Below are 288,358 nucleotides of genomic sequence, written 5' to 3'. Positions count from 1 at the left end.
AAAGTCAAAAGTGAAAGTGCAAGGAAAACTACTTAAACATGTCAGTAGATACCTAAGAAGGAACCAACACTAAGCTGTGAAGTCTTTATAAAAAGTAATTATATTACATGCAAATTTATGCATAAAAATCAATTGCCAATGCAATATAAAAACATTTAATTCAGGATCAAGACAAGTAAAATGTTGTATCTTGTTATTAGAAAGTTTTAGATATTTATCATTTTTATGAAGATATAAGAAAATACATTGCCGTGCAGATGACAAACTTCAATTCTGTTAATGTGAGATTCTACGTTTTCTAACTGATTCTCTAACACTCATCTGATAAGAAAGGATAATGATTTATAAGAGTCTTCTTCTATTGAAACGTCACTTGCTGTATTTTTGCTGTCATTTTAAAATGGTAGGTGTATCACACACTCTTCACCTGTAATAACCCTCTATAACAAAGCTTTTTTAGTTTTCTCGTTCTATGACTCACATCATGAGAAGCAATACATGGTGTTAATATACTAATCAGCCCCAGCTCACCTGTCATAGGTTGTGTTCAATGCCGACAGCAGTTTAACACTGGCATCTCTCACACGCACGCACGAACACACACAGATCTGGTGGAAGGAAGTGTGTGTGCTCGTAGTTACTGTGTCAGTGGAGCTCACAGCAGTCAAAGGACAGATAAAATACTTTAACCTCATCATCACAAACCATATTCTCTTAAAAAGCGCACTTTTTTATATCACATCATGAATATTTCATGCTGTGATATCTGGGCCAATTAGGTGTCATATCCTCTGTCTGAGATTTCTTTATCTTGATCTATTTTCTCTTCATCTCTGCCGCTGGTACCGGTGTTTAAGAGGCAAGTGTCTCAGCCCATATGTAAAAACACAAAATGAGCAGAAAATTACAGAAAATGTTCTGCTGTGTATACAGAGTGTTTGAAAGGGTGTAATTTGTGGTATTATTTACCAGTGGTTAAAGGTCTCCCACCAGTTCACCCTGAAAATTCGCACTGCTACAATGGCATTGCAAAGTGAAAGATGGGTATTAATTCACAAAAACACAATTATCAATGTAAAGTATACCTTAGATAAGTCTCTTTTTTCTTTTATTAGGATACTATAGGAAATGTACATTTCAAACATTTTATGCGATGCATTAGGAGCTACAATGAAAGATATGTACATAATGTAGTAGCATATGTGCTATATATACAGTAGTTGATAAATAGTCTCGATGTATTTTAAGGAAGTGCAGATGATTTAACCACTGTGGCTTAATCTGCTTTCTGTAAATGCTGTAAGAGTAGCTCATTAGGCATTGATATGTATTAACAGAGCAAAACAAATTATTCAAAGTGTAGCGTCTATGTAAGTTCATTCCTCCAGTGGGAGATTCCATCCGGGGAGCTGCTTGACATTATTTAGTAGCAATTATTTCAGAAATCCACATAAATGCTTGTAATTTACCGCTGAAGGAGGTGCGCATGCTTTACTGTCTGTGTTAGGTGTAACTAGTTACTAAGTAATTAGTTACTGTAATTTAATTACTTTTCCCTTGAAAAAGTAAAGTAAGGGATTACTCTGATTTTTTCTGTAATTTAATTAGTTACATCTGATGTAATTTAACTAAATACAATACTGGAATATACATTCCAAAAATTCAAAGTCTAACTTTTAAATGCATTCATTAATTTATCTTTCTCACATTTGTAATACTTTGGTTATTTAATAATACTTCTTTATGTAGGTTTATTTTATTTATTTGAATGAATTAAAAGAGTCGTTTCATGTCCATCCTTGAATCACTTGAATCATCCTTGAATCAAGGTTGATACAAGATATAGGAAGTAATTAGTAAAAAGTAATTAAATACTTTTTGGAGAGAGTAATTTGTACAGTAATCTAATTACTCTACTGAATATGTAACTAGTAACTAGTAATTAATTACTTTTTCAGAGTAACTTACCCAACACTGTTTACTGTACACACATTTCTGATCAGTAGATGGTAAAGGGACAGCTTTTCAATTTTGTAATGTTTAGAAAAACTAAAGTTGGGACACAGTAAAGGGTATGACATAACTTCTAAATATCCTGCAATACCTAATTCAAATTAAGCGTTTAAGTTTATTTAAGTTCTTTTTTGTTACCTTTGAGAGGGTTTAAATGACCACTGTAGTCTGTCAAAGTCCTGTAATATATTACAAATATTTCTCCTTAGAGGAAGCAGTTAGATATGTGAACACTATCTACACACACACACACATTTCCGGATAGTGACAAAGGTGGCAAGACTCACCGCGCGAATCCAGAGCGACCGCCCAGACCCGCTCTGGAAACTGGATCAGGGGAAAGTGTCACGTTTAATTATGCTCCTTGCTTCAGCTCAGCCTGGAACCATCTGCCACTGCGAAATATGACTTTAATAAAGAGAGAATTTCCCAGTGCATAATTTAGTGGTAATGGCCGGACAGTTATGTTACAGTCACACATTAATGCGTGTGAAATGCATGCCGAGTCAGAGGCGGCATGAGGTTTTGGTGATGTACAGTGACATCAGCAAACAGTTAGATCTCATCCACTACACCCCCTTGATGCTGATCACGGCCCCTGAGTGTGTCATTTGAATACAGAATTAGGACTGTTTGTTCATTTGACATAAACTAAAACGATGACTGGTAATCATTTATAAATAACACTATATCCCAAGTATAATGAAGCCAGATCATAGCTCTGTGAGACAAAAAGTCATTATTTACAGACAATTTTCACAGGTGCTCTTTGTGGAGCCTAACAGATATGGTAACTTTGTAACAGCCATTGTATAGAAAAGAGCCAATGGAGAGAAAGCTATTTTCATCCAACAGATAAAAGTAAAGACATAAATCATCCGTTTTGCGTAAACTACATCTCTTAAAAAACAAAGGCGCTACACAATGCCATACAAGAGCCATTTTTGGCTAAATGGTTCCATAATTAACCTTTAACATCCAAAAATATCTTCGTAGTGGAAAAGGGTTCTTTAGACTTGGAGACTTGGAGAAGTCTCTTTAGTTTTTTAGACTTGGAGAAGTCTCTTTAGTTCTTTAGACTTGGAGAAGGTACAGGTAACAAAGAAATGGTTCTTTGAAGAACCTTTGAACCAAAAATGGTTCTTCTATGGCATCGCTGCCAAGACTCTTTTGTAGCACCTTTACTTTAAAGAGTGTACTTTTTAAACTGTGTTTTAGAAATGCTAAAAGATGAAAGTACTACCCGTTTCTTAAAAACTGAAGTCTGAACAGTCTGTATAATCAAAGCTCATACCTTGAACAATCTAAAGAGATGAATATATTTCATTTCTTTAATCACGTTTTTCATTTATTCCAGACAGTTCCTAGGCCATAGCTTTGGTGCATTTAAACCTCCGGTGAATAGCACTGATTCCGCAATCACAACCCCTGCTCTCGACGGCGGTCTCAATGCTTCAAAATCTCCTAAAAGCCAAAAGCCACCCCTGTACCACACCAATGCCTTTACATACCCCACATATCCCTTTTATTGCAAATGATCGAGGTTTTTTATTGCTATTCATAAAAAAAGCATATTTCCCTTTATCTGCAATTTACGGTGAAGCTTTGGCGCAATTTCCGATACTCGAGTTTTATTTCCTGACATTAGCGTGCTATTTTGTGGAATGAAGGATTTTTTTTCTACCCGCTATTCACTTGACTGCAAGGACCTTTCAGCTGACATGAGGGGCGGAGGGACACGTACACAAAGACCGACAGCTGCAGCCACTCCGAGCTGCGGTACCCCCCGTCAGATTCGGCGCATTGGAGAATCGGTGGCCCGGCTCGCTGAAGTGCACGTTTCCAAGCGGTGTGATCATTCACAGTCTAACAATGCTCCTTATTAGTGCCTCTCCGTCACAGTTTTGTCACAACCCGTGGTGATGTAGGATGTCTATTGATTAGGCACAAGCGATGGAAATTGTGTTGTTTGTCGGAACCGTGGTCGCGTTTGTCTTACGGCGTGTTCACGACGCAAATTTGCATTTAAATGAAACTATATAGGCTACCAATGTATGTGTGCAGACACGATTCGTGTATAAAAGCACGCTAACACGTCAACTCACACACACATATGCATACAATCAGGATCTGAAGCACACAGGAAGACAACACATTGTCATTGAAGGTGTAAAAGCATGTGAGAAACAATGTGTCATGTGATCCCATTTTCAGACTTCACAACGTCTCCCTTTGTTTGGGAACACACTTTAGTCGGTTCACACGTCGAGTTTCAAAGGCAAAAAACCTTCTTGTAGGGCTTTTAGTAAAAAGTTCACAATTCTCTACCATCATATATCATCAAAATCATAAAAAATCCACAGGGATTGGAATGGGAACATTGGTCAGATTCATGGGCTTCCCAAAAGAGCTTTGAGCTCAATGTGTCTGCATTTTAACTAAAGACAAAACAGTGAAATATTACAATTATTTTAAGTGATATTAATAAAAAGACATAAGTGAAATACTTCTTTGTTACTAATATTTGCAAGGTGAAAATAAATCCAGTTTACAGTAAACTGTCACAAACAGAACATGAAGGGTTCTGAAAAAGAATCAACCAATCAGATCGCTCCGAGACTGATCCACCTGACATTGGTCTCTGTGAAATTCTGAACGCAGGTAAATGTCACCTCACCTGATGATTAAAATGGATACAGATATGCCGCTGGCTTTCTTTATGATTAATTTCAAGTCCCTGATCTAGTCTACCCTGTCCTGTAGGCATGTTCAAACAGGCATCCTCAAATCTCTATCCCTGTGGGGTCTCTCTCTCTTTAACCCTCTGTCCCTCAGCCAGAAGCCGGCTCCTGAGCCCCGTAGCACCAGGGAAAATATCGCTTTAGCTTAACTGATGAAAGCGTTGCCCCCATCTCATGGCATTAACTTGTTTATCTTTAGGCAGAAGCCACAAGAAAAAAAACTTTCAAGCTCCATTGCTCATTCTGTGCGAGAGAGATAGACGGAGAGACATGCGAAAACAAAAGGCAGCCACTGAAATTTGCATGGTGCTCAATTATACATTAGCGAACATCACTTGGCAATCTGTTCATATCAATTTAATTGGATTTTAATACTGCCTCTGATCTTGTTTTCTAATTAACAGCAGCGGCTGGCAATAAAGCAGAACCATGCACCCAGCAACACCTTTGATCCTGGCCATATGGAGTTCCTTAGAGCTCATTGGGAAAAAAAATCAGTCACCTAAATATGGGCCCGTGACAAGCCCGGTGGAATAGGGGGAAGGGAGGGATCAGGGCAGAAGTGGGTGCCCAGGAGTGAGGCGGCATGTCAAGCTGAAGGCGAGATAAGTGTGACCCCCAGATGGCCGGATATCGCTCCTGCTAACGCTTCCATTGATTAATTTCTCCCCTGATTGGTTGTGATTACTGATAAATAAAACATGATCTCGGCATCGGATGCAAATCAGCTCCTGAGCTTTAGGGAAATGTTGATTGCTTTTTCAAATCTGTTTATTTCCACCCTTGTTGCCCTTAACTTTGTATTTGACGTGGGACTTTGAGAGTGTTTTTATCTTTCGCTTTCATGTCGCAAGAGCGGGGATTTAAACCCACGCAGACGGCACGCAGAGCCATGGAAGGGTTCACTGTTTTGTCCATCGGTTCGAGAGGAAATCAAACATTTTGGCCACTGGAGGAGTGTTTGCAGCATTGCAAACAGAGCCGACTAATGCTTGATGTTTGATCATTTGCAACAACCATGTTTAGGAGTTTTCCGATCGTTTCGGTAGTAACGTAATTAATGCAATAAAAAAGTTTGTTCTTTTCAAAAATATGTTTGTGTCTTTATTTGTAATTTGCTTGTTTATTTATACTCGTTCGTGTAATCACAATAAAACTCGACAGCCTGAAGAAAAAGCCTAAATTATTCATAAGCGATATAAATTAAGAACATTTCGCAAGTCTGTGAAACTGATTTCCCACTAAAACATAATTTACACTGCCAGATAGAGTCTTATTCTGTCTTCATTATAAGCTGCACAACAAATCCGACGTTTCCACGGTTTAAATGATACAATGCTTCATATTAACGTCCTATCAGAATTCGTTTAGCACACCGCATCCAAAACATTTTGACAGACCTCATCTAAACGTTCTCTCCTACCCACTAACAGTACATATCAGAGGCAGCGCCACCTACCGATCGGCAAGCGCTGCCAATATTCCCTGATGAAGAGAGACGGAGAGACGTCTAGGCCCCATCTCAACATTTAGATTCCTAATTGTTATTAATGCTCCTGATCAAAACACACTGATCCAGCCGTGTGTGTGTGTGTGTGTGTGTGTGTGTGTGTTTGAAGGAAGAAAAGCATGCCAATGCTGGAGACTCGTTTTTTCTTTACCCCTCCACCCTCCTCTCTGATGTAGACAATTGAGGAGGAAAATGACAGAAGAAGAAGGAGGTGGAGAAAGAAATCTGCCGTGCGTCAGACGGTCCACGGAGGAATTAGAGAGTATGGCTGATTCACCGTCCCCAGGAAGCGGGGGTGTTAATTTGGAAATCTAGGACTGGTATGTGGAGAATGCTAATTTGTAATTAGGAAGATTAACTAAATCTGGGGAATAGAGAAGATTATTGACTTATATAATAAAATCAACAATGCTGCCCTGGTTAAATAATCACCGCCCAAAATCGCACATTTCAAATGCGCTGGGCAGGTTACGGAGCGTGCCAACATGGGAGCTTTGATCTGTGCCATCCAAAAATAACAGCACAAGATTACAGGGTATAATGTGTCCATCACACCAGGCCCGCTAATATCGCTAAGTAGATAGCAAGTGATTGGAATGTCGTTGTGATTATGGGCGTAAAAACGAGTCCCCGGTGTACAATTTGCAACTGTATCTTTACATCGGCACGTGCGGTGTCCAACAGTTTACACTTGTGCGCTCAAAGTATGAACATTGAAAATCACTGTAAATTGCTTTAGTGAAAAGGAGAGTAAATATTAAAAAGTGCGTATTGAAAAAATACATGGCTTACTTTGTGTGTACAGTCATTTAAAATCACAGATAATCCATTATAAAATAACAAATGGCAATGGAAGCAATATTATAAAAGAGAGAAAAATGTTTAATAAAAGATCAATGTGTACTCATATTATTAATAAGAATTTGAAAAATACTTTAGCCAGATAATGCAGTTCATTGGAATAACATTATACTGTTTGCGGTCGCCGAGTATTATACATTTTCTTTTATCCAAAATGACTTGCTGCATTAAAATAAAATACAATGTGCATCCGCTTATCTGCACTTTTCAACATGGCACATTAGATTAAATTTGTAAAGTCTGATCTGTTTTATAATAATCAAATTCTAACACTACTATTGCCTGTCTTTGTTTCATTAAACAATAAAACAATAGCAATTGCAAATGAATTCTTTGGCTAACTTTTATCTAAAAGGAAAGTTTTTGTTTGATTAAAGTTTGTGTACATACTCTCGATTGCTTCCCTCCAGTGTTCATCATTTTGCTGAAAAAATGCCACAGACATTGTTTAAAATCAAAATCCCCCCTCAAATAACCTTTATGCGAAGGCGTCTGGCAAATACTGCCGGAGGACAACATGATACATACAGCGAGATCGCGATGAGCACAAACGACTGTGTTGCATCAGGCACCTCATTTTTAAGGCAATGCATAAATCTGCATTCAAATTTCAAATTCCTCCTCAAATTATTGTAACACAGGTATTGGCAACATTAGAAGCGAGGAATAGAGTATTTTACATAAGATGAAGGGTAAAAAACCTTTCCAATGGGGGGGAAGATGATCTGTAAATATGAGATGTGACAACAATATATGTATGTTTAGCATGTATGATATAGTATCTTACATTTTGAAGCCATTACTATGTTTTGCATATAGTTTTGCAGTTTTTTATTTACAATGAAACAGAAACTCCAAAGAAAAAGTATAACTCTATGGGTAGCATTTGAACTGTCTTAACTTAACACAACAAGAGCTTCAACACATTAAAGCCAGCCTATAACACAAGGCTTATTCGTTTTATAAACAGCAGCAAAAACATGAAACACAGCATCCAATATATTACATTTATTTGAATAATGGTTGGCATTAAACGGAGAGTTCACCCAAAGATAAAATTCTGTCTTTATTTACTCGCCCTCGAGTTGTTCCAAATCTGTATACATTTCTTTGCTCTGATGAACACAGAGAAAAATATTTGGAAAAATGCTTGTAACCAAACAGTTCTTGGCCACCATTGACTAGTAGAAAAAAATACAATGGTAGTCAAAAGTGCCCCAGAACTGTTTGCTTTCCTACATTCTTAAAAATATCTTATTTTGTGTTCAACAGAACCATTTTTTCCCTACTATGGTAGTCAATGGTGGCCAAAAACTGTTTGGTTACAAGCATTCTTCCAAATATCTTTCTTCGTGTTCACCAAAACAAACATAATTATACAGATTTGGAACAACTTGAGGATGAGTAATTAATGACAGAATTTTCATTTTTGGGTGGACTGTTCCTTTAACAGTACACTGTAATATATGGCAACTAATGGCTTATTGCTTTATTAACTGCAATTTAGTGGAGACAAATTTAGTTTGTGACTCTAAGAAGCAGTACAACATAAAATAAGGAATAAAATAAATGCACAAAAAATAGACAACATATGAATAAATTATTAAGCAAAAAATTAGGTATAGTTGACAGCACTTACAAACATTGTATAGGAGAGACACAAAAAAAACCACGCAAGACTTGTTCAGCTAAACTAAGCAAATGCTATTTTTGGCTACTAACAACATAACTATACGCAGACAAGTTTTTTTGATGCATTAAAGACCCTTAACGTTTGACATTGGATTGAGGGGTCGATTCTGGGTGTCGAGATTCGAGTTTACAACCCTCATACACTCGACAGGTCACTCGACGGAGGGGGCTTTGGGAGCAGGTCGGGGTCCTACGACCTCGCCCTGTGCCCCCCCCCACTCGCCGCAGCACGCCGTCTGACAGCTCGATCAGCTGACACCCAACGCGTTTCTCATTAAGCTCTTCTCCCCTAATCCTTCAGGCCCGTTTGAAAAGCCATCCACACCTCTTCCGTCCAAGACACAGCAAGCCTGTTTGTTAGAAGATGCAGCTGCCTCCCTCTCTCCTGTGCTCCCTCTCTCTCTCTTTTCATAAATGAATATGCCACTCTTGACACTAAAGACTTAACATCAAATGAGCTTGGGAATCTACTTCCACAGTTTAACTGCCCATTCCTGAAGCTTTGTTTTCAAAGGCAAGGAAGTGGAATTCACAGGCATAAAGTTCTCTTTGTTCTTCTGCCCTCTGGCCCTCCGTGCCCGTGCGGACGCTACCACGGGGAGAAGCCCAGATCAAAAAAAATCACCCTGAAAAAGAGCTATTACCTGGCCCCCGATGATGCCTCCTGGCACTCACAATTAAATCAGTCGGGCTGGAAATTTCCTTGTAACGTCAATCAAAATTATTTTCTCTGGCATGGGAGCTTTCTTAAAGGCACGCTGCTGTTAGTCTAAAGGGGGCTGTCCACTTAATTCAAAGCTCTTTATTCGAATCAGGCTAAAGAGGAAGAGTTGGCAGAGAGGGTTGTATCCTCCAGCATGCAGTTGTCTACAAAAATAATGTGGCTCAGAATAAAAAAAATAAATGAAATCACACAGAGAGGGGCTGTGTCATTTAAATAATACACTGGACATATTCTAGTCCACAGAACATTAGAGGTTTGGTCTAATACCAGGAAAGACAGCTCGCTGCCCTTGGTGGCCTGCTCTGTTCCTGGAATGCCACTTAATAAGACGGTTGAAGGTAGGATATATTGACCATGGAGGGTGAGTGCTTGCTTCAAAAAGACTTTCGGCACACACGCGACTAATGAGATACCCGGGTCTTGATCAGAAGCTGCATCATTTAGTAACAAAGGAGACGGATGGGATGAGTGATAGATCTGCGATATGAAATCTTTTCGGTCTTCGCTTACCACATTGACCATTAGAAAGGAAAGTGCAATATTAAGCAGAAAAATTCCATCTGACAACCTGCTTTAAAGCTTAAGAAACCCTCAACAATCCCCTTTGTGTACATACTGGAGGACCACTGCTATTGTTCTGTTATCTGTGGTTCTAGTGGTATAAATCATGGCTTGTCATTCTCTGTTTTTCATTTTCTTCTTCGGTTGAATCTTAGGAACGAGAAACATGGTTTCCCTAATGCTTTGTGTTTTAGAGAGAGTCTGCATTGTTACCTGATGTAGACAAAGGTGGTTTGTCATGTTTTGAGATTTTTTCTTCATGTACTGGCACCATTAAAATCGTGCTTGTATCTGTGGGTATGTCCCAGTGAACATATGCCCATGAGTATGTGCATACGTTTGCATATAAAAGAAATAAAAAATATATGAAAATGACTTGCATATATTTTGTATAGTGTAGTTTATATATAGAGAGGAGCTCTTATTTGAATATGCCTATGGACCTTTGCACACGTATAAAGAGTGGCTATAATTGACAGGGACATACCTAGATGGTGCACAAACACCCAAGGGACACTTGAGATGATGACCAGAATATTTTTATATGCCAATGAAAATGTCAAACAGCAATGAAGAATACAGCACAGATGGTGCAATACGCCTATTGACGGTGGGCATTAGATGCAATGTGGACTTATTGTAGAATAAACAAAAATAGCAACTCTTTTGTTCTTCTTTCTTTTTATATTTCCAAAGTGATTCATCACTCTGACAGTATTTAAAAGTATTACTGACCCAGCCAATTCCACAAATACATGATCAAAGACAACAATGACGTATTTGTGGCCTGATTTGGACACGTTGAAAGAGAAATTATTACAGCAGAATCTCAACTTGGTGTTTTGCGTTGCTCTACTAGATGATGTAGTAACAGTTATCATAAATTCAACATGGTTTCGTGCGAAAGAATAGAAGAGGGAAACAGTCATTAAATGCTGTCATTAATAAAGACGGGAGGAGAAAAGACAAAAAAGTTGCCTAGTGACCTTTTCAATAGAACAAACTGAAGTTTTGGTGAAAAGTCAAATAGTCTAGTACACATTCACCAGCTCCGAACCAAGCTGAAAGTACAACGACATCAAAAAGAGTTACTTCATTGCCAAACAATCCTCACTACAGCAGGAGACTTCGAGAATTGGCAGTGCGAACATTAGAAAAGAGGGGAGCATCTCTTTGTGAAAGCCCTTCGGTCAAAATTTGAGGCGAGAGCATTTCACAGAGAGATCCTGACCCTCCCTTGATGATTAGTATACAGATCTCAGAGGACTATGAGAATGTTGGTCCCCAGTCTGGCAAATGGCTTTCATATAAATGCAATCCAACAATCCTTCACCATTGAGAAGGTGTTAATTAGAAGTCACTTTATTGTGCATTGTTCTATGATTCTGATCCAAGTTCCAATAGATCCAAGACAAGAATTCTGGCATGAGTATGACCAGGGTGAGGTCAAAGAAAATCTCACTCTCGTGGATCCTCATGGGCCTTAAAAATGAGAAAGTTCAATATGCTCAGTGCTACATTTAACCTACATAAGCAAATATGTACAGAAAATGACTGTCTCTGTATTGAGGGAGTAAATTGTGGTGGTTTTTACTAGTTGTGCTTTAAGTGAAAAGAATCACGATAAAACTAAAAAGCATAATTATATTTCAGAATGTCTGCTATCATATGAAATTAGAAGATAAGAAACAAAGTGGTACAGTGACTGCAACTATTTATATTTCGAAACATTAAATATTTAGAGTTCAATAAACCAGCTACGTTTTATTATTTAAAGGTCCAATGTGTAATTTTTTGGAAGATCTATTGACAGAAATGCAATATATTATACATAACTATGTCTTCAGAGGTGTATAAAGACCTTACATAATGAAGCGTTATGTTTTTATTACCTTAGAATGAGCTATTTCTATCTACATACACCGCGTGCCCCCTTACATGGAATTCGCCATGTTGTTTCTACAGTAGCCCTAAACGGACAAATCACCTTCAGAAAAGAAGCGAAAATGTGACGACATCTGTGTCAGCCGTAGTGCTTCAAAAGGGAGGGTTGAGGGTCATTGGTCGCAATTCGCAACCTCACCGCTATGCCGCTTGATTTTATAAACTGGACCTTTAATATATCTGAATGTATTAAAACAATCTTATATGATGGGCTTCATCCAAAAATATGTCCACCTGGCAAACGTACACACAGATTGCTCAAATAAGGGGCCAACACTCTCACACTGACACCCGTTTCACTCTTCTTCTAAGAAAAGTCATTCACATTTTGTTTAGTTTATAAATAAAACATATTGAACACATATTCGTCTTCTCCCTACAGGAACGAAATCAAAAGCATTTAAGACTTCATGTAGCGCGAATCACACACCCAACTTCAGGCCGTTTTCGTAGTTCTGCGGGCATCACATTACCAGTAATAACATTTCTGGTGTAATCATGCATATATAGTTTTCTACCCTCAGACGGGATGGAGTTGTTGCAGCTAATATATTCACAGTCAGACCAACTGCCGTTCGCAACGAGGGAAAAAAGAGACTTGGTTGAGTAACCGTAATAATTGGAAAATAATTTTGATAGCCTGAAACAATCTAATATATTACGGAATTTTATTAAAATAATATCAAATCAAATTAACTGCTATTCCATAATGAATTAGGTAACAAGGTAGGCAGATATTAATCGTCCTTCATTCCCCGGGGCCAAAAGAGGAACGGGGAAGAGGAGACGGGGTTACCACTTGTTAGGTGTCGATGGAAGGGAGTTGGTAAACTCCTTCAGGAGATATGCATTGCTCACACGAGATGTTTTCTTCATGGGTTCCAGTAAACCTATTCCATATTTCTTTCTGGAGGGTCTACATGTGGATCTAGAAGTGGCCGAATTTAGCCCCGCCCACATTTATTAAACCCTATAAATGATTGGCAATTGCAGTAAAGCCTATTCTAAAACTCTGTAATAAGCTTGGCGTGCCATGACTTTATCCCATGGCGCTGTTCTTTTTAGCCTAGTTACCATTGCGACGTAGGGGGCTTCAGACAATACATCTGGACTGATGATTTTAATCAGTGCCAGGTCTGTGCTTTGAAATTGTAATCAGATGCTTTGCTTGCCTATGCCAGACACATTTAATGTATCAGCCCCATGCCAGGTCTGTTCTTAACCTTCCACGGCTCCTGTAATTTTACCATGTCAATCAATTATAGCACATGCATGGAGCTCTTCCAGCAGACAAAAAATTATTGCAGTGAAGCACATGGAATACCAAGGCATGGCAAGATAATCGGGGTTGGCAGGACCTCATATGGGGTTTGAATAACCTGATTGATCAGGGTGGGAGACTTCAGAGACTGCATTCAACGCAGCAAGAAACTACGACCATCAGTGATGTTAAGCTATTTTACTGGAAAGAAATAAAAATATTGGAACAGTAAGTGGCATTGGTAATAATTCTCACACTCCATAGACATGGAAAGACATGGTTTGTGAATATATGGATTGAGTACGCGAGGCAACAAAATTCTGGCGGAGCCTGTAAAGTACACGCGTACTATTCTGATGACAAAATTTGGGTCACACGCACTTTGCTGTCCCTCACATTCGCGTAAAAAGGGAACTATACTTCGGGCTTAACTGGGCTTCAACAGTAGCTCTTTCACTAACACCGTGTCTACACCGGAACGAGACACGACAAAAGACATTAGAAATGCATTAGAACCCACTATAATGTTAAATTATGTCCAATCTGGATGCAGCGCGGTGCAAATTAAGAACAAGCAGGTTGCATCGCGCCTGTTGCGTCCAGTGTAGACACGGTGTTAGCTTTGGAATTTTCAGGACCTCATAAAAGACTAGGTATTTGTTTCCTTGAAGATGTTTGGAAAATTGATGCGTGTCAGACCTGGAGCCTGGCAGACACCATGACTATAAATCCAGCTTTCAACATTTCCCAGTTCAGATCTCTTTTTCCATCATTTCCTGTTCATGTCTATAAAAGTGGAGAAAAAGCAAAACAAAAATGAGTGAACAAGTGTTTACAAATGAACTTAGAACTAAATCCTGAAAACATATTCCTTAGATTTGAGAGTGGTATTTTAGACGGATTACTCAAACCTGACCGAAGTACTCCCCAACTGTGTCACTTTGACACATTCCACAGCTAAAAAAATTAAGAGATTGCACACGCGTTTGAAATGCGTCCACCGGGCAGACGTGTCTTAATGCGAACGAAAAGGTAAATCCCGGTCTCGTTTTGGCACAGGGACCCTTGACATCCACGTAGCTCTCCTTTCCTGACTCGAAAATGAAAGAGGAAACATTTTTTTTTTTAATTACTAATTATTTTGCAGGTTTTATGGCTTTATTTTGGCTGTCACAGTCAGTGGGGAGAGAGGGATTAGGGTCCTCAGGGGGGAAAAGGAAGGAGATGAGAAGCAGGCAGAGGGAGGACAGCTAATTTTTGATCCAAGGGGTGCTTTGCAGGCCAGAGGGTGACAGCTGCACTGTCTTTAGCCCGGATTTGAATTTGAATTCTATCTAACGATGCAGCGACGCGCGGACTTGGCAGGGCAGTCTGGTAATCTTCTTGACACAAATGCCTGGGCTTTTCTTGTGTGCCCTCACAGAGATTTGAGTAATTAAAGTTAAATTGAAGGAATAAAAAATATCCTTCTTGTACTGAGGCTGTCTCGCTAATGCCAAGTGTGAATAGTCAGGGTTGTCCTTAGAACTATAATCCCAAATGCTATTTCTCCTGGAACAGGGAAGTGGCATATTTTTTGGAAGCTCCAAAAGACGGTGATAAGGTAAGACCGTAGAACTTTCATCTTAAAGACATCTTTCGGGGAGGCGGAAAAGCAAGAAGAAAAATGAAAGTTGAAATATGGCAATGGTCGAGAAATATTGTTCAAACCTATACTGATTGCATAGAAAAAGTTTAAACTCTTACCCAAAGTCAACAACTCTGGGGAGGTTCTAATGTTTATACCAAAATTTCAACAAAAATATAGTGATTTTAATTATTGTTACTAAAAAATGTTTTATTTGTAGGTCTACAGTATGTTGACAGCTACTGTATATATGTTTGCATTACTGTGCCAGCTAAGTTCAATTCGACAGATGTTTTTAATAAACCAAATAAAGGTTTATTAAGAAATAGGTCTATATTCTGAAATATATCGATTCTGTTTTTCTTCACTCACCCTCATAAACCCCTATGACTGACTTCTGGAGAACACAAAATAAGACATTTTGAGGACTGATTGCACATTATTAAAGACATAGGTCACCCAAAAATGAAAATTCTGTTATCATTTACTCACCATTTCAAACCTGCATGACTTTCTTTTCCCCGTAAAACACAAAAAAAGCTATTTTGAAGAAAGTTGGTAACCGAACAGATTCCGAACACATTCTTCAAAATATCTTTTTTGTTTTCTGTGGAAGAAAGTCATATAGGTTTGAAATGACAGGAGGGTGAGTAAATGATGACAGAATTCTCATTTTTGGGTGAACTATCACTTTAATAACACTTGAGTAAGGACTAAAAGCTTTCAGTATCCAGAAAGGTGCAGGATGCAGATATGACATTGTATTTAGTAAAACAGGGCAGTGGGAAACAGAGCGGTTCAGTTCTGTCAATACAAATCATTTTAACAGGTTTTGTAGAATCCAGGAGTTTGGTACAATACAAGGGTGAATAACTGAAACTCAATTTTTATTTTTGGGTGACCTTCTCTTTTTGAACATAAGGAGCCAGTTTTCAAAACATAAACGAACCAAAGCAACACACAGAAAAAAAGGTTTTTTTTAATTGCATACTATTTTGCTAAAATAATATTTACACAATGAATGCGAGTAGGACCTTACGACAGGAAGTGCTGAACCCCAAGGCACCGACAAAGCAAACCAAAACACACAAGCACCTCACACCCTGTGAACACTTTAACACGCCCCCATCACACACAGTATATTTCAATGCACGCTACTCAATATCGCGCTACACTTTTACCCATACATCACATAACAAGTATGCTTTAACCTTAAATACACTTTAAAAATACTATAAAACCAAAGCCAGTAGCGCAAAAAAAAACGAACTAACACATCATTCAAAAATATCACACACTAGAGTTATTTTAATAACCGCTCCACATTGTTTTAAAACCTTTAACGCACACCACACGCTGAGAAAACACAAGCAGACACCGTGCTTGAGCAGTAAAGCAGACGAGACAAGGCTTGTTGTCACACTGGGAAGGTGTCACATTTTTATTGTGCAAGATTTCATGTGTTTTACTGTATATGTTCAAATGCAATACTTGTTTAGTGGTAACTGATTTGAATGTCATTGAGAATCCTGTATTAGGTTATGGCAGGTTTTTACTGTGACAGCATACCCTGTATAGTGAAGGCATGCTTTGCTATCAAGCGAGCAAACGTAACAAATATTAAGTTATTTTTTCTTGGGTAATAGCGGTAAAAAAACGTAATAGCTTTTGGGCAGCCAAAATTTTAAGATTGGCGCATGTGACCCCACATACTTTAAAAAAAGAAATGAGAAACATTTACTAGTAAAAGGTGCAAATGAAATGAATTAGTTGTAGTAGCCTTATGGTTAAGGTTCTGTGCCCAGTTACAACAAACACCTTATGTTAAACCAACCCCGGTAATTATATTAATATCACTATGAGTTTTCACTAATTATCACTAAGTTTGTTGTTACTGGGCAATTTACATTAACCTATGTTTTGCTCTGCCACAATTATCTATGAGAATTTTTTTTCGAAACCTTGGCAAGGTCCTAGTAAATGCAAATGCGTGAATTAATGACGCAGTTGAGGATGCCTAATGCATAAAAGACCTTATTTGCAAAGCTTTCACAATCGTTTCAATCACAGGTTAAAACAGGCTTTTAACCACAAGTGGTTTCAATGTTCTGTCTTTGCAATAAACATACAAGTATGAGTCAATGAGAGAGTTGTGATAGCCAAATGCTAAGAATGTGGGGAAAGGAAGGAGGTTCAGCTCCAGGTTCTGTTGACCCAGATATTGTGTTCAACTGCAACTGTTTTTGGGCAAGACATTTTACTTTGTGATACTTTTGGACCAGGTACTGTAATAAACAGACGGAGATTTGCATCATAGTTATCTAACAGCAGACAGTTGCAGTATTTAGTATTTAGTGCATTCAATGCAAAAATTCTACTCTTTCACACACATACTGTGCTTGCATGTTTTTGACCTACCAAGAAAAAGGTGCGAGCTCAATCCAAGGGAACCGTCACCCAGAAATATGAAATGACTGTACATGTGGCAGTAAATGTCATTTATGTAGAGGGGATGTCATCTTTAGTTTCAGGTATGCAGACATAAAGGTTACAGGTGAAAAGGCCAAAAACCGTTAAGTAAGTCAATCGAGGAAAAAATAGTTCTGTACAATGGCACAGAGTGCAAGTTTTCCTCTGTATAGACGGTTTCATCGGACGCATGCGCCTGGCCCAAAGTCTGTGTATGGTTAATATACATTTTTTTAATTTAATTTATATTAATATTTTACTGTATATTAATTGTATTAAATTACATTGAACTACACAACAGTTATCGATTCTTTGTGGTGGTCAATAAGTTAAGTTTGGGACACATAACGTTTGTTTATGTTGTTGCTGCTGAAACCGTCTAATCTATATTAAATGTATTATACAGTATATGACTTTCTAATACTAATGCAATTTATAAAATAAACATTATTTAACAAAACTCAACCTTCATTGTTACTTTCTCTGTAATATAATATTCTCATTTTTTCACATTTCAAGTCATAAAAATATGTTTATGTCATAATGGAAGATAAACATTGAATAATAGCATTAACGTACGATTACATTTTGTAATCATTGTTCACAGACACCAACTGAACTAAATAACTGAATCTTATTAAGTGTGATCTTTTAAAAATGTTTAAGTTTGAAACAAGCAACAGAATATGTGTATGGGTGTGCAAGGCCACCAGTTCATCATTCACTTCTCTCAGCATATGTTAGACGCACACATGCTGCACATACACACCACAACTGCAACCACTCATTCATGATGCTGCTGAGCAATGTGCTGGAAACATACACACAAACCTCAGAGTGCATTGATTTTCATCAGAGCTCTGCTGATCTAACAGCGGGCGTGAGGCTCGTGCTTAGTAAATATAACAGGAATTAAGTTCTCCAGCTGCCATCTGGGTTGTTATAATAGAAAGGAGAGAGTCGAAAAAATTAACCTGTGTCTGAAAAGCGGACACGCTGACATCTCTAGTGGAATAGTGGCTGAATGATCTAAAAAGGAATGCAAAGAATTATGACATGAAACTTTATCACCATATAAAGCGTTCAACCTGTTCCATACCTGAGAAACCCATTTTAGTATTTAAAGGAACAGTTCACCCAAAAATGAAAATTCTGTCTTCATTTACTCCCCCTCAAGTTTCTTTGTTCTGGTGAACACAGAAAAATATATTTGGAAGAATGCTCGTAACCAAACAGTTCTTGGCCACCATTGACTACCATAGTAGGAAAAACTGTTTTATACATTTCTTTGTTCGGTTGAACACAAAAGATATTTTGAAGAATGTAGGAAGGCAAACAGTTCTGGGGCACTTTTGACTTCCATTGTAATATTTCCTACTATAGAAGTCAATAATGGCCAAGAACTGTTTGGTTACAAGCATTCTTCCAAATATCTTTCTCTGTTTCAAAAACAAACAAAACATTTTTATACAGATTTGGAACAACTCGAGGGCGAGTACATGATGACAGAATTTTATTTTTGGGTGAACTGTCCCTTTAAAGGCCTGTTCCAAGTCTACTGAAATCATACAATAGCATTGTGTAAAGAACACAAATTAAAATAGGTGCAAACGATTCATACAGCCAGTACACTTACTGGATGCATCTGAATCATGAACACGAAGTCATTAAGGCCAGTTTTCTTAATCAAATCAAATGATTTATTGTAAAGTTTAACACAAAAGAACAACTTCACAAATCAGACACTCTAAAGAAAATTTCAGTAATTAAATTTCCTCATTCAAAGGACTCATGATTTAAGATGACTCGGAATGCAGCTCATGAAAAATTAGATGGACTACTTTAATGACACATTTATGGTGCATGTTTGTCATTACGAAGATTGACAGCCCCATTCATTTTCAATAGATTAAAAACGGTGGCCAAGATTTTCTTTGAAAAGTCATCTTTCGGTTCTATTTTATGTAAAGTCGTGTGGGTTCGAATCTCACAAAGGTGAGTAAATGATGACAGAATTTTCATTTTTGGGTGAACTATCCCTTTAAGTTTTCAGGGGCCTATCGCCTGAGGAGTAATACCTCTGAAATTACTGCATAGCTGTCTTCTCAGTAACCACAGAAGGGAGAATGTGGGCGGCTGGGCAACAAGATGAGCATTGTAACCCCTTCAATAGCTCAGCACCTCCAGTGTCACAGTGTACAAAAAAGGACAGCGGTGTAAGTGTGTGTGTATCCACGCGTGTGTGTCTGCGGAGGGAGGCCCGAGGTTTACCTGGTCTGCGGCTACAGACACCATGGCAGCCAAAAGACATCAGGAGGCAACGGAGCATGACAGGCCCCACATCAAAGCTTGAGCACCACACCTTGATCAAGACCCCCCACCCCACGCCTCCTCCAGCCAGGACACACCTGACTGAGGGGCCACCCCGCACCTTCAAAGAGAGCCTGAGAGACACAAATAAACGTCTAGACACTTTCTCTTACAGTGACCTAATAGTATGGAATTTTTCGCTCTCTATGCACCTTATCTCTGTTGTGGGGGGGCAGAGACGACGTGATTGATTTGGGAAGTGTCAGAAGACTCTGGAATTTTTTCCACCCTCCGAGAACAATCGAATTGCTAATGCACTACAGGGCCGACAGCTATTTGTGAGGGTAATTTGAGTAGGAAACTTGCGTGTCCAAAAATGAGCATTACGGATATAAATATCTGGCTAAGCAAATATGCGTAGAGGAATTTTGTGGGTTCGATACGAGTTCTATTCGTGGCGTTTGTGGTAACAATTTCAACTAATTTCCTCGTTTAAAAAACACCAAATAAATTGCAGTTAAAGTAAGAAACATATGGAAGTATGCAGGCAATAAATATTCAAATAAGCACTGCTTTAAAGTGATAGTTCACCCAAAACGAAAATTCTGTCATCATCTACTCACCCTCGTCTTTTCAAAACTGTATGACTTTCTTTCTTCTGCAGAACAAAAAAAGAAGATTTTTTGAAGAATGTTGGTAACCGAACAACAGGGGTACACATGCACTTGCATTGGTTTTGTGACCATACAATAAAAGTGAACGGGTACCGCTATTGTTCGGTTACCAACATTCTTCAAAATATCTTCTTTTGTGTCCTGCAGAAGAAAGAAAGCAGAATATGTACTGTGACGTAACTAGCAGCTATGCTACAATAATCCTCACAAACGCTGCCGATATAACTTGTATTAAACCCAGAATAATATAATTTTTTTAATGTCATTCTTGACAGTTTTTTGCAAATTTGTTCAAACATTTTTACCCTACATTCACAAACCATAAGTGAAACACTTGAATTTTACACACCTGCACTATCCGTGTCTTTGCCGTAGCTTATTTGAACAGAGCCACTGATTTAAATGGCTCAGAGGTCTGGATCGGAATGTTTTCAATACATACCTGTCTGGAGTAATTAATTATGTTTGTTAAAGCCTTCAGCCAAAAGCGTTTTTTCCCCTTTCGTTCAGACGTTTGCTTGTCTTAGCACCTCCCGCCACCCAGTGTTAGGAGACAGATTTAATTGCCACATGAAAGCCACAAAAAAGAGAGCTCAGGCGCTCATAAACACAAGCCACACCTAACAGGGGAATAGTTTCACCTTTAAAAAATCAAAAAGCTGTCCACACTGTAATTAAAGAGAAAGGGTTCAACTGAGTAATTTGACTTTATACTGATGATGGTTGATAGAAGGATCTTTGATCAAAGATTGCTAGTAAGTGAATATCCCATAACTAAAATATGAAAACCATTTCTCACCAAAACAGACAACCTCATTCTGATCTTACGGGCTTTCTGAATTCGCATCATACAAATTCATACGAGAATGTAAACTGTAATGTAAATACAACTGCCAATGGGGTGAAAGTACACACAACACATAAATGAGATCAAAAAAATCCATACGAATAGTCACTAATCTGTTGTGATTGTGTTGGAACCTCAACACTGAGCACTTGTGCATTGCTTTTAAAGGGAAAAAATCTGTGGAATTTGACTAAATGGATTAAAGATGCTAAAACGTGTTGAACGCATCTGAGGGTACCACACTCTTATTAGTAGGTGACAGCATCATCAAATACACAAAGAGTGTAGGATTTGTACAACCTTATGGATGAAAGTTTCAATTCTGCAGACATCTGCCGAGTTCTGCGAGCACAGATTCTGTGTGGGCCTAGACATACGTCTCAAAAGTGAAACATTTCTCAATGAGCAGGACAGATGTTAAGAACATTAAACCCACCAGAGCGCTGTGATAAAGGGTAAATATTTCCGGATTTAGCGCTAAAGTTCTGATAACCCTTCTGTATCACCTTTTGTGCAGGACTCTTCATAAGACTGATTGATGATGAGTAACTTGCTCTTATCAAACCATTTATTTCGTTAAGCCTTAGGAAGCAACCCTAGATGCCCTTTAACACAATGGAGACTTCCTGCTGTCTTTGTCCAGGGGATTGTGGGATGCTAGTGGAGGGCAAGGCGTGAACGGAGAGGGCAGGAGAACATGAATAGGTCTGCTCTGCCGGGACTGGCACTCTCAGGCTCGGAGTCAGAATAAAAGCGTCAGGGAGGATTAGAGGAGAGTTCCTCAGCTAGCGGGATAAGCTGATCTTCCACACTTCAGGTAACTCTTTTTTTAAATAGGGGCTTTGGAGAAATAATGCGAGACATGCCTAAGGAGACAATCTGGTCTTGCGAAAAAAGGGAACATTTAGGTTGGGCTTAGAAGACAACGCATTTATTCGCCGAGCATGGTCACAGATTTATGAAATAAAATCACAACCAAGATCAGGACCTTAAATGGCTACGAAGCTTCTAAAGATGACAGGTGGAATTTAATGCGAACGACTTCGTGAGACTTTTCTAAACAGATTATATTGGTGACACGAGAGAATTAATATATTCTACAAGCTCATACAAATGAATGCCAATGCATAACTACAAGGGAACAACTAAGTTGCATAATGGTGTCAGCCTATACTGTATTTAGGGTCCATTTGAGACATAATTTGCATAAAATAGTATTTTTCTTTTATTGGCATTGGGTGTCACAAGCCAAATCAATATTAAACATACTGGCACGAGACAACTGTGACAGAATCACTTACTGACCTTATTTGTGTGATGGTTATATCCAATCGTTGAACTTCATGACCAGGTAACGTCAGCACATCTGGTAAACCATGTGACTTCGGCATAATACACACGCAGAAACAGCAGAAAAGCATGTGGCCTGTGAAGCAATTTATTCATTAAAAATAATTATCAGTACGCCTGAAATGTTAAGAATTAAAACGATGTTTATCATTTCACAAATACAGCAAGTAAATAACATGGCACCTGCATGAAACAGAAAGTTGCAGATTTCAGATTTATGTATGAGTGGTTTTTGGCCAGAATAAAGTGCACCAGCGGACTTTCAGGGTTTTTTCTGCATAGAGAAATTGGAGGCGGCCGCCTCCGACAAATGTCGTGCCGCCTCAGACTCTCGCCGAAATTATGTTGGGTGTCTTCACAAGAAATGCTGCGTGCATTTAACAGACATTTGTAACTGCAGTTGCGGCATTACGCCACAATGGAGGCGCTGTTTCGTTATCAGCACATTGAGGTGCTAAAACGAGTTGCAGAACAAGAGCCAGCCTGTGTTTCACGGCTGTTTATTTGATTAAAAAAAATCTGTTTGGTTGAATAAAAGTAATGTTTTATATAACTTAAGAATTGTCATTTTCATCTCATTTTATTAGAACTTTTTACATTTTATTTCATATGTCAAAGTCACTTTGGTTAAGCCACTTAAAAGTACGGTAGGCCTACGTGTGTGTGCAAGATCCGGATGGCATCATCTCCGCCTCATGTTGAGCCAGGAAAAACCCTGACTTTATGCAAATAGTCAAAAGCACGGCTACACAAATTTAGGGTGAGATATGGAAGCTAGAGAATTTCCGTATGGTTTGTGGAAAACTGTCATCGAGGCACAAGGCAACGTCAGCGACTGTGTCCGTATCCACACAATGTGCACGTGTTTGAGTGAATCGACACATCTACAGCAGAAGTTTGAGCGTGTATGTGTTTGTGTGAGAACGTCTGGTGGGCTGAGGTAGTCTTGGCTCATCTGCATGGTGAGACAAGTTATCAGAGGGAGCCATGAGAGTCCTCTTCACTCCAGAGACTAAACAGAACAACAGCTCTGGCGTGACGCATGACCACACTCTGGCACGGCAGAGCCGCACGGGGTCTAATCTCGCTGTACCTCCTGATCCACCTACTCACCCTCTCTCTGGTCATTATCACTCCACGGTTTAGCACGCATCACAGCGGGAACGACAGGGTGCGCACAATTCACACTGCCACGCATTGCCCTCAGCTGTCCTAGACGGTTAAGGGAGGATAGGAATCCTTATTGGCTCAATGAGATTGCGGCAATTTGTTAGTGTAACATGCAGAACCTTAATGTGATATTTCCTGTTTGTATAGCCGAACTGCTGTGTGTGGTTTTGGTGACAGTTGCTTTTGATCTAGGTGTTGCTTATCTGCCCTTAAGATGAAAAACATTACATTAGTTAAAATACAGATACTTCAAAGAAGATTCGTTTGCGTTTTTTACATGGTGTTGTAGAAGCCCATCCCATGAATTAATATGCGACGGAAAACGACAGCTGCAACAGGCTTATCTTTATAATGATGAAACATCAGGATGGTTTGAGCATTTTAAAGGGATCGTTCACCCAAAAATGAAAAATTTGTCATCATTTACTCACTCTCTTGTGATTTCAAACCTGTATGACTTTCTTTCATCTGCAGAACACAAAAAAAAACATTTAATATTTTAATTTTCTTCAACTCAACCTGACAATCAAAGATGCTAGTGTTTTTGTTTTTTTTAGGTGATTAAAGAACATTCTGCCTTCATGTACTCACCACTGTTTTGAACACACAAGAACATCTTGGTCACTCTTTGCAGGTAATTCCATGTAATGTAATAATGTGAAAGGAGTTCCTAAATGACAAAAAGCACAAAAACAACTTCATAAAATGGAAGGATGGATGGGAGGATGAGTAAACATCATTTTAAATTTTGAATTATCAATTATATAAAACCAGGCTAAGGATGAATATTCTTTTCAACATTCTTTTGTATGTACACTTCCTCCCCTTAGACGGATAGTTCACCCAAAAATGAAAATTCTGTCATCATTTACTCTCCCTCAGGTCGTTCCAAACCTGTTTAAATGACTTTTTCTGCTTAGCACAAAGGAAGATATTTGGAAGAATGTCAGTAACCAAACAGATCTCATTCCCCATTCACTGCCATAGTAGGGAAAATAAATACTACCGGAGTAAATGGGGGATGAGAGCTGAACGACATTCTTCCAAATCTCTTCCTTTGTGCTAAGCAGAAAAAGTCATTTAAACAGGTTTGGAATATTGTTTCAAATATCTTCCTTTGTGTTTAGCAGAAATTTATACAGGTTTGGAACAATCTGGGGGTGAGAAAATTATGACAAATTTTTGGGTGAACTATACCTTTAACAGCAGGCTTTTGTTCTGACTGCTGTTTGGTTTTGGAAGGTCTGTGTTCACGACAGGAACCTGTTCCAGGTATTTACACACCACCCTGTTGGAATAAATCCAGTGTGATAGTTCACTCCTCAGGGATGGATTTGATCTCAGACCTGTCATTTCTGGACAGCCCTCGTTTCCATGATCTCTCTATAGCTCTGGGAAGGTTTTAGCTTTACGTTTGCAACGCCTTACAATGCGCTCTGTAAAGTAGTAATCCCCATATTATACATTTCTCTTGCAATTTAGCATAGGTTTTTGAGGTTACACAGTGTAATGTGATTTTCTGCACAATATCAGATGTATAAATATGCAAGGATATATTAATCTGTTAACGGAATGGGGCATTTTACATAACTTAATTTCCACTGGCATAATCTCCTATATTGATTAATGTTATTCCAAGCAGAGGGACATGGCCACTTTAACATTAACTGGATTAATTTCGGATTAGCGCTTTGCCGTTTCCGAAAATGTACTAAATAAAAATAAAATATTGCAATCAAACAAGTGCCCCTAAGAACTTTAATACCGTAACCATGTATGTACGTCACATTAATTCCCTAAAACGGCAAACAGGCACGTGTTAAAATGTCTTGAAAGAAAATCCCGTAAACCTTATTTTATAAACATGCAATAATGATTTTCTTCAAATAACGCAGGAGCTTAAACTCACAAAATAATGTTGTTGAGAAATGTGCAAGTTACATCGGACAAATCCTCAAATCTGACTGGCTGACCCCAGCGTGTTGAGTCTTTAAATTGAGTTTAAATAACAGCATCCTGGGTTCATAAATTTAGGGGTGGAATTCCCAACCTCTGTCTCTCTCTCTTCTCTACTGGTCACAGATTTACTGCAGCACTAATAACTGTCATGGCAAATGCCTGGTAAAGTGCTGGACAAGGGAGCAACAGAAGGAGAGTATTTATCACGGTATTGACTTTCTGACTGCGGTGTCGTGAACTCTTTTGTCATAAACTGGAGCACTCAGAGCGAGCGCGGCGATCGATAAGGGGGAAAACTGCTGTCAGGTTCTCTCCCAGGGAGCATTGCTTTTGTTACAGTCACTTAGGGGGCTGATAAATGCTCTGCCGTGGCTCCGCTTCCGTCCACTTCCACACAAGTTTTTATATCTTGGCAAATTTTTTTTAATCTTCTACAGGATTATTTTGTGTTACGGAAGCTTAAAGAACGAGAATAACAGCAAGAGAATAGGATTTTGTGCTTACAATAGCCTTAGACACCAATAGCCGTGCCGCTATTTCTGACGCTCTTCGTTTAATGGAGGATTAAATAATCATTCGGTCTAAAGCTGATTTTTTTAAACTGAATGTGCGGTTTGGATAAAATGATGTTCTAAATAATACAAGCATTATTTTTTACAGCTTTATCAAATAATTTGAGACATCCCTGACAGTTCAAATACTTTGGCATAATGTCTATGATTAATGGGGATTGTGCGGTGGACGTGGTGCTCGCCTGAATGGTAAATCAGTGCTGTGTTATGGATGGCAGCGCTGATTAGGGGGCCGGAAAAATGGCCTTGCATGATTGATGATGACGGAGGGGGTGTTAATCTACCGACGATAAGCAGACAGACTGCTTGACCGTGATCTCCAGAGCTGACTCGAATTGGAGGAGGTTAAAGGTGAGTCAAGTTTACTCCCCCGGGGTAAGGGGCAGCTCCGGTGATGTTCCCAAAGTTAACATAACCTTTGACCTCTTCAGAAAAGAAAGACTCCAAACCATCCCAGAGGTTAGATAAAGCACATAGTACATAAAAGTAAAGCTCTGTCTGCTTCCCTGACAACGTCCGTAGTAAGAGCGGGGTATCAAGTTGACAAATTGATGAATGTCAGGCAGCAGGACAGCAGCCGATCCAGCTGGGTTAAAACTCTAATACAGCGGCTGCTTGAAGCAACAGTTTTCTAAAGATCTGCAAGAAAGAAAAAAAGTGATGTTCAGTGGATAAAAATATATGGATGATAATGTTAAAGAAAGTAAACAAAAGGATTTTAAAATATTTTTGTGTTTATTCAATTAATTTAATCACTTCACCAAATGTGTTTTAATTGATTGTAATAAAATTTCTGAGCTCAACTAACAAAATTTTTATTTAAATCAATATGTCACATTCGTTTACCTATTTGAGGGACAGTCGTGTAATAAGTGGAATAATATACACTCAACCAGTCATTATCCCCGACTACAGCACTGTTTCCACCTGAATCTGCAAATGTCTTTGTGAGGTGTTTTCCTCAGCTGTGCTGATTTGCAATGCGTTTCAATGCCAAAAATCTAGGAGGAGTTTACTTTTAATTAGGAGTTAGAGAGGATGTGGAAGTCACATTCCGGGTGAAATGTTATCCAGAAACATTGGTGGCAGAGGTTTCATTTTAAGATTTAAAGAGAAAATTAACCTCTCCCAATTAAAGTGCCCAATTGTTGAAGAGTGCCTTGCCATTTATTCAAGCAGACTGAGCATATTGACAGTTTTGGATGTGTAAATGTCAGGATTAATATGTGGAATACAGGAATAATTAATTTCAGACGAAAACTCACTGAGACCATTAAAATACATTCAAATTTTGAGCTCTCTGTAACAGTCAAGAGATAGTTTCTTCTTTCCATTCTTCATATGAAGTTCCTTTTCATATTGTTTTCTTAGCTTTCTAAGCTACTTTTAAAGTTTGAAGAAGAAAATTGCTTCCAAACTTACAGTCAAAAGTTTAAACACAGCTATTGATTCGTAATTATTACACAGGGTCTACACCGCGCGTGTTACTATTTTCTTCAAGTCATCAACTGTTTAACATGTAAACAATGTAAATATACAATTATATAGTGACCAGAAACATTAAATGTTGTATTGTCAAAACCTTATATTTTAAGTTATTTTATTACCGCTCAACACACTGGGCATTACTTCAATCGATATCATGAGGTACAATACCCACAATATCAATAAAACATCTATAAAACTAATTTCTAGCAATTGATGAGGCTAGCTTTGTTTAATATTTACTGATGTAATGTTTATCATGAAACAATATTTTCAAAAATCATGTTTTTTACTGTGCATTCCAAGTAATATAAATCAAACTGCAGTTGGATTGTTTTGATAAAGTTATAACTCAGCTGTTTAACACAATAAAAATAACCTGTTTTTGGAAATAAACTCAATTTATAATGTAGGCTACTAGTCAAAAGTTTAGGGTCTAGACTAAATGTGACCCTGGATCACAAAACCAGTCTTAAGTAGCACGGGAACATTTTTAGTAAAATACATTGTGTGGGTCAAAATTATCGATTTTTCTTTTATGCCAAAAATCATTAGGATATTAAGTAAAGATCATGTTCCATGAAGATATTTTGTAAATTTCCTACCTTAAATATATAAAAGCTTTATTTTTGTGAGTGGATGGTCTGCCACAGTGCCCCTGATTAACAACTTCAAAGGCAATTTTCTCAATATTTTGAATTTTTTGCGCTCTCAGATTCCAGAGTTTTAAACGGTTGTATCTCAGTCAGATATTGTCCTATTCTAACAACTCACATATCTATAGAACGTTTATTTATTCAGCTTTCAGATTATGTAAAAATCTCAATTTCGAAAAATTGACCCATAAGACTGGTTTTGTTGTCCAGGGTCACAAATTATTCTTTCATGAAATTAAAAAGCTTCGGACTTGAGGGCATATGCTTAAGTTTCAAATTAGTGTTGTAGACAAAAATATAACAGTGGTAGTAATTTCTTTTATTTTAAAACTAAATTTTAATTAAAAAAAATCTAAAAATGGAATTCAACAAAACTCATAGTGTCTCATTCCTTTATCATTTTTTCTGTTCGGACGTCTTAGCGTCATTCAAGCAGAAACATACAGCGAGAAGTCCTAGTAAAAAACTGTGTGTCTCTGTGTACATGACACCAGCCCTTAAGCTATGGAAGAATGTTCCTTTAAAAGCCAGTTTGAGGCGCTAGAATTGGCCCTGCCTATGACCCAGGATTGCTGTTCGAGTTCATCGGTATCCAGACAGGTGTGTAATGGCTTGTAATTCTGTCTGTGAAAGAAACAGGGGGATAGGTTGGGGGAAGGGTTGAGGCCAGACAGAGTCTTGAGTTATTAAAAGGGGCTCAAAATGCGGTGTGGTTCAGTATTAATCTATGCACCACAAACCATTTTACTTCCACATAACATATTTCCAAGAGGATCGATGAGATCGATGAGAACTTCATTTCAGAAGCAGGGCAAATTATAACACAATATGCACCGATAAATCATTCAAAACAACATTAAGAACATGCATTGATGAATAAATACGGTCATTTTTTAAATTTATTTATATTTCATATTGACTCATATTCCATGGTATAATGTCCTTGCCTAAAGAAACATTTTTAAGTCTTGTAAGTACTGTTTTCAAATGTAGGTTAATTGATAGCGAAAACCAAAATGACTCACTTGATCTGCTGAATCTTCTCAGAGCAAATCTTGAAAAACCGGGGTCCCTCGGCAAGTTTGGGCTTGTTGTAACAGACACCAGGTTGCTGCGAATAAATTAGCAAAATAAACCGATCCCATATGATTTTCGAAGACACACTAAGATGGCGAGTGTTTCCGGACACTTGTTTGATAATGCCCAGCCCTATCTTCTTCTGAGGGTCAAGGCACTATGAATTCCGGGAAAAATGCCACATACTGTCTGCCATTGTTCTTGTAAAAACTACAGGTAGAATGATAAATCACAGAGGGATTGTTGACAGCAGCATTCAGTGAATGCAAAACACATTTGTGCAAGAGAGAAATGGGTTCTTGCATATACGAATGCACAAGCAGTTTTTGTTTTGTGTACACTTGACTTCAAAGAGTGTCATCATGGTAACACACATATACACATTTATCCTTGAAAAAACAAAGCATGCTCCTTCTGGTAAGTTTTGACATTCCTCGTCAAGGTAATGGCCCTTATGAATATGCATAAGGGGCTCGCCTTGAATTACTGGAATGTCTTTTAGCTATAGTGAGCGTGTCAGAAAAGAGAATAAAACGACTGCTGACGTTGATTTTTGTTTTTCTGACATCGTGTGATTGAAGGGCAAACATGCTCTTACCTTGATGATCACAGCTTTGAATATATCCTCGACTGTCGGACCATTTTTACACCACACACCTCACTTCCCTCTCCATTAAATAGAGAGAGGACAGAAAATGACAAGAAAAGAGTTAGAAGACACGTTCACATAACATTACGCCTTTGAACATTATAAATGTTTTTTTTTTAAATAATTATACTAATAAAAGAAGCATGGAATGTTCTGCGTCCGTTCTCATTGTACTTGTAAATGACTGCCTCTCTGACAAATGAATTAGGTGCACTTTTATCACAGGAATTAGTTGATGCCGCATGCGGGTCTTTTTAAACCAATTGGGCAGCAAATGAGATAGCTGGGGTTAATAGCCATGATTTTGTCACTGTTTATTTAGAAGCACAGCAAGACCTTGATCAAGACTCCTTGACAATGTTTTGGAACTGAAGTGTTCTCACCATGAACTTGCCTGCGGTACGTTACACCGGCAGCAATCTGGTATGCAAACGAGACATTTCCCTCCTGCTGTTTTGAATGGATTAGTTTTGATAACTGTTTTTACTTTTGATATATTGTATCAATCCATGGCATGCGTTTGTAATTTTTTTTACATTAAAGGTGACATGAAAAGACGTTCACAACCCATTTTCATTCCATGATGTGAATGTATTAGTATTTCAGCAGAACATTCACAGAGAAATAAAAATATAAGATGGGACTTGATTTCACCCAATCAGAGGGAACTGATTCGACTACAACGTTTTCTCTATATGACCGGTGACTTGAGTGGCATCTGAAAAATAAAAGGTCTCGATGAGGTCAGTCAAAAAGCAAAGCCGTTTTAGATGTTTGAAATAACATGCACGATTAAAACTGCAATCAGTCCCTGCTTGCCTGTTTCTATACTAGGGATGCACCGATACCATTTTTTAAAGACCGAGTACCGATATTTTTTTCCGGTATTCGTCGATACCGATACCTATAACCGATGCCTGTATAATGTACAATAATGTTAATAAACCAGTATCTTACTGGTACATTTTCTTTATTTCTTTTGTTTTTAGGTCTACTTAAATTTAAGTACTTTTTTTAATCAAGTTCTATTTTTTATGATATGTAGCACAATTTTAATAGCACATTTACTTCAGTTTACTAAAGTAAACAATATACTCTGTGGTCAAATTATAAAAAATTTAAGGGGGGTGGTGTGGTAAAATGTGAGTGTATTATAACTTGTTCAAGTCAAACGGACTTTTATTTTGACGGGACGCCGCAAAGAGCATTTGTTTAAGTTAACTGGACTTTTATTTTGACGGATCGCCGCAAATGGTGTTTGTTTATGTGTTCGTGTCCTCGTGCGGTGAAACGCTGACGCTGAAAGCTCCACAAGCACAATGCGTTCAGTACACGCAACAGCACCACTCTTTCACACACGGTAACGTAAAACACGCAGAATACATATTTCAACAGTATCTGAATATTTCGTTAACTGTTACGTTAGCTGTTCAGCGCTAATTTCTTGTTAGGAAATGCCTGGATTCCTCGATTCCGTCCGCGTTTTCCGCATTGCGGAAATTAGGGCTCTATGTATGTCACGTGAGGTATCGGTCTTTGGTATCGGTGTGTCATTACGAGTACGAGTAGGCTACATGAGCTTGGTATCGGTGCATCCCTATTCTATACTATATAGTAGACGAAAATCAGTCATGAATATTATTGTAGCGAGGAAGGCGGGACGAGAGCCGTGGGGCAGGAAGGCGGGGCCGGTGGCGTGAGTGATAATGAGTATCAGCTGTACGCGCACCGGTCCCGCATGCCTCACGGGGGAGCTCGGGAGCATAAGAGGACGAGCGACAGGACTGCCGACGAGAAAGGACTGGGCCCGGAAATGTTAAGTTTTGTTTATGTTCGTGTGGCCGGCAGTCGTCCGTGAGGGGCTGCCGGCCTGTTTTTACTGCTGTTTATTGTTTATTTATTTTGATTAAAGTGTTTGAATGTTCGCCGGTTCCCGCCTCCTTCCTTCCCGTTTTATTGAGCTTTGCTACAATTATATTTGTCCGAAACCTCAGTATAGGGCTGTCACGGTTATGAAATTTGACTGACGATTAATTGTCTAATAAATCGTTGATTATGACGATTAATTGTCTGTGTTAGGGCTTTGACGATTAATTGTCTGCTTTTGAGCTTTGACATTTAATTCTCATACATTTTTGGTTCAGCGATTGAAACAACCATATTGTTCTGAATACAAGACTATGTTTTTTTCTTGGAAAAACATAGGAAAAAATTGGGTCATCATATATTTAAGGTTTAGGCTTTTACCTATCAATAATACAACCACCAAATACTTGTAAATTAAGTAAATTGATCAGGTGTGAATTGAAGCCACCATTAACATGCTATCAGTCATAGAAAAGCTTCTAGTCTGTTTTTTTTCTCACTTGCAAGACTACAATTAAATTTGACTTGCGTGTTAATTAAAGCTCCCCCTAGTGTCTTCTATAGAGATGTGCAATAATTGCGATGATCTGAAACCATCGCGATGAGGTCAAACAATCGCGATGAGACGATTATTTAATAATCGTGACAGCCCTACCTCAGTATGCAAGAAACAGTAGGCGAGAAATACCCAGATGGTCTACTGCTTCCGCCGGGATTTGTGAGCGTGCGTTGGATGGACAATACTCTATCCTATGATGCCCTGGGAGTTGAGCAACGGTCAAACTTCAAAAGTAAATCAAATAAAAATAGCAGAAAAATGTCCAGATTGTCCGTTTTCAAATGTAAGTGCATGCGATTTTAAGTGTATGCGACTTGAAGTTACGCAGCTTGTAACTTCTGCCATCTCTGTATGAAACAAAGTGACAAGTTACTTGCAAAGTTATTTTCTACATATTGGTGAAAGTTGGATGACGTCATACTGACATTACTTGCAAAATTGTCCCCGACGGCCCGACGAATTTTAAATGATAGCATGTTAACTCTTACAGCCCAACAGTGCAAATTATCAATCAATGCATATTCTAAATATCAAATTCTAAATACTATTCCTTAATAAAGACAACAATATCATAAAAAACAAGGTTTGATCACACAATGGACACTGCTCAGATGACCAAATGCATGCTTGGTAATGCAACTGGGTGAAGACAATTCCAAGATAGTGTTTCATATTTGGCCATCTCTACCTGACCCTGAGGCCCAAGCTACTCAGTCGTGCTCTCATCGATCGGTGTCAGTTGACCATTCCTATGACAACTGAAATGTCCTCTGGGTTGCTCTGACATCATACCCCCTTTGACCTTGCCCTTGTATAAGTCAGTACAATAGAGGGCGAGCGAAAGTGCGCACAACTTCTTTTTGTCCGACTGGTGGTACTGACACAGATATTCCTCAATGAGAATAGAGAGAGAATGAGAGAGCTGGAGCACTTCATCTTTCTACAACAGCAAACACTTCACGTGGTTCTTATAGCCCTGGGGACTCATAATAGAAACCCAGAGGCCTATTTAAAATTTCATCTGATCCTATTAATTATTGTGAAAAGTGTGTGTCAAACTCAGGTTGATGGTAGTCAAGCTCTTCCTGCCATTTTGTGGAGATAAGATGTCAGTTATCTCTTTGGGAGGTTAATAGACCAACCACATAATCCTTTCCCTTCTCTGCAGATTTTGTGGTATTTGCATTTGGTAAGCTGATATGGTCATTCACTTGAGAGTGCGACTGCATTCCTAATGAATTTCCACACTGCCTAAACCCAAGCGTGAGGACGGAAAGCATTTCCACTTTCATTCATTATCCGTCATCAGCCTCACACATATGTTGGCACTTCTTCAGGAAATCTCTTCTGTTCACTTTGTTTCACTCGAATCACTGGATTCTTGACAAACAACAAACTCAAAAAAATCCTTACAAGGCCCAGTTGTTTAGCACATCTGGACAGTGAAGACAAAAAATAAAAAAGTTTGTATGATCAGACTTATTAGTACATTACCAGTTTATAAAGCCATGTCTGGATTTGAAATGTGTTGATGTGCACAATTTAACCAAAATAGGATGACACTATTTCTTCAAACACAAAATTACACATTTCTGAGAAACTCTTCACACACATCTCTCCATACAGCAAGCAGTGTTTCCCACAGAATTTTGTGAGACCATGGGGGCTAAACGTATTTTCATCTAGGGGGGTCCAGGGGAGAATTTTTTTTGCAGATTTTGCATATTTTAAAGGTAAATGCAAAAAAGTAAAAATTAAGTGACTCAATCTATAAGAATACAATAGCTATAGTAGTAATTTAATCATTGCCTCCATATATAAATGGGGATAATAGGGCACAACACGTGGTAAAATGGGAGTTCACAAACAGTCAAAACATGTAGAGCATGAGCCATCAAAAAATTAAGCAAAAAAGTGTTTAACAGTTGAACTAATTTATTTATTACAATATATTAAAACGCGGGCTGCGCATCGGGCCTTTTTCACAGTGCCATTGTCCCACTCCCCCGCATGGCAGTATCACTTTACTATCCAGACCAGAGCATTCATATATTATTATGATGCGACGACTGTTTAGAGTTAACCCGTAAGAAAAGCATACTCAGCACAACAGAGTTTATCAGTTTATATCAAAGTAACAAGAGAGCAATTAATGACAGATGCTTTCTCCTGTGGTACACGGCGATCGGTCTGAGCAGCGCTGCTTGATGTCCGACAAACCAAATATATTGACAAGTTTGGGACACGGTGACACAGGGCAGCATGTAATCGTGTGGCGCGCACCCGTATAATTTTTTTTCTTACGGCGACAGCCGAAGCTAAAGGAGGAAATTAAGCAGACTCATGCCCATCATGCATTCAAATCATTACAATTGGCGCGGTTAGCAATCAAACTGCGTTCTGTGCCTGAGCAACAAACTAAATACCCAAACATTTTTCTAAACAACCCTAATAAAGAAACTAAACGAAATATAATTTACCATTAAAAACTAAACTATTTTAATACTTTTTAACTATTTATTTATTCTAAACTATTTTAACAGTTTAAACCGTGTCATTCGCATTATTAATTCAAATCCGCGCTCCAGCACATTTAGCTATCAGATAGAGATGCACCGATTGCAATTTTCTTTGCCGATTCCGATTTTATTACAAGTGAAACCTGCCGATTCCGATTTTCTATCCACAAACTATAATTGACAGTATACTGTATATAAAACCATATTAACTTTTCTTCAATACACATTTTTTTTATTTTCATTGAATAAATGATTGAACATTACCATTTCCCCAAATTTCCCTAAATGCAGTTCTCCAAGCTGCATTAAATTACAGAATCTTCTCTTTCCCAAACAACTCTTAAATTGAATAACTCTGTGACTCAAAAGAAGTACAAATAATAAAATATAACTAAACATGTCACTTAATTTACCTTTTTCATTTTTGTACTCATCTCACAAAAGTCTAAGATAACAATAAAATACTTCAACTTTATTCTCGTCTGTTTCCGTTTATGAAACTAACATTGCTTTATTTCATTTTTTCTGAAATGTAAAATAAATGGTCTTTATCTTGTGTCTGTAGTATTAAAAGAAGTGGGTTGATTTTTGCTGCAACTTCAATAAAAAAGTTAAAAATCTTATGAGTGAATTCTACTCTAAAGATGTATATGTATTTGCAGTTTTTTATGTTAGTAAAGAACTCAATCAGATATATATCACATATATTGGTTGATTTATTCATTGTTTTATATTTTGGATTTTTAAAAACAAGTAGAAGTCGTGTTGAATGTCATTTTACCTAGGTGAAATGACCACAGTTTTACCGTAAAACAAGCAATCAGGTTGAGTGGAATTTACGTTTGTTTTACACAGAGTGAACGACTTCAACATGAGTTTAGCATGTGTCAGAGTTTAGCATGATGCTAATAGCATCACTGTTAGCATACATACCCCATTTAGACGGAGCAGCGAGAGATGAACTACAGTGTGTACAGTACATGATGTGCGTGCAGTGAGTGGATATGAGAGATGCGCGTCAGTCAGCAGAGACTCGCGGTCCGGTGGACACACATGCGAGTATAAACGAGCCGTGAAAGACAGGCTGTGCGCGCGCACTTTTACATGTTTACTTGCGGCTTTGAGTGTACTGACGGCTGTGACGTTCTTGCCCGCATCACGGGCAACAGAAGATCGGCTTGGAATCGGCGAGATGTGAGACTGACCGGCCGGTCACCGGTCGGGCCGATCATACGAAAAACCGTCCGATTCCGATCTCTGGCCGGTCAATCGGTGCACCTCTACTATCAGACTATGGCCCGGTTTCACAGACAAGGTTTAAGGCTAGTCCCAGACTAAAATGAATGTGTGACCTGTCTTAACTGAATATAACTTGCCCAGAAATAGTGTTCTGCACCTGGCTGAGCCACAAATAAAAAATAACTTTTTTCTAAATTAACTTAATAAAGAAACGAAACGAAATTTGAATAATTTTTCATTAAAAACAAAACTGAACTATTTTAATTGCTGCAACAGCCTGTGTAATGCGGAGGTACAAAAAACACGAGGAGCTTTAGTTGGACTCAGGCTCAGAGTCCTGATAAGCTGTCGGACATGGGCCGGGTTAGGGCCTGAGCATCTCAGGCTTAAATTTGAGGCCCGTGCAGGGCTCTAAGCTTGAAGCACGATCGGAGCGATGTGGAAAGGGTTAAATGGAGTGCTTTTGACACTAAAAAAGGATATTGGAGGATATAACGCTGAAAGATCATCATTATAAATGTCATGGGTACGCGTGATTTGTACAGCTCTATTGTGTAGACGCGTTGCCCACATTGCGTTGAAGCAACAGAGAGGGGGAAGCATTTCGTCTAGCTGTGAACAATGGCACAACAATGAATCAATGGTGCAGAATTCAATGAAATTCAAATAAATATTTATGTTGATATAAGAAAAAAAATTGGCTGGTTTTAAGACTGTGGCGGAACAAAGTAGACTATGGTGGGCAGCCATAGTCTTGTCAATGAATGGGAAACACTGAGCAAGGTTAGTAACATCACACAGCCTATGACTTAAATTCGTTGGTAAATTCAAGGCCTTTAACGCAAACGTCTTATGGACCACATTCATGGTGTATTGTTACAAAAAAGTATATTTTCATTCTATTTCAACCTTTTTCAAGGTTCAAAAGGACTGTAAAGTGCAGCTGATCTATGTTATTGCTAAGCCAATGGAGCTGCCCATGCAAAGGACAGTTCCTCCCTAGAAATATGGATAATATAGCGGTCTTGTGTGAGAGATGACAAGTCACCCTTTCATGCAGTTAATCATTGGGCCTGACCTTTCTAGGTTGCACCACGCTGAGTGATTAAAACCAAGCCCTCGTTTATACGTGGTGCAGGAGCGGAAGCCCGCTGGACAAGATGGAGCACCTTCTGTTATAGTTAGTGACTATTGTCAATGAATATGCACACAGAAACTTTAGCCAATTGTTTTAACTGATTATCTTATCTTATGCTTGTCATTTGTATTTTGGTTAAATGGGGAATATAGTGGAAAAACATTGTTTTCCTTGATCTTTTGAAATACGTCTACAATTGTAATGTTCACGCTGCAAAGACCCTCACAGTCCACCCAAACAATTTAGTTTAAAAAAGGGTTACAATGAGGATGTCATAACAGTGAACACATTAGCATATGACCACCCGCATACCTGTTCAGCGTTCATCTGGTTCTAGTTCAAAAACAGAGATGCATATTGTTATGTTATGCCAATGAAACATCTACTATGTATAGGTATGACATGTACATGTTGCTTGAAAATTTAATAAGTTCGGGAGGTGTAGTTTTGTCAAAACCAGAGGTTTTGGCTGGTTAACTTCAGCAGTAACGCTTTGCTGGTAGATCTTGCATCACATCACAACGCACACATAAATATGGGTCATTTAAAGGCCACCATTTAAAATAAAGATATAAAATTGTAGTATAAAACAAAAAAGTACCTATAAAATTGTATACACAAGTATAAATTGTTAAGAAAAAAAGCAAAGAAAGTGAAAAAAGACAAGTGTGAGAAGGGAGATTAAGGCCTGAGTCTGATATGTCTACTCAAGCCGGAATTCACTCATCACTCCAGTTAAACCTCTAAAATAATCCTAAAGTGGCTTTTCCTGGCCCACATCCAAAATGCTCTTAAGAAATATGTCATAGGTGGATGAGTGCTGGTGTAGGGGTGTCCTGAGGGTGACAGATTTATAATGGACATGTTATAAACCTCAATATAAATCAATGCAAATGCTTTCAAGCAGCAAGTTTGACAGTTATGCAAAAAGTCTAGCATTATACTGTATGAGGGTTTGGACAAACTGGGATTGGTCAGGAGAGTTTGTTACAGGAATTTGTACAGGTAAGAAAAAGTGAATTATTTTAGCCATTAAAACAATGAATTAACATTTTGTCTAATGCAGGCAAGAGGTGAAGAAAATCAGTATTGTAGGAGTAAAATAATTCAATAAAATACAATGTTTTCACATGTCAGACCAAGCAAACTAAGATAAATCTTTTAAAAGGGCATCATTAGAAGCACAAAAGCCTGGTCTGATAACACCCTCACAGGATGTTGGTGTCACCGGGTCACTTTTAACTTGTCTGTTGCCATATCTGGGTCACATACTAGAGATACTGTTTCAGCACAAATGTCTCCTCCAGTGTAGGACGTTATGCTGTGTTGTAAAATATCTAGTTTCTTATATGAATGGGTGTGTAGAGGTAAACACCAGATTGACTGTTCTGGTTGCTGTACCCCCAGGCCTGTATCTATATTTCACAGCGCACAGCATCTCTTTCTGAGCAACAAAGAATGACAGTGGGTGATAAACTACAAATGTGTATGTAGTAAGTCTTATGAGAGTCTATATATTACAAATGCCAAATAAAAAAAAGGTGACAAAACCAACAACGAAGCCCAATTATACTTTTTTTTAAATGCTACTTTTGTGTGGGTGTTTGTGCGCGTGTGTAAACAAGACCAGCTGTATCTGAGGTCCAAATGTCTTCACAAAATAAAATATAACTCGCTAGATTAAAAAGCTCATACATCAGTTTCAGTTAGAATTTTCTTTACATCGGTAAGATTTTTCTTTACGTTACATCTTATGTCGTGCATGTTTTTGTGTGGGATACTAGACAGAAACACAGCATCAGCCTAACATAAAATCAATGTGAAATTCCCTCACTAGTATACTTAAACAAACGCGTGTTTACACGGCAAATTCTGCGGGTGGTTGAACATTTTGCTGTGAATTGTTGTCAGGTGCGGGTGTACCTGGGATATCCTCGTATCTGGATTAATGCTCGTTGGGTAGCAGAAGGGCACGGTCCTTTAGTAAAGTACTACTCACTTTATACCGCATGCAAGTGTCGTGACAAGCTAGTTCCACAGAAAAATCGCGTCAAGTCGCGAAATCAACAAAGCTGTGCAGGCGCACAAACAGACACGCCCCCTCCGCAATATCTGTGTAACGTAAACAGCGTAAACGTATTTGATATTTGCCATTTCTATGTAAAATCTATATGTAACCCAATTAATATACATGTAACTAAATTAATAAATAATAACCGATTAAAATGTATGTTAAATAAGTAACCTTTAATCTGATTGTATGAATTTAAATTGTATATCCCTAGAACGAATGGACGGAGCTAGCAACTCGGTATTTTTTATCTATTTAAAATAAATTTAGGATTGCAGCTACGCTATAACCAGAGGTGGGTAGAGTAGCCAAAATCTTTACTCAAGTAAAAGTACAAGTAACTACAGAAATTGTTACTCAAGTAAAAGTAAAAGTCACTATTTTAAAAATTACTTGAGTAACAGTAAAAAAGTATGCAATGAAAAAACTACTCAAGTAGCTAGTTAGCCTACTTAGTTACTTTGTATCTGATTATATAGGCCTACTATTCATAAAATTATTATTAACGCCAATATTTTAATATTATATTTTAATCAATATTTTAATTATTATCATAAGCAGATTTTGCAATATACACACAGAGACTAAAGAATAGACAAACACAGAAGAGGCAAGCATTTCTGTAAATTTCATCTAGTCCCAATGCCAATATAGACTATGTCAAACTAAAGTGAAACCTGCAGAGTTTTGCGTTTACAACGCATTTAACTAAACTCAGTGCATTTCCTAAAATGATCCAGATTAGAACATCTGCAGACAGTGATCTCTTATATGAAATACTAACTGATTTTAGACCAAACTCGTTTTCTCATGTTACATGTGTGTGTTGTGAAAAGCTCTTACTTGTAAACATACAGTAAACAGTGAACCATACGCCCATCAACTAGTTTTCTTCCTTCTGTTCTTCAAATGTGTATTTCTGCAAGCCCACGTCTGTGTCTAACAGGTCGCGCGCATGTTGCTGTGTCTCACGGACAGGTCGCGCGGGTGTGCGCATATGGCGGGAATTTATCATTGCTGGCAAACAATATGACACATTTGCAGTTGGATAGATATAGATTCAAAACCACTTCATCCAACGCTCTTTGTGTTCTGCGTGTTCTTAAGTTTCGCGCTACGAGGAGTGAGTAACACACCGCTTCAGATCGTGCTGCGAACTGAACAAATCATTTGAACTGATTCATGAACCTATTCAAACGGTTTTGCCCATTATTCATTTAATGCTTTCAAAAGAATCGACGCAAAAGAATCAATCACTCAGGAATGCCCGTAAAAAGAGACGACAACCTTGAAATAAACAACGCATTTTATAATGCATATTTTAAAATGAAGGAACGAAGGAACGTCACGCAGTGTAAGTAAAAGTACAGGTTTTTATTAGAAATACACCCACTTTTAATTTTACTTTAAACGTGCATATTTTCCAAAATGTTACTCAAGTAAATGTAACGAAGTAAATGTAGCGCGTTACTACCCACCTATAACTATAATAAACTACAATTATCGTAAAAGAATCTGTTGTTGTAAAATTAAGACAATGTCATAATAACAAAACAATCAACCAACAATATTTATTTATTTTTATTTGTTTATTTGATTCGGCAATCATACAAGATAATGTAAAGAAAGCTGAAACAATCCAATTTATTGAGCTGTCTTACAGCATTTTAAAAGGAGGGAGTAAAGCATTTTCTTATTTTTTTCTTTTTTTGGCATAGCATACATCTTTTAAAAAATGTTGAACTACTGGGTCTCTAGAATTATGCAAATGTATGAGAATATTATGTGACTCACTGTGTAACTGTAACCCACTCTGCACAAAGAGGGCTCCTAATTACATTAGTTTAAATAAAGGCTGCCGACCGCTTGAGGTGCGAGACAGTGACAGAGAGCCACAGACATTGTGCGTTAATGTCGTGACACTGTGTCCCGACAGGTTAACGCCACCCGTCTGTGGCCAGCACAGACACATCTAATTTGTCGGCCGAGTCGAAATTTTCGTCTCTTTACACCCATTTAGCGGCAGTTGCTGTCAGCCCTCTGGAGAGGAAATTCAGAACTTTTCACAGGCTTGTGGTCCTGAAGTGCAGCTTAAAAGCCTGTAATTAAGTGCCGCTGTGTGCAAATGACAAACCCCAGTTATGACATATAGGCAGAACAAGAAAGGGTCTTTATGACACTTGGGAGACAGGTTCTGGTCGAGGTTTTGCAAGGTTGGCCTTAAATGAGTGGCAATACTACCTCCGGTTATTCCCCTGAAAGTACAAACACTGATTTCCAGGCATGTCTGGTTATAATTTAAAGACACAATGTCTTGTGTACCAATAAATCAGCTTTTGAGGATAGGTTGATGGTTGTCAGTCAAGGGCCAATGTCAGATTTAATGAGGTCTGAATAGAGATTTGGAAGAGGTATTTGCACCATTTGCATTAGAATTATGCATATTGTGTGTGTAATAAATTCCCCAAAATATGGTGTCACAACCATCTTAAAATATATTGTGTTGGTTTCCTGTGGTCATGTTCTTTCTGCAAAAACCGCCACTGTCAAATACTGAGATTTGATTACGTCGTCAGTTTTGAGAGTAAATATTTTAACTACACTTTCTAGTGAAACACTAACTTCAAAGTAAAATGTTTTTTTTTCATTATCTATTTTGAAAAGTAAATGATGTAATGTCTTGCCAAATTACAATCTTAAACCCAAGCCAACTGAGGCAGCGGTCAAATGCAAAATATAATGTCCCATTACATATCTTCAACCTATCTTAGTAATATATTTAACTACTTAATCAAAATGGTACCTCAACAATAGTTTAATTGCTTCCAATAATGAGCAGGCTATAGCTTGTTGCTTGCAGTCTCATATTTAATATTTAATAAATACCCCTAGGATAATTATTATTATGATCTGACCCTCAAAAGTTAGTCTTTTCACTTTAAACACTAGACAACGTAGTAGGACAAACAGTCTGTGGCTCTCCTCACACCTCTGAGCATGGGCCTGTGACCACAAGAAGAAACTTGTTAGCAGAACGTTTCATCTGGCCAAGCTCCAAGGACTCAGAGGGAGAGATTGTAGCTGTAGTGAAGACGTAGAGGGAAAAACTGTTAGATACTATTGCTAATCCACTTATTAAAAACATCAACTGCAAGCAGAGTTAGATATTAATACCTAATCAGGAGTTAATTAAAGGAGGTAAATAATCATTTATGATCAGACTGTGATATGGTGGAGAATGAGAGCCTTCTAAGGGGAGTGACATATCTTCTGCCTTTGTTGGGTCCACAGCTGAAAGTCAAACTAGAGGAAAAGATACACATTGAGTAGGTTAGATGCTAAAATGGTTTTGAATGTGCTTTGGATTTTTCCATAAAACAGTTTGAAAATTCAAAAGTTTATCTCCATCTATCAGTTATAGTCATTGCATTTTAAAACAAATACTATTGTTTTTAAATGAACATGTTTCAGTGAAGGCGTTTTAATTCTGACATTGTTGGCTGTGCAGAGCTTGGACTTACCAAAACATTTTATCCAATAGGACAGAATCTGAACAGATCACTTTGGAAAGGTCTGCTGGGGCATTTCCAGATAAGTTTAAACGTGTTAGATCTGTCTTTTTGCAGGTGAGACGGATCACTTACACCTGGCCCCTTTCTCCCCCTTGTGGTGTATGAGTCTGTGTCTAGTCACTATCAAAGGTTTTACAATAACGCGAATACAGGACAGTGGTAATGTGATGTAGCTACTAGAAGTGCTTTATATAACTTTACATAACATTTTCATTCTTAATCTAGCACATTATTATATTATTTGTGGCATGACAAACTCAGACTTTAAGGACTAAATAGAAGTAAAATGAATGCAAATACATCAGTAAATAAGAATAAAAAAATCAATAAGATCAATACAAGCTTTAAATAGATCAATTATCAATCCTTTAAATTATTTTATAAATGTATAACATTTAATTGTTGTCCTGGAAACGCAGTTTAACTTTGCAGTTGGACCTTCATTCAATTGTTGACTTCTTCATGTGACAATGTAGCGAGGAAGGCGGGACGAGAGCCGTGGGGCAGGAAGGCGGGGCCGGTGGCGTGAGTGATGATGAGTATCAGCTGTACGCGCACCGGTCCCGCATGCCTCACGGGGGAGCTCGGGAGCATAAGAGGACGAGCAACGGGACTGCCGACGAGAGAGGACCGGGACTGTTAAGTTTTGTTTATGTTCGTGTGGCCGGCAGTCGTCCGTGAGGGGCTGCCGGCCTGTTTTTACTGCTGTTTATTGTTTATTTATTTTTGATTAAAGTGTTTGAATGTTCGCCGGTTCCCGCATCCTTCCTTCCGTTTTATTGAGCTTTGCTACAGACAACTTTCCCCGATCTCCTTTACACCTACTGTATACATGTACAATGATAACAAAGCACAAAGTGAAAGCACAAGAGAAAAGCTAGAGAGAGATCAGGCTTCATTACAAGCATAAAACTGCATGCACGGGTCAGCAAACCTCAGCTGTGGAGAAATGAGTGGATTTAAGCCTGAAAGTAAACAGATGTCAATTCTAAGATGGCAGTGGTTGGCTGGCTTCCAAAGGGGCATTCACCCTCCCCCTTCTGCAGCCCCTTTCGCCCCCTCTAAAGGTTGAAATTAATTCACCATGTTATGCCTCATCCACATTTCCTCATGCACCCTACCTAATCCTAATTTTATATCTACCTGTCATTAGATTTGTTTTTTCGTTAGTGACCATTCAAATTTACTATAAACCAACAGAGCTGTTTAAAACACATAAATAGCGCTTGCAGGTGAACATTATTCGGGAATGCTGATGTGACACCACAGTATGTGGGAATACTTAAAAAACAAAGCAAACGATGCCATTATTGTCATAATGTCATTATTAACAGTGATTATCAAAAATAATTTCCTGACATATTAATAGGAAGAAATACAGTATACTACACTCTTATCCCTTTTCTGCAGAGCGGGATGGGAGATGAATCTTGTGTGTTTCATCAGCAGCAGATATCAGTAATTTGCAGTCATTAAGCAGTGGACATGGATTAGCAGCACTATGCCGCTGTAGAGACCAGCTAGAGAACAGCACTGGGACTTTGTACGAGGCTAATTAGATCTGTCTATCTTCACACACCCTTCTTCTTCTGCTGGAATCACGCTGGCCTAATTCTAAATAAATTGCTCTTTATTATTCTATCATTGAAGTTATGCATGCAATATAATGATCCACTCTTGGCCATTGTTAATTGATTTTTACGATTTATCTGTGTTCTTTCACTCCTTTTGCACTGAGCAGATTAGACCTCTGTGTTGGTGTTTTATGATATACAGTGGGGTTTGAAAGGCCTACACTAAAAATACACAAAAACGTTTTTTTTGTTTGTTTAAACGTGGAGACAAGCATAAAGCATTTTCACAAACTTGCAACAAAAACAGTGATGTTGGAGTCGGCGCCGGTGGTCCAGTGGACTGTGCACTTACAGAGCTGTGGGCGACCCGAGTTTGAATCCTGGCCTGTGGTCCCTTCCTGGCTCCTGTAATCCTTTCTATCATCCCATCGTTCTTGTCTCTCTACACTGTTCTGTCTGGCAAAACACTATAACAAGGGCAAAAAATTGAAAAACAAACAAACAATGATATTGGTATTAAATTTGAAAAAAAAAATTAAGCATTTTCAATTGTGGTCTCAGATTTATGGACCCCACTTTATACCATAAACGATTCTTAGCTATAGTCCAAAGTTATGTTTCATTTAAATGTTGATGTCTTACAATTGTTTAGAGATGTTTGAAACCAATACAGCATGTTTTGACACAGTAGATTTATAGAGCATATACAGTATTTATATAACATTAAAAATGGTAAATCTGTGACTATTAATTTCAGACTTTGGTATCTTGGCAAGTCTAGGCAGAGTAAATAAATCTAAGATCTTATCAAAGACTTTACAGAAGACACCTTTTAGATAATCATTATTTGTCTATACAGAAAAATCGGAGATAGAGTCTCCATGTGCTCTCCTTGTAACTCTCATTGTTGTTTGAGAAAAAATAATTACAGACTTTTTGCCGTTGTTTTCAGTGGGCAGTGTTAACATGCCGTCTCATTAGACCTCTAGATAACATACCTGCACATAAAACCCTTTAGGAAAAGTGAAAATGTGTGATTGAATTTAGAAAGGAACCAGGAAAGATGTTTTTGTAACTTCTTGGATACCATATGTGTGTGAGTGTGCAGAAGCATAGAGTTATAGAGTCACTCATCCACACAGATGGCTGGAATCTCCAGATGTCGAATGACACTCAAATGCTGTAATCACACATTGCTGTGCTTGAACCCCTCAATACTGAAAATAAGACCTGTCAGAGAACACGGGTGCTCACAATAAAAGACAAAATGACTGAAACCGGCCGCAAATGGTTAGTAAACACAAAGTGTTTCATTAGGTTTAACTTTGAGTCTTAACTACAGCTCACATGGCAGGCAGGAATATCCAAGGACCACCCAAAAAAAACCTCACCCCCCTGTCCCCACACCATTCTCCAAATAAAGGAGAAAGACCATAAATAATTCATTTTACTGAATGGCAGGTTAAGTGAGGCTGCGATAATGTCCTGACAGTAATGATAACTTTAATTTCCTTTTCTGATGCTGATATTTGTGTCAAGAAATTAAATTCCATAAGCTCCCGGGCCTGGAAATCATTAGAGCATTTCAGCCAGACACTTTTCTTTCTCTAATATGTGGAATATTCCCGAAAGGCAGACAGGATCCAATACCTGATGAATAAAGAGAAAATCGATAAGCAGTTATTTAATATTTGACCAGTTCATTGAGGGGTGGCGGTGGACTTACATTTCTGTCTTTATTATGTTTTGAAATTCATCAAAATAATCATAGCGTTTACAATAAATAGACTTTTACATCATTTCTAGCAGGAAATGACATCGCTGTAATAAAAATAAAGAAAAAATGAAAGCCTGCATGTTCTCTATTCCTCTGAACTTGCAAATTCTTTAATGCAATAATGTAAATGACAGCACACATGTTCTGGTCTAAAACCGTTTGGGTGAATTAGCCTGAACTAAAGATCTGCATGTCTGCAATAAACGAATGGAAGGCCATGGCTCGGAAATATGGAATCAGGGATGGGTTTCAAACAATAAAGAGAATAAATAAAGGGACCTTTCACCCAAAGGAAAATGTCCCGCTTAATATTCATTAACGCCGAGCAGTAGGGAGTCAGTAAGAAATGTTCTCTGACATTGATAGAGCCGTGAAATATTCAAGAGATGATGTTCTCAAGTCTCGGGGGGCATGTGAGAGACAGTTTGTCTTTTGTATCTGAAGTTTTATGAAGAACACTGCTTCTTCCTCTTGATCATTCTAAAGGCCATGGGAAAGACCTGCCCGTGGTTTGCCCTCTGCCATTAAACGTGTTCTGTGCCATGGATCTCCACTGACAAGAACCACCGCTTTATATTTACTTAGTGGTTTGAACCATATCGTGTGAATTCTAATCTAGTCGCAAAGTGTAACATTAACTCCACATTATTCATGCAAATTAAAATGAGCCTCGTGAGATGTCCGTTTTTATTGAAAAGGCCAATTAAGTTAGACATTGTTCTTCGGTCAAAATGGGCAGCAAGTCTCAGTTCGGGGTAGTTCATCATGCAGATCATTCTCATGTTTAAGACCATTCTGTTCGATAGATAAATAATTTTTAAAAGCCCAATGAAATCAAAATAGAAGGTTTTAGTACGATTCTGTTACCACTGAGGATATCTAAAGCTAGTGTGTTCCAGAAAGTAACAAAATTCGCATTTAGAAGATATAAGCATTCAAAACAAACAGGCTCTCACATACAGTGCAACACATTTTACAACATCATCCTGCACTTCGGCTTTTCATTAAATTCCAGGCTGTGATGTAAACTAAACGCTAGTGGTTTAAAAGATGTAGTTACTCAAAATGCACCTGTTTCTGTGAAAAATACATCAATGCATCGTACAAAACTGTGCATTTCAATGCACTTCAGTCAGACTTTAGGGCAAGGAAACATTTTAATAAAGCAGGCCATTGCTAGCTTTTCATGCAAACATCCTTGAAGGCCGTAAAGGGATAGTTCACCCCAAAAATGAAAATTCTGTCATCATTTACTCAACCTCTTGTCATTTCAAACCTGTATGACTTTCTTCCTTCTGCAGAACACAAAACAAGATATTTTAAAGAATGTTGGTAACTGAACAACGGCGGTACCCGTTAACTTGAATTGGTTTTTAATGCCATTGTTCATGAAAGCTGTTTTGAATCGGGTTGTCAATTGCTACGACCACGACAGCCGATGGTGTTCTCCATGAAATTATTCAGTTATATTTTGACCCATCAGATAACCTTTAACTAACCATCAGATGACCTTTAACAGACTGGTTTCACATTTAGAAGTCTATAGTTCAGTAGGTGCATTTTTATTAATAATTAAATGAGGGAAAGGACTGTTAAACCTCAGGAAACTCACCCAGTCACCTCCTCTGACCACGGTGTTCTTGGTGGCTGAATCTGCCTTTGGCCACAAACCACAAATGATAAGCTGTCAGAAAGCAGTGCATTATTGCCTTCTGGTGTAGACCGCCAATGAACACATTATGCAAAGTGCCGATACCACGTTCATCATCTATTAGCCACAACTCAACAACCCTTTTAGTACGTTCCAAAGGCAAAAAACAGGCAGTTTATTTCGTGGGTTTTGTATTTTTTTGTTTTAAAGAAAGGCTTTCCTGCTAATTCTGATAATGCCCCTTAAACATGCCCCCACACCAGGAAGTGCGCACAGCCTTTCTTTGTGGTTATTTGTTACAAACCGCATTTCATTCCAGTTAATTTTGCATTTTTATTATCTAACTGACGCTTTCAGATTTGCCACATTTTGCCACCCTCATCAAATGCATGCATTAAAAAACCAACAACCCGAAGGGTTGCTCGCACTTGAACAAAGCTACACCTGCTTAAAACCACTAAGAGAACGTTAAACACCAGAACTGCTCGTGTGATATCGATCAAGCTGAGCAAGACTCACCGACAGACCTGGCCGCAAAGATAAGAGTGGAAGGTGGAAAAACGAACTGTTATGTCAGAGATCCATACGTTATGGTGGTGTAAAGCGCTCTCAGTTAACCAAAACTTTTTGAGTGTCACTTTTTTATTAATGTTCCCCTCTGCTGTCATAAAAGACGATGTTTTAGATAAAACAGCCCACTGTGTCTAACTGTGGCTAGCCTGTGCCGTTTAATGGCAGCAAAGAACACGGATCTTAAAAATGTATATCTTCCTCGAGGACATACGAGAGCCAGCCTTCACAGTGATCATCCGAATGAACATTTGACTGTCGATCAGTGTCTTTGGACACGATCAATAAAGACCCTGCAGGTTAAAAGAGGGCCAGAGAACAGCTGGAGGGAATTCTCAGCCGGTTCTGTGCCCTCAGTTTGAGTTAAAAGTTTTATCTTCATTTTAAAAGTGTCATTTAGGGCTAAAACTATGTCTGGATCGCTCTTTTAACCACGTTTATCTGCATGGACGATATACGGTCAATGGCATATCATATTCCAGTGACTGAAATCATTTTCAGACTGCTTGCTTGTGCTCTAAATGGCAGAACTCGCATAGCCTCGCATCATTTTGCGGTTTCCATGTAGCTGTAGGTGTCCAGGGAATGCACGACTATTAATGTTTAAAATTCTAGACACACTCAAGAAGTGTCTCCTTTCAATTATTCAGATTTTGGCCCGTAGATAAAAAGGAAAGAAGCTGCATCCATTTACAGACGTGTATCATTTATAAGTTGCTGTTCTCAAGTGGCCAATCTCTTGCTTGAAAATGCTCTCACCTTGCTTCAGCCACTGAAAGCTGTTCCAAGGTTCACTCGCACAATGCAACTGCAGATGACACGTTTGCCTGTAAGTGCTTTGAACTGTGAAAATCTTTTAGGCAACTTTCTATAATGCAAAGCCCCTGAATTGTGGCGTGAATCTATGCATATTCAGGACATGTAGTGGTCAGGTTTAACAGCTTTAAATTGAGTTCTTTGAACCGAGTCAAGAAACATGTCTGTATTACATGAAAGGAAGGAATTGCTCCCAACAGTTAAAAAATAAGCAATAATATCATGTACCATACTTCTAGCCTTGTGGTTGTCCTGCGAGCAACAGCGAAACCAATGAGCGACAGTCCCACCTTTTCCTTAGCACCACCCACATTATACCATATACAGTGTATGGTATAATGTGGGTGGTGCTAATATACTGTATATATGTATATATTAAATAATGTGTGTGTGCATACATACTTTGTAATATATGTCATTGTTTAATGTTATATGTATACGTGAATGTACACGGTCAACAAGATCATGTGACTTTATACTATATATATATAAAAACATGATGTCATTGACCGCGTACACAAAAATATACATGTGTTTGACACCCATCTGTTCCAAACTGATTAAGATAAAGCATTTTGATGTTCTACAGACTTCTTACTTCATTTTCACAGTGATAGGAGGAGCTATTTCTCATTTGGTAGTTCCAGGGTTGATAACACACAGTGGGCTCATGGGGCCGGTGGATATAAATACAGTGAACATACCACATTCCAAAACACAGACGCCTCTTTTTTCATTTTGATGAAGACTCCATCAAATGTGCCCTGCATAAAACACGAGCATCCCATTTTGCATCTTGGAAGCATATGTCTCAATCGTTCAGCCATAACAAACACGATTATGTTAGTGAAAGTGATCTGTCTGCTTGTCTTCAATTCGTCCTCCACAGACAAGAGTGTGACCTCTATAGGGATGCAAATGGCTGTTGGGGAGGCGGCGCCTGCGTGGAAGACAGGTCCTCAGTCTCTCATACACGGGAAGCAATGTGAACCATAACCTTTTTGACTGCTTCACTACAGCATGCCGTATATTACAGTCCCCATCCGTCCCTGCACGTGCTTAAAATCACCTGCGAGAAAAAGGAAGCCCTAATGACCCGAAGCCACTCCTCAACCCGCATGGCCTTCCACTTCAAATACGAGAGATGGATAAAAAATGAGGGGTGAGAATTGGGGGGGTGGTAGACACTCTGACTCAGATGGGGTGAAAGGTACACAGAATATATGAAGATACATTGGAATCTCCACCTCCCCCCACGCATATGTAGACCTTTGGCGTCTAGGGCTTTAGGATGACTGTCATCCAATTAGGTGACCAAGGGCAGCATGATTAATTCGGTGAGAACCAAAGGTGAGCCGGCTGACTAGCCCATGCAGAAGATGCAAAGGTATGCGTGACTGCCGAACCCCATGAGATGATCTCCAGATCTGCCTCAGGATCACCTGCAAACAGACAGTAGGAGTATTTGAGAAACCTCATTTAAAGGTCCAGTGTATGAAATTTAGCAGCATCTGAGGTGAGGTTGCGAATTGCAACCAACGGCTCACTTCACCCATCCCTTTCGGACCACTATATGTTGTCACGTTTTTACTTCTTAGCTGAAGGAGATAACATATTTATGCACGCTCTGTAGAGCAGTTTGTACATTTAGGGCTACTGTAGAAACAACATGGTGAATTCCATGCAAGGGGACCGGCGGTGTAGATAGAAATAGCTCATTCTAAGGTAATAACGCTTCATTATGTAAGGTCTTTATACACCTCTGAAGACATAGTTATGTCTATTATATTGCATTTCTCTCAATAGATGCTCCAAAAAATGACACATTGGACCTTTAATAAATATACACATTAACAACTTGTACTTTGTGTGTTTACTGAATTACATCAATATATAATGTTCTTTAAAAAAATGAAGAATAAATGATTCTGCATATTCAAAAGGTCACCTCACTGCAGTTGCTGTCCATTTCTCTCCAAATCTGCCCTGGGAGGTACAGTAGATGATGTCAGTTATTTGTTTTACCCATCCGAGCGGAAAAGCAAACCTGTTTTCCCAAGTAAGATCATCAGAGAAGATCCTTTAGGAAGCACTTGATTTATTTCCCCATTTTCACTCTGTGAGGTGCTACCCATCTGGGCTGTTCTTCTGCAGGAACAAGCAGACAGGTGGACAGACTTCGCTTCATACTTTTTCTCCTCTCCACAAACCGGCGAGTGAAACTAGCCTTGACGTGGAACTAGGAGAGCTTGAATAGGGGGTGCGGCGGACCAAGAGCGCGTAAAGGCCTCAACGCCAGCCGGCGATAAGTTATTGGTCTCTTCTCAAATGGTTTCTCCTTAGTTCTTCGTTACATTTGCGTGCGTTTCAGATGAATCTGAGCAGAAAATCAAGGCCTGGCTGCAGAGAGACGGGAAGACAGCATTGACATTGATTGATGTTTGAACGTTCTTCCTGATTCACTGATTAAAGCCATCAATCTATATGCAGAAGAGGTGTCTGATGCAAATAGACCCAATCAGATGGGACAAAATGGTTTTGTCAGGACGTATGGAAATAAGAGTAGTCAGAAACAAAGGTAGGATTGGATAAGAGCCCCTTTCCAATACAGGGAAACGTTGAAGGTGTGATGTTCCAAATTAAGGGGATTACATGCCTCTTTTCTTCCCTCTGCCCTCTCGCACGCATAACCAAATTGCTTTACCGCTTTGTTTTTCTCTCAATAAACAAAATAAAATGGCTACACTGCGAGAGCCGATGATAGGTTCTGAGAACCTACGACAACATTTGGGGGAAAAAACGATGCTGAAGTTTTCCAGATTTTTGGGACTTAGTGTATGACTCAGGAACATTCCTGTGGCTCAGTGGTTAGAGCATGGCGCTAGCAACGCCAAGGTCATGCGTTCGATCCCAGGGGATTGCACCAAGTCAAAAACAAAAATGTATAGTACAATGCAATGTAAGTAAGTCGCTTTGGATAAAAGCATGTGCCAAATGCGTAAATGTAATTGTAACATTCCTTTAAACAAGAAAACCTTAAAAATGGACCAAAACACAATTTTGCATTGGTATTTATTTGGAATACATTTCTGAACACCTTAGTGTACCACTGGTTCATACTAAGATTCATAACAACAAAATGTCATCAAGATGAAATGTATAGGTCCTCTGACTGGTTTACAGGCAGGTTTTTAAGTATAATTTTGCTACCATTTGCTTATTTTAAATGGAAAATATTGACATTGAAAAGCATAACATAATTAGAATAATGCTATTTAGGATTTTGGAGTATATATGTCACATGGCAGCTTCCTTCCCAAAAGTATCCTTCGTGTCAACGCAACCAATTAATTCACCCCAAAATGAAAATTCTTTCCTCATTTTCATATCTCCATGTATGGTTTTCTTTCTCCTGTAGAACACAAAAGAAGATATTTTGAGAAATGTCTTAGTGGTTGTGTGTCCAAACAATGGAAGTTAATGGGGACCCTGTTCTTTGTTTACTGACATTCTTCAAAATATATTTTCTTTGTGTTGATGAATGAAAAATTAGAAAATTTCATTTTTGGGCCAACTATCCCTTTAAGTGTGTGTTGCCATAATTTGTAAAATATGTTATTTATACAAGCACACTGTAACAAATACATTCTAATGTACTCATGTATGTACATTTTACAGGAAGGTCTTTGACATGTCTCATGATGTAAAGCAGCTGGAATCTACTCCACAAGGGATTCATGTTATCACATGCGAAAATCACTGCTCTACCTAAATAACATTCATTTCAATGGGAAATTCGTTTTCCTCTGCTCTCGAGCCAGGTGTGTGTCAGAGAGCAGGCTGTGCCTCTACAAAGTGTGGCCCAATTCTTTACCCCCTCTAGCCAATTGTGATCTGAATCAGTTTAATTAAGTAACAAATTCGGTTGGCATAGAAACAGCCCAGCTAATTTATCATGGGAAATAGTCTGTGAGACGGACAGGTTGCTCGGCAACAGCCAATGGCGATGCAAAGACGGGCCAATGACAAATAGCACAGGATGCAGATGCTGTGATGGGGGCCAGTGTGTTTGACTGGCGCCCATGGGACCAGTGGCAGCGAGAGGAGAAGAGCTCCTCAGGAAACAGGCTGTGTCAAAGGAGGAGGGAGGGACCGATCTGCACAATGTAGGACCCGTGTGCCAAGGTCTTCAGCCAGGCACCCAAAGCCACATAAACATACGCATGCATGACTTCTGCAAAAAACAAAAGAAGACATTTTGAAGAATGAGCTTTGGCCCCTATTGACTTCCATTGTATGGACACAAAACCACTGAGACATTTCTCAAAATATCTTCTTTTGTGTTTCTCAGAGTCATGTACATGTTCTGAAGGACATGAGGGTGAAAAAATGAGGACATTTTTATTTTATTTTAGGGTGAACCATCCCTTTAAGATTGTTGCTATAAAGATACTAGATAAGGTTACTACTGGCACGCTGACTCTTAATGTGTGCAATGATGTCACTAAACATATGCATTATCTGCTCTCCTTCCCTTTTTGGTTAAAAATCATAAACAATATTCAAACATCATGTTTTTTTTCTGTAACCCTAACATCAGTAATAGCATGCTGTGTTTGGCAGCCAAAACTGTAATTCTTTCTTTTAAAACAGGCTTGTCTTTTTAAAGCACTGTGTAATTGTTCCTGTACATTTGGCAGAAACGATTTCTTAGATTGCATGCATTTTATATAGCAGGTGTATTGTATAGTGAAATAAATCCTAAGTGAGTAACTTTCATTATGAACAGCATATCCCCTGTAAGTTTTGTAATAAATGTACACTGAAAGGTCACCATCAATTTGATAGAGGTTGTTGTATAAAGTGTTTTAGGCATGCACTGCTTCTCCAGCTTGGCTAATTGTTGTAGAGAGCTTTGTGATTCATATGGCAGGTGACTCCCCTTTTTCAGATATATTGCAATATTCAGCTATTCAGCTCTGCTGCTTGACCATATTAGCATTTCAAAAGTGGTTAGCGAGTGCATTTTGAATGCCTACAATTTCAAGTAATGTTCCCTGTGTTCAGAAATTCTTGCTGTACATTTCCAATAAGCCTTTTCATCTACGTGTCTGCCACCTTTGTTCTGAGAAAGAAGAGGTTTTTTTTCAAACTCAAGGCTGCTTTGCACTTCTCTCATGTAAAACCGAAAACATTTCCAAATGATCTTTTTCAACCTGAAGATTTACATCTATCTTATGCATCAATTCTGGAGTTAAATCTCGGATACTGACCATTGCCCAAAGGAAACAAGAACGATTCCCTTATTTCAAAGCATCGCAAGCTCATCCAGAACGATCTTGAAAGAGAATACCACCGCACTGCCTTCAGATTGTGGAAAGCAAGCGTGATCTTATTATCGCAACATTTCTCTCATGCGTGTTTAATAATACAGTCTTTCTCTTCTTTCCACTCAGTGTACCTTGTTTGGCAGATGCAATTACATCCCATACTCAATAAATCAGCATTCGTGCCATCAGTTTTCTGAGATATTTCCGAAAGCATTCCAGCTCATTGAAATGTTCTGATGGAGTCACACAATGCTAACCATTTTCAAACCTGCTAGCATTACTAAGACGCGCATGGGTGGAGTGTGACGTTTTCGACAGTGTCTCTCGAGTTAGATTTCGGAACATTTTTACGTAATGCATGTTTACGGTACGCGCAAACCCGTAAAAAGGAGCAAGGTCTCGGTTTCCTTCCATTTCACAGCACATTTGTAATGGATAGTCAGAGATGTGGAACTTTCATCTAGAGATGCTCTGGCTGGATGCTTGATGAAAGTTATTCATCACATTTGAATTATTATAATCAGTTTCCTGTCACGCTAACTGCTGTGTTCGTTTTTACGACGCTTGTGATGAGAAGCATTTGTTTCTAGCCAGTAATATCGATGAAATTTATATTTTCCATAAGTACTCGTAAAACCTTCAATGCATGACGCAGGGCAAGTCTGTGCAGGGAGAATGTCACACACACATGCACACACGCACACACACACACACACCCACCCACACACACGCACGCACACACACACACACACACACACACGCACGCACGCACGCACGCACGCACGCACGCACGCACGCACACACACACACACACACACACACACACACTGAGAGATAAATGGACCAATTTGAGAGCCAAACATGTTGTCACCACAAACATCTTTCAAACACAATAATGCCAATGAGAAAGGTTTGTCTAACCACTGAAAACAACACAACAAGAACTAATCGAGCCAGTGCCCACCGGCTATAGTCCCGCTCGCGGTGCCAGCCAGACAGATAGTGAGATCAGCTCTCAATAGTGTGAATTATTCTCTAAATTACACAGCGAGACGCACAAATAAGAACTGTGAGCGAACAGCGTACGGATAAAAGTCATAATTAACGAATAAAAGCGGAACAGAATCAGCAGAGGGGCAGCAGAGCATTAGTCTCATATGCAGCCAGAGACGCAAATTCCCAGATGCTGCCACATCATAGGTGGAATAAGATTGTCACTCTAATGCCTCTCTGAGGTCCTGATGAGCTTGGGAATAAATATGCAGAAAAGCCTTTCAGAGAAAAAAAGAGGCAATCAAGGGTAGCAGCGGCATGGGTCTGACTATAAATCTTTGTCTGTTTCAATCGGCGCCGTGGCCGAAACGGTGTAAAATTCGAGCAGGGATGTCATCAATTTCTGTTAGCGCCACTGTCCCTCTTTGTGTCGACAGCACAGCCGTGATGGATTGATTTTGTCACTTGGGCTCAGTTCACAGTATGTTAACATGGAAGGGCAGAGTTGGGTTATGGAGAAAGGGTTATTAAAGTCCTAGATGTGCCCAGACTCTTGTGCATGCATCTCCTTCTCTCTTTCATCCTGCCTTTAGGGACAGGGCAGCCAAAAACTGACACATGTTCTAACGAAATAAATGCAACAGGACAGATGTTACCATGGTATCACAACACACACTAAGACATTAATGTCACTTTCTAGGATAGGTCATTCTATAATACTATAACATATGTTCAAACTCATTATGATGAATTACATACATCGGAAACAAATCAATAAGTACAACATGTAGTAAAATGTATAGAGTAAAAAGATGCTTAATCACATATTTAAATAGTGTTACTGAAATTTCTACTTTTTTCTGTAAAAAAATCCCATAAAAACAGACATTTTCTGGCAGCTGGGGCGCCAGGAATATTCCATAAAATGACATTATTTTAGAAATACGTGAAAAATCTGTTAAAAACTGTAAAATTTCTGGTTTTAGTTATTATACGGTCAAATCCAGTAAAAAAAAATATGTTTTTTTAACAAATCATGCTATAAAGACATTACTGTCTTTTGCAAATACGTTGTGAAAGTGTTTCTTGGCACTTACTAGCATGAAGAATATCAAGTCACTTCACGCACACCCTTTTAATTATTAGGCATTATTAAGCATCATTTTTTTCTATTATTTTGTAAAATTACTTTTTTATTTAAGGGTGTTACTGAATTATGGTACATTCATGTTTATATACAGTAGACTTGAATATTATGTAATATGGCAAAATATGAGGATGAAAAACTTTTACTTGTCTTTAAGAGACAACATCATCTGATGTGAGCAGATAACACTCCTGTAATTCCTTATAATTAATGCAACATTAATTCCAATGTAACTGAAAGAAATGCTTGTGTTGTTTCTTATGAATTAGAAGTGTTTGCATGTTCAGACAGTGTTTGAATACCAGACAAGGCTACATGATTCCCGGGTATCTTTGTCAGTTGTAGATGTACCACCAGGCCAGATCAGACGAAAGGCCATGCAGCATAAGGTCAGGAGAGCAGGCATTATTAGCAGGCCCATCCCTCTGTTCTGTGTGTGCCGGGAGTCTGCTCACCATTCCCCATGCCCATTAGGTGAGAAATCCTGGCAGATAATTTGTTTAGTAAATGAAACAGATGTCTTTTCCGATTTTTTGGAGTGTGTTCCCGGGAGATTCTCCTCCCCTCAGTCCAGGGGGTCAGACCGAATGCATCCGAGGGGTGGCTGGCAGGGAGAAAAAAAATAACAAGGCACAGCAAAGTGCCTGGGGAGAGCAAACATCATTCACTTCTCCCATAATCATCAAGGCGATGCTCGGATGCCTCCTTAATTTACATAATACCATCCTGACACTTTTACTCTAGCTATCCATCACCGGCAGGATGAGGCCTTCTCTTTCTGTCTCTTTTCCTCCCTCTGATTGTGTCTTGTGTTTATCTGGCCAAGCACAAAAGATTGATTCCCTACCGTTTCTCTCCTTATGTTCAGCAGATATGAATTTTTGCGGAATGATGAAGCACCGAGTCAGCTAATAATAAACAGAAAACACATATTCAAAAAAGAAATAAAGACAAAAGAACAACAACAAAAAACCTAAACAAACCAATAAACAGAATTACACAACGATGGCAAAAAAACCGACAGAAATAATATTAACCGGCACTTTGCACGAATATGGTTCACTTTCTTGTCCCATATTTAAGAGGCTTAAGTTTTAGAGACTCAGATTTGTTTTTATTTTTTCTGAGAACTGTTAGATACATAAGATAAAATAATTATGTTTTAATATTAAATTAATCTAGCATGACATTGTTTTAGAGAAGGTCATTTAGGACAGTCCAAAATGTCATAAATGTCACCAATTTAAACAATATCTGCTGAATATCTATTAAAGGTGCCGTTCCCCATGATGCCAATTTTCAAACGTTAGTTAGTGTGTAATAATGCTGTTAGAGCATAAATAACATCTGCAAAATGATAAAGCACAAAGCGAGATATTGTCTCGCGGCCGTCAAAACAATACGTTCTATATAGTATGAGTGGGAGTAGTATGAATACATTTCGGACATACTGCGTCCGCCATGTTTTATGGTCATGTGACCCGTATGCTCTTTGACCTATGACGTATTAACAACAACCTACACGTGAGAGTTGATAAAAACATAATTTAGTCACGAGAAATTAATTTATTGGCACTTACATTAAAAACGGACCTCTGCCTTAAAGTTTTCTGCTATATTTATTTGATTTACTTTTGAAATTTGACCGTTGCTCAGCTCCCGTGGCATCCAATCCACACTCACGAATCTCGGCGGAAGTAGTAGACCATCCGGCTATTTCTCGCCTACTGTTTTTTGCATACTGAGGTTTCGGAAATACTATTCATGACTCATACTCATTTTCGCCTACTATATAGTATGGAAGTAGGCGATTTCGGACACAGCCATTGTCTTTAACAGAATTCGCTTTTCAAGGATGCAGAGAACGGCTGGAATCGGACTACAGCCCTTTACTTCCCGTGTACATGATGTCACTATTCCGAGTTTTTGAACAACCTCCGCCCACAGGAATACGCAAAAAAAGGGGCAAGGCCTTCCTTAGAGAAGAGGAAGAGTAGTGTTTGGTTATCAGTGATTATAAACACTTGAGTGAACTACTTTCACTTTCATCACAGTCCTACAGCTGGTAATGTGAATTCAGCTACACACATTCTAAGATAACCAACGGTCAAATAACAGCTTCCATTACTCTAACATCGGCTGTGAAAGCTGTTCTGTGTAACACACTGATATTGTGTGTGTGCGCATACCTCTAAAACACTTCTATGAAACGTCCTTTGAAGTCCTGCTTGCAAATGTTATTATCCAACTTAGGTCCAATATAAAAAGGCAAAACTAACGCTTCCGTTTTTAGTGTTAAAGAGTAAGTAGCATGAGATCATGAAAATTACATTTCATGCAGTGTGTTATGTTGCCGTGTTTGAAAGTAAGCTGTCTGCCAAGTTGTAAGTCCGAAGGTGAATAAATAACAAAGTTATTGGCTTGTAAAAATGGGAGTCGACTCTGAATCATGCAAACAAGACATGAGCTAGTCCGAGTCTCTAACCGCCGCGTCACTAGACATAGTCCCCGCCTACATTCTGCTGGGACTGCCGCGAAAACTTCACTAGTCTCCTCCCCCAAAACACTGTCGCTCGTTCGTGATGCATGTGTATCATGTCTAGAACCTGTGTTCTACGTTGTGAAACTAAGTCCGTCTTATTTCAACTACCAAAGGAAGAACTTCTGAGGGAACAATGGTTACAATTCATTTTTCAAATGATACCAAAGGAGTATAACCCCAGGGTTTTACTGTGCGTGCGTCATTTCACCGAAGATTGCTTCAATAATCTTGGTGCGTTCACTGCAGGATATGTGAAACTTTCTGAAATGCTCTATGGACCATGACAACGCACAGTTAAGACGAAATAATATTATTACTAACGTATTAACAGTATTTTAAGTAAAAATAATATTTTATTTCATTGATAAGCAAAAGCACAACATGCATGTTGTCACACTGGAAGTTTTGATGACAAAGTGTTTTCACTTGCCACTGAGAAACATCCTGCTCCAGTCGTGGTGGAGTTTCTTGTGGATTAGCGTCTTCGGATGCTGTCAGACTCTGGCTCAAACTGGTAAGGTAAAATCCCCGCCATCTCTATCTACACATATAATATACAGTATATGACATCCAACCACCTGTAAACCGTAATCCAGTAATGATAGTAGGCGTTCCATTTGCGGCACATGATGAACGCGTTTGACCAATCACAACAGACTACACCATCTGACCAATCACATGACACTAGGCTAGCGGATAGGAGGGGACTAGACGGATGAATCGCGGAACGAATCATTTGAGAGTCAGACAAGAAGTATGGTAAGAATAACTGCCTATTATTACGACATAATAGTGTTTTTACACCTTGTATGTACATAAACTTGTTGTTGGACACTCCATAAACCAAAGTAGGACCTTAAAAATCATATGCTACTTACTCTTTAATATAACCCGGTTCTGACACCAATTGGTCCGGTGTCATTTCCCTCGCCATAGTAGGAAAATACTATATATGAACAATAGACTTGAAATATGTGAAATATAAAGCGTTTTTTTTTAACTAGAAACATGAACGTCCATTGTTAAACACCCAAAAAACATAATCAAAGCTTCGGAAACAGCCAAAGAACGGCACCTTTAACTATTTGTAGTAAACAATTATGACCACTTTTAAAGACCACAAATGCTAATGTGTCCTAAAAAAGCCCTTTTACCATGTTCCAAAAAAATCCTAACATTGTGGCATCCAAAGAAGCACCATTCCAAACCAATTTGACTAGATGGCGGAATGTTATGATTTTTTTTACAAGTATTGTTGTGCTGACTGCATTCATTCACACTCATCTGCGTTACCATAAGAAAAATGTATCATTTTCTGTAGATCAAGCATTTTCGTCCACTGACCATTTGCACTTTATTTAATACAAAACATCAATAATAATTTATACTTTTTATGAGGAAGCAAACATTATATGCAGTATCTCATATAACTGAATTCCTATGTTGATGATTTCTTTGCCGATTATACTTTATACTGTTCTCAAAGGTCGACTTAATCTTAAACATAATTTCTGCTTTCTAATATACATTGTACAGGTCATAAGGCAGTATCTTTTCTAGAGATGCAGCAAGTATTAAGAAATGTTGCTGATGCCAAAAAAAACTTACAATTCAGCCACTGACAATATAAACAACTGCTTGCACAAATATTCCTTTACTTTACCCAAAATGTAACACATCAGAAAAACCTCTTTCATGCTATTCTGCAAAGCCCTGCAGGTTGTGCTGGGAATGACCCGACAGAATGTTACCTACAGTCATGCTTATTTGATGGGGTCTTACTTCAAATATCCTACCTGTATCACTCCTGACTCATGTTTTATGAATAAGCTTTGGAAAAAATATACAACACACTTTACTTTTTTTCCCAGTCACAGTCTTCAAAGTTTCCTTTACGATAACCAAAAACCATTAGCTGCTGTCAAACCCAGGAGAAGAGAGATTATTTTTTTTATTGAAATAAGATTAAAATGATAACTTTGACTGCGGCCTCCACCTGATAAAATATTTCAGCTCATAAGCGCGGTGTAGGCATAGGGATTACAGGGGAGAAAAGAAGAGAGGGAGAGGGAGAAATTCATAATGCATAATAAGACAAAAGGTGTCATGGGAAATAACATTGATATTAAAATTAGAAAATGGCGCAATCTATATGAAAAATGCAGATTTAAAAATGTAAATGATGATCTTGGATGTCTAAGAACAAAAGTATCAGAAAGTGAAGCTTTAGAGATGTCATGTGGCTTGCTGGTCTGTGACCTTTTGATACGTCTTAACTTTGATAATTAGAAAAGATACTGTATCTACTGAAATGCATAGAAAGATTAATGTAAAGCCCAGACTAATCTTTTGCCAAACAAGACAGGCAAAGAAGTTGAATGTGAAATGGTATGTGCTACATTTGAAAGTACAAACATTAAAAAAACTTTTCACTTTATGACAAAGTTGTCTTGTATCGTCACAAATCTCCAGTGGCTAGAGATTAAAGTTCTTTTTTTTATGATTGCATTTCATTAAATGTTACTGTATACATGCTGCCAGCAATGTCAAGGTCATGGGTTCGATTTCCATAAGGCCTAAACTCTTAAGGTATAGTTCACCCAAAAATAAAAATGTGGTTATCATTTACGCACCCTCTTTTATTTCAAACCTGTTTGACTTTATATCTTCCACAAAACAGAAAAGAAAATCTTTTGAAGAATGTTGGTACTGGCACCCATTGGTTTTGTGTCCATACAATAAAAGTGAATGGGTGGGCGCTGTTCAGTTAAGAACTTTCTTCAAAATACTTTCTTCAGACACTTGAACATATAAAATAACAGTTGTACTGGTAAAAAGGGATTATTAATTTAAGATCCATTTTAGTTAAACTGCAATTTATAGAGCAAACAAACTAAATTTGTTGAAGTTTGTTTGGACAATGTGCCATTTAAAAAGGATAGAGAGGAAAATGACTGACAATTACAAATTATAAGAAATATTTAAACCAAAACAGACCAATGTGACACACAACAAGACCTCCAACTTTCTAACCTGTGTCTATGTATCTCCACAAGGTGCATAAGCCATCAACAACCGTGAACTATATGCTATGAGATAAACTGTAATGAAGACACAAGGGGACCGAACCTCCCAGAATACCTCATTTCTAAACATATTGAAGGTTAATAGGTGGCATTGGGCACCATTGGTGAAAATTTAAACCTTGTTTGTAATGAAATAATGACCTGAATTTGATTAGCATACTGTTTCACACGTAATGGAGGTTGACACCATGGGGTACGTAGCGGAAGGAGATGGTTCCTTTTCCATGGGGTAACACCTTGGGATTGAGCTGAAGAAGGGCAGCCTGTTGTGCTGTTTTTAAGACGACACTTTCCATTTCCAAAGACATCTGTCCTGTAATATAAGTTGATTCGACCTTGAAACTACGTTGGCATTTACCTCACCTCTAAGCTAAACGGTTCTGAATATTTAGTAATTAATAGTCTATATGTGTAAATAAAATGTGCATGTTTTTTATTATATGGCTTTCTGAATTCTTGACTCTGATTGGTCAAAATGAAGACAATTGGCTGATGTCATTCGGAATCCGTTTCATGAATAGCTGTTGTTATAAGCAGGTGTGTAATAAGATGTATATAGGTACGATCAGCTAGCCTTTACTGCAAAAAATAATAATAAAAAATAAAACCTGACCTTATGTTTTTGTACCTGAGGATTATCTACTTTTAATTAATAATTTTCCAAATAAATAAATCAATAATAATAAAAAACTCACAGGGCAATCTGTTTCAGGACATGAAATGACGAGGAACTAAACAAAGGTACATGCAAAAAATTGTTTAGGAAAAAAAGTTTTGAAATTGTATACTTTTCTGTCACTGGGGTGGTACCCTTAAAGGTTCCTTTTTGTACCTTTACGGGTATACAACACATTAAATGTTGTACATTTTTTGGGTACATTGCTGACCTGCCCAAAAGGTACAATATTATATTTTGTTTTGTATACCTGTAAAGGTACAAAATGGAATCTTAGGGCAGTGGTTCTCAAACGTTTTTGTTGTAAGGCCCCCTTTGTGTAGAGTGCATTGCTTTGCGGACCCCCAAACAAAGACTTACAATCTTAAACTTAAAATTTTAATTAAACCAAGAAAATATTCAGTTAAACAATGCTAAAACAACAATTATTTTGGTTGGTGGCGTTGTTTTTCTGATGTTTGATTGCACAAAATTTATGATAAATATCTATATTTCTAAAACACCACAAAATCTGTGGCTCCCCCTGGAACCATCTTGGGGCCCCCGAGGAGGCCACGGCCCTCAGTTTGAGAATCCACTGTCCTAGGGTACCCCCCGCGACAGAAAAGGTACAATTTAAAAAAAAAATCCTGACAGTGTGGCCCTAAAAGAATACATTAATATATTTTGGTAATTGTCAGAATAAAAAAAACAAAGCAGTGTGGTGTTTTCGCTTAACTCTTTTTGTACACCATGTGCACACCCACACAGCATCCCAGCACGTTTTTCTATTTTTCAATATTACGACACTTATTTAGACAGAATCAAATCATTCATAATTTATAAAACCTGGCTGGAGTAATGTGTTTAAGAGGAAGCATTTCCGAAAGCGTACGAACACGAGCAGGCCATTTAGAGGATAAAAGAGGAAAGCTGTGTTTGATACAAGCCTCCCAGAGGGGCTCTCTGCCACCAAACAATGTTCCAAGTTCACGTTCCAGCCACCAGCTTCTGAAAGCTGACCTAACAGATGTCCTCAATGACCAGATCCTGAAGGTCAAGAGGCAGCTTAGAAATCCAAGACAATGAGACCATATAGATAGACAAACAGATAGGTAGTATTTGATGAAAAACAAGCATTTAATTTTTTCTTTCGCTAGCTAAACATTAAAATCATACAGTTTAAAAAAGAAACTAGTCTAATCCACTTAATGCAGAACTTATGGAAGAGTTGTAAAGGGAAAAGTAACACAGCACAGTAACTTCACCGCTTGCACAGGTGGTGGAGGTTTCCGAAAATTATGACAATTTCAAATATTTTAGTATTGATATGTCCCGTAATGAAGCCAAACAGATGGTGAAAACAGAACGACGGCGATTCAAAACACGCAAAGCGCGTTAAGAAGCCTAACAAGTGTAGTTTTTTCTTCTTTTTTCTTTAAGACAGAGAGACATGTGGTGGTGCGGCTATTATCACAAGGGTACCGCTGAATGAGCGTCTTAAACGTTTCTCTTCCTTTGAAAGGGGGGATCTATTTTTTGCCCATTAGCATTGGCATTAAAACTCATTATTTTCCTCAACTGTGCTAACCATCTCCTCCCACGTTAGACATCATTACTGTTATTATTCATATCATTGCTTTAAAGGACAGAGAGATGTCTTGGTACTTAGCGCCTGCGTTTGTTCGACTGCTGGTGGGAAGAAAGAAAATATTCTTTTTTTCTGCTGAATTATTTTATTTATATACTTTTCGAAATTGGTATCATAATGGAAGTTATTGTATCGGCGGAGCGTAAAACTGCCACTTGTTTCTCGATACCGCGGAAGCTCACCTGACCTGCGGGATTGTAATTTTCATTTTTCCAGTTACAAATCTCATCGCATAATAAGCTACTGTACTCGCGTGGCACGAACATTCAACAAGTTCTTTAACATCCCGCCCTGCACACATGCACTCCCACTCTCTGAGAGTTTAGTTTCATCTTCCAAAAGGTCTTCAAAGTGGAAAGAGCTGATTCTCAGCAAACTTGGAGAAAAAATAAAACACAGAAAGAGAGAGAGAGAGAGAGAGAGAGAGAGAGAGAGAGAGAGAGAGAAAGAGAGAGAGAAAGAGAGAGAGAGGGAACAGGGTGGCATCTGTGATCTCTAGTGACCCTTTCCTCACTCTCTCCTGCCAGGCCAGTCTTGGGATTGACACATCAGATGAAGATATGAAGTGGTGGGTGTGCGTGGAGGCGGGCCAGGCGCCCGACGAGTCCCCGCGCTTCTCACTTGGTTAACACCTCACACAGAGCATGGAGCCAGGAATACACTACCACTCTCTCTCTCTCTCTCTCTCTCTGACTAAAACAGTTAATTTGGACCTGCAGGGTCTTCTGCTCCTCAGAGCCATCGTTGATGGAGGTGGCAGATATTCTTAACTCAAGGTGCTTAGAATTGTGGAGTAACAAGGTTAGAAAATAGTTTTGTTTTGTGTTGCCTTTCATAGTTCACTGCATTATTGATGTAATACTGTGCAAACCTGTTCCGCAATTCTGTGCTGTCATTCTGAAACCTAGTATCTCCATATTTCCTGATTTTTATTTCTTGCCATAAATCGTAATTATTAGTCACCCTTTATGTCTGTCACTAGGTATGCCAAATATGTAACCAATATTAAAAAGTGCTTGTCAACTTTGACAACACAGTATGCAATCATTGAAAAAGGTTGAAAAACAGCAAATTTGGACATACAAGGTTTCAGAAGGACAGCGACGAATTGTAAACAAAATTGCAAAAGCTTTTTATTATGCTGTGACTGGGAGCAATAATGACAATTACACTCAATCACAAGATATTTGCTGTTTAATGTATAGTTATTGTACAGTAATTGTGAACCAATGAGATTTACTGTGGGCGGGGCTACCCAGCTCAATGCCACTAAGATAAACCATTAAACAAAATGTAGGTAATATGCAAAAGATAACTGATAAATGTGTCTCATTTTTCAAGGCACAATATATTTTTCAGCACCAATTTAAATATAAACACACTGTAAGACTTTACATGCAATACATGCGATCTTGTATAAGGTGCCGAATGCTGAGACTATTTCATTCAAGCGTTAGAAGAATAAATCATGAGCGAGATCAAACTATTTAGCTTTACCCAAACAAATGTAATTTATCCACTAAGAGAAACAGAGCCGTAACAATCTAGCACAGCTATCATAAAAAACCTGCAGCAACCGTTAACCCGAATGTCACGACAACTACACGTGAGCAAAGCAGCACAACATTGATATCTTTAAACATTCCCATTAGGAGTTGTTCTAAACCCACAACCCTTAAATATTAAAATCCTGCAAATAATTCAGCTTTAAATGATTAACCCTGAGACTCCATTCAAAGATTGTTTTGAAGACACAAAATGTTTGCAAAAAAATGTTTGCAAAAAAATGTTTTTGCAAACATTTTTAGAAACAGAATATTAAAATCTCACATTGTCTTGCATTAATAGAATGTATCAAAAATAACTGGAGTTTGCATACTAACTTGCGATATTTATGTATCTACTACATTGCAAAAGACACATCAAGCCCAAAACACCAGTCTGTTGCCTTGCAAGCGCCGCCGTTTCCTGCACGAAATGCAAATCTTGTTAAGTGTGTTTTTATTTCATTATAATGTTTAGAAAGCAGTGGAAAGTGTTGTATAAGCTCTTGGATGTGTCAAACCAGGCTGACCGGCTTTGGTTGTTCCTTGCAAATAACGTTTTATGATTACTGAGGCAGGAACTCTGGGTCTCCAGTCTGACTGTAATTACTTTTGTGGTCACCTCTGAATTGTGATTTTTTCTAAATTACAGCGCTGCCATAAAATTCTACTCATAACGCTATTTTTTATTCGCATTTTTGGAGAGGGCCAAGTACCATTCAAACCTCTTTCACTCTCTCTCCTCCGACTGGGCTTCATCTTCATGGTGGTCTTCATCGATAACTTATTCCTGTTCCGTTACTCATCAACAGAGTTCAGGTCAATTTTTTTCTCTGTCATGTTTACGTAATCAAGCAAATCATGTAATGAGTCATATAGAGATGAACAAACACATTGACCTCGCGGCAGAGATGAGCCTCCAAACACATGAAACATCAGCACATTAAAAACACTCAGGTTAGGTAAATGAACTAATTTCACCACTTCGTTTTGAATTATCCGTGGCGCTCGTAGCAAAAGCAAATAACGCTTGTAAACCTCGCCGACACTTTCTTCTCGAAGCTGCCCCTACAGGAAGCAAAGCCACAGATGGACAGAGACTTTTCTCTTTCCCTGGGTGCGCATTGCCCGCGGTTTCTCACGTTAAATTGGACTACTTAAAGTGTACTGCAATTCTGGCCAGGGAACAGACAGAGCTCTAGAGAGATCCCATACTGATTTAAGTCACCAGGGACTCTGGCAGGGATATTTTGTCTCTCATATCTATATACTATTATGGCTTTTGCAGGAAAGGCACCATCTTGAGTGTAGATGTGAGATGAAACCAGATGGGGTCGATTCACACCACTCTGAGACAGCAAGGGTTCGGGAGGCACCCTGCAGCCACTTCTCGTTATCTTTTGTCACCAATCAAGTGACTTTTTTTCTCTTTCTCCTCCTCTGCGAGCGACTTCTCGTGTTTAGCGTCTATGGGTTTTCTGGCATCCGACTGTAAAAATAAAGTGAAATCTTCTACGTTCCGCCTCCCGCCGAAAGTGACATATAGACAGTGACGTGAATGAAATCGCCGCATGCGGGGAGTAAAACTTGCATTAAAGACGCTTGGCAGAAGACATTCTGGAGTGATGGTTTCGTACCGTTTATCTGTGATTATACATACAAACGGCATGCGGATGCTCAGTTAGGCCTTGCTGTACCATTCATCGTTTTACTGGAAAATACAAATGAAAGAAAAGGAAGTCACCAATCACAGTGAAAACATGTTATGTTTAACATTCACCCAAAAATGTAAATTCTGTCATCATATACTCAACCTTAAATTGTTCCAAATCTGCATAAATGTATTTGTTCTGTTGAGCACAAAGAAAGATATTTGGAAGAATGCTAGCAACTGAGATGTCTGGGGCACCATTGACTACCATTAAAATGAAAATCTCAGGTGCCAACATTCTTCCAAATATCTTTCTTTGTGTTTATACAGGTTTGGAACAACTTGAGCATTTTCTGGGGGGTGAACTATCCCTTTATAAAAACTAATCCATGATTGGATGGCAGAGACCGGACTTTATACTATTATAAGCAATTCACCGGAAGCTAAATACAAACATTAAAAACTAGTGTGTGCTTTTACAAAATGTACCAAAAACCTCCCTTTGGAAAGCAATTGAAAATAAAAAAATGACGTTTAAAAATGAAAATGTTTGCTTTGAAATGTAGAGGAAGTGGTTCGTTTACAGAATGTATTGTAAGCTTTATATTAAAACAATAAAAGTCTTTGAACTCATTTAACTAAACACGTGTGCGCTGAGGGGAGGTGTTAAATCGGGTCAAAAGATGAGTAGCTTTCCTATGTTTGTTCTATTAAAGCTATGTATGATGGCCACCTTCACAATATTTAATTCACATTAGCTATGAAAGAACATTATTAGCGTTAATATGTGTTTCCTATTACTCCAAATTTAAAAATAATAAGCGTCACATATTTCAACCCTTAAATGGATGCTGAAAGGGCTCCTTAGTAAATACAATTTGAATTGAATTATACTATAATGCGCATTTAAAAATCTATGCGTTGATCATTCACGAACACAGACTATTGAACAGTGGTTCCCACCATTTACATGAAGTCCTTAATGTTCATCTGTACAACAAAAGAGAGAAACTGATATAGGCGCTTGCTGGCAAAAGCCCACTAATCCACAGCTTTGTTTGTGTGCATGTATGCTATATAAAACAATGGCATTTTCTGTATGCTTTAGTACTAGAGGCAGCCAGCTGGATCTTTTTTCTCCTGTCCAGGGCATCACTCCAGGATATTATTGAAAGCAGGCATTGGTTTATAAACAAATAGCTGAAGGACTGATGTACATTTGGGTGTAACGCAAGCTTGTCATTGAATTGTGAACTAAGAGACCTCACTGTATGAAATATATCGTGTGCGGTTTTTTACAGCAGTGTTTTATGTACTGTGTATTGGTTGCGATTTACTTCTTACGGGGTAAATTAAATCAAAATAAACAATTACATTATTGCCCAAAATTTATTGAAAAGTGTTCTTGGAAAGGGAAAATATTCCTAGTGCCAATAACTTTTCACTGTAGGGATCTTAATAGTTACTGTTTAGGCTAATTTGAATACACAAGGCACTAAATTGTTTGATACTCACTGATCGGTGTTAAAAAAAGACTTGATGCTTTTTGTGCCAGACTGTACAACCAAAGCATCATAACATTTTTTAAACGCTTTTATGTTGCATAATATTTAATGATTTATTCAGTGCCATTTTTAATTCTGTGCCATATTATAAAACACCTGAAAAAAACAGTACGAAAATTGACCCAGTGTAGCCCGAGGTACCCACAGGCCAATAAGAAGTCTCCCCTTGATTGCCATTATAGAGGACTTGGCAGCTCTCCTCCGTGCTATCTACTTCAGAGGAATGGCGCTGCAGTTTTGGGGCGGCAGCCTCCTAATTTGCACATATGGAAATGCTTTTTCGTGCCATTCCACCGCCTCTGTTGTGGCCAGATGGAATTAGAGAGCGCTCAGAAGCCGTGAAGGCAAACACATCAAAAAGAGAAGAGAGCGGGGCTGTTTTTTTCCACGAGAGACCATGAGGCCGGAGATAAATAAATAAATTACTCCCCCTCCCGTCCAATCATTTGCTTTATATATTTACATAAAATAGGTGTAGGTTTTTACTTCACGGTTAATGAAGGGATGGTCGGACGCACATGCAAATGCACAAACACAGATCTTGCGACTAACTTGGCAGTTTTTTTGTGTAAAGTGTTTATTGATATTAATGGAAAGAGAAAAAGATCACGCCATTATAAACAGCATTATACAGTAAAACAACACAAAGCAAATTAATTTGTTCAAACTTTTAGACAAAGTTAAATGATGCTATAAATAATACAATAATATATTATGCTACAATAAATGTAATTAATACAATAATCATTATATAATATAAAAATATATATAAAACAATGTTATGGGCTGTAAATTTGGTTATTACGTTTTTTTTTAATAAATTGTACTACACAAACACATGTGATTTTCTATTCCATCTAATCGTAATCTTCTCTTTTTTGCAAATTCTTGCTCGGCTAGGTCACTTTTCCGCTAATGTTCAGTTGCACCCTTCTCTCTCTGACAGTCTAGACACAGTGTTCACTACAGCTGTATTTTATTTATCATTAAGCTGCAAAGCTCTCAGTTCTCCTGCCAACCTTATAATTAACTTTTAAAGTTCCAGTCTGTGTTTCTCAGAAATAACCAACAGCTTCAATGACCTCACTGAAGCCAGATGAATTAAAAGCATGAAATTCACACTTCATTCTCACTTCGACTGATCAATAATTCTCTCATTGTAATAGTTACAAAGTCAAGCCAAATGGATGTTTTAAAACATGCAGTTATTGGAGAAAGAATTTTGAACCTGCTACAAATATGATATTGGTGCACATCTCCACAGAAGCAGATGGTAATATATAAAACTCTCTCTCTCTCTCTCTGCTTCTCGACACACCAAAAATGTTCCACCCACATCCGACAATTAAAAAAACGTGCTTTTCACATAAAATCGAATCGATAAAAGAGCCCCCATGGCCAAAACATATAAATCAGTGTAACATTAAAATGAATAATAAATTAATCATATTTGTAGTCATCAAAGAGTCCAAGTGTCAGTCTTATCTAGGTCTTCCTGAAATTCCCATACTCAAAATTTTTGTCTTTTCTTTTTCAGATCTGTCTGTCTGTATGAGACGGCGTTATTCAGGGTGGCCCGGCAAGACTCTATTTGTAAGGTGGCGTGTAGGTTAATTGAAAATGATTTAGATAAAGTAATTAATGCAATTGTCAGCACACCCCTTTCCTCAATGATGATGCAATAATGAAGCCTTTTCAAACAGCCTTCATATAATGAATTGATTCTACAAAGATAAGGCTCGCAGAAAAGAAAAGAACGACATTTCTCTTTAAAAATCACATCCTGCTTCTTTATGCACAGTACCAGTGAAAGGTTTGGAAGTGTATGAGAATTATGCAGTGACCAAACAAATAGCCAGTTAGCCAGCAAAGTGCATCCTGATGGCTTTAAAACCATATTAAAGGAGTTCTTATGGTGGACACTTGTTGCCTTTTTAGCAGCAAAAAATGGATAGGCATGTGTCTGCTCAATTTAATATGCAAGAAGTACTTATTAATGCAAACGTTTATCTACATTAATAAATGTACATGTAGGTAGGCCTATATTTAATATTTGTGTGACAAATACTACTTTCAAATATTTAAGCCTTTAGTGAGCAGCTTCTTAAAAGGACAGTTCCCCCAAAATATTAATTCTGTCATCATTTACTCACCCTCGAGTTGTTCCAAATCTGCATAAATTACTTTGTTCTTATGAACACGTAGAAAGATATTTGTTAGAATGCTTGTCACTAAACAGTTCTTGGCTACCATTGACTACCATAGTAGGAAAAATTACAATGGTAGTAAAAAGTGCCCCAGAACTGTTTGCTATCCTACATTCTTCAAAATATCTTCATTTATGTTCAACAGAACAAAGAAATATACAAATAATTTTTAAAAAATGCTGGTGAAATATCTGTGATACAACTGATCTTGTTTTGCCTAATGTACATATGCCACCTTAAAATGAAAGAAAATGGAAGGGAGTCGACTCTTATGGGATTTATAACACACAGTCCCCCAGTGGGTAAAATATGAATGAACGCCACAGCCTAAACCACTTCACATTACGCTGAGCCTCTCTCCCAACAACATAAAATATATTTCCAGATAAACTTGTTAATCAGGAACATATTTACTGAGCGAGCATCCACTCACATAATGGACAACAGAGATGAAAACTGCCTGGTGCACATAATAAGTTTAATTTTATGTGTGTATCCTTAATGCTGGTCACGTCTTAAAAGAGGCAATGAGAAAGAAAGAAAATGTGGTCAAAATTCTGCAAAAATAAAGAAAACCAGCATCAAGCGACACTTCGCACACAAGTCTGCTTTCAGTTAAGCTCACTACCTTCTGCATTTCTGAGGCAGTTGTGGATCTGTATTCTCTTCCAGATGACATGGAGCTCTGAGACATTGTTTGCTTTGTGTCTCCTCAGTCCCCTCCCTCCCCATGGCACGTCCTCGAGGGTGAGGGTAAGTGGCGTAGTGAGCTAACAAAAGCAGGTGTTTCTGTAGTGAAGCGTGCCGCTCTCAGCGAGCTTCCTGTCTCTCAGGAGCGCAGGGCGGTCCTCGCCTCTCCTCCGAAAACACAGGCAGGGATGTTTAAAGGAGGGTGGAGATTTAAATCATGTATTTACTTATTTAGTCGATATAGTTTTTCTGACTGTTTATAGCTTTGGGTTAGTTTTTTTAGTTATTGCTGGGAAACAAATATTGCTGTTTTTTTAGTACTATTTATGATGAGCCTTTTTCTTTCTTATTATTTTTTCATTATTTTTATTTTTTAATAAAATTTTACAAAAGTCCTAGGTATAAACTTGACTTGACTTGCATGTTTTTCAGATACGATAAGCTACCCAGAATCGAACCCTCGCCCCTATGGGAGCACTGTGCTGCCACTATATCAGATCCTTTTTAAGCAGCGAAACATTTTTTGGTGACATTTCTTGAACTTTGAGATCTTTAAATACATTTTTCACGTTTGTACAAACATAATTAGCAAGAAATAGAAAAACAGAAAATTTGAATAGAAAAGAAATGCTCATTTCTGTCAGATGGAAATGGAAGTCAGGACGGGCTGCTTTTCATCTGAACGTGCTAACTTCAGAATTAGACGACTTGATGAGTGTTTTGTTTTGATTTTGTGGTTATGAGGACCAGTCATGTGTAACCGTACAATGTCAGGTAAGGGGGCTCATTCAAACTAACTGACAGCTCGGAAAGCATCCGCTCCCAACCATGATCTGAATAGCAGGCCGCATAAGGCTTGTTAACGTGCATTTCAAAACGCAGTGTTCTACATACGTGCACCAATGATTCCTGCCCTTAGGGGGAGTGCGTTTCAGAGACCTCAGGGGTGGCAGCGTGGGTGAATTTCCTGCAGTCATGTACTGCTGAAAAAAATACAGCAAATGTTTGTTTAACCTCGTTCATTTTCCCTCTGCCCTCTTCTTCCCTCTGTCCATTATTCCCACAGGTATGCTAATCAGGAATTTTGTAGGTACAAATGTTTTTGTGGTCCGCTCACCCCCCGTTGGGCCAGGTTGACTGACAGACGGAACCTGTAATACCAGGTGTTGCCGTAGTGATGTTGAACAGCTTGCCATCTCACCCAAGTTTGGATTTGTCCCTCAGGGACTGCCATTTGAATAAGCTTGAGCCGAGGGTTCGACTATGGCGCAGAAAACAGAAGCCACGCAGCTTTAATTAAGCACCGGTTAGTCAAAATAATACGGGAGCTATTATCTGTGGCTGTCTGTGTGAGAGACCTGTGTCAGCTGCTCATTTCTGGCCCTCGTGAAAATTAGATATGTAGTTCTGTGTGAGCTGATCGAGATTTAAAAGCACTTTTACCACAGGTATGAAAATCACAGCAATTCATAAAAAAAACAAAAAACATTTGAATGCAAAGTGTAATGGTGTACAAAGTTTAATTGGAAAAAGTCCATTATCAGATCCCATTCTAAAGTAAATAGTACGACAATTTAAATGACAATAAATACAACAGTATAAAGGTTGAATTCATGCGATTAGGCATGTGTGAAACATCCTATAGTCCACCTCCCTCACACACTTACAGTACACACATACTGTATACGTGTGATGATTTAAAAAGGAAAAAAATAGTGAATAAAAGCCACAGCTTGAGAACAGTCTTGTACCTTTTGATTTTAAATTGAACAAATCTGTCTTTCAGCATCTGTTGCAATGAAACGACCGCCATCAAAACAGACAAAACAAACTCTCTCCCTTTCTCTGCATAAATGTGTCGCAATTAAGCCGCTCCAAAGCACAAAAAGCCAGTCAAGGAGAGTAGGAACATGATTTTTTTTCTCCCATTCAGTGCCTTTCTTTCTTTCCTTCCCACTTGGCAATGGACTTTTTTCTAATTAAGAACTTTTTTCAAGGAAGAATGGCAGACACGTGTGCTCAGATACATTTCTCAAAGGCCAAAAGCTAAACCAACACTACTTACAATATAGTGAGAGAGAATTATGGGTAATAGCAAGCCAGTCAGCGCTGGCATAAGAGCCATAATGACTTATGTGAATGACACCGGGAAACGTTTAATCACTTCATACTGACCATCAGCCGACGTGCGACGTTGGATCTGTGGTTGTAAAAACCCTTGCGAGGGTCCCGTTGCGAGTAGGGGCACCTTCATGTGTCATGTTGACCGGGCTGATGGAGCACTGCAGTCTGGGACTCTGAGGTCCAGCACATGAGGGATCAGTCTCACTGCAGGACAGCGGGAACACAGGGATTTTGAGCTTTTTCTCATCTTTCGTCAAGCACTGCTTCACAGGCGAGACTGAGGCTAGTTGTAACACAGTGATGATGTCACAAAGGCTGTATAAAACTATTCAGGTTCTGAGCCAAAAGTGATAATTGTCCATTACTCACACATTTTTTCTTGTAGTTAATTTATGCATTTTATTTATTCATTTTATTTGATTTATCAATGATATAATCAATGTATATGAAGTGAGGCCAAAAGTCATGACTAAAGTTTCAAATTTACATCTTCGGTATTTATGCAAAGGATGAAGATAAAAGTGTCTGCTGTAGTCTAAAGCAAGACAATAAAATATTAATAATACAAATAAACCATTCCCTGATATGTTTTAATTTGCCTTTTGTCCAATAATGTTGTCCAATAAACCTTAAAAATATTGACAGAAATGCAATTTAATATAATATACATAACTATGTGTTCAGAGGTGTATAAAAACCTTATATAATGAAGCGTTATGTTTTTTTACCTTAGAATGAGCTATTTCGATCAACATACACTGCGGGTCCCCATGCATGGAATTCACCATGTTGTTTCTACAGTAGCCCTAAACGGACAAACTGCCCTACAGAGTGCATTTTGTAAATACGTTATCTCCTACCGCAAAGAAGTGAAAACGTGACGACATCTTAGTTCTGTGTCAGCCAACGTAGTGTTTCGAAAGGGGGGGTCGGAGTGAGCCATTGTTGCAATTTGCAACTTCACCGCTAGATGTCACTAAATTTCATACACTGGACCTTTAAAAATTGGAGTGTATTGTCCACCTTATATTTTAATCTAATCTGAGATGGCATTAAAAACAAATATTATACAAATATGTCCTCCAGACATCACTTTTGTCCACTACTGTATTTATACACATTTTGCTGAAAAGCCATTGAATATTATCATATTTAATCACATGCTTATATTAGTATTTAATGGCAGGTTCTTATCCAAATGTATTTTGTTTTATATCTTTTTTTTCCGAATAATTAGCATTTATTATGAATGCTTTTACAACATTTTATAGTGGTCTCATGTTCTAAGGGTAAATAGAAGCAGAGTAAAATGTGATTGCACTTATAATGCCTCTAGGTTTATATGCGTTGTGGGAACATACGGACTAAAGATGGTCGTCTAATAGAAGAGAAATTAGGGTACAGAGCCTGACCCTTGAGTTAATTAAAACGGTTTTATTGCCCTTTCTTGAATTAATTAAAAGGACATTTGATCTTTCTAAGCCCCATTCTCAGTTCTCTTTCCATCCTTCAATAAACTTTTCCTCTCACGGTCTGTCTACCAGAAAGGAACGTTGGCTACTGCCTGAAAGCTAAAGGGGCTTCAGCGAGAAACGTTTTGGCATTTCACATCTGCACGGCTGTTACGATTGGCTGTCGGACACTTTCCTGTCCATCAAATGTAGTTTTTGGGGGATGAGCGTGGAGACATGTGTAGAGGACCGATCTTTGAAGATGATAAAGAGTCGTGGATAAATACGTCTCAGAGCTAAGCTTCGCAAGGCCTTTTAACAATTAGTAGGTGCTCTTAAAAAGCTGAGATGAGGAAGCCCTGTGTATATAAATATAAAATACATAAATACATTAACTAATAAAAGTGAAAAAGCACGGTTCTAGCAATAGCAAGTTCATGAGTTCGATTCCCACCGATTGCATGTACTGACAAAAAATTATTTCTAGCTCTTTTGCATAATTGTTTTCCAAATGCATAAACTAGGGATGCACCGGTTCCATTTTTTAAAGACCAAGCACGAGTACCGATATTTTTTTTTGCCTGTACCTTTTCACAACACAGTGAGACTAATAGAAATAGAATAGCTTCATAATTACAAACAACTCCACCTTAAACACATCCTGAAAAAATGAATTATATTATGTGAGTACATGAGCTTAGAATCGGGCCCGATACCGTTACTGGTATCGGTGCATCCCTAGCATAAACAATACACTTCCAAAGCTTTTTTAGCAGAACACTTGAACACACTTAGAGAAATTTGAAGTTGGCTTGTTTTCTCCTGCTCCGGGTGGCCTCTCTGGGATCCTGAAAGCATGACAGAAATGCAGGACAGTTTTAGAACAGTGGTGACATTTTGTCAAATGCAGAGGGCCACTCGGGGGGCTAATGAGGAGCATTTTTAGTGATCAATAAATCATGCGTTATTGATTTTTTCCTAAGCCCTCTTCTGTTCTCTGAAAGTCAGCTGCCACCCGGGAAGACACTATTAAGACCTGAGACACAATCAACAGCTGACCACTGACTTACACATCCTCAATAATGACATCATCTGGATTACCAGACTGGAGGTACCCAACTATTGAGAACAGATACATTAGATTCATGAGAAGTGCGACAATACATGAACTAAAAACAAGACACTAAGCTGATACTCTTTAGGGTGTTATATTGTAATTTGTCATTCTGAATGCACTTAGTACCCATTGGGTGTAAAACACGGTAAGTGTTTGAAAGTGAAAAAAATTTGATTTAACAAGAATTGTGCCTCTACTGAGGTTTACGCAAAAAAAGTGATATACAGTACCAGTCAAAAGTTTGAAAACACTTTATTTTCTAGTTGTGATGAAGATCCCAATCTATTCAGGGCTCTTATTGGCTGCTTCATCTTTATTATTTGGTCTAAGTTATCCATTTAAAAAATATATATACTGTATTTTTGTCTATAAAGGTAATTTTTCAGACTTTTGACTCGTACTGTATGTTAAAATTAATTTCACCTACTACAACGTGCTATTTAGCGATGACCAGGTGTAAACAGGCTTTATGTTGTGACTTGTTCGCTTCTAATAACATTACAAGCAGAACATGACGTTGATGAAAAAGGTAATAGATGTGTCTAAATATTAAGGGAGTGGAGGTTTAATGAGAACAGATTGCAAGAAAAACGCTAAATTGGAAGACGCTGAGTGATTTACAGATGGTATGACCGCTGTCACATACTGTATTAATTCACATGAATTACGGTACAGTGATAAAACTGTCAAAAATGTCCGTGTCCATGTTAAAGTGAGAACATAACAGACAATGTGTAAAATCAACATTGTCAAAGATTTTTCACAACTTTGTAACAAGGCCTCATTGTTTTGAGTACGAACAGGTACTTTAAGTTACATGTGAGCAATGGTGATAAGTGATTCGATGACTGTTAATAGTGTTACTGAGCATGTCCTCTAAAATATCTCAAATCAATGTAGTTGTACGAGGGAAAAAGTTAGTATGACAGCACTGATGCACGCCCAAAGAAAAGGAGTAACCTGACCTAAGGTCCTGACCTTAAAAGGACCATTCGTGCTCCTATTTAAAAAATGTAAATATGTTTTCTATAATACAGCATTCACTTAATGAAAGCTCATATCTCTACATGCATATAGGTACAGAAAGGAGCAGAGGGATTTATATCTCCTCTTCAGAGGAGGAGACCTACGGAGATAGTGACTCTCCCCCAGTTGTGCCCTTTGGCCTTCCTGTTAGCAACAAAAGAGGGGACTTGTCGAGTCAAACAGCAGGCTCTAATCATATACTCAATTAACAGAACTGGGGAGACAGATAAGATGCCCTTTTCTTTGGATGAAAAAAAAGGTTAAACATTTATGAACAGATATAAATCAGTCAGCACCTGCGCGGCTCCAGGGGTGGCAGCGGCTTTGCCAGCACCAGTCGGGCATTTGTGGGAGAGGGAGATCTCCTCTCTGACCGCTGCCTGCCATCCGCCTTTCCTGTCCTGTGGAGTGCCCCCTCGCGTGGGTCTAATTATCCTCTTAAATTTATATCTGCATCCACAGGAGGCCTCTCGGGATTACCCTGTGTGTGTTTAGCAAATTGATAAAGGGACTCGCTGTTTGGTGGAGACCGATATCCACTCCTATATGTGATCTCTTCACCTTTGTGAACACAAGCAAGCGTTTGACCGAGTACATTATAAATGCAAGAAATGGAGTTGAAACTAATATGAGGGCTACAGTAAACAATAATTATAAACATGACGGTGGTCTCATTGAAGCTGGTTCGATTTCTACTGGGCCTCTGAATTCAAACATTTTATATGAGTGTCTCTGGAAACAAGACCCTCGGTTAGAGGAATGCTGTTGTTTAGGTACTGAGGAAACAAACCTGGCAACAGGTTTGTAACAGAGCCAAGATACATTTTAGATTAAAACGCACGTTTACCTCCTATTGGGAAATAAGCAAGGTTGAATTGATATCAGTTAATAACTTACATTTGGTCGTTTTGGTTGGATACACAAAAGTGGAAGTTTCATGGAGTTCTTTAACTTTTAATTGGATATGAAAATGATGACGGCTCACTCATGGACACGAGTTAAGGTTGACAGGAAAACAATGATACGGCCACGTCACAATCCAATGATATATTTGTCATAATGGAGTAAATAAAATGACAGATTAAAAAAACAATGCAGAGCTTTAGTTATTTAGCTTTAAATAACTTGATAGGTTTAAGCTCACTATTAAGACTTACTATTAAGGGTCAACCATCATCATCAACCGTTCAATTCTTTTGTAACATTACATTAGACAGCGCACATCGGATCATTGTAGTGTACTAATTGTGTCGACCGCAGCCTGTTGACCACTATTGGAGCTCAAACCTCAAACCCCAAAACTGTCAAATGAGCGTTCCTGTGGTCACTACACATACCAATGACCACAGAATGAACAACATTAGAGGAGCCAAAGAGACCCAGCAACCAGACTAAGATTAACCAGAATAATTTACTAGACATTATATTCTTAAAATATCAAACTACTTGTTATTCAATTACTAATGTAATATTAGTAATAAATTAATCAACATTTTGCACATTTTAAATTGCAGGCCAAAACTGTAGAACGCTATACTTCAACCAGATATATCAACATGAATGTACTGCCTTCAGTGAAGTGGTTGTACTAATTTCCACAAGTGATGTGACTAAATCAAAAATGGAGGGAAAGAGCACGGAGTGAGAGGGAAATAGAGAGAAAAAGGTCTGTAAATAAGCATCTGACATCCTGCTTTAACTGACTTTAGGTCCCTTTGTGGTGATTAGCTGTTTCCCATGGGGCAAGTGAGTTAGCAGAAGCAAAAGCTTTCTAATGAGCTGAGCTCTCGCGCTCCTCATCCCCAGCCCCTATCCATACGCACATACACAAATGCAGTCCCTAAAGAAGGGCCAGTGGCTGTCTGAGGGTCCCAGGAGTGGGCCCTGCCGCACCTGTTCTCCGAATAATCAGAACATTTCTGTACTCCATGTCCAGACCAAGTCAATTGTCCGGAAGATGAGCGATATTGCAGATTTCTGGAGCTGAGAAATATTTAAGTAATTTCCTTTCTTATCCTTTCTAGACTAAAACACCTTACTTCAATAATGTTTATCGAAAATAGAATCCTTTAAAATTGACAAAGATGTTTTTAAAGTTATGAAAGACAGCCTGGTCTTGACAAACTTTTTTTCTTTAGTGACTTTCTCAGGGTAAATTTTTTATTTTCTAATTCTGTGTAGGCAAGTACACAGAACACACAGTTACAATGGCCAAAGGCGGGGCAAGTTGTCACACTATGAGATAAACTCACAATATATATATATGAAGAGTTTATTTCCAAAATGAGATAAGATTTTAAAATGTATCAAAATTCATGTTTTTTATTGTGCATTCCAATTAATATCAATCAAACTGCCGTTGGTTTGCATTGATTTAAGCCATAATAACAAAAAATACAGCTAACTAACACAATAAAACACAATATTAACATGATTTTTGAAAAAATGTCTAATTTTGGAAACAAACTCTTCGTATATACATATATATGTATATATATATATATGTGTATATATATGTATATATATATGTGTATATATATGTATATATATGTGTATATACACTCACCTAAAGGATTATTAGGAAAAGTATAAAATAAAAATTCTGACATTGATTTGGCCAAATGTTTTTATAAATAAAATATTATAAAAATATAAAGTAGAAAAAAGTAGGCAAAATATACAAAAATTATAAATATATAACTAGAGTAAATAAAGTATAAATAATAAAAAATAAATTTTAAACAACAATGATCATCTACAATATTTATAAAATAAACTACATAAAATTTCATATTAAGTTTGATAACTGCACTTTTCCATATACAATTTACAGAAACGTACACTCATGGACACATCCACAGTATGTAAATAAATGGCACAAATGGACACTTGCTCTTCTACTTACAAATCAAATTCTTATCCTTCAGCTGGACTTTTTTTCTCATTTTTGAACGCCACGCTTTGTTTACAGGCTCACCGAGGCTGATGGCAACAGCGGCCAAATATTTTGTGAGGCGGCACAAAGGGACGCAGAGACGCAAAGCGTTGGCAGATGGAAAGAGGCAATGATGAGGACCTCTGTGTCAGGCAAACAACCTCCATGCTGCACAATTCCCCCAGCACTGCTTGACAAAGGCTGTACCTGCCTCCTGATTGTGCACATGTTCCATCTCCCCGGGAGATCTTCCTCAGGGGCGGTGCGTGGACGGGAGAGCATTCCCGGCACAAGTGGGAACTGAGCGTTTATACAGATGATTATCCAGACTGCAGTCGGAGAACAAATAAACAAAAGACAGGTCGGTCTCGGGAGCCCAGAGTCAATGGATCACCCAACATCTTCTCCTTTCTAATCCCCTACATGGTGTTAGATGGACGCCTTTTACATCCTTTTACCCACGGGACCGGCGAGAGCAAGCCTCGGGCCGAATTGGGAAGAAGTGTGCAACATTTCAAATATTTTTCCCGTTATCACTTTTAAAACTTTGCAAACGTGTTGTCATCGCTACATTTTAACATAACACATTTGTTTTAGCTGTGTTGTACGACATAACAGCAAGATGTGCGTGATGCGAATGCCACAAATCATGAACATTTTATTTGCGCTGGTACATCGCTTCCTTCTCATTTTAAAACACGGTCATATGATTCTTACGCTCGCAACATCGAGTGAAGAAATTCTCGTAAGTGGCTCGAATTGACGGTGCCTACGCTTTGTTGTAAGAGTTCAAAAAGCTTGTTATTGAAAGGAAGGTCCATTACAGCTCACCGTTACGGCATTCTGGGACCTGCAGAGCATGCGTTAAGCAGTCGCGGTCTGAGAGAGGTAAGTCTTACAAAAGGGCAATTGCTGCCTGCTAGCTGTCCATCACAGCTCAGGGTAAACAGGCCAGCATGGTGCAATAATCTGGGGAAGTGGCCCTGTTGCTCTCTGCATCCTTCTCTTGTTGTTTTCTTCTCTTTGGCCCACAGGGGGTGTTTAGACCGGGCCGCGTGACCCAGCAGCCTGGGGAGGGCCCTGGGAGGGGTTCCTGTGCCGCAGGTGAGGCCTCGCTGCAATCTGCCCCGTTGCCCAGCAGGCCAATCAAGCCTACGGTGCACGTAGCAACCTGCAGGCAGGGAGGGGCCCAAGAGGACCTTCTGGCCCTCTGAAAGCTCAGAGGAGGCTGTCACCACCTCGTTTAATTACCTCTGTGTTCTTCATTAATTCATGGGCATCTTAATGCCCTGCAGGCCGGAGTGAGAGAGAGAGGGTGTGTGCGGGCGTGGGGCGGGGGGGTGGCGTCAGGGCACATCCAAAACAAAAACAATACCATCAGGCGACGTGAAACGCCGCTTTGGGACTCTCCGCCGGGACTTCCTGGGCTACTTTAGTTTAGACCGTCTTAATCACCTCCATATTGTAAACAGGGCTCAAGGGTCAGCGATCAAGACCAGGGATATTGTGGCCCTGTGAGAAAGACCTAAACAAATCCCCTAGGTCCAGCCTTATGGACAAACTCCACCTGTGGTGGCTTCTATTAAGTGATTTGAGACACTGAGAAATGACCATAATGACACCAGAGATTTCGCCCACTGCTTGGGAGCGCAGCTATTTTCATGGCTGTCTCAAAACAATTAGAAATTATTTTATGCGTACATACTGTACACATTAAACTATACATATAAACATAATACGGCCGCAGAAAAAAATACGACATTTCTAAATGTATTGTGGCGATTCCAGTCCAGTGTCTGTTGAATTCTAACAGAATCAAACCTCAGGAGTGACAAAGTCATCCAACAGCAATGTGAAAGACTGACAGCGTGACAAGAGACAAGAAAATTGTGATAAAACCGAGGTCATCACATACATTTTTTTAACCTTTCCTAAATACATGTACAGAAATTACTGTTGTATTGCTTAAAAGTGAATATGAACTTGTTTGCTTTGAGGTATTTGAGGTCTGCAAAAAATACAGAGCGTCTTTTCTGTTATTTTGCCATGTTTCTACAGTTTTCATTTTCTGGAAATAAATGCAAATAAAAAAAAAATCTTTGAAATTTAGGAGAAATATTGTTAGTAGTTCACAGAATAAAACAAAAATGAACATTTTACCTAAACACATACCTACACAGCAAAATCGCCATGTTAAAAAATGTCAAATTAACTCTCACAGTGTATATATAATACACACTATGAGAGTGTGGATTATATATACACTGTGAGTGTTAATTTCACCTTTTTTAACACTGGCAATTTTGCTGTGTATAAATAGTCAAACTGAACATAATTTGAAATGGTCTCTTAATTTTTTCTGTGGCTATATGAAGCCAATAGATACTGTAGCTGTGAAGAAATAAGGTCACATGTGTTAATCCAGTTTCCCTATCATTTCCTGCACGCCCTGTGAACTGTTAGCCCACTAAGTTTAACTGCGGCATTAAAGTTTTAAGCAAATTCAAATTGTAACCTGCAGCTATAGGATCATTGCGCTTTGAATTTCATTGCTAATGAATAGCATTATGTTGAAACTCTAAAACTAAAAATGTGACACCTGTGTAAACTAAGACTTTGTTAATTAGATTACATACTGTACTTTTTAATAGCGTTCCCTCTTTTATAATGTGAATGAAAAAGTTCAAAAATATAAATACAACCTTAAAGAAAGTGCTTCATGATGCCATAGAAAAAACATTTTGCGCTAAACAAAGAATCTTAGTTTTCTCTTTATGTTTTAAACGATTAAAAAAAGAAAGAAAGGGTTCTTCTATGGCATTGCTGTGAAGAACCTTCTGTAGCACCTTTCCTTTAAGATTGTAAATGAAAATAAAATGAAAGAAATATACAAAGCTACAAAGAAAACTCAAACAGATTGGTGTTTCCAGTAATGACTAGATGACCGGATCTGTAGATGCTGTAGTCTGAGAGCTTCTGACAGGTGTTCATCAGGCAACAATAGGCAGCTTTTGTATTCTATCTGATGTTACGAAAGTGTGTGTGCAGCACGGGCCGCTCCCGACACCCAGGTCCCAGAGAGTGGAAAGTTAATCCTGTGACAGATGTGTCTCCACTCTCCCGGCTCTCGGTCATGCTGGAGCGGCAACACGGGCGCCCTCCATCCGCCTCTCTCTCTTTCCTTATAAATACAGGAGAGGTAAATGTTCTTTCAATGCTTGGTAGGGTCCCAGGAGTCAGGCGGCCATGAGCGGCATAACAGTGAACCCCCCCATCTTTCTCCCATCTCTTCCGTGTCACATGATTTCTCGAGACTGACAGCCTCCCCAAAGAGTGAGAGCTGGAACAGATGGAATATGAATGGTTCACTCGTGTATGAAAAAGGTGTCTGGGCAAAGAAGTGTCGATGGGGGAACTGCAATTGCAATTTAAGTGTGGCTAAATCTCTTTGTCTTTACTGTCTCTGATCTCTCAGGAAACACCGGCGAAGGTCTAAAATCACACATGGTGGTGTATATAAGGCAGAACGCTATAAACATACAGCTTTCTGGTTGTGATATTGCACATTTAAGGCATCTGGATTTGAATAATGCAAGTGATAAATCCTTCTTTTGTATTTTACAGTCAAGTCTGAGATTTTCACATGTTAAGAGTATCATTCTTTGTTTTATACATTTGGACATTTTGCAAAAATAGGAATGTTGGAATGTAATTGTTTTTATTAAAAGGAAAAATATGACTTTACATATGACGCAATTTACAAGTTAATTGAGGGTGGCCACGTACTTTTAAAAAGAACTGTGAAATGAATTTTCCTTCCCTCTGTTTTTTTTCCACAAGTCATAACGCTTAAAATTTGTGGATTTAATTTCTTCCAATTAGAAATACAGCCGAATTCTCATCAGAATTATAGAGAAATAAGATTGTATCTCCAACAGTGGCCGTATACTCTGCTCATTAGCCACTGTCTCAATCATGTCTTTAATAGGCATATGGTTATTATGAGATGCCATTTCAAACCATGTTAAGCACAGCAAGGAAACCCATTAAAACGCAAGTAGGGGGCTTTTTCCCAATATGGGGAAAATAAAGGGAAATGATCATACAGAGGGTGAATTATGTCCAAGAAAGGACACATTTTTACCCCCGTAAACCCTGGTGATGTGTTATTTAAAGGAACAGTTCACACCAAAATGAAGATTCGTTCATCATTTACTCACACTAAAAATATCTTCTTTTGTGTTTTTCAGAAGAATAAAAGTCCTACAGGTTTAAAATGAAAAGAGGGTGAGTTATCCGTTTAAAAGACTAAGGCAATTTTTATAACCCAAAAACATATCACAAGTTATCAGGCCAACTTTCAACAGGCTCCCTTGAAACTGATTGACATGTTTCAACAGATTTTTTTGGTTCACTTTTCCACGTTTTACTACAATGTGGGGCCAACATGTCCCCAAACAGAAACAGTTACTAATAATAAGCAAACTTCTACTACCTTGCTGTCAATGGTACAGCAGTGGTTCTCAACAGGGGGGCCCCCAGGTGACTTCCAAGGGGGCCTCAAGGTGACCAATATTTTAAAATTAGACAAATTAGCACATAAAAACATTATACTTCTTATTTTTTGGCCACTTTTAGAGTTCATAAAAGTTTTTCCAGTTAACAAGTTCTAAATTATTCTATTGGGTAGAAATTTTGAGGTTTTGTGAGTGGAAGGGGGGGAATTAAAAAATAATAAAAAACAAAGGGGGCCTTGGAGTCAAAAAGGTTGAGAACCCCTGCTGTAAGGGATACAGCTTCAATCATATATGCTAACATGGTTTGATTTAGTCCTTAAAGACAAACAAGGTCATTTTAAAATTACAATGATTGTTTTTACGAGGGTTAATGGGTTTCTCAAACTTTCCAACCGCTCCTTTCCACGTGCCATCAGAGATCCTGTCACCGTTTTTTCAAAATACACATATATAAACTTTAAATATGATTGATAAGCGTTTCTTCTGCTCTTCCAGGCTTCAATTCATCTTCGGGAGTCAGAGTACAAACGTCTGTCTTGGCGGTCCCTCGACATCTATTTGCTTTTAAGCGCTAAGTCATTATCAACTAATACATGTAGATTGTGTTAGGAACGAATGGTGTGCAATGGAATGAGGGAAAAATGAGTGAAGTGTTGTGGAGGACAGCAGATGTTAGGCTGGAGTTATTACAAGCAGAGATGATTAGCTGAAAAACATTACTTGACAAAGTGGTGGCATGCAGATGACAGCTGAAGTATTTTATGCAAGAAATTCACAACAATTCTAATGACGAGAAAGCAGAGACCATCCGTGCGACGTGGCCTTAAATCTTGGCAACAGAAAAAAACTTGAAACCTTTCTGCGGATAAAAATGATCATAACTCAATGTTATCGGACTTCTTTGGAACATAATGTGTTTATGTTTCTCGGCTCGTCGTTGCTAATGTGAACTATATAAAGTGATTTTTGTACGATAGGCTCTGACACACCACACGCCCAATTAGCTATGCGGAAAAAATTCTGTATTTACGCCGGAGCGCACTGGCTCCTTCACTTATCATGTGACAGAGTTTACATATTAGCCGTGATTATGTTATGGTTGCCCGAGCAAAAAGATTCCCTTTACTGTCAATTACGAAATAGACAGAATTGAACAAAAAGGGGGAAATTTAAGCGTTCTCAACAACTTCCTGTAATTTCAATTTATTGAGAATGAAACAGAAGATAAAGATTTTGAAATTATAAGCTATTATGCACCAGCGAGAGAGCAGGGCTGAGGGTGACTTCATAAAATACAGCTGACAAGCTTAAGAAAATTACCCAAGACCATTACAAAAATCACTTAATTGCTAACCATTCTGTCAGGTCAATTGACGCTAAATGAAAAATAACAGAAAAGGCATTTATGCCGCAAGAGGCGGGCTCGGGGAACGATGTGCACACTTGGGAGGGAGGAATGGATTGAAATTTACTACATAATGTGTTATCATAGAGCCGTCTTCTTCAGAACGAGCCATTTACTTTATAGATTTCTGTGCTTGGAAATACACTTTTACATTTGTGACCCTTTCTAAACACGTCTTTTTGTTTCAACCAGTAATTACTTTTGGACGACAGCTATGATTTCATTTTAAGAGTAAAATTGTTTAATTTTATTAGTTGTTTTTTTGCAGTTATGTCATTTTCCATTTTAGGTTTTACAGTATACGCCTCTTGCCAATTCACTTCAGTTTTCATTTTCTTGCTGTCCTGGCTTGCCGCTCGGCACCTGCAATTCATCATGGCGTGAGTTCAGACGGATGTGAGAGGTATAATCGTCCGATCGCGACGTGTTACCTACCACAGGATCTAAAGGAAGATGCCGTGATTGAAACCACGGCCCGGTCTGGTGCTGCTTTCCTGATCTGTAGCGCATAATGAATAAGGAGCTGCTGATTAGTAGATAAAAAGTGATTAATAGCCGCGCTGATTATTGAATCAAGCCCCTCACCGGAATAATCAGTTAATTGATCATTATGCTATGGAAGCCGTCAGTGCTGGCGATGGTGGTGGTCTTTGGAGAGCTCTTCTAAAACTGAAGTTTACTTACCCTGTCAGCCAGAGAGACAACACAGACGAGCACCTAACTGCCAAATGCTTCCTTCACTCAACAAATGTGTGTTTTCCCTTCTGTTCAAAAAGCCAAGGGATCTTGAATAATCTACTTTTAAAGGAAGAGTTCACCCAAAAAATGAAAATTCTGTCATCATTTACTCACCCTCTTGTCATCTCAAACTCGTATGACTTTCTTTTTTCTGCGGAACACAAAAGAAGATATTTTGAAGAATGTTGGTAACCGAACAAAGGCGGTACCCATTCACTTCCATTGTATGAACACAAAACCAATGCAAGTCAATGCGTACTGCCGTTCAAAATATCCTCTTTTGTGTTCTGCAGAAGAAAGAAAGTCATACAGATTTGAAATGACAATAGGGTGAGATTTTTTTTGTAATTTTCATTTTTGTAATTTGCAATTTCAATTTGTAATGAAATAAAAACATTTAAAAATCTGTTTGCATTGGTGTTAAAGTACATTGAATTGTGCCATCCATAAATATTACAATGTCACATATCACTACACCCCTGTTTGTTCCTGCAACTCTGACAAATTTACTAGAATGCACTGGAAATTCCTTTGCATCTTCTAAATGCAATAGTGATAAAAATAATAATAGGAATGATACAAATATATATATATATATATAATTGGGATTTCATTAACTCAACCCCCTGTGAAAATATTGGAATCTGATGGCCATTAATTAACCTTAGAGCCACGATTACTGCTAATATCATAGAAGAACATGCTAGAGATGACAGGGTTTTTTATTTGCATCTTCACAGGCCCTGGCAAAAGGCCCTGCCCCCGTGAGCTGTGATATGTTAACCGGGAAGCAACTAATTAGATGTCAAAAATTCATAAAGGCCCTCTTTAATATTGCATATCTATCCCGGGTATGTCACTTGAAAACAAGGGACTCCACAAACAGAGCGACCGCAACACAAAACCCCAGCAGGGACGCCGACAGCTGAAGACGGCCGGAGAACACGAGTGAGGAACAGAGAAAGCGCGAGAGGCGGGACGACTCGGAGAGGGAAACAGATAAAAGAAACAGGAGGTAAAAAAAGTAGGAAACAATCAAAGAAAGTTCCTTGATATGCCCCAGAGAACAGCACCTGTGGAAAATGTAATCTTACAAATTCTAGCAGAGGAGGCAGTAGGGAAGCTCATGATAATGTGATTGTGGGCAGAGGAGGGGGCGCTCGGAGGAACGGAAAGCGGGCGGCCTGGGGGTCCGGCGGAGGGAGTGGAGCCGGGAGGCACTAGGGCCGGCGGAGAGGGGACTGACTTATCAAAGGCAATAGCAGGTAAATAGTCATTTACTATGCATGCACAATGAACGGTACATGGTGCCTTGACACAGGCGGCGGGGCGATAATGAAAGGCACTGCTATTGTGGCATCCGTCAGGGGACTCTTTTTAATATCGCTTCCCTCTCTCGAGCGACGGAGAGCTGATGCTTCTCGGCGCCAGGCTCCTCTTGTAAGTCACTTTGCATAAGATGAGACGGAGTTGAAGTGCGATGCATTATCTGAGCAGAGGGGATGTGCAGAATGAGGTTTTTCACCCCCCTTCCCCAACACACCCCACTTTTACCTTTACCTAAATATGAGCAGGAAAGGATGGGGTGTGCCACAATTAGCCGAGCGGGTTTAAAACATCATATTCTTTCCAAGAGTATAGATTATTGTGTTCTTTTTCAGAAATAAATCACGTTATACCGTGTAACTAACTGCTGTATGCTGTATAGACGTAAAACATTCATAAACTGGATCCATTTTCATTTTTTTCGTTGTTTTAGGCTCTGCTCTCTCTTGAAGATTTGTTCCCTTACTTCTGTTAAAGTTTGATACTGTATATGGAAAATAAAACTGCTCTAATTTCTCCTTAAAAGCTTGTGTTCTCACTCTGAGAGAGGAATGAAGCGTGTTCTCCCTCATTCTTCTGTTTTTATATCATTTTAAAATCATTGACCCCTAGACCGCGAGGGGAAGAGAAGCTTTTTGTCATTTTTTATTTAAATGTTATTGACAGTGGTGGATAATACCAAATTACAACAGTTACTGTATTGTATTGCAAACTAAAGCCTAGTTATTTCAGGGTAGACATTGTAAAATTACAGGTGAACAGAATTTATGCTGAGAAGAGCATTTGATCCAAGACATTTCTGAACTAAAGGAAATTCTGCATTTGAAAGGAAAAGGAAACGCTAGATAGTTTAGAGAGTGAGAGTAAGTAGGAGGTGCTAATGAAGTACAATCCTACAGATTTTACTGTAAATGCATCAGAATAACAAAGGAATTAAGAGAGAATCCCCTGAGCTTGTCGAGCTGTTCAATCTTGATGTTCAAAATATTCATAATGAAAAAGACATCCCACAAAAGATTCTGTGTATACGGATCTCACGAGTCAAGGTTTTAAAGCGTTAGAGGTTATTTCATTATTTGACAATCATTCCATCCGAAATGGCTATTTAAGGTTAGATTTTAGATTTGAAGAATTATTATCTTCTCACATACGATGTTAAATATTCTGTAAATGAAAGCATAGCTTTTCTATCGCATGTCTCTTTTTACTAGTCCTTTAACAGATACACACTGCTTGTGTCATGCATACCTGTGTTCATTCCTATTTGAATTAAGCGACATGTTCTGACTCTTGGCCATCGAAGCAAAAAATTAGCTTGCTCTCCCTGCTAAAGGTCAACTTACTTTTGAAGATCTGGAAATAAAGAGAGAGAGAATGAAAGGGAATTTATTCACCCTTGCGCAAATAATTGAAGCTGCTACCAAAAGATTCCAGCATTGATGTGATGAATATGAAGACTGCCAGCAACACATTTCTGTTCTATAATAATAATAATATCACGTGTTAACAAATACTTATTTCTATAATTTATAACAAACCTTTTCTTATTTATATATTAATAAATTGACATATTGAAGTTAATTTATATGTCATTTTATAGAGTAATTAAGAAAACTTGATATTTATCTTGCACAAGCTTCATTTTTTAAAGCTAACAAATAAATAAATATGGGAAAAAAACTCAGTTTAATAGACATGGATTCCATATTTGTTTATTTAGCAGATAATCAATCCTTCTGAGCATAAACTCTTATCTTTCTTTCTCTCCCTCTCTCCGGAAAACCCACAAGATAAGGGAGATGTGAAACTTTGAATTTGTGTGCGTGATTACCAGATTAAATCTCTCTGTCATTCTGTTTACCTCGCTCATCACATGGCCCTGTTTATCTTCCCAGGTCACGAGACTAAAAGCGGATTGCGTTTAACAAATTTTGTGTGTAGCCCAACAGGCACGGGAGAGTGATTTGCTCAAGCAATCTTCTCTATAGCAGGTAAATGATAGCTAGGAAGAGAAAACACAAAAAGATGTTGGGTAAAGAAATTCAGTTAATGCTGTAGGTAGTCTACTCTTTTTACTACTATTTACACCAACGTTCAAATTTTAGGATCCCTTGGGGGAATTTTTATCTTTTGATCTGAAGACATATGGTTTATTGTCTGAAATGTCAGTTTCATCATTTTAAAACAATAATTTAAATGTAACTTTATTTATTGAGTTTTATTAATTAAAAACATATTTTGTATAACTTAAAGAAAAAAGCCAATAAGAGCCCAGCATATAGATGGCTAATTCCAATTCTAAGCAAATGGTGACTTCACTGAAGATGCTACAATATTTTTTATTTATTTAGAAATTTCCTCATTTTAACATGTGGAAAAAAATATGACTAACGGATCCCAAATTTTGAAAGGTACTGTATTTGCTTCCAAGAAGGCACGAAAACTGTTTGGTTCTCTTTGTGCATTAGATGAGATCAAGAAAAAAAATCAATGCACTTTAACAGCTTAATAGGTTTTAGGTACAACGTGTTAGTCCAAAGTATTTTGTCAGGACTCACACCCTGATTTAATCTCAATTTAATTTCATGTTTTTTTTTAAATTCACCTCAGTTTTTATCAGCTGTCACATACGGCCACATTACACATCCTGACAAATCCATCTTTATGTTCCATGTTTGCCGGACAATAGAGTCAAACGAATTTGTTAACGTATGTGGTCTAAACACTGCCTGTCACTTTCCCGCCCCGGCTCACCGCACCGAGAGGGTCTCTACACTTCCTGTATAGGAAGTCGGCCCCATATAATTGACCTCATTAAAAGACACCAAGCGCATAATGAACGGCAACGCAAACACTGTATCTGGCCCAGCTAAATAATTAAACAAACTGTCACTCCCACGCCAAACCGCTGTACGGTTTCACTTGAAGAGGTGTCGTAAGCGGCGCTGTCAAACCGCGTCTGCTGGGGAGCCCGAAACGCGACGCTTTGGAAATCAGAAGTCCGTTAGCCCCCTGCTCAGAACCGGCCCCGCACCCTCCGCCGATGGTAAAACCCGCAATCCGTCCTCCCCCCCAATCAAACATCATGAGCCATCTTCCCACCTGTCACGGCTTAAGAGAGGGCCACTGCTTGCACTTCATTACCAGTCTCTCACTTGGAGATTTCAAACAGATTTAAACTAATGAGGAAGCATTTAGAAACTCAGGGATGCCAACGTCGGAAGACGAAAAGGACAGGAGGGAGGTAGAGTCGCGCTCACGCACGGGGACTTTACTCCCTCTCTCTCTCTCGCACGCGCGTGCACGCATACACAGACAATCTTTCAGTGGCTCTTTCACGCACACACACAGGCCGGGATTGTCAGTACAGGTGAACAAAGTGAATGTGAGATGTGACTGACAATAAAGATTTCTTTTAACATCAGTGAGTGCAGGCTCCAGAGACAGGCAGCCAGGACAGATGCAGAAGACGTCGTTACTCTGAGGGCCACGGATGTTTCCCTGAGACCTGGAGATGCCAGCTCTAATGATGAGCCCAGGAAGTTGCAGGCAGGCAAGATGCCAGCCGCAAATCTATTATTTCATTCCGCTTTTTTAAACAGGATCTTTAATAGACACCCTAAATTTCAGCGGGTGTCAAGGGCTGCTTAAAGTTTAATTCTCCCCCACTTCTTTCCCTATTAATAGGCCACACAGTAAGAAAACAACACATTATTTTTTAATATCGTGAAAAAAGAGCGCGAGGAAAAAAACCTGCTTTTGAATAACAGTCACAATACGTTTGGATGCAAGCGCCATCTGCCACTTTCCGCTGATCTGCAAATAGTCTCCTAGAATTGTGACAGTAATTTACCACGGCTTTGCACCTCACTGTATTTTCCGGCACTTTCTTACAGAAGGTGAGGCTGACTTCCAAAACCATACCACGACAATGTCGGATATATTATGAGACGTTTAGCTAAAGGGATGGTTCATCGAAAAATGAAAATTCCTTCATCATTTACTCACCCTCGTGTAATTCCTGTGTGACTTATTTTCTTCTGAAGAACACAAAATATGATATTTGTAAGAACATTGCATGGTCACCAAAACTACATTCTCACTATTTCTACTTTTGTGTCCCACAGAAGAACGTATCACATTCACATTTTAAATAATATGGGGGTAAATAAATGATGACAGAATTTCTATATTTGGGTCAAGTATTTCTTTAAAATGAAAAATTTCTCATCCCTTCAGTGGGGCAACTGTCTTGCTCTCTGATCTGGTAGCAGGTCACTTGACAGACGTTCACAAGACTTTAAATGAGTGCGAGAACATTTCATTTCTATCGTATATAAGTGGACCAACACTGCAGTTGGGAGCAATCATCTCCATTTGCCTTCCAGCACTCATTTGCTTGGTCTGGGCCTTTTTCTGTATAATTAGTAATTAACACATTCTTTTGTGTAGGCCTCTCTTTATTTATGGCCATGCGCTTGCCAAATCCCACATTCCTTCGCCAGGATCAGATTAATGCCGGAGTGGGAGGAACTCTGAGAACAGATCAACCTCTAGCTAGTAACGCTTGCACTTCATGACAGAACAGAACGGTACTGTACGGGACATATGACACATTTGACATTTGACTACTGAAATTAAACAGTTTTAGCATGACTCGGTGCGTGAACTGCATTGACATGCAGGCTTTAGTGCACAACATATGGCATTGTTGCGTTGTTGATGTGTAAACAGTGGGGAAAGTTCTCTCTGCACTACTTTGTCAAGCAATTTGTTTGTTTATGTAGTGGAATGATTATGCCCAATTATCATAGACAGTGTTTTATTTATTTATTTCCATTAGTGAACAGGGTTGCCAAGTCAGGCATTTTTAAACTTCTTTGTTAAATGATTAAATGTCATACTTATCCCACATACCACATGCATTTAAATTATTTAATTGATTTTTAACAAATTTCTAGCTTACCAAACGTACTCCTGAAGACAGACAGTAGTTGTGTCACACACACGCAGCTAATGCATTGAATGCATGCATTTGCAGGTAAAATAGTGTTAACAAGGTATAGATAAAACAGTACGGTACTGTGTGTAATTATATTATTATCGAAAAAACATCTTAAAGCCACGTAAACATTTCAAAACATCTGATGCTTCCTAAAAGTTGACTTTATTATGCTGCGGCCTTCATTACACAGTTCAGCACATAGCATTTTCACAAAATAGTGACATCTAACTAAACATGTTACTTTAACAGAGATATATATTTTAGTGTTGATATTGGGCTTTTATTTGTGCTTATGGCAAAAAATAGGGTTTGATTCTGTCCTGTGTTATTTCCAAACTTATTTCCCCCACAATCTCTTAATACATTACCATTGCAAGGTATAAAGAAAAAAGTAAAAAAGCCCATAAAAAGAAATAAAAATAGATAAAGAACTGTTTCAAGTGAGAAACACAAGAGAATATATATATATTTGCAGGAAGAGGGCACATTCTTTCTTTTCTCACACTGTAATCACAGGAGAATGACGACACTTTTCATAAATTTTACCATCATGTTATTTTAAGCTTTGCTGCACCGCAGCTGTCGTTAAATCTCAGCGACACACTTTGTCTTCCAAATGTGCACCTTTTATAGCAGTTCGAGTCACTTCGAACGCATCACAAAACCACGCAGAGCAGGTGCGGCAGTGGCAATCGCTTCACAGACGGACTAATTCACTCATCACAAAACACGCGATAATCCTCTTCTTCCTTCTCTGCCTTTATCGTTCCTTCCACAAAAAAAGAAGTGGCAAATAGTAAACAAACAAACAAAACAAAACAAAACAAAACACATATTTGCGTTTTACCGCAAATTACAGCCAAATCTGATCTGCATACGCCCACACCTGGAAAGTTAATTTGTACATCTCGATGTTTTCGCTCACACTTTCAGACGTCTAATAAGTCCTTTGTAGGGATAGTTCAGGTCATTCCAAACCCATATGGGTTTGTTTTGTCTTTGTTATGAAGCAGAATAACTCAGACGTGCTGTATAATGAAAGTGGATGATGTATAGAAAACTTATTTTGTGTTTCACCAAAGTCCAAGTCATACAAGTTCAAAACAACACAAAGGTATGAGAGAGATTGTTTTGGTGTACTATACCTTTAAATATTTACAACAGCCGTGGACTGGCCTTGAGATCTTAACAATCGCCATCGCATTCTTGTTTAACACAGTCTGTTGTGTTTGCGAACCTCACTTTCATTGTTCCCAATGACCCTTTATTTAATTAGCTGAATTTAATGTTCTTTAAAAAGTGCCCATGGAGACGCAAGATAAATCTGATAATTTTCTCACTTACAGGAACCATCTCAGTGCGTGTGCGATAAGGTGGGGGTGCGTTCACACAGCTCTAAACGCCAGGCAGTTGTAGAACAGCTGAAGTCGAGAATGTTGGCCTGGAAAACAGGATGCTAGCCTGCAGAGAGACGAGGTTACTGCGGACGAGCCGTGATTAGCGCAGTTGTTAATGCTGTCACCTTTGAAAAACACCTTTCGTCAGTAGTGGGTGACAAATACAGGTGTTTAATTTTGAAATTAAGCCGGTGTGAAAGTGCGTAAGTGTGCTAATGGAGGTCTGCATGGAGGAGAAAATGAGATCCGGGCATTTTAAAGAGTTCCGAAAAGCATAGTCTTATTAAAACCTGGTGCTAAAAGGGACATCATTAACATACCTACACAGTTTGCCTTTAGTTATTCAGCGTTGTCGCACGTTATGATGTTCATCGGGAGATCTGGGCTAAACGTGTTGGCCTGAGACCATGTGTATCAAAAGGGGCCTAGTTGAATCAACTTCTGACATGTACAGTAAGAAAAAAGTTGTACTTATTTTCTTTTAAAGCCGGAAAAGTTTCAAACCTTCGTCATTACACAAATAGTCAATCTAATTTCTGATTTGACCAGCAGTACGTTTACTATAAACCTACATTCTTTATTAATGTACCAAGATGCTATGTTGCTTGGCAACCTCGAACAGCCTACAGTTGAAATGATATTACTCGTGTAAGAAATATGTATTCAGATTATTACAAATAATAATAAAATAAATACAGAACTTATTTAGTTGATTGAACGTTGGTGTCAATTTTAAGGCGTAAGGCAAATTTACCATAAAACTATAAAAAATTGTTGGTTCAACAAAAATAAGTTACCCGGTTGGCTTCGAATTTTGAGTTAGTAACAACTTAAAAATATTAGTCAACACAACAAGTTTGCATCAAATTCATTGAGTTAAGTAATATATTTAAGTTAAATTAACTCCGAATTTTATTGCAACTAAGTAACCAACAAAAAACAACAAATTCCTTCAAACGCATGTTGTGTGTGCACGCACACTTTCACAAGCACATCTAAATAAAAGTTCTCATAAGATCTTAGATTTACTGCATGGAAGTGGTGTGTTTTGTGGGTCCCGGTGCTCCTAAACCCTGGGAGGTCCGTGGACCAACATGTTTGTGGGGTGTGGAGAATGGAGCTGTCATTGCACTAGATTAATGTTGTTCAATAAGGATCCTGAAACTTTGAGCCAAGTTAAGTCACTACATAATTAAAACCTTGCTATGGAATCTCTCTGATGTCGGTGCGGGAGCTGTTCACTGCGCTGTCAGGAGGAGCTGTGTACAACGAAGAAAGAAAGAAAGAGACACTCACACTTTTTAATATAGTCTCAGAAATGTTTGAAAATACTGTATTTAATTTTCCAAGTTAAGATGCAATCTTTCTCCTATAAAGCTGACTAATCTGTAACTCGTGAAGTCATATGCAACATCTGGATGACAGAACTGAAAAATAAGTCCAAAAGTTCCATTCTCATTCAATCTGGGCCACAATAAACCCCTGACAAATCTTCATCACAACAGCCATACGAGTCTCCTAAAGAAACGATCCCTATATGAAATAACATAAGCCTAATTTTCCTTCAAACTTTCTCACTGCTTTTCCAAACCATGATGGTTTTAAGATTATTAATAATACAGTATTTGTGTTTTTTCTGGTGTTCTGTGATTTTGAAATTGCTGTCAACATTCAGAGCAAGTGGTTTTTCAGGCAAGACGAAATTCAAGTGGTTCGCTATGTCATTGGCCTAGATCCTAACATGGAGAGACCATCTCTCTCTGCCATCTTCTCTAGATCCTGAGGTTAGATGCTGTTCCGAGGCCAAGTATTTTTGCCAACAGGCACATGCTAAAAGATTTATGGAGTACGACTGTGCCAAGGGTGAGTTTCTCAATTTTCCCCAAACGGCATCTTTTTCATCGCTAACAGCTCTCAGACACATTGTTTACATGGAATAGTCGGCGAGATAACAACTTGGTGTGCACTAAACATAACATTTATGTGGGGAGCAACAACCTCTAAAACGCAGAGTGACAGTTTTGATATTGCTGGTCTTTCATTGAGTTACTCCAACGACTAGTTCTTTTTTCTGGCACAAATTAACGGTTGTAAAAAAAAGTCATTCCACAAACCTGATATTAAACCTGCGACATCATAATGTTCCTAATATTATTGATAATGGAATCGGAAACATTCGAGTTAAAACTCATTACTGAGAAACTGTAATGATATTATCTAAATTGCTATTCATTGCGGGAGATTAAATGAAAAAATCACATTCTCGCATTTGCAGTTAAACTGTATCGGTGAACAGGCACAGCTAGAGTTAAGATTTTCTATAATCGTAAAGATGACTTGTGTGAACATGTGCGCTGGAGTGTGCATTTGATTTTCGCATTTCTAGATGTTAAAGCTGTAGCTGATTCCAAAAAATAAATGAAATGACCACAAAGTTAGTCCAAACCTGTGTGGCTTTTGTTCTTCTGTGGAGTACAAAAAGGTGAATTTTTGAAGAATATCCCAGCAACTCTTTTCCCTATAAGGTCTAGAGCTGAAGCATTTAAGTTATTGAAGGACAATCTAGATTATTACATAGTAGGACAATATATATATTTTTGTTAAATTCAGTTCCTCACACAAATCAATCGAACGACTTTAAAAGACGTAATCAAAAAGGTAAAAAAGTCTTAAACGCCTGGAGTGATGTGTGTGTGAACTATTGCTTTAACGCAACACATGCGTGTGAGTTGTTGCGAAGGTGACGTGTGAAAGCAGAGGTCACAAAACAGACGTTTTCCAGGGACGTCCCATGATTGTAGGAGTCAGCTGAAATGTTTACCTCCTCAGAGTGACACTCTGTTTGCTGAGATGTAACGTGCCTATTATATATTTAAAGGACCTTTTGAAATGATTATGAGCTTGTGGCCCACGAGCTTCACAGAAGACAACAACAACAACACAAAAAGGAGAGCGTCTCCAGAGCAAAACAAAAAGAACACACACGCTCGTTCCTCGAATAAAAACAAGATAAAAAGACAGGGGGATTTTTTGTCGCGTCGTTCTGTGGCATCGGTTGCTCCTTTTTGTCGGCAAAATTGAGACACAAAGAATATTTGAAGTCTGTGTGTGATGTACAATTCTGCTATGTGGCGGCTCTTGGAAGGGGTAGGACAGCGACAGGAATGTTTGAAGTTGTCTGTGAAGAGCGAGCGGGGCTATATACTTCATGATAATAATGAATTATAAACACAGGGAGGGGTTGAAGGCATCAGGGGCCCTGTAGAAGACGCACTTCACTTGCAGGAGTCCCCTACCGATCACAGAGAAGATATGAACTGCAGTTAAAAAGAGAAAGAGAGGTTACAGCGAAGCATGTTATGAAACATGGCAACGTGGGAGTGGTAGAAAGGTCACATGAGAGGCAATGCCGTGTGATTCTATGGTAAAAAAAAGAATGGTAGATGATAACACTATTTCAATATTAAAACATATGGAAAAGACTACTTTAGAAGAGAAAAATATACACTATATGGACAAAAGTATTGGGATGCCTCCTTGTAATCAAAATAATCAAAACAAATATTAATGCCATACTATAAAATAACACATTAAAGAATTTTGTTTCCATCTTTGTTGCAACAGTTTTGGGAGAGCCTTTATCTATTCTGAAATGACCGTACCCCTGTATACAAGTCATTGATGGGTTTGGGTGATGAGGAGTTCAGCTTGTTTCAGCTCTGGGCTTTACACAGACCAGTCAAGTTCTTCCACACTAGACCGAATCAATCATTTCCAATTGAATCTTGTTTTGTGCACAAGGGCTCTGGCCAAACTGTTGCTATAAAAGTAGAAACACAAAATTCTCTAGAATAACATTATATGCTGTAGCATTAATATCTGTGCTCACGGAACTGACTTAAGTACTCAAACATGTTCATTAGAAGGGGGAATCCCAAAACTTGTGTCCATATAGTGCATCTTAAATTTGAAAATGCTTAAAAGAAGAAAAATACATTTACCATATAGGGTTAGAAAACACACTTATTTTAAAGCTACAGGAAGCAGCTTCATAGCGGCTAGCAATAGCAAACTTGCTTTGACAGAGCCAGAGAGTTACGCCAACTCTCACTCTAAAACAAAAAAGTGCTAGCACTAAAAGTGGTTCTTTGCTCATATAGGAGAACCACTTTTAGTGCTATATAGAACAATATTTTGGTGCTTCGGTGGTTTCTCCGCAGTTCTTTGGGATGACTGAGGTGCTATATAGAACCGCTGAAGAACCATACGGTGCTATATAGCACCTTGGTCACCCCAAAGAACTTCTGAAGAACCACTGAAGCACCAAGATATGGTGCTATATAGCACTAAAAGTGATTCCCTTATGATTGGTTCCCCACTTTTAGTGCTATATAGCACCTTTTTTTTCACAGCAATGGCGGTTCATGGAGCCTCTCAATAGTTCCCGGAAGTTACTAGCAACGCATGGAGCTGCAGCAAAAGAAACCCGTAGAGAAGAACTTTTAACACGATTAAAGTCATTTAATGAATAAAATAATTTAAGAAATAAAGATTTAAAATAATAATCCTAAATTCCTGGAACTATCTGTAGGCTCCATGAATGGTCAAAAATGTTGAACTTCTGTTGTCGCAACTCTCTCTCTGAAGGGCTTTAAAAGCATAAAAAGGGAAAAGACTCCGCCCTCTTCTCAGAGCTCTCTCCAAAGCCACACCTCCTCATAACAGCTACTGTACCTGTCTCATTCACCTATGAGACACCATTACAGTACAAAACAAATATACAATAATAATAAACGTAAACAACAAAATGACAGGCAGTTATGCATTCGGCCGAATACAATGATTGGACTTCACACTGATAGGTCTCAGGATGTGAAGAGACTTTCAACCAGTATATCAAAAAATATCTTTAAGGCGTAGTCTGAAAACTGTTTAACTGATCTGCAAAACTGCTTTAAAATTGACCTTTTACAAACAAGAAACTTCAACAGCCATCCTTACAACCTATAGTCACGTCATTTAAATGCATCAGGAATGTTCTCTGTTGTTATTTCTTTATCTTTTTCTTTGTTTTTGTGCAACTGAACAAGAGACATTAAAGTCAACACCCACACACCGTTTACGTTTGATCTTCACACATTTCTGCCTGCTATAAAAGAGCCGCGCACAATAATGTATGAAATTATCACAGTTGTTAGCAAAGCTCTCACAATCGATGCATATTGCTGAAAAAAACAGAGAGTGCTGTGTGTACATCCACAATCAAAAATTCCTCACGAAACGGAGCCACATTCTTCTACTGTTCTAAGCCTAAGAACTTAAGCGTTGTATTGACAAAAGATGACAAAAGCAATGCTCGGACCAGATGTCCCACAATGCACTGCGGGCTGGCAATAATTCAGGGCAGGACTAAACAGCTGGCTCTCTGACAGCAGAGCTGCCAAGAGCTGGCAACAAGAGACTTAGAGGAAAGCAGCAGGCTGCTAACCCCGCTCACATTTTTAATTAGACCCACACACCCATGTCTTTGAGCTATCGTAAATATACAGATGACATGTGGAGCGTCATTTGTTCAAAAATATTTGCTTACAAAATACTATTTGGATTGTCTTTACGTTTAGCTTGCAAAATTTCAAAAGAGCGAAACAAACATCCAAATCGAGCAACGCTGGGAAAACGGGTGTCGCTTGCAATAAGCGTCCATTAAAAACATATTTACAATTGGGGCTCTGTGATGCATCTTCAGCTGGTCCCTGAGGGAACTGTGTTTTGAGGTCAGTCTTTCAGAGGGTGATATTATTTTTGCGATCTGGAATTGACTTACAGCATGAATCGTAATTCCCTTAAATGACATCGGCCAAACTGTGATGTGGCTTGCACACAAAACCATCACATTTTAATTCACCGCATCTTTTTTGCATCTAAAGGCTTTATGTAACACAGCTTATTGCAAACGGATGGATGGATGCACAGAGCGAAACTGAACTGTGCTCGGCGTGAACATAAAACGGATAAAACGCCAGAAAAAAATCTCTGCGAACAGCTCGTGACACTTGAGATTATGTATCTGATGACAGACTCCAAAAACTGATTAATTTTCCCTTGGCCTAAATTCCACACTGTTGCAAAATCTGATTTATTTGGAGTTTTATTTTCCTCGGGACAAATTAAAGTCAGCGGCTCACATAATTCAAAAGTCTGATCCGCACGGGGAGAAGAAGAAAAACGGTGCGTCGCAGTCACCTTCCCATTGGCTGAAAGTAGTCCCCAGCTCCAGGCTCTCCTGAGAGGTCACAAAAAACTCCTCTCAGAAGAGAGACCTAACCTTAGTGAACGGAGGCAAGCTAGCAGTGAAATATGGGCTATCTGTGGCCATCGCTTACAGGGGCACATGACCCTTAAGCAGGAGGCGCTTGGCACATCTGCCCAGGTTTGTCAAATCAGTGCAGTTTCGCAGGACGGGCAGTCCATCCCTGCTGAGAGCATCTGGGCCAGAGGGATCCATCAGACCACTGTACCAGAGAGAAGAAATCATGCTGACCACCCACACAACACACACACGCATTTACATACAGGCACACACACACGTCTACAGACACCACACGTCGCGACCGTTCGTAATTCATCATTCCTTCATGGCGCAATGTCACTCTAAATGGTCTCCCGTGGGAAAGCCTTTAAAGAAACATGAAATGTGTGTTACAGTGACCCATAAACTAGACCGGGTCTCTTTTATACCTTGGGACACTGGATGTTGTTCCCAGATACGCTTCATTTAAATATCAGCTTCGACTTAGATGTTTCTCCTGGAATTCTTAAAGAAGGATAAAAATAGAAACCAGTGAGATCATCGCTGACAGAAGTGTAAAATTCATGACCGCTAACTTGGTTTCCGTGAAAATTTCATGAGAAATGTTAATAATAAAACTTCTCATAAAATCTCTTCAGACTGCAGATATATTGGCAAATGTGAGAAAAATGCATACTGTGGTTAAAGGAGTAGTTCAGCCAAAAATGATCCCCATTGACCATATGGAAAGTCAATGGGGGTGGTTTTTAGGTGAACTATTCCTTTTCATGAATCAAATTTTTGTTCATCTTTTTTTACCCTCATGCTTTTCAAAACATGTTCGTCTGTGGAATACAAAAGAAGATCTTTTGAGAAATGTCTCTGTGGTTTTGTCACCATACAATGGAAGTCAATGGGGGCCAATGTTGTTTGGTTACCGACATTCTTCAAAATATCTTCTATTGTGTTCTGCAGAAGAAAGAAAGTCATGCAGGTTTGGAACGACATGAGGGTGAGCAAATTAAATAAGTTTCATCGTTTAGGTAAAATATCTCTTTCAGATCTCCTCTGAAACTCAATTTAACCCATTTTTGAGACTTTTAATCAAGAGAAAATTTTAAAAAGCAAGACATTTCAGCACATCTCCATTTGCTCTCCATTTATCGATGCAAGCTAAGAGAAACAATTAAAATAATTTGTGTAATTGTTTTATCCTACGGTTATGATAATACATGAGTACCATTTAGGGAAATAAAATATGACACACAAAACATTCTCTGCTGTGTATCTCCGCTTATTGTGGGAAAGATTTATGTTGTTGTGTGTAGCATTCATTTTGCTGGAACATCAGATGATTGCCGGCTCTCTATGAAACTGGAGTTGGTTTGCGTGGGCCTGTCACGGCAAGAACAGACCTCTGAGGCCTTTGGCACGGGGCCCAGGCAGTGAGAGGGCCATTTGAGGGGGGCCACTGGTGGACGGGGAGTGGGCTGAGCACAGACAGAGCTCCAGGGCAGGTGTTAAAATAAGCACCCTGGATCTTTTGGTGCTGATCCCTGTAAAAACAAGCCCGTCTGCCAGGCTGCAGTCAACCCAACAAGGTGCTAACACATGGGCTGGTTGCTGTGAGACAGCATTCGCTGTTTACAAGATCTCTGCTCTTCAAACTGCTCAAATCCAACCATTTATTCTTTGCTTTTGTGGAGTCGCTGTCCGTGCTTGCAAGAGAATTCCACCCAGAGGAAAGCAAATGAGATCAAATGGAGACTTAAGTCTTGTGTTTCTCAGATTGCTCTCTTGGGAAAAGACCCACATGTGTCTCATGTACAGTTTCAGAGGAGATTGTAACAAAGTCTTATAATGTGCTCAGATTTACAAAGAAAACAATGTCTGATTTTCAGATGTTTCAAAATAAACACAGATGGACACGATTTCTTAGCAAAATTCTTAGACTAAATTATCTGAGCTATGTTTTACATGAGTTTTACATTCTTACTGTATATACTTTTTTATAGAGTATATATATATTAATATTTATTTTCAATTAAATTTAGGTGAAACATCCTTTTTATTTTGATTAAATATACTCAAAAAAATAAAGGGGACACTTAAATCACATATTAGATATCTACAAACAAAAGATTCAAGTTAAAATGAGTGTGTTGATGATTTTGGCTTTCATTGACCATTGTCACGTTTTTTGTTTCCAATAAATTATTCGATGTATAAAAGTGAAGATTTTTAACTTGAATGTTTTGGTCATGGAGATCCAATTAAGACTCTGGACCACAAAACCAGTCATAAGTCGCACGGGTATATTTGTAGCAATAGCCAACAATACATTGTATGGGTCCAAATTATCGATTTTTCTTTTATGCCCAAAATCATTAGGATATTAAGTAAAGATCATGTTTCATGAAAATATTTTGTAGATTTTCTACCCGAAATAATTCAAAACTTTATTTTTGTGAGATAAATGGCTGGAAACACACCTACAAACTTTGCTTGGTGCTGCCCGCTCTTTGAGAAATACCCACTCAAGTTTGGTATCGATGTAAAGCTTAGAATATCTGCTTTCGGGTTCATCTACTCTCCACAGTGTCATTACAGTGGTAAAACAATACAGAGTGTTAAAACAAACCTGTTTCAACAAACGGCCTGCTACAGCGCCTCTGATGGACAACTTTAAAGGCGATTTTCTCTATATTTTATATTTTTCACCCTCAGATTCCAGATTTTCAAATAGTTGTTTTGAGCAGATATACTGATATTAAAATCTCATGAGCTATAAAAGAGCACATGTCAAGTACATTTTACTTATGGACACCTCCAATTCAGCCCAATAGTCTTTTTTAATTGTATATGAACTTCCTTTCATTATAAGCAGTGCTTAGTTTAAAGGTGAGTGCTTGGGTTGTCAGAGAAGTCTTCAGGGTCAATGTCACCTTTCAGGGAATTAATTATGCATGCAGACATGAAATGCGACATAATCACTGTGGGGGGTCTGGAGTCAACAGGATACGGGTTCACGCTTTACAGGTAACATGCTGAAAAGACAATGTAGTGAAAGCATGTTCTATCAGCTTGGGCATCATGCCACGAGAATCACAGGATAACAATCCGTGTAAGATTTAGCCTTATGTTTGGATCCTTCTCTTCGTTAATGTCCACTTGTTGTGTGCTCCGTCCTGCATGTACATCAGTGCTAAACCTAGAAACAAAGCCACTATATAGTCAGGCGCAGATCCCAGTCTCCTGGTGAATACTTTACTACCCAGCGCTCAGAAATTTGGAAACCACACTGCAAGTTGCACGCAGCACTACCTGTACCTGATGGCAAGATTTTTTTATATAGATTCTCTTCTCATTACCGACCCTGTTGTCCCTTAAATTCCAGCCATCCCTCATCTCCTGTAGGCATATTCCAGCTCATGATCACAGGGTCATATTTAAACCTTTTTAACACCGCTATGGCCCAGGCTAATCGCACGGCATAAAATATTAATGCGAGAGATCTCCTGAAGCGGTCTTATCTGTGCGGACTGATAATAATCTTAGCTGCGGACATTATGAGTTTAATTACCGTACTTTGATTGTAGCCTTGAAGGTGGGCAGGTTATTCCGGGGCCAGACAAATGAGAAGGGTCAGAGGTCATGTAGATTAGGCCTGGGGATAAAGGGCTTATGAATAGAGATATGTAATTTGGGTTTCTCAAGTTTGTCTGATGCTTTAATATGGCCACGAGGGTCCACAAAAAAAATGTAACTTTAAAGAGGGCTGCACAAAGCAGTTCCGGCTCCTGGTCATTTTCCCCCTCTCACCCCATATGCTTTCGTGTCCTGTTTTATGCAAGACAAATATGTCTGTGAATAAAGAAATCAATATTATCTGCAAGTAAAAATTTAAAATGTTAAATACTATAGCTATGGTAGCTTGTAGTGCAGCTTGTTAAACTACATTAAATTATGAATAACTTCCCAGCAACCTTAAAAAACCGGATAAAAAACTATTCTACTTTTGTAACACAAGGCGCCTTTACAATCTACCTTGGACAAATGTAAATAAGAAATGCTTACCAATAATCTTGGATTTTGGAAAGAGTGCCTCTTCTACTTGTACTTGTACACATGCAAGAAGTCCTCATCACAAAACGCCATGTGTTCATTCAGTCATTTTCCTCCTTATCTTTAAACGTGGGCCATATTTCCATGCTGAGGTCTCCGCTGCTGTAAAGAGTTTGGAAAGGCATTTATGGCCGTTATCACTTTGAAATGGCAAGGAAGTGACAAAATGACTGGGCAAACAAGAAACCATAATTAACCACCGAGCAGAGTGGCTCTGCATCCCATAAAGAGTCCCGAACACACGCACACGCGCGTTCCCGCAAACACACGCACAAATAACACACGTGCATACCCGATCACAAAAGAGAAGGAACCTTTGCCTGGCACGAGGTTTTAATATGAAGGAGCTGTAATAGTGTCTGGAAAAATTAACTTTTAAATCCACTGCTTTTTTATGTTTGCCCACATGCTCAACAGGCCTCTTACTTTTTTACTGCCAGCTTGTTAAATGTCTTCTGGCAGGAGGGCGGCTCTGGACCCAGGCCACACTTCAGCTCCTCTTGAGCGGGCCGGTCCCTGGGGAGGCAGCACTGGGCCTGTGGCCCTGCACCACGTTAGGCTGGAAAGAGAGGAAGTGTGTACTACCTTCATCGGTCTCAAAAGAACCAGATCATAAGCCCACTAACTCACGCCGGCGGTAATGTGCCATTGACTTAAATGAGTATTAAAAGAGTATTAAAGTCTGCAAATGGCAGATTATTATGGCACCTATTGGGACAAAGAGAGCAGTAAAATAGATGCTTATAGGTTATATTTGCTTTAACTATTTTAACATATTTATTTATTTCACTGTTTGTTTGCTTGGTGTTTGAAGTATAACGGAAAAAATGGATTAAAGAATTTATGTGGGTTGAAATCAAATAAAGTCAAATTCACATTTAGGCAAAAACCATACCGAAAAACAATTGGTGTAAAATAAAGAGAACACTGATTAATATTTTAATTGATTTATTAATTCATTATGAATAGTTTTTATTACTTTTATTTATTCATGAAATTGTATATTTATTTATTTAATTTGTATGGCTTTTTAATAATAATTTTACTTTTATTATTATTGTTTTATTTGATTATTTATTTTGATTATTTATTGACTCTTTTTTTTAATGAAGCTGATCTCCCCCCCAAAATTTGTACATTTATATTTATAATAATTATAATAATATTTATAATACTCTAAACTACCATTTTACTGCTTAAACATCTGAAAAATGTGAAAAATTATGACTTTACAGTACATCTAATCACATCTGCTTTCATCACTATTGCACATGGAACACATACACCCATGCAAAAACACACACACGCTTTCAAACACAGCTGTCACAATGAACTCATCCAAGCTACCACCTTCATTGTGATTATGGTGAGAACATTGGCATGGGGCACAGCTAATAGCCATTTAGCTGATTCAAATGAGGAAATATTGGAAGAAAGTTGGTGGCGGAGTGCTTTCATGCAGACTGCCAGCGCTAGCTGGAGAAGAGGCTTGTTTCCATTTCCAGAATTAGACTAAAATTATTCGAAATCATTCGGGAGGAGCGGCAGTACAACCCTCTTTAGTTTTTTTGGATGCATTAACAATGTTTGCAAATCACTTTGTTGGCGACGTCGAAACGCAGGGACTGCCAAAGATTAGCCATATAAATTGCTTAATTGATCCATTCACTTTTTAACCGATTCTTGATTAAGCGAAAAAGCTTCAAACGTGGCCATAGTAATGCAGGAAGCGAAAGCCTGTCTCTGCCATACCTATACCTGATCCTCTTCACACACACTAACACATGTTTACCTTGCTAAATTACACTAATCAGAAATTATACAACCCCTTCCTATTTACTACTTCTAGGTGCATTTCAACAATTCTGTCCCAATGTACAGCTAGTTGGATATATAGTGAGCTCCAGTCCTCGGACAAGCAGTTTTTCTATAAGTTATGGAAATAACAGCACAGGAATCAGCACAGCTTTCAAACCTGTTTAAAACCTGTGTGACTTTCTTTCATCTGTGAATATACTGTATGTCTATAAATGTCTCAGTGTTTAGTGTCCATACAATGGAAGTCAATGGGGCCCAATGTTGTTGGTTACCAACATTCTTCAAGATGAAAGAAAGTCATGCGTTGTTTGGAATGACATGAGGATACGTGGAAAAGTGACGAGAGAATTTATGGTGAACTATCCCTTTAATATGTGAAATGAAAGTCACTCTACTTAAACAGTATTGTTTTTTGGACCTCTTGTATTAAAACAATATCATATTTATCAGACATTTCTTAAAAAAACATTAAATCAGTCTTATGTCCAACTGACGCATTTATAAAAAATGAATTCAAACCTAAAATTTATAAAGACCACTTTACAAGATGTCCTGGCCCAGAACCACTTCCGGTTATATTTTCTTTTTTAATTTTACATATAAAATTAAACATTAAAGCTATTCGATTAACATTTTGATATTAAAGGTCCAGTGTATGAAATTTAGCGGCATCTAGTGGTGCGAATTGCAATCAACGGCTCACCCCTCCCTTTGGAAGCACTGCGGTGGCTGACAAAGAACTGTCGTCACGTTTTCGCTTCTTTGCCAAAGGAGATAATGTATTTACGAAACGCGCTCAGTAGAGCAGTTTGTCCGTTTAGGGCTACTGTAGAAACAACATGGAGAATTCCATGCAAAGGGACCCGTGGTGTATGTAGATAGAAATAGCTCATTCTAAGGTATAAAACATAACGCTTCATTATGTAAGGTCTTTATACACCTCTGAAGACATAGTTATGTATAGTATATTGCATTTCTGTCAACAGATCCTCCAAAAAATGACACACTGGACTTTTAACGTGATGATAATAAATAAATCAAACCAATTCAAAGCAATTCATGTTTCAAATGAATGTGGAAGCCTACTCTTGGGATCTGACCTCCATATACGACAGCGGGGAAGATTTTGGGCTCAACCATGGAGAAAGTTCTTGAAACTCAGAGCTTCACTGGCAGTGCGTGACATGCCCATGCAGGCCTCCCACAGAAGACTTGGGTCAGACCGGGCTCAATCCCTCCTCCCCGCCCGACCCGACTACTAAATTCCAGGGTGATAATGCTGCGCTCTCCCCGGTCTGGAGCTCATTAAGTCTGCGGCCTGCCAAGCCCGTCACTACAGGATCCAGGGAGCGCAGTCTCAGAGCAGCCTTTGTTGGTCGACCCATGAGTGTGGAGTCAGCAGATCTGCCTCCTCCTTTCCGGAGATCAGCAGGAGAACTGGAACACGCTGAGGGTAGCCAGATGCCATTTTCAAACTCTGTTTCAAAGGTGCTTCAAGGGAACGAGGAATGACTTCGTGGCCCGACGCCAATCCGCAACTGGTACATTCTGCCTGCTTTTTTTGTTTTAAATAGCTTCAGATAGAACCGGCCTTTCATCTGCATGACGTTTCGATATTAGCGGTTGTCCGTGAGTAATCCTGTCTTGGACATACACCCATGAACTCTTGAAGAACGTTGGGAGCAGTAAGCCTCAGGAGAGTGTACGCCACGGTTATTTGGCCACAGCTTAAGAGTGTTTTCTATCATCCTGCACAGCCTGTTGCTTTTTAAAAAACGTGGCCTTAAAAACGATGAATAAAAAAGCTTTCTCTGTTAAGCAATTTATTTAAAGCCGTTTTAAATTATGTCCAATACAATGGTGTCCAATACAATAAAAAGGCAAATAAATATAGACTGCTCTTTTACTTTTTATGCACATCTCTCTTTTTTTAAGATAACTGTTTTCTATAGCACAACATAAGATCAGAGAATCTGTCAGATGAGGCCATGACTCCGACACCACTTTGAGCAAGTCTGCATTTCTAGTACAAACCCCACGGCATCAGCACTGTCACGGCACACATGAGATTAAATCCCACTGGAGCAGCACTTTCTTTTGTTGGAAAGGGAAGGTCAAGGTCCGGCGTTCGGTAAAGCACTGTCCCTCCAAGCCCATATCTGTGTCTATCAATGTCCACTGTCAATGTCTTCCTCCAGAGCATCGTCCTCCAGCGATGCTGAAAGTCCACCACCTGAGCAGCCAAAACAACTACAAACTAAATGGTACTAAACAAATAGCCCTCTGCCTGTGGCTTGACTTTGGTCTGGTCAATACTAACCATCAGCAGAATGTGCTACGGTCTTTTTTTGGTTTGTCTATTTGACAGCGAGGGCATATCGGCAACAAAAGTCATTGAATGTACTCTTGCAAGTTCAGATATTAACTATGACAGTGATGCATTATGAATGTCAACAAAAATCATGCGGAGGGTCCTCTAAAAATACATGATAAATTGACATTCACTGTGCGATAAGACTGTAATATACAAAGGCCTACAGTAGTGGCCAAAAGTGATGTCCGGGAGGCATATTTGTACAATATTCGATTTTACTGCCTCATCAGGTTAAACCATCAAAATTGAGATGTGTGGTACAAAACGGACAAAACAATACACTTTTAAGGTATTTATTGGACAAAATTATTTGGCAAAAATGCAAAACTACAGCATATTAGGGAATATGGGTTTTATTAGAATATACTAACTAAATGCACGAAAAAAACAAAGCTCATTAGAAATAATGCATACACTAAGTCTGATTTTATCTGTTATTAATATTTGTTGATCTTCTTGTGTGGTAATATTTAGTAGGCATTCTCCTGGGCCTTGACTTTGTGCGTAATTCTTTGGCAAGACATTTTTATCAAAGCTGGGCTTCATTTTATTTTTATAATGCACAACTATGCAGGTTTATAAAAATGTATAAAAATTAGAATAATCTTACAATAAATTAGAATAAAAAGTGAAGACGTCAATTTACCAAAGTTGGACATCACTTTTGGGCTCAGCTAATATATACAGATATATACTGTATATGCATGTGTATTGTTATAATATATGTCAATGTATATCAAATGTAAACACAATGTAAATGATCCAGTGTGTGGAACTGCGAAATATTTTTCAACAAAAAAAATAAGCTTTTTTTTTCTTTCATTATACACTCATTTGTATTAGCCGCTTTCCAACTTAATACAACATTTGTGCATATTCAGGGATCAAATATATGACCTATGACATTATATTTACAGATATAATAAAAACACGCCACCATTCTCATTAATCCCGCTGAAACACACAGCCTCAATCACGGCGAGAAATAACATCTCAGGTAACATTGATGGAGACCCGTGAGAGAGGTGCGCTCTCAGCCGCCCTGCCATGCACATGCCTAACAGATCTGCATACTGCTGGCACGCAAGCTGATTATCTCCTTTTGAATATTCAAAATAAATTTCACTCTCCGCTTTTTTGGCAACTGGCAGCGCGAGGAGAAAAGTGCTCGCTAATGAGAAGATAGTCAGTGAGAGGCTATAAATATTTTCACAGCTTATTTGGACATGTCTGCCCAGTGGATATGAAGGCAGTGCTTTGATGAGGTGAAATAGTCTGTTTGAACAAGTCATTTGGCACGTGTGCACGCTGGTATAGAGAACTCTAATTCTGCAAATCGCACCTGTGGTGTGAATGTTATGATGCACCTTAAAGCGGAATGACTAACAGACTCAAATTGACCCCAATTTAGACTTAATACTTGGACGGCGACGGCAAAGGTGCCATTTTAGACAGGGCTAATGGGCCATCACGCCGTAATTTAACTAGAGTTTTATGAATATTATGCTAATGATGTTAAAAAACATATGCCTAAACGTTACGTGTCGTGCATTTAATCTCAATTTGCGGCGTAACCGTGCTCAGGGTTAGCGCCACAAAATAAAGTGTAATGCTTAGCGTAGTCTGCTCCTGGGTAACTCTCTAATGAGCGTTTAGATTACATCTTGCAACAAATGTCATGCGAGAGGACAATACCGCATGCCGAGGCTACGGTGAGCAGAGCAGAAATTTTCGACACTGACTTCGGGACGAGAATATACTGTACATGTGTAATTAGTTGGGACTGTGTGACATGGACACTGTCTGCTGGACATGCAAAAGCTACTTACAGGTTTAAGCCTATTAATTATTCACTATGCCTTTGTGTCATGATGTTGTATTATAGCCAAAAGTCCAAAAACAGGACACGGTTTATTTTCCATGACTAGACAACAGAAATAGCACCTATATTTTGATCATTTGGCTGGGGTTGATAGATTTAAAGGGACAGTTCACCCAAAAATGAAAATTCTTATCATTTACTTACCATAGTAGGAAAATATACGATGGTAGTCAAAAGTGCCCAGGAACTGTTTGCTTTCCTACATTCTTCAAAATATCTTCTTTTGTGTTCAACAGACCAAAGAAAATTATAAAGCAATTTTCCTGCTATGGTAGTCAATGGTGGCCAACAACTGTTTGATTACAAGCATTCTTCCAAATATCTTTCTCTGTATTCATCAGAACAAAGAAATGTATACAGATGTGGAACAACTCGAGAGTGAGTAGATGAAGAGAGAGTTTTCATTTTTGGGTGAACTGTACCTTTAAATATTCTTTTATACCTAATTAAATATATCAATATACATCATATAACATAATATACCATGCGCAATTATGCAGACAACTACACATCTGTCAGACTCCATTTACACAGGGTAGAGTGACTAAACCTGTTAATGACCCGGCAATGTCATTTCATTTACTGAAATTAAAATGTGGCCAGAAAACGCACACACGTTTACGCTTGCTCCCCCACATGGCAAGAAAAGCACAAGCTCCCATTAATACAAGCCTCATTGTAATGCCACGACAGTTTCTTGGCTGCTGTTTCAGCATGCTTGACAGTCGTGGTCACCCCATACCAGACCTCACCTATACTCGGGGCGAAGATAAACCCTGTGTGATTGATTGGAGTAGCTTTATATTCATTCATTAGCCAAGGCCCTGTCAGACAAGCCCTAGCAGGTACCTTCATCTTAGTGTGGTCTCAGGCTCAGAATTCAGAGCTTATTAAAGACATTTTAGACATTAATATTGCAGGGATTAGGGATATCCTATCTCTTTTGTTCCTCTGACAAACCTTATACAGTTTTTTTAAACACGGACTTCCTCTCTTTTTTCCCCTGCGCACGACCCCCCTTTAAGGTTCTGTCTTAGCCCCTGTATTCACTTTTGCCACTATTTTTGGTCCCTGTCATTTACTCTCCCTCTGAATGTCCTTTTCCTTCTCGCCTCAGAAGACAGGTCTAGTAATACGGTTTGAGCGGTGTGAAAAGGATCTATCGTCATGCACATTATTACACTTTTATCCTAGTCTTCACAGCAGCATTTCCGTCTCTCTCTCCCCTGCGCTCTTAATGCGGTGCAGATACCCGGGAGCGGATGAGCCTTTCCGCTGCACCCAATCCGGTGACGGAAAGGGTTGGAGGTGGATCTCCGGTGTTGCAGTTTTGACATATCCCAGATCAACGCAGGTCTACCTCTGCCTCCCCGTTTCTCATTTCCCCCCGTACTGTCGGATAATGTCGCTACAAGATGGCATTTTGAGGATCTCGGAGTCGAGAAGTGTCGACTCAAGCTGTCTGATCTTGTGGCCATCTGCGGGAGGAGAGACGGAAGGCCACGGCATGTGGAGAGGAAACCAACCTGTGGGTCTGATGTTGACATTTCTCAAACTCGCAGGACAGGTGGTGTGGCCAGACCTGATGCTCTGTTTATGCAAGATGGGGTGAGAGGGAGGTGCTAACCTGCTTCTCACAGTTATCTGCTGCTGAGATGCTTCTGGTCGGTCGGCCATCGGGACACGTCAACTGTCCTTAAAACACACAGTGTGGTGGACAGACAATGCACAACACATTATCTCTATGTGTGAAACTAGGCTGCCAATCATTAAAAATACTAGTTGATCAATTGATAGATTCATAACATTATAAGGGAATTATTGATATATTAAAATTGAGAAACGCCCCCATATAAATATAACATGACAATAATTTTGAAGCAAACAAAAGCACCGAATAAACAACACACAAGTGAGTTTAGAAGTGAATACACTGTTATATAGAGGGATAGTTCACCCAAAAATAAAAATTTAATAATTTGTTCACCCCCATCTTTTTTTAAACCTGTGTGACTCTTTCTTCTGTGGAACACAAAAGAGGATATTTTGAGAAATGTCCCAGTGGTTTAGTGTCAATGCAAAGGAACACAACGTTGTGTGGTTACCAACATTCTTCAAAATATATTATTTTGTGATATGCAAAAGAAATCATACAGGTTTGGGTGAGATGACAGAATTTTCATTTTTTAAAGAAACTATCCCATTTATATATAAATTGTCACTGGCCTACTATACATTAAGGCATTGTTTTTACACGTTTTATTAAATCACTGACAGCTTACTTCAAATAGAATTACAGTACAGAGACTGGAGAGATTTCATAGACCTGTAAAAATAACTATTCTCCATTTGAAGACTCCGTTTCAGTCTTCCCCAAGTTTTTTTTTCTTTTTCAGGTCTCAGAGGGTTTGAAAGTGAGTTTCTTACCCTAATAGCAAGTCTTTGAGTTCGTTCCAAAGAGCTAAGACCACATGTGACAGCACTACGTCCCTCTTGAGGAAAGACAGGCCTGATGTAGCCATCCCTCCTTATGGCGAGCACTTGCCAATGCGGCGTTTATTAGCGTTAAAAACTCCTCAACTTCACAGCCAAAGATTAGTGGCTTTTTTCCAGGTATTCCTCCTTCTTGTCCATATGGAAACATTTCACTTCATCCCAGAATTCTCCCTCCTCCCGACCATACTCTCATATCCCTTTATAGATTACGGGCATGGGGACTTCAAAATGGCTTCGGATCCAAGCGCTCGCATTGTAGCTGGAATGTCTGTGGGTGTGTGATGGGCAGGCAGACTCATGTGAGTGCCCCTGAACTGAGACGGCACACTTGTATTTATTAGACTTCTGAAGTAGATTTGGGAAATAACGTACTACACAGCAATTTGGCAGAGTTTACACCTTATATACAATAAGTAAATGTTTTGTTTTTCTTTGCCGGTTGCTATTGTATTAAGGATTTCATTCCCATTCAGTTCTATGACGGGCTGACCACTCAGAAGCCAGAGGAAAAAGACATCATGACAACGCTGACTCTCCTGAGCAATAGAAATTATCCTAAATTGCCAAGTAACAGACAGAAAACACACACAACGTACTTGTTGGGTTTCCATATCATGGGGGACTTTATAAAGACATAATGGATTTTTACTTTTATATAATTAGATTTTATGAATTTTTGGTTAGAGCATGGCACTAGCAATGCCAAGATCATGGGTTTGATCCCAGTGGATTGCATATAGTCAATACAATGCAATATAAGTCGCTTTGGATAAAAGCGTCTGCCAAATGCGTAAATGTAAATGTTACTGTACAAACAGTTTTTCTATCCCCTCACCCTACACCTACACCTAACCCCCACACAAACATTTATGCATTTTTACATTTTCAAATAAACATCACTGGCATTACTATATTTCTGGGGACTATAAGGTTTACCAGGACCACACATACACACGGGTTTCTATAGGTACCAAGTAGTCTCGCGTAGCCAGACCTTCATAATGAAGGTCTGGAACTTATCGCCGCTTTCTTTGGCCAAGGCCCGCCCAAGAGGCCATATGACTGACAGGTAAAGCAACCAATCACGTTTCGTTTTGTGCCGCGTCATGTTTAGAGGCATGGAAATGTCCCCGCAGTAACAGCAACAGTAAATTAACGAACGTGTCAAAAGTTAACAGCAAATTATAAGTTTATGCCGTGAACCTCACATACTTTTAAGAATTAAGCGTTTAGTCGATCGTGACTCGACAGCTTACTTCTTAAATCAGACGGCTTCTTGTTGTTTCCAGAAGGGCCGTTTAAGAACGCGACACGCACGTCTCCCAGAAATCCTGTGAAATTCAACCAATCAGACGACGACTTCGAACGTGCTGAAGTGTTTCCAGAAAAGAGTGCCTTAATGCATCAGACGTTTGGCCAACTGACCGTGGGCGTCTGAGGCTGAGACTAGGTGCCAAGTGCCCCCACAATGCTAGTACATGTTTTAACCAATCAAACAGTATGCTTAAATGTCGGAAATTAGTTTTGTGGAAACATAAAATAATAATTTAATATTTTATATGTAACATTATACATGTATGTGAACAGTTTATTTGCAAAAACAAGTCAATTTTAAACATGTTCAAAAATTATGTTTTTTATTGGGTTATCGTGGATTTATTGTGTTAATTAGCTGTTGTTGTTAGTTAGCTATTATAACTTAATCAAAACAACCCAACTGCAGTTTAATTGATATTACTGAATGCGCAATAAAAAACATGATTTTTTTTAAACGGAGTTATCTGTTTTTGCAAATGAACACTGATAAAAAATTTTTTTATAATTTATTAAATTTATATAAACATCTTATAAATTATATAAGCACATTATTTATATACATTTATATAATAGTTCAAACTTAGTTCATTACAAATGTGTCATTAAAATAATATTTTATATAATTACATAATTCCCTTCGCAACAAATTAGACGCTGGAAAACCTTCTACAGTAACACATGAACTAATGCATTGTACCCTTAAACAAGGCAATTTATCTCCTCACTCCCTTGGGGTCATAAATCGCTTTGGATAAAAGCGTTGACAAAACAACAAATTAGTATTAGTATTAATTATAATCTTTGAAGTCTGATTTATCATTTCTGTCTATTGCTTAAGCCTTTGAATCCCGTCCAATCACAGGGTGCTATGCCACATCACTTTGAATCGTGATTCACTGTAGAACAGATTCCGAATATTTACATCTAGTCCTCAAAAGACATAAGCAGATCTCAGTGTAGTGTCAAAGAAAAATATGGTTGTAATCCCTGGGTATGCAATGTGGAAGCGCCCCTCCGCACCCCCTCTACTGGCAGCTTGGGAGCTTTACACAGCGAGTTAGATGTATTCGCACACACTGAGGAGTATTAAATGTTCATCTCCACTATAAGGAGCCTCTTTCGCTGAAGCTATAAAATGTCTCAAGGCCAACCGCAATAAATAACTCACTTACCCTCACCTCAGGCCTATTAATTACCTGAGATGCGCTTTACCGCAACTACCTTTCGTGCAGCGTAGCTAATGCTTCCCCTTTGACCAGGACTGGAGCCTCCGATGTCTCTATGGGGACGAGCTCTAATTAATCCTCTGTTACTGTTGTAATGGTGTCTTCCAGAGGGAGACCGCGGCAAAAGCTCAGAAATATTATTTCACCGGTACATTGTAAACAACGGTCCATCTCGGGGGAAGCAGTTGTTGGAGGCTTGAAGGGTGAACAGGCCAAGACGTTGGGGAAATGCAACACCGACGCAGAAGATACTTGCTATGAGGAAAAATGGCATTGTTTAGTGTAACAACTAGGTACAACTCATAAGGTGAATGGTGACCGGATAAAGTCCCTACGATCTATCGAGAAATCTACGAATATTAAAAACACCTAAATAACAATTCAAATCATAGCATTAGAGTGAATGAGCATCATGCTCGCAAACACCAAGGTCAAGGGTTCAATCCCAAGAAACACATACTGATGTATACCTGTAAATCACTTTGGATGAAAGCATCTGCCTAAAGCATACAGGAAATGTAACGTAAAATGATGCTATGAGCAGACACTACGGTCATGTCATGGTCATTACCTGCCGACGTATTTGAATGAGGTATTCTGATTTCTCGTCTCTTCAGCTCTAGACTCGAATTGTCTCCCGGTCTCTTTGTCTGTAAGGGACAAAGGCAAACATGGCAGATCCTGTCTGTAATTTTCTGTCCATTAAGCACAACAATAGTGAATAAGGTGAATGCTCTCCTGTTCTGGCTCTCTGCTTCTCTGAGACCTTGGTGCAAGCCAACATCCAATAACAATCAACAGCTGCGTGTAGGAAACGAACGCTGTTCTCTGTCCTCCGAGCCCCAGAGGAAAAGAATGCATTTACCCTGGCTCACTGACCTTCAGGAAGAATAGCTTTCTGAAAGAATTATACGTCGTATGCATGGACACCCATCCGTACGCTTAAGAATATCATAGCCGTCCCTCACTTTTGTCGAAGCCTTAAAACGGTCTCCGGTGGCTCGGCCAAGGTTACCGCTGAGAAACCATGAGCTAAAGAAATAAAAAAAATACTCTTCAGGTGCTTAAACAACACTTATTTAAAATCAATAAAATCCTGTATTAGGAAGGCATTCGGAGGTGATCAAAACAAAACAAGGAAATGACACGATCGATACATCATTGCGGAACTACAACAATTATTCTATTTTCTAATGCACATGTGGTAGGAAATAAGGTTTTACATCACAAGGTCACCATAGGAGGCTAAAGAAAGGTAAGATGTCCAAAAGTGGCCCCGTGGGAACCCAGAAGGTGATTGTTGACCACAGCGCTGTCAGGACCTATAAACAACCACAACTACACACGAGGGGGAAAGTTAGCACATCGACTGCAGCTGTGCACGTGTCATGCGACAAAATGGACAAAAAGTCGCATTTGACCGTTTGACTGAGCACGACGCGCAACGGTCACGCACGCACGCACACACACCGTAAACCCCCAGACCCTCTACAGCAAACTCACGCGCGGCTCAGCATCTCTCATTTCCCCCGTGGGTACAGGACAGTGGTCCGGGATCACAGGAGGCCCCTGCAGCTGGCAAACAGAAAGGACTGAGAGAGAGAGAGTGAAGTAATCCCCAGAGTAGAGGCTTTTGGGTATTATTTTGCTCTGGCGTGTTCAACTTGGCCAGACTGTCTCGTGTATAGCCTGGAGCGGCTCGTGGTGGGGGCTGTAGTCAAATGGGTCTCATGTTCTTTTGAGCATGAAAGATGAAAGAAAAAAAGCAACATCTGTGGTGGCCATTTATCGATGAGATGTAAACAAGAGGAGGGAGAGAGAGAGAGAGAGAGAGAAAGAGAGAGAGAGAGAGAGAGAGAGAGAGAGAGAGTGATGGTCAGAGATTCCCAACATTTTTTGTCTTACAATATGTACCCCCAAAGCCCTAATAATAAGACAGCAAGACACTAAACCATAAACGCGTGTCCTTTAACATTATGTAAGGGATAATGTACAGGCAGCTGGTTGTTATCGCAGAAATAAGGGTCTTGTATCAGACTGAAGGGGCTTATTTTGCGATAACAGCCGGCTGCTTGTACATTATCCCGCTTATTACACGGCTACTTGTCACATGAGAAAAAAACTGGATGTGAAATGTGAATTTGAAATATTTTATTAGCTCATTTTTACCGAATGCAGACCTTCCGCAAGAAAAAAAAACATTTACTTTCGGTTTTAAGGTAAGAAACGACGTTCAAATGTCGCGAACAGACAATTTGGTTTAATCATTTGTAAATCTAAAGTCATATACAGTATGTTATTAAAAGACATATTTATATTTAATTTGTCAAAAAAACCTGTCAAAATGATTTGCTGCATCGGGTTACCGTGTGTTATTCGTTTTGAGAGGTTGTTATCTGGGAATAACAACCCATAGAATGTCGCAACTGGCCAATCAGAATCAAGTATTCCAGAGCGCCGTGTAATAAACTTAGATATCATTTATGGAATATCATTAAAATGATTCAAGTCAAAAATCTGTAATATTGCAACTTCAAAGTAAACGTCAGTTAACTTCTACCCCAAATACATACTGTACATAAAATTACCAGCAACTTTGTTTCAAACAGAGAAGGCCATAGATGCAAATGTTAAGATTTGAAGCTTAATTGCAAATACATGCGATTAAATAACCACAATGATTTACTAAATATCAGTATTAATATTATTTCCGTTTTGTTGGTTTAAAGGGATAGTTCACCCAAAAATTAAATTTCTGTCATGAATTGCTCACTCTCAAGTTGTTCCAAACCTGTAAAAATGTCTCTGTTGGGTTGAACACAGAGAAAGATATTTGGACAAGTGCTTGTAACCAAACAGTTCTTGGACCCCATTGACTACCATAGTAGGAAAAATTACAATGGTAGTCAAAAATGGTTTTCTGTCCTACTTTCCTCAAAATATCTACTTTTTTTGTTCAACAGAACAAAAAAAAAAGAAGCATTTTTCCTATGGTAGTCAATGGGGTCCAAGAACTGTTTGGTAACAAGCATTCTTCTGAATATCTTTCTCTGTGTTCTTCATAGAATTTTATACAGATTTGGATCAACTCGGTGAGTAAATGATGACAGAGTTTTAATTTTTGACTGAACTATCTCTTTAACAATTAAACATCATAGCCCTGGAACCTGCGTATGTACCTTGGGTGGTGTTCATCTTACTAAGGAATCACTCTTCTGTTAAATTCAATCTTGTGCCCAGTCTCACATTTTTTTAATCCACTATAAGTGTATTCAAACCTGACAATTTCACATAAAAAATTCACCTGTGGGTGAGAAGGATCACTCATCTCACTCTCTTAAAGTGTGAGAGTCAAATGGTGAGTGACAAGTTAGCCGCCTTCACAGGCAAAGGTGTGAGTAAATTATGAGACCGGCTGTGGACCAGCTGAACGTGCCAAGTGTGCTCAAATGGACTCACTCACGGCCTAATGATGAGACCACAAGCCTGGCTGCTCGAATCTCGACACATCTGAAGTCACATCGTTGCCATGATGAAATACATGTTTCAAGAGAATACAATAGAGAATTATAACAGAAAATGACATGCAGTGTCAAAGCTTGACTCAAACATTATAAAGGCAAGAAACTTGTACATTTTAGGTAAATGAAAACAAGTTAATTTCGTAAAGACTTATGGAATTTGTTAAAGCAAAACAGCTTTATTTTTTACTATGTGACCCATGGTTAATCCTATTCCTATTCCAATATGTGACCTGCATCAGCATATACATTTGTATTGCAAAGGGTTTAATTTTTTGTCAAAATTCTGTTTTATGTTTCAATGACACACCTGTTCAATTTTTACAGTATTAGTTTACATACAGAAGGTTTAATTAAACCTTGAATATTCTCAACTCTATAAAAAACTGTACAGTATATACAACAAACAATGTCATTGAAAATTGTTAATGCTTTGGAATCTTTTATTTATGATTTTTTTAGGGCTGTCAAACGATTAATCGCATCCAAAATAAAAGTTTGTGTTTACGTAATACAATATATGTCTGTGTACTGTGCATATTAAGTTTGTATAAAAACATACACATACATGCATATATTTAAGAAAAATATAAAATATATAAAAATTAATAAACACTTAGATATCACTTAAATTATTAGTAAATATAAACAAATACATGTAAATATTTCCCAAATACTGAATGTATACATGTGTGTATGTGTTTATAAATATAAAATAAAAATGCACAGAACACAGACATATATTATGTAAACACAAACATTCATTCTAGATGCGATTATTCGTGATTAGTCATTTGACAGCCCTAGTTTTTTTTCTTTATTCGTTGTATCAAATGTTCCCAGATGAAAAAAGTGCACTATAATACACTCGACAATACAAAAGTGCTCGATTTCACACTCATTTTATACCTAATATACTTAAAATTAGTTAGAGGATCTAAATGTACTCAACTGTGCTATATTGAGACACCACATGCATGACGTGGATTTCTACAATGTCTTTACTCACTTTCTGCACTTTGAAAGTCAGTTGCGTTGAAGTCTATGGGGGGGTGTCAGAAATCTTAATAGGTCCTAGGGTTGACGAACGACAACAATGACAGAATTTTCATTTTTTGGCAGAGTTCCCCTTTAAAAAGAGGTGGTAAATGATGAAAAAATGACACTGCTTCTTTAAAGTTCTAGAGTAGGTCTTATGTTTTTGCGTTGAGAGACGTACGTTGAGAGACTAGAAGTGGAGGTCGGCGACCTGAGGGTCATTCTGGGTCAACTTCCTGCCGAGAAGCTAAAGTTCAAACCTGCGAAAGCAAAATTCACCTCATGTTCGATAGCATGAGATGAGAAGTAAGAGAAAAAAACCATGTTCACCACTAGCGTGTGTATGTGTGCGATGAAAAAGGAGGGGTGGAGGTGAGATGACTGGTGAGTTGACAGTCAAAACAGCAGATTTCACCTATTAAGGTTGCAGGTAGGAGGGCTGAAGGGTGCAATTGATATCATTGCCACCGACTAATCATAGAAAAGATCAAACGACTCCTCAACCTCTCGTCTAATTTGGAATCTCTTTCCCGATCCCAAGACATAAATATTCCATTTAACTCACGGTTGGAAGCTTTACGTTCCGACTGAAACATTACGTGTGAGTGGCTGCACGGCGTGAGGCAGATATTGTGAGACTCGGAGCATCTGTGCGGCCCCCTCCACGTTACACATGTAGAAACTCATATCGTTAAATTAAGCACTTGGCTCAAGTCCAGCATAAAACAGCGAGAACAAAGAATTACGCTCGTCTGCGTGCCGAACGACGGGCAACCCACGGTAATGAGAAAAAGCACAAAGGAGATCTCGGTAATGTCTCGGTGGTTTCTCCTGAGATTAAATCGAGAGCAAATGGAGAAATCTTTCTCTGATTCTGGTGATGTCACATGTATCTCCTGAGATATCAACAATGTCTTAAAAAGTGACTGATATGCCAAGACACCAAAGCCTGCGAACAAAAGACTGAAACACTTCAAAATCATTTCAGCTCTATACTGACTAATTTCTTTCATTTCTAATACAGAATTATAAAGAAAAATATCAATGCGAAAACTGAAAACTCAATCAAGTCACATGAGCTATAAAAGAGCAACATCTGTGCAATAAGATTGACCGCCGTGAGAAGTAACCTGCATTGAAACGTATACGTTTTTAAAAGAATCGTCTTTTAATACATCGTCACGCTTAATTTATAGCCCCATTTCACGGTCTGATTGGGCGATGGTGTGTTTCTCCTCAAAGAGGTTTGAAGAGAGAGGTCCGCTCTGGCCTATGTTTGAGGCGGGTGTGAAGATGCCTCTATTGATGAGAACAGTAGCTCCAGGGGGTTCCTCTAATCTTTCCAGGCCATCCAATTAGTGTTTGTCCGATTAAAAGCTGCCCCCCATGTTTTTGTCGAGGGGTGGGGGGCGTACGCAGTCACCTGGGCCTGGTGGACAGCTGCAGATGATGAATTGTTCATTTGTTCTCCGGTAGCTGGGGAGGGCCCCGGGGCCATTACACAGCCCGGCATATGCAGCGCAATTTTAAGCAGGAGCCAAAGCGAGCCCATCTCAGATTCAGATCAGAGCCAGGGGTCAGGTAGGGTCGGTTCTCAAGCCATTTCGAGCAGGACGTCAGGAGATGTAGTCTGGGAAGCAGACACAATGGCAATAGGGGCTGAAATTATTGCAGATTAAGATCACAGGGGGAAACGTGAATTGTATTACAGGGCACAACGGCGTTCGTGCGCAGCGCATATCGCATGTGATTTTACATCAGTAGAAGGGAGAGCACACTGCGCCATACACAACATTGCTTACATTTCTGCTTGCACACCTATAATTCAATTCTGCAGAAATGATAGCTTAATAGATTAATGCTGACACATGCTCTCTGCAGCACTGACGTTACGCACAAGTAACACAGACATGTCAGCTAGCATCTAGTCTCTTATCCACTCAATTGATTTGACCCTTGACCTTATTAGGGTCGGTCAAGTCCAAGTGTTAGCATGTGAACCCGGCAGATTAAAGGCACATTCAAAGCAAGGACAATAACTGCTGTATAAAGATGCAACTGTAATCATATATCAGCCTCCTCACCGATGAATGATGTTATCTTATTCTCACCTCTGAAATGTTTGATTTAAAATGTTCGAGTCTGGATGGATTTTGATTGACTATCCATGTATTATAGTTCATTACCTTGAAATTGATCTAAAAGTGATTTAATGATATTGTTTCTTAGTGTCATCATCTTTATAATTATGATGCGTATGATATGAACAATATTCAAGGCCAGTATAATCAATAATGAAACTAAAATGAGTTTTCATAACAATGTGTAATTGTGAGATTTTTTGTTTAGCATTTCACAGAACAAAAACATGCAATTACATTGAGAAAAAAATAACATGGGCTATAAATACACATATATATATATATATATATATACACTTCATTACACAATGAAACATCTGTGATTTATATGTTGTTTGAAAGATGTATTTCATCAGAATAAACCCAATGACCATCAGTGAAGAAAGATGCTTTTTGACAGAAGAATGGCATCTACCACGGGAATAACTGACCTTTAATAAACAGATGAACAGTTCACCCAAAAATGAAAATTCTGTCATCATCTACTCACCTTCGAGTTGTTCCAAATCTGTATAAATGTCTTTGTTCTGATGAACACAGAGAAAGATATTTGGATGAATACTGTTAGAATTACTGCTTGTAACCTGTTCTTGGCCACAATTGACTAGCATAGTAGGAAAAATTACTTTATAATTTTTTTGGTTCTGTTGAACACAAAAGAAGATATATGGAAGAATGTTGGAAAGCAAAGATTTCTGGGGCACTACCATTGTCATTATTCCTACTATGGTAGTCAATGGGGTCTAACAACTGTTAGGTTACAAGCATTCTTTCAAATATCTTTCTCTGTGTTCAACCAAACAAAGACATTTATACAGATTTGGAACAACTAGAGAGTGAGTAATTCATAACAGAATTTACATTTTTGGATGAACTATGCCTTTAAATTGATAACAAAAAATTATAATAAAAACATATTTAGGATAATATGCACTAATGAAGGAAAACACCAGGAACATTTATTACGAAACGAAAAGTTGTAGCGCAGTGGTCGGTGCACATGATCTAGATACATAAACTGTGAGCTGGGTCACGCCCCCTCGATAAACCCCCCATTCTCCAGTCTGCCTCTAATGTCCTACATTAGTAAATGCAAAAGCAATAAAAATGTTATATACACTACCGGTCAAAAGTTTAGGATCACTTGACAAAAATGTTCCTCATGATCTTAAAAACCTATTCATCTGAAGGTGTATATTTCAACGTTTGAAATTATTTCTAATATAATCAGAAAAGTATATATATAAAAAAGAAATGGATTACTTGGACCAAATAATAAATAAAAAGTAACTAATAAAAGCCCAGCATAGATTGAAATTCCCTCAATACTATTTAAAAAGCTTCGCGGGTTGAGATCTTAAAGGAACATTTCACCCCCCCAAAAAAAATTCTATCTTCCATTAAAATCATAATCTGTATAAATTCTTTGTTTGTTGTTGTCTATGCTTGCAGCCAAACAGTTCTTGGCCACCATTGATTAACGTAGTAGGAAAATTTGTTTTATAAATTTCTTTGTTCGGTTGAACACAAAAGATATTTTGAAGAAAGTAGGAAAGCAAACAGTTCTGGGGCACTTTTGACTACCATTGTCATTTTTTCTACTATGGTAGTCAATGGTGGCCAAGAACTAGTTGGTTACAAACATTCTTCCAAATATCTTTCTCTGTGTTCATCAGTACAAAGAAGCTTTGGACTAACTCGAGGGTGAGTAAATGATGACAGAATTTAGATTTTTGGGTGAACTATCCCTTTAAAAAGCCGAACGATAAAATGCCCAGTGTATGATTTTGCCAATTCTAGGCAAAGGGTGACTACTCTGAAGATGCTAAAACATAACAGAGTTCATTTATTCAGGATGCTTTTAGACACAAGATAATTCCTACAGTTACAACTGTGCTATTCCACACTTTTAATGGGTTTACTATTAATTCCTAAAATGAGGTAAAATATAAATAAGGATGAGTAAGTGATCCTAAACTTTTGACCGGTAGTGACAGAATATGAAAAGATGCTATCAACTTCACACCCCATCTAAAGGAATGTACACAGCATATTAACATATTCATGTCACAATAAGTGCGTCTGTACACTGACAATAGTTTGAGTAACGGTGAGACTGGCAGAACGCAAGACAGAGTGTCTATGTGAGAACTGGTAAATTTCCATACCTGATCTGTTAGTGCAGTTGTCAAGAGGTTGGGGTGAAGGCCAATCTAGCTAGAGAGGAGAACGGATTAAAGTCTTTGAGATATGGATCTGTGGGCTCTCTAACTCTGAGTACAAGGATTAAGTATCATATCCGTGGACAGACGGATCAATACTCAGCCTTTCTTTTCCTTCTCCTTCAAGGAGATTTTGCTAGAGCTTTTATGGGGTTCTGTGTCCTAATGACACAGAGGGGAAGGAAGGGAAGTCGTTTAGACTTCCCTTCGATCCCGCTACTGTTGATAAACTTCTACCAAACCGCTCTCTGATACATTTTTCTTCGAGCAGCCCAAAACACATGTCCATCTGTGCTGGCTGAGAAAACGAAACTTGAACGATTAGAAAAGATCTTTGATATAAACCCGACAAAATGCCAGGAAACAAATAATACAAAACTGCAGTTTGTATTTATGATGGCTTTGTCAGCAGCACACTGTAGATGCCTAAAAGGTAGAAGTTTGGAAATAATAAAGGTTAGAATGTGAAACTCACCAAAAGTGAGATTTAAAAGAAAAAAATCATGACCAGCCAACGACTCCTTTCCAAGTGACCTTTGGTAATGTCAGAGGCATTTTTGATCACAGAATGAAAACAACATGAATCAAAACGATCGATTGACCCTCCGAGTCGAACAGAGGAGCGTGTCCTAGAAACAGTGGGGTTCATGACACCATGGTGTTGTTCAATACCGCTGTAATACTACGTTCAGATTAAGTGAAACTTACATCAAAGCCATTGGGTTTGTTAGTGCTGCATTTGGTTGCTCTTTACATTATATTTGGTCTCAAATTCAGTATGGAATTTCTAATGGTTCATATTTTTGGATCTCCACTCCCATTTACTTCATTACATGAAACAGTGCTCAGTACACTTTTCAACATTTCTGCCAGAGTACCACTGAAGACACAAACTCATACCCGTTTGAAACATAACAAGGGTGAGTAAATGACACGAGAATTGTATTATTTGGGTGAACCGTTTTACAAAGGCTTACAATGGGTTTCAGACACTCGCATTGTCTTAATATATTAATTATTGACGGAACAAAAGAACAAGCGAGGAGAATTCACACAAAGTCCCTTTTATTGTATGATGCTGTGGGCCACCATTGAAATTTAATTTCGTGCTCCGAGTCAAAGATGCTCCTTGGCAGCCAGTTCAGGAGACACGAAGATGAGAGAGAGACTGAGCAACCAAGCGAGTGAGCGAGAGAGATCGGTCTGATAATATTTCTTTTACTCTGTTCCCACTGACCTAATTGGAGCCAAATGGCCTCTTTGGCTATAACGCAGAGATCATTAACCCTCTTTCTTGGCCACTTCTATTTACAAAGAAAGCAATTTCGAGTTTATAATTAATAAACAATAACCGTATGATGTCATGTGATACGTGTTCTGTTCCTACCAAATTGGAGCGGAGAACAGCTGCTTCGAATAGACACGTTCAGGGATGGATCTCGCTGCCACGGAGATCACAATGCTTTCATTAGTTTTGTCATTTTGAATTTCCAGCCATGGCCGCCAAGAGGCTATCGCTGACACATTCTTGTAAATTGTAAAAAGATGCATTGGGCTCTTTAACTGGGTTGCCAGTCCTATCTTGGCAGGTCAGACGTGCTTATAAAGCCAGGAATTAAGTATGATTGCCACGACAGCTACGTCTGGACTTTGATCGACTATTCTGAAGCATATGCAAAAAAGGACCCCAAAAAATGAATAGAATAATACTGGATACTGTATATAAATGCAAGAATGTTAAGAGGCTTGTTTCCCGGGCATACAAAAACACTATACGGGCAACATTAACCTGCAAGGTGATTTAGCGATTGAAGGTGTTTGTGTACAAATTTGGTGTAAAACTGTTTAGTTAGCAAATAGGCTGGAAAACTTTATATAAAGTTTATTCTATAAACAAACAACTATTCCCTTGATCTGTTGTTCTATTTTATTTACATTACGATAAATCAAATGGGCAATTCCAGAGTTATGGACGTGACATAAAAATGCTCAGCGAATGTATTTGTTACGAATATATTGAACCGTCTGTTTATATTTTACTAAACCCTTGTTGGTAGAGTCTAAACATCAGACAAATGTCAGTCTATGAACAAATTTTCTATTTTAAAAAAGGTCAATAAACATGTGTTATGGATGTGACAAAAAAAGGACACCTCTTTTGGGAGACGACAAACTTTGTAGGATTTATGTGAATTAAAATGCACAAACCTGAAGCAATAATACACAATGAATGGAAAAGGGATGCCTCTTCATAGAACATAAAATAGTTACTTTATTTAAATTTTCATTTGTCCATTTATGAGGAATGTGACGATCCTGAAAATGGCACTTGCCTGACTATGAAAAATCATGCACTAAAAATAAAACAAATGCTTTAAAAACTTCAAGAGAGACCTCACATGGGTATTTGAACCACCAAATGTTGATATCTGTTAGCATAGTAAAAAGCTTAATCAAACACTTAACGTACATCATCACATTTTAGAGAAAAACTGTTATGAATATATTTAATTATAGAACACGTTTTATTTAAATAGAGAAGAGCCTGAAATTGCTTCCAGAAAACGTGAAGGTTCCCACTGTGTTTGTTTGCTGAGATTTCCACTGCGGCAAAACCACTTTGTTGCTTTGATTGCGAACGATGCGCTGAAAATTTGCGTGTCCGAAAGCTATGATTTTTCGCTCAAAACGTATCAGCGAGCCGGGCAAGGGATGTTTTCTTAAGCAGTCTGTGAAACAAAAAGCATTATATCAAAGTCTAAGGCCTCAAACTGCATCTGGTTCTTCTCTTGTTAACATCAGGAGAAAAAAGGCGCTACATACGGTTTCATTTCACGCTCATTTCCTTAAAGTTTGATTTTGGAAGCATCTCTAACTCTGGCACTGAAATATTATCTGTCTCGCAGATTGTTACGCAACGCTCTGCAATCATTTCACAACTTAAAAGTAGACAAATAGGTATTATTAACTTAATCTTTAGCCCACTGGAGCTCAGAGGTCAAAGAAATTGAAATTTAAGCTCTGGAATAACTCATTCCGAAAGGCACGTCCGATCCTGTTCTTCTACCTGTCATTTTACTTTGTTATGAAGTTTTCTAGTCTGGGTTCGACTTAAACAGGTCTCACTTCCCCACCATGTCTGTACATCTTGACTGCTGGCATCTTCTGCAAAGTTCCGCAAGTGTGTGTCTATGTCGAGTTAAGTCAGCTTTATTTAGCTTTATACAATACAGATGGTTTCAAACCAGCTTCACTGTAAATCATTTCACAATCAAGATTGTGAATACTTTAAGCATTTTCTAAAGTACACAAAGAAAAGCGAGACTGCGGTCTACATATCATCTTAAAGGGACAGTTCCACCAGAAATAAAAATGTTGTCATCATGTACTCACCCTAGAGTTTCAAAGCTGTTCTGATGAACACAGAGAAAGATATTTGGAAGAATGCTTGCAACCAAACAGTTGAAATAAAAATGACAATGGTTATTAAAAAAACACCCCAGAACTGTTTGATTTCCTACCTTCTTCAAAATATCTTATTTTGTGTTCAACAGAACAAATAAATGTATAAAGCAATTTTTCCTACTACGGTAGTCAATGGTGGCCAAGAACTGTTTGGTTACAAGCATTCTTCCAAATATCTTTCTCTGTGTTCATCAGAACAAATACATTTATACAAACTTGAGGGTGAGTAAACGAAGACAGAATTTTCATTTTTGGGTGAACTGTTCCTTTAAGCTTTAAACATGTTAAAATATATAGTAGGTAGTAGAAGATAAACACTGTATTGTTGTACAAGCACTTGTCTACGCATCCCAAAATCGAACCTGTATTCCACTTATAAGTACTCCAATTCAATGTGTTGAAATGTGAACTACCCGCTAGGCCAATTCCTCAACCTAAAAGTAATTTGGAGTCTGTTTTGCACACAATCTTAATAAATACAAAGAGTCTTGGAACTTTGAGGACGACCGCAATAATCCTTTTATCTCTAGTAAATGATTGCTAATCGCTTTTCTCCTTTTGTAAATGTATATGACTCTCAGCAGCACTTTGTGAGATATCATTAATGAAGTCAACACTCGTAGGCATCGCGCAGAGACTTCCACAAATGCAATATATGAGCTGATGGCTCCGTCGCCCTCCCCCCAGTAGTGCTCGTGCATTATATTCAAGTCACATACCCTGCCTGAACCCTATATGTGCTTCAAAGAGGCAAAGTCTAATTTAGTATCAGTAAATTAAGTGGAATATAATAACTTAATTAACAGCCGGAGAGCATAATCAATTTGGGAACACGCCGCTAACTGGTATTACATAATGGGACGTCTTTATTGCACAGTTCAATTTCTATCCAGCATTGCAACGGATACACACACACACCCCTAGTGGCACGAGCCTGCGACTCGTTGCCGATTTAGAAATATATCACTGCCACAGCAGCCGCAATAAATGCACATATTGAATTTCTTTCATTCCACTTAAAACAAACTTTGGCTGTAAGTATTACCAAGCCAGCCAATCAAAGGTTTGTCGGAGGATCAGTTCCATGCGCATATATCCATTATAAAAATGTGTTAAATATTGAGAAAATGAACAGCTGCTGCTTGGCCAACAAACTTTTCAAGTGCATTGTGAGAAAAAAGGGTCGGAGGAATGAGACCGCCGTATGGCAGCCATTATCCGGGTCTGATTAAAAGCACAACTCCATCCTTAAGCTGGGACACCCACTCCCTCAACTACACACATACACACAAACACCATCTTTAACCTCGCACACCTCCTCCAAGCCACAAACCACAGATATTTCTCTAGTCTCTGCGTCCTATTTAGACATACACTCGCTCATTTTTTTGCGGTCATAGCTGTTTGCATTTGAAAGGGAAAGAAAGCGAGGAACCAACGACAGAAGAGGAGAGGAACGCAGATCCTTGCAAATCCCAAAAAGAAAAGTTATTGCGACGGAGGGTTACAATTCCTCCATAATTGCTGTTGGAAGTCTGATTAAAAATAGTGTGAGCAGAAGGTTGTGGGTGTTCCGTGCGTCTGTGTGAAAATGTGGTAAAATCCGTCTCTCTCTCCTCTCTCGAACCGTCTCTTTTCCTGAGTGTCTTTCTGTCTCCCTTTTAGTTCACTTGAATTTTGGCTAACGTCCTGAGCCTGAGATGTGCATGTTGCTCATTCAGCAGAGTTGTACAAAGACCAGGAGGAAAGGGCGTTGATTCTTGACAGCTGTCACCAGGATGCCAAAAGAACAGTTGCGCAAAAATATTTTTTGTTTTGCTACTCGTTACATCGATATCGAACTTTAAGATACTCTGTGAGTGAGGAAAGCACAAAACTCACCTGACTGCCGTTTCTGCAGCATGTTGCTGGTTCTTGTGGAAGAGCCGATGATGGTCAGTGGTGTTTTGCAAACGTCTGAACGTAGCCAAGTTGAAAGATGATGCAACTGGCTATAAGCAAACACATAACCTGCACACAAACAATCACGCAGCAAGGTTTAAATACATATTTTGACATTCAAAGTATAGCATTTATTTGATTGAATAAAAAACAGGACAGACCTGACAGCATATACACAAAGATCATTTGCAATTTTCTTTTCAGGTAAACATACACGGTGCAAAGGCTTAAAGTGATAGTTCCGATAAAACAATGAAAATTATTTTATTATTTACTCATGCTCGTGGCATTCCATTCCAAACCTGTAAGACTATTTCTTCTGCACAACACAAAAGAAAATATACTGAAGATACACTGGTGACCAAACATTGGCCCCCACTGACCTTTACAGTACACAAAACATCCGAGACATTTCTAAAAATATATTCTTTTGTGTTCCACAGAAGTCATTGACCGGTTCTGAACAACAAGAGGGCTAATAAATGATGACAGAATTACATTTTTTGGTGAACTATCCCTTTAAACATGTAGATAATACAGCATTATATATTTGTAAATTGTGATGTCATAAGTGATTGTATCATCCACCCCAGAATCGCTCGGAAGAATGTCATCCACGGGTATTTCTGCTTAATACAGAAAATTCACTCTTAGTAAATACATATGTCATGAAAATACAGTAGGGCTTTCAAATACTGCACATATCACAAACTCATACATTATTATTTTATTAATGCCTTTTAGTAAGTATGGATTACAAATGTACTGTACAGTACAGCCCAATAATAATCCATATTACTTACTAAGAGCAGCAAGCAAGCGACATGTATTTCGTTTGGTACAGCCAGATGCAGAAGTCTTTTTTTTATGTGGGTGTGTCCAACCTATTTGCACGTGCAGCTATTTGCGTAATTATTCTTAGTAAATCAGCCACAATACGCCCACGAAGCACACAAGCAATTTGTTAGATTGCACAAGCAAATTAGTAGCTTTTATTCAGGATCTCAGAAAATCAGGGCCATGTTTTCCAAAGTACCTGAGCAAACTGCTCACATCAGAAGATTATCCTTGCTCAATGCACCCATCCTCTGCTTAGTTAACAAGTGAGGAATTTAGCACAAACTATTTTCTCTGCGTTATGTAAAAATTCTGTAGATTGTGAAACAATTTTTTTACTGACCACTGTTTCAATGTAAACACAATTCTACAACCTGCTCTGTGACTCTGAAAACCTCACCGAGTGAGACCGTACAAAACATGAGTGGACTGAAATTATAAATATTTTGTAAACAAAATACATTTTGTTCTGCCTGATATGCTTTAAAAATAGAGAAAAGTGAGGGAATCTTGAATAAGCACTTATGAGTAAACATTGCAACAGTATTATGCTCCTACATATGGACTGCCTTAGGGTTCCCTATTCACACAAATACAGAGATTGCTTTCTTAAACTGCATACTGTATAACCTATAGATAAGAACTGGATAGGTGAGTCAGAAGTGAAGAGAATGCGTACAGGAAACAGTGGAAGGTTTAGGAAGACGAGAGAATTTCCGATGTCACGAACAAAACAGGAAGTTGAATTTTGCAGAATGGTAAAACAAAAATTGCTTTTGATTAGGGCTGACGCATCCAGAATAAAAGTTTGTGTATACATAATATATGTCTGCGTACTGTGAATATTTTGTACTTATACACATACATGCATATATTTAAGAAAAAAATACAATAAAAAGTTCATAAAAATGTATATATAATTTAAATTATTGGTAAATATAAATAAATCCATTATAAAAATATTTCCTAAATATATATGGTCATATACATATACATGTATGTGTATGTTTTTTTGTTTATGAATACAAAATTAATATGCACAGTACATATACATATATTATCTAAACACAAACTTTTATTCTGGATGCGATTAATCATGATTAGTCATTTGACAGCTCTACTTTTGATATTTTAAAAACGAAATAACTGGAATAAAAGTGCATCATACACTTTACAAGTTGTTGGGTGTGGCACTTTTCACAGCATTTTAGATTTTGTGAGTTCAAATCTGAGAACTAGAAAAAACTTAAGGAGGTCTCCATGTTGTCTCAATTTAATATCACTGCTGTCTAAAAAAAGAAACAGATATTCAAGAGATTTAATCAATCAATTCATTTTCCTTTTATGAAAACAATGGTGTCCCAAGAATCACAGTGTTCCTTCAAACCCAGTTTAATTCATTCCAGTTTACCAGCAGATCACTCATTTTATATGGACAAGAGTTGGAACCTAAAAAAGCTAAGCAAGCCACGGTCAAATTTCTCTGAGATCTATTTCCATTGGGACGGTTCTTAACTCCTTTACTGAAGTGCCAAAGACAAGCAGGAATATTAGAATAACAAAGGCTGAAATGTCTGATTTGAGGGGAACTAGGTTTGTAGGTTCATATGAGTGAAATCCAGTGATACAGGCAGGAGATTAGAGAAGTCAAAAGTGATCATGCGTAATTGGTTATCTCACCTCCAGCACCTCGGAAGGAATTATCCCCCGTAAGCCTCCTTAGACTCTTTAGTGGACTTCCACTGGAGAGAAGAAAAGTTGGCAGGCTTTGAAAAGACAATCTTAAAAATCTTCGCGTTACCTGCTCCCACCATGATAAAAGAGAAGACAGGACCCACAACTCAGGTGCGCATGTTGTAATATCTGTTCTCTCTTTTACAGCAAACTGACACGCCCCCCCCCCCCAAAAAAAAATACTGTGGGAAACTCTCACCGTGCGATTGTTTCTAACTTTTCACATACACAATCGTCGCACGAGAGGGGTCTCTTTGAAGTGATCATCTGAGCTTAATTTGGATGTTTATTTTGGCCATTAGTTTTCAGCATATTACTGAAATCGCTAATCCCGAGGCAATGAGATACACAAAGAGAGCGATCTGAATTATGGTTTCAGAATGACTTAATGAAATGAGTGCTGTTAGCCTTATTTAATCAATATTGGAGTATCTGCCAATTAGCACTATTATTTCACTGGCAAGCGAAAATCAGGACCCCGCTAATTTATCAACGACTCCATCTTTCTTACTGGTAGCATTACATATGTGATAACAATGGTTCATTTTTGATTTTCCTGCTTTAAATTATAAGTGGGAGGCTAGATTCTAATTAAGCTCCATTGGAAGTGTTGATGAGGTTTAACTAGCAAAATTAATTAAAAGTTTTATAAAGATTAGAATCATGACGTTTGGAGTATTTAATCAAAATGCATGTCGTGATTAATTGAGTCCTCATTTGCATGTGTACGTTAATTTGTGGAAATAATTTCTATCACATCAGCAGATTTGGTGTCCTACATCATCAAGACCGGGACGCAGCGAAGAAGCACTACAGGTACGAGATACGTCTAAGGTGTGCGCTCGCATAATCCATTTCCTAGTCCTCGACCTGCTCGCAAACGGCAGATTAGCTCCAAAACATCCAATTTCCAGTCAATTCCCATTTCCACACTTATCTTTCAATCCTCTTAATTGAAGATATAGTGTTCATATATTTCATGAATTAGCGAAGAATGCTCTTAACTTAAGTCGGATTATGATTTCTGAAATCCCTTTACTAGAGACGTTTCCAAAAAATCAGCTCCCCGAAATCATGGGCTTTGCATCAACACACATTCTCTCTTTTGGGCCTTAGAAAGGCAGGAATTCAATTAAGCTTAAACAGTTCACGAGGCATTTTTGGGTCGAGCTGAGAGCGAGTTTCTGTTCACGGACAACGAACATTGTTTAATTTGGCCCTCGCTCGCTGGCTGATGGCTATTTTAAGAACATTATGATGTATTACCTCAGGCTCTCTCTTAGGTCTCAGTTGTGTTCAAACCGTTTCTAACAGAAGAAGTAACCAGTATCGCGTAAATGTGAGTGAAGTTCATATCTTTTTAACATCCTGTCACGCCAATCAACATCAAACATCAACTCAACGTGTTATGAATAGGCAATGGAATTAAATAGAAATAATTGATAAAAACAGCTAGCTGACAGGGGGACGTGTGACAGACCTCTGAAATGAGGAGGCAAGTGCAATGTAAATTCATACTCCAGTTTCATTGATGTTTACAGTGTCTACAAGGAACACCATTTAAACTCCGTAATATCAAAAAGTAACTAATGCTGTATGTTTTTATTAACAGACAAACGGAGCATAACTTAGACATATGACGTGTTCAATTCCAAAGAAATCTGTGAATATAAATATAATGTTATTATGACATCTGATTTTTTTCAGACACAGAGGCTAACAGATAAATACAGAAAAAAACAGCAACATATTAAAAAACATCACCGATTTGCAACCATTCGGTTTTGCTAACTCCACCTCTCGTTGCACAACCAAGTATCTGCAAACGATTTTGTAGATTCCTCAAGCATCAGCAGAATCTAAAGCGAGTTAGAGGATTTAAAATATTTGCATCCGACATTAGTCAGCAGATGGTGTCAGGCAGTGTTTATACGGCCAACACTCGCTCTTTCTGTCAGGTCAAGCTATAGAACGTGAGCGCTCACAGGTACAGTAAAGGGAATGACTGAGCAACAGCCAAACCCGCAGGGGGCGACACATCCGGACTGTGATCAGGAGAGGGCAAGTGACACGAGAGGAGCCCTTTGAAGCGTCTGAAAGACAAAAACCTGTAATGATGACTAATTTAACTTTGGCATTTGATTCCAGATGCATTATAACTTAAAGCAAGAAACAAGTGTGCTGTGACATAACACTCAATTTTCACTTGATGAAATCTGAAAAATGCCAATATGTTGCCAATAAATGTTTTAATGGTGAGAGAATGACTATTGTATGCTATTGTATGGAACCTACACAAAATAAATTCAATGCTGACAGCTTTGATCTCAGTGTATACTACAAGACATCAAATATTTATTGAACATTAAGTAAGTCCTTGATTTTGCTTCTCATCTTTAAAGTGTCCACCTTAAATTTCAGAAGCACTCCAGTGACTGGCAGGGAATCAAAGAATAAAAGTTTGTCCACTTTGTCAATGACATCATACTGCCCTCTCTTGTCAAGTTGCGTGTTTGAGAGCAGCGAGGGCCCTTTCCTCTCATCCCACTGCTTTCCTCACAACAGCATTTAACGCTTCAATGGATGAGTTCTCCTGTTTAGGACAACACGGGATTGTCTTGGTTTATGGTATACATTTATATATTTATTTAAGCGTGTGCAAACGTTCATGCTGGGAAAATTCTAGAGCGGGAGGGAAAGGCAGTGTTAGGGGAGAAGAAGATAATATGAGATAAGCATCATGTATTTATTGACAGCACGTAAAAAGCAACTAATAACATCTTTGTTTTCTATGATTATCCCATCTGATTATCGTACTGTTATTGGACACTTCATATTATTGATGTATTTTTTTATCTATTTGTGTTATTTAATTGCACAAATAAACATTTGATCTGTTTTGTTGTTTTTTTATTTGTAAAAATTAAATAAATAAGTCCACATGAAAACTTCCTGCTTGCTGAAATAAAATTAGTTTTGCTCTGTATGTAACTGTTGTTGTTGTTATGAAAAAAAAACACAGATGATATCATTTTAATCTGGAGAACTGCAGATTATACATTGGAAATGACCTACACTGTCCACTGCTTAAGGCTGGAGGAGAGATGAACCTGTGAAAAACATTAAATCAGGAGAAGGGCTCCCCTTGTGGACAAACTAGCAACAGCACCAAAAACTATGACTTTCCAAATTTAGGCAAGACAGAAATATAAAATTATCATCTACTTCTAATATTGTCATACTTATAGCATTTTAATAAAATCTGCTTTTTAGAAACTATTATATAATACATTTAGCCAATTCTTTTGTAAATATTATGAATACAGATTTTATGACCTCACATTTATAAATAGATGTAATATGTAATAAACGTCATATTTGCATTCTGTAAAAGTTAATTTGTCGCAAAGTATGACCATCTAAAATGAATGTGAGGAGAAAAAGCTAATTAAAAGTAAGGAGAAAAGGTTGATATAAAACTTGCGAAGAAAATTAGTCAAACCTTCCCTTACACTTTTACTAAAATCTTAATGTTGATAAAAATACAGTCCATGATTTCTTTACTGTCAACTGTCCTGTGACATTCATCAATCACCAGGTTTCATTCATGTCTAAAGAGGGTCACGCAGGTTTATTTAATGTCAAAATCCTCTCATTTGTGCCTGGGCCCATCGAACCATAATGCTATCAAATCACTTGTCTTATCCATTTATAAAAGCTACAGCTCTTGTTGCTATTAGATTTAAAATGTTAAATTGAATCCACTGGAAAAAGTGATTGCAACCCTAGAACTCATCTTTTTGACCTTTTGATTTGACTTAAAATGACTTTATCACCCGCTTATTGAAAAGGTTCACCTAAATCTGTGTCATTTTCACAGAGACAAAATAGAGCTCAAATATAGTCAAACTCAAATGAAGAATCTGTGCAGGTCACATGTCATAGAAATAGCGAGAGGGTTTGAGTAAAGACGTGTCCCATCATGCATGGCATTGGGCATGTACAGTAATGCAGCCACGACCAACCTCTGAGAAATCAGGTTTCCTTCAGATTGGAGAAGATGCTTTGAGTCAATGTGTGCTTGACAACAGTACAGCACTCAAACAAAAGACATTCTCCCTCCGCTGTCAAGAAAAAGCACTGGGCCCTTTGTAACGCTATGGGCTGTTATACAAGCGATGTGGACTCCTCGTTGTTTAAAGCACTTCAAACGTACAAAGGAAAAGGAGGGGACATGGCAGAACTCAATGCCACGGTTGCTTCAACAGTCATGTTTTTGACAGAGGTGTTTTAAGGCTGTCAATCTGGGTTATTTCAGCAACCTTGATCAAGTGGATAGGCATTAAAGTACACGACTACATATTTTAAACAATTAATAAATCAATGAATCAAGACAGGAGAACCTGCTTGAAAGCATGTAAGAATGTATGGTGGGGGGTTTTTTGTATAAAAAAGTTACCATATGATGACTGACCTTGTACTTCTGAACTGGGTGTTACTGTTAATGAGTGACACTTGGTGCATTTGTGAACTAAATTAAAGTAGTTCATCCAAATATTCAAAAACTAAAAACTTGTCTAAAAACTGCCCTCATGTCATCCCAGATGTATATGACAGATCAAGGTATATGACTTTCTTTCCTCAGCTGAACACAAACGAATAATTTTATAGTATTTGTCATGTCAATTGAAATCTCATTGGTTCTTGTGTCTGTTGACAAGACAACTAGTCACGAGACATGCAATGCTGATGTACATTTACATCTCTAAGGCTTTTTTGTTAAAAAAAAAAACAGCTGTTATGAACTCAAATGTACAAGAGATCAGAGATGACATTTGTGGCTGGAATATTTTCTCTCATACAGTTCAAGGTACCTGTCATCATGCACTGACCTTTAACACACTGTTATTAAGGAAAGAGATGTTTTCATAAGGCCTGGGAATCATTTACATGATTAGAGAGAATTATGCCGTTATATTATTTCTAATACTACACTTTTTTCCATTTGCCCTTTTATAAGATGCATTGAAACTTTATATATCCAACATTTTGTCCTAGCTGCTGTAAAACACCTTTTGTGCAAAAATGGCAATATACAATTGTTTTTAAAGAATATACACAAATATCTGTTACGACTGAAAACATTTTTACCACTTAAAATATATTTAATACTTTTCGAGACATGTTTTATGGCATGTACTTTAGATGAAACAGGTGTCCATTGTATTTTATCTTAATGTGATTTTTCTGTTTCTCTGCTTTATTTTATATTAGTTTGAACAAGGACAATCTTAAAGCATAATTTTCAACGGTTTCTCTCTCTCTCTCTCCGTCTCTCTCACATATGCTCGTATTCCCTCTTTTTTTGTTTTAACATCCATGAATATGCTGGGTTAAGATGGAATTTTGAATTCTGATATACCAGACTGTCCTCCCAAAAAAAAAACGACCCAGACGGTCGTTTGTACAAGCACCTTATTGCGACCAACAGTTACGTATTAAGGATGAGCGACCTCTAGCACCAGCAGCTTATTATGAAGTACAGTCATTCCATTGCTTTAGCTCGTTCACTTTTTATGGATTTAATTCTTCTTATTTGTTATAGTATCAATAATTTCTACTGAACCATACAAAACGCAACACGTGTGAATGTACAGTCACAGGTATTTATTGCATAAATTGACAAACAAACAGTATATTACAAAACAAATCGGGTTGCAAACCTTCTGAATTGAAGCCAGAAATAAGTTTAGACGAAGATTATCCATGTATCCAACGCATGTAGGCAGAGCTCGTTCAGACTGACGTAATGACGCAATCGGTCACGAGATACACGAGAACCAATGCTTTCTCAGAATCGCAGCTGACCTATCACTTTGTCTGGCGGTCATTTTAAATGCGTGTCAAACCCGGAAGTTCACAGGACGTGAAGATTTACTGCAGATGGTGCTCATTTCCGTGTCTTTTTCTCATAAAAATCGATCGTTTGACCTCGGTACACTTGGAATATTTGTACGTTTTGAAAAACAATTGTGACTGTTTTATATGCTGTGTTTTATGTTATACACTAAATAAATGGGTTACGTTTCTTGCTCAAAATGCGTGAATGGTGTAATTTGTAATGTAAATACAGTTCATCCTGACAGTTTAATGTGAAAAATCACACTCCACTACGTGTCATCATTGCAAAATGACGGTAGACAAAAGCTTCTCCTGCTGACGGTAGAGGCGCTATTTTAGGAAACGCTCCACTGGGTCGTATTCGGGGAACGTTGAAAACGACCAATGTGGTCGTATGAGTTGGAGGACATACAGTGGGGTGGGGTTTAATTGAAACTTTTAAGTTTCAATTAAAGTTTACATTAAAGGCGGGGTAACCGATTTCTGAATTACGCTGAATTACGAGTCGGGCCGAGTACCAAAACAACCTTGTAGCCAATCAGCAGTAAGGTGCACAGTGCACAGGACGGACATTAGCCGAGCCGAGCGCTGATGAAAGCGACAGATGGGGGTAGGGGTGTGTTTGTTTTGGTGATTTGAACATCAACAACGGCTAAGAGAAATCGGACACCCCGCCTTTAACGTCAGAATTGTAGTATCGGATATATTGGGCTTACTTTGGTACAAGTTTGCTGAAAAATCTGATAATCCCTGTTACATTAAAATCAGGAAATGTTCCAAAAAGCATCTAATGAAAGCAAGGAATCAGTGTTTGACAGAGTTCAGAGTTTTCACACTAAGAAATACAATAACAAGTTTAAATTTGCATGTGTTTTATTATCAGTGACCTAGAAACACTGCAAATAATAATTTGTTCTTTATTTTGTATATTTTTCCTTCATTTTTTTAACACTTCCACATTTACAATGCAAACTCAGACTTTTGGACCTTGTCGTGTGTATACAAATATATCAGCTTTCAGAATAAAACCTGCAGCCCAATTACTTTCCAGAAGTTCGACAAAACTTTTCTTCTCAGAAAGTAAAATGAAAGTAGAATTTACATCCAACAAGCTCTTATTCATTGCGATTTATTCTTGAAACCTAGAAATCATTACGAGCGCCGTATTCCTTTTGTGGTGAAAGAGCCGCATTGATCACACATTGTCATAAAATCCTGTCCTTGTTAAGGTAATTGCTTCAGAATTTTCACTTACATCGCTGATCTTTTCTTCGACACTGTAAGCACTAAAAAAACAATGTTTTCGCAATGCAAAATTCCTTGAATGCTGCAAAGAATTACAACAAGCCATTATGGAATAAAAGTGTATCCAAGAAAATTACAAGAGGACTTAAATGCAGTGTGCATTCTGATTCTGAACCCGACACTACAATTAAGAAAAGTTGATGATCGCCAAAGCCATTCAGGATAAGCTACACACCATCCGTAAACCCCTCCGGGTAGGGTAATAGTATTGGAAAAACGTTTCACAAACCATCCTTCCCTCTGTGCTGAAAAGTGTGAAACTAATGTACAACTAAACCTTCCAAAGAGTTTTCTAAGACACTGAATATACGCTCTAAAATATACTGAGACGGCTGCTTGAAACGCATTAGAAAAAAAAGACTAATGTGCGAGAAATGAATTTAGACATTTGATAACTATTGGGCTACTGTTCCACTTAATGTACAGATCTACTTAAGCGTACGGCGAGTGAGAAAGATTCTGCTACCGCCGAGAGCCGCTATGCTACATTACTAAAGGCTATAATTAGTAGTATTCTCACATATCTTGAGAACATATTAGAGAAGAAAGTCACTTGTAAAGACCCACTTGAATAGCACGCAAAATTTGTCTCTCTATGAGCAATTTAATAGCTCATTTGAAGCTGTTAACCCAGGTTAACATTACATGGGCATTTCATCATGCACTGCATTAAACGGAACTTGTTGGGCCGAGGAGTCTTTTCAGTGAAACCTTTGACAAATATAATATAATATCTGTGCTACGTGATAAGAGGAAGACAGGTGGAATACAAACATACAGGTGACTGTCAGATTGCGTAATGTTTATGGATGTTTAATGTTAAACCGTGTTGAATGGAGTCAATAGGCTGCCATTATAAATGTGCACAACACTGGAAAGCAGTGCGTAACAAGCTTGTCATATAAAAAGTCACAACACGACTAACCAAAAATAATACTTCTAAAAACAGACGGCGCTGTGCGTTTGCACAGTCTGCGATGAAAAAATTATTTAGCTGCATGTGAAATCAACAGTTACTTACAACAAGCTATAGCCAGCAAGTTGTCATGTTTCAAAACACAGCTAAAGCAATGTGTTAATTGACATACTGTATAATCACTTTACACTGTACTTTAAAATTAATTACAGTAGTGGTTTGAATGTGGTAGAATAAACTACACTCTTACATTACATTACTAAGTACAGTAAAAGTACATAATGTTAATAAAAGTAAAACAAATCTGAAATATTGATGCATAATTTGCTTAAATTTAGTTGTTATTTACTGCGTCAGTAGATAAGTTTAAATGTGCGTCATATATAATACAGCAATAATATGATGAAAATCATCTGATCACAAAACTAAAATTGGTAAAACTTTACAATAAGGTTGTATTTTTTAACGTTAGTAAATGCGTTAGCTACCATGAACTAACAATGAGCAATATAGTTTATTAATCTTTGTTAATGTTAGTTAATGTCAATACAATTATTTATAATTCATGGTGCTTTTTTGCAATGTTTGATTTTAAAAATGTTTTAGAAAATGCAGAAATTAACATTAACATTGTCAGTTCATGTAAGCTAATGCATTAACTAATTGTTAAGAAACGCAACCTTGTAAAGTGTCACCCTAAAAATAAACTAAAAACAATTAAAACATAGTTGCATAGAATTTTTCATCCTGTGTTACATTTCTATCCACCTCACGTTAAACAACACCATCTCCCCTCTGTTTACACAACAGGTTTGTGTGAGTGCGTGTGTGTGTGTGTGTGTGCGTCTTACATCCCTTACAACTGTACCTCTTTGTCTTACCTGTATTCAATGTGGCATTTTTACAATGTAGACTTTACACGTTTTTATTATTAGTAAGATCAGGCAACTTGCACATTTAATACTCACTATATACCATTTATTCACACAGCAAATAGTGCAAACTGATAATGTTGACTCTTTTATTTTTATGTTCTTCGAACCACTACAAATTAATATTGCTATCTGATTCATCTGTCTCACGCAACTGAGTACACGTATTTGCTATTACATGCATTCTTTGAGTTTTTCTTCATGCAAAACCACATACTGTTTTTTTTCATAGCAACCACACAGCAGCTGCATGCATGTAGATCACAGGAAAAGGTCAAATGTGCATGCTAGCAAGTCACTTGCACCAAAACTAGCATTATACCAGGAAAGGCGGTTTATTTTATAAAAGACAAGATAAGCCCCATTCTCTCTCTCTCTCTCTCTCTCTCTCTCTCTCTCTCTCTCTCTCTCTCTCCCCGTCGGTCTCTTTCTCTCCCTGACACAAATCAGCACAGTTAGAATAAACTGCATAAGTTATCAGCTCCTTGGAAAGCAAAAGGGAGGCGAAAAAAAAGAAAAAGACTTCTATCACTTAATGAAAAATAGCTTCCCTTTTGGACAGAACTTCATAGGCTGCAATCAAGCCATGGCCCCCTCGTCTTGACGTGCAATCGAGGCAAATCAAGTCAGCATCTATTAATAATATTTCCCTGGCTTCTTTCATTCCACTGCATGTCCTACGACTGTCAGGGCGCGTGATGGAGCACTGCCTTTATCTCTGCTCAGGCCTGCTCTGTCACTGTGATAAACAATTCTAACAAGAATCAGAATAAAGATCTTCCCAGTAGACTCCAGGAGATAGAGGCCCTTTTTTCTCATTTTCTAGTCGGCAAAATTTAATCTAGTGCCTGGGCTCTTTTTCCTCCCCTCCTTTTTCTGCCTGCTTTTTTTCAGCGTCACATTCAAAGAGATGCAAATTTATCAGAACTGGGACCTGATCGACTGGAAGCGCCACGTGAATGTGAAAGCGGAGGCTTTGGAGGAGAAGACACCTCCGTCTTAGCAGGACTGGCTAATGAGCTGAGGCTGGAGCAGGTTGCACTGCCCCGTGAATCAGGACAACTGGCCCCGTGCTCTTCCTGTAGGCCGGGAAGATGAAACGACTTTTGATTGGCTGTTATGACAGACAGGTGTTATGGGAAATAATCAGACGTTGGTGTTTAGCAAACCAGCCTTTGTTCCTGCCATCTTTTTAGAAGTTTTGGCATACTTTAAATCATTTCAATATATACCACGACCCATTTACTAAAATGCATCTCTGTTTGTTTATTAGTAACACTATGTGGACACGATGTTCATGTATATTCAAATATAAACATTTAAAGCACGCCAAATTATTTATTTGCTTTACTGTATATACAGTAACGTGTGTTTTAATGCAAAAATAAAACAGATGTATAATGAAAAGTTTTAATTGGCAAACTTTGTGAAACTAATGGTAAAGTGTGTAGCGATATAGTATAGTGAACTACACTATAATCTGCAAGTACACGTTGTGCGACATTCACACGTCCACTAAAAATATTGAGACAAATCTGTTAAAACTGCAAAAATAGCTTTCCTGCGAATTATCTGAATTGTCATTCTTGATGTTTTGTTTGTAATGCAATAACATAAGTGCTAAAAATGTGTGAACTTTAGACAATTTATATTGATTTCTAACTTTTTAAACGTACTAATGCTCTGTCAAACACACAATATTATCATTCTTACCATAAAGTGTAACCTATTTCTTTATAAGCTGCTTTTAACTGCGTGCACATTTGGTGCAACAGGAAATCGCTTTCAAATTCATAACGCACTGTACAGTAAAACCACATGACTTCCTCTGCCTCCCCTCTTTGCCTTTAGTCAAAAGCAATATGTGATTCACAAGTTCATCAACATATTCTGTCACACATACTCCCATCAAACCTGCATCCTGACACTAAAGACATTATATTAGGCCTTCGGGTGACCAGACGAGCTGGGTGCTCTACGCACCGAATATCCAGCTCATCAGAAACAACATAACATGACAGCCGGTAAACCCTGTGCTCTCAGAGTAAAAATGCATTGATCAGTTTAACTGTGGAAATCTATGAATGTGAGACGTAAAAATGGGAAATAACAGCTCGAGTCAATAAGTAATCTTTTCTTTGAAGAATTGGCTGATATATTGACCGGAACCCACAAGTGCCCTTTCTAACAAGCAACATTATGTTCCGAGTCCATTTAAATGAAAAGAAACATTTCCAACATTTTTATTAATACTGTTTGCTGTTGCTTTTGTTGGCATATATTTATTGCATTTATCAGTTTGTTTAGAATCCATCAGTATGCCACATCATAAAAAGCAAAGTAAAACGAAAGAGCACAGAACAATATGGGCCTATATCAGCAATAGAAAAGTATTAAGACCCCTGGATTAGACACAGTCAGATACTTTAACATCTTCCAACCTTCTACAATGTGAATATAAAAAACTGAATGTGTTACGCAATTATTAACACAGAATCAAGATCAATTGTTTTTTAAATACAGTATTTGAATAACTTGATAGTCCGAATATTTGTAAGTTGTAATTTTTTATGCATAGGTTTAAAGAGACAGTTCACCCAAAAATGAAAATGTAGTCATTATTTACTGACCCTTTCAAAAACCGTATTACTTTCTTCTGCAGCAGAACACAAAAGAAGATATTTTGAAAAATGTTGGTAACCAAACAACGGCGGTACCCATTGACTTATAAAATAGCAGTAAATGGGTACCGCCATTGTTCAGTTACCAACATTCTTTAAAATATCTTCTTTTGTGTTCTGCAGAAGAAAGAAAGTCATACAGGTTTGAAATGACAAGAGTAAACATTGACAGCATTTTCATTTTTGGGTGAACTATCCATTTAACAAAGCAAAAGCAAAATCTCCCCATGCTTGGATTCCCCCTGGGGTACACTTACCCTTATTTGGTAAACACTAATATACAACATAAAGATGTTGCTTATCGGGTCACTTTCCGTTTCAGAAGCTAGCAGTGGTTTTCATCCTCCTCTTTTTCCTTCTCTCCAAAAAGCGGGAAACCCACTTGGCTGATACATATTCAACCTAAAGTAACCCAACATGATAGAATGATACTTTATCTTGCGGGACGCGCCCTCGTCTTTGGTGAGGGTGGGTCTGAAATGAAAAAAAAAGGTGGGTGAGATTGATTAGCTGCGAGCAAGCTGTTGGCAGGTGTGGTACAGACGGCGGTTTCTGGAAGGGGAGGTGGATGAAAGGCTACTCACTGTATCGGACAGGTGAGGGATGACACCTGGGAGGGAAACGGTAAATAAAAGCAAAACCGGGTAATCCATTTGGAAGCATGATAAGTGGGTTTTGCGAGTGGGGGGTGGTGAAGTGAGAGGGTCTGGAGCGTCGGGGCTTCAGAACTTCGTTGTCGGGAGGTGCCTGCCCACACCTTTCCCTCCACCCCTCCCTTTGTGACAACTTCACACTCCAGATCAGCAGCCGTGGGACACCGGCATCTAATCCATCCTAGCTGCAGCCTTATACATTTTTAATTGCGCTGGCGAGAGAACTGGGACGCGGGACAGAGATTGAGCGCGCTGTCTGGAGCTGTATTACAGAGGCAGGGCTTCCCAAACATGTGCCCCGCCCATCCCAATGAAGTTAACAGGGAGAAAAGAAAGGGCATGCAAATGAGCTCGCTCCCCTCGCCAACCCTCTTCCTTTCTGCTTTGATTGACGCGCCAAGCCTCTCTTAATCCTGACAGCGGATCTTAAAATCTACCTGCCTGCGAGGCATTTTTCTCTTTTATGGTGTAGTATTTAGTTAAATGATGCTGTTCATTGCGGTTATATAAATCAGGGTGTTTCTAGTGACATTAATAAATGTATCTGTTTAATTTTATTGCTGTCAGCTCTTGAGAACTTACAAATTGTTCATTCGTTAAAAAACCCATATTACTTTGTGCCAGACAAATACAGTCGCATGGCACATTTCCAAATATATTTAGTATATATGTTATAGTATAAAAATAATTTTAGAGCAGTTAGTAATAGTGTTGCACAATACATCGAAACAGAAACGTACCCTTCTCTTACAAACAATACTTTTTCTCTTCTATTTGGTATCGAAACCTTAATAACGCGCGCGTTTCAGAGCTGTATTTCCTTTCATTGGAATTGTGAGAGTTTTCAGTTATTTGTGTTTCATCATCAATTAATTAATAACTTCCTGTTGTTTTTGCATAGTATCGATTCAGTATTGGTATTGAAATACTTTTCTTTAAAAAATTTGTATCGAGCCACCACTAGTTAGTAAGGATGTAACGATTCACCATGAGCCAGTTGAAAATCGATTATAATATGTGATGATTCAAGTCAGTTGAGATGTTAAATGACTAGCAATACATGTTTCGAACAGCAGGGGCCGCTGTGTTTAGTGCAAACTTGGTAAACGTGGATGGGTATGGGGGATATGCTGATATTTCTTAATTTAAATTAAAAAAAAGAATTCCAAGTTAGGAAAAGCACAGACAAAGTCTTAGTTTGTTTATATTAAAGACACTGGTATATTTGCGTTGAAATTGCAATTTAGTTTTGTTATTTGACATAAAATATATTTTTATTTTACAAAGAAATTTGCAGCATTTGAGAAAATATGAAAGGGCAGTTGTTCATTTCTAATTTGTCTCAACTCATTTTGTTAAACATTTATTTGAAAAAATCGTATGGTGAGATCAGAATTGTGAATTGCATTGCATCGATAACTGAGTGAATCGTTACATCCCTACTAGTTAGTAATATACTGTATACATTGTAGTTAGTAGCTACTGTATTGTAAGTAAATTATAGTCTAGGTCACTAATGTTAAAAAGTGTACATCTATAAATCATATAATGCATAAAATACTTTTAAATAAAAAGTATGCCGAATAAGTAATAGTGTACTATCATAAAACTTTGGCGGTCAATTTGCATGCAATGACGTATTTTATAACCTGTATTATAAAAAAACCTCATAGTTTTACAATTATGCGTACTTAATTCTATTACTGCAGGTAATACTGAATATTTTTCTCATGTTTTGCATTTTCATATAGACTTTCCTGATTTTTCGTCAGCCACACTTCATTACAAAGATGATTAGATAGAGTACAGGTTTCCAGAGCTCTGACATTTTTATTAGGACCAGGAACTGGGAGGGATGGGGTGGGGAGGTAATTCCTCTGGCATCTGCCACATCAAGATCCGAGGACAAAAGTCTCCCAAAATTGCCATTCTCCATGCATATTAAAGAAACTTGTCATCCAGACATCACGGAAAGCTACAAAAGATAAGAGGCACAATCGCTTTGGGGCAGCATTTCTTACCATCAGAATGGCAAAATTATAACCATAAAAATGTCCAATTTAGTAGAAAATGCTTGATTTTAGTATGTTTTGCATAAAAGCCAGTGCATTTAAATTGCCCGTGCCAAAAAAAAGACAAATTGGCAATCCATGTTGAGTCAGAATTGACACTAACGCTATAACAAAGGGAATATGCATTACAGTGGACTGTAGAGAGGCACTCTACCTTCTGAAAGGTAGAGTCCATTGAGACTGCAAATTAGAATGGAGGAACGGGAGGATTCGGTCCTCTCAGAGCTAATGTGCGGTGCATATTCTGCTTCTGAGAAATTATGCTTGTTCCTTTTTATTTGTGTTGTAATGTTAGGATGTACACAGTCGTGATGTGATGTGAATTGAATGCCACATTTTCCGAGGGTAACCTGCATTTTACACGTCCTTCTGATGGACAAAAGTAAGAAACAACCCAAGTTCAAACGTGTCAATCAGGTAGAGCACACCACATGTACAAGCCACAGTTTGCAGCTGAGGTTCATTTCAGGTTGCGTCTCATTCACCTGTAGTTACCACCAAAAAACTATTGTTACTTTAGTTATAGTTGCCACTGTCAAAGTCATACATAAAGCTGCAATCAGTAACTTTTTTTGGTTGAAACTTTATCTGGTACAATTTAGCAAGAAACGTCATCTTTACATAATTTAGCTTTTTTCCACAAAAAGATACATGTAAACTTAAAGTAACCTGCACTTTTATGTTTTAAACAGAGACGGTAATATAGAGGCAGATGTTATGGATTGCAGCTAGGGCTGGGCGATGTGTTTAAAAAAATATATCGATTATCGACTTTAAATCATCGCGATGTCCGATAATATCGGGTGTGTTTAACTTCATGCAACGTTGCGCAGACGATCAATCTGCGTATACGGACCGGGAGGGAATTCGTTCCGGACCCGCCAAGAAGTGCCAAACAAACACGCACGCGTGCACACACACACACAGACGTGCACAAACCAGTGTTCCAGTGACTTCTTTCATCAGGTAAAGCGCGTAGATAAACCATAGCTTTTATGCAGTAGAAAAATGTTGCAGGTGTCCTGAAATTTCATCCTACCCATCAGATTATCCTACCAGGCACGCGCACATCAATGTTACGTCATTTTTTTGCGCTATAAAATCGTCCTGTTTATTTTATATTGCTACGGGAATATGATAGTGTATTTTCGTTGTTAAATCATTCTACATATAGTACAATTTGATAGGGTGTTGCGCTCTAAATGAATCCTACATGTTTCTTTTATGCTGGTAGGATCTGACAGGGTATTTACGCTGTAAATTTATTTTATGTGTTTATTTTAAGATAGTAGGACTATCTATCTGACAAGGTATTTTGCATTGTAAAATCATCCTACCTGTTTATTTTGTCGATGTGGATTAGATTATATTAAAGTTTGCCCTGCGGTAGGAACATCTGACAGGGTAGGACAATTCGAACACCGGTACAGCCCCGCGAGCGTGAGGTTTTGCTTTGCCGACGCAGCTCGTCTTTCTCTTGGTCTGTCTGTGCAGCGACTGGCAGAAAACAGCAGCACTTTCAACTGACCGAATGAACAAACCAAAACAGCGTTTCCAAAGTTCTGTCACTGTTACTGACTGCCTGGGCATATGAACATTAACGTTCACGCTAAAACCTACATCGCATGATAACGTTATAACGCGTATTTTCCATTATTATCAATTATCGTCTGGTACCTGTCTGTTGTAATCAGCATCGGGATATTTGCGAGACATCAGCGATATAAGATAACATCGTCACATCGCCCAGCCCTAATTGCAGCCTTAAATAGAAGTTCACTTCAAAAATTGCCCCCATTTACTTTCCATAGTAGGAATAAAAATGACTATGGAAAGTCAATGTGGGCAATTCTGAAGTCAACTGCTATACTTATTTTCAGAAATTTTTACTTTTAAAGAACTGAATGAAGTTGTGGCGTAAAAAGTGTGTATTTAAAATCCAATTTAGAAAATCATTTAATTTAATTTTCAAATACTAAGTGAATATTCAGCATAATTTGTTCACTTTAAAATTGACATTTTTACTGTTTGAAAGTTACAACAATCTTATTTTTTCTAATAACAGTTTAGCCAAGATGTACACCATCCCCTTTGCAGTTTTGCTAACCAAGCATTCGCACATCTTAACACCCATTTAGAAGCATCAACCAGCCCACTCTTTAAGGCACGCTCATTCTCGCGACACGTTCACCAAGCTCTAGAAAACTTTTTAGTTGCCTCAGGTGACGCACCTTTATTTCTCACTCTGTCTGTGTAATTTATGGAAATATCCGGGTGTTCTCTCTGAGGCGAAAGCGGATTTTCAGCGAGATAAGTGCAAAATTCCACAATGCCGATCTACCAAGTGGGTAAACACAGGAGTGAGAAAATAACACCTTAGGAATGGTCTATGGATCAACATTCTCCAAAATATGATTTCCTAAATCCTTTATAAATTATAATAACACTGATAAGCTTTCGGCTTAAGTTTAACACCAGTACCTGAAGAGGTAATTCTGATGCAAATGAGACCGAAGACTTCCTAATAAATGCCATGTGTGAATAAGGTCCAGGTGGGAGTGTTATTTATACAGTTTGGGTAAAGACCTGCATCAGAGATTGAGAAGAAAGGATTATTGCCACATTGAGCCACGACTTAACGTATTGTGAACGGTTTTGCATGGTTTGTTACTGAAAGCACTCTCGCTCTTTGGCTAACACGCACAACCCACGTTCTTTAAACCTGGTCTATTCTGCAAAACTGCTTGGCCGACTTCCGCCTTGTAGCAATTAATACAATTCATACAAATAAAGTGAATTAAATATATAGTTTGAAATATATTCTTGCTCAATGTTTTTAAAAAGTTCCAAGGGTGCCGGACAGTATGTCTGTATGTGATGTAACGTCTAACTTCTGAGCGCTACGGACTTGACTCCTTTACTCTGTATTTTCAAAAGATGAAAAAAAGCCATAATGATATCATTTCATCTTTGCAGATGCGATACAGTGATAAATTTACTCCTTATTGCTCATGTCACGGCTATAAAAGATTAATACCCCTTCACAGTTTTAGCTCGCTCAGAGGCCATCTCCAGCCATTTCCAGCTATTTGTTATAATTGCCTTGACAAACCCTGGTTTCATCTCAATTAGCACCTGAATAGGCACCACTAGAGCTAATAGAAGCTGTTAGTCCAGGCGCACAATTTAGACTGAACGGAGATGGTGATGGGTAAAATGCAATTGAATTCCTAAGTGCCTGTGCCTACTTTGTTTGCCAATCAACTGTAGACTCGGGCTTTGTTTCACTAGATACCTTTTGGGGATCCTAATGGAGCAAGTCCTGCCCCCAGGCAATTGGTGCCACTCAGACAGTCTATTGTTTTTCTTCCTAGGGGGTACTCTTCATACGCAAGGAGTATAGAAAATGGCTGTGTGAATTAACCAGAGAAATTAAAGAAATCACAGACACGCCGGATCACACGTTTTATAGCTTTAACTTTTGTTAAATCTGCTAAACGAGTCGAGAGAAGTAGAAACTATTATTTGATTGTTTTATCTCCCTTTTTCATCAAATCCATAGGCAGGGAAGTCCCTTAAAAATATACACTATTGCCTAAAATTGTAAATAAATGAAACCAAGCTGACCAAAGAGAAAATATCAACCAGCTAATGCCCTCACAAAGCTATACCCTCAAATTTCAGAGAAAGAGTCTATTGGTTGGCTCAAAGCAATGACCTTGAATTAGCTTCCAGTACTCTAAACCAAGCTTTAATCAATACGAGTTAAGGAAATACCTCAAAGTCAATAAGAAAGTGATGGACTGGATCTCATCTATCCTTTACTGAGCCAATTGTTGTGTTTTCCTTTTTTGATAGAGAAAGTAAGAAGAAGAGCGAGACAGAGATACAGACCCTTTAAAAAGGTCACAGCCTAGTGAATAACATGCAAACCATTTCTCACCACCAATACAGAATTTTTTTGTACAGGACTCAGGAATTGAAAGAATAACGCAGGCCAGTTAGCCCCTACTGGCAGATTCTGAAACAACGCCGTAGTGCTGACAAAATAATGAGATGACATAGAATTCAAGCATCTAGAAGATATCTTTGGTCTTGAATTCAGAGAAACAATCAAGAATATCTGAAGCACATCAGGTATCTAATGTTCCTTAAACACACTCTCTATGTGCATAACATACAGTATACGTATTATGTCCACACACCTATGCTATCAATGTGTGATGAGATGACTTAATTAAATTTGTGTTTGACCAGTAAATTATTCAGGACATACTGTATGTAATTAACGGCTACCTAAATTATATCTTACCGCCGTACTCAGAATTAATGGGGATTTGGTAAATGGCCTCATCCGGTAACAAAGAGTGGCGACAGAAATAAATGGTGCCGTAATCCTTTAGCGGAGCGTAGATATAATGGACAAGTTGCGCGACAGTGCTGAAGTACGGAAGGCACTTGTGGTCATTGGTGCGTAGTTATTCTGTTGTGATTACAAAATAATAAATGTCAAGGGGTTAAATTAGGAACACAAAAGGTTCCTGCTAGCATAAGTTTATTCTTCACATTATAGACCAGGGGTCTCCAATCCTGCCCTTAGAGGGCCTGCTCGATTGAAACACACCGGGCTCCTGTTGCATATCTGTTGGCCATGTCATGGGTTGGATACCCAGTTAACACACAAGCCTAAAAATGTACCTTGAATGCACCACAAGGATAAAAGCATCCATTAAAGGCGTAAACATTTATGTACAAAATTACATTAAAGGTACATTTTATAATAACCATGTTGATGCCATTGCCAAAACTAAGAGATTTCCATTCCAAAGAGTTACAAACATTTCACATGTTTGTGATAAGCATTGGTTTCAGTCATTTTCTTAATGAAACCTGAAAATTTAAACAGGCCTTTGAAGCTAAAGAGGTTTAGAGCAGAAAGTGGACTAACCTCAATGGGAATAAATTAACTGAAATTCCTGACCTCTGAAAATGTTTATCCAGACCCTCAAAGGCCTTCCGCAGCCTCCTGATGCATGTCAAGTTTGGACGTGGGCTAATTTGGAGCTGATGCCCATTAGGTAAACGTGAGGGGAGTTCAGCTGACATGTAACTTGTGCATTTTTTAATCTGATTAAAGGAAATCATGGGTCAAAACTTCAGTGCCATCAGCACAGGCATTGTGTCAGCGAGTGAGAAAAGACCCAAATTAGATGAAGGAACTCGAATGTTGCCACTGGCACACCACCTAATTCCACTTGCACCGTGGAGAAAACACCCATAACTTGTTTCTGACACTCGGGGGTTGACTTGCCATCTAAGTATCCAATATTTTTGTGCATACATTGAAATAAAAGGAAATGCTACTGTGATAATAAATAAACAAGACATTTTTAAAAGCCAATGCTTGAAGATTCATCATACAATTTCAATGCCTGTATCTCAACAAATGTGGCACCTGGTGTAATGATCAATGGTGACCGAGGATGAACCAACATGAGGGTGAGTAAATAACTTAATTGTCTTTTTTTTTTTTAAAGTGTCAATTAGCTCTAAAATACTTAACTTATTTGACTGTAGCATAAATAAACATCACGCAGTCCTTTTCATTATTTAAATCAACAAAAAGCTTTTAATAATTGCAAACAGCTTTAGCTTCATTTCAGTCGTCGCCCCTTTCCTTTTGGCATGTCATTTAAAGGCTAGCCAGGGTTAACATGTTAAATCTGTTTTATGAGGTCTGTTGGAGCCCACTCTTCAACAATACATCTGTTCAACAATTATTAGACCGTTTTTGTCATAAAAAATTCAACACCCCCGAGTGTCGCATCAGTAAGACCTGAAAATTTATGCAGCGAATAGAATACTTAATTTCTCCCAGGAACAGGAATGGGGTAAAAAAAAGAAATTCACTTAAAAGATTCTCCAATTAGATATATTGAGACTATTTTGTTTCAGAGAATGTGTGATGGACAGAGCCGAACTGTGGTGATGCTGGTACAGTAAGTCATATGTGAGTATATACAGTATAGTGAGTATAGGTTAGTTTGGTGGTGTTTTATATAGTATGTATATAAATCAGAAAAACTGTCCTCTCTGTTGTTTTGGAAGAATTTAGAATTTTAGAAAAACCTCAACCTCACCCCCATGTTTTTCTAACCTAAATAAATTGTCTTCAATGAAACAGGTAGAATTTGCAAGCTGCTCTTTTCCATATAATGAAAATGAATAAAAAGGAGCAAAAACCCATCCATTCATCATCAAGGGGTTCCTCAAATAAGATATATAAAACAATTTTCTTTTAAAATGTAATGACTTTTTTTACCATTTGAATGAACATCATCCACTACATAAGTGGCATATTTCATGACGGATGTCTTTAATGAAGCTAGACCACTATGGCCGAGAATATGGACATCGCTTCATTCTCTCACTTTAATTTAAAAGATTTTTCATTTGTTATTTAATGACCTGCAGAAGCATTGAGTGTCTTATTCTAACAAACCAATGGCCTCCCATGCCTCATATGGGTTATAATAGCACTGGATGTCTTTTTTTGTTTCTGAATGATCAGCATGAGTCTACAATAAAGCATATTAAAGAAAGGGGCTTAGGAAGCTGCAAAATTGATCAGATTCTCATTTGACCTACACATGTCACTTGTTCATATCTCATGTTCTGATCTGATATCACAATCTCCTCGTGATGTTTCTACACGTCATGTAAATTCAGACATCTGTGGCTTTGTCCGAATGCAAACAACCACGTCACATGGCGAGTTCTCCATCTGCGATCTCACAAAACGAAGGAGAAATACACGTCGAAAAAATGTGTTTCTTTAGTTGGCATTATTTACTGCTCTCATGTCTTGTCAAATCTGTACACTAGATTAATATTTCATATCTTTTAATCTGATGCAATGAATATAAAAGCACGACATCTTATTCGAATGCTACAGTGGAGAGTAGGATTCTAACTTTTAGGGTTTCAGAAGAGTGAATAATGAATGAATTTTCATTTCCCTGTAAAGTATTCCTTTAACGTGCTGCAAAATTCAATTTACATAGCAAACAAAAATGGACAGTGGCGAAAAGACAGAGGCATAAGGTAAGTCGTCGTTTCCTAAGATACACCATGTTTAATATACATTGGCTATTTCCTTTACCTCTAAATGACAGGATCTCTACCGAAGAGGGCAGAAAGGCAGAAATGCCTGGCCACTTCTTGACTCCTTTCAGGAAAGAGCAATTCCCCCGGTCCTTCCACTCTCCCTGGCTGGAATGCATTCTGACAGGATGGAGGAATGACCCTGAGAATCACATTATGTATATTTCTAAGCGGCCTCCTGCATTTGCATGTAGGAGACAGTTAAAATAAGACCATAAATCAGCCGCAAACATATAAATGGATTTGCGGGAGATTGAAACCCTCGGAGAGTCTCCCGAGCAAATATTTCAGGGCCTGTCTGAGAGATACCCACTGTCATTAAGCCGCGGGAGCTCTCTGACCACTCGCCGTGTATATTTCCTTCATTACATGACCAGGAAGACGGCCACGTATGGCTAGTTCGATAAATCTATCTGCATATTCCCGTGCCTGCTTTGTCATCAGGGACAGGCAGTTTAAGTATTTTATCTTATTTTCATGAAACTTGAATGAAGGTGAAAAAAAAGAAAGGTTTACATAATTTTTTACGATCAGCATGTAAGACTAAATAGAGCATTCCATCACAGCATTTTTTTCACAACATGTCAAAAACACTTCAGGAAGCTCAAATCAAAATAAATCTTGATTTACAATCTTAACCCTTGTGCGCCGTTTTGGACATTTTTGTCCAATTTAATATTTAAGTTTTCATTGTCGTTTTGGCTGTGTTTATGCATACATCATACATTTTGCAAAGGGTGTGTATTTTTTGTGTGGAATTTTAATATTTGGCTCTTTTTTACTTTCATAAATGTTTTTTTAAACTAGGTACATACAATTGTTAAACAAAAATGTCCTAATTGAAACCCATTAAAACTACAAATGTTTAACTGTTTGTCATGCATGCAAGCATAAATCATACATTCCATATACACACCCTTTGATTATGTTGGCAAAGGGTTCAAAATTACGAAATTTACTTTTTGCTTATATTTCTTCATTTTTGTCTATGGAGCATTTCAGTTTTTCTCTTTCTGCTGTATTGTACAGCACTGCAGTCAAACCGAACAACAGAGATGTGTTAATGTGTTAGTATAGATGTCAAAGTGTGGTTTGTATGTGTGTACTGAAAAAAATGTGTGTGCGTGCGTGCGTGCGTGCGTGCGTGCGTGTGTTTGAACTAAAGACATCATATTTTACAGCAAATCACAAATCAAATTCCTTATATTCAAGTCACTGTAGCTTGCTGATTTTTGAAAATATTTTTCATTCAAACATGCATTTTTATCCCTTGTTTGCATTATTATTCATTTTTAATAGTTTCTTTAACTGAGATAAAAGGTGAGCTTGATTTTGATGTAGAAGTCCAGAAGCCCCTCAGTACAGTTTTCACCATAAAGGCATAATAGATGTGGCATTATGTAAACAGACTAGGTTAAAACTCTTAAAATGAATGAATGTTTGGTATTTATGATCTGGAAAAGATCTGGTTAAAAAAAGAGTTAGTAAAAGTAGAAACTATTTGAATATATAATCATTTTATGAGGGTTTTTTAACATGGAAATTTTTGCCCATTTTGAACCTAAGTGTGATTTTTTAAGAAAATCTGACACTGCTCAAAAAATAATAATGCAATAAAAATCATGTTGTTGTTAATTGTTAACATATCCTAGACATGAATAATAAAAAAAATCTGATTCACATGTAGTATATAGAAAATATTTAGAATTGTTCATTTTTTTCATGAAAAACAACAGGGTCACCATGTAAACAAACTGGTATTTAAAGGGTTAAAATTCTAAAAATGAATGAATGTTTGGTAGTTATGATAAGAACTGATTCTAGTGAGAAAAAAAGTCATTGAAATTGTGAAAAAATATGGATATATCATATTTTTATGACCGTGTTTGGACATGGACATTTTTGTACATTTTCAGTCTAAGTGTGAGTTTTTTAAATTGATGCACAAGGGTTAAGGATTGAGAAGCTGGTTAAATGATAGCCAACACAAGGTATGTAAATAACTTTACATATAAAGGCATTAAGGATTTTGGCACAATGACATGACATGACAATTTTCAGCCTTAAATGGTTAGTTCATTCAAAAATGGAAATAAATGTCATTAACTTCTCATCTTCATGATGTTCAAAACCCCAATGACTTCCTATGTTCTTCTGAAACAAAACAGAAAAAAACGCTAAATTCTAGTTTTTGTTTGAACAACATGAGGGTGAGTAAATCATGTCAGAATTTACTCCAAACTCCTAAAAATAAGTGAAAATTGTCATAATTTTATTATTCTGATGTTGTTACAAAAATCTCTAATCTTCTTCCTTATCGTCTTGTTATCAGAATGTTCACGCTGCAACGAAAGCGGATGGGGACCACAGCAGCCATAGTCACCATTCACATTCATTGTATAGAAAAAACGCTGTCTTGGATAACTTCTTTTGAGTTCCATACACATACAGGTTTCAAACTAAATAGGGTTCAGTAAATGATGACCGTTTTTTTAATTTTTAATGACAAAATACGAACAAAAAACATCTCAGGATTCCGCTATTCATTCACTAAATCCAGCACACAATGCAGAAAGGCTGAAATGCAGACAGAGACCTGAGACAAATTGCCTGATCTAAATGAGAGTGAATGACTTGTGCTTTGAAAAACATCCCTAATTCAAGCACAAAGAAATTAATTACAGTTTAACTGTGTTGTTGGTCAGCAGCCATTAAATGTGCTTCCAGTTTAAATGCTGACAATGGCGTTTAATGAAGGATTAGTGACTGTCGCTGTCTCGCGAGAAAACAAAGCATCCCTGGAGGAAAAAAAACATAAAGGTATCTGTGACTGCGAGTTGTTTCTAAGACTTGCTGCTTTGCAACAAGGACACCTCTTGCGTGACATATCTTTGGAGAGCACTATCTGTATGCTAATGAATCAAATGAACAGGCAGAGGAAGATAAAAAATCTAAAGTACTGCAACTGAGAGGGACCTTAAAGAGTCAGTTTGCGTTGGGTGATGATTTTGTGATGAGAATATAAGATAACGATCGCTGCTCAGCATCGTTTCGATACGCAATACAAACAGATACCGTACTCGCTCATCCATTTGTTTATTCAAAAACTATCAGCTGAGCGAAAGGAAAAGCCGAACTGGTTAAATGGAGGGAAATGCGCAATCTGAGTCACCCAAATAAGTGGAAAACCTTGGAAAATCGTGACGCTCATTGGGGTTTACATGAGCACTTGCAAAATTAAGCAATACATTTGGGACATTTCAACAGGATTTTGGGCAATGTGTAGTTGCTTGGATTGTACTTGATATCTTTGTGCCGCTTCAATAAACCTCTTTCCAACATGTTTAAAACTCAGAATGCTTCTTTTGAGCTGAGTTGCTTTCTAAGAGTGGTTTTATCCTTCCAATTACTTTTATATATGACAAATGAATTTAAATCGCAGGTTTTTTTAACAGACAACTTTTTTAACTAAAATGTTTAGTATAAAACTATCAAGGTGGTTTTTCCTATTTCATGTCTTCATTTACTCTCTTACCCTCAAGTTGTTCCAAATCTGTATACATTTCTTTGTTCTGATGAATACAGAGAAAGATATTTGGAAGAATGCTTTTAACCAAACAGTTCTTGGCCACCACTGACCACCATAATAGGAAAAATGTATACAGATTTGGAACAACTCGAGGGTGAGTAAATGATGACAGAATTTTTATTTTTGGGTGAACTGTCCCTTTAAATACTCTGGGTCCATTTGACTAAACAAGTGAAGGACATCTAGATTACAGGCCTGTCACTCCAAATGAAACCTTCTGATTCATATTGCAGCTTTTGAATGAAGAAATACTTCGAAATTAAAAAGTAATGCTCAGTCTATCAAAGCAAGGAGCATCACATTATCATCATCATGTAAATACGTAAATGATGCTGCTATCCCTCTTTATTATTTATGAGACTGGACTCATAATCACATTACATTACAGTGCCAAGAAACCCAGGAGGTCAAAAGTGGTTTACATTAATGGGCAGAGCAGTCACAGAGGATGTTGAACATTTCATTTCTTTTAACAGGCCACACAAGTGCACATCTTGATTGGCGTTAATGGCATTGTTTTAGCACTGAAACTTTTCTAGCCGGCGCGTCAGTCTGTCCTAAGCTCAAGTGCTTGACAAGCCGTCTGTATTACACGCGAGGGTGCCGAGTCGTACGGCTTCACGGGTCTAATTAATAATTGAGGATATTAATGTAGATCGTAACGGGCGTATAAAAGTGGGGAACGGGGGCCTTCAGAGAGCCCACGCTAAGGGACGAAGCGCGTTTCAAAACAAGCAAATTACCAACGTTGTTTCTCGGACGTTAAGCGCGTATATAAATTGGTTCTTGATTCTTTGGTGAGATCTGATTCATTCCTGCAGCTTGGCTCCTGGCCAGCTCTTAATTCTTTCTGGTAGGCAGCCACAGAAACATTCGGGCTTATTTCATCACCGAAACACGTGTGCATAATCTCCAAGGATTCCGCTCACATAAAAAGTGATTTATTTTAACTTTCTGAGTGAAAATATGATATTTAATTACTTCTGGTGGGAAAACAGATTCATCTTCTGGTGAGTTATGGACAATCTTGCTCATGAGCGGAATGAATGTAATATCAAGTGAAAACGGTTTCATAAATCTGAGAGGAAATGCAAATGCGTTTTAAAAATCGTAGCCTTGCAAGGTTATGCCAGTCATCTGGCAGCCAATAATGTTGATGTTAAACACTGAAGACCACTGTCATAAATAAGGGTTTTCAATGTAAACCAACCATTCTTTATAATATACAGATGATTTTATAAGATACAGATTTTACATTTATATTACGTGCATAACCTTTATGTCTACATATACAAAATAAATCTTGCAAATAGCAGGACGTTTGCGTAACCATATTGTATACGTATATACAGTAAATGTATGAACATCAACATACTAAGTACCTTCTGAGACATGCAAATTATGACGGTTGCAAACAGAATATCAACAAAGCAAAGCCTTGCTAGCAAGGAAGTACCAAACACTGAGGACAATCAAGACACCTTATCACTTTGTTCTTGAAAAAAAAGAAAGAAAAATCATGAAATCTTGGCACTTTGAATTTCCTACTCTGCTGGGCATTTGCATAACAAAGCCCCAAAAGACTAAGGTAGTGCAAGAAAGAAATAACGTGGCATTGGCCCACCCTTTCCCTTAGTCTCTCTATCAACAAGACATCAGCACAAGTACACACACACACATTCAGAACATACATACATACATACACAAAACACGTTTATTCTTTCTTTGCACATGCACACACATAAAAATACACCTACTCTCATGTTTTATACATACTATTGCTCACACTCGACACAAACAGTCCTCTTCACGATAAAAGTTCCTCGCAAGAAAAGCCCAAAAGATCTGTAATCTTTGTAACTGACTTTCAACACACAGTCAGCAAAAAAGCAAACCTTAAAAGAAAGTTAAAAAAGGTGGAGAACAAGGAAAAGCAGAAAAATCACCCCTTGACTACAATCCCCTCAGCCACCTACATATGCCCCCCTCCTCCCGCACCCCATTCAGAAAGAAACGGGATGAAATGACATTATGCATATGAAAATGTCCAGAAAGATGTTTGATTTATGTATGCATTAGATGCAAATTCTATTACAGGACACAAGGCGCTTGTGAGATTTCTCTCTGAACACTCGGCTGCCCTGATCAAACCTGATCTCATTAATTCCGACAAGGGGAGAAAGATAGAAGGCGCGAAAGAGCGAGAATTGGAAGAAATTTACAACCCGGACACAGATTTAAAGAAAAAGGGGCTGGTAAATTGCATTCTAGCCTCTGAGGCCACAGCAGACTGGTTCGGACCAGGGCACTGGACCACCACGGGCACACCAGGGGCACACCAGGCTCAGTCCGAAATCGTGTTTAAAAGGCACAACTGTCGACCCACTGAGGGCACGCTATGAAAACAAGCACTTGGCATTACAAACTGCTGTTTGGTGATGTGTAGTACACCTTCAGACAATATGACCACAAATATATCAACAGTGTGTCCACAAAGCATTGCATTCTTAAAATGCATACCAATCCTGGGCATTTCATCTTGAATAGACTTACAGAGCATTCAAAGTTGATGATATAGCGCCACGCTCTGACAGTCAAGCTACAGAAATCAAGCTCAAAATCCTATGTACAAATAATTATGAAACAAAACCAGCGTCAGCATTAGGCCTAATGTTAAGTTTCACTATTGGACTAAAATAGGCTAAATTTAAAAATTCAAGGCACACGAGTGTCCTACAGTGGCACCCGTGGCAATGGCGGGTACAAGAAAAGCAGAATCATCAGGACACCGCAGACCCTCCTCTATTCTTCCTTCACCTTCTCCTGTGGCTGCTATGATTGAGGTCAAGCTGAGGATTCTTCACTGGCCTAACTAATGTGATTGCATCAGAGCAATACCCTTAAACCATATCAGGTCCTGATCTGCATACTAATTGGCTTCGCTGTCCTTTACATTGACCTTGAAGAGGCCTACTCTGCTGCCGGGGGAGAGGTGGGGGGGCAGAAAAATCCGCAGACCGTCCGTCCCGAGCATACATTTCCATGCAAAGACGCCCCCACTCCGAACAACCCCTGTTAGCAGCCTATCTCTTTCTCTATGCATCAATGCAAATTATAACAATGGCCAAGGCTTTATTCCGAGGGTAAGCCTGCGTGACCCTCCGTGACAGGGAGCAGGCCAGACAAAAGCAGCCCTTTCCCTCTGACTGCACATGGCCACTGTCACAATGCCTCGCTCTCGCCTGCATGCGCTTAAGAAATGAGATACGGGGGGGTGCCGGCTCTGCGGATGCAATTTAAAACCATAAAATGCAAAATAAAAGCATATGTTTGCGATGACATTCCGTTCGCTCCTCCTGAAGAACGACATGTGTTTTCTGAGAAAGTGCTGAGCTATTCAGTACCCGCCTCTGACATTTCTGTCGAAGCTTAGTCATCTGAATATCTAAACCCTCCAAGAATAGTTGCCACGCTGCATAGCTGCTTGGTTTTTTTGTAACGTAAACCTAAAGGGATTATTATGTACAGAGTTGCGCTGAAAAATACTAAATAAACACTCAGTGTGTTTTTCTGTATTGTATTATGAGGTATTGCAAACATCACGAAATGAATCATACATTCAGTTAATGCTGAATTAGGACCAGTAGGCCCAGCCCTTTTTTTTATTTGATCAAAAAACAAGCATGCTAATTGCTAATTCAGGTGTTCAGACTTTTAACAGAGAAAAAATTAAAAATGTACATCTTTCATGTCATTTTTATGAATCAGACTTAAAACCTTCTGAGGAGCAAACTAACCCAAATCCTAACTCGCCATGATGCCTATCCGCACTAAACCCAAACCTGCTGCACATTACAACCACCAATCAACATATTTGATTTCTCATAGACAGTTATGAATACAGTGCTGTAAAAACAAAAACAAAATGCCCTATATCACTTGTCTTCAACAAACACTCCAAACAAAAATAACACCTCATAAGTGGGCCTACAAAGTTCTGCCATATTATTTTTACAATACCTACTTCTGTGTCCAGTGGGCCTGGATTGAATGTTCGGGAATGCTGTTCTTCTCGTGTCTCTCTCAACCGAAGTTGACCTGCGGATCACAAAAAAACAAACATTATCATCACAACTCTCTGATGAGAGCTAGGCCTCAGCAAAACATCTAGATTTCAAGGCGGATATTTTGGAAAACCTCCGACACATTTGCTCACATTGAGAATGGTTATCGAGAAGCAGGTGCATCTTCTCTGGCACTGATTATTCCGCAAGAGAACAGCCAAGCAATCTGCTAGTCTAACATATGCTGAATACAAAGAGTCCGTTGGAGAGGCAGGTAGTAACTGGAAGACGCGCGATGGATACCTTTGCACGTCCCTACGTTACGAGTCTGTCCGCTACATCATGACTGTTATTACTTCATCCGTAGGTTCGTAAAGGAATTCAAGAGACAGAAATGACAACAATAAAGGCTACGTTCAGTGCATTTTGAAGCTATGAGCATCCCTGGGTTTATGTTAAGGGTCTCTTTTAAGAAAATGAACACACTTCACCAGCTCTCATAGTCTGTGACAAACTACAGTCATATATTTCACCAACGTTGTGGCACACTTTCAACACAGACATTAGATTTTATTCCACTCAATTCGATTTTCACAATGTTTCATTTCAACTCGAGAATGTGCTTCACAAGAGCACGTCGGGTTTTTCGTGGTGAACACGGACAACGTTTTAAGCCTTATTTTATCTGTACAACAGTGTACTGTAGGAGTGGAATTGACTGCTGCTGAAATCCCAAGAGATGACCATAAATTATCAAGTCAGACCTCTTCTAAGGCTTTCCCCATGTGTTTGGAAATTACATGGTAGGTACTGATATGGCAAGGGCTGATTTGGTCACTGGGGTTGTCAGAAAGAGGAGATACTCTTCATCCAAGGCCCAGAGCATTACTGTACAGTTCACAAAGCACACACACATACGCTAACAACTATGAATATAAAGCTAAAAATATATGTATGGTTCATGAGAATCATACCACAAAGCATGAAAGCGATCATTAACTCATATCATGACTTCTTTCATTGTTGAATTGTGTGGTGCTGCGGCAGACACAAGTATTTAGATGTGTTTATATGTAAATTATAGGAATAGCAATGGCAATTATTAGGATCCTGTTTATGAAGTCACCGTTTAAATATTAAATTGCATGTAATTGCACACGGCAGCCTTAAAAAAGCAGGACAATCATAAATAAGAGGGGAGCTTCTTTAACCCCCCCTTTCTCAGTTTCTCTCTCTACCTCTCATTTATTATGTAACTTCATTTATATGTAACATTAAAAGCTCAACACATCAGAAAAGTCACTCAAAGCAGGCCTCATGGGACACAACAGCACAGATAGGGGATCATTAGACAATGCCAGACTCACAATACATTGGTATCAGCTCACCGCTAACAGAGAAAAAACAGAGATGTGCTCTTGTTTTGATACTTGCGTATCCTTCCAAAAATGTTAATACAAAAGAAAAAGGAAAAAGCTCTGAGGGGTGAAGCGAATCTACTTGAAGATATTTAAAACAGAGCTTTGTTAAAAATACAAGTCCTTCGGGGTGTCTAGATGCTTTTTAACTGGAAGAAAAATACCGTACCGTGTTTTTTGGGGGGTTCTGGCATGCCTGTCACCAGCCAAATATAATAAAGTGTGTAACTTCTTTCCTTACGCCAGCTTTATGCTTGTTTGGAATATCCAGAACTGTCGTGCTTTTTTTCCTATTCTCACATCTTACTTTGGGTTGAAATTTATTCAGAGCTTTTTGTTTATTTCTTGGATTTTGCTCATTACTCATCTTATAGTAAATGTTCCTAATACTGCTGCCGAAATGTGACCCGAACACACAGCTGTAAAAAAAATGTCCTCAAAGCCTTAATTTCCAGGACTTTAGGAGCTAAATTGGATTGATCATTTTGTATGTTCCACTTTCACGCGGAGCTGCGCAGATCGATGACATGACATAAAAGTACCGCGAGAGCAAACTGCTCCGTATGCTTTTGTATTCCTCTCGCGGTACTTTGATTTCATAAGTCGATAACTGTGCGCAGAGCAACATGCGTCTCCTACTAAAACACTTATTTTTATCCCAGCACATGAATAAAAACGATAAATAAAAATTATTAATAATTTAATTATATTCGCAGAACTTAATCTACCGTGCTACATTATGGCGACCCCTCTCTCTTTTAAAAGGCTTATTTATTTGACACAGCAGCACCACCCACTAGTTTCTTAAAATTATGACATGGCACTTTAAGTGATTTCGTGTACAGTTTGATACTGTTTTGATTTGGAAATGGCTTTACCTTCAGTATAGAGTTGTTTGTAGCTTCACAAGCAATTGTTTACAGTATGTGGCATCCTTGTCGCTGATAAACAACACGACGCATATGCGCTATGCATATTGATTCCATTGACTTTAGATGAGTGCTCCACTTGTTCCCTGTGTACATACGCACGCAGTATAAGTATCCAGGTTGTTATTTTAGTTTGAATGCGTTCCAAAGAAAGAAGTCGGCGAGTGATTCCGAGTGAAAGAATCCGGATGAATCGTTTAAATGAGCTGACTCAAATGAAGGAGTTGCGAATCGGGAATCGTTTAAATGAGCTGAATCAAATGAGGGAGTTGCGAATCGGGAATCGTTTAAATGAGCTGAATCAAATGAGGGAGTTGCGAATCGGGAATCGTTTAAATGAGCTGAATCAAATGAGGGAGTTGCGAATCGGATCTCGCTAGATCTGGGTCTGATTTAAAATATATTCGGCGCATGTTTACTGAAATATCTTAAGAGAAAATGTTTCTGAGGTAGGTTTGCGGTAATTATAGGTATAGGTTATTTTTATTAGGAAAAATGAGTATCTAACTTGTGTCCCTCGGTAAAAATTGGGTGATGTAACGTTAGCCTGATCAGGGGCAAAGTTTAGTAGTATTTCCCAGTTAGCATTAGCTTCAGTATATTGTAATATAAATATTTTATATATGTTCTAAAACACACATTTTATTTTAATAAAGATATATTACAATATATGTCATAATTTTAATTAGAATTAATTATGACATAGGAACAGTAATGCTGGCCTAAACTCACATTGAATTCATAATGAATGGCTCAATGCTCTGTATGTGTGTATCTTGAGACATCATATGCTGAGGCATTGCACCTGAGACCATCACCAAAGACCAGTGACAAAGCTCCCGAATATTATTGAATATGGACATTTGCTGCTCTGACACCAACTGCTTTGTACAGGTGAGAGTGAAGTGGGGTCTCTCAGGGATCCTTTTGTATAGAGCAGCGTGAGAAAACTGTTAAATTGTACCAGCCCTCTTCATATGTATATATAAAAATGCCCTGAACAAGATGCTTATCTTAATAGATGAAGTAGGAGCAAAAGAGCTATAATTTTAATCAAATCTCTGGCTTATTCGTACGGGCCTGTCGAGCACTATTGAGGTTTTAAATGCATGTTGTTGGGACTTGCTGAATGGACTCAGCAGGAGGTGTCTCTCTCAGTAATTATACCTCACTTACAGGTATTTCTGTTGCTGCGCGCTTTATCTTCTCTTGTAAAAAGGAAATCAATTTGTACAGATGTATATGAGAGAGGTGATTGCCTTGACTGGGTGGGGTGGGCTGGCTTGGCACAAAAAAGGGGGGTAAAAGTATTGTCGTAAAATGGACAAGTCGTTTGGAAAATTGAGGAGAGTTGCATTTGAATGTGTTTGTTTGGGTCTTTTGTTGGGTTGTATTTAGCGTCTGCCATAGGTGCCCTGTGCTGCCTGCAAATTTGTGGAGTTAGTCTCGGAAGAACGAAGACTGAAGGTGAAAAAAAAAACTTAAGGCAACTTTACAATTATCAGAACCTGCAAGATTGGGAAAAATGATCAACCACAGCATTTTGTAGGCTTTTTTGGAACTCATTGTATATTGTAAAACAACGCATTGTGCTGTAAATGTAGCTATATTACATTATAAATTACAGAAAGTATCATTTGCTGAAAGAAATCACAGCAATTTAGTTTGACGATGAGATTTAAAAAAGTTTAATTTGTGCATCAACATATTTTTCATCCTTTCTATTAAGAAAAGTTAATAGATTATATCATGTGTGTGATCAACCAAATTCAGGACAGATTTATATAAGCGGTCAGGCTAAAATATCACAATTAAGGTCATCATCGTTCTACTCAAGAGTAGTCAAGTGGAATAATGTTAAGACATTAGGTCTCACGGTTTCCAGCCTGGTCACACAACCGCTGAATGGAGCCATTAGAGTCCAGCATGGGCACTTCAAACCACTCGTGGCACTTATTAATCAGGCCTGAGATTTCATAGCTTAGCGTATTCTACATGTATCGCAAGCCAAACTCGTGGGTGTCAGAACGAGAAAAAAGTTCTGTCACAAGCATTAGCAAAGCATGTCGCAATTGTCGGCCACAATTATTTCTATTTAAAGAATTCTGCGTCCTGGCCTGCCAAATAGGCTTAGATTGGCCCTGGGGCTGCTTATGGATGTAGTGGACCACAGCGTCCGCGGGAATAAAAAAGACACATGGTCCATAGTTGAAGAAATATCTGAGATAACCAAGATGGACAGTGGCCTGATGCTTAACGAATAGTCCAGAGGCCAGCTGGAAGACATTTATGCGTTTCTATTGATGAATGTGTCATGTATCCACTATTGCATAGTGGGTATGAACTGGAAAACCGCTGAAAGGGTGGGTTAAGGAAACACGCCAATATTCAGCGAAGTTAGCAAGTGCAAGGCTTCATATTTCCAATCTTATTTGGTTTTTATCTCATTTTATATTTTCAGAAGAAGTACTCTTGACCCAATTACCAGCTCTTCGGGCTGCGCAGTCTTTGTAATCCGGGTTATTATCTAGTCTGAACATTTTGATTTTCTTTGTTTTGATACCTTTCCTCTGCTCCCGCGAGACCGCGTTGAAGGAAGGGGAGGTTCTAACACCATATTTTCTTTTGGATTCAGAGTAAATGCTTTTTCTCTAGAGGGGGCAAAGAGAACCTGCTCAAAGTCTGGAAATTTGCAAGCGGCGATGCCTTGATCAAATCAGATGAGCTGAAAAGGATTCAACCGCAGAAATAACAAAGAGTGAGGTGATTAGCAACACATTCTTACCAGCGTGGTGCTCTTAGTTCACTGAACACGGAGTTCTTTCGAGCTTATTCTAAATCTGGGGCAAAGAACTATACAGTGGGATCCAAAACTCTCTCTAGTCCACTTGTAAAAATGTTGTGTTTTTCTAATTTGATACCAATGTTATTATTACAGATTATATTATCAGCATAACAATTTCTATGAAAAGTTTAGATTGAATAATTAATGTGATTTTTTTTGGTAATTGGTGTCTCTCTTGGGCTTTCATGACAACATTCACTCAACTTGTATAAACTACACAGATTTGTGCAATGATGTGCTAATGATCAATGTTATCCCAGTATGGTTAGGAAATGTTCCAAAGAGCATCTTGGAAATCATAAATTGTCTTATTTGACAAATTGTTTTATTTATTTATGAGACTTAATGTAAAGGATTAGTTAGAAAGGGACTTATGAGACTTAGGACCCGGTTTAACAGACAAGGCTTAAGACTAGTCCCAGACTAAAATGAATTTTGAGCTGTCTTAACTCAACTCAACTTTATTTACTTTATTTAAGAAGACCGTACATACAAGACGGAGAGAGGGGAACAAGATCGAAGTGCACTCCATAAACCCTGTTGAAAACACCAGCATATGCTGGGTTAGGTATGTTTTGATGCTGGTTTGACCAGCTTAAACCAGCTATGGACCAGCACATGACCATCTTAAACCAGCACATGACCAGCTTAAACCAGCACAAACCAGCATCAAAACATACCAAACCAGCATATGCTGTTTTTTTCAACAGGGAGGCTATCATCTCCGAATTCCTGCTTTGAGTTTAGGTTCCAATTTTAATTACATTTTGAATTCCAGATGTTTAGTGTGGTGTTTTTTAACCCCACTGTATCTACAATCTTTCTCAAATCTAACCATCAAAACATTTGTATGCAAGTGAGTCCATCACAATTGTTCGGGTGTCCTTGCTTAATGTCACCAAACAACACGACATGTGTATGAATCCAGAGCCAGGACAACCAATAATTTCTCATCACAGAGCAAAGCAATCGCTCTCCATAGTCGAGCCCAAGGCGGCCGAGGTTCTAATGAGATGTTTAGAGACACGCCTGGCTAATGGAACATTCTGGAGTTTGTCTCCTTAACACAGAGGCCCTGTACCTGAGGAGAAAAAGGACATTCTGTCTACCAGGGGAAGAGGCGAATTTCACATAATCTGTGTCATTCATATTATGCATCCTGACATAAATGATCAGATAATTCACATCTGAAGTGAATTAACATCTGTTGTTTGAACGGGGCTAATGTCTAGCAATTCATCAATTTCACAGGCTAATATTGCTGACCAGAAATTCATGTAACATGCCCAGATTTAGGCACAGAGATGGCAGTTTAGAGTAATGCTTGGCTCCGTTGAGTGTGTGCTTACACTAACAGCACTGTCAAAATTACAGAGGTGGTAATAAACAACATGCTATTATCCGGCTTGGAGAGACGACACGGTATTAATAGGAGACTGCGAAACAAAGATGCTTCTTTGGAATTAGATAAACAGTTTGGAAGTGCTTTAAACAAAATAATGCTCCAAATATAAAGAACCTAAAACAGGAATGAAGGAAAATAAATCCAACATCTATTGTAGTATTGATTTGTGGTTGCAACAGAATATTTTATTGTGTGTTTAGCATATTGGAAAACCAAGATCACAGAAAGAGAAAATAAAAACAAACAACGGTAGAATTTCAAAACAGTGATAACACTCACACACATCAAGATTAATACATTTTTCAGGAATGTCCAAACTCTTAATACACTCCGAGCCGTCCATGAGGACTTGGTCAACCGATAGCCAGTCTTTAAAGGTCCAGTGTATGAAATTTAGCAGCATCTGGTGGTGAGGTTGCAAATTGACTCACCGCTCACTCCTCCCTTTCGAAGCACTACGGTGGCGGACACAGAACAAAGATGTCGTCACGTTTTAGCCTCTTTACTGAAGAAGATAACGTATTTTCAAAACGCGTTCTGTAGGGCAGTTTGTCCGTTTAGGGCTACTGTAGAAACAACATGGTGAATTCCATGTAAGGGGACCCGCGGTTTATGTAGATAGAAATAGCTCATTGTAAGGTAATAAAAACATAACGCTTTATTTTGTAAGGTTTTTATACACCTGAAGACAGTTATGTACATTCTGTTGCATTTCTGTCAATAGATCCTCTACACAGTTACACATTGGACCTTTAAGTAAATCTTTCTGTGTTAAAAAGCAATATATATGGTGAATAATGTGTGTATAGTGACCCCATAAAAATTGTAACATTACAATCGAACTACCCTTAAAATGTAATGTCGGAGGACTAGCCTTCTAGGCACCACAGGACACATGGCCATGTAGTGTCACCGGACCCGAGTCACCACATGGCTATTGACATGTTATTTTACATTTGCCTGCCAAAAAAGTATATATTTTTGAATAGTAATAATATTTTTTAATAATTGAAAACCTCTCACAGGTGCCGTCTGGTCTCTTCTGCAAGGAGTCAAGAGTCTGATCTACAAGTGCATGTTTGAGGTTTTCTTAGCGTTGAATCATTGCGCATATTAACTATATCTGCTTCTCCATCCACGGCTCTGTAACAGTTGGAGCGATGCACACCGCAACCCCTCTTTCTCACCTCTCCGAAACGCTTCATCGGAAATTTCAGCGCCGCCGCTGCATCCTCCTACTCTAAACGGAGAAGTGAAAGATTACCGTGTGTGGTTCATTAAGAATGTTTTATTTTGTCTGCAATTTATTTCCCCGTCTATTGTCTCCCCACCCTCTCAGAGAAGTCTCGGTGGAGCCACAGCCCGGGTGCACAGATAAACGCAGAAAACCAACCGGAAGGCGGAAACAGGCGGGCGAAAAACACGGGCTGCCCGACCACGGCCGAAAACTCAAAGGAGAGATGGGTATGATTAAATCAAGCTTAATTCTATTTTGATAATTGTCTGCGTCCGCATTTCACCGTGGGGATGTTGTGACTTGTGTACGAGACTGACAATGAAGTCGGCAACAACAGCTGCTCGGTGCCGGCTAGCTCGTGTACCTTGCCGCTCAAGTCTTGTCAGTCACATTTTCCCTAATTAACTAACATCTGCTTTCCATTTTCAGTTACACTGCATCGCCAGCTTGCCTCATCTGAATCCCTGACTCCTGACCTCCCCTGAGGAAGGTGCTCACTGTCAGAAGAACCCCCAGCATCCTACCGCCACAGAAAGGTGATTCTTTTAAAGCGGAAGAAACGGATGAGGGAGCGAGGGGGCTGCGTGAGGCAGGCAGACGGGGAGGGGAGCTGTCGCTTGTGTCAGGTTAACCTCAGAGACGCGTTCGGAGCTCAGCATCTGGGAGATGGAGGGGACGCACGCCGCTCCATTTGGCGCAAGTGAGTTCTTGCATTACGCATCCGCCTATGGCTTTCATCAGCTGTCTGCCTTTCTTTCTTTCTTTCTTTTATTTTCTTTCTTTCTTTCTTTCTTCCATCTTTCTATTTTTATCCTATTCTTACATTTCTTACTTTTTATTCCTTTATTTTTATTATTTCTTTCCTCTAATTTCTTCTTACATTCTTTTAACTGACTTATCAAATTGTATATCATTTTTAAAGTGACTTTCCACCTTCCTTCTTTCTTTCCTCCACCCCTTTCCTCCCCTAAAATAAAAAAATAACAATGACACCAAAATTTGTGCACTGTCAGTCCCGTGGGCTGTGTTTATTCCCAGATTTATGTTGGTAGCGTTGCTGTATTAAGTGTTACACACAGAGAGAAAGAGAGAGAGCTGTGCGTGCAGAAAGGAAGGAGATGAAACTGATGTTTCTGCAACACATGTGTTAAGTCACTCCACACACCACAATAACACCTGAACTTACGGCAGCTGGCACCGCTAAACATGCTCTCTCTCTCAGTCCATGGCAGCAACATATAGCAACCTACTGTAGCAAGTCGTAGGTCTTTAAGGTAACCAATTATGTCTTAAACTTGCCAAAATTATAAATTCAAAAAATGATATATTTGTGTGTTTTTTGTATTTATAAAAATGGTAATACAAACCAGTTCTTGTTATTATGGCAGTTTGTGAAAAAGTATAGTTTGAAAATAATTCTGTCTTAGAAAAATGAATGCCATTGTCTGGCAGTATTTGTTAACGGACGCGTGCAGGTCTGTGCTAAATGATCATTATTTCTCATAAGTCCTGAATTTCTTTAGATTTATTTTCCTGTGTTTTTACACTTGATCACAAACCTCATGATTTGGGTAGCAACACAACAAATCTCCTAGGTTTAGAAAAAAGGGGTAAATGATTACGTAAAAAAAATTAACAGATGGGCCTGCCTAAAAAAATATGATTTTCTACAAATGATTGCATTCTCTCCCCTTTGGTGTGAAAAGTAGACTCAAGAACACTTTTAAATAATTTGTTCAATTTGTTCCACAGCCAAAGAAAAGCGGCTTGGTGGAAATTCAGATTCATTAAAACTTAATTAATATGCATCATTATGTAAATGAGGTTGCAGTTAATGAGTTCTTAAAAGAAGCCTTCCTTAATTAGTTCACTTTTTAATGGCATCATCATTTATCTTTTTTCTTTGAAGCAGAGTGACGCGGGGAACTAGCCGTTCCCGAAAGTGCTCGAATTTTCCATTTTTTAATTATTCTTATTTCCTTAATTTTTATATGATTAAGAATGCATTTAGGGAAGTAAATAAATGAGGAAAACTTAGACCTTTTTTTCAGACTCGCTTGTTTCCATTAAAACAGAGTCTCTGTAGATGGCACAGTGTTTAAAAAGTTAAAGGGAAAGCATCTTCTTACAAAACAATCAAGGCTGTCTCACAATTACCTCCTCGGCTTCTGCGACTAGCTTCATTTCCACTAAATCTGAGCAGCCTCTTAATTGCTCTCTCCAGTTGGTCTGCAGTATATATTACACACTCCTTCACTTTTTCTATGGAGCCTGAGATTCATGTTGCAAATGTGTGGTCATTTCCTCGTGTATTCATTTACTCGTTTATTTGTTTACATATTCATCACTCGTTTTTTTTGTAAATAATTTACGTCAGCTGTACTTTATGAAAACGTGCTAATGAAACGAATTAGTAAAATATCTAGCTTTTAGATTAACACATCTGATGGACTTGATGTGCTGAATATATAATTTTTTCGAACATTTATTATTTAATTTCTCCACTAAAAAAGTGGAGTGAAGATCAGGTTCCTGCGCACACACACAAAAAAACTGTTACGTAGCCTATAATAAAACCGTGGAAAAATGTGTCGTGTGAACGTAAAGCTGTCATGAACGGTATCATCACACATGCTCACAGACTGCATAAAGTCTACGATTTGAAGGTAGCGTACACTGTTTTTCTAAATGTGTGTGTGTTCGTAGGTAGAAAGCGTGTGTGAGGTGCGCGTGGAAGGAGGGAAAACTGTGTTTTATGTTCTTGTTCACTAACCATCACTGTGTTCCTAATTGATAACCACTGGCATTTGATCAGGCAGCCTTCAAACAAGAAATCTATCTTTGTATTTTGTATAAGAACACCATCTGTTGTTGCACAGATCTACATTCATTAAATTTAATTTCTCAACCCAGGAATAAGATTTTAATTGTCCATTGTTACTGAGGATTTTAGCCCTCCGTGGTATTTTTTTCTTTCTGGGTATTTTTTTGTTGGTTTGGTTGGTGTTTGTTTATTTTCTGATTCTTGTTGATGTGACTGTCAATTCTTATGAATTGAAATTGACAGGTGAAATGAAATGTAAATATACACAGTGTATAAAACCAGTAAATTTGAGCCAGTAAAAGTTTATATTCTTTGTTTGGAGCTGTCTCGCAGAATAGCAACCAGTTACACGTGAAATATGTAGCTGTTAGCTGTTTTCTTAATCGTATGTGTTTCAGATCTTGTCCTCTGTGAGGAAGCAAATGACAAATTAGTGTATTTGGACACATTTCTCGCAGGTTGTTATTGGACGTTTTGAGCAGTAAATGGTTTGGCATTTGGTGTTCTGCGAGGAGAGACAGTGGGCATGTGTTAACTACACACAGGACACTCGAGCGAAAAGCAGACGCCCACCGAATTCTTCAAGCTGTCATTTCCTTTCACGGCTCCAAAACAAGATGAAAATAAAAGCAGCACAAAACAGTCTTTGAAATAATGCTGTTCACAGTTAAGTTCATTTCTTGGTTGCCTTCACTTGGAAACATGTTGCTGTGAACATATTGTTTAGAAGGTTGAAATGATAGTTGTATTCGCCATGAATGTTTAGCTAATATGCGCACAATCAAAAAATTCTGAAATGTTTTCATTTCAAAGTTGTATCTAGCTTGCTTATATATACAGTAATTTATTTATTTATTGTTTCATGATATGTTGTATATTTAATTCGTCTTAAATTAAAACACCAATCAAAAAGTGTAACATTTACAATAAAATAATATACAAATCAAAGGCATCCAGAACAGTTTTTAAACTTCAAGTTAATCTTTCTTTGTAAGATTGTTGACATGTCGAATACAGATTTTAATTAATGAAACAAAAACACATTAGTAAATAATAACATTAACTCTTTTATTTATGGATAATAAAATAAAATGTACAGTGTACATAACATATTTGAATCTTAATCTGCCTAAAAGTCAAGAACCAAGAAGAAAAAAATCATTTTCTTCCCCCCCTGAAATCAAACCCATGTATATTAATTTTATGTTTTCATTGTAACAGGTGCAACAGCTGTTGGTCAGATAAACTGAGGAGGAAAAAATCCAAATAATTAGATTTTTTTATCTATATGTGAGAGTTAATTTACCCTGTGTGACCTGTGTGAGACAGAGGAGTAAACTGCTGTTGTAATGGAATGGTTTAGTTGGACTCGGATGTTAAATCGAGGGTTTTTGACACAAAGTAGCTGCAGGTTCGATTGTCATCACATGATTCTTTGGGGGTTTTTGTGAGACAAAGATCCGTGCTGCCTGATACAAGCATTTTGCATTAACAGTTAACTATGCATGAGCGTGAATTTGAAACCCTTGTGGTTTCTGAGACCACTATGAATAAAGAATAAACGCCTTGCAAAATTAAGCTTAATAGAGTCACAGAAATGAAGTGGAGAGTTTTAGTGGTGAACTCTGACTCCAGGGACAGGTTTTACGTCATGTGAGCGGTACGCTGGGGTTGTGTACAGATGTTTGAACGCAGTTCTCAGAATCAGTCACTGTAGCATTTCCTGTTTAAGATTTTTGCTGTACCTGCATTGACTCGAACCAGCAAGAAAAAAAAGATCAAATGAATTTGAATAGTTTTTGATGTTACATTTTTGTGTTAAGGTATATCAATAATTTGCAGTCTTAAACGGCATTATAGTTTAGAAAATGGAAAATATTTGAGCAAGATTATTGTTGCTGGTTATTCTGTGTCATGAACATGCTGGGGTTTGGGTTGTTTTTAGAAATTAAATTAAACTCACAAACTTTGTGAAACCAGCTCAATATACAGGAAAAATGTAATATCAGCTATGAACCAGGGCACAAATTTTTCTTAATAAAATGTGTTTAAAAATCTGAGGTCATTTTTGAATTGTTAACATGTTATTTCCTTTCTATTTTCCATATATACTGTAATTGTGAGTTTGATATTCAAAACAATACAGTGGTGAACTTAATATTTATGCATTATATTTATTACAATTATTCAAATGATCTTTGCGGAAAAAGGAAACTTTCAAACAATTATCATGGCGCTGTGTTTAGATGAGACGTATTTTCGAATGTGCTCTCAAAGAAAACAATCTAATTTATTTTAAAGCAAATCCACATGTGATGAATTATTTAAAGCAACTGGGATTGCACGCCATCAAATCGCAGAAAACAAAGCTTTGCCCCTTGCTGAAGAATTTCTGTTTGAGGAGCGGAGAAAGAGATGTTTAATGCTAAACAAAGAGGGAGAGAGGCTATGAGAGAGAGAGGGAGAGAGATATCTCAAACTGCTTATGCAAAAATAATTGGTAACCTCCATGTACTGTTCTGCACTATTATTCAAATCTCGCCTTTGTCGGCCCTGTTTACAGGATGTTAACTGGTGCATTTTCACCCCAGAGTGGACCCCTATTCTTCTCTCTCTACTGTCTATTCTCACAGCTGTTTGATTTCCAACTGCCAAATGGAGTTTATTTCTGTCTTTGTTTGTTGTTTTCTTTCCTATTTGGGACTAGTTTTTTTCCTCAAAGTTACAGCAAAAACGAATGCGTTATCGTACAAAGAATCTATCCAGAAAAAACAGGAAATAAAACAAAATGATTTTAAAATAATACATTTAAAAACAATTTAGATCAAAAAGTATCTTTTAAAGGAATTTCATATGTAAACTATTCCACTTCGGATCCAAAAAATGACCTATTTATATGCATCTATGCATGTCGCCGAGTACTGTATCTGTGTCACTACCAGGTATCAGAACAAGATAAGGATCACTGTCAATCGGTAAGCAGGTAGCACACGAAAAAACGAGCTATAAATACCAAATGTGGTGTAGCAGGTAAAGTTTGGTATCTGTTCTCGCCCACTCTTCCCCAACTGGAAGCAGGGTGAGAAAAAGGGGGTGGCGACGGGAAGTTCCTGCCATCCAGCGCTCCGAACCTGCGGGTTTACGCTGGGCTGAGCGCAGGTGGGCGCACCTCCACTCTCACGCGGCATCGAAGATGGGTTTTCGGTGGGAGGCGTGCGCAGGGTACGAGCCAGCCCAGACAGGCAGGGCCGCTCAGGCAGGAAACAGCAGAGGAAGCCACGGGGCAGGCGGCGGAGTTTGAAAACAACACACAAACGCACACTTCTCTGGGAAACGACGCCTCAGAAGTCACATCAGGCTGTCTGACAACAGTGTCCCAATTAGGATGCCCCATAAACAAGGGGAAGTGGTGCCTCCCTTGGGACAAACCTTACCCCCACTTCCATTCCTTCCCATCTCCACTAAAACATGCCATAGATTGCAGGATGCCACGGTATATCAAGCGCTCTAAAGTGCCAAAGCCATTTTTGATACCATGAGGTGTCACTTAGAGAAGTATGCTTCCCTTCTGAATATGGGCTGCATGGAGAGCTGAGGAAAACTTTGCTTTGTGCTTCTAACAGAGACGTTCTAGACCTGCAGTCTACACAAACTTAAACCCGGCCAATTATCACAGCTTTCTGTGTGATGTTTAAAGCCAGGCGAGAAGGTAAAAGTCCTTGTCAACTTTGAATAAGGAGCTTTGCGATGACGCACCAGATTTAAATGGCCATTCTGAGAAAAGGCACAAATTTTTAAATAATGTGAATCTTGATGTGTACGTCGCACAATATTATTTCTTTACATGAAGATGTAACTCTAAAAACAGTTGTGTGAAAACCAACATAATGACACATAATGTCTAAATTATTAACACTTTCTTTGTGTTGTGCTATTTACACACACATTGATTTTGAGAGTGTTTGAGCATTTTTATAGTCCAAGAGTTTTCAACTTTGTTATGTGAAGGTCAAATTAAAACTTTCTTAAAAACGTGTTCCTTTTATATCTTCTTCATTTATGTTTAGTGCTTGCTTTTCTTGTTAATAAAATAAGTATCAATAAAACATGATACCATAAAAAGTATAATAATATAATGTGAAATAATAATGAAAAATTCTAGTATTTACTGTATAAATCGGTTAACATAATAGGATTCCGAAAATGTTTCAAATAAAATTTGGTATCATATTTTCAGCATTTTTTAATGTTAGCTAATGCCAATACAATTGAATAGTTCATTTGCAGACACATACAGTATCTCCATTTTTATTGTTATCATGTTTTATTGTGTCAGTTAGTTGTGTTTATTAAGTTATTTCTACTTAATCAAAAGAACCCTACTGCAAATTTGATTCATATTAATTAAATGGAGAATAAAAAAACATGATTGTTTTTTCAACATTGTTGTTTCTTTATGTATGAACTAAACTATTGGTTATTGTTAGTTTATGCAATGCATGTTAACAATTACAACATTACTCTACCGTATTACCTGAAAATTCCATCACTATGCACCACATCATGTCATTAAACACAATATATCATTTAAGATGTTATGAAAATCACAAAATTGATCTAATATATTAGACAAATTCAACCAGTAAGAAAAGTCTGTTTTAAAGTGTGTTATTTTCAAAAAGTCAACAAGGCCGAGAGCATCTGCTTTGTCGAAGTCCTGCCTGTCTTCTTCAGAGAAAGTCTACATCCCTGTGCTTAACGCATTTCTAATGAGCTTCTGTTGTTTCTCAGGAACGCGCTAGAGATCAGTCATCTCGCCCCAGCGAGGAAGATCAGATTTACATGGCTACACCATGCATCACTCTGATGCGCCAGACACCTTCTCTTGCAAAATGAAGAAACGACTTGTTATAATTCACAAAGAAAGATTAACATACTTCTGCTGATGTCATAAAAGTGTGCCATGTTTGGTTGCTTCTGTGAAGGAGCAAAGCAAAGATCAAATTTACCAGAAGCTTCAATAGTTCCACTCAAAGATCCACGCTAAAGTAAGACTGATCACACCGTCTCAGAAATATTTGTGTGTAAGCAAAAGAGCAGCAATCGTGAATAAACAGGGAGAAAGAAAGAAATACCGCCTGTCTATACTGAATAATAAAGACACAAGATACTCATATGACCGGCTCTGAAACTCCAACGTATATGAGTCTATCAAACGTGCCCCCTCCCAACAGTGAACTGTAAACTTTCGTGCAGCCGGAGAGGTGAGAATATGAAATGATGAAGGTTTTCGCCGACTGAACATGATTGTTGAAGGGGTTGCGAGACCCAGTGCTGTTCAGTCAGCCGGTATGAGTCCTTGCTGAGAAAATCCAGCCTCGGTTAGGTCTCCAGTGAAGTATCCAAGAGTAAGAAAATTAAAACAAGACTCTGATCTGTGATCACACTGCAAGTGTGAATTTTAAATGAATCTTAATTTAACGTGCCTCGTACGCAAGAATACATAATACAGAGGGGCTAATTGAATATTTTCTCAAGCGTCAATATGTTAGTATTTCACTTCTTATTGATTTAAAATTCATAACAGTGAAGAGCGGTTTAACATATTATGGAAAGGTTATAAAGGCTCATTCTTTAATAGTGACTTCAAATCTTTTTTTAGTTTTTAAAGACCAGTCAGAAACTTACAGTAAGATCTTAATATGAAAAAGAGTCTTTGACTTGAATGACATTTTTGCACTGATTAAATCAACTCCACCTGCCCAGATTTGCACAAACATACAGTATGCTTCCCAGGTGTTTATATTCTTTACCGAACAATCTCCAGAAAAAAATACAGTCCTCATTAAAATTCAAAACTCATACAGTTCCAAATATACACAAATGAGGCCAGCGACCTTTAAAATGAGCTATTGATACGCTCTGTTTGCACCAGTGAAACCTGGCTCTCCGCACGGTCCAAACTGACACGCAACCCTAATTTGATTGGCATATTCTATTTATTATCACGCAACCAGATCTCCGGCGCTATTTGTTTTCAGGGTACCCAATAAACACCCAGGCTGGGCGATGTAACCGCGATGTTGAATATACACAAAGTGGTTTGCTCTATTTAAATGAATAGAGCGCCACAGTTGTCGTCGGGTTACAATCTGAAGGCTAGAATTTCAATTTTCAACCTTCCTTTTTTCCTGTCAGATAATTTGGTTGATCCGAGTGGCAAATGCAGGGCGGCGTAATGCAACATGCCTCTTAAGTGCCGGAGAGGAGAGGCATAGATATCGGCCACACAGACCCTCCTTTGCCTCTCCGTTCCGCTGCTCGGGGATCATTAAAGACATTTACGGCTCTGTGGAAGACTTTGATTCAAACTGATCTAAGGCTGGAGTTTGTCTGTCAGTGTATGACAAATGCCGAAATAAAAAACAAATAATCTGGCAGCGCAAGAAAGATACTTTGATGTCGAAGATATCTCTGTGAGATCTCTCCTTTTACATTTTCATGTATAATTAAGAAGGGGAGATGCGTTAAGCGGGTGATCATTGACTTATACAGTACAATTGTGTTCAACGTGTACTTACAAAGGGCCATTTTAGGGGTCAATATGTCACATACAAAGGTTGGCTTTAGTCTCTCATCATATTGTCTGTTACGGGTATGCATCCTTTAGGAAAAGTGGAGGAACTGTACTGATATCAACAACATTAGCAGGAGAGCTGGTCTCGTTGCATTTTAATCAACTTTCCTGGATTGAATTTCAGAAATGTAATTCTGCCCTCCACTGGCACAAAAAAGGTGCACACAGAAAGGAAGGCACTTCCTCTCGAAATGATACCCCTGTAGTGTGTGTGTGTGCGTGTGTGTGTGTGCGCGTGCGTGTGTGTGTGTGTGCGTGCGCGTAAACAGAATCAGTGCAAGCCGGTGATGCCGGTTAAAACATCTCTTACACAAAATCAGATGAAATAAATTAATGTCTCCCAGAGGAAATTGTATTGCTTAGAGATTGCTCTTTAATCGCTTAAGAAACTTAATAGAGTTCTCATGTTTTGTTAATACATTTTGTCTTATATACTTTATTTATAAAATAAATGTGCTTTGCGATGTTAAAATAACCATTTTTTCAAAGGTTCTTTAAAGAACCGTCTCTCTCTTACCTTTTTATAGTCTGAAGAACCTTATTTTGCCACAAAGAACATTTTGTGAAACAGAACGGTCCTTCAGATGTTGAAGGTCCTTTACGGAACCATTTAGACAAAAATAAGCTATTCTATGGCATCGCGAAGCACCTTTATTTTTAAGAGTGTACGTTTCTTTTTTTTTCATTCATCAATGAAATATAAACATTAGATGAGACTTTGCAACATTTAGAGACATGTGGAGAGAGCTCAGATTGAAATCTCTGACTTTTGATTGCTCGGTACTAGTTCACCTCCGAGACTCAAAATGAGACACATATGTGATTACAAAGATCTGTTAGATAGGACAAATAAAGCCTATTTTATCTATAATTATTGTCGATGAAAAATTCTTTACATTGCAGAGGTTAAAGTGCATATAATTATAATAAAAAAAAGATTACCTATAGTTCATTTTTAAACACAAACCAACATAAACTTGACAATGACCTTTAACCTCTTATTTATTTAAAAAACATCCCTCCATTTTTTAATGAATGAATGAATGTCTTAACACATTTCTTAACCTTCTTATCTTTTTACTTGAAACAAGCATGCAGCATAATGCCGTCCTGCTTCAACATGAAACAAAAGCCTGATGCCTCTCATGAGGTGACACAGCCTCTCCCAGGAGGCGTCAGCAGTGCCCATGTCACCCGGGGTGTTGCCAGGAGCGACGGGACCGGTGCTCGGAGAGCAAGGGGGATCTAGCGCAAACAATCACTCCGTCTTCCACCCCCACCCCTGATGCTCTTTGAGCGTCTTCAAATGCTTCTCCTCCTTTAAGAGCCTCGCCGCTCCAGGTGCTAAAAAGCCACATGTTAATCCAGACCGGTCTGATAGGCAAATGTCTCTATGAGCCAAAGCATGAATAGTTATAATCACTGTCTATAGAGACATATCAACTACAGTAAAATACAGTCTGTGGCCAATAAACGCTATACAATATAACAGATAAATGAACAGAAGCATGCACGGAGACAAAACTTGTAACACAAGCAGGACCATCACGACAAAACATCTCGGATTCATTCTAGCAAATGTATAATTTTAATTCTCCCACTGTGAAGGAACGTGATTATCGGGAGTCCTGCGGATGGTAAAAATAAAGATTTGGTTTGCGTGCCAAAAATATTTTGGTAATTATAGGGGCGGCATTTCTGACCGCCGTGCATTTCTAACAAAGACACCTGCATTTCCAGCTGAAAGAGCAAATCAGAAAGCATTTGTCATTCTGGTACCAATGTTCCCACTGAGGGAGTATCTCCGTTCTAACCAAGTCCACAAAACACAGTCTTAAGTCTCTCTGGTTGTATGTGTAAGCATGTGTGGCAGTGTAGCAGAATTCTGGCTAGACTGTAAGCAGGGCTCATTTCAAGAGAGATGTAATGTGTTCCTGAAACCCTAGGAAGTGCTCATTAATTTGGCCAGTACACTCCGTGTGACACTTCTGGTCATGCTGAGAGAGAGAAGGAGACAAAAAATAGGCCGTAAGGAGAGGCCTAATTTACCTTCCGACAGAAAGAGGGCCACCTTTTTGCCATAAAGGGCAGAATACTCAACATGGGCAAAGGATTTTAACAGCCTTCATCGCAGACGCTGTGCAAATCTTATCTAACATGACTCTACATCTCAGCTTAGCCCACTGATGCACTAATAATGTACATCTGACGCGTGGGAGGATATTGTGCACCTCTAAACACGCTCAAGACATGGTGGAAATAAAATGTAGTCAAGAACAAGCATAAACAAATGAAAAAAGAAAGAAAATCTTGCATCTGTAAATTACGTTAATGAATTAGAATGCAGTATTTATCAAATAAAATTGACGGCCCAGTGTGTAATTTTTGGAGGATCTATTAACAGAAATGCATTATAATATACATAACTATGTGATCAGAGGTGAATAAAGACCTTACCCAATGAAGCGTTATGTTTTTATTATTTAAGAATGAGTTATTTCTATCTACATGCACTGCGGTTCCCCATGGAATTCGTCATGTTGTTTCTACAGTAGTCGTAAATGGACAAACTGCTCTACAGAGCCCGTTTCGTAAATATGTTATCTTCTTCGGCAAATAAGCGAAAACATGACGAAATTTTAGTTCTGTGCCAGCCACCGTAGTGCTTTGAAAGAGAGGGGTGGAGTGAGCCAAAAGTTGAAATTCACAACTTCACCACTAGATGCCGCTACATTACATACACTGGACCTCTAAAGCTGAAATCAGAAACTTTCAGCTCTCTGTTGCTATCTTTTTTTAGACGTAAAATTATACAGCAGGTTACATATTTATCTTGACATGGGTTAAATTCAAAAGACATCGATCAGACATTTCCCACATACGTACACTGATTCCCAGAATAAAAATGAAAGATTCACCATTTAATATCATTATAACAACTGAGATTTTAGGTTTCATTTGAGTTTTCCATGCAAAAGATTGCAGGTCCACCACCTTTTAATAATTCTGACAGCGAGAGCTTTAAATATAGAAATGTGCTTTTCTCGTGAGGTCAAGATGAATAGACAAACATCTACCACAGAAGCAGAAAAAGACATACTGCAAATTCATGCAAATCGAGAGAGCGGCAGGAGTTTCTGCCAGGCAAGCACTCTCCGCCCCCCCCAGACCGCCATTTTTTGTTTGTTCTAAAGTTGCACGTATAGACGGAGTTGCTATCAGAAGCGCATGAGAAACGAGGACAGAGTGAAAAAAAGGTGTGGAAATCTGAGGGAAAAAGAGCTATAAGCGTTTCAAGCTATTGCTGAAACAATCCAATTACAATGCCTATCAAAGTTAGCTTCACAGGTTATAGCTTCTAATTGCCTGACAAAAATTGACACTTCAGTCGCAACACTGTAATATAATAGAGGGCCAAATTAAATTTGATCGAGGGGCAGAAAACGACGCTATCATTCAGCCGGGCGGAAAAGAGATCAACTGGCATGATATAATGGATCAAAAATGAAAATTATTCATTAATCGCGTTGGGTTTTCCAATAATGGAAATGACACAGTTCAGACGCTACCGTAAAAACACTATTAATTAAAGGGATGATAGATCTAACAAGGCATGGAGCCAAGGGAAGTCTTCTCCACTTGTTTGAGAGGTGAAGGATTGTGGGAATGGACTGACTGGTGTGTCACTGCTTCACGAGAAGACTTGCATTGTCCATACATAAATGGGTACCGCTGTTGTTTGGTTACCAACATTCTTCAAAATATCTTCCTTTGTGTTCTGATGAAGAAAGTAAGTCATGCGTGGGTGAGTAATTGATGACAGAATTTGACATTTTTTGCGGTTTCATTTTGTTTGTTTGCTTTCCATTTAATTTAATTTCTAACTAAGACAAGCATCATTGAAAAAAGTGATTTTTCTATCCTGTGTGTGTGTGTGTGTGTATGCAAAAAGGCAAGTGGCCCAAATTCTGCCTCAGATGAGACGTACATGTGTGTCTGCGAGATAAAGTGATAGAGATGAGAGAGAAAGAGATGACAGCACACAGAGGCTAAAGGAAGCACTTTCTCTCATCTCCTGACCACCGTCTGACCCCGAGACTGAAAGCCGAGAGCCAATGCATTGACCCGGCTTCCCGTGACCCCGCCGAGCAGAGCGCCGGCTCCCAGCCGAGCCCACCGCAGTCCCAGCCTCACTGATCTCCAGCCCTGTAATTGGGTCAAAGCTCTGCGTTGCCTTATTGATGTGCAAATGCTTACTGTCGAGGCATGTCACTCTCAGCCATATTAAAGAACACCTCGAAGGATGACTGCAGGAGATCAAGGACACCCATGCACCAATTCATATCAAACCCTAAGCATGAGAAGGGTGGCGTTCATTAAAATTTAGGCCAAAAGACAGATCCTATTCCAAGAAATGATCATATCTTAACATCCAATTTTGACACAGACATGACATGAGTAATGACACCTGTGTTTCCACAAATGATGGTAAGAGTGGAAATGATGGGATGTATGAACATGTGTTAGCTGAAAGATTCCTGTCTATGCGATTGCAACGCAAAAGACGAATGACTGCTAAGCGAAGCAAATCAGTTATGAAATCAGAGCTTCTCAGCTATCAAACACACATCTGTTTTAAAACACTCATCTGCTTTTAGTGTTTTTAAATACATCCGTATACATCATTAAATGTAGTTATGGAAGGCGCACATTCAATGCTATAGTGTATATTTACTTGAGGCTTGAAATGACATTTCATAATGTAGCTACACAGCAAGATGCCATAAAATAGTTGCTAACTACTTTGAAGGAGGGGTGTTGTAAACACCAGTATTGACAACAACTGTGATATTAATTACTGAGATTTAAAAAAAAATTGCGATACTGTATAATATCGTAAAAATGTCATGATCATATGTGATTGACACTTTAATATAGTAGGTGGTGGTTTTGTACCCACTTATCATTTTTCCCCAAGAGCCAATGGTACAAACCGTCTCTCTGTGTCCTAACACTTCATCGACCAAAAAAGAGAAATCACAAAATAAGGAAAATTCCAACAAAATATCACAGGAACTATTTTACCAAGTGGTTAATTTTGTGTAATTCGTTCTCATTCATGCATTTTAGTACAATTTGCTTTCGCACCAGTGACGTTAGGTTTAGGGGCGGGGTTAGGTGTAACGCAACGTAAGGGTGCCTTGTGCAACGAGGGAAGAAAAGTTAACGTTGCCAGGAAAAATATGAACAAGAAACAATACTGTTTTACTTTCCACGGGTTTATTAAGTCCTCACATCGTCTGCTCGTCAGCACACATGCGGGCTGAGCGACAAAACAGAAAACATCCTCACGTTGGTAAACAAAAGAAAAAGAAAAAGGATAGAAGTCGGCAGAGCGGTCCTCTCGTCTTTCCCCACTGCTTCTGTACCACCACCCACACGCATGCGCAATGTCCTCTCTACCGTAACTGCTCTAAGTGGCTGTTACATAGGGGTGGAGCATCAGTATTGCTTTTTTCTAGTGGTCATACGTTTTTGTACGATTCACAACGTATGAATATATGAACGTAAAATACACTGTACAAAATAAGTTACCTGGCTGCCTTAAAATTTTGAGTTAACTCAAATGTTTGAAATAACAAAAAACAACTAGCAATTTTTTACAGTGATACGGATTGCTGTGAGTTCAGGTTGAAAATTCAGTTTGACTTACAGTGTTAATAATTTTTTTCTGTAGATACTGCAATAATATGGCGAATCGTTTTGGCCTCAATAATTGTGAATTCTGAAATTGGCACCGTTTTACTTATATAGACTTGCTACTGTACATGGTGATGTTTCATTTTTACAACCAGAACCGTGTCTACGATATTTTACTGTAATTGACAATAAATATATAACTAGTAAAAACAACAAGTTATTATCAAAGACCGACAGCCAAATTGTCACTATTTTATCATGACAAACCTAAATATTTCAATACAACAAAAAAGGGGAAGGCGTGTCACAGTGAGTATTGTTGTTTTTTCCCAAATGACTCTTACCATTCTATATCTGAGGACATTCTAGAAAAGCAAGTGTGATTATTGCCTCATTTCTCCAGTCCGTAAAGATTCATGCGCAATTCTACTCGCTGAAAGAAGATCTTGTTACTTGAAAAGCTACACTAGTTATTTGCAAACAGCTGAGCTGTTGTCAAGCTACTAAAAGATAGTTCGTCACTCTCCAACACTGCATATGATTCTATATGCGATTTGAGAAACAGCCACAAATGTTCTCATGCTAATTCATTGGAGTTTCCACAGTGGATTAAACGTGGCTTTACGGAAAGCATTAAGTTCATCACGTTTCTTTTATTGCCTTGACATATCTAGCAGACCGTTAATGTGTTCCTCTCGGTTGATTGTGCTCGTGCAAGCGGCGTTCAGATGATCAAAACATCATAGCGTCGTATGTGTCAAGCTGTGACACAATTTAAAAGTACTGGTGTCCCAGTCTCATAATTGGGTATCGATGGCCAACGATTCTCTCTATTTCATTGCTTTTCCACTTGGACAATCTGGTGGAACGCTAAGACAACCTAATTATAACCCCCGCTGAGGAGGCCGTCCCTGAGCGAGAGATTCATAAAAGCCTCAACTTTCTCATCCACGGGAAACTTTCCCAGGGACATGATGCCGATGCTAATCGTGCCGAGCCTGTCAGACGACGCCAACGTAAAGAGTTGATCACCGTATGAACGTTATTACAGTTATTTAACGCTATTTAAAACGAAACCGTGACTTTGTCCAAACAATAGGAAAAGAGGTTTCACAAGGTTTAAAAGCCCTCACATTTAACTAAAATGATAAGGTCAAGTTAGACCTGCTTCTGCATCGACATCGTCGTTGATTCTGGAACAACCACCTGATCAAGCAATCAGACTACACATTAGCTAATGTCACTTTTTAAAGAGAAAAACATCAAATGATAATTCAGTGTTTGAGAGAGTCCTCCTGGGACTCAATGCACATTTTCTAACACTCTCTTTTTAATCTGAATAGTGATCAGTGACCCTGATGTTGCTGGCATCACCCCTCCTGGTCCGTGCTCGACGTGATGAGGGATATTTCAGACCAAAGAACAGGTGGACACCAGCCAGGGAAGGCCGTTCAGCCAGCTTGCCCACAAACAGGGTCAGGGTGAGCCACACGTCACATAAATCAATCTGGCGTGTTCATCCAGGCCTGTGCTGGCACGGGCCAACCCGCGGCCCTAACCTCACGCCCACAGTGCTACTGGCTGCGGTGCTATTTTGATGCATGGTTCAAGGGTGCATTTGGAATGGGTCAGCTGACTTTCATCCAGGGCCTGGCTGGAGAGACTTCAGGTGCCTTCTGGTTTCACGGATATCACGCCAGCGGTACGGCTGTGCTGCGGGGGAATCGGGGGGGGCTCTGATAAGATCCTGGTGGGTCTTAGAATGAGCGTGCGGTGGCATGTGCGGTTCTGGATGGCATGCATGTCATCGGATTTTTCTCATGTGATCCGTTGTCTTTTCACGTTAAAGAGGAGGCAAAATGATTTTTAATAGTCCAATATTTTTTCAAGGATGTCAATTTAAAGTCAAGTTAGAGCTAACTAAATTAAATTGACACGTTTGGAAAAAAAATTAATTTCTCATAGTAAAAGAGGCCTTAACTTAAAATTTTGTCGAGATGGTTCAAATAGCTCAGTTCAAATTTTGTAAATTCAAAGAACAGTCTGTTGCCACAAGTGATAATTTACAATTGCAGCAATTGAACATTTTAGATGTAACCAGTCCCTACAAAATTTTGAGTTGAGAAAATTGTACCTGAAAATTTGAAATTTACATTTGAAAAGTTTAAATTCTAAATAAAAAGTTAATTTAGTGTGTTTGAAAAAAAAACTCGATACAAACATTTACATTTATAATGAACTTCAATGTAAACTAACCTGAATGTATATTATTTGATGAATAAATAAAGTTTTGTTCATTTTTTGAGTATCACCATCTGCCAGCTGAATCTAAAAAAAATAATAATGGGATGGACAGGAAGCAACAGAAACCGAATGCAATACGTTTCAACATAACATTACAACCAAAGCTGTGGTTGGAATATATATTTAGACCTTCAAATAAAAAAGTGAATGTCTTTTCATTTAGGAGCAAATGATCAAAAATCCAGTTAAGTTTTCCTACACAAGGATCAGGGGGTTGAAAAATACTCAATAAAATGTACACTTTGTAATAGGGATGTAACGATTCACTCAGCTCACGATGCGATGCGAGTCACGATTCTGATCTCACGATGCGATTTATTCACGATTTACTCACGATTTATTTTTACAAAATGAGTTGAAACAAATTAGAAATGAACAACTTTGTATAATAAAATAATGTTTTATTTCAAATAACAAAACTAAACTGCAATTTTATAACAAATTAATAATAGAAAAAGTCTCTTTAATATAAATAAACTAATACTGTCTGAGGTTTTCTTGGATTTTTTTTCATTTAAGAAATATCAGCATGTCCACGTTTAGATTTGCAGTGAAAATAGCGGCCCCTGCTGTTCAAAAAATGTATTGCGATTCAGTTCACACCTCAACCGATTTGAATCGTCACTCATTATAACCGATTTTCAACCGGCTCACGGTGAATCGTTACATCCCTACTTTGTAATGAACTTTAGGTCGCTTTGGATAAAATCGTCCGCCACAGATATAATTGATTAATAAATCAGCATAACATAATTCATTTCAAAAGATTTTAATAGAGCTAAAGTCTTTCTTTCTGATCATTCCTGTTTAGCAATGCCGTCTAAAATTGGGCGGGATTGAAGAAAAGTTTCTTGATGCTTCTTAGAGCGTGTTAATAGTGTTTTAACTCTCTTTGAGTTTCTGAGTTGTAAGTGTGAATGTGATTCAAACCATCTCCGACAGTCACACAATCTGTTCAGGGCCATTAGAAGACAATAACAGAATAAAAACCTCTGTATCTCCAAAGAAATAAATGAGAGAATGAGAGAGAGAGTCTGCATGTCAAGATAATGTCAATTTTGGTCCAAATTCTTAGGGGCTTTCAACTTTCCTCTTTGGTTATGTTATTCGTGTTTGCATTAAAGTTTTCATATTTTCTTTCAAATAATTCATTAACGGCTTGCTAATCTCAAGAGTGGATGAAAGGACTATTTCCAACTAAATGATTTCAAGTGCTTCTGAAACTCACCCTTATTAAATGAATAGCTCCTGCCAATAAACTGTGGGTATCTCTCTTATAAAAAATGAGGGGCACCTGAGAATTCTGCAAGAAATAGGAATAATTCCTCAAAAGGAAAATTGTTCTGCGCAGGATTAAAAGTAATTGTAATTTCCCAAACAGAAGTTTTGTAAGTGCTGTTGTCTGTATAAAGATGATAAAATACTCAATACCCCTTGTCTCTTAACTGCAACAATAGTCAATCAGACCGCCGGCTTTATCCCACCAATGAAGCACTCTGTTAGAAATTAACTTCCTGTCCTCGGAGGCTCTCATAGGACACATTGTGGTTTGCTCTGCACCAACTGTTGCTCAAATATCACGATGCTTGCTCTAGGTCAAATATCGATAATTTGTCTTAAATTGTAGATTATGCATGACATGTTTGGAGATTTTTTGGCATACGTAAAACCAAACAGCTTGTATGCACGACATCCTGGCACAATGAATTTTGAGGGGCATGACTTTACATAATGTGCATACTGAGAGATGTGTTCAATCTGTGGTTCACATCACATCTCGCAAATGTTATTATAGACTGAGTATTTTATCATTTTAAAGGTGAGATCAAAGATATCGTTTCGGACTGAACCTTTGGATTAAACTCCGGTGTATGAAATTTAGCGGCATCTAGCTTTGAGGTTGCACTCCCCCCTACCTTTCAAGGTGCTATGGTGGCTGACACAGAACTAAGGTATGGCCACGTTTTCGCTTCCTTGCTGAAGGAGATAACGTATTTACAAAACACGCTCTGTAGAGCAGTTTGTCCGTTTAGGGCTACCGTAGAAACAACATGGCGAATTCCATGCAAGGGCGGTGTATGTAGATGGAAATAGCTCATTCTACGGTAAAAAAAAACATAATGCTTCATTATGTAAGTTCTCTATACACCTTTAAAGACACAGTTATGTAAATGATATTGCATTTTGGACAACAGATCCTCTAAAAATGACATACAGCACCTTTAGGTTTTAACAAATAAGCCGCACTTTCCCAAATATAACCACATCAGTTTCTTCAACTTCAACATTTTACTTCTGTAAAACAAACTGTTCCATGTTCAGTTTCAGAAAAATAGTAATACGCTGAATAAAATTTTAAAGAAGTGGACGAAGAATCACAAAAAAGAAAAAGAGGCTAAGATTCATGTCCTACAATTCATTTTTCAAACATGCTTGCTCAGCATTCTTCCCAATGCATTATGGTCCAGTATCACTAGTTCAAAACATTCTTTTTTTCTTTACATGTTCAACCTGCCATCACTTGAGATTTCAATATGTATCCACACTTGTGCCAATTTAAATCCTGTGTCACTTTCCCAGCTTGGGGATGTGAGAGGCGAGATTATCCTGGGGGCATTCAATTCATGCCACTGACCTTACTGTGGCCTCTGAGCGAGAGGCCTCGTGCCATTAGTGCGAGGCAAAGGCTTTTAAAGGAAATTTAATCTTGTCTGCATCTGATCTGTCCACTTCAGAGCGGAGGAACCTGGCCGGGGTATTACAGCAAACATCCTCTGCTGCTGTATCTTTTTCTTCAGCGTTCAATATTCTGCTCCACAGCAAGACCCATTTCTGTAACAAACTCCATGCAACAGGTCCGAGCAACGGCTGTAATTTCACTCAGAGCAGTTGCCCTCCGAACCCGATGTACAGCAGCGCTCTACTGTATCCACACTCTTACCCCAAGCCAGCGCCAGGCGCCAGTGTTTGAGGACTTGTCTGTGATCTGTTCACGGTTTTCTCCTTTTATTTTGGGTAATTGCGGGTATGGTGTCTTGTGACAGGTTGCGGTTAAGGTGTATCACCTGTGATCATCCAACATTTATTTGGCTCAAAATATAAACCACAGTAAATAAACTGTCACTTCCTGGGATTATGATGAGAATAGAAATGAGGACATAGTAAAAACGTGTATAGGCCTATACACACTACTTTAAAAAAGTTTAGGGTAACTTAATCTGTTAAAAGAATAAAAGTTTTTTTTATAATAACGGTTATCAAAACTATGGAGTAAGGGAATTGATCAAAGACGTTTTTAATAAGTAAGAAAAACTAAAATTGAAAAATTGCAAAATAAAACAGAAATAGAAAAATATGAAATGTATATTGGATAATATATAATATCATATACACCATCATATTTTTGTCTAACAATTCAAACATTTAAGCATACACATTCGCGTAAACTTTTAAATGGTATAGTGAATAAGTAATCAACATCAATAAAATAAGATAAAAGTAATTAACTTTTAAGTGTACTTAATAAAAAGTACTTAACAAATACAATGTTTTCATAAAGTGTACAGAAAAGCAATATCAATACGTATATTTACTATTAAAAAATATTATACGACTACCATTTTGAGTACAAAAAGAAACCTAGAAACAGTAACATGTTGAAACTAATCTGATTTCCACAAATTATCGATCAGCTCATTTTACCAGTGCTTTTTATTCTGATAAATGCAGAACACAGAGAAACTAGTGCACCTCTCGCCGAGATAGTAATCAGTTCTTTCTTCCCTCTCGTTTTCTCATCCTTCTCCTCTCTCTCAGGTTATTCCGGGAGTCATTTTTGGAAGCTCCTTGACCTGTGCCGAGCAGTACCTCCGTATTCAAAGAACCCTCCCTTGCCAACACCCCTCATTTACAACCCATTACTCAGTTCTGCTCAGCTGAACCACATCCATATATTCTTCAAGGCCTGGTTAAACTTAATCATTAGGTTAACAAGCTCCCTTCCCTTCAAATGATGATCCGCTGAATTCTGGGGATTTGTTCAGGAGGGTGAACCAATAACTGCTTGGGCACAAAAGGCTGAGGACTTTCAAATTAGCACAAAATAATCACCAAAAATTGCTTTGCATATTCAATCACTTTGAAGACTGCCAAAGTAAACACAACCTCACTCGCGCTAAAACAAAACCTCTTTAAACCAACTAACATTTCATCAAGTAAACAATCAGACGGTTGAATATCTAAACGATCCGACACTGTTGTGAATCGCAGTCAACCCTGACAAACACGTCAAAACAAAAACAGGCACATAAAGTCCAGAGACGTTCGCTTATCTTTACTGCTTCATTTTGGAAGTGTGATTTAAAAATACAGCGCTGAAGTTTGTCTTATTTTTTTTATTAATTTCAGTACTATTAAGTGAATTGACATTGTTTTTCAAAGACCATCTGCCTTACATGTATGGCTGGCATCATATAAGCTCATTAATTACAACTGTTCAAGAGGCAGTCACATGTCACTGTTTTAGCACATCAATGGCACTTATAAACATACTTCATTAGCTTGACGTTGATGTGCGAGTTTGTGCATGGATTCCACCGAGCTGTCACTTTACATCTGCTCTTATGCCGATTTCTCACCAGTTGCTTGTAATTCTTAATTTTACTTGAATTGTTTGGAAATTATACTACAGTAATACCATGGTATGGCAATATGGCAATCACATAATAGCATGAATCATGATATTGTGACTTGGTACATTTACATAAATATTTGAAAATCATACCACATTGAAAAACGTATCATAAAAATGTACAGCCGTTTCCGATATTAAATGATGTTTACTTTTACTTACTGCATTATTTGTTCATGTTCATTTTGCCAAATTTATGTTTGTTAAAAGGACATGATTTTTATATGTAGAAATGCCCAATAAAGTTCAATATTTGATTAAACTCCGTATTTCTAGTTATCGTGACTTTTTCATATTTTTGAAGATATTAAGTTAACAAAAAATTACAGTTAACCTCTCACAGCCTACAAGCGCAATCACCACTTTTCTGAACAATAACCACAAAACTTTAAACCACAAAAATATAAAAAACTCTCCAAAATAAATGAACATTGAACACTAACAAGTTTTTCTCTTCACTGAAAGACGCATAATATAACACTTAATTAAAACAACAATGCAAAGCATGCTGGGAACTAGAAAATCCTCTGCTAATTTCAACAACTCTATTTAACTACAACACATCATTCATGTAGCCCTAATTGATGATCGATGACAAAAATCATGTTGTGATAAAATTTTATTCAATAAACTCAATTAGACAAGGAGCAAAATTCCCTTTTCTGGTTCATGGTAATACCATGGTATGTGTATATGGTAATCACATAGTACCATGGTATTATTACATTGTATACTCCCTCGTAATACTTACAATCACTTACATCAGACGGCATACCATGGTAATACTATAGTATGTGAATATAAAGGTAATAATATAATCTCATGATATTCTGACATTCACCAAATACTCATCATTGCATTGTACACACCACTAGTACCATGTTTTATACCATGTGTTCTTTGAGGTAATCTGATGTGCCACATAATTAACATACTGGATTACTGGGGTAATCATTCAATACCACAGCATTACCATCTGATCCCATCACTGTGCCATACACCACGTGTAAAGGCAAAAAGCATGGCAGAATCTCTGTTTGTCTCGAAAAAGTTTTATCACAAGTACACGCGCTTATGGGATTTGATGATAGTTTTTAGAAAACTTTAATCTTATATGCGTCTGTTGGTTAGTTCGTCTGGTGGCCGCGCAGCTGAACAAACAATGGCACATTTTAATGTGGTACCTTGCCTTCCTGCCATGCATATTCATGACGGGCCTACGCCTGGCAGTGACACGGGGTGCGGTGGGGATGAGGCGTGCTTGTCGGAGTGTGTCACGTTTCCAGACCAGCGAATTTTTTTGATTAAAGTCCCTTATCCGTTTTATCATGCATATCCCTCGCCTGATTAAAGTGATCTGATTCTGACGCTCACAATGTCAGGGTGAGCTGAGGAGGAACTCTCTCCACCTCCCGGAACATGCTCGGAATCCCTAATCCCCTCCAAATACATCCATCAGTCCGTCCCTGCGTACAGTATGCGCACGAGCGACTCATATGTACTGTAATACAAAGCCACCCAGTTGTTTGCTAATGCTGGAAAATGTTTTATTTGTTTTTGTTTGCACTGATGCACTGCTAAATATAAACTTTAGACACCATTTCAGAAATGTAATGGTTATAATGGTAATTGTATTGGTTTTAATGGAAACTGTAATGGTCTCTGGGGATCTCTAGTGTCTCTATTGGTCTAATGTGTCTATTGGTGGGGTGTTATCTGGTGAATGGGAACCAATCGGCCTCCGTTATTGGAACAGTTCTCCCAAAAATTAAAATTCTGTCTTCATTCACTCACCCTCAAGTTGTTCCAAATCAGTATAAATGTCTTTGTTCTTATGAACACAAAGGAAGATATGCTAAAATAAGATAAGATAGCAAACAGTTCTGCGGGGCACTTTTAATTTTCTACCATGGTAGTCAATGGTGGCCAAGAACTGTTTGGTTACAAGATTCCAAATATCTTTATCTGTGTTTATCAGAACAAAGACATTTGTACAGGTTTGAAACAACCAGAGGGTGAGTAAATAATGACAGAATTTTTATTTTTGGGCGAACTGTCCCTTTAAATCCTATTGAAATAAAGCCCAAAACACAATACATACATTTTTTTTACATGAAAAAAATAATATAAAAATACTTTAGTATGTTAAATACTTTAAAATGAACTCTAATGAAACTCAGCGTCAAGTACTTTCTGATGATCAAATGTAGATTAAGTAACGAACTATAAATGCACACTGAGCCTAATGCAAACTATTGAAAATATCAAATGCAAACATATGTTTCAACGCCTACCACACACACACGATTCGAATACTTAACACTTATTAATCCCAGACCGCGACCTGGCAAAGTTGAGCAGTTGATGCGAACAGGGCACATTTGTTCAAGGGAGTGAATTGGTGAGGGACGCACCAGTAGTCAGAGCGTGCGAGAGATGCTCTCCCAGTAAAATGTTGGCCTAATGAAACAGCTGGGGATGACACAGTTGAAACTATCCAATTGGAAATGATAATTAATGGCATTAGGGCACCGCACAGTTTGGTGCCGCTAAGGGATAGAATATGTTAAACTGTAAATTTCTGTTTTTTTCTAATGTAGATTTATTGTAACTTTGTAACGTTGTGTGCATATATCCTTTTAGTTTTTTTTCTTCTATTTTGTGGTGCATGAGAACTGTCAGGTTCCTTGACTTAAGACCTGCCACAACCAGTTTGTCAGTCGGATGCACTGTTACTATTAAATAGAGAGCCCACCCTCTTATAATTTAAAACTAGCATTACTTCCTTTCTTTTGCAGAACACAAAAGAAGATATTTTGAACAATATTGGTAACCGAACAATGTCGGTACCCATTGACTTGCATTGGTTTTGTGTCCATACAATAGAAGTGACATTCTTCAAAATATCTTCTTTTATGTTCTGCAGTAGACAGAAAGTCATACAAGTTTGAAATGACAAGAGGGTGAGTACATGATGACCGAATTTTCATTTTTGGGTGAACTTTACCTTTAAAATATATGGGCCCATCACAGTCCACATCAGATACTGACCACTTTATTAGCTATCACATGAATATAATATAATAATCTACTGTCCATGTATTTTTTATATTATAATAACAATAAGCCCTGTAGGGGCTGAAAGGTACAAACCTCACATCGTGGAGATCTGGGTTCAAATCTCAGAAGTACATACACAATTTAGTCAAATGTCCCTCAGTGCATCCTACAGCCAGTCCATACGTGGATTAACAAATAAAAATAATTACTTTAAATTGTCAGTTGTAATGAAACTTATCAAATATAATTTGTATTATTTTATTACATTTATGTGTATACTGTACACATAAACAATACAAGAATAACACAATTTCCTTTAAGATCACCAAAAACCTATCCACAACATTTGAGAAACTAAAGTCATCAAATTCAAATAAAGACTTGTTTTTATACTTTATACTTGTTTATTGTGATTATAAATTCTTAAATAACAACAAAACCCCAAAGGTGGAAGGAAGGAACATGACGGGTTGGGTTAGTTGTCAACCAATGATCAAGCAGCATCAGCAGGAGGCAACCAGAGTGGCAAAGAAATATAACGTCCAGATTTAATTCTGATACCAAGAAATAGCATTTCAAAGCTGGATGTCTTATCGTTGGCATGCCCCTTTGCTGGACTGATTTCCCTAGCAAAACCCTGTCATTGCTATTATGTCGAACATGGAACCAATTTACTGCACCAGCTAAACAGGGTTACCGGTGCTCCTGTAACCCCCTAAATGTTTGAAGTTATCACAGGCGTGAGGGGAAAAACATTTTGAATGTTTGTGGGGGGGAGGTTGAAGAGACTGTAATTGAAAAGTATCAATCAAAAACAAGGCAAGGGGCAGAATGGAAGCCATAACGTTAACCCAGTCTGAGGAGCACAGGGACCAAAATGCATTTCCTTTGTATAATTCACTTGCTCTCTCCAGACCATAAGCCAGGGGGCCTGGAAAATAAAATAAATAAATCCTATCTCTGGACAAGGCTTTTGGATTATCAAACGGTGCATGTGTCCATTACAGGCCTGTTTTGTGATGCTATGTGGTCGCAGAGATAAGGGACGGGCTGGTCAGATGTTTGCAATTTTGATACATGCGAAATAAAGAGCCGCTGGTGTGCATGCTCTTTTTCCATGAAACTATTCACGATCTGTTTGAATACAGTATATATTGTATATATGACTGTCATTTTTCACAGAATGCACATGGGCTCCCAAAAGAAATTTGGAAAAGCAGCTGACAAAAATAAATATTCTCACAAAATTCATTTAATTCAAAAGTCATTTAATCTCCTGCCCTGTTATATTTTGTCTGAGCTGTTTTGTGTCCATACAGTAAAAAGTCAATTGGGTCCAGTGTTGTATGCTTACCAACATTCTTCAAAACATCTCCTTTTGTGTTCTGCAGAAAAAAAGACATTCATACAGGTTTCAAATGATATGAGGGTGATTACATAATGAAAGAATTGAAAGAAAATGAAAGAAAAACATTTTGGGGTGAACTATCTCTTTAAGAAAATAACTGCAAAATGCTGGTACCAGAAGTATGCACGAAGAAAATATGAAAATATACTAAATAAAAAACATCCAACATCATATCTCACAAAATACATGTCCGATACAAACCATTTGAAATTGAATTTTCTAAAGGATCTTCGATAACTCAACAAGCAAACTTTGGACAATAATTTGTGGTCCTATAAGTGGGCAGTCAAATTTAAAGACCACCACCAAACTGAAGCACCTACTCAGGGGTCGGACTGTTTCTATATTCATGGAGTAGATACGTAGTAGAATGTGAAATTCTTTCATGTTTCATGCCTACCATTGAATAAATTCTGAATGATTTAGCATTAAACAGATATGGTCGTAAATCCACTAGTTCCGGCAAACAGCCCTCAGGCTAGTGGTGGAATTGTATGAAGGTCACACATATTGACCTCCAGATTATGCAGTTCCCATATCTCTCTAACAAACTAGAGGCTTGCCATACATTACAATAATTGTTAGATGTTGAAACCCCAACGAACCGAGAATGGTTAAGCGGCTTCCTTTGGGGATATTTACACTAGGCCTCTTAATGCATTTCTAGTGATCAGATAGCTATCAGATCATGAAAAGACCAAGTGTAAATACCCTTAAGGATACATTTGATATGGATAGCAGTAATAATATAAGATAATATAAGAGGCCTGGGAATAGCGAAAGGGATTTATTTCCATCTGACCAGACACTATCACATTTACAATGTTAGTGTTAATGGAACATGCATTTCCATACAAATAGTACTTTAAATGATCAAAACATAAAGTGTACAAATGATATGAATTTAAAGGAATAGTTCATTCAAAAATAACAATTGCGTCATCATTTATTCACCCTCGTGTCATTCAAAACCTTGTGTGGAACACAAAAGAAGATATTTTGAGAAGTGTCTGAGTGGTTTTGTGTCCGTACAATGGAAGTCAATGGAGACAAATATTGTTTGGTTACCAACATTCTGCAAAATATGTTGTGTTCTGCAGAAGAACGAAAGTCAAACAAGTTTGAAATGACATTTTCCCTTTAAGTTGCCTATAAATATATATTTAATATACAGTATGTACGCCATATTGAAAAGCATAGGGATTTAAAAAAAACTCACAACAAAATAAACACGTTGTTTTTGTTAACACTTACGCTTGTTAGAAAGTATGCAACCTTTTTACTGCAATGATACAGCCCCACGTGATACAGTCCAACATATAAACCCCCCCATTGTCGAGATCTTGTCAGATTTTGAGTCATTATAATGTCACAGAAGATACCCTTAACTTACATTACAACACGTTCACCATGACTTCATCAAAGTCACTGGCAGGAAATCCAGCTTATGGCAAACACATAAGTCAAAATCACACCACGTTAAAATTTGCCGTGCCTTTACGAAGTGGTCCATCCAGCATCCTCTGTCCAGTCATCCATCTACCTGCCCCCCATCCCCACCCATCTATCTGTCTTGGAGCTCAATGCTTACGTGCCTCTTCACCGGCCCCATTTCCCCCTTTTGCACGGCGAAAAAAAACAGCACGGCCAAGGTTTTTAATTCAAATTTCATCTCCAGTGCCATGGCCCGTAAGCTCACTCAGCAGCCACTGGAGTCTAAAGTGACTCTGGGGAGCCCTCTCACAGTTCTATATGCAAATTGGCCTGCACCTGGGCAGTGGAGCAGGCCTGCTGAGAGCTTACTTATGCAAATCTGATTGAGTGAGAGCATATTGCTGGAGCGCGTGCGCGGGCCGGCGGTTATATTTCACGGGACTGGCCGCCTCCGTGTTCCGAGGGGTGGAAATATTTGGGGGGAAGAGAGGACGTGAGCCGTTCCGAGAATGGAAGGCTGTTGGCTTGACGGACGCCGGCTTCCACTCCGCCCGTCTCGGTTTTATAGCATCGGGGGGCAGATGGAGTGTAAATGACACAGGACCTCTGTAATTTCCTATGCACACTTTGTAAATGGGTTGACATCTCAATATGTCCAACACACCACCATCACTGAGTGTGGTATTAACCCCCTGATTAAGTGGTAAGGGTTGGCTGCAGTTCAATCTCCAAACCGAAAGAAGGCCTTGATGTAGATAAATGAGAGGGGGCGAAGAGAAATATCAGACAAACGAAATGCGAGGCAAATCAGTAACTGAGTAAAGGACGAATGGACAGACAAACAGACGGATGATGGGTAGGTATGTAGAGAGAGAGAGAGAGAGAGAGAGAGAGAGAGAGAGAGAGAGAGAGAGAGAGAGAGTGAGAGAGAGAGAGAGAGAGAGAGAGAGAGAGAGAGAGAGAGAGAGAGATGATAGATAGATAGATAGATAGATAGATAGATAGATAGATAGATAGATAGATAGATAGATAGATAGATAGATAGATAGATTCACAATAATTATATTTTTATGCTGTCTGATCGAATGTTTTTTAAAATGAATAAATAATCATTTTATTAAATTTTATTTTATTATTGCATTTAATTATGCATGGTAAAATTTATCTCAGAAAACTACATTTTCTAAAAACATTACAAATGTTTCATATAAATATCAGCCAAACATAAAACTGCTGATTTTATTTAACAATCTTACCATAAGCATTTATGGTAATGACACCAATGAATATTCTGTCTGCTGTAGTCACATGATCAGTCAATCACAGCAGCACATTACGTATGGAACCGCACTATACAGTAATTGCACCCGGTGTAGGAACATGTACCCGTTTGTTAAATACATATGCCCGATTGCGTGCATTTCGGTCTCCGAAGCAGTATATCGAATACAATATTAATTTTTGGACAAATTAATCCACTTCATGTTACCTAATTATTGAAGATTACAGTCGAGGGTGTTAACACAGCAGTCATGAACATATACCGATTATCGGATAATGACACGTTTTGTTAGCATCAGACCCAATGGTGGAAAATTAGCTCATTGGGATGAAAATATATGTAGAGCCTTTAGTTTTAGAGCCATTGTGGTCCGTCGTTTTTTTCTCATACAATTACCCCCCAAAAAACAGAGAGTACAAAAACAAAAAATGTTTTCCTCTATTGAAGTAGAAAAGGCAAGGGAGGTGAAGGGAAAAGTAAACATTCCCCTCCAAACATCAGTGATGAAAAAGCGCTTTTCTCGTTTGTCTTTGCCTCGTGCACTTATAATAGCCCAATTAAGCACAGAAAATGCTTGTTTTCTTTAGGTGTGTCAGAAATTGATTATCTCACCATGAGCAGACACCCCAATGTTCAAAGATTACCGCTGTTAAACCAAATCAGGCCGTGCATTCGCACTGTCAAGGACTCTCGAACCCAAATTGCTCTAATAAGTGATCGTTTTCACACTTGTTTAGTTTTTAAAGTGCTCATGCAAAATACAATACAAGGAAAAAAGGAAATTGGGGGTTGGTTATGGAAAGCGTGCGGCGGTTGGTTTTAATAAGGGTGAGCATATCATCCATGGCAGTCATTTTTCAGATGCCGCTCCCGTTCGAACGTGCCTACGCACCTCTGCGTGAGATCTAATATCGTTTAAAAAGATTAGCAGATTTGTCCCTCACTGCTGTCTGACGACGCATCAGCCAATCACAACCTCGACTGGGCGTGGAGAACTTTTTACCCGATTCCGCCTAAAAAGAAGCCAAGCAGAGAGCCGATGACCAGAGAAAGAGATAGTAGCTGATGGATCATACAATGTGCATGCTGGGAAAGGTCATTTTTGATGGCGGACCACCGTGCCCTGCCCGCATCCGAGCCTCTGACAGATGAACAACATATGGGTCCCTGCGTTTCTGATTGACAGCTTTTCTAATTGTATCCAGTCATTCATGACAACTTGATTAAAATATTACGCCAATGTCTCGCCCCCTGTTTGTTCCATTGCTCCAAATCTAATTTTGATTTAAAAAAGAGAGATTACCACCACGAGCGCGACTGAGGATGCTGTTCGCTTCCACATACACATTTGTTATCGATGTGATTTTAACACGTGTGTAACATTCGTTTCGCCCTCTTTGCCTTTTCTTGGTGTCACGAATGTGCACGTACTTTCAGAAAGACCTGCAATTTGACATCACTGTAAATTTAACTCCTTAAAAATCAAGGGCCTGCTCGGATTAGCTAAATCAAAACTTTGTCTAGTTACGGACCTAAAATAGACGTATGACCAGCTGAGGTGTGACCGTTAACAGCGGAGTGACCTTTTCACCAATTATGGTGGTGAAAACTACAATAAGGTCATATCCATTTTGCGATAATATTGCAATTAGGTGAACCGGGTACTAGGGCGTCAAAAATATTGTAAAGACTTGGATGAGTGACTAACAGCGCTAACCTACGGTACGGCAAATGAAATATGGCTCTCCATCTTTCTGATAGAGTGATCTCAGCAAAATACAGATTGTTCGTCCTTGTTTTAGGTCATCAAGTCAATTAGTTCATCCAGCGCTAAGACTACAATAAATCTGAGCAGTTCAAGCACTTCTTCCAGTTACAACACCTCCTATTACCCTCCTTCAGGCCTCCCGGCTCCTGCCCTTCCTCTGAAAGAAAAATAAATCCATTGTAATATGATAGCGGTGAGCAGGGCTGATTTGGGGAGGGAGGCGGGGTGCTAGGAGGATTTCAGAGAGGAAAAATACATGTATCATTCACCTGATTTGAATTGTAGCTCTCTTTTTTGAACCTCTGCCAATTCATTTTGTACATTAAAAATTGGTCAGGGTTGATAAGATTCCATTTTCACGGTTGGCAATGCAGAACTAGAGAAAGAATACAATTACAGACCCCAGAGTAAACTCTCCGAATGTCAACTTGATGTAAATGATCAAGAGCGGGCGCACAAAAGAACAGGCTTCAACTTCAACGTCAATCCCCCCCAGTACCCCCTCACTCTTTCGGGGTCTCTCTCTTCTTTCACAGGGACCTTTTCATCTCAGTGATCTAGACCTCACAACCTCACAGAGCTTTTACTAGAACGAGTTATGTAAACCAACTCTCTTTTGGAGATGTTGTTAGTAAACAGTGCATTTTAAAACGGGCGTAACCTTACACTTAGCAATTGACTGAAAACACTGAGCTCTTAGGGTGTGTTCATATTTGTAGTTCGGTTCTTTTGGAAAAAAAAATGTAGTCCTGGTTCGCTTGGCGTTCAGGCTGGCATTTTAACAGCGACCCTAAAGATATCAAACCTAACAGCTTATGTGTAAAGTCGCAACGTGATTGGACAGCTTTTATGATTTATGTTTTAAAATGGAACTTACCGGACATCCAAAACAATGCTGTGTGCTGGGTTATACATGATCAGTGTATGCCTGCGCATATGAGGGTATTTTTAGCAAGCCGGTAACTCGTGAAGACCTCATGAAGTGTTTAAAGTAGCCAAAACGGCGCCAGGAATTCCCCCGTTACATGCACAAGCACATATCCAATAAACACTCCTTTTATATTACCAAATCACTTGATTTTTGGGTCATATAGTTATCACTTCCTGTTTTTGGTTCGGGTGGAAGCCTTTGGTCCGTTTTGCTTTCATAATCGAACCGTGCCAGAGTTCGTTTGAAAGTGGACTGAGACCCATCTTTTCAGCGGTCTCGGTCCGCTTGTTTGGTGTGCACCAGGGTTCGGGTGGCAGAGTTCACACTTACACAAATAAACCGCACTAACAGAGCAATCGCACCAGAGTTCGTTTTAATCGAACCAAACATGGCATATGTGAACACACCCTTAATTGAAAGTTCTTACACAGGTATCTTTTGCCAGACTTTCTCCCACAATTCTGAGTCATATCAACACCTATTGAATAAAAGTTCAAGTATGTTTACTTGAAACGTACACAGCTGTTGTTAGCATAATCATAGCTACAACGTAGACATTTTTATAAATAATGATTTTAACTTCACAAGCAGTTATATTGATTTCACCCATTATGAACATTAAATGCAAACATTAAGCGAATTGCCCTGAGACTTTGAACCCTGCATTTGCCTGAATCCTTTTAACTGTCCTCTCAATAAAAATGGGCAAATGTCAGACTGCCAAAAAACATTCACACACTCACGGGTTATTATTTGAAAATATACTCTAAATGCTGGTTTGGGTCAAAAAGGGACAACCCCAAAAGTTGGGGTAAATCAACATAAAAATATTATATTTGACCCATCCATGGCTTGAAACATCCAGGCATTTTGGGTTGAAACAACCCAGCATAGGTTAATGTACAACCCAACGGTTGAGTTTGTCCCATTTTAACCCAACCATGATTTGAAAACAATCCAGCATTTTTATAGTGTATAGACCACTTTGCAAGATGTAAATAATGGTCCTTATTAAAGGTTTAATATGTAATTTTTTGGAGGATCTAATGACAGAAAAGCAATATAATGTACATAACTATGTCTTCAGAGATGTATAATAAAGACCTTACATAATGAAGCGGTATGTTTTTATTACTTAGAATGAGCTATTTTTATATACATACACCGCCGGTCCACTTGCATGGAATTTACAATGTTGTTTCTACAGTAGCCCTAAACAGACAAACTGCTCTACAGAGTGATTCGTTAATAAGGTGTCAGCATAGAAGCAAAAACGTTATGACATCTTAGTTCTTTGTCAGCCACTGTAGTGCTTCGAAAGGAAGGGGTGGAGTGAGCCGTTGGTTGCAATTTACAACCTCACCACTAGATGCCGCTACATTTCATACACTGGACTTTTAAAATATTACATATATAATTAAATCTTAAATATATTCGTTAAACATTTTGATTCAGTTATAAATGTTCTGTTGGTTGTTTTCTGTTTAAATATTTGAGTAGTGTTAAAAAACTGAAACAGGAAGTTCTTCTGGACCAGCGTTGTTTACGTCTTCCGAAGTGGTCTATAGACAGACCTGACAGTTAGTTTTCACTTAAATGTCCACAGTTGACCCAACCATGAATAGAATCAACCAAACATATTTTATAAAGATGCACTCACTACAAAATCCAACTTTCTCTGATAATAAACTGCCTATGCATGCTTGATAATGGCAACCGCATGTAAATGTCTGTGGGCACATCAGAATTCAAATGTCAGCCCTTTGACACTAGGCCTGTTTGGAGAGACCTCCGTGCTATATTTCGCTCTGGTGTCATCACCCAGTGTCAGCCAGGGCGGAAGCAGCTGCGTGGGGCGACACCTCATAATTGCAGAGCCGTGCTTCTGCCCTATTACCAGACAATATTGGCCTTCCTCTACCACTCACCTCTCGTGCTTCGTTCCCGTCTAACTCTTGCAGACGGCTGCCCTCTTCCCTTACCTACCACTATTTATGCATATGTCCCCTCAACCAAACATAATAGATTCTGATAATGACCGGCATGGCCCCATTAACGGGAACTAGACGTGCGCGAAATGGACGTTTACAAAGGATGAAATTAGGGCAGAGGTCAGAGATGTGCAACCTGCGTACGAGGCTAGTATTATCGTAGGTGTAGGGGTCTTGAAGAATAAATGCGCAAAACACATGATAATGTGCAAATGGGACAGAATGCCCTTTGGGTTGTTAGCATAATGTTAGCAAATTGTCAAGGGACCAAATGTTTGTCTTTTCGGCAACTGAAGGTAATCTGACCAAAGAGAATGTGTTTTATATTAGATGTAGTATAATTAACTATAGCAAATTAGAACTTTTTATACTTTGCAAACATTTGTTTTGCAGCTTGCTAATTACCCTTCAGATTTCACAAGAAGATTAAGAATCAGAACACAAGGGGAAATATTTCATAATCTGTATGTAATGCAGAAAGATGGACATGAATACAACTTTACCTAAAAACATACCCCGTGGACCCACTATCAGGCACGTGCAGACTAGTATAAAAGAAATAAGGTTTCTATTTGGTCGACTGCTCTAAATAACGTGGAAAGCGAGGATTGAAAATAAAAATGGTCCATACAACGGCCATGCTCAAAGGACTTTTTTTAGTTATACCGGTATCAACATTATCATAGCAGTTTGGCAACCCTCGCATCTATTGCCTTGTAAACAAAACTGAAAACAACACAACTGAATGTAAATCTGACAAGGCAAAAAGTGCTCAAATTTCTTCTCCTGTAGAGGACTAGCAGCACAACACTAGAGCTGGCTAACGGTCAAGCTTTGTTCCTGAGAATGGTTCTTTTGATCTGTGTCTTCACAAGTTGTCGGTTTTCCTTAAAGCACACAGGAAATCAGGTAAAATAGCTAAGCGTCCTCAAGCGTTTTCTAACGTGTCCACTCACCCTATTAAAATGATAATCTGCTATCATCTCCAAAAATTTTAGCATAAAAGTTCCAGAGTGCCTTGCCGTGAGACGCGGCTTTGATGTGCTTTAAGTGGGCTGATGGATTCCAAGCAAAACATCCTGCTTTTATGACGCTAAAGATCATCAATATTCATTCCCTTTTGACAGCCTGAGTCAACTTAGCTTAATAGTAGACGCTTTAAAAACCGCACCGAAAAATCTGAGGAGTCTTTGAGATGTGCCCATCAACCGAACGCTTGTACGCGGCGCACGTGGCTCGTGCTGGACACAGGTCTCGCGACTCTTCTGATGTAAATGCGAGCTGACACCATTTGCAAAGTGGAAATGAGGATAGGCATTGCGCGTAGCCGACGCGGATGCCAGGGAGCCGACGATCTCTCACCCCGACTGGAGAAACAGCCTTTGACACCCGCGCAGCGGCGGCATCGTCGACGTCTCTAATGACCACATGGCCATTTCTGAGAGATACTGAGAGAAGAAACACGCTCCGACAACCATCTGATGGGCCTAAAGCCGCAGTGCGGGAAGAGGAAATGGATCGGAAGGGGTTACTTCATTATGCAGCAAATTAGAAAAATTCATAATTTATCATTACACCCAGCCGAAATGCCACCCGACTGAGCCTCACCCTGTGAAAAACATCACGCGGAAAGAAAAAAATTACTGTCAGAGGCCTGCAGCAGCCAACGGGCAAAATTAATATGCAAATGTATGCAAGAAATTAAAAAGCAGAATTACACAGGCAAATGAGGTAGCTACACTTGAATTGTTAGGATTATGAATAATTACTGCGAATTTCCTGCTCCTAATATAACTTGTTTTTTGATAAACAAAGACTTAATTATCGAGATGCGCTGGAGAATTTCCGCGGCACTCATTAATCTTGCAGAAAAAACAAGTCCCCGGTGGCCAGCCGTAATGAAGAGAGCGTGCCCTGAATCGGCAGAAAGATCAGAGGCACCAGGGTGCCAGGGTAGCGGGAACGAGACGACAGTGGCACTGTCCCTCACGCGTACCCAAGAGTGTCATAACTTCTTCCTCTAACTATCAAAGGGACTTATTTATGCTGGCAACCAAGCCATAAGTCCAATTTTACGAGGCCTGGAGCGCTTCGGGGACGGGTATGTTGATGCGTGCTGGAAATGCCACTTTTGTCGACTCCCCCAGCTTGGTCCCCGCTGATAGCGGACGGTAATGGACTCGAAGGTTGCTGGCAGAGGAAGGGAGCTGGCACGTCACCGCACCGGCCTACTGGGTGCCATAGGGGCTGAGCACTTTGGGGACCTGTGCCATAGGTCTCCGCTAGGAGCCGGAGTCCGGCACTGCTGTGGGGGAAACCGTCTTCCCAAAGGACGGGAGAGCAGATAAACATGGACGCGCGCTACAGATGGCTTTAATGGGGCCTGCAGGTACCATTTGTTCTTCTGGGAAATCAGCAATCTTCCAACCTTTCCAACCACTCGCAGATAGACGGCACTTACACACAACGCAGAACCTGCACATGGTAAACACACAGAGAGAGAAAAAGAGCGAGAGAGAGAGAGAGAGAGTACACACAAACACAAGTCAAGGACACACTCCTTCTTGGCTCACTTGGAGTCATCTGATCTGCAATGCTGCTCCCAAAAGTGAAATCTGAACCCAGAATGAAGATGAATCCAGGGCCAAAGTCTGGCAACAATGATCCATTTATTTATTTGCTTGAATACTCATTCTAAAATATATACTATGTTTCTGAAGGCATCCACGAAGCTGCAATCTTATGAGTATTAGATGAGATGCTGTACATCTAGTCAACAGTTACTTAAAGGCAAAGGATGCCACTTGAAGATCATTAAAACACATTTCATAAAGTAACTTGCTTTGCGCATCTGCATCCATCAGGAAAAGTTGATTCATTATAACATTTTGTTCCGGTCAATATAGTGAAAAATCACAATATAGTAACAACTACTACTCAAAATGCATGCTAACTTAGCTTAAGTGTATTTCAGCAACCATCAAATGATAGTCAGTTAAATGTAAGTTTAACAACATTTGAATACAACGCATAAAGATAAGTGCATAAAGTAACCTGCGATTATAGGTTTCAACCAGAGATGGTGATAGAGAGGCAAAATGTATAGATAATTCATACTTTTATACAAAACTAATTTCGAATAGTTAAGCATATGTGTTTACATAACATAGATATATGTACAAAAAAACCTGTTCTAAAGTTTGGGATCACTGGTATTTTTTCTCACATTTGAGAATAATAGTAAACTCATTTAGAATGTGTAACTGGCCATATACCTACAGCTGTGGAAAAAATTAAGAGACCAGTCCAAAATAATTTCAGTTTTTCTGAATGTACTATTTATAGGTATGTGAAAATCATGTAAAATCATGATCATTTTGTTACATTCTGTGAACCAGTGAATATTTCGCCCAAATGAAAATATTACTTAATCTTTGCATTTATTCGCAGAAAATTGAAACATGGCGAACTGTTCAAAATGACAAAAGATGCAATTTTTGCAGATTTTGTAAAAAATTATTTATTCATGTTTAAACAAAATGTTTTTACAGTCTTTTACGTTGCTGTTTGTCTTTATTTCTTTGTTTTAAGGTTTATTTCTGTCTAAATTCAACAGACACTGGACTGAATTTCAGGGCTGAAATTGCCGCAATACATGCAGAAAAGGTGATTAAATGCAAAACTGGTATTACGGTAAAAAATACCGTATTCTTGTACATATTACTTTATATCTTCCTAAAAAACATCAAAACATTTCCAGTTGTAATATTTTGAAGGTCAACATCAGATACTTTTGTATCAATTAGTCAACATGGCCTTCATACTGACATCTCCTGTATGTTGTTTCAAAACAAAAACTGTCTCTCACATCAATGTCTGTCTTTAAGCTGACAGGCGGCTTTGATGCCGTGATGCAGCTCTCTCATGGAACACTTCACTTCCACCCAACACTAACCTCTCACCACACAGCATGTCTGCAGCCAGCCTGATCAACATGAAACGCAAAATATATCTTTAAGGAAGCCCTGTCATGCATAAATTGTCACAAAAAAATATGAAAACAGGCCTTTCCGCAGTTATCAAAAGTAAGATTTGAGATAAGGGGTTATATGAAAAAAAACACAGGTGATGGAGAGGTGATTTTTAATCTTCAGAAAGCTGCTCTACCAACCAACCGGGGATGCGGTTGAATCTTATGAAAAATGACAATTTGACTACGTAATAAGCCCCGTGTCGCTAAATATGAATAAACCTACTGTTGCTGCAGCAGAGGTCCTAAAGCGTGTCAAAAGGTCCCTCCTTTTTTACGCAGCCCTGTGCGCAAGTTTATTGACATCAAAGTGGCCACAGGAGGTCATGCAACCTACAACATTAATAGACCACTAAGTCCCAATTAAAAGCACAGTGACCCAGAGGAGCGCGGCCCTCGGTCTTCAACTGGCCTCTGTGGAGCTTCATTACAGCAAAAATGCATGAATCTGATCTCCAAGGACACTTTGGACAAACCAACGGGGGTTATTCGCATCTAAACACACACACACATACACACCGTTATCACAACAACAAAAAAACAACAACAACAAGCAAGGGTGTATGTCCATGATGAGTTGAGCATGCATGCAATTAGGCTGTGGAAAAGGTAATGACAACAGATGGTGAAGTGTTGAGCATGCCATGATCTGGTCAAGCAAGGACATGGCAAGCTGGTGATTACATCAGCTTATACAAACAACAACTGCATTAGAACTGAAAATGAGCCGAGAACTCGCAGTATTGACGGTTTCAGCGGCAACAACATAAACATTCATTTTCATTCATTCATTTGTTCATTTGGCAGACGCTTTTATCCAAAGCGACTTACAAGTAGGAGAGCATATTAACATTTTGTCAACACGCTGAACAGTACCGTTAGTTTACAAGGCCATGCTACTAGGAGGATTAAAGCTGGAGTAAGCAAAGGAGAGAATGAACAACAACAATTTTTTTAGACTGACAGACAGACAGTTATTGGTTAGTCAAATAGATGCGGAACAGGTATGTTTTGAGCTGTTTTTTGAAAGTTGTGAAGGATGCTGCAGTTCGTGGCCCAACTTCCAGTAGACCTCCGCAAAGAATCATTAACTGTTGAGTAGTTTTAATTGAATACAAATAATTTACAATAAAACGTAAAATTAAATTAATATAAATTAAATATAAAATAAATTGCTAAATTACTAGCCACTAGCCAGACCGATAACCAAACACAGACTGGAAGTTAACTTCAGGCCAGGTACGTGTGTCCGATAAAACCGTCTAGCCTACATGAAACCTTACATTAACAGGGAAGAAGCTATAGCAGGAAGGGAATTACTATTTCTAATGGTTGACTATAATCAAAAAAATTTTTTTGCAATAAAATTATATGTAAAAGTTGCATCTTAATAAGAGTTACAGCTGAAATCCGTATCGACATCAGTTTGAAATAAAAAATATATATTTTACGTATCTTTACATTGGTGGAAGTCAAATGACATCAAACATTTCTTTCACAAACATACCAGATAGCTCAAGCTATAAATCCCTATTATAAGTTTACTATTGCGGATCTGTGTAAGGCAGTTTGAAACACTTTTTATGTACTTGCTTACTTTTCATAAAAAATACACATTGCAGCTTTAAGATCTATAAAGAGTCAATACGAAAAGCAAAATCACGCACATTTATACCACAGCGGTTAAAACTGTAAATATGGACTTGTGTAAAAAATTACACTATGCAGCTTTAAGATCTATAAAGGGTCAAATTTAAAAACCAAAGCCATTTAAACCATATAAAACTAAGCACATGAACAATGAGTGAAACTGTAAAACATGTTTAAAAAATATGTTTACAAATATTATATGTTAATGAAAACATTTAATTAATTAAAACCATTAAAATGCAATAAGCAAAATTAGAATGTACTCCCATTAAACCACATACATTAAACTATATATGAAACTAAAAACTAACAAAAAATAAATAAATAAAAATGCGCTTAGTTTTGTTTTTGATCAACTGTAACAAAAAACCTGAAGTTCATAAGTAGTTCCATTTAAAAAGTACAACTTAGACAGATTTAAGTAAATAACTGATGCAAGTGCTTTATCAAAAACACACAATATTGTGTTACGTTTTTGTAGCACATTAAACCTGAAACATTCATTCAAGATCTTCCCAGTGAAGGAACATGGGAGAGAAAGCATGAATCACAGGTGGCAAAATGCACTCTTACCCTGGCTTGCCAACAATGTCCATTATTCCCTTAATGTCTTGTAGAAAGACCTGCTTTCTAACTGCCTGGGAGCCCTAAAAACCCACCTCTGGATATGTTGGCAGAGAAACAGCAGTTAATGTGTTTGACCAAAGATCTGGGTCTCGAAAGCCAGAAGGATCTTGTTATAATTGAAGCCCAGTCCACACCAAAGCACTAGGCTTTCTAACACATGGTCAGGGATATGTAAGGGAGATTTAAACAGAACATTTACAGCTCTCATTTGGCCAGAAATGTGCCCCTCTTGATTCTTAAAAGCTTAGATTTACGCCCGCAGCGCAGTGGACACCGGTTGATGCCGTGCCAGGCGGGTCTTGTCGGGTTGCAGCCGTGCTCCATTTGCACAGAGCGTGTGAGGGTGGTTGTTAAAGGATGTGATTGTGCTGTGAAGCAAGGGCTTTGTGTGAAGAGCTGATTAACATAGGTGAGAGATCGCACGTATATGTGCCATCAAAAGAAGCTGTTGATTCTAGCCTGGGGACCAAAGGCAGAGGTTTTGTGACTGGTGTGCTATATGTGTGACTGTGTGCGCGAGCGTGTTTGATTGTTGTCGGTTTGCTGTGCGCAAAGCAATAGTTTACAAGTCTTTCAATTTTCATATGAAGTCGGCAATGGTGTATTACTTGTGCCCTGTTAATTAAACGAATGTTCAGGGTTCAACAGAAGTCTTTCATGTGAGATGTTATCGCTTACCACAGATACTTCAGATTACGACAACAAATCAAATCATATGTAACTCTATTACAATGACACTCTGTTGCATAAGCTATTCACATTCTAAAAAATGCAAAGTTTGGTAAAATATGGACAAAACCAACTGTTGAGTTTGTTTACAATTCCCCCTGTGGTGAAAATCTAGTTTTTAATATTGTTTATATGCCTGTTTCTTTTAATATGCTTTAAAACAACCATGTGCAAATAAATCATTTAATTTATTTAAATCCATTGCTGAGTATAAAACTGTGGATTGCAGGGGGACTTTAAATTTGACTTTTTGGGGGGGAACTGTTTCTTTAAAATGCGTGTGATAAAACTGCTTAATAACATTATCTGTGAAGAGTTATATTTAATTTACCACGAAAGGCCAAAAAATACCACGAAATGCCCTTAAAATTAACCATGGTTTAACTAGTAACCATCATTTTATTGTTTCATTATATTTATAACACATATACACATATTTTTACGATAGACCACTTCAGAAAACCTATACAACGCTGATCCAAAATAACTTCCTGTTTCAGTTTTTAACACAGACTTTATTATAGGCCTATGTAAGTTTTAAAAATGAAATGAATAAAAATGAAACCGGAAATGCTTCTCGACCAGTGTTTACATCTGGTGAAGTGGTCTATATTAATACCTCACTTCTCCTATTCAAGAGGAAACATAAGATCAAATCTTTGACAATAACTATATTGGTAATGTGCACAGCTTTTGTTCGTGATGAAAAACTGAGGGACATTTTAAAATGATAGTCTGTGTCAAGTGATAGCACGTGAAAGATGCTGTCAATAAAGCTTAACATTCATTTGAAACATAAAAGGACTCGTACGGTCAACTGTTCCCCTTCTTCTACCCAAATGCGCTTCTCTACATTTTCACTTCATTAACATTAAAAGCAAGCGAATACACCCACTCGCATTCTACCTTCCTTTCAGAGAACCATCTCACACAGCATTAGCTAGGAGCCCCTGGATGCTCAAAGCTGATTGGCTGATGTGGGGTGAGGGGAGTTCTGAAGGCTCATGGCTTCCTCTGAGGAGATCCCCTCAAGGCAGTCTTCAGGCAAGCTTCGGGACAACACCAACATGCTATCACCACCCTGTGGAAAAACTGTCTGGAGAAGACGCAAGCATCCACCGCTAAAAACCCATCTAATGGTAAATTTATAGTCGCATTAAAAGTTAACGTTTCAGTGATAACTATTTCCACTCCGACCACAGGGAACACCAGCCACTCCGTTAAGACATTTTAAAACAGATTAAATAAAAAGAGATAAAGATCAAGCACCTGATTTGAACCCACACGGCTTTCTGTCATTCACTCAGGAATTTACTATTGTGCTACACACACAGACACCAATCAAAATTTCCAGCAAGCTCTGATTTGACTGAAACGCTTCACGCTCACCTCTATCACTTTAAGCATCCAGTCAAAATAAATAGCGGCTGATTGGGGGTGGGCCGGTCGTTGTGATTAGCCTGCCTTTTATCCTGTGTGGCAGGAACATTAAAAAATCAACTTCATTACAGTATACAGCGTGCTGTTTTGAGGCGGTGTCCGTGTCCAACTATCCCTAAAATGAAAAGACACGCGAGTCACAAATTGTTACGTGCGAACCTCGCGCCTTATGAATTTATGAGTAAACTACAACCTCGTTCTCGCAGAAAGATGCGGGGGAAGAGGAGGAGTGTGGGAGACAGAGAGGAAAAGAGGACTGATTTGATGCCACGTTTCCATCTGTGGAGGGCAAATTTAACATGCATTTAAACAGTTCGCCTAAAAAACAAATTCTGAATAATAGCGATAACTAAAGTTTTAAGTCATATTAAATTTAAAGGGATAGTTCACCCCAAAATGAAAAATCTTTCATAATTTACTAACCTGTATGACTTTCTTCTGAAGAACAGAAGAAGGTATTTTTAAGAATGTTGGTAACCGAACAATGGCGGTACCCAATTGTATGGACAAAAAAACAATGCAAGTCAATGGGTACTGCCGTTGTTCGGTTACCAACATTCTTCAAAAGATCTTCTTTTCAGTTTGGGGTAAACTATCCCTAACAGAGTCCACATCATGACTATACAATAACGACACAGAGGAATTATATTCTTGGTATCACTTTCAGAGCATTTTTTTCCCAGCTGGTGAGTGATGAAACATTGGCCGTCAATCGAAAACCATTTGATTTTAAAGGGCTCATGCATTTAAAACATATAACTGCAGCATGCGAGCTAACAATAAGCAACGTGAACTTATGCTCCATATTAGGAACTCTATACTACAGTATGTGTGCATAATATTTCAGATCATCTGAATCCATCTGAGAGGATTGTTGAAATCTACTTTAATGGTGATTTTTGGGTGCTTTTCTCATTTTTGGAACTCACCAGCCATGGCTCTTATGAACCGTCATTGCACGTTGAATAAATAACGCCAGAACTCTCAGTCTCGGGTAAACTATTCATAAAACACAACCAAACACTCCGTGTGCTTCAGAACGGATATTATATTGCTTGAAATGCATATTGATTTGATTAATTAATTCCAAATATTTCACAGGAGTACGAAGCGCACGGCGTGTGTAATTAACTTCTCTTTAGCTTTACTCGCCCGGCGTGTAGCCCCTTCGCACGAGCTCCATCACGGGGCCATTGTGTTTACCGTAAGCCTGTGCGTATGTGTGTGCGCGTGTACATCGCTGTCCCTTCTCTCCCAGAGGATGTTGCAGCAGTAGTCACCTAATGAAGTCCCACAGAAGGGAGCTAAACCTGTCTTGTTTTTTCATGCTCTCCTTTTGGGCCAAGAACTTAATTGGGGACTGAGTATCCAATTAACGCTGAACGATTGAGGAGGCTCGCGTGAAGAGCATAAGGTGGCTCGGCTAATATTGTTTGGTGCAGCCTGGTACCGTAGCAGAAGATGGAGGCGGGGGCGCTTTAAGTGGGTGCTTTGGGGAGGGTCTAAATGGAACCATCGTTTAGCCTGGTGGCCGGAGGGACGTTTAATATCGGGGGACACTGATAGTTTACTGTAAGTGCTCGCTTCTTCTCCACCCCTGTCCAGCTGCCGCTGTGAAAAACCCATTAGTGTGTTTATGAGCTTGGAGGACACTAGATGTTCACGCAAAGCAAAGCTGGATGTCCTTTCCGGAGACCAGCGCAACTAGGTCACAAACAAATGTGAGGACGGGCAGGCGCTTCTACGGAGAGGAGAAATCACATTAATGCCATCGGGACAGGGACTCCCACAATCCCTTCTTCATTAAAACTAAATAAAAAAGCCAGGTCATTTATCTCCTTCCCTCTAAAGCCATAAACACAAATAGGTTCACTCTCCTATTTTTCTCTCACTCAGCGCTATGGCATATATCATTGACAATAAAAGTCCGGTTTCTGTGATTTACTGTACTAAATTGGAATGTAAAGAAAGAGAGAGATTACGGGGTAATTGGAAGAAATATGGTAAGGATAATGCCACTATAGGGTTTCCATTAAGTCGTCCCCTTTGAAGAAGAAACAGGGCCACTATAGCATCGCAGCCCAGCGTTTGTCGCTAGTCAATGGATTTCATTCGCAAAGAATAACAACTGACCGCCCGTACTGCACACGCTGATGACAAACAATAGACAGCATGGCGGGCATTTTCGGGGGCCCTGGGGGGAGCGTGAACCCTCAAATGCTTTTCAGCTGGGTCCTCGAATAACAAATGGACGGTAGATCATTGTGTCTGTTATTAATTGGATTACAATTAGCCAGATTTAACCCTTATTAATGGGGCTCCCCCATTAAGATGACGTGGCGGTCCCCGGCACCCCCCATCCAGAGAGAGAAGCCCAGCGCCATCTCGGAGTACAGCAGGAACCTGGAGGATGACAGTGACAAATCATCACTAAATTACAATAACTCCACGCCATGCAAGCTGCAGAGAGGGGGAGAAAAGAAAAGAGAGAGCATGACTATATAAATCATGGCACTCGTCCACAAAGGAGCATCAGAGGTGGATGTGTGTTTATGCTTTTGTGCTGGGAAGTCTTGGAGAATGGGAAAAGATTGTATTTTTAGCATATAAATAAAATCAGACTATTTGTTACAGTATGTCTGTGTGAAAATGTGAGAATCGGTATTTGGGTGAATATCCCAAAAAGCCATATATAACAAAGCATGTATGTATTTTACAAAAAAGAAAAGTACAGTGAGGTTTCTGTGATGCGACATTGTCATGACAAGCACATTGTTTGGCTCAAATTCTCATTACCGTAACGCACCCACAAACATTACATTGTTTTTTTTTCATCCTCATTGGTGACCGTCCTTAATTTTTGTGCAATATAGTATTTCTTTTATTGAAATACTAAAAGTTGTCTACGGCCTTAACTGTTACGTTATACAGGTTGGATTGATAGAAAAACAACAGACTGACTTAGCTACTACTTCGCATTTTTTGAACGCGACTCGACAGTGCAGCTTTCAAATGACCTTTGCGATACTTCGATGTCACACACCGATTGGTCTGCGCAGTGCCACAAGTCGAACACACCTATGACTTCTACAGCAGTAAAAGTGGTAACAAAGGATAATTCGCAACACAATACATTCAACTGGTGAATTTCTCTAGATTCAAATATTGCTGAAAAAATTTAGGATGCTGCAAATACACACGTTTAAAATCGTACAATTATGCACTTAAAGGGACAGTTCACCCAAAATTGAAAATTCTATCACCAAATACTCACCCTCAAGTTGTTCAAAACCTGTATTAATTTCTTTGTTCTGTTGAACTCAAAGAACGATATTTGGAAGAATGTTAGCAATTTATATATATTTTTGTTCTGTTGATATTTTAAAGAATTTAGGAAAGCAAAGAGTACTGGGGCACTTTTGACTTCCATTTTAATTCTCCTACTATGGTAGTCAATGATGTCCCAGAAGTGAAAATTGCTGACATTCTTCCAAATATCTTCATTTGTGTTCAGCAGAACAAAGAAATTTATACAGGTTTGGAACAGCTTAATTTTCATTATTTGGTGAATTATCGCTTTAAATTAACATGATTTTAAAAGCTGTTAACAGCTCCAACGACATGTACACACTTCACAATACAAAAACAAATAATAATCATTTATATTACAGTAATGAGAATATTTCATTTTGCATTATGGTAATGGGGGTCGAATATGTGCTTTGCTGTGATGAAAACGTCACAAAGTAGAAAATCTTATTGGTCCTAATTTTACAAAGAAATACAACAGCCATGTTCTTGACAACTTTGTGAGATTCACCCATTTGCATGCAAAACGTGATATTCTGTACACCTTTCCTAGCGCTACAAAACTTTGACTTTGTTTGGTTCCATTCGCCTTACCAACATGGTTGGCCAGCATGGATCAGGCGTTTTAAATGTGTGTATGTTACCATTAAGGGGACCATAACCAGGGCACGGTCAGGAGCAACATGGGTAAAGAGGAAGGTTATTACTGTGGATTCAGCTCAAAGCCACCACAGGAGGCCAACAAGCCACACGCAGGCAGAATTATCATCAAAAGTGTTCGAAATGACTCATTCATTACATTCAGTGATGGGTTTAGCAGAGGTGTAAAGAGTACCTGAAAACCATACTTAAGTAAAAGTACAGATACCTTGCAGTGAAAATTACTCCATTACAAGTTACAAGTCACCAATTCCAAAACGACTTGAGTAAAAGTCTTAGAGTATCTGATTTTAACAGTACTTGAGTATTTTACTCATACTGAATGTAGGCTCAAAGCAGCACTAGTCCTCAACACTTAAGAGACACGTCAGTGAAAAACTAGAAACAGTTGGTTTGTGAGGAGAGCAATCGCATTTATTTTCTTAAATCATAATAAGACTGAACACCTCAAAATTGCAACAAATCATGGTCGACACCATAACCTACTGTACGTCTATTACAAACACCCAAGTCTCATTTAAGCTCAAGTGCTCATAAGTAAACCAAACTCCTTCAAAAAGGTCTCTTCAATGTAACGGATAAATAAAATAATGTTAAGTAGAATTAAAAAGTCAAAGCCTTTTTGCACTGGACATGCTGGTTTGGGCCTCATGGCCAGCTGCAGTCATGTCCTCATTTCACATACACTGTTAGCCCTCACCTGCCATTTCTACAGTCATATACTGTCAACACTGTTGCCTGCTAGTTACTGTAGGTGTTTTACAGTAAACTACTGCAATGGCTGTTTGAAGATATCAATAACATCTTCACATATTACAGACACCACTTTCACTTTATTTCTGTCATCTGTGTAAGATCTTATTGAGATTTAACTCTAGTTCATAGTGGTTCAATTGTGTTTTAAGTCACCATTATGGCGATCAGTGTTTGCTTTGGTTGGACTCTTTGACTTTCTTGTAGCTTTAAAATGTACACTTATACAATAACACTGAAAGGGACTTTACAGGAACCGCAACTTTATGTTTGCTTAGTAACTGAAGATACATATGAAAGAATTCAATCATTAAATAATAATAATATAGCATTTAAGCTTTATTAAGATATGTTTGGTAAAGTGATTACATGTTATAATGGAAAGATCTCTGTCAGAAAATCTTTCTTTGCAATTGAGACACAGTTAGACACTTGACATACAAACCTCATCAAAATCCACAAGATTGTAGTACCTTCATTGCCCTGTAAATGGCAATATTAATTATAAGATAGGTGCCATGCAAAATGTAATGTGTAATTGCATTAGTCATTACAAATGTAGTGGAGTAAAGAGTACATATACTTGTTCAAAAATGTAGTCAAGTAGAGAGTAAAAGTTGCTAATATCTTTAATACTCAGTACAACTACAAAGTAGCCAAAAATATACTTAAGTAAAGTAACTAAGTACATTTACTCCAATACTTTACACCACTGGGGTTTAGTCAATCACACAAAGCTAATTCTGACTTATGACGACTCGTTCGGACTGTATTCATTTTTTCTATTTTTATAATAGACAGCAAAGAGATTTGAACGGCTTTGTATTTTATCTCGCTTGCTCACGTATGACAAGGAAAACCTTTGATACCGAATCAATTCACAGACGCTGCTCACATTGCAAAAGCTAGCCAATTCTGATCCCTTTCTGACCTCCCGCCGTGCCCCCGGTGCGTATAAATGCTTTACGTCTGCACCCTCAGCATCACACTGCATGTATAAACACTTACTGTTTCTCTTCCCCTGTGAAAGAAAGTGTAACGTTAGGGACGTTCTATTTGAATGACACCTCTATTGCATCTACAAAGGCAGGGACATCGGCCCTTTGGACTTGAACTTCAACTTGACCCCCTTGCCTGGATCAGATATCAAAACACGGTACCATCTGGCCTAAGTTCTGGCCCCAGTGTGGGCTCAGGAGCGCAAGGTTAATATCATACGGTTAGGGAGCGGAATAGAGACTGCAATTATCTTCAATTCCAGGACAGAAAATCCTATTATTTGATCCTCAGTCTGACAGATGGACCGGCAGACACATCCTCTACCATTCCTGTGCAAACCAATCTGGTGGCTGGAAACACAGAGCGACAGAGAAAGAGCACAATGGTGGGAGAGGGCAGAGGGTCAGCAAGGTTGGCCATGTTTTGTGTCAAGGAGGATCGGAGCTTCATGAAACCTGAGATGCTTCTCCTCCCCACAGGCCGGACACCACAATAAAACCCGCAGGGCTTAGACATTAAGTGATGGAGATGGAAAAGCTGATCGTTTCTTATGGGAACTACTTTCTCAGGGTGGTCACAAACTTTGATAATAATTGTAATTCCTGCTGCAAAACAACAGAAAAACAGTAACTTTGTTTGTTCTGTTGGAAAATGCACAATAAAAATAATTAAAAATCTTCAATGGGGCCTTTCGCAGGTCTATTGCCTATAGGCCTATGTATTTCATTGACATGGTGTTTTGTAATTCACTTCATTCCAATTTTTAAATGATTAAATATAGTAAAGTTTATATATAGCTTCACATGAACAGATACAACAATAACACGCTATATACTGTATATTTATAATGTATATTGCTGCTTATTGTCAAAAAGTGACTGAAACAAATAGTTTGCCCAGTATTTTTTTTCATAATTTAATCACCCTCGTGTTATTCCAAAGCTGGATGACTTTTTTTATGCATAACACAAAAGATTATATATAGAACGTTTATAATCAAACACCACTGGCCTCCATTGACTTGCATTGTATTACCACTGAGACATTTCTCAAAATTTCTTCTTTTGTGTTCCATCAAAGAAAGTAATATACCGGTGTTCATGACATGAAGGTGAATAAATGACAGAATTTTGTTTTAAAATGGCTGCATCTTAGCTATGTCAGGAACCTTAAAGGACAGACCTCATTATCTCATTTTAAGTGCATTACATTTAATAGAAATGCAGTTGATGCTAAACCATTAAGCATTTTCAAGTAACTTTGTAATTTGCTTTGACCAAAAAAAAAAATCCAGCCACAAACTGACCACAATGATGGTGTTAGATCCTCTAAAAATAGACACGCCATGGTCCACAGGCCACATGCAAGACATTGCCTTGGGCATCCCATGGGCCCTGTGCTCCGGAGGAGACAGCTCAGCTTTACGCTGTATGTTGCTCCGAGCTACTCTAGCAACGCTGATGACCCAGGACAAAACTACTAAGGCGGTCTGTTGCTATAAATGCAGGTGGTGCAGACAAACAGCCCTATGTGCCCTTTTTTCATAGCTAACTGAGCATATGCTTTAATTGTAACATTTCACATAAAGCACGATGAAAAAAAATCACAAAATCTTTTTTTAATAATTGTTAATATTTAAAATTTAGATTAAGAACAGGAAAAACACTGTTGCAAACACAATTGTAAATGTCCAGGGTGAGTTTTAGCGGCATCTAGAGGTGAGGTTGCGAATTGCAACCGGCTCAGTCAATCGCTCACCCCTTTCGAAGCACTACGGTGGCTGACACAGGGCAAAGATAATGTCACAGTTGTGCTTCTTTTTTTTGCGCAACACACTTTTTAGAGCAGTCTGTCCGTTTAGGGATACTGTAGAAAAACATGGTGAATTCCATGTAGGGGACCTGCGGTATGTAGAAATAGCTCATTCTAAAACATAAAGGTTTATTATGTACGGTCTTTATACATTTTTGAAGACAGTGTATTATAATATGTCCATTATATTGCATTTTTGTCAATAGATCCTCCTTAATATTTTACATTTGCACCTTTAAACGGTTAGAAGCTTCTACGCAGTACAAACAGCACCATCAGCATTGTGTAAGCCATCTATCAGGAAAGATAATTGACTCCCTGATAATAAAATTATCCTCACTGGCCCATAAATTGCTTAAATAAATACGTTTTAGATCCTTAAACGACACACCCAGTGTGAAGTCCATTAGACAGTGGGACCTAATCGAAGACCTAGCGCTCACAATCGTGCATCCAGGCGTTTTGCAAGCGGTCTGATTTTGATAAAGCTGAGAGACACCGATCAGGAGGTAACAGGGTGGAACGTAAGTTTGAACATCCTCTTTAGGACCCCTTCAAAGTTCATTAGACCATCTACCAGCACTCCATTAACAACCCTTTCAGTGGGCACAAGATACACATCCACATCACGTTAATTAAGAGTCCTGCCTAGATGTCACCAGCAATTCCTGGGGCCTACGCTTGGCAGTCATCACTTGTCCGACACACGACTGGGCTGAAGGAGATGTCTGCAGCGACTCTCAGAAAACCCAGTTGAACGGCGCAGACAGTCGGGAGTAAGAGAGCTCGCCTCACGCTGATGAACATGTCTTTTTGATGACCACTAAACCCACTGAACGCGGTTGCCAAGGGTAAATCGTATTAAAGATCGCAATTTGGCCCACAGACTTGGGCTTTAGACAAATCTTTTGCCTGGAGGATCAACGGCTTACAAGGCGAAGCTTTTTTTGTCAGGGTTCCTCCAATGTTTCGCCCAAAACAGAAATTAAGCGTGTATCTACATTTCATCATGTGTAGTATCACCTTCGAAAATTGCAGGTAGTGGAGTGTTTAACATTCTCTTGACAAGCATACCCCTGCTGAGACAATAAATGCCTGTCCAGTTTTGCTCACAGCGGCAGTGGCAGATTAGAAACAGCAGGAGGACGGTGTAGTGTGAATACAATACCGATAAGAACGTGCGTCTTAGCCCCATTGCTATGCCTTTCCTGGACGAATGTGAGAACCCGCTGTTTTCTAATATTTACACACAACTAGAATCACAAATGTACCATAACTGCATTGAAAGAGCTCTTTCTCTCTCTCTGGCATGTAAAATCAGTAGATTTCGGAACCGGGGCACATGAGGATGAATACAAACACAATAAGAGAGAAATTTATTTGATCAAAAGGAAAAGAAGAGAAAGATGAAGAACAAAATAGAGCTGGTGTTGATAATTCTGACAGGAGAATGTATTCTTCTATGCCTCCAAATCACAAGTGTGGATGCAGCTGAACCCTAACAGGAGAGAAATGACCCCCAGATGAGTAGCCGTACGAAGTCTGTGATTAAAATTAGCCTGGAACCATCATTGACAACCTTTAATTTTTCCAACACCCCTTCCATTGCTGTTACCCGCAAACCATCCCTCTTTTTTCTAGATACTGAGAACCTGTGGCTCAGAGCGCTTGAGTGAAATCAGCAATATGCTTGGACATATTTTAGGATGTGGCCAGAATTTACAAAATCAGTCAGAAAAACATTATTAATCATTATAAAACGGATCGCTAATCCAAAAAGTAAACATTTTCATTCATTTCATTTCACTCTTGTGTCATTCCAAACCTTTATATGACAGTTTCTTCTGTGGAAGAACAACAGAAGTTTTGTGTTCATCAAGTGGAAGTCAATGGGGGCCAATGTTTATTGACTTAAAAAAGTCTTCAAAATATGAAAGAATTTTCATTTTTGGGTGAACTATCCCTTTAGATTTATTGGTCAATCCATTCAAATAGACAGTGAATTCATGTATCAGACATTGATGTCAGATGACTGTCAAAAGACTGTCCCAATCTCCCTGGATTCACTTCATGTATGGTTTAAAATGAGGATTAGGTCTTTTAATGGCATGCAACATTTTCCTTTCCAAAGCACTTTAATAATTTTAAAACTTTTCGCAGGGATTGTGCACGTTCTCATGCTTTGACATTTGTAAACTCAGTCTGTGAAAACCAGGCTAAAGTCCCAAAGTCTAATTTTGAGACAATGAGCATCAAAGTTTGACTTCAACCATTAATTTCACTATCATTACATATCTTTGACGTGGTCTTACTCCGTAAATATTGAATATACATATTTTCACTTAATGTTCTTTACATCAGTGGTTCTCAAACGTTTTTGTTGTAATGCCCCCTTTGTGTAGAGTGCATTGCATTGCGGCCCCCCAAATACAGGCTTATAATCTTAAACTTATTTTTTAATTTTTTTTATTAAATTTTAATTAAACCAAGAAAATATTCAGTTAAACAATGCTAAAACATCAATTCTTTTGGTTGGTGGCGTTATTTTTCTGATGTTTGATTGCACAAAATGTATGATAAATATCTATATTTCTAAAATGCCACAAAATCTGTGGCCCCCTGGAACCATCTTGGGGCCCCCCAGGAGACCACGGCCCCCAGTTTGAGAACCACTGCTTTACATTATGTAGGATGATTTATATAGAAAACAGTAAATCACAAAAAATAACTTTAGCTGGTTATCACAGACTTCGTCACATTTGTCAAGTTTTTCCAGAAGCTTTGTCAGGGTGGCACTGTTGTAAACTCAGTTTTACCATAATACATGAAAAACCATCTTGCTCTTCCCATACCAACTAAACGGACATGAACACTATTAGCTGATTAAGTCTGTTAGTAACTGTTAACAACAACCAACAGCAACAAAGTAGACAGACAATCAAACCTCTCCAAATGCAACTTGTTTTTCGGCAAGCAGCCCTCCACCAAACCCCTCCAACAAAACTGAGAGAGTGGATATAAACGCAGGTCAATCAATGGCCACGGTGAGGCCCATCAAAGCAGCACATCCTCCGGTGAGCGGGTGCTGGGTACAGGTGGTAATGTTGTGTTTAAGTTTTGTCTCCCTCGCCCACCCTCCACCCCCCAGCTGTGCAATCATTATGTACTACTGCCCCCTACTGCGGAGCAATGGCTGTGCGCCCTGAAGGTCAGCGGCGAGGAAAGAGAAGCAGGCACACAGGGGTGCACTTTAGTCCTCACTGCTGGAACAATCGATGGCGGCATCAGTTCAGGGCTCATGCGGCTCTGCTCTGAAAACAAACATTAGGAGAAACATCGTCCCCTCTCACTGTTCTTGCTGGGCCAGTCAAGTCTAACTAGAGCTAACAAGGCAACCAAGGCTGTGGTCCCCCTCAGCAAGGATGCTGTAGTGGGTGAAAGGTAGGAGATTGGCCTCAGAGGAGATATGAAATGGGGGAAATTGGGTATAAAAGCATCTATGATGGTCTTTGTGCGCACGCAGACCGAATCGCTACACCTGATCATTTAGAGCAAAGGATGGAGGACAATTTTACAACTGCCTTTGCATTAAAAGAAAACTCACCGTAGGGATTTATGGGAAAATTGGAACAAATTTGTTTGATTTGCAAAGGGTTGCCAAATAGAGTGCATGCATTTACCATCCTCAACGTAAGCTGATTACTTCCGTGGAATTTGGCATGAGCGGTATCGTAAAGCCAAACAAAGTGGAACATAATAACGCAGACAAATCGAACAGATCAGATTCTACCGCTCGTTCTTAACCGACGTGGCTGAACTTTGCTGTCACCCCCAAAAAAGGGCAACACTTCAGTATAGGGGGCAATTCTCACTATTAACTAGTTATTATTAGCATGACTATTATTGGCATATTGGCTGTTTAAGTGAAAGTCAAATGAAAGTGACCTATTAGTCAGATATGGTGACCCATACCCGAAATGTGACCTCTGCATTTAACCCATCCAGAGAGTAGTGAACACAGGCACAGCAAGTGGTGAACACACGTACACCCGGAGCAGTGGGCAGCTATCACTGCAGCGCCCGGGGAGCAAGTAGGGGTAAGGTGCCTTGCTCAAGGGCACCTCAAGTCGTTACCCACCGGCCCTGAGAATCGAACCGGCAACCTTCTGGTCACGAGTCCGACTTTCTAACCATTAGGCACGACTGCCCCTAATTATTAGTACTTATTAGTACTTATGAAGCATATATTCTGTTTGTTAATAGTGAGAATTGCCCCCTATACTGAAGTGTGACCAAAAAAAGTCATGATTTAAGTACATTTCCCCAAACTGTAGTCATGAACCTCCATACAACATGCCATATCTACTATTCATGTATTCTAACCTGTCCTCATCAAATTATTCCTGTCCTCTCAATGTCATATCAATTTCACTGCTGTTATAAAGACAACAATTCAAGATGACACCTGGACCTAAAAATACGCCTGCAAATGTTGTCGCTGTGTTATCAGAACCAACGTTAAAGTCACAACGTGATAACAAGTGGTACATCCACAACTAACTTTTAATGATAGCACTTTGAAGCCATTTCCTAGCAGAAAACAGGAAGGTAAGAAAGACTCAAGTGAGCGTGACACAGAAAGTAGGACCCAAGTGCTAGTCTTTTGTCTCCGCCTGATCAAATGGCAAGCGAGCGGAAAGGCGCAGAACCCCCTTCTCCAAACGCTCGCACCCGGCTCTGCGGCGTCTGCCACACGTTCGCCCGCCTCGACGCAGGTATCAAAGACCAGCTCGCCTCTCCCACAAACGTCAGAGTGCCAGCCGAGCAGCGGCTTTCATAGCGCGACAACAAGGGGAAATGTGGAGGGGTAGAGTCGGGACTCTGAGCTCCTTCAGGGATTTCCTTATCGGGGGCAAAGCAATCCCTCTGGACCTCATCCGCGTAGACCTGATTATTCAAGGCATTACAAAGGAGATGAAAATAACTCACAACTTAAAGCCACTGTCGTATTTTTTTCCCTTATTTATTATTATTTCACGGTGAGAAAGTGTGCCCAACATCCTGCTAAAGAAAAATACAACCACAGAGAACAAATGCAGACCATAAAATTTAAAAGATACAAAAAGAAAACAACTTCAACTAGAGTTCGAAGAGGATTAAGAGTTCTTCTTAGGCCTTCCGCGGCTTTTCTTTGCCATGGGCTCAGATGAGGCCTCAGATTTCTCTTTCGTCGGACGCTTTAGGGTTCTCGCCGGCTTCTTTGCCCTGTTCGCTTCTGAACAGTGAGTAAATGAGTTAATTTTAGATCCTGACCTCATGTTTACCACACACAATGTTACCAAAAGTTCACTGTACGCCAAAAATTTAAAAAACGAAGCATATCATTTAAAAAAACACTAGGCTATGATATGAAGAAACAGATAAGGAACCTTCAAGAGATGTCTCACCCTTCTTCTGAGGAGTTGGTCTTTTCTTTGCAGGGGTTTCATCAGTTTCATCATTAGACTGGCTTTTTTCCTCCACCTTCTTTCGTTTCAGAGTCTTCTAGTCACAAATAAAGACAAAACACAGGAGTGAAGAACATGGAAAGAACATTGGTCAAATCACTTGCCTAGAGCAGCCTTGAAGGAAGCTCGAATCAAACATTAAGAATGGACCTTTGCTCAGTAAACACATGGAAACTATTATGTGTGTTTTCAGCCTTTTGAACACTAGTTGAGAAATTATAATTAATAATGCAACTATCCAATAGAGATATACACCTAATTCAGTACATCGGATTTAACGCAGACGATTTTAAATACAAATCTAGCCATTAACCTACATGTCAGAATGTGAATTTACCAGAATTCCAAGTTATTTTACACAAGAAATTTCAACAATTTCGTCAATCAAAATCCTTGTTTTCTTCCCCCACGAATTCGAACATAGACTGGTCCACAATTCGAGGAAATAACCGAACCAGGGGTTATGAAGAAGATGCACTTAGCGACAGCAATCAAATTCTCTCTTTTCTTCGCTCAGACTGCATAATGAATGCTCGCCCCTCTCTCGGACTTGAACTATCATCTATACTAGCCCCCCACCCCACCCCCTCACATTTCCCTTCCATTTTGCCAATTGCTGCCTCATGATTACCATCCAGACCCTGCTGAGCTGAACAGATTGGCTCGATAATTACATACAATAACGGCAGTGGGCAGGTAACCCTCAGCTGGCATGGGCCAGCTCCCTGGTGGCACCTTCCATATGCAAACTGCATTGTGGGAAGCGAGGAGAGTCCGTCCCCTCCCCTGTCGTAAGTGCGGCTCGCTGATTGCCGGCCCGCGCCGACTCCAAGGTTACCGTGTCAGCAAATTTGTGATACATTAGCGGGGAATAAACACAGGCACTCAGGACCTGTCTGTGAGAGGAAGAGGAGGGGCCGTAGGGATAAACACCCCAGTGCTGGAGAGAACCTGAGATGCAGACGGCTTTGTTGCCAAGAGCTCTTTGTGCCGGACCCTGTGAATGAAGCCACAGTGCTATCATTCTCACAAATTATATGCAGTCAAGCGCATCTTTGCGGGATTTGACGTTTTGTTTTACATGATATAGGAACGGCAGAGGCATCAGAATTCACTCTTAAAAATAGTTCATCTAATCGAAAAGGTGGTCATGATACTTTTGAGGAACACAAACTGTAAATTTATGAAGAAAACTTGCCCACTTTGCATCATGAAAGTGACAGAAGTAGCGATTTGTGAATGATTCCTTCTTATCAGTTGGATCTTATCAACGAATTATTTCATTGGCACATGATTTATTTACAACTGAGAGATACAGTTCTTGAGTTGAACGGACTCAATGAACTGATCCCATTGGCTAACAGCTCACTGAAAAGATTGTCAATGTGTCACGTGGATTGCTTTAACAATGTTTTGTCATTGTAGGGGCTTGACAGCCTTGGTCTCTTTTACTTTAATTTAATGGTTATCAAAAAACATGACCAGGACATCATTATAAAAAGAAAAGTGCCTGTTTCACATGAGTAGGATTTTTTGAAGTACTTTCTCTTTCACATATTCAACTTCAAGCTATAATTTCACAAGTTTTTAGAAATTATCGCAGTGCTTTAGATGAGCGAGATCTCGTACTGACAGACACCTTTAGGGTGTTGACTGCAATCTTGGATGAAAGGTTTGCTGGGCAGATTCGAAAAACGCTTTCATTAAATACAACCCAGCTTTTTGCAGATGAATACTAAACAAATCAAGATTTCTGAACTACAATTAAAAAGATATTAACATCAATACACTTCACTGCAAAGGCAAGGTGTTACGGCCAAGGTCGAAATTTGTGTGGACTGAAAAAAGAATTCTTAAGTACAAAACACATCTGGTAAAAGCTTCACGCTTTAATTGAATTTGAAAATCAATGCGCCTGACGGCGTTTTCTACTAACCCGAGCAATTAGGCTTGGATCGTGTGCGGGCATTTCAACATTCGAAGCTGCTTTCAACAGGTAAACAAATTACAGGATGTTGAAATTAGCTTATAATAAATGCTGGGCGTTAAAGAGTGCACTTTGAATGTATCGTTTTCAATGGCTGAAAAGTGAATAAGGTTAACCAAGACTTTGGCTTTCTGATATTTTAATGAAGGAGACTCTCACCTTGACAGAGGGCAGGCTTTTGCCATTGGCCGACACTGTGAAGTCCAGTTTTTTGTCATCAGACGCACCCATGCTCTTCAGCCCTTGCTGCAAAATGCTTCTTAATTTTGCATAATCTGGTTTGTCCATGTATCCAAGAGACTTGACCTCTTGCATGAACTTCCCCAGCTCATCTGAAATTTCAGACATTAAAATAATCAACATCACAAAACTGTTTAAAAACTGGTTTCCTGAATTTCATTGGTTGAAAAATATCAGTCTACGAATGGCTCGCCTTTTCGCGTATTATCCATTGTTAAACTTAATAAAAATGACACATTTCACCGTTGACTATAATTAACAAGTACATTTATCTAGCAGTCACAATATAATATAAATGCTTTCAAACGCACTTATGAGTCAATGAACAAACTAAGAGCGAGAATGAGCAACTATGTGATTAAGTGAAAGCTACATGGACCATCAGTGTCAATAATCGCGCAGAAGTCTTAAGTTAACAAGGTAGCTGCACGTATGTTTTTGCAGTTGGCGTCGTGCAGGAAAGACGGAACAGTCCCTGTAGGGCGACGTCTTCACAGAACACGCTCACACTTTAACCTTCAGGTTAAGTTTAGAGGAGAGCGGCTGACATTTGTCACTTTGTTCTTTATACTTCTCCGCTCACAAACTGTTGTTTACTGTCGGCTGCTAAAATAGTCACACCAAACAGAATTAGTCGTGATGGCCGTGCTAACAGTGCCACCTCCCATCACCTCGGTGTTGTGATGCAGCGTGTACGCACAAGACAACAGCCCGAGGAGGGATCTCGCCGTCTGCCACGCGGCTGTCACAGGGCTTAAGAACTGCCGTCACATCAGCGGTTGAGTAAAGGGAGCCAATGACGGCTTTGATTTTTAAACGATGCGAGGAAAGAACGCCCTAAAGTTCTGCAAAAGTACAGACTGCCACGCAGTGACTGCAAAACTAATGCAGAGGTCGATAAGAAGAGAATGGGGAAAAAGTTTAAAAACTAGCTCTTTTTGGCTAATGCATTGTGCTCTCTCTATGTTTATGCTATATATACAGTATATACATATACAGTATATATATATATATGCATCAACTTCTATGCCAAGTAGTAATGGGTTTTATTGAATGCTAATTCACGAGACACACACAGAACTGCTGAAATCTATAGAACAAATTTATTCTCTATATGATCACAAATAAGTGTAACTTCTGTTGATACGCCAAGCAGGTTTCTGCCAATAATCTCAAAATGATATATTCCTTTGGTTCAGAAGTGTATAAATCTAGGACAAAATCCAAAACGTACAGAAACGTGCAACCCCGGTGAACGCATTCTACCAAAAGAAAATGTACAGAGTCTGCTTCTTATGTCCCTTCCACCCACCTGATGTAAAATTGTCACGCTCTCTGTTTAAAGTTAGTGTGAAAAATTGCTGGGAATTAGCGCAGGGCTGATAGATTAGTTGTAATTACAACTAAATCACCAGGTTCACTCTTATTATCAAGAAAAGAGCCCCTAACCCTCTTGTTTGTGAAAGTGCGTAAGCCCAATTACCGCTTGGCAGACAAACAGAAAATATAATACTGCAGAACTCACAGGTGCCTCAGCGAGCTCAATAGTCGAACAAAATCATGTTTAAATCTCATTAAATGTATAGTTGTGAGAGTAATCTGTAAGATTGAGGAATACAAAGGTCATAAAATACATATTATTTATACTTTAGAAAAGATGGGGGTGCAATTTGGTATTAAATATCAACACTTATACTGTAAATGTAGGGCTGGGAGATATGTGGAATTTTAGATATTACAGACATAACTATGCTGAAGAAATTACAGAGTATCGTGAATATTGTTGGAAATTAATATTAATGTGCCAAAGATGGCGCCAATACACAATTCCACCCCCCCACATCTTGAGTAAAACAAAACCTAACTCATTATTAATTATAATAAATTCATTTTACAAAAGTAGTAAGTGGTCACTAGATATACATTTATACATACATGCTTTTTGCTCCTCTACAAATCGTGCTTTTTTAAATAGTGGCATAAACCGCAAATCAAACACAAACCCTTTTTTAACAATTCTAGAGCGAAAGCAAAAATATAAAAATCATCTAAATTTGGAAAAATATTGAGATTTAAGCAAATTAGGTATATTGGCCAGCCCTGTGTGAATGCACAAAACCTGTTTTCTCACCTGGTTTATTTTCTGGGTTAAAACAGCTTTTCATGAACTCATCGATATTCTCTCTACACCTGAGGAAAGAAATATTTACAAACGAATCAAACACAATCTTGGAAATTTACCATCTAGCATAATTCATTAAATCTGACCTGTTATTATTTGCATCTATTCTACCGTGCAACTTCATAGTAATTAGTTGTAAGCCAATTAGAGGCAAATCTGAGAGAAATTAATTAGTTATACTGCAGAGGCATTGTTTTCATCTGATAAGTTGATTTTTATTAGCCTGTGGCAAATAATAAGGTAAATTACATCTTGGTTTTCTTAGATGCACATATACTTGAAAAGCCATGTGAAACAAAGACGCTCACCTCAGTTTAGAGTCTCTGACATACAGGGGGTCCTGAAGTTTGTCCTCCCAGGGCAGGCGGCCACAAACCCACTGGGTCATGCAGTAGCCCATGATTTCAAGGTCTGCTCTCCTTGAGGGAGCTGAAATGAAATTTTTGAAACATCTCAAATTGCTTTTGGTGGTTTTAAAGAGGCAGGTTGACATTTTAATAGTTAACTTAAGTATCATGATTATATATATATATCATTTTGATAGTACAAATGTTTGCTATAGAAGAAATGCATCAGGTTATTAAACAGTGACTGAGAGATTTAATTTAGTTGGTTTAGTTCCTTACACACTCCTTTGTGGGCATCAATACTAGTGAACTCAATGGTCCCGTCATGACACCTCTTTGGGTCTTCTTTGTACTCCTTCGGCTTGCCTTCAGGCGAGTATCTGTAGGCCAATCCGTAATCTACTAAATATACCTGAGTTTAGAAACAAAACCACGGGGTAAAAACAAGAACTGTGCGTTTCCTTTTCCTGATGCAAAATTCTAAAGCACCGCTAAAACAATTACAACAAAGTTTCTAAAAAATAATTAGAGCAAAAAGAGTGATTGCCAATTAACAGTATAGCACCTATAAAAAAGGTCTGACAATTAACACTGTGACAGGTGAGTTCTCAAAGCAACGGCAAGTAGTTAACAATGTTTCAAAGATCCCAGAACAGCCTGTGTGCAAATTACGCATCTTTTTCTAATTTTGCAAGCTGTACAAAAACATTTGATGTGTCCAGGAGGGTTTTTAAAATGAACTGCAATTGAATACACAAGAACTCATACAAATATCCAGCCAACATTATCACACCACATCAGCACCCCATCTAAACTTAAACACCTTAAAGCTAACATTTATGACTGGGCTGCTGAACTGATAAATTTTTTATTTAAAGCACAAAACTGGATTGCCTGGGTTATAAATACATACAGTCTGATGAGTCATATTCATCGATATTGAGACATGTTTACATTAACCACAAACAAAATGTCTTCAACCCACAAGCCAACTGTTAAACAGTTTGTGGAATCTGTAATAGTATGGTCAGACTCATCTCACAGGACTCATTACGGCCAGTGGCTGCTGTGCAATATCGTACAGAAGGTGTTAAAAATATGACACTAGTTTAAAGAATCGGGTGGTCTCTACTATACAAATGCTCACGATAATTTATAATTGTAAGATGATCTCCAAATTCACAAATATATACATGGGGATTTTTATTCAAATACTTTCCAATGGCTGTTCAACATTAAGACTTGTTACACCGTGTCTTCATCGGTTGCGACCGTGACATTAAAAAAAAAAAGTTACTAATATAGAATCAATTGTAGCTTGCCATGTATCGCAGTCGCAGCTGGTGAGAAAAACTCACTGTAAATAAAAAAACTGTAAATAACATGGAAAAAACACCTTTTCTAAGTTGTTGCGAGGTTGCATTGCATCTGGTGTGGAAACGGTGTTATGCATTATGTTTGAGATTTCAATGAACTTCAGCAAAGATCTTTAAAATTCCTCAAAAAGCTACAGACTTTTTATCTGGAGGTATGGTACACCATCACAAAGTTCAGGAGTTCATACACTGTAAAAAAATCAAACTTGCAAAATGTTCTCCCTACAAAGATAAATAAGTAACTTGAACATAGCATTTTTAGTTAAAGGAGTCAAATTATTGTTTTGCATATACTGAACAAAATTAGCCTAAACATGTTTCCAACAAAGATTATTTTGTTGACTGGACTAAGATTCTCAAGTTTTTGGCCAAAATGTGTCAGAAAGTTTGCCCAACTTACACCGTGTCTACACCGGATGCGACGCGACAAGAGACAATAGAACGCATTAGAATCCATTATAATTGTAAATTTTGTCCACACCGGGCATGGCGCAGCGCAACAATCCCATTTGAATAAACCGTGTGTCGCGGTGCGATAGACACGGTGTTACAAAATAGTGTATTCTGAACAAGCAATATTGCAAGAGTTTGAAAGTTCCCAAGATGCATTGCAGCATGTTCAATTCTGTGTTTCTTATTTGTTTTTCTTTTAAAGATTAGTGTTTTAGTTCTTGATGGCTTAATTTATGCTTTAATATCGCTGTTACTGTTAGTTATCTGTTGATTTTAGAGTTCTTTTAATGAATGATGGTTTTTGATTATTACCATGGTTGAGATTTGTGTGTTCAATGTTGAGGTGTAAGTGCATGACACAACGGCAAAGCCGGTAGATAAACACTCAACACAAACTGTTTAAACAGTTATTTGATCAAAGTTTGGGTCTGTTTGAGTCAGAAAACATTTACAATTGTAGTAAAAGACAAATACATTTGTTTATTTTTAAATAACCAATCTACATTCTCTATTTATGTTCAGCCAACAACAAATATTTTGTTCTGTTATTTTTTAGGTAAACATGAATATTTATGTTTTGACAACTTGTTTTATTAACAAAATATTTTGAGTTGAGTGGACTTCAGACCACATTTGTTGAGAAAACGCATAAATTTGCTTGTGATCGGTTGCCTTATTATTTTAAGTTTTGTCAACTTTATTTTTACACTGCACAGTGAGTGAAGGTTTTCTCAAAGTCAAGGGATGGTCCTACTTTCCATTAGGTCACTGAAATTAGGGGCGTAGCAGCCATTGTTTTTATGTCAGAGGGTGTGTAACCTACCACTCCAAAATTGCTTTTTTCAAAGTTTCAATTATTACTTTTAAAAACCCTATTAAAATCCCTCCAACACACAAATTGTTTCTATGCCCCTGATTGAATATTTATCATTCAGTCCACCAGCTGAAAATAAGCTTTCCAGTGGCTGTGAACTTTATGTACACCAAAACATTTATACAACATAGACATAAACAAATTCAAAAGCAAAAGGAACGCCCTATAATTTCTTTGATTGGTATAAAAAGCCAAACGTAAAAAAGCATTCATAGTCCCCAGTAAGCAGCGACTAAACCCAAAAGGCCGAGTTTTAAATTGTGACTTTAAAAATAGCAGCTTAATAATACACCACTGATACATTATTAATCTTCAAATTAAATATTTGCTCCTGCCCAGCCCCCCAACCTTATTTGCAAGAGACAGCTCCAATACTGGCTCTAATCTCTCCAGTTTATGAACCGAGCATTAAAGGCTTAAATTGTTTTTTTGTTTTTTTCCACCCAAATCTCATTAACAGATGGCAAAAAATTAGACAAGTTCTTTCTTACATTCGAAATGATGGTTCTCCAATTAAAAGGAGCAAGAGCTCCTTATAGCCCTGCATTTTAAAACACACAACACACTCTTCCCTTTATGAGCTGTACAGCCATAGCAACAGTCCAACGCTAAACACATAGAGGGCTTGAAACAAACCTGATTTGGGTTGGTGTAGGACAGGAGAAGGTTGGAGGCTTTGATGTCTGCGTGCACATATTCATGTTCGTGGATGTACTCTAAAATATCAAGCTAGAGAGATGAAAAACGTTAAGACTATGAAAATGTATTATTATGGGAATATAAGATTTTATACCACTGCCTGTCATATCAAAGGGCACAACATAAATATTTTTAACATGATGTACACTAACATACGATGAGATATTGGCAATATCTGCAGTGGCTTCAGTAAATGAAAAAAGTTTGCTTTTTGTGACAAGAAACCTACAAGTCTGATGCCCAGCTGAAGAACCAGTTTCCGTGGAAACTTCCTCCCATTTTCCTCGAACTTTTTCTGCAGATCAGTTCCGAACCGATCCATCACCATAAATCTATATCTGATGAAGAAAAACTATTATCTCATGAAGATTTTAGTGAAATAATCAGACTTACTAAAAACAAAAAACTAAATAAAAGCTACCATGCGATTAATTATCAAAATGGTATTAAACATCAAAGTTTAAGATTGTCCCACTTACCTCTTGCCACCTTTCTCATGAAAACCAGAACCCCAATATTTTGGAACTCCCAAATAGTCAACTTTCTTTGATTTCATCCAAGCCCCAACTGAAACAACAAATACAATTAGTACGAAATGTACAGAAGAATAAGCAGCTTTCAAATTAAAGCACATAAAAATATCATACTAACAGTAAGAAACTAAGTTACATGCAATCGAAACAATGCATTCATAAATAAAGTGGGCAAATTATTCTAAACTTTTATTCCTCAAACTTGTGCGTGCTCCAAGTAATATAAGAGTATTCCTTAGAGACCAAACTGTGGCTGTGCCGCAAGGTAATCTGCTGGTGGGACAAATATTTACCAACATTACAATATTGGCATGAATAAAACATGAGCATCCCTTAGTAATATAGCAGTTAATTGTCAAGGGAGACTGACATTTGGATTGTTATTAAATAAAGCGCAATGCTGTGGCCTTAGGGCAGCCATAGGAGCCACCAAAGGCAGATTTGTGGTTTGTCTGTCTCCATAAAGCTCTCAATGGCGAGCTCAGAACATTCTTTAATTAAAAGAGTTGCTCTTCGACTTTTTTCAATCCGGCTCATCATGCATATGAGGGTGTGTTTGCAGTCATGGGGGCTTACTTAGATCAGGCTTGGCAGCTCGCATGTAGAACTTCAGTTCAGAGAACAGAGGGCCGTTGTCACTTGGCTCCTGGAAGAGACGGTAAAAACAATAGTAAAAATAACTGACATTTGATTTAGGTTCACTCAGGTAACTTTTGTGTGATAACACTTTTTATTTGATAAAACATCACCAGTACTATTACTCACTTCACTTATTCATAGCAATCTGACAACGATGCCATTTTTTACCAAAGCACAAATTGTCTCTTTACAACTTTCTATTACTTTTCAATATTTTATTTTATTAACCGCCAGGCTTGGAATTCGCAATTTTTTAATTTTCTATTATCTATAGGTTTTCCATGACTGTGGGAATCCAAGTTCATACATTTTAATTCTGTAAAATTGTGTTCTAGTTGTTTCAGTAGGGACTAAAAGCATCTGCTAAATGACCTAAAGAAAATTTTAGGAATTCAGTATATTGGGACATTCATATACTGTCAATAAAAAACACTGTCCTTACCACTTTAATGACATAAGAGGCATCCGCTCCGACAGATCGAGAGGAATCTTCATTTGCTAAAAGGATTTATAACAAATTCAGTACTAATAAAGCAACAGAAGCATTTTTGAAATGTTCTTTAACATCTTGTTTATTTTACCAAGATACAGCAGGCCAAAACCTCCTTTCCCAACAGGCTGCCCGAGTTTCCACCTTTTCTTTGCATTGTCTGTTAGGACTTCACCGGGTGGAAATTCTTCAGCCAGTTTCCTCTTAGGTGGAGCTCTTGCTTTTTTCTCCCCATTTGCTTTGGCCTTGGGTGGCATTTTACTGAATGACTGTATAGCGTCAAACAAAAGAAAACCAAGTTCCAAGTAAATGACATGCAGGCAAATGAGATACAGTCAAAAGTCTGATATCACTAATAAAAATATTTGAATACTTTTGGACATTTAAAATTTACATTCTCTTGCATACTTTGCATTCTAATTCACAATTACACATGAATTATAAACTATATTTTTGAGCAAAAAATAAAAAAGACACATTTGAAAATTCAGATTTTTAAACTTAAAACATTTAATAATATATTGCAATAACATGTCTTAGTATTTGGCATGCCCCCATATTATTATTTTTAAACATGATGCATAATCCAGGTTGTCCTCTCATCTAGTGGATGTTATAAAGAGCATCTTCTATTCTTCAGTGAAAGCAAGAAAAAGTGATAGTGATAGTTTGCACAAAGGATAACTAAAACTTTATTCCATGGTTCAAATAACACACTTTCCTCTATTTAGTCTCGGACTTCTAGACCTCACTGTATGGTTCGTGTTTAGGCCTAAATTACATGATTTAGTCAGATCTTACCTCATCACACCTCGGCGTTATTGAAATATCAACCTTGCCTCCATTAAACGTAAAAAAAGAAACAGAACGCATACAAATTTGGCTGCATCTAGTAATAAGCATTAGCATTGCTAAAAACTACACATGACTTTAGAGCAAAATGACAACATCGTCTATATGTTCCCAACATTTACATATCACTAACACGCAGTGTTCAGGTCCTTGTACACAGATAACTTAGTTTCACTTTGTCACACTGTTGATGCTGTTGTTTCACTTTCCAATTAAAAGAAACAGACATTAAGATCCCTTTGTGGATTACATGAATTATCTAACGTTACACAAGTATTTCAGGGTCATACAACATTATTTTTTTGTCTGAAACGGTTATCACTTGAATGACAACTGTTCTGGGGGATGCAGAAAATCTGCACTCACACATTTTAACCGGCTGTGCTAGCCGAGTTAGCTGCCTCATCACGTCCTGTAATATGCATTAAAACAACCGCTCATCCACATAATCCGCTAATAAAAACATACGGTCACAATGCTTTATCAAAGCCGATTCCACTAACCTTTTCGCGGGTAACTAGCAGGTTGTAACAGCTCTTCCTCTCCAAACTTCCCGCAAAACTGCGCTTCAGAGTGAGGGTCGACACACACGATTGGTCAGAAACAGAACTGCGTGCTTCCGGGTTTTTCCTATGCATGATGGGAAAGGTAGTTTCTGTAATGTTATCACACAAACAACGTTGGCGTTCAAATGAATGCAGTTTGTTGTAAAATTAAATAAGCAACGTGCATTTTTGTCTATGGTTTACCACTTATTTTTCAGATTATCCTTATTTTCAAATCGAGTGCGTTCATTTGTTATCATATTTGACTGACTTAATGGAAAGTAACTACAGGTTTAGCACAAAGTTACAGTGGTTTAGCATTTCAATGAAATGCAAATACTTAGACTCTGTTTTTCAATGTGCATATTTGATGTTGACTTGTGTAGAGTTTTACCACTGTTGAGAGGCACATCGTTTATGAATTATTAACTATGTGGTATCCTGTGACTGTTGTAGAAGTGCTTTGCTGCGAGTTTAAGTTTCCTACTGCTAGTAACCATTGGGCTACAGATTGAAAGCAAAACAATTTTCAAAAGCAAACTCTGAAATACATGTAATTATTGAAGCAAGCGTTGATCAATGTTTTCTGTAGAAATTATGCATGGATGATGTGTCCACACAGCTCAGAGGATCTAACAGCTTGGCAGTCTGACATACAGTAGGCACTGGACTGTATGTAAATAGAAAATTTTGTTTAAAGGGAACATCTCTTAAATCAGAAGAATGACAGGGCACTCAGAGGAAGAGGACACATCTCAGATTATGAAACAATTTGAAGAAAAACGTGTATCATTTCCTCCAGATGAGGAGATGGTTTCTGCTTTTGTGGAGAGCCGAGACGAGCTTCGAGAAGGTAAGATGTTATACTGACAACATCTTGTTTGTTTGTTCATGTATATTACACAAAGGAAATATAGAAATATCAGGAAACAATGTTGTTGTATTGTCAAATAGCTTCTGAACCATTTTGAACAATGTTACACATAAATAGGTACATGTTGGTGAGTTTATAAAATACTGTAAGGCTGTGTTGTTTGTCTAGAGGTACATAAGACATTTTTATTTTTAAGGCTGTGTACACCATAACTTAATGCAGTTTAATAGTCCAATGCTTACTTTTTATGATACCAAAATTGTAATTTTAATGTTTTCTTCTCTTTTAGCTGACAGTCTTACTCCGACAGATATAATTCTGGCCTATATTCAGAGCTGTGAGAAACACAAGGTACAACCAAACCCAAAGGCTCTTGATCAAATTAAGGTACGGTCAAGTGAACATGCATTAAAACCACTGATCTATAAAAACTTGACTTGAGAACTGCCATATTTCTGTCACGGAATGGACTCGGAGACACAGACAAATGAGTTTATTGACAGATGTTTAACACAGAGCAATTCAGTGGAATGGCAGGTAAGTTAGTGTCTTTAAAGATGATACGGAGTAATAGTTAGAGTCTCTTGGATTACCAGGGTGGAGTATAGCCGAATTCCTCGAGGAGGTTAAAACCACACTCACCGCTGGACGTAGAGGATGGATGGCACGCGTTCGCAGAATGTATCCAGCACTGCTACAATAGATGCTTAATCCCTGGGTCAGTGCTGGACACATTCTGTGAACACGTCCCATGTCGATGTCTTCGGCCCTCAGGAGCGGGCTGTGGAGAGGGGGGTTCTGTCTTGGACACGCCGAGCTCCACCCCACGTGCACGCTTTCCCTCACCTGAATACTGAACACCCGCACCTGTGACTCATCTCCAATCACCAGCCTCCTACATAAAAGCACAGCACCTAGACTGTCACTTTGTCAGGTTTTGACTTCGGTTAACGGACTCATACGCTAGTGGATTTACTTACCTGATCCCAGGATCCTACCTCCAAGTCTCGAGTGTTCCCCTCGTGTTCTCCAGCATCCTCCTCGTGTTCTCCAAGTGTTCTCCCAAGTTTACTCCAAGTTGCCTCCTGCGATCTCTCCGAGGCTGTGTGCTACCCAGTTTACTACTTCGTCCACCAGTTCCTGGCTATACTCCACCCTGGTAATCCAAGAGACTCTAACTATTACTCCGTATCATCTTTAAAGAAGACTCTAATTTACCTGCCATTTCTCTGTGTTAAACATCTGTCAATAAACTCCATTTGAACCTGTTTGATTAATCTGTCTGTGTCTCTGAGTCCATTCCGTGACAGAACACAGGCGAACTAGAACATAGAACTAAACCAAACCAAAACATAACATAACAGAACCGTAACAATTTCTCAATAGGAAATCTAATGAAACATTTCCTATCCATTCAAAATGATGTTAAGTTGGTCTGTACAGCCTTACGATGCTCAATGCAAACTTCCAAGGCAAACACAGTGTTGACTGTCAGTCACTGGTATGTACTTGTGGCTTCACCTTCTGGTATTTTAGTATTCCATTAGCAATCCAGTCATATATAGAGATCAGTGATTAAAACACACAGCACACCTCTCGCTTTGATTTCTGGCTAATATTAGATTATTTATACAGAAGATTTGGCTTGAGATTGCTATGTGTAACGAAAACATTGTTTTGTGAAAATAACTTTGAAATTAAAAGAAGAAAATGATGAAAAGAAGTAGAAAAGAAAACATTTTAATCCCTCTTAGGGAGCAGGTTAATTAGCCAACTGCATTTTATTGAACTAAGATAGCAATACAATAACAAATAGGTAAATGAAAGGAAATCAAATACTCTAATACACGCACACACACACATGCATGCATGCATAATTCAAGCTCTGCACTTATTTTATTTTGACCAGCGATGGTAAGAGCATTGCTTTCTCTTCTGCATAAATTTACGATTAGATCAAGGAGAATTATTTGTGGAAAATTAGAGACTTAGCAGTGCTTACATTAAACACACTCTCGGCATTATCTCCTCGCCGCTAATGAACCCGACTGCGTTTGAAAGAAATGTAGGTGGTCCCCCTAAAAGAGTGAAATATGTATTAGGCAGCAGCTAAAAGGAAGGATATTTAGTTAAGGACGACATGTGAATTTCTAATAAGCGAATGCTAAATGGAATTCGCAGCTTAAAGAGCATATTTATCAAATTAGGTAGGTTTTTTTTCAGGCAGGACGGTCCCTGGAGGATGACTGTTGAAAACTATTTAAAGCTTTTATTGTACCCCCGGGCTTTCTCCTTTTTTTGAATATTTTAAGTGGGTAATACAGTTTAGCTTTTGGATAGTCTTTACAGAAGGGGTAAACAAACAGCCTTGCGTGAAGAACCGCAGGCCCCCATAGTTCAACACAGGCTAAATGCTTAAACTATCATTATTATATACCTCTTTTACATTTACATTTATGCATTTGGGATACGCTTTTATCCAAAGCGACTATACATTTGTATTTTTGAGTATGTGCAATCCCTGGGATCGAAGCCATGACCTTGACGTTGCTAGCACCATGCTCTAACCACGGAGCTACAGGAAAGCCTATAGCTCTTTTCTTTGTTTAGCATTGTAAGCTCCGTTTTGGGGTTTCCCTTTGCAAAGTTAACGTGTCCACTCTGTTTTTTCAGTCTTGGAAAACACAGAAAGTTCTTGATACAAGTTATTATCCCAGGGGCTTGTAAATGGAATGTTTGTTGAGGAAGTGTCACCGCTATTGAAGTGCAAATCCTAGCGGTCGTGCTGGCAATTGTAGTAACAGGATGTAACAAAGACGAGAAAAGACTTCGAGAAGTGCCCGTACAGTAGGAGCGCTTGCCTCAGAAGCCCCATCAAACAGTTCTGCATTTCACACTTCCCTGCAGGATAAAGCGAAGATTCTGTGAGAAGTTTGTATTTTAGACTGAACCGCCCTCCCATAAGATATATTCAGCGCCGCTGTGCTCCCTTAAAACATCTATGCTCACAACCTCTGCTTAGTTCAGAGCGTTCAACATTCATCAGAAAGCCACACAGTGTCTGAAATAACCACCGAATTTTCATCTCGCATACACTGTAGAGTATAAATAACTTTACGATTTTGAATCTTTAATGCCCATTGCACCCTGTAGAATATATGGGTATGCGACAATCTCTTTCTTTACCGCATGAAATGGGCATGTTTATTCCTTCCCCAGCTGTCTGGAGATGCAACGTTGTAGTCACTGTTCATGTAGCCAATCACATGTTTGTTTGGGCTATTTATCATTTCCTGTGACATCCACCAACCAAATTACTCTGTTAAAGGCAGGGAGGCAGAGTGACAATGTACTAATTTAAAAATATATAATAATACAAATTTGTGTACGTTTTTGTTTTGTTAATGATAAATTAAGTTATTAATTTTGTCTATGCTCTTTCCAGACACTGCAGGTTTAATTGCTAATTGTTAACTGGGAATGAATATATTTGCATATTAATGAGATCCCAATTTACATTTTTAATTTGCTGCCTTCAAAGGGTGTGAGATAAAAGGTCGTGTTATTTTAAATAATTTATCCTTTATTGCAGAAAAGATGCTGAAAGGAAAATGCGCGGGTGATTTAATCCCTGAGAGCTTTTACTGTATAAAATGGTTGGAAATCATTTTTTCAACTAATTAAATGAGGAAAAAAGGAGAAATATAGGCTCTCAAACAGGTGCAAATACAAAGCCACCCAGACTGCAGAGTGCTGGAGTTGGTCTCCAGGAGTCTTTGAATGAAGAATGGCAAATGCACTTGAGATGGTGCCTGTGGAAGTCAAGTTTATAAGCTGTGTCCCGTTCTGCCTGGAGGAAGCAAAGCTCTCTTTTTATCACTTCATTTTGTCCTCTCCCACCTGACACATCAATACATTTTGTACTTTGTCATTTCATTTTCCTCAATACACAGCACAGAACATTGCTTAGCTGCGAAGGGCTTCAGAAGTTTCCACATTTATTAAGATGGAAAACGTCAAACGCAAAAAGAAGAGAGGTACAAATCCATGGCCCTAAGTCATCCTCGTCGACACTTTTCTTTCCGAATAACATTAAAACGGCGAGAGCGTTCGCACATTGAAATGCTTAATTTGTTTTGCTCGAAAAACAAAATCCCATATGACGTCCTGTTCATGTTTACAGCAGGTTGACTGAGGGACTTCATCAGTCCGTTACTTGATAGATGCTAACTGCCATCTGCTAGCTACAGTCTAGCGGCTAGATTGCCAGATTGAGCTGAAATGATCTTTGCCGTGACGTTCTTGAAAATCAACATAAGCCGTTGGTTGTCGCTTTGAAAAACGAAGTGTTATGTTTTGTTTAAGGTATATTGGTAGGCTGACAAATGACATCAAATGGACCATGTCAATGTTATATACAAGTATACAAAAATAATAAGTTGTTGTTAATTAGTTTCACTAATAGACCGCTGAAGGCATCGCTACACTAATGACCTCCATTGCTCAAGGAAGGGGCCATTGAGGTTGTTGTGAGCACCCCTAGAACTGAGGGCCCCTAGAAATAGAACATCTGGTAGCGAAGAAAAAAACGAAAACTTTTGATTTTGCTTGACGCTGTCACACTTTGACGAGTGTTAAATGCTGAAGTGAATTAGTTTAGAATGAAATCACTGTGCCATTGATGTCTTAAGTGGTTATTGATATTATAGCGAAAGTTAGGTTCGGACGGCAGGGTCCCTGCATACTTTGTGATCCCACCTGCCAGCCATAAAAATGACTGAGTGTACCGTTCATACACAATAGCATGACTACTCTCTGCTATATTTTATTTCATACAGGAGGAGTCTTATTTGCAATGTTCACTGAATAGAGACCATTGCGACGAGTGTTTTGACACTTTAACGTCAATGAAACAGACAGTGATGTTCTCACTTAGAAAGATCTGGTAAAATGAAATCTGTGTGAGCTGTCATAAACATGAAAGAAATTCATAATTCACTTTCAATGTGAATATGCCGTAACTGGAATTGACTGGAATTCATTTATTTACCTACCAGCTTGTGTGTATGTTGGTTTTGATCTTGATTCACAAAGCCTTCTCTGTTTCTCGCTTTCTCTCCCTCTTTCTTTCTTTTAAATGCAGGAAATAACCTGTGTTACTGACAGAGCCAGGTGCCTTGACCTATCTGGTAAGAACACTCATTTCAATTATTTTGTTACGTTAATTCGTTAATTAATAGAGCAGCTCAACGGCATCAGCGAAATACACAATGCTATAGTTTTACCTGATGTGGTATTTCTTTCATTCGTTCTGCTATTCAAGCTTTCCTCGTCTTTCCATTAGCACACTTTTGGTGTCACCAGTCTGACGGTAGTCTGAGCTTGTGTACAAACCTTAAACAAAGTTGTTCAACCCCTTCAAGTTGAGACATGTTTTTTTTTTGTATTTGTAGACATGCATAACTCTGGCGGGAGACGCTAACCAATAGTGATCAGCTATCAGCTTTTTTGTTGAACTTTTTCTGTACTTCTAAAACTTTGGTAATTTGACATTTTGTGCTGTGTTAAAATGTGTGATGTGCAAAAGGTTTAATATGGTATTTATATAGTTTATAGAATTTAGGTGTACTAAATGGTTTTTATCAGATCCAACTTGTAAAAACTGTGACTGACACACTCAAGCTCCAGTAAAACTCAAGCAAAACACCATTTATCTTAACATTGAGCTGGGGGTGTAATGTTATCGCTATTTTAAAAAAGCAAATCAACAGATTGAATAAACATACAAGAGATTTGAATTTTTACGAATGACAGACAATTCCGATGTTTTTTTATGATTCTGCATGGACTTCCACATTACAGGTATGTGTTTCAATAAGCAGAAAAATAAAAACCTTCATCTGATTACAAACATAATCAATAGTAAACATTAAATGTAGTATGACACAAAAATGGGTTTGATTCTACAAATTAAAGTAAAGAAAGTAAATTATAAATAGCCTAGATCTGCTGATGGGGTTTAAAATTAAACAGGTTAATTATATTTTTCCAATCTTTAAATAATTTTTCAAAATGAGTAGTTTATTGTATACAGAAACCACTGTATTTTGTCTTCTAGGTGTATTATAAACACTGACAACACAAACCATTTTGTCCGGTACATGTTTGACTCTTGTAGATCGTCTACAGATCTATTTTCTGTTTCTAATTTATTTATTTTGTGTGTATTTTAGGCAGATTTTGTGTATTCACAGGCTACTAAATTTAGTAATCCCCGAAGTGTGGATCGAACCAGCCACAAGCGTATTTTTTTTCGTAGCTACCGCACTTTGATAAGATCAGAACTTTGACAAGCATGTTAATTGAAATGTACATTGCGATGCTGAAGGGCATTAGTTTGGGATTAAACCGCTGTCCCTTTGATGACTGAAACATATTTTTTGGTTATTGATACCAGCGAGAGCGAGATTGAAGCGCGGGTCAGCATGTTCGGGCTTTCCGCGCCCTGTCACGCACTGATGACATCTAACTCCCAGTCTCGGTGTCATTATCTACACATGGCAGAGGGGATTAGAAAAATGGGATTTCTGACCCCCCCTTCCTATGGTACAGTTAAGTGATTATTGTTAAAAAAATTACAAATGATTATGCTAATGATGAATAAATTATTATCTCCCCAACATGCAGCCTTGAGCGATCTGGCGTCCCCCCGACCAGGAAGATAAGAGTTTATGAGGGGAAGGGGGGCTCTATCTAATATAGACGGACTGCTGTGGCCATCAAAGTATTTCTCAGGGCTTTGTTTAAAAGTCATCTGTTCCTGCATAATCAGAGGCACTTTGATTGTCTCCTACTCAGAAGGGAGGGGATGGCATCATGTGTCTAATATGTCGCGCTATGGAGGAGAGGCGTTTTGCAGTGCACGTTTGATGCTGGTTTACCCGGCACTGTGTTGAGGCAAAAGTACGCTGGCACTCGGTCGGTGAGGGGCACCCAAGGTGTAAAAAGTGGTATCTCCATTTTGATTGCTTTTCCAGGTGAGCGGTTAGATTATTGCTCCTGTGAGTCTCTCGAAGAGATCCTGAAATCAGTGCAATTTGATTTTATCAGTCTGCGGGGGGCCGAGCTGGAGGAAAATGTAAGTGTACGTGTGTGATGAACATAATGTAAAAATCCAAATCATAAACATCATCAAAAGGAGTTAAACCTTACTGTCATTGTTTGTAATGTATCATAACATACTGTAAATGTCCATAGATGTTTGTTTTAAAGTCAAGCTTCTTTTTATTTATCAATATTGATTTCTTATATTTTTCAAGGGAGCGTCGTCTTTGCTGGATATGTTTTTGTACTATGAATCTGCTACACATCTTGATGTGTCCTCAAATTCAGGCATGGGGTTCTCGGGTTGGCTGTCACTGTCGCACCTTCTCAAACAGGTAGAGTCTGAATATTTCCACACCGCATATATAATCCCACTGCCCAATGGGGCATATGTATTTCAGTTAGAATACATTATCTGCCCTTTTTTGTTTTTTACTAGCAAGAGCATCATCGAGTACAAACCAATATTTCATAGTGCTATTCAAATTGAATTATGAAGCATCAAAGATAAAAATGTCCACACTTTGATTTTAATAGACATGATTACCGTCCGCATAAATTCCTGACAATATACTGTATGTTCATTTAACAAGAACTCTAGATGAAAGACGGCATCGCCCCGCGGTGAAAAGGACTTCAATAGTAAAACCAAAAGCACGCTTTCAGGCGGTATTATACGAGATCAATCAAAATCTCCCAAGAAAGGGAAAGAAGAAAAAATCTGGACACTTTTGAAGTGCTGGACTCAAGGATGAAACTCGAGAATGGCCCGCAGATCTCCGGGAACCTCGTGTCAGGATTGTTTTCCCGTTTTGACGTTTCTCCTTTTTTAGACAGGACGGCTTTTGATGAGACAGCGAGGACGGTCCGCACTGAGGGCGGATTGGGGCCTCTGTGTGTCTCACTCTCTCTTTCTCTGTCTCTGATGGCTTGCTGTCTGGTCTCTTCAGAGCGGATGCCTGTGGAGGCTGGATGCTTGCAACATGCCCATGGTGGACTATGCGGCACAGGCTTTGTCAAAAGCCCTTCTCACCAGCAGGCTGACAGTGCTACACCTCGAAAACACCCGCCTCAGCGGCAAACCTCTCTTCACACTTGGTATGCCCAGCACACAGCACCCACTACAAGTGCATGCAAGTTAACACTGGAAGAAAGTTTGGGTGCTCACGGCCAGAAAATATGACCCGGTGCTGTGAAATGCTAATGATGTTAACAGATGCATTGTGGGAAATAGGGTTGACTGCATAGCTTACTAGCTTTTTTTCCCGTGGTTGCTCTCTATTAAAGGTCCAGTGTATGAAATTTACAGCTCACTTCACCCCTCCCTTTGAAGCACTACGGTGGCTGACACAGGATAAAGATGTTGTCATGTTTTCGCTTCTTTACTGAAGGGGATTTGTCCGTTTAGGGCTACTGTAGAAACAACATGGTGAATTCCATGCAAGGGGACCCGCGGTGTATGTAGATAGAAATAGCTCATTCTAAGGTAATAAAAATGTAATACTTTATTATCTTTATACACCTCTGAAGACATAGTTATGTATAATATATTGCATTAATATATTGCATTTCTGTCAATAGGTCCTCCAAAAAATCACACACTGGACCTTTAACCCTTTAATACCAGCAATGTAAATGATGATCTCTATACAAATATAAATTTGTCTTGTCACCCTAAAAATATATACAGATTAAAACATTGTTAGAGCATTCGGCAGCTATACCTGTTATTGCTTTTGGTCGTGCAAAATGTGTCAAACACATTAGGTCTGTGCTTTACAGATGGTTCACCAAAAAAAATATGGCGTCATTTATTCATGCTTTCAAATCGTTCAAAACCTGTATGACTTTCTTTCTTCCGTGAAATGCATTTTGAGAAATGTCTTAGTGGATTTGTGTCCATGTAAATGAGGAAAGAATTATAATTTCTGAGTGAACTATTCGGCCAAATGTTTTTTTACAGTGACATTTGGTTTAGTCTACACAAAGAAAAATTCGTAAAAACAGGGCACAATATACTGTATTAATATGAAGGAATTTTTCGTATTCATTTTTTACAGTTGTTTTACCTGTATTTTACATTTTGCACTGCATTAAATTACATTTAAGCATTAACGGAAATGTCCTTAAAATAAAGGTAAAATGTACTGGGAATTTTCTGCCAGTACTTTATCTGTTTTTTATGCATTTTTTTACAGTGTAGCTAGTGCTGTGCAAACTTTGCCACTGCATAAGTATTTCAACTCCCAGCAGAATTTTGAAACCGCCATCATGCCAGCACAACATAGCTACCCTAAGGGCATGTTATCCTCAAAAATCACACCTAATGCTCACAAGGATTTTACTTTTTTTAACAATTTAATAAAGAAGTGCTAGTTGTCTCACTTACTCTGGTGTGAATACTGCAATATGCCAGTCCTAAAATACAGATAGCATGTGTTTGAAAAAAGCGTTCTCCATGAGCGGCCTCGGCCAGCAGGAACAGATGAAGCAGGACAAGGGGAGGAGTGGCAGATTTTGGCCCTGTGACCTTAACAGCCAGACCGGGCTTGGATTAGATGTCCTAATCTTCTTCCTGTCACTTTACACATTGCTGCACCGATCCGCTCAGGACATTTCGGCCAGCTCACTGTGAGACTCTATCATGGAGTTGTAATGCTTGCCTTCTAAAAGAGGATACAGACGACGCAGTTTTACAGTGATTTGATGGTCCTTCAAAAATGTGAAGGATGCTGTTATTAAAACATGTGTAAACATAGATGGACGTAAAAAAAATATAGAAAAATTCTGCAGCCAAACGTAAAGGTGTAAGACATTTAATATATTGACTTTAATGCATTACAAGCATTATGTAGCCAGATATTACTTTTTGAGTATAGACCATAAATTCCTCAATTACTGTACTTTCGTTATTAAAAGAAATTGACTTGCATTGGTTTTGTGTCCATACAATTGAGTGGCAGTGAATGGGCACCGCCATTGTTCAGTTACCAACATTCTTCAAAATATCTTCTTATATCTTATATGTCTGGAAAAAGAAAGACTGAGACAAAGGAAAAACCAGAAAGCTGTTATAAACATGGACCATTAGCAGAAGTGAAATGACCTTAAATGAGATGGAGAAGTGTAGTGGCACATCTTGCGTCTTCACGGCTCTGTCTCTTTAAGTAGCATGTGGATCCATTTGATATTTCGGGGCCACTCGGCCGCCCCCCTCATTCTTCTCAGCGGGACGCCCAGCTTCTGATCATTGCTATTGATCGGAGGGGCCCTGATTGCGGGACTTGCCGGCTCGCACAGTGGAGTCCCTCCGATCAATTCAACGATCCCCCCATTTGGTTCCTACTGTGTATGATGACGATGTTGGCATTCCGCATGCAACCGAAAGGGTCTGATCAAATCTGCCACATTGATTCGGACAGACGACTCTGTGAGGCCACAGACAAAAAGCCCATGAAAGCTTCTCTGGCCCTAAAAGGGACACATAATGATGTTGACTATTATAATGATGGCCATGATATAATCACAGCGATGTAAATAAAAATAATAATGGAGTTAGACCTTCGAAACCTTGGAAAAGTCGTCAATGTGAGCTTTTGTTGTGATTTAGAAGAACTGCTGTGGGCTCTTACGTTCTGCTTGTCTACTTTCTTTATCCTAGAATATTAGCATGCGCTATAACGTAGTTATGTGGCACAAAGACATCTTGGACATTGACAAAACACTGTGTTTATTTCAGATTTTTCTCAATTCTTTCTTTAGTTGGTGCTCTCAAAAGGAACGGCGCTTTGCAGGAGCTTTACCTCGGCGAAAACAACTTCAATGGCTACCAGGACTCCATGCAACTTGGTGACCTGCTCAAATACAACAGCACTCTCAAAACCTTGGACCTAAGCAACAATTCTATATCGGATTCAGGTATGAACGTTCTGTTTGAGAAAATATTGTGTGCTTTTTGGTCGAATTATCATTTTTTGGGGCATATGAATAGTCGTATATCTGCTCTTCAGGCCTGGAGGAGATTTGCGACGGTTTGCGCTTTCAGAAGACCGGTTTGAGAACGCTGACACTGAGTAACAATCAAATCACTCATCATGGCATGAGCCATCTACAGAACGTTCTGGTGAGATTTTTCTCTCAGGCAAGATAATAGATATACAGTTTTAATCATACAACAGCACTTTTGAAGTGCGATTAAAAAAAGCAGTGGAAGTTAAAAAAGTAACTAACACATCTGGAAGATTATGCCTCACAATTCTCACAAACACTCTCGCGCTGTGTTTTATTTAAAAGAAACCGTTGGTTGTACATAACAGTAAACACAGTAAGTTTTAACTCGGTCCGTTTCTTGTTTTCTAGTTTTTTATTCATTCCTATCGTACTTAAATGTCGCTTACATTAAATATGAGCTGTGACACTGTATGTGGCCCCTGCTTGGCTGCGCAGAGGAAGTACCCAGCCCGTCAACACGACAGCTACTGAGTATATCTCTCTTTTGGTCTACGACAGAGTTTGACACACACAGAAAAAAAGAGAGAACAAAAGGAGATGGCTTATCTCATCTTCACTAGAAAGCTCATCTCTAATCCTTAATAATATCTATTCCTCTTCAGCGGCTCTGATTGTCAGAATAAACTGTACCTTTTTGGCATGTGAATGGCGAATCAAATCAAAAGCTACAAATTAAAGGCCCACTTTCGCTTCTCTCGGCCTTTGGCGCCTTCACAGAGAATTCACCCATGCAGGCCAAAAATAAAGCTGGCTTATTCCATTTTGCCTGTACCAAATGGGAACAGTTTGATTAAATAATAGATATGTGTTTAGAGAGGTTTTTTATGTGGTCTGTCATTAAGAAGGATAAGTAGACATCCATGCGGCCATAATGAATATAATTAGTCCAATGGCTGGTAGTGTCGAATATGACACAGGAAGGGTTGTTATTAACCTTTCGTTCTTTTTTCCCCTGGGGTTCTTTAAAGGCAGAAGAGGAGAGAGAGCGGATAAATGGGTTATTTGGGCAGACACACAAGTCTCTGATGTCAGAGGAACATAATTAAATCACAATGTTATACGCAGTTTTCAGTCGATCCTGGTCTGGCCAATTGGAAATTAGGTGACTGAGGCATTACACGTACAGCATTTGTCAATATTTTAATGGACGTTTGTGTTAAAAGTAGATTTTTTTTGTTTGCTTCTTTTTTATTCATATAAACTGTGTTCATTTGTTGTTATTAATAAATTTACATTTACAATTGCCAGATTCTTTTATCCAAAGCGACTTACAAGGCTTTCAATCCATGTTATTTTATCAGTGTGCTATCTTGGATTGAGCCCATGATCTTTGCACTACCATATAAGCTATGTGAAAAAATGTGTGTTTAATAAAATACTATTTTACTATTTTTAAATAGTATAGTAGTATCATTATAGATGTTTTAACATCAGTAACTATAACACTTTTGTGTGTTAAACTCTGTTGTAGTATTCCCATATTTAACTTCTACTAATGAGTGTACAGGAGTTTAGAAATCTACTACTTATCCCTCAAGTGTCTAGGATAAGTAGTAGAAGTAGTAATTAGTGTCAAGTACACAGAGTGCTGTTGTTACAACGCTCTCCACCACTGGGCTTACAGAAAACATAAACAGTCTACATTTTGTGTGAATTTATTTATATAGCGCTTTTTTGGACTGTAAGTAATGTAGTAAAAAAGGTTTGTTGCAGTTTTTCTCAGTACGATTTACAATGATGAAACTTATCCGAGGCCTGGAATGAAGTCTGTAATCGGACATTTCTATTCATATTACTATAGTACTGCAAAGTGTTCATTTGCAAAAACAGATAACTCAGAATTTTAAAAATGTTAAAAAATCGTGTTTTTATTGTATTATCATGTTTTGATTGTGTTTGATTGTGTTAGTTCAGCTGTTTTTTTGTTGTTATTATTACTTAATCAAAACAGCCCAACTGCAGTTTGATTGACATTAATTGGAACTTTTTTGCAAATGAAAATCTGTTTTTTGCAAATGAACTCTTCGTATACTGTATACATATGAAGTATATTAAGTTTATTGAGACATTAGTTGGATTCCCAAGGAACACCCTTACTAATAAAATGTATAGTTTAAACTAAATATAAACTAAAACTAAATATATAGTTTTATCGTCGTAAATGTAAATTGTATAGCGTAAGTCATTTTAGATAACGGTGTCTGCTGTAAATGCAACATTTAACATCATATACAGTTTAGTATACAAATACATTAGTCATAGGCTAACAATAAAAAATTACTTTTGCGTGTGGATGTTAACATGCTTAAGTGTTGCATCGACGCAAATGAACTACGAGTTGATTTCTGGACTTGTTTTCATCTGCGTTTTATTTAAAGCACAGGACTAAGTGAGAATAATGAGTGTGGCGAGCTGGCATGATGTACGTTCTGTTATATGTTTTTTTTTTTTTTTAAGTTAATGACATCTTTTTTACAATAGATTTTATTCATTTAATTTATTTTTAATTACTTGAATAAAACATACAGTACATGTACATTACTGCTTATGGATGAATACCTTGCCAATATTACACTGTAACACTGGACTTGTTTTTTCAGTCTTCTTTTTACATTGGCCTATACAGTGTCCCATGAAAAAGTGCATTTCAATACTGATTTGACGCCTGTACCAAATTTCTAATTGGTTAAACTGATGGTTTAACACCCATTCTCCTCAATTTTATTTTAAAAGGTTGCTTTAAAACAGTATGCACACAGTATACTGTATGTGTGTGTGTGTGGTGTTAGCATGCTTGAGTGTTGCATTGACCCAAATGAACTGCGAGTTGATCCCTGGACTTGTTTTTTAGTCATCTGTGTTTTATTTTAGTCATTTAAAGCACAGGACTAAGTGAGAATAATGAGTGTGGCGAGCTGGCATGATGTACGTTCTGTTATGCAACATGGCTTTTCCCTCATGTGCGCCTCTATCTCCTGCTTTATACGGCTGCTAATCGTGCTTCATAAATGACGTTGCTAATATGCTCTGGAGAGTCAATCTATTGCCACGCCGGCGCGCGTGACACTTAAAGCTCTCAAAGTGACACAAATTCACCGTCCATAATTGGATTCAAATGCACAGAAAAGGGACACTTTCGATTATACAAAGTGATTTGAAAACATCCTCAATAGTGCGCGTTTTCTTAAACATCCTGTTTTTGTCTTTTTTCAGCCTTGCTTAAAAACGCTCGAAACATTAAACCTTGGCAAAAACAGCCTTGAGAACAGAGGCATTCACACGTTAAAAGAGTCCCTCATGATCAATCGCTCTTTATTGCAACTTGGCTTAGCATCTACAGGAATAACATGCGAGGGTAGGATTTCGATATTGCTTTTCTACCTCTTTGGCTGTCTTTTTTATATACATTTCTATCGCTTTATAATTAAGCCTGTGTTTTTACCCATCATGCAAGGTGCTGTGACTTTGGCTGAGATCCTTGCTGAAAACCTACAGATCCAGCGTCTGGACGTTCGACACAACCAGATGCTCGCTGGGGGGCTTATGGCTCTGTCGCTGGCGCTGAAGATCAACCATTCACTTATAAGACTGGACCTGGACCAGCACCTAAAAGAAGAGAAGGTCAGATGTTAGCAGTGATGTCATCGCTTAATCTTGATTATGTGGGTGTAATTCTGGATGCAGATCATATTTACTGTAGTTATAGAAACCATCAATTAAGTTCCACATATAACCCCGCTGAGAAAACAAGCCAAAGCTGGTTTGCTGGTCTTAGTTGGTTTAAGCTGGATCTCTTAGCCTGGCCAAGCTGGTTTAGCTGGTTTCCACGATGTGTCACTGATCTCAGAGGTGCTGCTTGACAAAAAAATTGAAAGTCCTGGAAAAATGATGCCACGGCTTAAAAACATGATAAACTGCAAGAACAGAAAAAATGTAACTTACCATCTGTTTGTCATGATTTTATCTCCTTGCATATTGAAGCATTAATTGAAATGTGCAGGGGAAGGAACACACTCTTCAAAACGAATTGTAAAGCTCCTCTCGCTCGTTTTATTTTTTATTCCAGTCATTTGTTTTGATTTTTGATGTTTTCGGCCCGTCAATCATTTACGTCTTCAAAATATATTTTCATCGATAAATGGCCGGAAAACACGCCATCTGTCTTAAACGCGTATAAATATGTCATATTTAGGCTGGGCTGAAACGGAGGACAATGTTATTAGCATTTTCACCGTGATAGATTACAGCAGGGTGGTATTTAACCGATCGAGAATGAGACATTTCACTGTGGCGGTACAAGAACACACGCTGCTGAGATTTGTCTGGGCCGGGCACGACATGGCAGAACGAGGGACGATTGTATTAAAAAGCAAATCTTTCCATCAGAAAACAGCGGGTGGTCAGATCAAGTGTTCTGATTCAGTTTCGTAAAATTCTCCGGGTCTGAGAAAAGCGAGAATTTCATTCCTCAAAAGAAAAGTGCGTGTGGCTCGATTTTGCATGCGCATATTTAAGCGGCAGGAATGTGACGGGAGGGAATGTTGGTCCTTGGGTCTTTGTTTACGGCGCAGGTCTGTTAAAGTGCGTCTCTATTTGATCACTGGCCTGTTTGGTGTTAATTATTAATTATTTACTGATGTTCAATATTCATTATAAGTAACGCTCAGAGAGTATTTCATTCATGTTTGTAGCAAGGTTATAGTTATTTCTCGATACATGAACAATTCATGAACTTTATAACGGAAGCCATATGAAAGGAAAGAAAGGTGGCAGTGAGATTAAATGTAGAAAAAAATGACATTTGAATAAATCTCCTGTGCTTTGTTCGAGAGAAAATACCCAAGACAACTGCCAACATACTGTATGCAGAGATTTTAGGATGATCTCAGACATTTCCCTTCAAATTCTTCTAAGACCAAAAAACTTGAACAATGCTTCCAATTTCAATCCAAATGAAACTAATAGCTCTATATCCCATAAATGTGTCTCCCAAAATATAATGCTAGTTAAAGGATAGTTCTGTCATCATATATACTGTATATACCCTCATGTTATTCAAAATCTCTATATGCAACACAGACATTTGAAAAACGTCTCAGTGTTTTGTGTCCGTACAGTGGAAGTCAATGGAAGCCAGTGTTGTTTGATTACCAACATTCTTCAAAATATCTTCTTAGGTGTTTTTCAAAAGAGAAAAAGTCATACATGTTTGGAACGGCATGATGAAAGAATTTTTTTCATTTTTGGCTGAACTATCCCTTTGAGAATGAGATTATTTTCATTTTGTGTAGTTTGCTACTGTTGCTTACTATTGTAAGCAGCGGCAATGTTCTCTTGTCTGATTTACAACAATTCAAATCAGACAATTCCCCTTGCTGTTTGCTCAGAATCACTGTTGTGGTGCAGGGCATGTTGAGGTTGCTATGATGTGCCTCATAAAGCGTCATTAATGATGCAGGTGGGGCTGCAGGGGGGCAGGTGGTCTTGTGGGACAGACTCCAAGTGGAACTAAGAGTTGGTTAGTGTTTGTGGTCGGTCATGGTGTCTGACTCTATGATGGCTGGAGTTGAGTGAGTGAACAGACAGAGAGCAGGTTCATGCTCATGGGACCTCTTGATGAGCTGCACACACACAGCTCGGTTTCTCGACTTGTTGATACAGTTGTTTTATTTTTCCAGCTTTTCATTTCCTTCCAGACTTTGCCTACAAAGGTAGCTGCCTTCTAAGGAACCTAATAAGTGTCTAATTTGAAACACTGTATATAGTACATAAGCAGCAGCTTCATTTGATGTTAGTATGCCGTCAAGCTTTAATGCTGCCAACACTTTAAAGGTACAGTTCACCCAAAAAGAAAAATCCCTGCATTATTTATTCACCCTCATGGCATTCATAACCGTTTACAATGCTTTCTTGTGTGGAACACAAAAGAAGATATTTTGAGACATGTCTCAGTGGTCTTGTGTCCATACAATGGAAGTCAATGAGGGCCAATGTTGTTTGGTTACCAACATTCATCAAAATATCTTCTATTGGGTTATGCCGAAGAAAGAAAGTCACACAGGTTTTGAATGACATTAGGGAGAATAAATGATGACAGAATTTTCAATGTTTGGTACAGAACATATACATTTAACAGGCACAATCACAATACATAACTATTTTACAAGTTGGCTAATTCACGTGAATTTATACAATCTCACTTAGTAAAATAATTACATTTTCTATGGGATCAGGCTATATAAAATATTCCATTGTTAATTAAGATAAACTGTGTGCTATCAGTACTTTTATCAAATCTGACATCATGCATTTTAGTTGGAGCTTTTCTTTGCAGTGCATTCTGGGATTGTCTTCTTTGCAGTACAGTCGGGTGATGTCAGGCAAATTGGGCCATTGGGTAAAATGGGCCATTTAAGGTTTGAGTGTCTTATCTCTTTAAAAGTTAACAGCCAATGACTGCAAAGAATTTCAAACTGATGCCATAACAGTATTTGACATTTAGCAAACTATTTTATTGGTCTGAGGTTGCTAAGGGGGGCGGGGCAATGCCTCAATTTCAGACAGTGCCAGAAAAAAGTAAGGCGAGTGGCCTGACATATCCAATCTTATTTCTCAATGATTAGGTTGATAAATCAATAAAAAAAACAAAATCACATTTTAAAATAATGATTCATAACTCATGTCTTGATTGCCTCTGTGAGATAAAATGCTGATTTTGCTGAATGATCCAGATTTTTATATAAAAAAAGCATTTTTATTTACTGGCCCAACTTACCTGAATGTGCCATTAATTTCAGTTAAAATAGGCCACCTTCTGAGTTGAGTTTAAGCAGAAATTCTGATGGTTACTCTTATTAAAATTATTTATATTATTAATAAATATTGTACTGTACTATAGCATTACTCACTGAAAAAGAAAGGGTGAAAGAGACATTTTGATATAGAGGTGTGTTACACGTAACATTTATTTGTTTATTTTTAGTATGCTCTGTCTGCCCATAGGGGCGTAGGTAATATGCTCGATTTTCTTTTAGGGGATGAAGATGAAGGCTGTAACAAAGTTATAGGTGTTGAACTGAAGTATCCTAATGTTAAACTATTTATTATAGACAGCATGAAAAACAGAAAGGAACTTAAAGGCTATAGAAAGGATGTCTGCCAGGGATGCGGCAAAAATACAATCGTTGTTAATCTGTTGCCATAACACTACTTGTTATTGTTACATTTTTTCATGAAATGTATGTTTTATTGATGAAATTGATGTTTTAATGTAATTAAAATTGATGTTCTAATGTACTTTAAATGCAAATGTTACACTATTGCATTATTAATACTAAATAAAATGAAATATATATTTTTAGAAATGTCTCTTTCACTTTGCAGTTTGACTGCCCCATTTTACCTGAACTCTGCTATCTCAAAAAATGTGGGGCAGCAGGCAGCTAATGTTTTAAAACCTGTAGGGCCTGAACAATTATATTTCATTACATGAATTCAACACAAAAATATTTAAAACAGTTCTTATTAATCATAAGAACACAGTTAAATGTCATACATGGGTTTTTTGTGTGTCCCAAATGATTAACCAAAAAGTGGCCCAATTTGCCGGATATCACCCTATATACATGTGACAGCATACTTTGTAGCCTCGTGGTTTAATTACAGAACAGGAGCAACATATTCCATATTTTCGTGATACTTTTTACAGATTCTTGTATCAACTTCACATGGTTTAGGGCATGAGAATGACAGCCATTTACAGGTATAGCAGAGCAGTCAGAGTCTTTAAGTGTCATATGTTTGTCAAAGCTAGACCTAATCACAGTTCTCACAGCATTCTGTTTCCTTGCATCTGTTCTCACTCTCACAGAAAAAGTTAAACTTGTCACCATGTTTCTTGTGGTTTGCCTATTAAACATGCTAGAATTTATTCACACAAGATTTTATATTTAATTTAATGTCAGCATTGTGAGGGATGGATGTATATTTCTGCATTTGGATGATGCTTTCACACAAAGTGACTTAAAGTGCATTAAAAATGTACATTTTTTTATTTAAAAAAAAATTATCGAACTTGGGTCGCCCAAAGCACTATATAGTACAATATGTACTTTGTGATCTTGCCATTGTTAACAGCATTCTATATTAAATGAGTTGTAAACAATTCAATGTAAACAATCGTCTAACCCATCTTTCTATGTTTTTGTGTACTTGACGTTTGTGGAAATATGTATTTTCAGTACTTGGCTGAATGATCGACAACCCAAGTGCACAGCCTCTCACAACCACTCTTACTGAAGTCTATAGCAGTGTTCACAAACCCATTCACTCTTAAAACCTCAAGACGCGTTTTAGAACCAGTAAAGCGCTACAGAATACTCACAAATAGACTCTTCATAAACTTTTACCCCAGCGCCCATAAAACTTTAAGGTGGAATTATCTTCACAGTTTCGAAATAAACCTTCTGTCTCTTTGCGTTCGCTATCCAGGCGCAGTCCCGCTCAATTCCTGATGTAGTTTTGGGGGCAAAACAGGCATATTTGCCAGCTGTGTAATTTACTGTGGCACTCATTTGCATATTAAAGCATTAATTAGCCCCTCTGAGCACGAGAGAGGGAATAGTGTAATCATTGGACGTGCAGTCGTGGGGGACGAGTCTGTGTTTGGGTCCGGGGGTAGGCCGAGAGCAGGAGTCTCTGGGTGCTCATGTTGACCATGCGGCGCGTGCTTGTCGACTTTGTGTTTTTCCTCCTCTTTTCCCTGCCGGAGGGCGGATGAGGAGGTTGTGCTGCTCAGTTTTTCAGCTTTTTCCAGCCTCTTTGAAGTGTCACACACGATCTGTCTCCATGTCATCTTAATGGCTTTACTCTTCCCCATCAGTGCAGTCAGAAGTGCGACCAACAGTTTCACAGGAAGTAGTGCTTCTTGTTGTTTTTTCATCCTTTTTTTTCACTTGACGTGAAAGTGTTTGAAAAAGAAACCGACAATAGGTCTTTATAGAAGTTGTGGTGCCAGCGTTTATGGCAGGAATTACAGATGGACAGAAATTATGTGGAAACCTCAAATGAAGGTAAAACACTTAAGAATGTTAAATGACATACAGTCACGGAGAAATTTAAGAGGTCATTTCAAAATTGTTTTTAGGTTTTTTTTGTTGACGATTTATAGGTATGTGTTTAGGTAAAATGATCATTTTGTTATATTGTTTCCGTTTGCATTCATTTGCAGAAAATGAAAACTGGAGAAGCAGGTCAAAATAACAGAAAAATGCTCCGTGTTTTTTAGACCTCAATTACTGCAAAGAAAACAAGTTCATATTTACTTTTAAGCAATACAACAGTAATATTTGTATTGTAAGGTAAAGTTCAAAATTATTTTAAGCTTGTTTTTTATCTTGTCTTGTCATGCTGTCAGTCTTTCACATTGCTGTTAGATGACTTTGTCACTCCTGAGGTTTGATTTTGTTGAAATTCAACAGACACTGGACTGGAATGGCCACAATACATCTAGAAATGATGATTAAAGGGGTCATATGGCGCGAATACGTGTTTTTCTGTGTCTTTGGTATGTTATAAGTTACCCATTAGACACGTAAAATTGCAAAAAATAAAGTGTATTTTTTGTAGACACGTAAAATTAGACATGTAAAAATCTTTTGTAGTTTTATACAGTTTTCTTGATGCTTTTTCACATCCTAGTTTAATGTGCAGATAAGTGGAGCGTTTGGGAAACACCTATTGAAAACAATCATCATTTTTGAAATTCTATTACAAAGCACTGCAGCTGTATATACTGATGCCATATAGCCGCCAATACATGTGTCTATATAGACATGTGCGGTAAATGGCCGGTAAAGTGAGAAACCCTTGCTTCAGTGCCTCTTTGTTGAGCTGTCTCAAGCGCCTTTTCCTGGAACACACCGGCTCACATTTTGATAGGAGCGGATGCTATCTTTTTCCTCCACTCCACTCGAAATGGCCCATTGGATGAGTTGGTCCATCAGAATTTCAGAATCTCCCTCTGGGCATGTTCTGAGTCACCAGTCACCCACGTTGAGGCTCATCTGAATATCATGAAATCTGTGAGTCAGTGCCTTTATCAGAGGGCTTCAGCCACAAGAATCTTGCTTTTCCTTTCAAATAAAGATGTAAGGGGCAAGTAAATGAATGTGGACAATGTATTAGATCTTGATCTGAAGCAGTGGAAGGAGATGGTACATCCGTGGACCGCTAGTAGTTCATACAACTGATCTGTTCGGGCACAAAATCGGGTTGGCGTACTTTATACAACTTCTGTTTGCATTGTGGGCTGGCTTTGGACAAATAAATCACTGGATCACACTAAAGCCTCTGGTTCACGTGCAGCCGAGGGATAACGGAAGTTAGACATTATCATTAATAGCGTTATCAATATGGGTATTTTTCTTAAACAAATGCATCAATTCACTTCAGAAGACCTTTGTTAAGACCACGGAGCCGTGTCGAGCCATTCTTTGATCGATGGATGCACTTTTGAGCATAAAAAAATTCTACCGCTTGAAGAAAAAGGATACGTGGTATTACAGTAACTCCAACTGCATTATTCTTCAAGAAAGTCATATTCAGTTAGGATGCCTTGAGGGTGAGTAAAACCCTGAGTTTCTTGGATTAAGTATCCCTTTAAGGAGGACCCCCAGCCTCACCCTGTATACAAGCACCATGTTAGGGATAGTTAACCCAAAAATGAACCTTTTCTTTCATCATTTACTCACCTTCATGTCATTTTAAACCTGTATGATTTTCTTTCTTCTGCAGAACACCAAAAAATTTTTTTTTTTACAAATTTACATTGGTAAACAAACAACACTGATCCCCATTGACTTCCATTGTATGACACATTTTTCAAAATATCTTCTTTTGTGTTCCACATAAGAAAGAGACATAAAGGTTTTGAATAGCATGAGGTTGAATAAATGATGACAGATTTCTCATTTTGGGATGAATTATTTATTTAATATCTGCATGCGGCTAGAAAGTCCTCTCTCTCTTTTACTCTCTCACACACACTAATCATCAGAGGTGAAGATGACCTATAAACACTAATAAAGAATCAATACATCTTTTCTCAATATGCATTTGACACACCTCTAAAATGCGTCCACTATAAACTCATTTGGTATATGGATATTTAATTGGTTTATACAGGTTGATTCACGGAGCATCGCTTAAAAAACACATCAGAAATCAGGGTAGTGCATAGCATGCGTGTAGTCAGTTTCCTGGTTAATGTCGTATGTGTGTACTGTGGTTATATATAACCGTGTGGTGGGACATTTGTGTCAATGACAAGCCACCATGACTGACAACAGGATTATGATTGGCTAATTTGTCTAGGTGCACTTAAAATAATTAACATCTGAAATTAACAACTCATGGCTTGTTTCTCATATCCTCCAGCTGTCATATTACGGATGACTATAAGCAACGGTCCTCTGCTATTTTAATTATTTTATATGTTTTTGATTAAATACATATTATCATGAATTTGGTCTAGTTATTAGTTTTAGTACTATGTTTGAAAGCAAAACCAGTTGAAAACCACTGGCCTTTTGCCTTCTACCAGAAACATTTATGCTGTGAAGTTTCGGTGGTTAACAGTTTTCTAACGGTCTCTCTCTGTGTAAGTGTTGCTTGTGTAGACCACAGGATCCCTATGTTTGTCCTGTTGTCCCTGTGACTGAAATGTTGGGGCAATAGGGAGTGTGTGTAAGGGGGGTTCATAGGGGTTTGGTGGGCAGGGCATTGCCTGTCCCCGTCCTTTCTGTCACACCGGCACAGGCTGCCTGGGCTCCATGGAGGGGAGATAATTGGATTTGTTGTCACCTCCAGTTGCTGCCAGGAGCGGGCGTCTGCTCCGGTTAGCGATGAAGACATCATCGTGACAGGGACCCTGGGAGAGGATCAGCTGGTGTGGTGGGCACCACTATTGATGATCCAGAACTGCCATGTCCAAGCAGACAGTCGTAGGCCAGCTGTTTCCCCGCTCGTCCTCAGGCCAGGCCAAGTGGGGGGAGCGGGCACACGCTCATACCAAGTATGCCAAGGCACCAGATTCCATCTCCGCGGAGAGGGAAAGAGAAAGGAGAGGTTGACCTCTGGCCGGATAGTGCTAGATGTTGGCATTTTGACCGTTCCGTGTGCCCCATGGTTCCCGTGAAAGGGTTGTAGGCCCATCCAGGGCATAATGCCACAGTAGACAAGCGTGGCGGACAACCAGGGATGGCACCTGCTTGGCGTGAGCGTGAGGTAATGACGGCTCACAGGTGAGCGGCCCCAGAGGTAATCAGTAATTAACTCTCAACCACTCCATCACCACGGCTTTGGGTCTGAACCGAGTAGCGTTGCCACGTCCTACAGACAATAATGCCCTCCAAACACTCCTTTCACTTGCCTGGTAACATCTGTTTTTATGTGCAAAACTCAGTCTAGAAAACAAAAAGTTGACATGAAATCTATTCTGATAACATTTACTTAAAGGGAAAGTTCAACCAAAAATGTTAATTCTGTCATCATTTACTCACCCTCTTGTCATTTCACACAGATATGACTTTCTTTCTTCTGCAAAAGAACAGATAAGATATTATGAAGGATATTATGAAGAATGTGGTAACTAACCGAACACTGACTTGCATTGGTTTTGTGCATACAATAGAAGTCAATGGGTACTTCTGTTGTTTGGTTACTAACATGCTTCAAAATATCTTCTTTTATGTTCTGTGGAAGAAAAAAAGTCATGCAGGTTTGAAATGACAATTTTAATGTTTGGGTGAACTATCACTTTAATGTGCATGTATGGCTTTCCTGTAGCTCAGTTGATGAAAGCGTCTGCCAAATGCGTAAATGTAAGGGTTTTAATGATGCACATTATTACATTTTTGTCTTTATATTTGATCTAAATATAACAACTTTTCTTTTTGGTAAATGTTGCCAAGCCATCCTACTTTTTAACCCCTCCCACCACCTGTCATAGACACCACTTATACCACCCACTTCTATAGATTGAATCAACTATACAATTCGAAAATTTCATCATTTCGTTTTAAATTTAAAGAAAAATTTGTGCCAGAAAGGACCACTAGTTTATATTTCAAGTCATTCAGCTGTGTTCTGTCTTCAGTGCAGTGAAGGAAAGTGAATTATTTGCATGCTGTTTTGCATTTCTTAGTCTGTTGAAGGCTGTCATTTAAATGTTATCAGATACAAAAAGAGAAAGAGATGTGTGGTGTGCTCATAATTTTATAAGAATAGCTGCTGAGTGTAGTGTTTGTGGGGTCATATCTGTAGTACATGGGTTCTGACTATGATGTGCGCTCTGATTCTGTTTTTAGAGAGACGCAGCTGTAATTGGTGGGAATGCGGGTTCGGTGGGCCTAGACGTCCCCCGGGGATCAATTATAGAACGACTCAGTCGGCTCAGCGTATTCAAATGAACACCTGAAGAGCGGGACAGTGTGCTTTTTTAATTCTTCAGGTATTACGGGATAAACACCTTCCTAGTCAAGACCTCATCAGATGCAATTTGTATGCATTTACGCATACGTGTTGTCCTACCTCCTTTCTCACTTTTTAAAAAGTGAGCGCACCGTTACGATAAAAGGGAAAATAATAATTACCTTCCACTTGGAGTACGTCTTTATACGCGGGCGGGTAAAAGTGACTTTTTTGACACATCCACATAAAGCAACACGGTCTAAAAGCAGGCTGCACAAAAGCAGTCGTCTTGCTAACAGAAACCTGCCCGGTTTCTAATAAGAATGTTCTGAGGACTGGAGTGGTATTAATATCCCTCCGAGCTCGTGTTTTAAATAAATTCTTTCCTGTGATTCAGTCTCTCTTCGTCAAGGTTTCGGGCATTTGTACAGTGTGAAGAGCTAGCAGTGTTTAAGTGCTTCAGACCTTGCGAAAATAATGAATGCCAGAATGTTTCTAATCACTGAATCATTCATGCTGTATAATTTGCTGTAAATAGCCAAGGTGCACCCTTGATTTACAGCTTGCTCAGAGATCCTTGACACCACTTAGCGCATGAAAAACACTCCATATATACATCGAGGCTAGTTTGTCGTTTTGAAAATAATTCGAACCGCAACTTTTCATAACATCTCATCCAGCCGGTCACCTGGAATCACGCGCAAAGCCAAATTGGCACACAATGGTTCCAAAGAAAAGAAAATGATTCATTTTCCTCAAAATATCAAACGTTGAAAGAAATAGTCACCTCATGGAGAACGCAAACAAGCCTCCTGAAGGTTTCGAGAAGTGAGAAAACTGTTTCGGTCCACGTTCTGTCACCGTGTTATCGCTTCCACCTGTGGTGACCTTGTCCAGGCTTCTCTACTCGTGATGGAGAGCGTCAGATAGATTACTGTGACCGCTCGGCTACCTTACAGATGGCTCGGTGCTGTCACAAGCACGAAATGTTCATAGCGTGCATCGAAATGACTCATTAAAATCAGCACATGACTGGAGGAGAGGACGCCCAACGCTACGTGGGCTAGTTTTGCCTAGCGCGGACGTCAATGGCTGCGTTTCATTCTACGCTAGTTCCCTGTGATTGGAATATGTGTGTCATGAGTATAAATTTGGGCACTAGCGAGTCTTTATCCAACAAAACGAATTCAGATATTAAATATATACCCCATACCACCAATAAAAATAGATAAATACAAATAAAAGCAGGGTTCTTTTTAATCTTCTTATGAGAATTCCGATTCCTGTGTATTGTATTGTGTATTGAACTCTAAACACAAATCCATAACTTCTCGCCCAATTCCCTCAACATCCTATTTCGGGTCAAAATCCAGCTCTTCACTCAAAACCATTCAAACTTGCTGAAAAAGCAAACTTTTCCCCCAAATATGACACACAAGCCCTCAGAAATACCCACACTACAACATAGTCTTACACACTGGTGAGATCAATTCAAAACACTGTTACTAAAACCTTTTATTGGGATTCAAGAATATAGTCATTTGGCACCTCAGTGTCTATATACAACCTAAAAGAGTGCAGAAAGAGCAAAATGCAACAATGAGATTAAGGGAAAAAATACACTACTGTAAAGTAATCTTAGATAAAGGAGATGAAGTAGACTAGACAAGTTCAAAAGGTAAAAAAAACAATATAAACTGGGTATGCAACACAATACAGAATACAATTGCATAAATAATATATAAATAAACATGGCATCCTGCACCTTTGGCACAATTTCGTTACAGGATACTATAGCAATGGCTTGGTCTTCTGACAAAATATTTTTTTGTAAGTAGTCATCTCTAAGTTCTGCAAAAATACAGGACATGTAAAAATGCTACAAATAAACTTGACAATCACAAATCTACTTTAATACAATTGTGTTCTTGTTTTTTAACCAAAATGTAAGTTAAAATTATAGAAAACATCTCGGAATTCTAAATGCACAAATTATTGAGTAAATTCAACTTAATTTTATCATGTTCAACCCACTTAAACTTGTATAAAGGATCTTTACTTCATTATTTTGTGGTGGGACTACACAAATTCAGATTCACAAATTTAGTTCATTTCACTAACTGAGCAGTGACTTTCGAGTTCCCAGCATGCTTTGCATGCGACAGCATTAGGGGAGTCATTTTTGTGAAAAAGTGCTATTGTATGTGCTTTACAATAAAATGAAAGATTTGATAGTGTTTATTGTTCTGTTGTCTTTAAGATTTAGAAGAGATTCTTTTTGTATTTTTGAGTTTCGTGGTTACCATCGTTCAGAAGAGTGGTGCTTGTGCTTCGGTCATGGGAGAGCTCATGATGTACGTTATTACACTCAGTGAACAGTAATGCTGCTAATGCCAGTACTGAGACAACTCTCAGCTTACTTGTACATCCTATATGTTGTAAACAATAATACATGTTAAACTGAAGTTAAAAAAGATCAAGAAGTTAACTCCAATGCTCAAATGCTTGATTTTTTTAACTTTATCATATGACAGGTGCTTAAATAATTTAGGTAATTTTGGAATGGAATATTGCGGTAAAAATAAGCTTTAAAGTACTTAAAAATATTTTGTGTAATGTTGTTACTATCATTTTTTTTAAGTAAATATCTGTGTCATTTTTTACAGTGTACTGTAATTATACTGTATGTTTGTAATATAAAGCCCTGTAGATGATTCTAGGATGCACAATTACCTGTGCTCCTATTGATATCATGAGACTCTGATTGGTGTGTCATCAGTTTTGCTACTGAATGTTTACTGATTGATAAATGTGCGCTATTTGAGATTACATCTTGACACTTCAGTTCATTATATAACGTGTCAGTGTTTTCTGAATGAGAGCATGGTTAAACCTTTGCAAAATGAGGACGTTTTTGTGTGGGGTTTGCACAAGTTGATTTATTGTTCTGAGAATGAGTTTATAGTTGTGAGTTAGCATCGAGAAAAACTGTTAAGTGCTCAAGAAAAAATTTGATAATAAATCAAGTCCCTAGGGGTGTCACAATATACCGTTATGGACAATAACCGTGATATAAAAATATGATTATTGCACACATATCGCAATTTTGCACCAATATAAATTTTTTGTCACAATGCTCACAATTTGAGTGTGATTCATTGATGAATAAAAGACTAAATTAAAGATACTTACAGCTTCATATATTAATTTTTAAAAGATATTGCGATAGATATCATGAAAATACCGCTATCAGGAATGTATTTTGCCACGATAACCGTGTAGGGAAAATGTGATATTGGGAGAGCCCTAGTCCCTATGTAGTGCACTTACTAGTAAACTAGGGAGAGGGTTAGGAAGCTCCATCTACAATCTACTTTTTCTTGACTCGTTCTTTGTCCTTTTAATAAATTCTCTCTCCTCCACTTACCTCCCTGTCTCTCGCTCTCTTCTAATGTGGAATTTCAATGCTCCTTCTTTGAATGATTGGATGTTATTGTCATAGTTGAGAAGAGGGAAATGCATTTTGAATTACAGGCAGTGTTTCACTTCTGTTTTTATATTCAAATGCAATAGCACGCCTCTCGAGCTTCCGTTTTGGTCGTTCTTGCTTTCAGTTTTGTGAAATCACTCCTCGCACGGAACAGGGTACACCGTGTTCAGGGTCTACTGCAAAAGTTTGCCTTTTGTGATCCCTCCTTACATGTCATAAACACATTTAACATGACATGGATATTCGCACATGTAACGACAGCAGTCGCAACCTACACATTCTCAATTCTAATGGTGCATCTTTCTAAATGAATGGATTGATATCTCAGGTGGCATTAGGCTGAACAAACACAAGAGTAGCGGGGAGGGAAGTCATCAGGTCAGATCTGCACGGCGAATAATCTCTTCTCACAACAAAGCCTATCCGGATCTCATCGCCACTGTGATGATATTTAAATGTAAAGCTGAGGAGATCAATTAAATTAGCTGTAGCTTCAGCCCGCAGTTCTCTCGACTGCCCCTGAGGTCACAGCGGTGTACTTTTTAGCTCTCTCCTCCGGTAATCGCTTCAAATCAAGCCCCTCTTAAGCACCGCGGCCCACCTTAATTACACGTATGAGGTTGAGATTTCACACCTCTGGTAAAGAGAAGATAAAGTCAAATTGATAATAAACGCCTGAAAGATACATTTTTGAATCAGCTGGGAGAGCTGTGGCTGCCTGCCGCCCTCCACAGCACTGACACAGGAGATATATTCAGATAATGATTTAGTGTGTGTGTGTGTGTGTCATCTTTAGTGCTATAACTTTATTTTGACACAATGTCACATTTGTCTGGTACACTTGCAATATGTATGAGTGTACTTATTATAATTATCAGATTGCACATTCATTGTACTCCTGGTGAGTATTATGTGCTAATTAATGTTGTTAGGCAAAATCGAATAATTATTTATTTTTATAGTTTCCTACATATGTAAATGCATAACTTGGTGTGTAGGTTCAATCTGTAGGCCTTGCACACAATGGAAAAAATAAATAAATTAAATAGCTTAAGTAAGGTTTGAGAAACACATCAGGATATAGATATTACTGTACGTTATATTATACACGAGTTATTTTGTATTATATGAATGTAGTTTTAATAGTTTTAGAAAAAAATAACATTTTTAGTGGCTCATCACTGCCTTTTTGTGTCTAACAGGAAATTATATTTTGAAGGAAGATATTAAAAAGCTAATTTAAAATTATGACCTTTGCTTTTTTCAGCTTTATTCATTATATTTATTAAACATGGATTTAATGAACGGTAATTTGTCAGTTATTAAAAAGACAAGGGAATACTGATTAAAATGAAAAGCGGTGGTGTGTTTTGAACCTTAGGATTATTCACAAGGAAAATATGGGATAAAACAGTTTATTAATTTAAATGCTAAAATAGTTCTTCCAAAGAGAGTCATGTGTCTATTTTTGTATATTTAAAATGTAAAAATGCAACTTTTATAAATTGTTAAATGAATTTAATGAACTATTGCTTTAACATATTAACAAACACATGTTCCTGTCCATAACCATCTTTCTGTTATTTCTCAGATCACATAAGAATTTTTAAAAATCTTGTATTAATTTCCCCAACATTCAGCATCTATCATCTCTCCTGATGCGGAGGTTTATGTGTCCATTTAGTATGCAATAGTGACATCTACAGTCAGAGATGAAGCTAGACTCAACACAGGACAATAGAGAGCACACTTTTGATGCAGGTCACAGTGTGTGCGTGCGTGCGTGCGTGCGTGCGTGCGTGTGTGTGCGTGTGCGTGTGTGTGCGTGTGTGTGTGTGTGTGTGCGTGTGTGTGCATGCGTGTCTGGATGTGTGTGTGTGTGTGTGTGTGTGTGTGTGTGTGTGTGTGTGTGTGTGTGAATAAAAGAGAGAGAATATGTTGGTAATTATAGCTATTTATGTTAAGAGAAAAGACCTAGTCAGATGGCGAAGTGCATTCATTAACATTTACTTAGCGGTGAAGTCATTATCCACTTCCCTACTAACAGAGAGGGAAAAAGAAAAGATAAAGAAAAATATTAATGTGCTGACATAATGACAAAGTCAAATTCTAGAGACGGCCTTAAATAGACTGTATGGTGAGTGTAAAAACGCAGTTTGGCTGTTAAAGTGAGAAACAAATGTGTTTGGCACTGTTTTCATACACAGAGCGACAATAATTCTCATTGTCATCGTGGCAAACAAAGAGATGATGCAAACAAGCAAGATTCTTTCAAAGATTCTTGTCGTCGCGAAGCATTCGCTGATTGTGTTGTCTGTTCATTTGCTGAAATTGTTATGTGAAAACTTAGGAATTACACTTGTGAATGTATATTATGCTGCATTAAGTGTTACTTTCTTATCCAAAGAAAAATAAATATTAAAGACATAAAAAGCATCTTTTAAAATAGTCCAAAATTGTATTGCCTGAATTAAAAATAATGTACAATACAAGCATAGTTTTTACTGGCATCTCAAATGTTGGGTAATTTACATATATTAGCATATAAAGTAATTGGCACAGATGCCAAGAAAACACTGTAAAACAGATTAATTGTCATCCACCAGCCACAGTGACATTGTTAAAAATGAGATGCTTTTAAGAAGCCAATTATCAGAGAGTTTCCAAAGTAACCCTTTTTCATCCCTAAATATCAACCCAAAGCAGCCTCCTATGACTATGCAATGAATCCTCAACCAACCCCAAGTTTTAGTGCGCAACTTTTACACCACAACGTATCTTAAAAGATAGAAAAATGAATAAGTTTTACTATATATTTGTAAGCATATTTGTAATATAGCTTGAACTTGTATGGCGGTACAGTGATAATTGTTCTTTGAACATATTGTAGGGCTTTGTAGGTTAACATCAGTGCAGCTCTCTTGGGCAATCTAAAGGGTAATTTGTGGGTTTAAAAAAAGAAACCACAACATTTAAGGTAAACTAAAGATTAAATGTCATAATGATTTATTACAATACATCAGAAGAGAACACGTGGCCATGAAAGTTGAAGAATATTCATGTGTTTAGATCGCGGTGATGTGTCAACTGCCCTGTGTTGAATAGTTTTTGAGGCATATGGGCACCGCCACTCTCTCTCTCTTTCACACACATACACACAAACTCTGGCTGGTAATAGATTCTGCTATGCTTTGCTGGAGCTCTAGTTTTATCCCCTGTAATAATTGGATAGTGCCTCCATTTATAAGGCTGTCCAAGGGAATGCAGAGTGAACAAATGAGCTAGTTTAGTTGCCAAGACCACTGCTCAGGGAGAAAGCTTAAATGACTCCCATTTTCACAGGCATTGTGCAATGGCTACCTTAAATAATACTGAGATTACACGAGGGACGGACAGACCTGCTGATGGTCTATTGTGCAGATAAAGGGAATGAGGAAATTAAAAGATTTGGGGGAGAAAAAAACGAAAACCACAAAAAGAAATGAATTACTATTTGATCAGACAGAGGGAAACAATATAGTCTGTGCGTGAAAGTTCAAGGAAATGACTACTGTGGACAGTATAAACATTTTTGGAAGATTGTCATCTTTTAAAAAATATATGCGTGGTTGACACGTAATAATGTCCATATGTTTTTATTTTATTTTTACTAACATCATTATTTTAGGAATTTATATGAATTGATGAATAGACAAATGTCAATATTATTTTCTTTAACTGGACAATGTCAAATTTTTTACTCATTTTAATTACACTCGTTCATGCTAAATACTAATTACTAATTACTTTTAGCAAACTATTTTTTACAGTTTTTACAAAAAATATATTGCTATCATTGACAGTTCTATATTTCTATTTTGTACTTACACAGTAAAGAAAAAGATTACATTTTACATTTTAAAATAATTTGCACAATAGGATACTTTATATACTGTATATATGCTATATGTATAGACCACTTCGGAAAACGTGAGCGGTGCTTGTCCAATGCTGGTCCGGAAGAACTTCCTGTTTCAGTCTTTTAGCACAACAAAATCAAATGTTAAACAAATATCTTTAAGATTTAATTATGTGTGTAAGATTGACTAAATAAAAAAATGAAACCAGTGTTTACATTTTGCGAAGTGGTCTATAATACATAGTGAGAGAAAGCGAGAGAGAGACGGTTAGCAAAATGGTGTTCTGAAATAAGCTTATAAACAGAGGACATGTACATTTCCCAAAGTATTTCATGTCAACCACCCGTGTGTTAATAAAGACCGGTGACTATCAGAAGTGAAAGTTCGCAGTGTCTCATTGGCCCTGATAGATTGTTTACACAATGGCCGTCCCCATCAGAGACATCCAACCTCGGTCAGAACCCCCAAAATGCATCACACCCCTCAGACTCTATCCTTGTCTCAACGTTATTTGTATTCGTTAATGACTTTATAATTCCCGGCCAGCAGGAACCTGCTTTTATCTCTATTAGTTTAGTAGCCTGGCAAACAAAGGGATTCTGGGCTGGTGGCACCATGCCAGCAGGAGCCTCCACCATAAAGGTTCCTGTCCATCTGTGTCGACCGAAATACAGCTTCTTTCCTTCTTTTTTCCCTGCTGCCTCTTCTAAGATACTTGTGCTCCGTGCCGATAGATATACCCCTTACCGGGGCTCGTATTGATCTCTGTGATGGCCAATGAAGTGTAAAAGAGAGTTCTGTTTTTCCCACAATGAGAAAATGACAAGTCGTTCCGTCGGCGTACGAGAAGAAGCACTTGATCGCAGATATCCTGGGGTGACGTTTGGAAAACATGCCTCGGAATGTGTCCAAAATTCATTCGCGTTGTCAAGCCGGAACGCGATATCTTTATTGTCTGAAATCAGCCCGTCGAGCCATGCGCGTTTACCTCTCAGGCCCTCCGTGAATGAACGATTTGGGATATTTTCATCTCTTTGAGGGTCATTCATATGCTCAGAATATCATAAATAGGCAAACATTGCTTCCATCAGGCGTTAATTTGACATTTGTAATGCATGTACACCGTTCCATGAATGCATTCATAAGGCCCAAATAGAGTGCGTTTCACACAATGTTTCATCTCAAACTTTTCTGAGACCTGATGTTCACCCTCTGTGTTTTGCTATCTCTCTTGTTCTCTCTCTCTCTCTCTCTCTCTCTCTCTCTCTCTCTCTCTCTCTGTGTGTAACATGTCAGAATGTCTGCATTCTCCTCTCATCTGAGATGCTGGTCAGATCAGGGGGCCCTTCATTGTATATTTTACCTTGCCGTTGTTTTGATCTCACTGAAGACAGGGAGCAGCTTTTTTCCATTTCCCCCCTCTCTTTTTTTATTCCTTCGGCAGCCCGCGTGTCTTTTGCATGCATTGTCTTTGAACAATGCTCTGTTTGAACAGCGCGCTCGCAACTCAGGATACAGGCGCGCTCGACGGATCGACTTTTATCACCTGCTTTTCCCAGTGATTCTATTAACGCTTCTGTTTCATTAAAAAAGGGGGACGCGACCAACAGACAGGCGCGCGGCAGAAGAGGCAGACGAGAGTGACTTCAAACAAAGTCAGTCGTGAGATTGCCACAGCGCGCAGACAGCCCTTCATTCGGCGGGACTGACATAGCAGGCCGGATGAGGCGTGCAAGTGTGTGTGTGTGTGTGTGTACCTGTGATGTGCTAAATCATTAATTAGAAGGAAACCACTTCTGTTTCTCTAATGCACTGTTGCTAATCCGTGAGCATCGAGACATATGGTCCCGCTATCTGGCTGGTCCAACAGGCTGAGTGGGTCAACAGTTATGTTTACTTGTGGAGGTCACCATACATCAAAGAATACAGATAACCGGCTATAAAAACCAACAAACATACATACATAAAGAGAACAGAGAAATGAGAAGGATAATTAAAGGAAAATATGGTAAGATGTACATGTGATCACCCCTGCAAGAGCGTAGAGCCACTCCGGAACACTTTCCTCCAACTGCGGGAAAAAAAATGAAACGGTTAATATATGAAATTATTTTTTCTTTTAGCTGTAGAGTTTATCACAAATGACATAGAAATGAAGACAAACTTGTGTGACTGATGTTGAATGTATCTTTTTTTGTGTGTTTTTATATGTAAACCTATTTGCCATTATTATCCCATTTTGACCTTGCAAACTTTTTGAAAATATTTCAAAAATAGTCATCGTGAAAATGGTGCCACGACTGAATTACCATAAATTCTAAATGATTATTGTGAATCGTCTATTAATCATAATTTGTGTAAATATTAAAAACATTATTTTTGCACAACTACGTATTTTGAGATAATAATATATTTAACATAGTATATTAACATTGTATTTTTGATATAATGATTAAATAAAAAATATATTATTATATAATAGGTCTGGGACAAACAATAACACAAGATAAATCAGTATAAAATCCATGAAAAAAAATGTCAGACTAAAAGATTTAATGTGATCTATATCAAATATATCTATACACATATATAAATAAGCAGAAATGCGACTTGTTATATATAATCGGAATCTTTGACATATACTGTAAGTACCCAAAGTTGCAGAAACACCCCTCTACGCTCCTCCCCTAATGGTAATGTTCATGCATCTCGCAAAAAAAAACATGCACATACGTGTTGTTTGGATCCAGTCGCTCATACGCCCAGATCCTGCAGCGGCCAGCGGCGTTGAACTCTGACTCTGGCACAGGAAGTGAAGTCAGCAGCCGTGTAGCTGCTGCTCCAGAAGGCGATGGCTGTGTTCGCGGCGGGGCTCTTCCACCCCGTAGCAAGGTTGGCACAGTGCGGAGGTGCTGGTGGCACAGTGCTGGTTCTGGCGCTCTCGGCTGCTGGGAGCGGTGCGTGCCCTCTGTCATTCATGGGGAGTAGCTCTGTCCAACTGTCACTTCCTGACAGGCCGATAATCAATCTCTTTATTAACTGCTCTGTTGCAGACGGCCCGCCCGGTAGGGAGGGCGGGCAGCTTGCTTGGTACACCGCAGCATAGCGGCCGCCACAGAGCTCCGCTGGGGTCGGAAGGTTGGCGCCGCCAAACAGGCAGGGCCCGTTCTTACCAACGTTACGAATCGCATGGGTGGCATCCGGGGCCTGGTCATCCCTGGTGATAGTTTATGAGATGGAGCCATATCTCACGTTGAGGCTTCCGCATGCCAACTATCCATCCTTTCTGATTTTCTTTTGAAAAGTTTCTTTTATTTGTCAATGTGGGAATCAGTTGTTTTTCCCACGCCAGTATATTAGTCACAGTTCCTGGCAAGCTATTGACAAAACTGTATCGTATAAACTGAAATTCTTTCTCTTCTGTTGTTCAGGAGGAGTTCCTGATCGACACGCAGAAGGTGCTACTAAGCAGGATTTCCGATCTGTGCGCATCAAACGCGATGACTGCCAAAGACACGGCCCTGCGGCCCGCTGCTCCAGGTCCTCCAGACCTCAGCGAGACCACCCCTACTCTCCCCGACTCTTCTCCCCACCCAAACAGCCGACTAGAAGACATATAAGCATAATAATTCTATCGCAAATAATGATAACCATAAAACTCCAAATCCTTGTAATAAAGCCGAAGCCTCTCTCCCTAATGAAACAGTGGCCCTCCTGCTGTTTGCCATCTAATGTTCCCGTTGAGGCTTCCTCCACTTTCCATAAAGCAATTTTGCAAGCCCACTCCCAACGTGATTCATCTAGGAATGAAGAGAACTGCTTGGAAGCCTCTCTTTTCTCTCCCTCCATCTCTCTTCACGTCCCTCGAGGGTGACTCTTGACTAAATCTGTGTTGATACATAGGTGCGCTCCAAATCCTGTTTGCTCGGGTTCCATCTTCCCTAATATTCACACTCGTGTATGAGGCCCCTTCCCTGCCTGCGTCTGCTAATGTAGCGTATCGCCGTCCGGATGACAAGACGACATCGCCGAGCGCCTCAGACTCTCTCTCACATGTATCGTTTACCGGCGGCGAAGAGAATCACAATGTGTGGGAAGGAGAACATATGTTAAATTTAAGAAGCTGAGATCTACCTCTGCGCAGGGGCTTAGTTTACACGCGCCGTTCAACGGTAGCCAGCAACAAAGGAATGTGTCACGGAGGAGAAACACAGAGGAAGCCTTGTACCCCCCCTCCGTTTCTTATGGTTTACATTGTAAATGCACATGAAAAGGTGTTGTATGAGAAAATACAGGCGGCTTTTATGAAACGTAGACGAAGTACCTTCTGCTGCCCGACAAAATGTGTCTTAAAATTTAAGGTAATTATGAATTTGCTTGGTGAATTAAAAACAACCTTGGTTTGCAATAAATTTGAGCTTGAGATTGTAAATTTAATTTAAGATCCTTACTTGGGTTTGTAATTACTGTATGTGAGTTTTTTCAATTATATTTAATTTCACAAACACATGCCATTAATTGAGTAACAGTTAATGGGGTTTAGCTAGTAATTCTTACAAAAAATAGCAAACATTTCTCCAAAAACTCGAATAAGAAACTGTAAGAAATGGAAATTGTTCATCACCAGCACGCATTGCATATCAAAACCTACAGTATTCCACACCCCAGATTTCTTTTCTTAGCAAATCCCAAAATTACTCAAACATTTCTTGATTGACAGACGAGGGCGGATAACTGTATTTAGCCAGGGACGATCTTTCCTCGTCTGCCGTGATTTGGGTCTCATGGAAGATCGGCCCCCCGGTGTCTGCCCCCCTTCCTCTCCCGGCACGGGGCAGGGGCAGATTGACAGAACAGCATGGGGGCAGCCGCCGCTGTGCCAACAGCCCCCCCACGCTCTACCTGATGTTTTTAACAAAGGCTTCCATCTTACCAACTCTGCCGAACATCGCCCAGCCAGCTTCAACCCACCCCGGCTCTACAACAAACAGACTTTGAAACCCGATCGCGAGGATGTTTGGAACAGATGCGCAGACGCTCGGAGTGATGCGGCCTGTACGGCTGTACTCAAAGATAACATGTCAAACAGTTTTTAGTGCAGAGCCCAAAAAATTGGACGGTTGTAAGTGAGCACCTGGTGACAATTGACAGGAGGATATTATGGCATGTTTTCTATGATGTATGTTTTTATTTAGGGTAGACTGGGGCTAGTTGTCACACTTTTTATTTCATTGATTATTTTTGGTAATAGGTTCTTTTTTGAAAATCAATTTCTGTACAGGCACATAAAATCACGCTATATGGCGTAAACTGTCATAATAGAAGCCTGTTAAATATACAGTGTGAATATTTACATGGGATGGAAAGTTAGTGCACAATACAAAATATTGCATTTGAAATAAAACAATTAATGAAACGGCAACAATGGCACGTGCCAAAATATCAAAACAAGTCTGTTTATAATTACAGCATTTAAATTGTGTGACAACCCACCCCAACCTAAAATATATGAAATATATCATTTATCTTTAAATAGTACATGTATGTATTTATTATATCCTGCCTTGTATTGTAACAGTATATTTTACAGTTGTTTACCTAAGTTGATAGTTTGAAGGATAGAATTTGCAAAAATCATTTAAATCAATTTATCATGTGACTTCTGTTTACTTCGAGGATAGATACTTAATTTAATATGTCCAGACATCCAGAGAAGACCTTCTAAAAGAGATAGGCTTACACGTGTTGCAAAGGTTGAATTTATCTCAGTAATCATTATCTTTGACATCATGGTAAGCAATCATAGATGGCACTTCACGACATTAATAATGCACAGTATTGTTCTTACTGACCCCTTCCTAGTCGTCTTCAATCACTAGAAAATCTCACTGACTTTCCAAAGGGACGATGCACACACACACTTCTTGGAGGTGTTCCCCCGTTTTGATGAATCTCCGGTCTGGGTACCAGCATCCCTGCTGTACGTGTCTTTGCCTCTCCTCCTTCCTTCCTCCTGTCAACACGATGATGCGCGCAATCCGTCGCTGGGTACCGCTGCGCTCCTCACAGCGTCCTCTGGCCTCACCCATCTCCTCTGTAAGCCTGTGGGGTGCTTCACTTCAGAGTGATCTTTAATACTTATTGGTGATGTGTTTTATAGAGAAAAATGATTTGTCTACTGTACGTCTTGGCAATTTTGTAGTTTCTGCCGTTTGCCTGCAACGTACCTTCCATTGTAGACATCTACAATATTATTTTGATACAAAGTTAGTTTATAATCCCAGACACTGACCCCTAAATCAATAAAAAGACATTATCAAACCCTGAAAGTGAGTGCTGCCGATGATAAATATTGGCAGACAAGAAAAATGTGTCATTTTTTCGATTGAATGGAACATAATGATATTCACAAGAAGACCCCCGCTGAGACAGAGACACAACTGTTCCTAAGCAACAAAACACTTTTCCCCGCCCCTCTAAATGCATGTAAGATTTTGCTTAACTGTTTGAAACAAGACAGAAATACTCATTCATCCAATGAATTTACCGGAGTAAACATGAACATCAGTGAACGAGGATTCAGTGCTGACACACTTCATTTAGATCGTGGTATTTCAATACAATGTTAATAGGCAGAGTTTATACGTGCAACTATAGTTGACGAGGCACATGCTACAAATGCAGAAAAAATGCACGCCCACATTAAAGTTATAAAAAAACTATTGTATTTAGTGTTTGTACAATCTATTTAAACAAACAAAGTGTTGCTTATATAGTCGGAAGTTAACTCCACTCGGAGGAAAGTCTTGACAAGGGTCCAAATTCCTGCTATTGCTTGTGTGGTAGTGCCATCTAGTGGCATAGTTTAGTAATCTGACAAATTCTTCAAATAGTTGTAGCTTTTAATTTTTGGCCATAAAATCTTCTATGAAGTAATATATTATAAATTGATTGATAAATCAGGGCAAGTAATTAATACTTAACGCGTAAACGAAAGGTGAGTAAACACACTTACAGACCCAAAGGCTGATGTTCAGAAAACATGTTTAGATTTGAGCCGTATCAAAAGTGCTGATCAACAAATTCATAAACATTTTCCACCTCAGGGCCATCCATATTACAGACAGCCAATATTTCTGCCTAACCTTCCGCACCTGTGCATTGTCGTACACAATAGCATTCAGAGCAGATGTACATCCATTATCATTGCATTTGACTTGCTGCAGATTCAAGCCCAGTTGATGGTATATTGCCACCTTCTGCTGCTGTTTACCAAATAATTCCTCATGTCGTCGTGCCCTGCTATTGCCTGGTGTATATTGGCCTCTTGCACATTTGGTTTGCCTTTTTTTAAGTAGAATTGTTATGCATTGTATTGTCGGTTGTGTGAGCATTTGTCAAAGTCCTTGCACTATTCAGAATCTTATAAACAGTAAAAGGACTACAGTACTCCCTGAATATAATATTTATTTACTGTATGAAATAATACAATAAAAAAGGATACGTTGTCATTTGTAAACTTTATCATTTGGAAGCAGATGATAAATGAGAATAATCATGATGAAAATACTTTCCTCATTACAAAGCACTGTAAAACCATTATCGAAACTATCCTAAAAGAATTACCTTCTTTCTATCAAGATTTTATTTCATTATGGATTTTTTTTTTCATTTATAGGCAAGCAAACACAGCGAGAGTTTTTTTTCATTTGATTTTTATTATATTTGATGTGCATACAGTAATACAGCTGTTATTTATAATCATGGACTCATTCAATTAGATCCTTATTTGCCATTACGATTACAAAAGAAATTCTCGCAACTGAAAAGAAATCGCAATAGTTGTCCCTACAGCTGAACTCAGGAGAACAATCGTCATGTTTAATTATGCTTCAGGGTTATTTTTCAGAAGGTACTCGGCCTGTGAAAACAGTGGTACATGTAAATGGGAATTTTCACCAAAATAAATCAACAGAACTGTTTTTAACCAAGACCAACCTACCAGGAAGTCTATTGGGTCATCGGGGAGTGTTCTATAGCATTCGATGAGCCCTTGGGTGAGAGTGGGCATAACAGCCCTCATCAGGTAATCCCTCATAGGTGCTGTCTGAGACTCCAACAGTTCATGCTCTTGTCTTTTAACCTCTTCAAGACGCTGATTCTAAAAACACAAACAAACATACGTTATGCAGACATACACATATTTCAGACAAAATGACATTAAATGAACTAGATGTTTTTTTGTGTGTGGGCACAAACTCACCCTATTGGTTTTCATGCCCACTGTACATAACATTATATTATATAACAAATTAAATCACTGTACCGCAAAATTAAGTTGGTTCCGAGTAATTCAGTGTAAACCTGCAATTCTATGTTTGCTGCTGTCGTGTAGTAAAAATATTTCTGTTGGCTGTGCATATAAATTAACACCCATCTTTCCGCCATCTGTTACATAAGTATTCCATCATATTTCCTGTGATTTTTTTTATTTAGACCGAAACACAATCCACTTTATTTATAAGCGGATAAGTTTGATGGCCATGAGCATACCCACTCATCCCAGCACTGAGCTCTGCTCTGGGCTTCCTCTTTCTCCTGGAGTTCTGACATCTGTGCTTGCTGTTTCTTTAACTGTTCCTCAGCTTGCCGTCTCTCTGCCTCCTCCACCTCCTCTGAGTTTAGGCTGTAGTTCTTTGGTTTGCCCACTTTTCTAGAAATCTTCTCTGTGACCATCAAGTACTCATTGTCATCGTTGCTTGTTATCTCTAAAATAAAAGCAGAAAATGCACCAAATCAATTGATTTTACGGATTCCTTTCTTTTAAACGATGTTCAAGTTCGGCCTTCCAAAATTACCAAAGAGTTCAGGATGAATCTCAAGATCTTCAAAGTAGTTCAGTATCGTCTCATCCTCTACATTTCTCTCTCTGAATCTGGCCAAGCGCTGAAGGAACTGTTCAGGGCTGTAGGAGGTTCCTTCTACGAGACTTTCTGGTAGGTTCAGAACTCGGTTTTTCAGGAAAACATCAGTGGCATTAAGTGAGAACACGAACTCTGGAGAATACAGAGATCATTGATTTAATATTGCCGTAATGTTTACAGCCACCTGCTTTAACACTTAAATAGTTCTGTAGGATTTCATACTGAAATATAAGCAACAATATGCACTGAACATGCTTCAAAAAGCTATTTTTAGAGCTCAACAAAAATAAATTTAAATATCCTTCTGAAACCTCATATAATAATTATTATTAGTCACCCATTATCATTATGTTTGTCACTGGGTTTTGCAAATATCTAACCAATTAAAAGTATTAAGAAGTGATTGTCAACTTTGACTAGTACGTAATCATTTAAAAAGTACAGTGTTTTTTCCCATTTCCTGAAAAACAGCGAATTTGGACATCTGAGGTTTCAGAAGGACAGCAACGATATGTATAATACAAATCAGTTTTGTAAGAGCAAAAGCTAATAATTGCAATTGAGACATTTTAAAGACTATCTTAAAGGCTTTAAAATGATTTTCTAATCTGCATAATACTTTTATTAATAAATTACACACCTGGAATGATCTTTTCTTCACATTTAGATTCCAAGTCTTCATGGTCTTCATCACCTGTTGAATATTTAAATAGTCACGCAAAATCAACTCGACTACAGCACAAATCAGAATCGTGAATTAAGGAAGAAATTACATAATGAATCAAAAAATCTCACTTTTAAATAGCTCCTTTGCCTGCTCATATGTCTTTGGAAATCCATCCAAAACAAAGCCTTGATTCATACAAGGTTTGGTCTTGAGTTTGTCTCTTATAATACGGAGAACATACTGGTCATCCAGTCGTCCTGCACATAAAATAAGTACTATGAACTGCCTTTTTTTTTAAATACTACATTGCGATTAAAAAGTTACATTAACAACCTCCGTTCAGATTCATGTTTTCCTTTAAAGTGTCCAGGAATTCCTGAGCTTCACTCGGATCGTCTTCCAGGTCTTCCATCTGGACACTTACTTCCTGAGAAGATTTAATTCGGTTTATGTATCAAGTAAGAAAAATGCAATGTGACCTGCTAACCTGTGACCAGTTACATTAAATAAATAAAAAGCGGTCTCAGACATACTGGTCAGAATACATTCTGTGCTGTACAATACAAACCAGGTTGTGTAATGTTTCAGTTAGAGTCTCCTTAAGTTTAATATGATGAAGTTGGTAATGCTTGCAGATCATTTCTGCTACGGTGCTTTTCCCAACAGCAGGAGGTCCCAGTATGCAGATACGAGTGGGCTGAAGAAACACAGCATTTATGTGGGCGCTCATAATGAGAAGACCTCAAACATAACTCTTTGTAACAGGTATTTTATCATACCGGCAGTCCCCTGTTCTGTCTGTATTCTTCTGTGATCTGTTCAATGTTTTCAATAATGCCGGCCTCAGACACCCACTGGACATGAAAATTCTCCTTTAGATAGGGTGCTTCAACTCGAAGGTTGACAAATAAAGAATCAATATCTGTTTGCTAAGGCAAAGCAAAAAAAATCTCAGTCAATACAAATCCAAAACTCTAAAAGAGAGTTTTGTCTTTAAAAGAAAGTGTTTATGCATTCATGAAAAGCATGCTTAGCGAATTTAAAATAAGTTCAATCATTTTCATTGTACTGGAACAATATTGACATTTTACCGTAAGATCCTGTTCGAGGAAAATGTCCTCTCTTGAAACTTTCTGTGTTTTTCCTGACCCGAGTGCAAAAGATATTGCCTTAAAAACATGAAGACTACGAGTTATGAAAGTCATTAATTTCCATACGAAAATCTGCTGTGACAAAAAAATCTCACCTTGATGATATTCTCCATTGTGTTTTTGGAGTCATCAACAGCAACAATGTAGTGTGACCCTGGCTTGTGATCAATGACATTTTGGATGATCCTAAATGAATGCAAGTCAATGGAGTGTAGATGTTCAGTAATGTATTTTGCATGAATTGTGTGACAAAAAATGTACTAACCCTGCCAGATCACTGATGTGAATAGTGGGAACAATATTTGAGCCATCTCCAAAAACAGGCACCTTCGGGACTTCACCCAACCATGACATCTACAGGAAGCAATAAAAAATAAATAAAAATGAGATCTTTTTGAATCACAGTCCATTTCTCCAGTATGAGTTGTACCTTAAAAAAGAGGTGAAAGATGTGTTCTCCCATTCCATATTGTAGCCCCGATGCAACCACATATGTGGAGAACTGGGAGCTTTTCTGAAAATCATAATCATATGAATATGGCACCCCTCAAATATGTTGAAGATCTCTTTAATGACAAAGAAAACATTAAATTACTTTTCAACTCAAATACTATTATCTTCACTTACAGTTTTGCCTAATTTGACAACAAGTTTCTCCAAACTGATGTGATCCTGGAAGTTGGGGTGTGATTTTCTTCTCCGGTAATGGCCTTCTGTAAAAGGAATCTCTGGATCATCCTACAGCATAGTAGAGACAATTAGCATTAACATTTCTTTCCATTTAAACGTTAACCATGAAATCTATTAAATATAATCAATTCAACTACAACAAAGGTATCTCTCACTTTATCAGCTGGTGTAGTCATAGCCCATGTCATGATGGATGACACAAGGATGAACATCTTTGGTTCAGAAAATGTGTCCATTTCCTCGTGAAGAGCTGTGATGGGAGGATTATACAACTAAGAATTTATGGCAGGAGACAGTACATTTATTCAGTCATTTAAAAAGTGTCAATGATACCCGAGACGGCCCACTGTGCTTCAGCTATCTGATCAGGATGCTGAGAAATATTATAAATGATGACATCACACTTCATCAGATGATGGAGAAGGTCTTCACGCTCACAGCTCTAGAAAGATTAAAAAATTAAGTGCATTTCTATTTTACATATAGCAGGCCCCTTTAAGCAACTTACCTGTACAAGTGAGAGAGCTTTTAGTTGTCAGCCAACAAAGAGCATAATTCACAACGTTACATTTCCAAGCAGGAACCGTGTAAAAGCAAGTAGCATAGAAATTTTGTTTTTTAAACAACTACTTTTACATAACAAACTGTAGCACATAAATAAAGTAAATATAGTAAATATTGTAATATTTACACTGTACTCTTCTTCAATGTATCCACACTTCTCTTCCGTTGGGTTGGAAACACTCCCCACAATCTGGAAGGTGGTCTCTTTGATTTCTGAATGCCCATCATGCAATGTGTCCTCCTCTTTCTCTGCGTCAGGATCAGTGTCCACAAGAGACGCACCAACTAAACATGAGTTTAAAAACTAAACAGAGCAGAACACGAAATTAAGTAAGTCTTTGACATACCCTCACAAAGAAACATGCTATTAGCGAAGACTTGTCATGTTTACGTGGCGGCCACGATGTAGGCTAATTACCTTTGCGATATATTTCGACGAGTATGTATTAAGATTGCTAATGAAAACCCGTTTGGAGTTTTGCAGCGTCTCCTCTGTCATGGCTGCCACCTTTTGTTGATACGTTGCTTGGAAACGGTTGATCACGTGAGGTCTTTAAGCGCAACAAAATTACGCCCTCATGCGAGTGCAAGTTTATTCGCTTTGCTCAAAACATTTCCATAGATTTACGTTATTATTTATTTTTTGCATGATTGGGGCGAATTTTTGTTAAGATCAAATATCTTAAAAATCAAGTTAAACAATTGATATACTATTATTAAATATAACACGCTAAATCAACAACGTCTCTAAACAACACTGCAGACATCTAGGCTACATAAAATAAAACTTCAGGAATTTATTAAACAGAATCATGTGTTTGAGTGAAAAACATTCACAAATAAATTAATTATAATAAATAATTTTACATTTTTACAATGAATCACATAACTGGTTTAAATTGTTACTTTCTATTAAGTCGCAGTGCTACATAACTGAAAACCTAATTTAACCATTAAATCTGTTTATATGCAAATCAGTCACAACCCTTAAAATGCTTGTTCAGCGTTTTCACAACAATGTCAAAACAAAGACAAGGCTGGGAGTTATTCTGCCTTTATAGCAAAATTATCAAACTGTGTGAGTTCAAAGGAACTAGTGCCAATGGCCGCCCATCCATTTCTTGACTCCGAGGGCACTTCATTTTTCCAGAGAGGTGAGCCATTGAGTTCTGCAGATGCATAGTCTCCCTAAAAACAGACAATGACAGATAAGGGGATCCTATAATTAATATATGTGAACCTTTTTATATACAACTTAACATACCTCGACTGTGAGGGTCAAGGTGTACCATACATGTGCTCTAGTTCCAGAGAATCCTTCAGCAAGAATGATTATTCCTCCTGTAATATAAAACGTTTTGGTAATATGACCTGACGCAGTCAATACAACGTTGTAAAGTGAACAGAAGGCTTTTGTTATTGAGAATAGCTTTTTGTTATTTCTCACTAAGGTCACTGGTGATTTTATAGGTGCCATCTGCGTACACCCAGAAGAAGATCCCCTTTGCACTGCGGACCACACCTCCACCTTTATCCACTCTGAGCGCAATAAAGACCCCACCAGTGCGCACAGTCTCCATGTACACATCACACGATACCATCAAGTCCTGCCTGAAAGAGATTGTAATAATCAATACTAATTTATAACAATATAGTTTGAATATTTTGCTTCAATCCTCATGCAGCTGCACTAATAATAAAATGTGTTTATATGCAATTGGGAAAATAGTGTACATACCAGTTATGATCACCAATAACGCTGATTGTCTGATCAGCATCTGCGACCCAGGTCACAGGGCGCTGAGTGACCACCTGTCTCAAAGTAAAAACATGAGGGCCGGGGTCCGTCAGGTTAGTGAAGTACTCAAAAACACCCGTCTGATCGGCAAAGTTGGGAGCCTCTGAGAAATAAGGATGTTCTGCGGGAGATAGGGAGCACAAGAGTTAACATACATTTCCCCCCTCTTATAGTGTACTCCTCCACTTATACTTAATTTCATGTGGTCAATTAAATATTTCAAGATAATAAGTCAGTAAGAAAACAAAGGAGGCTGAAACTACTTACGGACATCAAAATCGTCTTTATAAGTTTTAGGAAAGGGAGCAGAGAGTGGAGGATCTGGATAACTCCCTTTCTGACCATTTGTGATAGTGGTAAAAGTATAGACTTCATCAACATCGAGCTCTATGCTGAAAGACCCCTCAATAACCTACAACATCCACAATTCACAGATATATGTTAGAACTTAAATATCAAGTGTAGCACACAAGAAAACAGCAATAAGAACAAAATGTATTTTATTAAAACAGAAGCTGCAGAAATCGCTTGTAAAGGGTTTCACAAAGTCTTTAATGTTAAGGTTATGAGAGGATTCAGCATCATCATCTAATTTATTAGTGTACCGAAAACTGTCTTTAAAAGGTTATGAAAACTTTTTGAATATACAGTACTCACTTTAACAGGCTTAAGATTTTGGAACAGGACTGTCTTGTCTCCTTTGAAATCAAACTTTGAATGCCACACCTTCAGCTCACTAATGGAAGCCTGTTAAGACAGAATATTCCACAATGTTCTCCTCACTGTACTATTTTTACCTGCTATAAACCAATTTAAATCACAGCAGCAGAACTCACGAAAGACCCTCTCAGATGAAACGTTACATTCTGTGCCGAGACATTATAGGGAAGTAGTGGAGGTCTTATACACACAGAGTGATCATGAGTCTGAAAAAAATAAAGTGTACACATGTGAATACAGAAAAAAACAAACAAAAGCATTTAATGTTATGCTAACTGTTCTGAACATCTATTTCAAAAGTCTAACCATGGTTTCAGTGATTAAGCTTAGATTTCCTTTCCCATCAGTCAGTGCAACATAACTCCCACCGTGCATCAGCTGTCCAACAGTCTGCAGGTACTTCCAGCCAGGCTCAGTAAACTGGGTAGTGTGAGCTTTTTGGATTTACACCAAGATACTTTATTAGTTTGTATCATACATGATCTATATCATTCTACATGATGCACGTCATATAAATGTATACAATAAAACACATTACCAGTTATCCAGATGGGGGACTCAACAACATAATTTCCACTCCATGGCTCATTTGCAGTCATTAGTCCATCTCTTCCAAAGGGAAGGTTTCCGTAATAACTGGCAACAAGGTTCCAGGATATGGTCCTAAAATGTGAGCACACATTTTGTACTGACAGATACAATCAGATACAAAAATGACAAATATAATATCAAAATGTATATCATGATATCATACGCTGTCATTCTGCCATTGACGTAATTCTGGTTGAGAATTCGCGCCCAGCAGCCTCCGCCAACGTCATTATTAAAAGTACTGTAGTCTTCAGAGGACCACAGTTTCTTTTCTGTCTTCAGGGCTTCAGGTGAACTGGTGGTACCGGGGTAATGAACCCTTTCAATCCAACAATTCCAACATCAAGAAATGACATCACCACTCTTTTTCCTACTGTACACTCCCACATTTCTTTTTTTACAAAAAATTGCTGTTGTTTGGAATAAAGAATCATTTAAAGAGACGTTAATCCTACCCTAAAACATCAACAGCATCTCTGAGTTCACTGTCAGCAACAACAGAGGAGCTGATTGGCTCCCAGAGACTATCACTGGCAATTATTTTAACTCTCTCCAGGCCACTTTTATCCAGTGTGTATCGCAAAATCTAGTAAACAAGGTAGAAAAACATATAAAGGTAAAAATATATTTATATTGATTGAAATATAAACTAACTATTTAGGCTAAAAAATAACTTTAACCGTCTCTTTATGCAGTTAAAGTGATAGTACACCCAAAAATGAAAAGTCTGTCATCATTTACTCACCCTCTTGTCATTTCAAACCTTCATGACTTTCTTTCTTCCGCAGAACACAAAAGAAGATATTTTGAAGAAAGTGGGTAACCGAACAGCACTGGCCCCCATTCACAAAACCAATGCAGGTGAATGGGGGCCAGTTAACAACATTCTTCAAAATATCTTCTTTTGTGTTCTGCGGAAGAAAGAAGGTCATACAGGGTTGAAATGACAATAGGGTGAGTAAATGATGACACAACACTTATGTTTGGATGAACTCTCACTTTAAGTTGGCTGTTTAGAATAAACAAGCAAATTACCTTTGAAAAATGTATCCAATCAGAACTTGGTTGAATCAACAGTTTAAGTTAATGACACAATTGTTTAAAAGGTTTTGTGAGTACTTACCTTTATGTATTTAGTGTCAAAGCTCCGTTCATTCCATATCTATACAAATAAAAAAATGTATTCAGACTCAAATACAAAATATTTGAGAGTAACTGAAATTACGGTGGAACAAGTGGGAGCTATTTACCCCGACATAATCAATGTCCAAGTCATGGTACTGCTTGGCCCCAATAATCCATGACACCACATAAGAGGTAGTGATATCAGGGAAACCATAGGGCCAATTTTCACCATTTCCCACCCATCCGGGAAAAGCCCAGGGCAAACCTGTAAATGACAAAAATGGCATTAGAGGTGATATGTGGAACATGAAAACAACAACATAAATTACAATTTGTGTGTTCATGAGAAATGCATGTATTTATGCATGTTCTCCCCATTGGTTTAGAATAGATTTGTGATTCTTTTTACCTATGAGGGTGATGTTTGGGTTCCTCTTCTTGGCTTCACTCATTAGCCACCATTCGTAACCTCTAAAGTAATTCTCATCATCTTCATAATGCATATGGGAGGGTTCAGTTCCATCTGTCAATCATTACAGTCCTTATATGACCTATATTGACATTGCCAACATATTGTACTGCACTTTAAAAATGAAACTGTTCTCTTCACCTGTGGTCTGAGCATCGCCTCCTATTTCAACTTTTAGTATTTGTAATGAAGCACCAAATTTAGGCTGAAAATAAACAATGACTTGTAATTAGATCATAAGATAAATATAGACAAACTGTAAAAAAATGGTTTCAGTCATACACACCTTGAAAAGGTAATCCAGTACCTGACTGCGATACGGTTCCGCATAATTGACTAGTAAACGCGATGTTGCCTGTGAAAGAGTTTATATTTTAAACAAGTTACGTTCTGCACACGTTAGCATGTTGTACAAACCAACTAAGCACTTCTTTAGTAACTCAGAAAAGGGGAACCACACTAACAGTAAAACACTCACCCCACCGCCACTTAAACCACCAATGCCATCAAACGATCGTCCTAGTCCGAATTCATCATATAAATAGTATTCGTCGCATGAACAAACAAGTGCAGAGAGAAAAATACTTAAAAGCAGTAAACACTGAATTTCTGTGTTCATTCTAACTCATGAGCTCCTGCTACATTATCACCTGACTTGCACTTCCTAGGTGGGCGGCGCTTAGCGTTAACGCGCATGTAGTCACGCCCCCTCTATGGAGTCCTTTCCAATAGATTTGGTTGTTTTAACAGAGATAATTTGCATTAATACTGTTTATGGATACAATATCAACATGTGTGGAGGTGCAAAGCATTTTAGTAACTTAACTTTTAGTAGAACTGAGTCAACATGAGGCGAATTTCATTTTTATCACTTTCCCTTCCTCTTCGATTATTATAGCATAACAA

The 288,358-nt window shown here is 38.4% G+C and overlaps 4 protein-coding genes and 2 long non-coding RNA genes across 16 annotated transcripts; 2 read left to right on the top strand and 4 right to left on the bottom strand.

Moving 5' to 3' along the window:
- Window positions 1-50,102: 50,102 nt before the first annotated feature.
- Window positions 50,103-165,792, bottom strand: LOC130559955 (uncharacterized). The gene is made up of 4 exons (XR_008963640.1): window positions 165,606-165,792; window positions 163,270-163,343; window positions 131,402-131,530; window positions 50,103-50,946 (listed from the first exon to the last, which is right to left on the bottom strand). It is a non-coding gene; the product is annotated as an uncharacterized LOC130559955 (long non-coding RNA).
- Window positions 88,797-175,179, top strand: LOC130559954 (uncharacterized). Of its 3 annotated transcripts, XR_008963639.1 has the most exons (5): window positions 88,797-88,893; window positions 89,027-89,143; window positions 171,246-171,370; window positions 171,573-171,843; window positions 172,157-175,179. It is a non-coding gene; the product is annotated as an uncharacterized LOC130559954 (long non-coding RNA). The 3 variants fall into 3 exon arrangements; XR_008963637.1 differs by having other exon boundaries at window positions 171,573-175,179; XR_008963638.1 differs by lacking the exons at window positions 88,797-88,893; window positions 89,027-89,143 and adding an exon at window positions 168,314-168,419 and having other exon boundaries at window positions 171,573-175,179.
- Window positions 175,180-226,186: 51,007 nt separating this feature from the next.
- vrk1 (VRK serine/threonine kinase 1) lies at window positions 226,187-264,324 on the bottom strand. Of its 7 annotated transcripts, none has more exons than XM_057343352.1 (15): window positions 244,065-244,174; window positions 243,834-243,965; window positions 237,864-238,015; window positions 236,600-236,777; window positions 236,461-236,516; window positions 235,956-236,025; window positions 235,326-235,413; window positions 235,076-235,184; window positions 234,784-234,876; window positions 231,724-231,856; window positions 231,406-231,526; window positions 231,047-231,105; window positions 228,835-229,007; window positions 226,629-226,725; window positions 226,187-226,456 (listed from the first exon to the last, which is right to left on the bottom strand). In XM_057343352.1, the coding sequence occupies exons 3-15, from the start codon at window positions 237,996-237,998 to the stop codon at window positions 226,338-226,340; spliced, it is 1,431 nt and encodes a 476-aa protein (XP_057199335.1). In that variant the 5' UTR covers window positions 237,999-238,015; window positions 243,834-243,965; window positions 244,065-244,174; the 3' UTR covers window positions 226,187-226,337. The 7 variants fall into 7 exon arrangements, with proteins under 7 accessions (XP_057199335.1, XP_057199338.1, XP_057199334.1 ...); XM_057343355.1 differs by having other exon boundaries at window positions 237,864-237,990; XM_057343351.1 differs by having other exon boundaries at window positions 237,864-237,990; window positions 243,830-243,909; window positions 244,065-244,100.
- si:dkey-288a3.2 (protein phosphatase 1 regulatory subunit 37) lies at window positions 238,325-277,025 on the top strand. The gene is made up of 11 exons (XM_057343357.1): window positions 238,325-238,758; window positions 239,069-239,166; window positions 243,923-243,968; window positions 245,817-245,917; window positions 246,099-246,218; window positions 246,834-246,981; window positions 249,646-249,801; window positions 249,894-250,006; window positions 253,108-253,249; window positions 253,349-253,515; window positions 274,185-277,025. Exons 1-11 carry the CDS (start codon window positions 238,629-238,631, stop codon window positions 274,371-274,373), a joined length of 1,410 nt encoding a protein of 469 aa, XP_057199340.1. The 5' UTR covers window positions 238,325-238,628; the 3' UTR covers window positions 274,374-277,025.
- Window positions 277,026-278,456: 1,431 nt separating this feature from the next.
- Window positions 278,457-283,369, bottom strand: ak7b (adenylate kinase 7b). The gene is made up of 18 exons (XM_057344665.1): window positions 283,168-283,369; window positions 282,877-283,053; window positions 282,519-282,627; window positions 282,341-282,435; window positions 282,123-282,233; window positions 281,926-282,009; window positions 281,761-281,849; window positions 281,591-281,681; window positions 281,436-281,513; window positions 281,124-281,273; window positions 280,913-281,041; window positions 280,678-280,771; window positions 280,473-280,601; window positions 280,318-280,371; window positions 279,612-279,809; window positions 279,307-279,521; window positions 278,756-278,914; window positions 278,457-278,674 (listed from the first exon to the last, which is right to left on the bottom strand). Exons 1-18 carry the CDS (start codon window positions 283,246-283,248, stop codon window positions 278,639-278,641), a joined length of 2,079 nt encoding a protein of 692 aa, XP_057200648.1. The 5' UTR covers window positions 283,249-283,369; the 3' UTR covers window positions 278,457-278,638.
- A 174-nt stretch (window positions 283,370-283,543) lies between these two features.
- On the bottom strand, window positions 283,544-288,123 carry galcb (galactosylceramidase b). Of its 3 annotated transcripts, none has more exons than XM_057344666.1 (17): window positions 287,931-288,123; window positions 287,739-287,807; window positions 287,594-287,657; window positions 287,393-287,506; window positions 287,109-287,248; window positions 286,982-287,020; window positions 286,314-286,444; window positions 286,022-286,177; window positions 285,806-285,930; window positions 285,574-285,701; window positions 285,384-285,473; window positions 285,205-285,294; window positions 284,815-284,959; window positions 284,488-284,668; window positions 284,197-284,360; window positions 284,014-284,090; window positions 283,544-283,937 (listed from the first exon to the last, which is right to left on the bottom strand). In XM_057344666.1, exons 1-17 carry the CDS (start codon window positions 288,069-288,071, stop codon window positions 283,794-283,796), a joined length of 1,998 nt encoding a protein of 665 aa, XP_057200649.1. In that variant the 5' UTR covers window positions 288,072-288,123; the 3' UTR covers window positions 283,544-283,793. The 3 variants fall into 3 exon arrangements, 2 of the variants coding, with proteins under 2 accessions (XP_057200649.1, XP_057200650.1); XM_057344667.1 differs by having other exon boundaries at window positions 286,022-286,153; XR_008963733.1 differs by having other exon boundaries at window positions 283,824-283,937; window positions 284,235-284,360.
- Window positions 288,124-288,358: the final 235 nt, after the last annotated feature.

Source organism: Triplophysa rosa, linkage group LG10 (genome assembly GCF_024868665.1).
Source record: "Triplophysa rosa linkage group LG10, Trosa_1v2, whole genome shotgun sequence".
Classification (NCBI taxonomy): domain Eukaryota; kingdom Metazoa; phylum Chordata; class Actinopteri; order Cypriniformes; family Nemacheilidae; genus Triplophysa; species Triplophysa rosa.
Note: the sequence above shows the minus strand (reverse complement) of the source record. Positions and strands in the feature narration are given on the sequence as shown.

Bases quoted from the DNA above. Each gene is read 5' to 3' on its own strand.
- galcb (XM_057344666.1), bottom strand. From the start codon at position 288,071: ATGAACACAGAAATTCAGTGTTTACTGCTTTTAAGTATTTTTCTCTCT. The intron at 284,960-285,204 runs GTGAGTACTGTA...TGGATGTTGTAG, and splicing joins AAAATCTTAAGCCTGTTAAA to GTTATTGAGGGGTCTTTCAG. The intron at 284,361-284,487 runs GTATGTACACTA...AATCTCTTTCAG, and splicing joins GTTATTGGTGATCATAACTG to GCAGGACTTGATGGTATCGT.
- ak7b (XM_057344665.1), bottom strand. From the start codon at position 283,248: ATGACAGAGGAGACGCTGCAAAACTCCAAACGGGTTTTCATTAGCAAT. The intron at 282,010-282,122 runs GTAAGTGAAGAT...TATGATTTTCAG, and splicing joins TTGTCAAATTAGGCAAAACT to AAAAGCTCCCAGTTCTCCAC. The intron at 279,810-280,317 runs GTGTGTAATTTA...TGTATTCTCCAG, and splicing joins TGAAGAAAAGATCATTCCAG to AGTTCGTGTTCTCACTTAAT.
- si:dkey-288a3.2 (XM_057343357.1), top strand. From the start codon at position 238,629: ATGACAGGGCACTCAGAGGAAGAGGACACATCTCAGATTATGAAACAA. The intron at 243,969-245,816 runs GTAAGAACACTC...TTGCTTTTCCAG, and splicing joins CAGGTGCCTTGACCTATCTG to GTGAGCGGTTAGATTATTGC. The intron at 246,219-246,833 runs GTAGAGTCTGAA...TGGTCTCTTCAG, and splicing joins TGTCGCACCTTCTCAAACAG to AGCGGATGCCTGTGGAGGCT.
- vrk1 (XM_057343349.1), bottom strand. From the start codon at position 244,085: ATGAAAGAAATACCACATCAG. The intron at 243,910-244,064 runs GTAAAACTATAG...TGCATTTAAAAG, and splicing joins TGAAAGAAATACCACATCAG to AAAGAAAGAGGGAGAGAAAG. The intron at 235,414-235,955 runs GTAAGCCCCCAT...TTGTTGTTTCAG, and splicing joins AGCTGCCAAGCCTGATCTAA to TTGGGGCTTGGATGAAATCA.